Source organism: Oenanthe melanoleuca, chromosome 4, assembly GCF_029582105.1.
Source record: "Oenanthe melanoleuca isolate GR-GAL-2019-014 chromosome 4, OMel1.0, whole genome shotgun sequence".
NCBI classification, from domain to species: domain Eukaryota; kingdom Metazoa; phylum Chordata; class Aves; order Passeriformes; family Muscicapidae; genus Oenanthe; species Oenanthe melanoleuca.
In genome coordinates, this window is record NC_079337.1 from 32,387,131 (window position 1) to 32,675,488 (window position 288,358).

The window sequence follows — 288,358 nt, forward strand, 5'->3', positions numbered from 1 at the left end:
AAGTTGGGGTTTTTTATGCATTTCCATAAATTTATTTGACATATGTATGTCAAGTTGCTATTGCATATGATATTTCAAGTGTAAATTGGTCTGCCTCCTTCATTTCAGATAAGATTTCCCTTTGTTTAAAATATTGATGCAGCAAAGAGAACAAACACAAGGCTTGGTTCTCCAGGAAAAAAGAAGTTTTGTAAACCAATAGCTGTCCTGTGCTTAATGAGAAGCTAAGCAGAATATCTCTGTCAGCTCTGCTGGTGTAAGGGATTCAGAAGCAGTGTGTGGCCAAGGAACATAAGGAAAAGTGACCTTGATATCTTTAAATATTTCTTTGTTTTTCTTCTCTGTTTTGGTGAAGATGTGCTAATTTGGGGAATTTGTCTTATTGTGGTCCAAATGATAAATAATGTACTAGCCAAAGCTGCAAAACAGAAATGAAATACTTTTGAAGTTGTTCAAATTATTTTTAATACTGTTTGGAACATTTTTCTTAGTAGCTTTACCCTAAAGAATAAATCTTGAATATGATTAAGTTGAAGAGCCACTTTAAATCCAGATTCAATAACAGTTTGTTTGTTTTACTTACTCTCATCTGTCTTTGTCTTTGGTTGCTTTTTTGGTTGTTTGCTTTGGGTTTGTTTTTTTTGTTTTTTTTTTTTTTTTCCTTTTTTTAATGCTGATTTTTTTCCCATCTTCTTCTTTAATCTTACAGATTTATTCCTCTTTCACAATATTCTTTTTTTTCTTAATTTCATTTTACCTGGGAACTCCTAAAACATAAATATTATTATTGTTTTATCTTTTAAACTCTCTTTAAAAATAATTTATTAATGTGTAGCTGTGTAGAATATATAGAATTATGCCCGTATATCTAATTCTGATTTAAGTGAAAAATTAAATATTTTCTTTTTGGCATGATCTGACATAATTGCAGTTAATTGACATATTGCAAGAGATTCAAGCAGAGAATTTGCTAGTAATTGCAATTTGCCTAGCAGAAAAGCTGTGATTTTTTTTACCAGGGTCACTGGATATTACTCCAGCAGGATCTCTCCTCTCTTGTGACTGGTGACAGGAGTCTAGGAAAGGTGTGATGCTGACTCAGGGGAGGTTTAGTTAGATATCAGGAGCAGCTTTTCACCCAGAGGATGGTTGGGCTCCCCAGGGAGGTGGCCACAGTGCCAAGCCTGTCTGAGTTCCAAAGTGTTTGGACAATGCTCTCAGGCACAGGGTGTGACTCCTGGGAATGGTCCTGTGCTGTTGGACTCAATGATCCTGATGCATCCCCTCCAACTCAGCACATTCTGTGAAAATGATAAAGCTAGAATCTCCCTTTAAATGGACTGAAAAAGAGTTATTATTGATGAGTCAGCTTTGCTTCAATGCATGGAAAAATACTGGAACTAAAAATTAAGCTAAGTTATTTGTAGGTACTTTGAAAAAGGAGAGTAACAGGAGGAGGTAAGTTATAGTCAATACAGACCTGTCAAAAATACATTAAAGCTAATTAATTTCCACTTGGGACTGGCTAATACCTCTTGTCAGTGGAGAAAAGGTATTAAATATTGTTACATTAGGGCTGTGGATATTTTCATAAGCAAAGGAGATACAGTCTAGACATGATATGAATCTTTGGAGGATGAATTCAGGCTCAAAGACTATACTCAGCAGTTTTGTTCAGTCCACTATCAACTCTTTTAATTAGCTATCTGGATAGTAGGTTAGAGTGTTCTTATTATCTTTGCAAGTGGCATCCTCCTGGGAGAGTCAGTGAGTGCTTTGAGACAAGCCCTGGTGGTGCTATGGTGCTGCCCCTTGGGCACAGGACAGAACCACTGTGTTTCCAAGAGGTCAGTTTGGCCAGCAGTGACCACAGTTGAGCCTGGCTCACCTCGTGTCACACTGAGATCTGTCAGTGGGGAGAGCTGGAGGCGTGACAGGGCACACAACAGCTTCCACTCAGAGGTGGGAGAGCCTTGGAGCTGCTTTGTGGGGTCAGCCTTGGGACATCGCTCTTTCTGCAGGGATGGGCTCTGGGAGATGGTCAGTGGCTGAGAAACTGAAATTATCAGAACTGGGAAAACACCAATCAATCTAGAGGAGACAAGAAGGAAGCATGTTAAGTCTTCAAATAAGTAAAATGTTTCCATTAAAGTTGGGTAACACAAGAAGAAATTAATTAACTTTGCTGAGAAAAGTTTTTGTTAAATTTTAGCAAAATGTGATGGCTGCTCATGAGATTAAATAAGTACTGGGATAGATTCTTGGAATAGGCTTTCATTACTAAGGGCTGAACAGTCAAATTAGAGAAGTATCTATTTGCCAGGAACATCTGACTTGCACTTTGATCCTGCTTGGTGGAGGTAAAGACCTTTTTATTCTCTTTCCAGCTTTATGTTTTGAGATTTTATGATAAGAAAAAAAAGATTCCAGAGCAAAAAGATAGCTTTATATTTCACTCAGTGGAGAATGTTCTGAAGAGCCAAAAATCACATTTTGAAAGTAGGCACATGTGAAGTCTGTTTGACAAGATCCAAGAAAATTTAAAGGTGGGCCCATGCAACCCTTAGAAGACTTCTATCTCCTTTCCCCTAATGTTTTACCAATTAGGTTGGCTCTTCTTCTCTGCAATGCCATAGCACTGTCTGATTTATGGAGTGGCTGATGCTGTCCAAAGATCTTCCCTCCACCCCTTCATCTATAAAAATGTCTCCCTTGGAGGTTTTTGATTAACATGGAACAAAGAAATATTATCTCACTTGTGGGGATATTTTTGTGGTACTAGAACTATTCTTAAGACTGTGAACTTTATGGGGAATGTTTAGCAACTAGATTCCACCTATTTTCCCACATTTGCTTTATAACACCAAGTCTGAGTTTAAAACAACTTAAGCATTTCCACTGAGCATTTTCTCTAGTAAAAGCCTATTAAAACCATATTTCTGAAACAAAAATTACAGTATGACCAAAACAGTTGGAATGTTCCTGCTAAGGCGTATCTGCAATACTTGATAGTTATTGGCATTTTAGATTTATGAAGGGCCAGCTGTGAGACATTCACAAAACAGAACTTTTGATTTATTTAGTATTAATAATAAGCAGAGGTCTGCATTGAAAAACAAATTGCACAATGTGACAAGCTAAGGAAATGAGTAAATTTGTTGTGCCAAACATGTGATTGTGCATTTGCATAATGAATTCATTTGCTCATAAATGGTCAGAATAAGGCCCATCCCCCACATACAAAATATTCCATGCTTTGATTTTTTTTAAAAAAAGTTTGTATGATGAATAAACATGATGAAACTGCATTTAAGCATATATCAGGAATTAGTTTTGTTGGTTGCTAGAAATCTGAGGTCAGAAAGCGATCAACTTATCCATGTGATCTTTAGCTTTGAAAAATATATTATTTTTCTTTTTTCAGATATGCATGGCTAATTATTTTATAATTGTTTACAGAACTAGCAGGGGAACTACTGAAATTCATTCTGTTTTTCAAGACAGCTTGCCAGCTCATACACAGATATTGACACTCATCCAGTTTCCCACTCAGAGGGAGTTTCCTTTCTATTTATTAGTGGTATTTACTTCTACCAAATATCTACCTGACTCCTCCTTCAGACTTATCCAGAAATTTAGCAATACTGTTTTAATAACTCATGGTTTCAGTTTCTTTTTTAAGACATATTTGGTTAGGATGAAAGGTTGTAGCATTTGATAACGTGCTTGTAATAGTCTATTTCTGTGCAAGGGAAGATGTTATTACTGGCAGTGTGATAAAGCAAATAATTTATTAAATATGTGTAAGTCCAATTCTTTTAGGGAGGAGCCATTTGGAAGACCAAAGTACTCACAGGTTTTTGATTTCAGATTTATCTAAGTGTTCTTTTTTTATAGAAGGAGAAGATATATCTGATTTAGTGCACTTCTACCAAATTGCCAGAGGCCTAAACCACATATTATTGAACCTAAAAATATATATTCCATTTTTTGACTGTAATTTAAATTCTCAGGCATCATAGAAAAAAAAAATCTTCAGCATCTTTACATACTACAATAGACAATAGAACTGGACTATATATTAAAAATATCTGGTTTATTAGAACATGGTGTTTAATATTGTGATGTCAGAGAATAATACGATCCATTTATGATTGCAATTTGGTAATTAATAAAAATTATTGTGGACATGCAGTAGGGTTTAAAACAGTACTATTTTCTGCAGGAACTTACTCCAAACAGTAATAAATCTGCTTCCCTACCATTGCTGTCCAATTTCATTTTCTTATTCTTTTGTTATGCTTCTGGTTGAATTTTAGATTAAAAAGTAGGAGCCATGGTGATTTTGCTTATGTTAATGACATGGCTCTCTTTGATGTCAATAAATCCATACCCCATTATCCTTACATTTCTCTTTCAGGTCCCATGGGTATGTATGATATTTCATAGGTAGTAATCTGACATAGGTCTATGCTTGTTAATTATGGAAACGTAAATTTAGAGTGTAAAACTTTAGAGTATAAAACTTTATAAAATAAAAAAATACCTATTTGAAAAAAAGTAAATTAGAACTACAATCTACAAAACTCTCTTTTCATAATCAATAATCGAATCTGGCTTTCTACATTTGAAACTGCAACATCAGCAGTGTAAAGAGTGAACCAATGCTCGTTCTGACTCATGTCCAAAACCATTTCAGTGAATGAAATGCACCTGTTGAGATCAGTGGCCTTTGGCTCACACTCTGCCTCATGCCTATAGAGGTTGAGATATATAAAATAGATGAATATATACTTCATGGGCCATCAGGTTAGGAAAACATCATCTGCATGGTTATCCACCAGCTATCAATTTCTCATTTATGTGGTCTTTAATTCTCTAAAACTCTTATGGATGTGGCATGAAAGATGCAATTCTTTCCTTTCTGCGTGTTTCAGCAAAATGCTTAAACTGGGTAAAGCTGCAAAATAGTACCTGACAGTTTTGAAGCACATTTAAGAAATCAGTCAAGGCTGTTTACTGTAACATGGACAGAAAAATCAAATTTCATTTAAAAATGAAAGCTGGCTCTTCAATAAAGCAGGTAAAGAAGTAAATTCATCTCTATAGGATACTTTTAGTAAGAACTCCTGAAATTTAACTAAATAGAACAGTTATAAACATTTAATTTTGCCTGCTTTTTGAAATTTGATATCCCTGTTTTTTTGGGAAAATGTACCAGGAATACTCTGGTGAAATTCATATTCCTATTTCAGGATTAATTTTTTATGTCTTTCTTACATGCTAAGTCTTTAATGTAAAGTGCTGATCATGCTTTCTTCCATCTACCAAACATCTGAACTTCTTGTTTAACTTTAGTGATGAACACATCAAGATGCCATTTCTGATAGGACTGAGAATTTCCTGGCAGCTCATTTGTCTGTCAATAATAAAATCTGATCTTTCTAATATGGGCCAAATTCTGCACTGTGGATCAAATAAAAAGAAAATGCATTTGATGATTTGTCTTTTCAAAGATAAAAAAATGATTGAAATCCTGACAGATGCTTATTACAAGAGGTTTTTTTTTTTTTAAGCAATATTAACTGTTGCATGAATCAGAGTTATTTCTCTGAAGAAGGATCTGGTCTGCTTCTACCTCCCCTTGAGATTTTGGGAAGTTAAACTTGCCTCTCTTGCTATTTTTCTTCATTCCCTGTCTTGGAAGAAACTGCTCTTGAACAGGTCTGTACTCTAGCTATGCTAGAAGAATAAGAATATACTGGGAAGCAGGGAACATTTTGAGGTATTTGGAAACCTCCCTTTGTAGACTCACTTCATTCTGGGTGAAGAGTAGCTTGATGCAAACTACTTGTTTGGATATTATGGTAACCTACTGTAAGATAAAATACAATAAAAATTCATTATCACCACATCACTATATACTAAAAACATAGTCCCAAAGCTTTGTTCAGATAGGTAACAAAGTGAAAGGAAACCCCACTGTTATGTCCTTAGTGACAGAGCAAACCAAAGAGATATCTCAGGAGGTCTGGTTCAGCTGCCTTCTGGCTGTTTGGGGCTGCAATTCTCTCCTGTTCTGTGGCTGCTTTCCACAGAAGTATCCCACTCCCTGTGAAACATGCTTGCTTTTACAGCCAAATTCTTTCTTGGAGTCTTCCAGGGATTCCATTCAGATCTAGATTTTCTTTTGTGTTCATCTCTGAATTTGTGGTGGAAGGTTTTGATATATTTCCCATTAAATTACTGGCTGTCTGTCCTGCCATTGTATGTAAAATTCATGTCTGCAGACCTGTCTTCACCCAATGTATCTGACTGATGATCCTGTCAGTGCCTGCAGGTATCCTCTCTTTCAAGGAAACACTGATGTCAGAGGCTTTGCTTGGTTACTGGAATCAAACAGACAGGACTTTCACTTCACTCTCATCTCAGTTGTGGCTGCAGCTTTTGGGTGGATGTGTTATAAAACAGATCCACAAAATATTTCAGGTTAGGAGTAAACTCCTCAAGGTCCTATTCAACAGCATCATTTCTTTATAAAGTGTGTGTGTTCAGTGCAAAGGGCCTCCATCCTCTGAAACCTGAAATTGAAAACCTATAAATCATAAAAAATACTTCATATACACATCTAGGTGAGGTTAATGTATACAACCACAATATAGTATTAACTGAGCCTAAACATATCAGTAATTAAACATTGCAGGATTATAACATGTATGAGACAGCTACAGTTAAATTCTATATTGGAAAGAAATATCCTTGGAAAATATTCTTTGCAAGTAAATTCTAACAGTGATTACTTCTGTACTGTAAATCTAAGACTTCTGAATATACAAGAGATTGCATATCAAATAAATTTGCATAAAATATAAATAATATTTGGTTCTTATTGGGTTTTTTTCTGTTTCTTTTTGAACATCAATAGGCCTTTCATCTGGATATATAAATAAAAGGAGGAATGAAATCAATATGCTGATAAGAAATCCCCTATCAAATTGCTTTCAGAGCTTGGATAAGCCTTTTGCATTGCTTTGGTGTGGCTGAGGAGTTTTTTAGTTTGTTTTGGTTTTTTCTTTTTTTTTCCTGGTACACCCACATATCTAGCTCTGTCCAGCTTCCAAATCTTGTGCAGTCTCAGAATAACAGCAAATCAATACAAATCCAATACTCTTGCTTTTGCCTCAACAGAAAAGAGCTAATGGTGCTGACAGTCTTTGAAAAGCTTTCCAGTTGGCCCAGTGTGGAATAAATTATTCTGAAAAAGAAGTAGAAGTCTTTTCCAGCTATGCTATTATTGTAGTACATTCTATCAGCAGTACCTAAAAGTGTTTAATAATGCATTACAGGCTAATGTGGGATGCTACCTTTGTTACAGAAAAACTGGTTCATTGTAACTCCTTTTTTCCCCTAAGAAAATTACTCCTGAAAGCAGGAACTGTGAGTTTTCTATTGCAGCTTCAAACACAGCCTTTAAGAAATAAACTTAATGTAAAATGCATGTATGATTTCCTTAGGAACCAATTTAGGAAAGAAAAGGAAAGTAACATTTTGTTCCATTTTCTCAACACAGGTGCTAGCTGTGATTTTTTCATGAGGGTTCTTAAGCACGTGTCTCAGTTTAACTCTGTAAATCTATAAATGCTGATATGACTTCTCATGTATGAGCATGACACACACATGTGCTAAGGGATGCTCTTTTGCCATAAAAGGAGAAAAAAAATAATCTCATATTGTGTGTCTTGTTTCTTCTTCCCTGTTCTATTTTTTCTTTGCATATCCTCCTCCTCACAGATTTGACTGCTTATCCTCTGCCCTTCTAGTGCCTATCCATCCACTTACTTCTCATCACACACATTTTGGTGGTCTGAGATATCAGATGCAATACAAGCTTGGCTGATCTCTATTAGCTCATTAATGTCCACAACTCTCCTGTGGTGCTGTCTCTTCAGCAGTGCTGACACTTGTTTTTATAGTTGTCTAGTGAAACACCTCAATGTGAAAAAGATTTAATAGGCATTATTTAATAAATTCTGTTCTGAGGGTGCTCATTAGGTTCCCCATTCAGGCTCAGCTGTGACCAGTGTGCACAAGTGAGTCACAGTTAACTGCAGTTAATCCCTACAGAGCAGTGGAAGCAAAAGGGAGGTCATGGCAAGGGTCAGGGCTACCATAAGATGGTGTTTCTGACAGTGCTTCATATCTCAGATAAGGCCTGAGACAACACTGCTTTAAGAAATGAACACAGCCTGATTTCCAGATAAGAAGTGGAAAAGTCTGTGGGATGACTAGTGGTGTAACAGGGGACAGCTTGACCTCTTCAATTTAGGAGGAAACTGTCTGTACAGCAGGCAAAATTCAAAAGGTCATGTCTACTGATGATCATAAATGATTTCAAATATTATTAAATTCATTGGAATGCAATCTATAAACAATTGGAGTTTGCTTGTTTATAGCATCTTTAAACTTTGGCCTATAAAAAGTTGAGATGCATGCTGTACTTGCAAAACACTTTTTTGAGGTTCTATGTGAAGTCAAGCCTTGTTACTGTGATTCCAAGCTACAGAACTGCCTTGAAAAATCTGGGGGGCTGTCAGAGATATTGTAGATCTCATACAAGATGGACACTATCATTTTATGTGTCTCTTTGAACATGTGGATTTTGTTTCTACTCTTTTTGTACTTTTTTTTCTGATGATATGGTGAGTCCATCTGTGGGTGCCTAAAGGAATTCACCTGAAGCTTTTGCTAATAATGTCTGCAGTGGGGGCAAGATGGGAATTTCTTAAGTCTAACTTTTTAAGAGTGAAACTCTCCAGAGAGTTTTACTAAAGAAAAAAACCAAAATAAAACAAAAAAGGATTGTTACTATTAAGAATGAGAAATTTTCCCACCAAATATAGGATAATATTTTAACAGAAGAGGAATTTTATTATTTGTATGTTATCAACAAAACAATTATTTTCAAACTTGTATTTAGTTTGGATGTTTGGAAAGGAAAACAATCACCGGGTCAAGTATTTATTCTGGCCAATTTTCATCTAACATCATTCTGTAAAATAAGAAAAAGATTTTTGTAGATACTGTATTTTGTGTTTAAGTGCTCTTGGCAGGAAGGATAGGTACAGAAAGGGCATTCTGTATGGAGCTGTTTGGTCTCAGATTTTACCATTTATTCTCAAGAACTAGGTATGCAGATTGGGAGTGCAAAAAGAATACAAGGAAATAAACCAAAACCCCCAACAGACATACAACAAGAATGCCCTAACAAGATTGTGGGGATTGTAAATCACATGACTGGCTGTGATTAGCACAGGGCTATTGTTCTTTATCAGTTAGTGGATGGAAAACATTTCATTTTCACTTATCTAACATTGCTTTACTTTTGGTTTGCAACCAGACCATGGCTATACTTGACAAGAGTAAAACTCACCTGAGTAATTACAACCTATTAGCAGGGTTAAAAGGGCAATGGGAAGGGAAGAGAGTCAGAGAAATAAAGAGCATCAGTGTTGTTTTAGTACCTAGAAGGGATGGGAAACTGCAATAAATTTAGAGTGAAATTGGAGTATAGCCAGGAGGATGAGGACAGTATTCTTTCTCTTTTCCCTTATCTAGGGTGAATATATTTTTTTTTCCCAGATAATTTTTTCTTCATTTTAGGAAATTCTTGTTTGCTGCACAAACCACCACAGGAATATTGAATACCTTATATCAGCTAATTTAATTTCAAAGGTATATGCCATAGTATATGCCATACTCCTGCATTGTAAGTAACTGGAACACCTAAGACTTCAGAGCAAGAGAAGGCAATAATTTTCCTAATGTCAAATATGCAAACCTTGGTTCTTTGGTATTTTGGTAAAATGGACTTTCTAGACCCTTGAGAGTTTTTGATTGATTTGGCTCTTCTTGCCTATGAAACCTAACTCTGGGGGTAATACTGAATTAGGAATGAATGACTCTGATGGCTGACATTAGTAGAAGAAAACAGAAATGGATAATGTGGAGGTATTTTTTAAGGTTCCCATTGCCATGGGTATATATTATTATCACATAAATAGAATCATCACATCAGTGCAGAGCTGGCTTTGGTTCTGTGTCTCTGTTGCAGGTGCAGTCTGTTGTTTGTAGATTAGTGATCCTAATAGCTGTGAACACAGAGCAGATGCCCCAAGGTGCCCAGTCCTTTTGGCATACAGAAAAGGTGGCTCCTCTAATCAATAGGCTCTAATTATATCCAAGGGTTAGAGGAAAAAGGCTGCTAGCTGAGATGCATGGAGGCCCGAAGAGTAGATGATTTTAACTCCCTAATGGATTAATTTTAAAGTTACAAAATTTCGAGATTTTCAAGTTTGGAACTGAATTTTGTCCTGTCTTTGGATTTATAAAGAATTCTCTTTCTACTAAGTGTATCTTCATATATTTCTCCTGAAGAACATAAGTTTACTTCAATAAGCTAGCTATTTCTTAGTAGCAAAATGTATCTGTTTTCCCACACCATTTTTAATTCTTCCCATTGTTCTAAAATTGCCAAAATTTAATATCATCTTGTAGGTGATGATATTAAGGGCACAAAGTATTTCTGTAGTGTTGGATTTTACTTATTCCTTCTACAATTTCCATAGTTCAGGATTATACCACTTATTCTTCCTGATGGCAAATGCATTCATTTATTATTTACTGGGGATGCTGGTTTACAGAAAGGATGCATGAAATTGAAAAAATTGTAATCTGAGGGAAGATTAGCTGTACCTGTTTGACTATCATCCTGGAAATGACTGGAGCTGTTTATAATTTGTTGAAATACTTGGGAAAATTTCTGTTCAACCTTTTTTCTTATTATTTTGTTGGAAAAAAAGCACCAAACCAAACAAACTACTTTTGACTAGCAACAAAAAAAAAATGGTGATGAATGAAAAATAGGAAAAGGAAAGGAAATATGACTGGAGAGCTGGAAGCAAAGAGCTGGAAAAGCTGGAACAGAAGCAGTCTCTGAATGTTCTTGTGAAATTCTCTCAGTTCCAGCTTCCCACCCAGACACAGCAGAAATGTGATCACATTGTATTTGCTAAGACATATGCTTGCTATTTCCCCTCATCCTTTTTATCTTCCTAGCTGTTGATAGGAAGTACAACCTCTGTACTTGGTGCTAAAGTGAAGATGCAGATCTAGCTGATATTGTTTAGTTTGGTGCTGGTGGCTGCCTTCCATCTCCCCCAATGAGAATTCTCACTGTTCTGATAAATTATAGTAGTTGCCAATGGACCTTTTCCTTCCCTTTCTTCAGCACTGCAATCCAGCTGTCTACTGAGCACAGGGAAAATAGCTGACTGCCCAAGGTTAAAGCAAGGACATTTTCCTCTTGCTGGAAAGCTGACAGTGAGCAGGAAACTGCCTGAAGAAAAGGACTTACTGAAAACACTCTTATTTAAAGATCTTTTCACTCCACTTGATGTTCTTGCATCTACTGGTGGTAGCTATTGAATAACTAAATCCAAGGCAACCATTTTATACCAAATTAACTCGAGTCAAAACTCAAAATTTTCTTGTCCTTTTTGACGTTTTTGACATTGCTTTAAGAATTTACCATCAGGCTGCTAGATACCATTTTGTTTCAGGAAAGAAAGTTTCCCTGTAAGATGTGTGTAATCAAGTATCTTCTATATAATTTGTATATCACCTTAAAGAAAAATCTGAGATTGATGCTGTTGAAATAATTCTGAAGTTTGATTCCTAGCCTATCATCTAATCTGTACTCAGCTGGAAGATCTTTTCATGAAAGGTTAAACCTCAGTGTACCAGAAATTCAGTTTAACACTGACTAGCAGCTCTATTAGATATAGAACTCTAAAACTTCTTGTTTCTGTATCTTGTCAGTTGTAAGAAAGTGAGTTGTATTTAAGTAGGAAAGAAAACTAAAGGGTCAGTTTATGCTGGTCCAATGTTATTTCTGTCTGTGAATTTCTGGATCCTAAGCACTTGCTGCAGGTATTGTCAATCTTAGAGTTTTGTCAAGAAAGTGGTAAATTTCCTTTAAATGTCAGAGCAATCAAGAGTCAAAGGAAAGACTCCAGCTGATTCCTCCTCACAGAGCTGAAAGTAAGAACAGCCTCTCTTTGTGCTACTGGTTCAGCTACACCCTGCTGCTGGTCAGCTTAATGTAAGTTTGAGCTTCATTGATCTGCAGTCAGGACTTTCTGCTGAAGATGGAGAGAGCCAAGAAAGACTAAATTTCCAACATTGTCATAAAGTTTCCCTGCATCAGACATATGGAAACAAGTTGCTTTAAAACTGTTACTTCTGTTAACGACCTTCCAATGAGTGTTTTGGTCTGAGATCTAAAAACATCTGCCAGAGCCCAACCACAAGTGTTCACAATCTCACATGACATTTTCAGTTCTCTTCATAAAAATGCCAAAATGAAGTAACATTGTAGCTTAACTTCACTACTGTAATATTCAGAAAGCTGGTGAAAAGTTAATTCAGAAAGGGAACAGCATAAATGTAAATAAAAGATTTTCAGTATGGGATTCAAGAGTATGTCATTAGTGAAAAAGGGTATTAATATGGAAACAAGGCCAGAGCCTTGTTGTCTGGCTTTTTTTTACAATGCCTTAGAATGAAGTTGATTTAAACATTAGCATCCACATCAAATTGAAATTTGACCCCAAACTTACTCTTGAACTGATGTCTGTGGTATTTACTTGCTAGTGCTAGACCCGAATTCAATTTCAAGTGACACAATAGTTGTAAAGGTGATCCTGAAAGTACAGTACTTGAAAGATAATTCACAAATGTAGAAAGTAAATCAAAATAGCAGACCAGCATAATTTTCTGTGTGATTGAATTATTCTCAGGCTACACCTTCCTGAAGTTGAAGGATGATGAGGGTGATGATGGAAGACTGGCTTTACCTTTACATTGAAAAATAAATGTATCTTTTACAGATTGAATTCTAGTCTTACAGGACTTCAAATTCTTGTCAGAGTGTAAAACACTAACCTATGTCCCTCACACATAACTGACATGTTAAAACCAAAGCTGATTATTCAAAAATCTCTAAACAATGTTCTGTACATAGGGAACATGTTATGACCAAGCTTTCTGCCAGAAAAGTATTGTTTTTTTCTCATGCTCTTGACATTATTTGGGACTGACTCTGCATTGAGGATGTATTTCCCTAATCTCAGTTCAACTTCTATTAAGAATTAAAAAAATAAGTATCTTTATCCTCCAGTTTCAGTGAACAGTGGGCTAAGCACTTGCAGTTGTTTCTCTTGCGTAGATGCTGCTGGATCATACTCAGGTTTCCTTCTAATTTTGACTAGTAAATCCAAAAATGTAGCACAGTACAACCCTCAATTAAAAAGGAGTTCCTATTGTATCTTGTTATCATATTTCTTTGGCAGAACTTTTAAAAGATAAGTCAGTTTGTCAGATGAGATGATGTTAGACTGAACTGCTATATCAGAAGAGCTGTATGTGATTCTGCAGTAGGATGCTCTGCTTTGCCCCACAGCAATCTGTCTCCACTTAAATTACCTGCCAGCAAGCACATGCAGTTCACATTTATTACCATGAAAATATGAATAAATCTCAAGTATTGCTTTATTTCCATCCCTTGCTTCAGGCTCAACAAGCGTGTCACATTGCCACATGCTGCTTTTCCTGACCTTGTGTCTTGGAGAACTTTGAATATCTTAATGGCTAAGCATGAATGATGCACAGCAAGAAGAAGTTGGTCAGTAAAGAATCAAATGATTCTGAAAATAAGTCTTATGGACAGTGAATTATCTTCATTTAGTACCATTGCTACTGATTTTCTGTAAACCAGCTGTTGCCAGTTTTACATGATCAAAGATTCCTGAGGAATGAGAATGCTAATGGAGCTGAGCACAAAATTACTAGGTATACTATATTTTGGAAATGCAATTAAAAAATAATTATGATGAATCCTTAGATCATGACAGAGGAATAAAATACTAGTGAGTCTGGCTGCTGGCAGTGAGTTGTGAGCTGAAAAAGTGAGTTGTGACCCATGTACAGATAGATCTGGCCTTGAATGTGGGTAACCAACTTAAAACTTGAATTTCAGCTTAAGAATTTAAAATCTCAGTAAGCGATTTCTGTCTCCTAAAGAAATAATAAGAAAGCCTTCTTACTATAATTGTAAGAATGCCTTTAGCATTTTAAATGCAAAATCACAAAGGACAAAATTTCTTGTCTGTTTTCTACCTGTAGGAGAATTTCCTCAAACAGGAAAAGCCCAGTGAGAAGAACATGTTGAAGTGATTATGGTTTTAGCCATTTCTGCCTGCAGCCTTCTTAAAAATTGAAGTGCTTAGTATAAACTAGTGTTGCTGTTTTATATATCTTCTCAACATTATTATTGATTTAAGATTAATTATTATTATAGGACCAGAATGTCAATCTAAAATTGTTTAGATTTGAAAAGACCACTAACATGGTTAAGTGCAACAGTTAATGATGTGAAGTATAAATTTTTTACATTAAATTCTCATTTCTAGAAACCATAAACACATTAGGGTTATGTAATTTCAGAATTTAATTGCCAAAACGGAAAGTGCATTCAAGAAACATTTATTTCTTTGTGCACAGAATGCAAGTTAATATACAGCAAAATGTTACTCAAAGCCAGTGTGATTTGTTCATCTAATTAATTTAGTATTTTATTAGAAAGATACAATTCTGGATAAAGAAAGGTATACTTTTGATACCTTTTTATACCTTTGTACTTTCATGTGAATTCAAGTGTTTGCATTTCTTTAGGAAACCCAAAAATGTAAAAAAGAACCAGTTACCTAGTGGTGCATTTTGTATTTCTTATCTTTATTCAGAACAAGACAATCAAAGAGCTTATGAAATTTCTTTCTTGTTTTTAAGTCCCAGACACTGCATAAAAAATAGAACAATTGAACATGTTGGAACTTAGGTTTTGGCAAGTCAACTGGTGCTTGCTTGAAAAAAAATTGCATTTGGAGTTGATCTTTCTTATATGCTGGTTTACTTAAAAAATGTAGCATTATTTAAATACTTTGTCATGCAAAGAAATTTAGTGTTTATCAAAGGTGTCCGTATGGATGAAATCAGCAATTTTTTTATTAAGACTGTCCACAGAAATTCCAAGTCAAAAAATGTCAAATGAGTTCATGCTTCCTCTTCAAATACCTTTTCCAATGCTTTTTGTGGTGTTCCAGCAGCTTTACTCTGGACCTTAAGGCTGCAGCTCATGCCTTAGCTTTATTTAGCCTCTTCAAAGGAAGTGAGGGAGAAGGATCAAACCCTTCTGCTGAGACTGTAGGCTTTTTTTCATCTTGCTACCTTTCACAGAACTCTCAGGAAGGTTCCAAGCTGGTGAGGGAAAAATACTTTTGAAAATTCAGGGAACATCTCCTGTGTTGTCTATCCTGTTCTTTAAACCCAGGCACTTTCATTTTCAGCATGAATAACTGTCACAATAAATAATCTTCACAAGTTTCAGAGAGCATTATTTGCTCTGCTGAAGCTTCTCAATGATCTTGACTCAAATATCAAAAACTCTTCACAGAGGTGGGAAAACCTTTTCATTCCCAAAGCAGGGGAACAATTTTGCTGGTATAGCAATCGAGCCAGCTTTGCTATAGAAAAGAATGCAGTTCTTCCGTCGCTATGTTGGAAAAAAAAATTCCAAGTAATTTCTGCTGTTCTTCTTGTGGCTATGGTTTCTTTTCCGTGGTTCTGTTTCAATCTCTGTGACCTTGCAGCTGCTGCAGCCATGTTGCTTTGTCTCAGCAATGAAGCCTTAGCATTTTTTTCCTTTATGCTGTGAAGACCGTGACCCACTGACTTGCTATGATTTTTTAAAAGCTCTCCGTAGAATTTAATCCAGTTGTTCACATCTGGAAAGCAGAAACATAATTGCCTTTTTTTTTTTTTTTTTTCCAGTGGGAAAATGAGGAGGGGAAGAGAGGTAAAGGAAAGGATCAGGATTTGGATTTTAATTACTTCTACTGCTTGCTGAACTAGCTTTATTGATTTGTAGAAACTGAACCTACAACAGAAAGAGAGGCCCAGTTTTATTCTTCAGACAATCAAAGTCTAACTTTCCAAAAATCTTCCTAGAAACATGCAATTACATGGCTTCCAGTTAATAAAATACTTCCACATTAAAACATGCTTTCATCTGGATTAAATGCAACTTTATCAGGGTACTAGGGGTTTCTGTTGAGTGGAATAGGCTTTACAGGTGGTTATACTCCAATCAGTCAGATTTTTCCATCTTACTCAGAATGGATTCAGACAGGTAGCAAAAAATGATTTTTTTCGGGGGGTTTTTATTGATTAGTTGTTTCCTTTTTCTTTTTTTTTTTTTTTTTTTTTTTAAATAATTCATTCATTTAGCACTTTTCGAACCTGTTCTCCAAGTCCAGCACATATTTCTTGTGAGAGAAAGAGAGACAGAGAATTAGTTGCAGTGGGAGCTAGTGACCTGAACAGCAAGCTCACATATTTTACAATCTGAATGTTTTCATGGTGCTAATTTGAATATAAGACTTGCAGATGCATGGCTGCTTTTTTGTGTGTAGCAGTACATGACACAACCACATACTTCTCCAAGTATTACAAAAAACAGAAACAAGAGAGAGAAAAATGGTTAACAAAGGTGAAATTGTGTTTACTAATGCCATCTACAAACTGAAGCAACCTATAAATCTACACTGTTGATGAAAGTTTATTTACTACTGTGCAGCCAGTGAAACTAGTAATGATCTGGGCAGTAACTTTCTTACTGAGGCAGTAAGAAAATTAGATGCTTTTACTGGCAAAAAACTAGGAGCACTAGGGAATTATACAGTGAGATCTGGGAAATTTAACAATTTCTGGGTAGTATAGAGGTGGTGGAGTTAGTCTGGGAAAATGGACAAAAAATTTCTAGTGAAAGAAAAATTTATGAAACCATATAGAGATTAGGCCTGAACTTTGACCTGTGATAAGAAGGGATGGGACTTATTTAGCTGCAATGGTGATATTAATTTCTGCATAATTATGTGTATTAATAACTACATGAATACATTTGATTCTGAGAGCCAGCAAAGCAGAAGAATGCTGAAGGAATAGCTTAAGAAGCAAAGGGAATGGTCAGATCTAAGAGTATTTGTAGACACAGTGGGTGTCAGATACAGTAAGACCAGTACAGCTGCCTGAAGAATGCCACAGCAAAACAAAGAATATTCTCTTCTGTTATTGAAATTTTCATCATCAGGTTCATTGTTCATCCATGTAATTGTCTGAAAATTAATGAGTTGTGATATTTCTTAGCAATAATAAAGGGCATACATTTAAAGAAGTGAAAATAAAGGGAAGGAAAAAGGTAATATTTTCAAAGGTTTTGGTAAATGAATAAATGCTGCCATTACAAGCATCTTTGAACAACTGGATGAGCATTAAGTCAGTCAATCTTTTATTCTTTGTATTTTGGCAATTTATTAGTTGTTATAATTTCACAAGTCAATCTGCTTGACTTTTTACACTTTTGAGGTAAGATTGGTCAGCACATTTTTGACTTGATGGTTTATGCAGCAATTTCTGACTCTGAAATCTTCTACTTATTTTATGTTCTAAATTGTAGGCATACTAAAATGAGTCATTATGAAATGCTTAAAAGCTGATGGATGTATCATAATAGCTGATTCTAGCTCTTTCTATGAAACCAGTTCTACATGTATTTCATAAATTTCTAATATTTTATTTTCTGATTATTTCCAAGATTTCTCTCTTATTAATTAATTTGTTCTGAGTATAAGAACACTTATGGATAACTTGGAGCTTCTCTTAGAAAAAAAAGTACTATGTAAAAACTATTTTCAGGGCCAGACACCTTGATCTTATGCTGATTGTGCCTGAGCTACAAATAAGGAAATATGTAGATTTATGGTTTATTCAAGAAATCCAAATCTTATTATTACAAAAGGGGGAAATAGAAACAGTTTTTGAAAAGAGACTTAAAGTAAATGGAAGGAAATTAAAAGCCAAAGGGGTTTTTTGTGTGTGTGATTTTTTTGGGTGGGTGGGTGGGTGGGTTTTGTGTTTGTTTTGTTTGGTGTTTTTTTTTTTTTTTTTTTTTTTATAAATATATTTTTGTTCTCTTGCTTGAGAAAAAAAAAAGTGCACGAATTTCATATCAAGCAGTGTGTTCTACATGTTAATATTGCTGGACTTTAATATCCAATATAGTGGGACAAGAAAAGCTCAGAAATTATATTTCTAACCTGACATTTAAAAATCATATAAAGTTTTTAAAGATATTTTTGTTCTGGCACTGTTCACCTTTTCCAGTAAGATGGACATCAAAAGTACTGTAGCTGCATAAACATGAGAAGTACAAGGAAAATATTTTAATTTCCTTTAAAAGGTATCAGTAAAAAGTGGGTTATGGATATGCTTGGATATATCTTAGTGAGTTTGAATTACATTTGAATATATCTTACTGGGAATATGGATTAATTTGAGAACACAACATTTCTCAAGTGTATCATCTGTTATTTTTAGATTGTGCCTTTATTAATGGGAAATTTACTGAGTGAATATTTTTAACAGAGCTTATATAGAACAGTCAAAGGGGACCAGTGGTGTAAGTAGCAGGTTTAGCTTTTTGGGGTTGATTTGTTTTGGGTTTTTTTTCCTTCCTGGCTGGATGTGGTATGTAGAGTAATGCTATAAAACTACAGGTGTGGCCAGAGGTGTCTCTGAAATGCCAGATGGTTTTATTCAGATAGAAATAAATTTCTAAGTATTAAAGGTAGAAGTATTTCCTCTAGAGCCAAGTTTGTGAGTAGGCATTGTATCCTTAGTGGTTTGAATGCTTTAAACTTCGAAGGAAATGAAAAACATTATCAGAATTTGATGTCTTGGTTTATCAGTACTTTTTCATAACAGCAAATTCAGATTTAGTAAATTCATTGTGCTTAATAATAGCATGGAAATCACCTACAAAATTTCTGAGTCAGGAGGATAAGAGTGAGCTGTGCTGCTCATTGCAAAAGCTGTGAATTTGCTTTGTGTGCACTTGGAGCAGAAACAACAAAAGTTTAGCGTCATATCTGGGACGTGATGATGAGCAATCCTGTTTATTTCATTATTCTCTAAATAGAAAAGGGCAATGTAATTTCACTGGTGTGGAGTTAGGGAAATTTAGTTGTCTGGGAAAGCATTTTGTGCTGCATTTGGTTTTGCTCAAAGATAGTTAGGAGTGGCTGATTCTAAAGGGAAAGGGCGTGTATTCTTTTATCCAGGATTGCAATTAAAAAAAAAAAAAAGTAAGTTAATAAGGGTTTTATCCAATGCACAACTGTAAAGTTAGAAACTAAATTCCAATCTAAAGGCTATAAAAGCAAGCACACATCAGAGATTCAGTCCTACAGATGAAAACTGTTATCACTGCAATGAAGAAAACTGAAAAAATTGCTGCAAATATTATGGCAGCTTTTTGCTCTTTTAGAGTTTCTAAAATAAAGAAAATACTTGTGCAACAATTTTTGTATAAAACTCTAACCACACTTTAAGAGATGTTCATGACTCACACCAACCTTCTCATCTCCCATGTGTTGTAACCATGACTTAAATGAACAAACTCATTTATAGTATCTGAGTGAATAAGAGTGGAAGTGGCCAGAAAATGGGGGCTTGAACCACCAGTGGAACTTGAGTCTTTCTGTCACTTTTTGAGGAAGATGGATTTTGATTTTGAATGTGGGACAGCCCCTTCTGGATGATTCAACTTGCTCACAAAACCAAGGAGCTTTACTGTAAAAGTATTATATCATCTTTATTGTCTCCTGGTTTTTTATCAGTTTTGTGGTTTCTAGATTTATAAGTCGGAGCTCTAGCATTGGCAAGGGCTGGTGAGCAGTTAGTTTTGCTTTGTTTGGTTTTAAATAAAATCTCCTGGTTTGAATACCCACTTCCTGAAGATGTTTGCAAAATAATAATCACTATTACAACATGGCAACTAACAGAGGAAATCCTCTGCTGTGAGAACTCTGCAGCCAGACAAGGTGCTGAGCACTACCTAGAGCTCTTCTCTGGCTGGGGATGAATGTTCTCCTGCAGCACAGAAACAGGGGGAATATGCCTTTTAATAAGTGGAAGAACTTGCAGGAAAGGAAATGACATCTGTGTCTTTTCGGTACTGCTGTTGCATATACAACAGTTGACAGTCCTCCAGAAAGTGAAGCAAATGTTTCAAAAGTCTCACTGTAAAATTTATCTGCTCATTTATGGATGGAACATGAATTAAACTGAGTGAGTCCTTCCAGTCTGCGGTTCTCCCATGACTAGATAAATAACAATAAAAGAATTAAAAACAGTCTTGCCCTGGGGACAGTAAGTCTCTCAAGATTGCTAGTTTGTATTTTTACTGTGTCAGCAAGGATGTAGATTTGTAAATATCCCAGACTACCCAAAAGGGCAATAAGTTATTCCCCTTTTGTTGTTTTCTTACGTAATATACTTCCTTATTTTCATAGAGGAGGAAATATAATGCTGAGAACCAGTACTAGAAGTTGCCTATTCAGAATCTTTCTCATAAATGTGAGTGAGTCAGAAGTTGCCAATTTGTTCAGGAAAAGCTATGTAACACCAGCACACAGAGATGAAAGAAATGTATTTTCTTAAGGATGCCTTGTACTACCAGGGTTTTAAAGGCTGATCAGTTTTAAAGGTCAGAAGTTGACCTTTGTTTTCAGGAGTAAAACTCTGCTTTGGGAAAAAGCTTGAGTCATTTACTGTCAGCAGTGAATGGTTGGACTACATTAATTTATAGTTTGCATTCTGCCATGCATTGTCATGGAAAATGCCTCTGAATGCCATTATATTGAAAGGACAGTGTCATAGGAAAGCAAGAGTAACAAAGTCTATGCTAAAGGATGTAGGTGTCATTCTGGAGTCATTACAGTCAAAATAATTCTACTGTTAATCTCAGTGAAGGTATGGTTTCCACCCACCCCATCTCCAGACCACTGCCAGTCTTAAATGACAGATTGGGCTGGGGTTTCCAGTAAAATCTTTCTCAATTTGTAGCTAAATTCCTTCTCTGTGTGTCTTGTTTCTGCCACCATGTTAGCTGTAAGTATCCAGGAGGCTTTTCAACTGGCTAGCTGCTGAAATTGTTCTCTTGTGCCTCTGGGACTCTCTGGACTCAGTTCAGTTGCCTAAACTTCCCTGTTTAGTGCCATATGGACTGCTGTGATGTATGTGAGCATTTGTGCAAGAGATATAGAAGGAAGATGAAAGGATATATGAGAATTTAGTTCAGTGAGCCCTTGGTTACACTATGGCTAACTTATAAGGATATTAAAACTCCATCCCACCAAAAAAAAAACCCCAAAAAAACACAAACAACAAAACAATTTCAGAAAAGCCTTTGTATTTTATTCTGTCTTTTTCTAATTTAGCATCTTTGAAGTATTTGTTTTGAAAGTATAATTTACTTTTAAAATGAAAACTAATTATTGCAAATAAAAATGGGACTTAAATTCTATACATAATATTGAAGTTATGGAAGACAAATTATGGTTTTTTTTTATTTTTTCAAAAAGGACTTAAAAAAATATTCACTTGGTTTCTGTCTGACCACATCTCCCACATTGTATTCTTTAGCTCAGGGCCTGAATTAATATAAATTCACTCTTTTTTCAGCCCTTGACTTTCCCATAAAAATGTCACTTCAGGATTTCTTTTGGAGTAATTCTCTTACAACTTCATCCAATCTAAAGGACTGGTGGGATTTAAAACACCTTGTTTTCCTTTGAAGGCCATAGTTTGAGCCAGAGCACTGCCCCATGGTGCTGTCAGACCTCTGAATCCTGCCCAGTCTTGCATTATTGATCTGGGCATCTGACAGGGAGGTGTGAATTCCGGGTAGGTGAATATTAAAACCAAATCCTCAAGAGGTGTTGATGCTCTCTTCTTCAACATGAGCTCCCACTCAGCTCTGAGTGCTTGGGCTTTAACTAGATGGGATGAGTCCTTCAGGAAGTGAATGGCATGCCAGAATAGGTCTGCTCTGGATAATGGCATTTCCTCCCATTTTATGGCCTTGGTGTGAAGTTCTGATGCCACTTAGTAATAATTTTGCTGTCAACTGGACAGACTCTAGATTTGGTCTTATTTTCTGGTCTTGAAACTGGACCTATGTCAGGCTTTCTGTCATGTTCATATAGAAACTCTTGTCAGCCCTTTGCCAAGATAAATAATTCTCTTAGGGAGCATAAATTGAAATGTTTTCATCTCATCTCACTCTAAATGATCTACTGATCTGTTTATCTAATCAGCCTGTTGTTTTTTTTCTTATCTATTATGTTGACATCTGAATTTTCATCTGTTATGTAATAGATTAAACTTAAACAACAGCCCTCCAACACTTCAATATTCTCTCAAACTTCCCTCTCTGTTTCTAACCTACAGGAGATGTTTCAACAGTGGACTTTAAAATGATCCCAGACTGACGTATTATTTTTTAATTCAAACTTCAATTTTCAAAACTAATGTCCATTTAGAGAGAATTCTCTCTCTAATAAATATCTCTAAAAAATCAATTTACATTTTGATTGGTGCTTTCAACTGGAGATGATATTTTGTAGAAGTGCCAGCGTTAATAAATATTGTATCCAGATATTTAAAATCAGTCTTCTTATCAATTTTATTTGCAAAAATCAGAAACAAAGCACTCAATTCAGTCTCATGGGGTGACACAAGTTATTAATTCATACAAAAAAGCCCCAAAAACCAAAACAAAAAGAAAAGCAGAAAAGTTTAGAGTGTAGTTTTACTACACATTATTCATACTTTGTCAACTTAGGTAATGGGCATCAACTGAAGGGACCTGGAGTCATTATCCAATAGATAAAAATCATTTCTGTTGTCTATTTCTTACTGTGTGGGGTTTTTTATTTATTAGCTTAGATATGTTAGGTTCCTGTTTTCGGACTACTTTGCTGTGCCCTGTGTGAGTAACCTGTAGGATTGTCTCCCCACAGGTTACTCACATAAGTAAGCACAGTTTAGTCCTTTAAAGTGCTACAATCCCACTGTATTTAAAAGTTTTCTGACTTTAGTGGGCTTTTTTCTGATTTTGATTTTACTTCTCAGGAAATAAAACATCTTAATGGGAAAAGGATAGTTCTGTGATTGAGATGGTATATTGTAAACCACTGTGATTGGTCTAACCTCTGTAATATGTTCTTCATCCTCAGCCAAATTTGTTTGGGTTTTTTGGTTTTTATTTGGTTTTGGTTTCGTTTTTTTTTATTAAGAAATAGATCTTATGATTTGATAGACAAAAAAGAAATGCTTTATATTCTTTTCCACAGTTTTCTATGACACCTCTGTAGGACTCTGTATATCCTGCCTCCTAGTCCCTCAGAAAAGGGTCCCTCAGAAAGTGAATCAATTCACTGACATAGTGGTAGAAACTTCAAAAAATGAGTCCCTAGCACAATTTAACTGAGAAAACCTTATTCCTGCTTGAAATAGTTCAGTCACAGCCTGGATACTGGCATCTTTATTTACCGTTCTTAGTGTGCCTGTATATATTTTTTCTATATAAAAGGGAATAAGTATTATTGCAGGATTAATGCTAGCAAGAAATCACAAGATGAAAGATGCCATGGAGCTAAAAATTGTTTTGAGTATATCTAAGTCATGATTTTTGTTTTTTTCCCTATGGATATGACTGAATTTTCCTACTGGACTGAAACTAGGTCAATGAGCAGATAATTTATTCATAACTACAAGTATTTTTTAGAGTTGTTGGTTTCACTGCTTTTCTTATTTATCATGATATATATTAATGAGATTTTGATATGTTCAGCCAATTTCCATTGGCTAATAGATTTGCACAGTTATCTACTATGTGTATAGAAAATAAGGAACAGGTCTTGCAAGGTGCTGTGTGGTGTAAAATTTCCTTGACACCAGTAAAGTTCAGCATTTTCATTGCCTCCCAGGACTGTAATGGAATATATGAAAATATTTTATTGCTCCATTTTAATATTTATGGCTTTGCCTCTCATGCAATGGGATTTGAAACCATGCTAAAAGGTGACAATGAAATGTGAAACTTTCAAGACGTTGATTTGTGTTTTGAAGGCATTGTAGTGTTCCTGCTGAAAAAAGTGGTAATGGACTCCAATTAGTATCTGGGCTGCAAAGAACAAACAGAATTATTCTTCTAAATCTAAAATACTCATAAAAAATACACAGTCCAAGAGTTTTTATTGGTTGGTGGCCACAGAACTTCATTTTTCCCTGGATTAGATCTATGTTGGCTTTTTGATAATTTTTCTTTAATAGTTCAGCTTAATCTAATTTTGATGTTTAATATTCCTTTGTTTAAACAGTGTCTCATTTTAAGAAAAATATTTTAAAGGCCATAATTGCACCCTCAGGTTTACATTAACATCTTGTGAAATAAGATACATGTTAAATTAGTACTGGTCAGAAATTAACTATTTCCATGAAGCCTCTGTGTTTCCTTATGTTTAAATGCTATGTGTTGGTTTTGAAAGACAGGTGTCTACTAAGGAAGGGAGGACCCTCCCTTGGAATAGAAAATGTAAATCTCCTTCTGAATTATTACAATTTTGAAATTAAGGGGCTCTCAGGCAAAGATGTGGGGATAGGAATAACAGTTCTTTACTAGTATGTGTAACAAGGCAAACAAAACACCAACTATGGAATTAATAGCCAGCAGAACAGGAACCCAGTTCCATCCTCTCACGTTCCCGTTGGTGCAGTTCCCGTCACAGCCGGCAGGGAGCGCTGGTGGCTCCCGGCGGGCAGGGCAGGTGCGATGATTCCCCCGTGGCTGCAGGGGGCGCTGTGGCGCGAGCTCGGGGAGCACGCGGGAATGGCGGCTGTGTCCAAGGCGGGAAGGGATGGAAAAGAGAAGCTTTGCTTCACGAACCCTGGAGCAGTGTCGGTCCCGGTGCCCCAGCAGGGCTCTCGGGAGCAGTAAGCTGAAATGGCAGGAATGTGCAGACATCCCAGGGCGGTGCACCAGAAGCTCTGCAGTGGTAGCTGGAATTGCTGGATCACAGCGGTGGCAGCGAAATTCCTTTCCCTAAGCAGTAGCTCTACCATCCTCCTCCAAAGCCCTGAGAGGGAGAGAGAGAGAGAGCGAGCAGCTGCCCTCAGCCCCGTCCTTTACCTGCCCAAAATCTCGCAGTATCTCTCCCATCGGAGAGAAACTCTTAAAGAAGGGTAGCCTTCTTTTGCTACACTCCTCTCCCAACCTTGGCCACTCTTTTGTTTTTTTGTTAAGTACCCATAAGTACTCAGTAGTTAGTTTCCTAGCAACTTATGGGAAAAAATTCTAAAAGTAAAAAAGAAAGAAACCCAACCCCCAACATGCTAAAATGATGAAACTTGAGGAAATATCTAACTTCCACTTCTTCTTACCAACACACAATTTGTAACACTTTCAGCCAACTTGATGCCATGTCAACAAAAAACTGAAGAGAAATGCTATGTTTACTGCAATTTGTAGCAGATTGACTTAATCTCATGTAGAAAACCTCATGAAACCTCCATCTTCAAAAAAAAAAAAATCAAATCCCCTCCTGTCCAGCTCATGAGATTTCTTCCTGGGGTCTCACTGCACTCTATGATAAAAATCCAAAGACTGAGATCCATATGAAGTTTTTAGCCTGGTCACTTTATTTATCTTATCACTTATTTGTTACTGGCTATATACTTACATTCAGAGCATAAAACAAAATCATAGAATAATTTGGGTTGGAAGAGACCTTTAAAGGTCCAAAACCCTTGCAGTGAGCAGGGCCGCCTTCAACTACATCAGGTTGCTCAGAGCACTGTTCAGACTGACCTTGAGTGTTTCCAGGGATGGACATTTGCCACCTCTCTGGGCAACCTCTTCCAGAGTTTCATCAGCCTCACTGAAATGAAATGTGTAAAAATATATTCCTTATACCTAACCTAAAGTAACCCATCATAATTTTAAAATTATCCCTAGTCCTACTTTGGCAGACCTTGCTAAAAGTTTTGTCCCCTTAGTAATTTTATCCAGCAACTGACCAAACCTTACTTGCCAAACCTGCCTTCTCTTCTTCCACTTCTTCCCATTCCCTAAACTAGAGTAATGCTTTCCCAGGATGTTAGAAAATATTTCTGATATTGGAGGAGACTTTTGGAGTACAATCAAAACCAAATAGAAAATATTGAAACTAGTTTAATTTTGTCCAACAGATGTTTCAATTTTTTGCCTGAAATCACAAAGGAACGTAGGTGCCATTCACAAGGAGAGGCATAAGGCATAAGATGTGTTTATATCCTTTAAATTCTTAGGCAAGTATACAGGCCAAAGTAGACATCTGAATACAAGTGTGAAGAAGGTGTTCCAGTTTCCAGATTTTAGAGTTGTAAGACTGTTTCTCATTACTGTTTCTAATTAATGTTTCTTCTGTTAATAGTAGTCCTTCATGATTCAGTGATTTAGAATTTAAATTTACTTTCTGAGAATATTATTGTCTTGGTTTGAAAGAAAGGTATTTGTTAAGAAAGGCAGGAGCCTCTTTCGAAATGGACAATGTGAACCCCCTCCCTCCAATTTATTATAATTTTGAAATTAAGGAGCTCTCAGGCAAAGATGTGGGAATAAGAGTAACAGTTCTTTACCAGGGAAAAAATTAAACTAAAAATACGGTAATAAAAAAAACCAAACCAATCCCAAAACACTGACAGAGTCAGAATACAACCCTAACACCTTGTCAGTCAGGGTGTTGGTGGCAGTCTGATTAAATGGTGGCTGCAGTCCTCCTGCAGTGGCAGGTGTGGTTCAGCTGGAGCAGTGCTCCTGTAGAAGGGTGCAGTTTTCCTCCAAAGGTCCAGTGATTATGTGAAAGGGTCTGTTTTTCCTCTGGAATCCAGTGGGAAAAGGCTGCTCTGATGTTCCAAGTCCCAGATTTTATCTAGTTAGGAAAGGCTTGGCTCCTCCCCTTGGGTGGAGCATCTCCCAATGGGGTGATGTAATTTTATCAGTCATGCAGTGAGACTCAATGGCCCATTAACAGAAGATATCTCCCTGGAGGAAGGATGGGTTGTGGAAATGCTAAAGAACTTCCCCACCTGGTTTCAACAGATGGCAATAGAATGCATACTTTTGGTTACATCCTGCTTTGCAAGACAAGACAATTATTTTCAATATTCTAACTGCTTCAATTCAAACCTGAGTTACTGATGAACACTGTGCCCTTTTCACTGGCTATGTTGCTAGAGAACAAGGTATTATTCTTCCCTTTATCCTCTCCTGGTTTTTCTGGGGAAGTGAATCATGCTAATCTCTTTCTTTGTATGTTAGCAGCAAAATAGAAAGATCATGCAATCCAGGATCTCTTTTGTATATACACTAAATACACTCAATATTTTCTTTATAAATTGTGGGAAAAGTAGATGACTTATAAGGAAAGTTTTTTGCAATTTTCTATGAAATAAGTACTTTCAAATAAAGTATTATGTATTTTTTTGATCCCATGTGCACAATATTATGTTTTATATTGGAGAAAGAAAGGTAATAGGGAACTCACTGTGTTATGCAAACCAGACCTTTTAAACATACAGAACAATAATAGAGGGATCCTATGCTTTTTATTTGAGCTTATTGAAGAGGTCAATATTTATAAAGTGGACTAAATGCTCCTCTGGCAAGGACAATTTTCCCTTTATTTTAGGCTTCTCTTGTTTCATTAAATGGTATCAGTCCTTGAAGGTACTTCTTTAATAACACTTCTCCACAGGAGCTCAGTGCAGTTCACAAGCAATTTAGCACTGCTGTATTTCAATGAGGACTGCAATTGATAGGTGGGAATACTGTTCAAAAAGAGACCTGGCATTATGCCCAAAGAATTGTGTGTCATATTCTGGTAGGAGATGCAGGCCTCTCAAACCCAGCCCTGCTTCTTAGCCACAGATCAAGGAACAGACAAGAAAAGAGTAGGTGTTGTGGTGCATTTAGGGTTAGGGTCAGTAGAATATAGAAAGTTATATTTCAGAGTAAAGTGTAATTTTTCTAGTTTTATTGGCATGTCTTCAACACTTTGACTTAAGGTATTAGTATAGTAGAATTATTCGGTGTGACTAATATTTTATTCTGCATTCTAATTTTCAACTTCTTATCAGTCTCCTGACAAAGGCTGAGAAGCATAAGCAGGTATTTAAGTCATGTACTGACACAGAAGTATAGAAGGATATTAGTATTCATGTTTTAGAGATAGAAATCACTGAATTCTTTCATCCCTATCTGATTTGCCCAATGTCACACAAACCAAAATACTAATTTTCTGCATTACTTTTCTAAAGTAATTTCTCACTTAAAAAAAAAAAAAAAGAAAAAATGAAACATGCTCCTCTTGTTTTAAGTATTACTGACTCAAACAAATGTATGAAAATGAAATTGTCATGAATACTCTCTTGCTAAACAGACTATGCTCTTTGTGAGTTCAAAGGCTAAACTATTGCCAGAATGAAGTTTAAACTTGTCTCTGCTAAACATCTGTGCTCTTAGAGGTACCAGTGGTGTGTTCCTTTGACCTGTTTCATTTGAACTTTGCTGGAAGTGAATTTTCTAACTACTAAATCTAACTTCAGAGTGTGAATCACTACTGGGTGATGATAGGTAATTGGATGGTGATCTCACAAAGGGCATGAGAGTACCGGAGTGCAGATGTTCTCAAATGAAAGAACAAAAAAAGTTAGGGTTACAAGTTAGGGATGGGTGAGGGTGGAGTTTCTCTTTATTATAAAGAAAGCAGATTTTGCAGAGTGTTTGTTTTATGACAGTTAATTTTTATATCAACAGGTGAAGTTTTTTATGCCTTATGTATTAATATAAGTGATGATAATGCAGAAGTATACTGGGTGGATGAAACATTCTTCTTTATAGCAGGCAAATAAACTTCTCTGAGCAGATTTTTTGAGCATAACAAGCACGAACTTTTTCTGCTATCACAGGACTTGTAATATTCAGGAATCCTTAGGACTTCTGGATGGCCTGACCTGGGAGAGGGTATACCTTGCCCACAGGCTACCTGGCAGCTCATCAATTACTGTGTACTTAGTGTGAAATAGCAGTGTAGGATGGACTAGGTGATATACACCTACTCATCTTGAGAAGATGAGCCCTGCTAGTTCTGCTGCCCTTATTTCTACCTGAAAGAGGCAGGATTTGCCTCTGTGCTAATGAAATCTTCTTGTAAAATCATTCTTACTAGAACCATCCCATTCTACTGATGAAATATGTTTCTCCTATACTTTCTGAAACTTGGGAAAACTCATCACCCTTGGGTTTCCCCAAGGTTTAGTAATTGTGTCAAGTTCTCCTCTTGGTAGCAGTTCTACCTACACCGTGGGTTTGCTGGTGTTTTGAAAGAGAGAACCTGTCTCTATATGTGTTTTCAATCTTGTTTCCATCTGAAATGACTTGTGTAAATTTTTTTTGCCTGATACATTGCCAGTCTTCTGCTGGGAATGCATTATCAGGGTGTTTCTGTGTAGATGTAGGTTCTTAAGCAAAGTGTGTATTGCTCCACAGGGAGCCAGAGGGGTGAGAAGTGGGTGAGGTTTATTGTTGAAGGGAATGATACTAATGGGGATGCAAAACATAGAGGAAAAGGACACTTTGGGATTCATTCAACAACATGCATAACCTTGGCATGGGTCCCAGTGTATCGGTGTTGAACTGAATAAAACAAATATTGGACTGCTGAACAGAGCTTTCTAAAGTGTCTTGCATGTGTTTCTGCTTTACATGGTAAATATTTGTAGATCTGTTTTTAGTTAATATTATTGACACAGATTAGGTGAGGAAAAGAGACCCAAACTCAAAAAAACATTCAGAAGCTTGCTTAAACTATTAGTTTATCCCTTCTAATGCTCCGTGATACTACTTCAGTATGTATTTATTTCTGTGGAAATACCAGAGTGTCTGATGTATGTTTCCTAACCATACCATGTTTAATAGCACTTCTGAGAGAAAAGCTTATGGTATGATTGATGTAAAATTTTTACTGAAGACCCAATGAAAAACAAGGAAGAAAAAGTGTGAAAACCCTTAGTACAACTTTGAATCTTATTTCTTTAATGTTGTATTGCATGATTAGAAGAAAAGGAGGATGAGCAACTATTTCCTGTCTTCTAATTAAAAAAAAAATAATTCTAAATGTTGTACTGAACCTCCCTTTTAGAACTCTTCTTCTTTCTCCCTGCCCCCCTGAAGAAGTCCACTGACCTAAATATTAAGGTCAGTGCAGGAAGCCCATCTGTACAAATTTGCAATCAGTAACTGTTCTTTCTCAACTGAGGCAAAATGACTTCAGCAGCTCCTCCCTTTCTGTTACCTTCTCCCACACAGGCATGCTGGGCTGCAATAGCATTTGGCACTTTTTTCAGATGTTTCCCCATAATTACTTGTGCCTGTTTTCTTTCCCATGTTAGCCTCTGTGAGAATGATTACGACTATGTTTATAGGAACAATGCTTTGTAGAAAAGGCCCAAAAATGATGCAGATGCTATGTTAACTAATTTATTAGCTGCTATTGTGAATTTGGAGGTAGAGTTTTATTAAGAGCACTTGTGCAAATAGTCATGGTTGGTAATATGAGGGCTGAAACATGGTGTCTTCAAAGCCCCTAAATATAGATGGCACTGGTCAGCATGTCATTGCAGACTGCCCTTGGTAGCTTTGACAGCATATGGCTTTGGAAATTTCCTTATCATGGACATTAAGCAGGCTAATTGAAACACTCCAGCCCTTCTGCAAAGGCAGAAGAAAATTACCTCAAGCACTAAGCAGAGAATAGCATTTGGTGTGTCCTGCCCTATTTTCCTCAGCAGCATCTGTACTGTTGGAGGAGCGGTCCTACCTGGACACCAGTGCCAGTAAATAGTTCACAGGGAGTTTTTCAGAACACAGAAGTAGACACCCCTTCTCTGTCTCTGGGCTTTCTCTGCAGCAGCTGTTGTTGATAAGAAATTCCTGTGTTCTTGCAGGTCGAGCCAGCACTATGGGTGGTGGATGGATCTCTCTGGAGGGATGTACACAAGAGTGCAGTTGGAACATGACCCCTCCATTACAATACCTCCTGTCTGAGAGCTAAAAGTAATCCCTTCCCAATCTTTTCAAACATGCAGTCATTGCATGAACTGGCCTGTGAGCTGCTAGCCTATGTTTCTCTTCAACTGCATTCTTACATCTAAGAAAAGAAAATCAAAACCCACCAAATTTTATGAGCAATGAAAACAATCTTCTTTGAATACACTTCTTTCTCTGCTGAGATTATCAGGACAAATATAAGGTAGAATGAAGCTCTATTAGAAGGTGCTCATATAAGAGTAAATATTGAACATAAATAATATTTCCCTTTCCACTTTTCTGAAGCTGCTAATGAGAAATAACTGCTAAGCTGCCCTGATGTTACATTCAGAATTCTTTGTTCTATATCCATTTTTGATAAATGTTGTGTTCTGAGGTTTAGAACCCCGGGATAAGTGCAGGTTTCTGGAACACAATAGAAGCAATAAATCACAGGAAGGTGTGGCTCTGGAGTAGAAGATGATAGAGCTCATGAGGAGAAACAAATAAAGTGGGTATATGTGGCAATCTATACACATTCACAACACCTGACCTTGTCAAGCTGTGATCTCTTTAGTGGAATACTTGCTGAAATGAAAACTAATTTTAAACTTCAGTTAGATGTGTGTGGGATATTGCACCTTTAAAAGATGAATATTCACTGTCTTGTAAGTTGATTAGTCTTTTAATGTGCATTCAGCACATCAGACAGGGCATAGTAATGGTTTCTAGCCCTACTCAAGCTGTTATTTTTGGCATATTCTTTCACCAGTACATAATAATTTTGGCAACCAGAGTGTGGCCAATAGTGATTCTGGCTGAAAGAGTTCATTGGCTAGCTAAATACTGTCAAAATTTCCTTTACACATAATTTGGCTGGTAGGTTTTAAAAATTGCTCTGTAATAGTTCCTTTTGCACCAAGTCATGCGTGACACTTGTGTTATTTACAATTAAAACCAAGTCATTTGGGATCTGAAATACCATGTTTCCTGATTCAACTTCTATTTGTACCCACACAGGCCTTATAATTATTATTTTTAATTTTTTTATTTTTTATTTTAAAGATACAAGTTTTGGTTTTGATTGAAATTTGATTGTCTAAAACCCACTCCCAGGGAAGGGGAGTAATACTGATTTTCCTATTCTTTTTTTTTTTCTTCTTCTTTAAAACAAAACTCAAAGTAGTTGTTAAGATCAAATGTGAAACCTTAGAAAATTTAGTTTCCAAGTCAATGAAGAGGCAAATCGTAGAAAAGTGCTGGTCAAATGGAAGTTATGAGAGGAGCAATTTTCTCATTGTAGTACTTTCCTCATAAGGAGGAAAACACACAACAGAACACAGTGAAAGGCAGTATCCTTTTGTATGACAAGCACTGACATATTAGTTTTGGGCAGGCTGGAAAAAAAGAAATTGCTGCAGGTTTTGTATAACACACCTTCTGTATGTTTAGGACACCAGCACATATTACCTTCCTGTTAGCACCTGCATTTCCTTAGTATGCTATCTCTGTATTTCCCCTTAGAGTGGAGTCCAGACAAAAAGGAATGGAATGATATTGAGTGGCTGTGGAGATGGACAAGTGATACTCTGCTGTGGCAGTGTAAATGCAGCTCAAAGCTACTACAGCAGTTCAACAAATGCAATTGAGCAGTCATTCAGGTCAGAACTTGCAGGATTCTGCCTAGTTCTTTTTGTTTTGCATCAGATGCTTAGGAAAATGTCTTAGTTATTAGGTTACTGAACTGATTTTCACCTGCCATTGTGTCTTAAACTGGAACAAATATAATGGAAATTTGCCTTAGAGTAAGGATTTTCCCCCAGCATAGCACAGCAGTTTAGCAATGCCAGTGGGGAGTCAGACAGAGGTAGCTGGCTGCAGTATGGGCCATGCAGGAGCAGCAGAATACACTCCAGGTACCAAAATGGCTCAGAGAATCTCCCACCATGCAGCATCGTGCAGTGCAGATATACTCAAAGTATCTAGGCCAGGGCAGGCAGTCCCAATGTTTAGTAAATCTGTCCTTCTATGTTCTGACCAGTACAGAAGTTAAAATACTGTGAGTCTTTTGGGGTTTATTGAAGTATTTAATTCTATAAAGTGTGCTCATTGAAGGCAGGTTTTGCTGTCATCACTACAGATGCAGCTCTCATCACTACATCACTGAAGGCTGCTCCTGGGACTTGTATCTGAATGCTTTGTTTTTGCATTCCTAAATAGAGAGGCAAGAGGTTTCAAACCCCCTCATTCACATCTTAATATGTATAGACTCCTTGCTACCATATTTTTAAGGATATCACATATAAAATGAATTCTCTGTGACATTTTCTGTATTTGTTTATTCCCAAGCTTTGAACACGCTTGGGGCTAACCTTGCACTTCAGCAATCTATCCATTTAAAATATATTTCACAGTCTTATTTTTCTCCATCAGAAGCATCTAGCTACTGCTTGAGGCATTTATAAATGACTTGTAGAAGCATATACAAAAATTGTTTTGGATCAATATTCACAAACCAGCAAGGTTTCAAATAACATGTAGGGATTTTGGTCTAAGTTATTAAAGTCTGTTCCAGTTTTGAAAGAACTATTACTTTTAAATCCTTATAAATCTGTGGGAAATAATAATATTAATCCTTTTATTTTTGTCTTGCTGCACATTCAATTTGTATCCTACAGAGTGCACTATATAACTTTTCCTGAAGTAAACAGGACAGGATCATCTATACAGAAATAACTGTGATATATTATAAAGTAGCTTTATAGTTGGACAAAGATTAAAAATAAAATGTGCATTGAACCAATCTCCTATTTCTGTGTTCCTACACACTGTCAAGAATCCCTGCAAAATGCACTTATCAAGAATTGACAGAGTATAATGCAAACATTGACTTTTTAGTGCAACTTCCATCTGGATTTATGCCTGAAAACCTCTGCTATATTGTTATTCTCAGTAATGAGAGGCATTTATAATGCACTGAAGCATGAACAAAATTTTGAATGCAACTTTCATATGTCTCTGGGGTCTTTAGCATGCTGAGAGCCTGCAGTTGAAGTCTTCCAGGCCCAAGGATTTCTATGACAACTACGTTTCAGATTTTTTAACATATGAATTAGGTTTGTTTTTTTTTTTTTCCTCACTCTATCAGGAAATATTTTAAGCACTCCCAGTCATTTTGAGAATGGCCTAGGATTCTAGGTTAATTCAGATCCAGAATCACAGTTTCCTGAATTATATGCACAAAAATTTCTTCTCAAACAGAACAGTGGAATAAGGTGGTGATATTTCATCAGGAGTAGAAAGTCCAAGATTTTGTTTTGAGTAAATCAGGACTTTTTTTTCATTTGCTTTTGCAAGATTTTGGGAAAACAGGAGTAGTACAGAGAGGGTTTGAACAAAGGTCCTTATGAAGCACTTTTGATATTAGAGAGCCCATTCTTTGAGCAGTTCTGAAGCCCAAAAGCTAGAAACTTGTATTTAGGCTTTGAAGTCTTGAGTAATTTGCCAGAAGAACTGAGGAGGCAATCTAGAAGGAAACCAGGTACTTTCATCATCAGACCTGTCTGTTTTCACAGGAACTTGTTGGAAAGACCTTTTCCTGGGAGGTAGCTAATTTTCAAGAAATTGGCATTTTTGTTCAGAGCAACATTCAGTCAGGAAATGTAGACCATCATCACCAGATTTTGGCTGCTGTGCTTAGAAATAGCTGGTGAAGGTCTCAAGGTTTCTGTGTAGAGAATGTTACTGTTTTCCTCCTTCACAGCAGCCTGCTGGGACAGCTGAGTCCCCTCTCTAGCTCACACTCATGCATTTGGAAAACACTATTTTCCCCACATCTGCTGCAGGGAAGACAAGCATGTTGTTGGCCATTGAGCTCATCATTTGAAAAATGGTTGAGCAGAAGAGGTGGATAACGACTTACTCTTCCAATTTGTATAAATAGCTCCAGAGATGCTGATTGCTCTGTGCTCTGTAGAAATAACTGCTTTTTAATTTAAATATGGTGTACAAATGAGGGCAAGTGCAGTCCTCTTTTAATAAAATTCTCATTTTTAATGACAGAATTTTGGACAGAAAGAAAATGTGGTGGTGTTTCAATTTGGGCCTAGACTGGAAAGGTAGAACAATCTTTTGTTTTTTTGGTAATTCTATTATCAACTCATTTGCTGACTACAATGTTTGTTCCTCAACACAGCTTTACTAATACCTTAACAAATTGAAATTATTTAGACCAAAAACTATCTATGTTACTAGGCCTTTAGGGTAGGACATAAATAATTTTTGTTTATACACTCTTGGGTACTTGTGAGTTTGAAACAAAAAATAATGGATCTGTTATGGTATGCAAGTGACACATCCATATGTGGTGTCACAGCAGATGAAGTGTCAAAATTCCCTGAGCTCTCTTTTGAGCAAATCCCAGTATAAACCTCTCACTGCAGAGCAGACCTGTCACAAACTGAAGTTCTGTACTGGATTCCTGTAAAAAAGGCAAAATGGCTTTTGGCACTGGGAATTCAAATGCCTGGCAGATGGACTCTGCTCAATTTCCAAGGCAAAGAATGGGTATTTTCTTAATTGCCAGTAGTGCAACTGAGGCAAGTGCCTAACATTCAGGAAAAAAAATGAAGGTGCTGCCCTTAGAATTAAAATAAGGGATATTTAATGTACTAGAAGGAAAATTTTTCATTCTATTGGAGTTAAGGAAATGTTTTTTGGTCTGTTTTCTTCCTACTATTAGTAAAGCTAGTGGGAACTAAAATTCAAATGGTGAAGGGATCAAGCACTCAGTTTGATCAACTACCTGACTGACTAGTATCTTCTGCACAGATTAGCACTGCACTTTAACACTGATATAATTTTCAATTTTTCGGGTGTATGTGGCTGGCTTTCCTAGAAACTCAGGAATATTTTCCTGATAGGAATAGATAAGGAATAATTCAGGCTAAATTATTATAGTTGGAAAATTAACTGCATTTTTTTCTTGGAATAGTACAGGCTTATTTTTTGGAAATATCTTGATAAATACCACTTTTAATTCTATTTATTTTAAATGGGAAACTGCAGTAGAATGTAAGTAGTTTTTTTTTTAAAAGCCCTATGTTTTCAGTTTTGACTTTTGTTTTTCCTTTCTTCCCTCATTAAAATAAGAAGGAATTATGTCATCTGGGACTGTTGTGTATATGTTGTCTTTTATTTAGACTTTTCAAAACTTTGCCAAGCATAGAAAAATAACTATGGGAAAAAGTGAAAAAAACCCCGCCTTTAAAACTTATTGTGTGCTGAAAGTATGGAGAGATTTTGAAAAGACAAAGGGAAGAGAAAAATATGAATATTATTCATTTTAGTGTAGTTAATATCAAAGCAAAGGGAGTACAACACAAACTTAGAAGTCTGATATTTAAACATTTGTGTTTCCAATGTTTTGTAATTTCTTGCAAACTGTTGTTTGAAAAACAGTACCTAGCTTTAAAATTTGCAAGTATTTTCTACATAATTTTGCAATAACTTAATGAGTTGTAGATGAACAGGAATCATTTCAAGGTCATAAGGTAGGAGATTAACTTGGTCACCTTGTCATTGTTGTCAGGTTCAATTCTTCAAAGATCAGAAAGTACTCAGCAGTGACCACTCAGTAAAGTAGCTCCATTTATATCAATTAAGTTGCAGAAATCTACCCCAGCTGCTGATCTGACCTACATTTAGTGCCTGTCACTAGAAGCTATGAACAGGTTTTATTCTTGTTACCTCCGAAGAACCTCACAGTAAAATCAAATCTGTTGTAACTTAGAACACCCAAGAAATTGAATTATTCCTGTGATGGAAAACTTAGCTGAGTAATGGCTTATGAGCCATGAAATAAATTATATTTGGCTTCATAGCAGGACACAACAAAGAAATAAATAATTGAAATTTATTTCTGCCAGACAGTCTCAAAAATTTTCAAGACACGCATTTTTTTTTTTCTGACAAGAGAAGACCACAAGGAGCTGTGTAACTTACCCATGTCTCTTTTCAAGCACCCTATTAATGTGGTGTACTGACACTTGATACAACTTTTGAAGTGGTGTTTGCTGCTTAGCTGGGATGAGAAAAGCTTTTTCAGTTTCTTATTTTGTTTCACAAAATGTAAATCATTTTCTCTGAGGAACAGGGACTTCTGTGTTTTGTTTATCATGGAGTTATTTTGCTCATTTAGCCTTTTGTTTTGTTTTTTTAAGTTTAATTTCTAAAGCTACCTAGTCTTAACAAAATTCTGTCTGTAGCTAAGTATTGCAATGTAGAGTATTAGAAAAGTAACATATTATTAAGAACTTATATAGCAAATGTGTGTGTCATAATCAATATTGACCACTTATATTGTGCTTAGTTTTGACTAGAAAAGTCTCCCTTGAGACATTCAGAAATGAAAATATTGCTGACATTTTTGGCCTTTCCATTGCTTGTTTAAGACATGTGGATCAAAAGTTGAAGGCAGCTGTAAAACTCATGCAAAATGGCAACATCTTTCACAGAATTTCAGTACAAGTAAGCCTTATGTATTCCTGCAGAATCCAGCAGGGCCATCTTCCCATGCAGAGCTAGCTCCAGTGCAGTGCAAAAGCTTATTCTGAATACTTTAACTCCACCCCACACCAAAGTCCCTGAGTACAGTATTCTTTGGCTGCCATTCACTATCCAGAAGCCAAGTCATCTGTGTTTGTGTAACTTGGTAAAAGAGAATTTTTAAAGTCTATTCAGTTTAAGGGAGCTTCTGCTTCTAGGTCAGACAGACAATAACTCTTCTCTTTACTATAAAGCCTTACATGCTGGATCAGTAATTCTAGGCCATCTGAAGAATAATGTCTGAACATTATGGTACCATTTATGTATTCCCAAGGAATGAAAATGATTGCTTGAAGAATGTTTTGCAGGCAGTTTTTCCCTGAATAATTCTCCCTTGAAAATTTGAGGCCACGTAAATGGATTGCACATGTGAAGTCTCAGTCACATGTCAGCTTATCTCAGCAAGCACTTAAATCTCAGCTCACTATCCAACAATCAATACACAAATGTAAGAATTCACTTGTGCAGGTGTCTCAGGAAAAATTGCTCCTGCCTATTTGAAATAATACACAACTGTTTTTGCACTAACTTTCTGTAAGTAATAAGCACTTGTATAACTACTTCAAGAATGAATTGCTGGCACTTCTACATTAAATATTCAAGTGTTTATGTCTTGCATGAAATAGATGGTCATCTCTCCCAATCAGAAATGTCTGGGTTCTTCTTGCTCTATATGGGAGAGGAGTTTTAAACTCCTAATGAATTCCAATTTTTAATCAGTTATGCCCAACCATGCCAGCCTGACATGTGATCAGGTTCTGAAGTATGAAACCAAGATTTTTAAAGGGGATAAAAAGATAACTGTATCCATTACTGAAAAAGATTTTCCACTGATTATATTTCACCTAGCCTTAAAATCTGCCTGACTGAACAATGAAGAGCAGAGCCTCTGGATTTTAAGGCTACAAGCAACCCTGATAACTCAGAGGTATGTTTTTCAGTAAAATGGAGATCAGTTAGCTGTTGGTATTTAAAGCACATGTTCTCAAGTAGGGCTGCTTAGGAATGGACACCCAAAAGGTCACTAGAAAATAGGAAAAATTGATTTTGAAAGATCTACCATCAACGTCTAAGGGGACAAAAGCAACAAACAAGCATCTTGGATTTTGCAGTCTTGTTGAAAGATGCAAAGTAGATTTCACACTCTTCTAATTTTCATTAAAATTTTGCTCAGATGGTTTTAGATTGAACTACATGGATGCTATGCTTTTTCTAATTTCTGCTAGAAATTAGCCAGAAGTTCCAAGAAAACTTGGTTTTGGAAACATCTAGAATACACTGTCTTCCCTAAAGGAAGGTTTTTATGCACTCTGGCTATCCAACTATCTGCATTAATAGTTCTATTAAACTGGAATTCTTGTGTGGTTTCTCTCTGTGAACTTTTCAATGGGCAATAGGAAGTCCTGAAATCTTTCACTTCAAGTCTCATTCAAGGAGAATTTGCAGCACATCCATTGTCAAGCAAGAATTCTTGCCCACCATAGATACAGAGCTCCAGACTATTCAGACTATTCTGAATCTTAGCTTTGCAACAGATAGCCTCAAGTGAAATAACCTGTAAAAAAAAAAATCAAAGAAGAAAAGCAGGGAAGAAGGAATGCCTGGGCTGTTCAAGAGTCAGAGCTCAGAGCAGCCTGAGCCATGGTTTTCTTGGGGCCTGCCCTGAATCCAGTGTCCTTTAATTCTTCAGAGCAAAACACTTTAATCCTGGAAAGTTTTTGGGGTTTTTAGGATAGGTTTGTTTTCTTTTTTAGAGTTTGTTTGTTTGTTTTGTGTTAATTGGTTCATTTTAAAAATCGTTCTTCATTTTTTCCCTCTGGAAAAAATTTCCACCTATCCCCTCTGAGCAGTAAATTAAATTCAGGCAATGTATTAGGTCCTATATTAACTAGAAGCCAATTTTCCTTTGATATTCTCTAAATGTGGATATTCTGTCAATTGGTGACCATAAGGGTGTTACCAAATGCTTGACCCCATTCAGAAAGATGAATAAACATGAATCACTTAGAAGTAGCAGTCACCCAGGTATTAGTGATCACATTCCATGCAAATCAGTTTATATATTTGGAATTATTAAAGTTTCCCAAAATTCTATGCCTTGTTCCTGTAAGTGACAAGGACCACAAATTCAAAAGAGAAACTATTCATGGACACTGATGTCCAATTAGACAACCCATAAGAAGCCCAAAAAGTCATAAAGAAATTGTGCTGGACAGAAAATAGTCTGGTTTTAAGAAAGTCTTAGAACAGTACTGCAAAATAGAACACAAAGCTAAACAAGTGTTCTGTTGAATTAAAATAATTAATGCCAATTAATATAACTTAGATGTTTAAAAATGTGTCTGACTAACAAGAAACTTTAACCCAGATTCATACCAAGACAATAAGAAAAAATTTAAAAGAAAAAAAAAGCAGAAATTCAATTTCTAGATGCAGGTGTAAAAATCAAGGATCATCAATTGAAAATATAGTCAATAGTTATTCCTATTTTGTATTTGGAACTAAGCTTCAGATATCAAAAATTTACAGAATGGAATTGCATTTTAAAACAATTTTAAAGCTGGCTTCCTGTGGGAAAGGGGAGAATAAAACAGTATCTGTTTCTTCCACCCCCCACCCCATCCCCCAGTCAATAACTAACTGACTCTCAAAAACATTACAAGAGCTCTCAGAGTCTTATGAGAAACCAGTAAATGTTTGTTGGAGGCTTTTTTTGGCAAACCTTATAAATTAGTGGACTATTATATGGTTTATCCTTTAGTCTAGTGCCAGATTCTATATATCTATTTCTTTTTAAGGAGAAGTTATTCTAAGGAAATTTTATAGAGATCTACAAAACATACTTATTTTATGGTTAGTTCTATCCCATCCATTGAGGGATGTTGCTCCACGTGGTTGAGAGACTGATGAGTTGGATAGGTCAGTGTCATGAGCTTCTCTGCACTTGACTGTCTTTCAATAATTTTCATATTAAGTCATTATTCTGTTATAGGAATATTTTAGGAGTGTGGAGTAGGGGAGTTTAATTTATTTTGTCTGAAGCTTGAGAATTTCCTACATCATTTCAGAACTGAGACATTGACTTCCACTGGCCAATGGACTGTAACTAGTTAGCAGATGTCAGATCACAAACCCCTAATAAAAGATGTGGAAGTGCTAAATTGGCTGAGATTGAGATGAAGTCACTGTATTTAATTGAAGCTTTGCCATAACATCCTTAAAGTCCGTGATCAAACATATCCCAATGCGTTATACAGCTGCTCAAATACATCACTGCTCAGACAGCAGCATGTTTTTATTGGATTCAGCCCATGTGAATACCCTTTTCTGGGGTAGCATTTTACACAAATTAATTTCTTCCATGAGTTGTTAGGCTGCTAGTGAAGTCTCCTGCAGGAGAAATAAATATGGTCTAAGATCACCGGTTCTATTTATTCCATTTCAGTCAGGAAAAAAATTAAAACATATTTATTGCATTACTGAATAAAATAAAACAACTTTAGGAACATCCATGCCACAGGAGTCTCCTCTCCATTTTCTAGGCATTTCAGCCAGAAATATCCCTGCTATTTTTTGCTTCCTGTATTTTATAATAAAAAGATGTTCTTGCCATTGAGCCTCTATTCAGCATGAAGAACTACTGCTAAACCTTATTCCTGCTGTAAAAGATTTCTTTTCATGCCTGCCTGCCATGTCTTTTTGAGCCACTGAGATGTACTCTGTAATCCCTCATGGCTTGTGCTTTATCACCAGAAATAAAACTGAAATAACTCTTCACCTAATTTTGTCTGCTAAATTTGTCTGTATTTTGCTGAGGTAAAGAAATAGCAAGTTTTAGGTGAAGGTATTCTATGGAGAAGCCTAAGCTGGTAAAGCCATTTATATTCAGTTATTAAAAGATTCTTAGGAGCTCTTTTCATAGTGACTGTAAGAATGAAATTGGGCAGTGGGAGTGTCATGAGCAGGTAGGCAGCAGACCTCAAAGTGGCTGTCATGGAAGAGAAGCAACCTAAATAGAATATTCTCCCTTGCTTGTAAATGTTCCCTGGGGATGGCAAAGCAGTGCAGGCAGCTGTGTGCCTTCCACAGCTCTGCGTGGAGCCTGGGAATGTGATGGATCCATGGCCACCAGCCTCTTACCCATAGTGGAGCTCTGTGTTTTGTGGGTGGCTTGAAAACTGCTGCTTGTTCACGTAGGAGCTGTGCCTGGTTATGATTTTGGAATGCTTCCAAGGCACCTTGCAGCTTCACTCACACTCACACTCATCATTTCTGTGTTGTGTCAGTCACATGTTTTATGCAGTATGGTGTTATGTGCCACTGCTTTATCATAGGTAAGGCATAGAAAGTTGTGGGGCAAAAGAAAATTAATATCTGAAGGAGTACTGATGGGTTTAACCTGGGAAATGCTTACAGGAATTCTGTTGCTGAATTATGTTCAGAATATAGATAAAATATAAGTGCAGCATGCTTGCCTGAGCATGGCCAGACTGCTAGGTCAGAAATTTACCTCTAAGCAGAAACACTGCCAGCATGGATGTGCCTGTGATCTGCACACAGGGCTGGGACTATGGGAAAACTGAAGGCAGTAATGCCTTTTCCAACTCTAGGAGATATGTTCTTCCACTAAAAAAAACTGCTGTAAAGCATTTTGCTGCAAACAAGAATCTTATTAAATGCTTAGATAGGACGTCAGACATAATTTGCTTTCATTTTTGATCCATAGCTACAATTGCTGCTCTGACGTGCACCATGTCCCTGGCCATAGGAAGCTTTGGCACTAACAGGTACAATTCCTTCTGAAGCCCATGGGATATCCACTCAGACTGAGAGCTGGGCTTTACTCCTGACCTGTAACACAACAAAATATTCCCCTATAGTGCAGCTGAGAACACATCACATCTTGAACCTTTGTTTGCCTCATAACTAGAAATTGTCTTTGCAGCTTGCTGTGAATATATTAATGTGGCACAGGCATGGAATTGCAAAGATTTTGTGTGCTATCTTCACTGCTGCTTAGCTTTGATGGTTTTACACATATTATTACTTTAACAAATTTCTCTTGTATATTTGCCCTTGAATTTGACACTAATGTATACAACATTTGTTGTGGCTTTTTGTCCCAGATGTGGAAAATTTTTGTTACAGAACAAGAAAAAAATCACCACAGTTTCTTAAAAAAATATAATTTGGCTTTGATCCAGTCAGAGAAACCAACAACAAAAAGCTGCTGTTATTATTAGCAAACCCAAGGGGACCATTAAATTGTCACTGATGCCCAGATGAAAACATTTGCTTTCAACTCAAGTTGTTATTTTAAATCAGTATAAAATTTAAATTTAAAGAAGATGTGTCTGGAAAAAACTTGTTGAACTGATGTTTTATTTAGATATTCTTTATCTCTTTCTGAATAGAGATACTCCCTATGAATGATACTTATGGGAAATAGTTTATTTTGTCTCTAAGCTCTTTTGCATTTAGGGCATAGAATAAAATCAGTAGCAGTTCTCCTGCAAAATACCTGTTGCTACAGGACTATGGTTTATTTTCCATCAGGCTACTGATCAGTACTTTCAGGACAGAAAAACATATCTCTAACTTTAAAAAGGGGATTAAACCATTATAAATAATTTATTGAAGTCATTAGACTTTCCATTTAGCATTAGGAACTCAACATTGTCCTTCTGAGAAAGTGACCTCAATATAAATTGGACCAGAAAGAACCAGAAGGAAAAATTCTCTGAAAACAAAAGGCATAAAGTAGGGAACTTATTTCTTGCAGAGCCAATTGCAAAAAAGCTCCTAAAACAGGCTGATGAAGTTCACTAGATGAAGAAAAACAGCACCCCACCACTAAAATAACTAACCATTGAGCACAGAATACCTTGAATGTTCTCAATATTAATTACTTTCCTTTTACCTGCAGAATATGTTTGGTTGTCCTTTTCTTCGTTCTTGGTTTAAGCATCAGTTTTTGCCTTTTTTCTATAGGCTTTTCAGGCTGCTATTTGCACATAATAATTTTTAGAACATCTTTGCTTCCCTGGGTGGTTTCTCCCACTTGTGCTGTCGTGCTATTCTGATGGTCACAAGGACTCTGCACACATCTGCCTATCCAATCAAATTTTTTTCCCCAGAAATTTATTTCAGCCTGTTATCAGGATGAAATTAACTAGAAGGATGGGCAGGCAAGAGATTTTATTTTATTACTTTGTTAATGTCAATCAAATGTCCAGTCTAGGCTATGGAAGATGAAACTATTTTTCTTCATTCTCTATTTTTCTCTTGAAATTTGTAGGACTCTGGACTAGAATCCCAGCATTGATCACAGATGTATTCAATAGCAGTCATGGGGAAGACTGGTGAGTACTGTTCAATTAGATGCCCATTATGAAACAATAGTTGTTGCAATGTTTGCAATTGGAACAGAACAATTGGAACAGAAAGGTCTTGTCTTGCTCCACCTCAGGGACTTATTCTTGTCTCTGATTTGGAGGTGGATGTGGTTAGGAATGTCCTATGTTATGGACCTTCTCAGACCTTCTCCCTGTTTCAAGAGACAGTTTGTTATTATGAAAACTGATAAATAATGCACATTGTTTTTCAACATTTAGAGCTCCACTGGAAGATAATTCAACCATCATAGATAATTATTTTATGTGATGACACATTTCCAGGGATAATTCCTTGATGCTTGGTGCACCTTTTTAAGTGCTTGGGCTTGTGAAGGTATTTTGCAAGTACACATTTTATGTAGTAATTCTTGGATAGCAAAATTAAGTTTCCTTTGTACTGGTTGAATCATCTGTTCCTAGCTTTTAGCACAAGTTTTGAGGAAAAGTCTTGTTTGAAATCATCACTTAATGAATTAATAAATCTTGAAACAACATAGATAAATCCTGCCTTTATTTAAAAAAACTTGTACCTAGTGTAATTTTCCAGAGGAAACTGAATCCAAATGTAGAACATCCATGTTCTGCATGATTGTTTTCGTTTTAGCCTATGATGGCTAAACAGGATTTTTCTCTTGGTGATTACTACAGCCAACATTTGAAATGAATTTCTTCAAATAAAAGAGTGGCTATTGTTATGTTCAAATTCTTGTGTGGTCAAACCCTTCTCCTGAATAAACTCTGTTTAAATTTCTGTCACTTTTTCATGTGCATTATGAGCATTGGATCTCTGCAGGGCCATCTTTGATGAAAAACTAAAACCAACCCTTGTGTCTTATTTTTAATCATGGAACCACTTCACATATGAGTTAGATCTCTTTTTCCAAACAAATATTTACTAAGAATGCACATTACAACAACTCTTGTGAATATAAATGTGTTTTGAATGATTATACTTTTATTTGAGTAGAGTTAAATCACATTCTGTAAGTGAAAGAAACTGCCCCAGTAGTAAATGCACAACATTCAGTCAGCAGAGCTGGGCCTGAATAAGAATTTTTAAAAGGCACCTGCTAAGATCCACTTCTCCTGTTGCCTCTGACCAATGCAGATCTCTGAGTAAAAATTGCTAGCTTAAGCATTGGCTTACTTTAGTTCACACTGCATTGTTTTGCTACTGTCATAAATTAACTATTTTGAAAAATCTCACAGTTCCTTTACTTAGTCTAAACACATTTATTAGTCTGAAGGTAGAGGTCTACCTCTAGCAGTTTTCAAGACATACTTCTCAGCTGATTTATCACAAAGATGGTGCCGAGCACTAAAGCTGACAAACTGTCTTCATTCAATTAATTTCTTTTTTTAACTGTTATCCAGTTATTAGATTTAAATGTAAAGAGCTGGATTATCTTTCTATCTTTCTAATACAAGTTACACTTCTATAGCTCTTAGGGTTTTACTTTTTTTTTTTTTTAAAACCAATGGATTAAATTAATATTGATCTGAATATTAGCACTTTCATGCAAGGCTCCTTATATTGCAAAGGCTTTCAGAAGTTTTCCAGCTTGCAAGAGAGAGTTTACAGGGCACTTAGAAGAGAAGTTAGAAGGGTTGTCTGATGTTGTGTCAGAACATCTGCACAAACATAACACTGTCATATGGAAGCAGTACTTTTCCTTAAACAGGCTTTTGGCTTTGTTTTATGGAATGCTTGCTAGAGAATTTATAGAGGATAGTAAACATAAAAGGTCTTTACTCTAAAGCTTAGTATAAAAACTTCTGTGTGGTTTATTTCACTGTGTAAATTTATTTTCTTCTCAAGCGCTTTTAAAACAACATTGTGAATTTCTGCTTTCAGACATTAATTAGAATTAAAAAATCATTGACTACCAAAGTTGTAGATTGTCCACTGAGTTTTTCCATTTGTAATTAGAAGGTCTTAGGAGTGAGTTTTTTCAGAAATCATGCAAAATAGTCAGCAGAGCATGGTCAGAAGATAAGTTTCCTCGGTGACCTAGACATGCTGCCACAGAAGGAGGAAAAATTATATTGTAACTTAAGGCACATTGCCCAAGTCCAAATCTAAAGCCAGACTACAAGGAACAAGTGAACAAAGAAATAATTAGGAAATCCTAATGCAAGTTTGCTGGCAGATTCCTTTTTCTGAAATGTCAAAAATGAATGGCATTTTTTTACTTTGTCTCTTTTTATCATCTTCCTCCCTGCTAAGTATAATGAACTTGTACATATAGGAAAAAAAAAAGATGTACTAATTCAGGTCTGCTGCCCCCTAGACAGAGTCATGTTTTTTGGGGCTTTCTTAGGTAGGAAAGCTTGCTCTCTTCACCTTGCTCTAGCTCAGAGAAAAGAATGAAATAAAATTTATACTGTTCTTAGTGAGCAACATAATATTTAGATAATCCTTATTTTAGAGGCAATCAGTACCAGTCCTGCATTATTGCTTGTGTATATGGGAAAGTGGACATTTAAAAGCCATTTGAGGCCGAAAATCAGAGTGCAGTATAATCAATAAATGAAGGTGGCAAAACTTGACTTTCATTTAGAGTAGGGAGAGGTTTTCCAGCATCTTGATTTGGTTTATAAGCATCTGGTTTTCATCTTTAAATTTCTTCTTTTATTTTTAAAAATAAGTTTTAAATGTCACCTTTGGCGTGTGTAGTTGGAAGGTTCTGGATTGCCTTTGTTAGAATCTTACACCTTTTTTTTTTTTGCCTGTCTGGGGGAAAAAAAGGATTTTTCTGTTTGTTTGTTTGCTAGTTTCAGGCTGACCTAGGGTGTTTTCAGTTTTCTGCCCCACAGCCCTAGCCCACTTTGTGTAACTTTATACCAGAACAGAAGAGTGAGCCTGTTTGCTTGGCTTGTATTCCCGTGGACAGTCTGTTATTTTTCAAGTATCTTCACATCAAACAAACCCAGGAACAAAAGAAAGATATTTTTTCTATTTTAATTCCAGCAAAGATAGAAGAAGAGCAAATGACATTCGTGTGTGTTGAAGAGCATAAAGTGATGGGAGAGGTAAACAGTCCTCCAAGCTGGCATAAATTAAAAACAAGGTATTTTAACAAAATTAAATATAAAACTATATAGTTTCTTTAAGCTTCTTGCTGGCTTGAATTTCAGCTTCAGCAAGGCTCAAGATCTTTCTGAAGAAATGTTTTTTGGTATTGTCTGTGACAACAGAAAGCAGCATTAATGAAAGGAATTATTGAAGAGATAGCTCATAATTTTAAATGTAAGAGAGGAAGTAAATCATGGTCCTATGTATTTTTTGTCCTGCTCGGAATGATCTCTGCCATGTTGGAAGTTTTTATTCGGAAGTCTGTGTTGACTCTCATGATTAGGGCCAGGAATCCTACAGCTGACAGGAAAGTGACCTATAAATAATGGTCCATGATGGACTTGTCATATAGTCACTAAATGAAATATTCTAGTGCCTCTTTCCTTTGTCTTGTTTAAGGTTATTTCTTTTGACATATCCCACTAGATATCTGGTAAGAGTAGACTTTCTTTGTGTTGTAAGTGTATTCCTTTATGCATTCAATTTCACCAGAAAATTATCACTGAAAATATTATTGGAATTATTTTTTGAACAAGAACTTCACTTGAATACAATTGGATATACAGGTAATAACAGATTTCCAAGTCAAAAATAAATAAATTTTTTTTAAAAAAAGTAAAGGTTTATAATTACATGGATACAAATATTTTGTAAAATAGAAAGATTGGCTTACAAAGTAGTATGAATTCTGGATTTTTGAGCAAATGAAAATGTTGCAGTTTAGTAATAATATAAATGTACAACACATGAAATATACTATAGTAATAATCTACATGCATTATCTTATTTCCACCTGTTAGTAATACAGCAAGTTCATGATACCAGCCTATTTATATTTTACACTCTCTGAATCAATAAAAAAATATAAAAATTTCAGCAAGGGATAAATTATTTTATTTCATTTACTAATGGTGAAAAATGTGCATATGGGATGATAACATCATGTAGCAGATGTGTTCTGACTTTGCATCATAATGGTGTGGTCATGTCTCTAATGATAAGAATTTGATCCTAGCTCTAATTGATAGTTGCAAAAAGGATCTGTGCTAAACCTGGGGACATTCCTGTATTGAGGTGGAGAAAGATGTTAGGAGAGAGGAATCCTAGCTCCACTCTAGTCCATGTGAGTTTTACCTTTCAATCCCCTGAGCCTGGGGTTTCACCCCAAACTTGTAGTTCAGATGTCCTTTATTTTTACTCATGAGTAATGAGGCAAGCAGGAACACCCATGCCAAATGTGCTTGGTTAGCAGGCTTTCAGCAAGTCTGCCAGGAGTGAACTCCCCTTGCATCACAGTTCAGTCAGTGTTGCACACATCACACTGGCAGCTGACACTGCCTAAAAGCCTACAATAGAACACTGCAGGAAAGAAAAACCATAAACCTGGGGTTTGGGCCACCTATATTTCTTCAAAACTTGCAGAAAATTTATGTTGGCAAATAAATTGGGCTGTGCTTAATGAAAGGTAGTTACTCAGTTGTTTTGACTCAGTTGTTTATAAGATTATGACATCTATGAAAAAGATAGTATGACAGCAAGAGCCTCATTGTTGTGTCTGCCAGTCTCACCTTCCCTCCCTTTTGAAGTCACAGTGATTTACTACAGGAACAGGAATAATAAATATGTCTAAGTGGCTTAGTAGACCAGATACTTACACTTGAGATTATGCTTGGTTGATGGAATAAATCACAGTATTTGGGTTTTTTTTCCAGTTGAACCTAGAGGATAACTTTTATCTCATTTATAATTCAGCTCACTGTGTTTGAGTAACTCAATACAGACACTGCTTAGTCATACTGAATTCAGACTTTTGAGTCTACATAATTTTCTGTTGATCTAGAGTAGAAAACATGCTGTGATCTGGGCCATGACCATTATTTGTCATGTCTATGAGACAACTGGAGTGACTAACATAGATCTTTGAAGACTACTCGTATATACAAGCTGTACTAATGATTTAATTTGCTTTATCAAGATTACACATCTGCTCATTAAAATGTCACTTCTTGTCCAAGTTGGAAATGATGTTTTTCCACTGCAGAGCTGCAGTCCTTCTACTTATCTGTCTGGTCACACACTAACCACAGAAAAGAGGAATCATAGATCATAACTGGAGATGGAGCTATTTATTCCACTCCTATTTCCCTTTTGTTTAGTAAACTTCAGCAATTGAGGAGATACAGCAATAGATGGTGAAAGGCATGCTTGCAACTAATAGTAAAAGCCCTACAAATACCAAAAATCAACTTGCTGTTTTTCTTCTCTAATCAGCTCTACAAAACAGTGTTGGAGAAACAGAAACAAAGTACAATAGTTGAAAGAAAGTTGATAGAAATGCAAGGTACCTGATATAAACAGAGTGGCCTTAAATGTGTACAGTAAGGAAAACAATGGCTTCATACTCATATTGCAAGAATTTTTGCTTTAATGGCCATAATCAAATTAGGTAGAGTCAGCTACATTTCAGTAAAATTCTTCCTAGTGGGCCCTATTTACATACTCATTTTCATTAAAAGGAGTGTAGATTCCACATTATTATCGGAATGGGCTGAATAACATAGTAGTATTAAAAAAAATACTAATATTAAAATAATTTATGATCACTCTGTGATTGCAAAAGATTGGAAGCACATGAATATTCCCAATGCAGCAAGTGTATCCTTTCAGATTGCTCTGATATCACCTGGGCAACTAAAGGAACCCACTGCATTCATTACCAGTGTTTTGTGTCCTCATCCTTTTGTAGCACAAACCATATGACAACCAGCTTGCTATACTGGAAGCATCCTAAATGTATAGCTTCTTATCCAGTCAGCTAGGTAATATTAAGAGTACATAATGAATACATAATTAATGATATATTATGAATCAAGAGTCTATAATGAAATAAATCATTGCATGCATAATTCAATCTGTAAAAAGCCTTTTGCATAAACAAAAATAGGTGGAAATAAGATTTCTCACTGTCTGCCTAGTTGATAAGACTTAAATTTTTTGAAGCTTATGCTCTTTATCTTTCAGGATAATAGCATGCAATTAATTTTAATTTAGGGTATTTCTATTAGGATATTTCAGGATCTTGAAGTTATATAGGAGTTACAGAGGTGTTGTATAGGTTTGTTGTCCATCTATTAGTAAATAGCACGTTATGTTTTCTTTTCCAAGTCATGGCTGGCCATTTATTTCCTCCTTTGCTCATCAGCATTTTTAACTTTTTATAAAAGGATTTTAAAAATCCATTTTATATGCTTAGCTAGGAAATCTGAGATGCTGAGCCATTTCTCAGACTCCTTGAAATGTATTTAAAGTCACATCTGGTAAGCTGTTCGATGTGAGTAGTGCACCAGAAACATGTAGATTTTCAGTGGTGCAGGAAACAGTTTTGATTTCTTGGTCTTAGCATTTCACAGTTTGTTTATATCAGCAGCAAACATTTGTTTGCAAAAAACCTTTTTTTTTTTTCTTTCCAGATGTGAGTCTCAAGGTGGCATCACTACAAAAGATTTGAAATGCTGTGCCTTTTTAGTGAGACAATTTTAACAGATAATTTTCTGATTAACTTCCAGCACTTGCTTTTGTGTAATTCTTCAGTTCTAATATACTTGGATGAATAGTAGCCTGTGGAGTAATGTCAAATAAACACATATTTCAAACAAAAGCAGGGGGAAGTGTAATTTTCTCGGCTGACCATATATTCAGAAGAGGTATTTGGCAGGAGTGTGATTCAATAAGTTGTGAATAGCCACTGCCTGCTGTTTTACTCTGGGCTGCATCGAGGGCCTGCAAAGTCTACAACTGCAAATGGGTCCCAAATTCCAGGGTTGTAGGAGTCCAATATTTAACACCAGCAGGAGAACCACAGAGCCAGCAAAGCCCAAGGAAGAAACAGAACTCTAATCAAGACTGAATTAATGTTGACGTGATGATTTGGAACCAAACATGGACAATAAAACAATAGCAGATCTGGCCCTACATGGTCTGATATTGCCACCCAGCCTGAATTGCTGTTGACAGCTTGTAATTTATTGCACCAGCATGCCTGACTGCTGTCATTGTGCCAGAGGTTTGATTCTCCTGAAGTCTGAATGATGAAGGAGAGTAGATAATATCTGAAAATAAACCATCAAATGAAAATTTCTGTGGCAAAGGCTTGTTTTCCATATCTTCAGATAAGCAGCTGGAGGTTGCTGAGTATGAATTTTATATGGATCATATGGTGCTGTTAATATCAGCTTTTTTTTCTTGTAAATCTATACAATGAAATTGAGCATTTTTTTTCTACCTTGAGGCTTTAGAAACCAAAATGTACAAGGTTAGGGAGAGATTTTGCATGAAAAAAGAGTTTGAATTCCAATTCCCTCTTGTGGCAGAAACCCAAGTCAACACAAGACTTGATCTAGAGAAAAATCAAAACAAAATAAAACTAGTGGAAAATCTTCCATGGATTACGACTGGATTTGAAGCAGACCATAATCAGCTGCATCAGGGAAGCACAGCAGAACCCTTTTTCTGTCCTCTAGCTAATGGTAAAGCAAAATGGTGCAACAGTGACAGCTTCAGACAGCTGTGATTTAAGTCAAAGGAGTGATCTTCCATTGATTTTCTTCCTTTCCACACTCACTGACTCCAAGAGTCACTGAATCCGAATGGGTACAGTTGGAAGGGATCACAGTGACTCATCTGGTCCAGCATTGCAGAGAATAAAGCAACAGTGCAGCACTATGAGCCTATAGTCTGACTGCATTGAAACAAACTTCTCCTTAAAATTTATATTACCAGTTGTACTCCTTGTATTTCTCAATTTTAAGACATTAGCCAATGAAACTGTTACTTTGGCTCTCATCACTTTAGCTTCTAGTTTAGTGTAAGGCCATCTCCAATCCTCAGACACTATTAGAAGTACTTTCCTTTAGAAGAAACTTCCATGAAGTCACTTCTCTGTCTACAGGTTTAAGAACATCAGCACTGTGCTGCTGACATTTTAGATTTTGGCAATGCAGTAAAGCAATTACATTAGGTGGGGTTTCCCTTCTACTTTAGAGGTTTTGAGCACAACTTCTTCCATCCTGACTTCAGCTACTTGACATTCAAAGTATACTAGGGGCAGATAATGTACTAAGAACAATGGCAAATTCATCCAAAAACGTTTTGGAAAAGCAATTAATAACAGGCATAAATTGCTTCAGCCACGTTGGTAAAAAACTTCTCTAAATCTACTAAATCTAGATCCAGCCACTCCTTAGGCAGTTGTGTCAATTGCAGGACCAAACCCTTTAGAACTGGGTTCTCTACTTATATTTTTATGGTAGTACATGTTTCAATTCATGTTACTTTATTTATGTCCAAACATGCAAAAGAATTCCAACTGACATGGCATACAGTCACTGTAGAATTGAGTAAGCTATATTGAAATTGGGGAGGCATTTGAGTGTAACATGCTATTGAGATAAGAAAGCAGAGAAAGTCCAATTAAAAAAAAAAAAAACAAAACTATAAAAAATGTTTTTCTTGCATTTATTTTCAAAGTCTTTGTTTGATTGCTTTGTCTCCTTTCATGGCTCATAAGAATGACATCTGTTCTTACTGATAACCTGCAAACTGCACATCTGCTATCAGAATTTCATATCAGATACCTTCTGTCTTCATCATGGCTTGCTTGTTTATTTACTTCAGGAGCTATGTTTGTTTTTGAACATATAAGCTCTTTGAAGCAGATATTTTTTATAAGATCTTTAAGTGACCTGGTTCTGGACTTAAGGATTCCTACTCTTTCTCTCTCTAATTATACCTATATAAGTATGTGTGTGTTTTTGTAAATATAGAAATTTATAAGCAAGTTGCTGAAGCTGAGTTGTAAGAAGATATAAGTGAATTTAATTTAATTTAATTTAATTTTGCATCCTTTAGTTGGTCTGACTTGGAGCATAAATGGGGCTTAAAGACCGTGTCCTGTTGAAATCTGACTGTTCTTCATCTACAGCAGGTGGTTCAAAGAAAAACAATCCTTAGTGTACTTTAGCTTTGGGCTGTCTATTTCCAGAGAGATCCATAAACTTTGCAAAACAGATGGCTATACTGACAGCTTGCCAGAAGCCTAGGGACCACACTTAGTCTAAATAAAAACATGAACAAAATCACTATTTATTTCTACTCATGACACATCCAGTAACTGAATTGAACTGAACTGCTGCTGTTTAAAACCAACAGTGGTGAATTTTGTTGTAAAAAGCTGGGAGCAAGTGGTGATGGCACTCCTAGTTTAAGATCTTTTCAGGTAGTATCTTAGATAACCCTTTCTTGATAAATAAATTAATAGAAAGGGACCTTAGTGGAAACCATTTAATCAAGCATGCTGGCAATGCGTGCTTCAGTTCTCTGAAGGGAGGAAATGGGATTTCCTGGCGTGGTGTGCCAGTGAGAAATGAATTACATACTACTGAGGGAGCTCCTGGCCCACCCAGTGCCAGGAGGCTCATTTAACAGTTTTGCTAACATGGCTTTCAGTGCAAGATACTCTGCTTCTCTAGCTCCTTAACCTCTGCTGTGTTATGAATACATGAGATACAGGGGAAAATATGCTGCAGGCACTGGTGTATACTATGTCTAAGATCAACAGCTTTTCCTTTATTCAGGGAGAATCAAGCAAAAAATAGAGGATGCATTCAGCAACTCTTGCTTCCTATAGCTTTCTGCTGACATTCAAATGTAGAAAGTCTTTTTGAATTTGTCATTGAACTTTGAGCTCTTTATCCAGCCTTGAATGTCACCAGGAAGAAATGTCACCTAAGTCTGAGAGGAATCTACATCAGAACATAACATATTGTAGCTGTAGTTCTTAGCAGGTTTTTGAGCAGCTGCTGAAACTGAAGGAATCACATGTCTATCAAACAAATTGCAGTGATACAGACCAAAAAGTTTTGTGCTAGTAGGAGGCTGAGTACACTTTGTATCGTACATTTTACTCCTTCTGCTTTCCCTCTTGTTCAAACAGCAGGACTTCAGGGCAAACAGCCAAGATGGATTCAGCCCTTTGCTGAGGCTGATTCCACGAGCCTGACACCCTTCCACAGGCACTAGGCTATGCCTTTGCAGAATATGGCTTGATTGACACTTCAGTCTGATGACTCATAAACTCAATATTTGGATGCTATATTTACTGGTTGCATGAAGAAATGAAGATTCCCTGCTAGTATCCTCTGAGCTGCATGAAGCCTCAAGTGCAGCCTGACCCAGAGCTGACTTTAGGAGCTGGCAATAGAGGTTTCTGGTTAGTTTATCAGGCAGTGGAGGGATCTGTCTGTAGGGTGAAGTTGGGGCTCCTGTGCAAAGTACTGTTGGAAGAGGGAACCTTTGAGCTCTTTCTTCAACTTTAAAATCCATGTGTAGAGATTTATCTTTTAATGACTGGTGGGATTTGCAAGGAATCCCACTGCTATCATCCTGGACATATATGCAGTCCTGGCAGGCTAAAGTACTCTTGGCTGCAGGGATGGAGTTGATGATAAGCACCTGCTTCTCCAGTGTACCACACAGCTTAGAGAGCTGGTTTTTCCCTCACTCTCAGTATTGTGAATGCTCCTCCTGAAGATGAGATAAAGCATCTCTGACCAGTCCTCTTATTAGGTGGGTGCCTGAGCCTGCATCAGAGAATCCTTATTACTGTGCTGCCAGGAACTGATTGGGCTGGGAGTTATCTACCAGATTTTACAACTACTATCTAGTAGGTAATAATTCCTGTCACAAGGGGTCCTGTGACCCCTTAGCTCCCACTGCCCTTTAAGCTCTCTAAGTTTTATTGTTAAGGGATTTCCAGCCCATCCCAATTCATTACCCTGGAAACATAAACAGAAGCATTACTGAAAATGTCTAATAATGAATTTAGCCTAAGCATCCTGCTGGGAGGTAGAGGAACATTATTATCTCCGTTTTACAGTTGAAGAATAAGTGGCAGAGTTCAAAGTTGTCCACAGGGTCTCTTTCTGCCAAGTCTATTCTGCCTATATGATTAGGCTATTAACTTGAATTCCTCTTCTGACCACTAATACAACAGAATCAATTGCAAGATAGGTGGTCTCTCATGTAATCAGATTTGAAACCTTTGAAGCTCACTCTAAATTAAAAACAACAGTTTAAATCCTGCCCATAAACTTGCCAGCATTCACTAGAGGTTTCTGCAGCATCACTTTCATAGACTCTCTCTGTGAAACACTGCTTATTAGAAGGTAGAATGCAGCTGCTGGTGCTTAAGTAAGTATATCATCTCTATTTGCAGCTTCCTTGCAAATCCCAGAGCAACAGTTTAACGTGACTGAGAGCCATGTCCTTCTCACTCTTTCACAACAGAGATGAAAATGTCATGGGTATTTCAGTTTTCCATGTAGCTACAGCTATGCTTATTTTAAACATTGAGAAATCAAAGCATTGACATAAAAATAATGAGATTTTAAACAGATTCAGTTCACTGAACCTCTTCATGTTTTGTGTGAGGAGGGTTCATGTTTTTAAGTATTCAAGAGCAGAAGAATTTTAGGTTGGGTGGGGTTCTTCAATATAGGAGAAAGTATTTGTACACTCTCTTGAATCCTATTGCATGGATTTCAGCAAACCAGCACTATTCTGCTAAAGTTGAAAGGTGTGGAAAAATCTCTCTTGCAAGTGCCTTAAAATCTGAGGTGATTGTCATAGAAAAGCAGATGTTGCCAGTGGTATAAAAATTAAGAAAATATCTCATATGGGAGAATGGAACAAATAAAACTCTTTTGCAAATTGTAAGTCAAATGAGGCAAGTTCAAAGAAAGCTTGATTCTATATGCTCAGGCAATGAATGCTATTCAGAAGGAAAATACTGATGAAAACCTTATTTTGTACAGTTTTAGTCTACATAATACTTTTCTGTTAACTCAGATTAAAAAAAACAGTGAAGTTATAATGCTGTAGTTTGGGTAAGGAAGCAATGTGAAATGTGGAAAAGACATTTTGAAAGGGTTGAAAAGAAAAATTCTATTTGGAGCCTGTGCCCATGTGAAAAGAACCAGAAAGGGACTCAGAACACAAAACTGAACTCCATGGAACCAGACTTCAACATGGCAACCAACACCAGCTATGCAAGTCAAAGATCTGCAAAAAAGAAATGCACTGGATGCAGTTTGTAAGTTTGGGTAATGCTCATTGTGAGCCAAAAGGACAACTACACCACTCACTCAGATGAATGTTTTTTAGCTCCAAGTAAGTGCAGTTTCAGTGAAAGATGCTTTCCTATAAAAACAGAGCCTTTAGTGTGACAGTGAAATGCAAGAAAACCCACAGGTAGATTAAAACTCAGGACACAAGTAGGAACACTGCCAGTAGAGGAGTACATGAAGCACTTATGACTAGGTATGAGTTTAGAAGTCACACAGGAAGGTGCTAATGATAAGCACATCCAAGGTTGGATTAGAAGTCCATAAAACCTTTGATCACATGGAAGGGGGATGTGTATTAGAGTGGAAGACAAATGTGGTGGGTGAAGAGCCTTTGATAGTGTTTTCTTGAAAAGAGAGTAATAACCAAGAAGAGAACTTGAGTATTCAAATTTTCCATACATTAAGTTACTGGGGGAAAACAAATTATAAAAGCAGAAACATTTCTGAGAAGGAAGGGTGTTGAGGGTAAGGTAAATGCCACTTAACTGTGTATGCTTCATAAACCTGCAGAATTCTGGTAGGCACTCTTTGGGGAATAAAGATCCATGCTTGTGCATGCATCACTTACCAAAGTTTTTGGTTTCTCATTATTGCTTGAACAAGGTGTTTCCCAGGGATTCACAGCGAAAATAAAATTCAAGGCACTAGGAAAACAGTTTCTTAGTGACAGGAAGACAAAGTAAAGTGGTATAAAGATGGATTATTTTGGAAGGAATTTGAGCTGCTGCATAAACAACAAATCCAGAGTGCACTTATAAGAAAAATTAAAACTGTGAGTTGCATGGCAAAAGGCAGGGATTCTGTGGCTATCTAAAAAGGTTCAGTGACAAACTATGCAAAAAAAACCTGAAAAAAAGTGCTTACTATGCTTGCTTAACAGAGTAACCTGAGTGTGTAATTTGGAATAGATGTCCAGAGTATATGAGAAACAATTCTTAATAAACACTTTGAGAGATGACAGTTAATTAAGCTGCAGCCAGGAAGGATGTGGAATAATGGCATAATGAACCTTATTCTGTTACACTTGTGCTGTCAGCTAGGTCCAGGAAAGAGGCTTAAAATGGGAGGCACTGGAAAGCCTTAGGAAACATGAAACTTGTCCCAAACTATTCCTTGCTGAATCAATTGGTCTTGGGGTTTGTACACAAGTATTAGGATAGCCTATTGCAGCTGTGGGCTAGCCTGTGAAGAAAACCACTGGTTAAGGCAAGTATTTATTTTATGTCCTTCTTTAAAAATCTTAAAAGCTGTAATTGAGGGATTTGAACTCCTGGTTAGGAGTGAGAGCATAGATGAAGTGGATGGGGGCAGGACTTAAACTTTGGAACAATGAGACAACTATTTTGTTTTTCTTTAGAGTAATTTACCAAATTCCTATACATTACAAGTGGAACTGTATTTTTCTCCAGCTTTCTGGTGATGTAGCAGAAATGTGTCAGGATTGTGCTAGGTCTTGAATGGACCTAGGAGCATCTGGGCTATATTTATAATCCTGGTCCATGGGCAAACCCTGCTCAGGGGTAAAGGATTCCTTCTAGACAGGAACACCCTACCTGAAATATAGGCTTCACCAGTTTCAGCATTTGTGGGGCATAACTTTTTCTAGTCTTACAGTCCTAAGAGATGCCCAGGAGAAATAAGGTGTTGAGCTAGAGATGGGCTGCTAGTTAGAAAAGTCAAGGAACTGTTGTAATTTCCTGTGTGCATACACCTTATGTATAAATTCTGCATTAATAGCATGAAATGTGAGGAAGTTGATGGCACTGGCTGGGAGCCAGAAGTGCTGTTCTTATTCCTTCATGGCAACATTTGCACCAGTCCAGTGAATAAATATTTGTTAAAATATTATATGATCACCACAATGGCTCAGTCTCCATCACTTTATGCCAAACTCAGGGTGCTGGTAGCAATGCCTTCCCCCAACTACCCTGCTGACAGGTTCTCTAGTGGGAGCTTTTCTCACTCCCTGAGGCATGAGCTCTTTAAATCTGCTTTAAAGCTATAAATACTAAGATATACGTGTGTCCAGGCTGGGTAGGGCACCTGTTTAAGTGCCTTAGTAGAAGACCAGTCACTTGGACAAACAAGAGTGCTATTTTCTGTAAAGAACAAGGACATCTGTAACTGCTGTAGTCACCAGCACAGGTCAAAACAAGGTCTCCTCTTCCAAAGGTGAACATTGAATCCTGATCATCACACACATTCAGAGCATTTATTTTGGCTTCTCTTATCCAATAGCGTATCCAATTTACACCTTTCTGTTCCATAAATCTGGTTTCTGTAAAACCAAAGCTTTTTTGGCTGAAAATTATCAATGTATTAGATCCAAACTGGTTAGTCATTTGGGATGAACAAAACCACACCTTCTTGGTAAATGAACTGTCTGTCAAAGCTACGTGCCTAGATCTAGCTGTGTAGGTCTTACTCATGTTTTGACAAAGGCAGTAATGGTGACCTCAACAGCATTGCCCCTCATGAGGCAAAGGCCCTCACTCATGTTGTGTGGTAATCACAGCATGGCTTTCAGAGCTATTTCCTTGAAAGCTGTCTCTAGCAAATAAGCTCCTTCAAGCTTAGATCTGCAATCTAAAAGGACAAAAAAGCCCCAAAAGTGGAGAGTGCCGCTTTATTTGCACTCCACTGTCAAAGCTATAAGCCCCTGATCAGAGCCATAAACTGTTCACCTGTAAGTGTGCCACTTTATTAAGTTTGCCACTTTATTTTCACTCCACTGTAGGAGCTATAAGCCCCTGATCAGAGCCATAAGCTGTCCACCTGTAAGCCTGCTGGTAGCAGGGAGCTCAGTGCACTGGGGAAGCTGGGCTAGGAGAAATGATGATGCATACTGGCAATGATACACAGAGAAAGGAATGGGAAGCTCAGGGGAGGAAATTATGACAGATGGAGTCAAGAGCAGAGCTGAGAATCTGGCACTTGAGGAAAAGCCTAAATGAATTGTGAAAGTCTCCTACAGTAGAGGATGCAGCTGTCTTATGTTATCCACCTAATCTTCCATCTCCTGGAGCAAAAGATCTTTAATGAGTGCTGCCAAACTTGTTCTCCCTGTCTTGCATGCAGAACATGTTGTATAGAACAACACTCAAACACTCATAAAATGGAATCTATCCAATATTTCTCCTTCTGAATTTCCTATGTCAGTCTTCCTCAGACTTCCTTTGGTCTTCCTCTGGGGAAAGTTGTCAATTTTCCAGCCTCACCCTCACTAGCACAGCTATACACACAGGTTAGGTCCACCAGAACCTCTCAGTTTTTATATGGGAATTAAAAAAAATTAAAACCATTGATAATGCGTATTCTATCCTTCCTAATAGCTTCAAGATCTCCTATTTCCAAAACAGCAATACCAGCTAAAACTGGACTTTGGATAAATCATTAGCAGGACTACAGTTGGGTCACATAAAACATTCACCTCATTCATTTGATAGAGTAATTAAAGGAGAGTGACTTAAGATCATTTTAATGCAGCTGGGGATACTCTTCACAATATTGATTCAACTGCTTTATCTGCTGGTAACTCTGGGTGTTCCTGTTGTTGTCAAGATTATTTGCAATAATGCATATAGTATTCTAAAAACTAGCAGGTTATTAAACTCACATAAAGTATGGTCTGTAACCTTATAAGAGAAATATACATGTGTTCATGTTAGTAAATATTAGTCTGAATTATATCTAAACTCTTGGTTAGTGCTTGGCTCAAAATGGGGACAGGATGATCTTAAATGTAAATGCAAATAGAGCTGCCTACAGTAAGTGGCTTTCCTTGAGCTTTGAAAATTCAACCCTTTCTTTTTAAAAAAATATTAATTAGGAAACAATAAGCTATTGACTGGCTTTGGATTTATTGAATGACTTATTCCATGATGACATCACATATACTATTAATGCAGATTTTAATTTTATGCATCTAATTTATTGCTACTCAATCTCCTCTCTCTTGACTAAGCCCACACAGTTTAGATATATTGAAGGTATAAAAGTAAAAGTGCTGTGTAACAGAGGTTGTCATCTCTAGTTTGTTTCTTATGCAGATAGGTAGGTAGCAAATTTTGTGAGTAAATAGCCCATTAACTTATCATCTTTGGTACTTGGAAACCCCCACATAATACATATATTCAGCATTAGTGCCACTTTTCATTAAGACCCCCAGGGTCACGAAAGGCTGTGGAAACTCTGAACACTCATGATAGAACCTTTAAATGAATAGCATAAAGTAAAATTCTATATACTTTAAATTCTTTTTACAAGTCTGCTTCTTTTAAGAGAAGGGTTGGCCAGAAAACAAGAACTCTATTTGCAAAACTATTTGAGGTTTAAAATATACAACAATTTTGCTGTGGAACATTCACATGACCTTTTAGAATTTCTTATAAGTATTGATTCATTCTGGCACAACTAATTTCTTGGGTAGAAAACTTTTCTTAGGCTGTGGGGAATTTTATACTCAAGGTTTCTTTCCTCTAGTGTAGAGTGTTTTTCTATCTGTCTTAATATTGGTATTTAATAGAAAAGTACATAAAATGGATAAGATGGTACAGCTGTTGCAGAGCAGAAAACATTGGGTCAGGCAGAAGATGGAGTCTGAAGCCTGAGTCTTCCAGAATCCCTTCAAGTGGTCAGGCTATTAATTACTTTGGTTTTGGCCAGCCAGTGCATTCTGGACTGGAAAAAAAAAAAAAAAAAAAGCCAATAGTGTTGACATAGAAACCTGCATGATGATATGATAAATTGTCAATACCCTAAGAAGTTTTAGTGCTCTTGCACAACCTGGAAGTTAAACAAGATTTAAGAAACTGTTATGGTTTTAGTGATTTAAAAAAAAAAAATTCTGTATGTTTTCTTTCTTGTTTAACTTGCCCTGAAAGAGATAGAGGACGTATTTCTTGTCCAAGCACAAGACTTGTAGTTACCACAATTCAAAATCAGAAATTAGATTAAACTATGCTTCTAAAGTCAGTAAGAAAGCACATTACCCAAGGATTATAAAATCTTTCCCTTCCTTGCTACACTCAATAAGGATTTCTTTCTAATTATTGGCTGGTGCAAGTTTATTGCTGAGTGTGTGGGGAAAGAAAAGAACTACTTAGAAATTACAAACTGTATTAAGTTTATAGTTTATAAATCCTTTTAAACACACTGTAATCATTGAGTATCCAAAGTGCTGATGTCTTCTGGAAAATTCTCTCCCTCAGAGAAAACTAAAAAATAATACTATTAGTCCTTAATTGTGGGTGTGGAATTTGCAGTTCTGGCTCAGACTTGAACTCCATTACACCTAGTGATACTCATGCACTGACATATGGATACACCCTCAATTCAGCATCCTATTTCTATTTGGCCCAGTTAACTCTTAGAAAAACAAATATTTCAAAACCAGCATAATTTTCTTTGGTTCTGGCATGAAATAGCTGAGCCCCAGCCTCTGATGATGTGGAAGTGCTCTGCTTTCCCTGCCTTGCCCATGCCAAGCGTCAGTGTTCCACGTGTTTTCGTGACACAGTCTTGTAGGAGTCAGCAGAGTGCTGTACAGACTTTGGCCCAAACAGCTGGATGACTGACTGAATCTGCTCACTGACTTCAAATCACATGTTATCAGTGAAACCTTTGCTGCTGTGTTTCCTTTCATTGTGTCCTTAAGCTGACCATTTCCTGCTCATGTCCTTTAAGCAGAGAGTATGCAGAAGATCAGGGTCAGCTCCGACGCTGCAAACGCTTCACTTATGGTTTGGGAAGATAAAAGTGTTATTTTAATAGGCTTTGAACAAACATAAAAGTTGCCTACACTTCTTTTTTTTCTAATCAGTCACTAAGACCTGATCATAAAAATTGCCTACCTCATCAATTTTTAGCCAATATTGAACCAATTTTTTGAAGTGTGGTGTGTAGCTGCAGCTGGATAAATGCAAGCTATTGCAGTCTGGTGGGGAAGCCAGAATGTTTTCTAATGACCCTACACTGTAAACTAAGCCAAATAAATATAATGATTCACCCTGGGAAGATAAATTATTGCCTGGAAAAATGCCAAAGCATTTTAATTTGTAACTCCAACGTGTCTCTCTTGGAACCCATTGTAGGGTGTCTGGGATACAAAGTTAGTTTCCAAACTGTTATATAACTTCATAATTCATTGTGAGGCTTTTTTCCTTTCTCATCCAGCACACATATGCATATGCTTAATTTAGACAATAAGTTTGGTTTAAATAGCTACCTGAAAATCTTCTACTATAACACCATGGGGGGAAAATTACCTTAGTTGTGATTATCATTAACACTGAAGACTTCAAATTAGAGCTGCAGCAGGTGTCAGGGGGCGACTTGTCACCACAGCTTGGAAATGTGACAAATTGTCAGAGCTGGTTGGATGTCCTAGGCTGTTATTAGCCATCTGTTTGCAGCTCTGGGAGGGTCAGCTGCCTGGACTTGACCAATGCCGCCCCTCAATTACAGAATTTACAGTTTCAGCCAATTTAGAGCTGATTTTGTTTACTGTTTATAGAAGAAAGGTGCATCACATGGTGCTGGTGCTTGTTCCTGGGATTTTGTGGAAATTGTGGTATCCAATTTGGGATTCAGCTGCCCCAGTCTCTCCTGGGCACAAAGTGGGTGTGAGTCTGTGCCTCTGTGCCCTGCTCTGAGTACCCTCTCTTGTGACTTTCAGCTGGGAAGGAGAAGTTACTGTTTGCCTGTTTATGTTCATTGCATGTCAACCTTACAGCACCCAGACACAGGGTTACTCTGGCAAAGTCCCTCCTCAGCTCCTGGGTCTTTCAAGAGCTCATTCTCTTCCTGTCCCAGAGAAGTCACTCACTCCTCTGAAATTTAAAAGTTCAATAGCTAAAAAGGTTAAAATACTATTAGTAGAATACCAAAGTTTCTTCATGGTCTTACCATGGGCCAAATAAATACTTGAAAACAGAATAGAAAGAACTGTATTTTGATAGCTCTAGCAGGCTTTCCCTTTTTTCTCTGTAACATATTTGAAAACACTCTGTAGCTAATTGGAGTTACTCTGCAAGCCAAAGGAATAGTGATGAGGTCAAACAAAAAATAAATTATTTTATCGTATTGTGTAATTTGTTAGCTGTATTAAATATTTTATGATATTCATAAGACTAGAAGGATATTAATAACTCCACTTATATTTTTAAAAATTTCTTAGTGTACTAATGTCTGAAGAAATTAATGGCACACTCAAAATCCTGAAAAATTCTATAAATGATATTTTACTGTGCTAGAAGTGAAAAAAGTAAAATCCAGTACATTTGGTTCTTGCTTTCTGTGCTATTAATTTTCTACTTGGAAAGAAGTATGGGCAAAAAAAATGGTCCAATAAATTTTACCTTCTTCTATTGTTTATAATATAATTTGCCTATTAACTAATAAAAAGGGACAGGAACATGTGCTGTGTCTTGGAATGTTAGCTAAACTCACTTGGACACCTCTTTGCTATAACTGGCCTGCACCACAGTTGAAAGTAGTTTTCATGAAGTGAGCCTTTAGTATCACCTCCTCCTTCTGTGATTACAGCCTTCAGAGTTCTGTCAGGGTATACTAATGCAATATGAATTGATATGTGCCCCATAATTTTGTTGGAAGATCAGGCAAGAGAAAGTTCTTCTGTTCAGAATTGTATATGACACATTTCTGGAGCAAGCCTGGACCTTTCCTTCTACTTGTACTACAGTGCACCTCTGGACATCAGAGCCATAAAAGCTTTAGAAATCAATAAAATAATAGTTTATATGTTTTTTATATGGTGTGTATCAAAATATAACATGGGCAATTCTGACTACAGAGAGCATAGTTCCACTGAGAGTTTCTGCTAAGATCATGCAATAAATCCTGAATGGTTTGCACAGTTTAAAGAATGTTAAGCTAGAATTCAAGATTCTTAACTAAAGTTACCAAGGTTTTACCTCTACAGTGAATGCACCTATATTGTGTGTACATGTGTGCCTCTACCTATCTCTGAGCCCAGTTCCTGTGTTTGTGAAACTGTATGCAATATTTAGTGATCCTTTCTTTTGGGCTTGAAACAAAGATTTCTTTGAAGCAGCATTTTTTTCCCCTCACTGAAGTTACTAATTTCTCACCCTTCCAGCTTCTTCAGCATTCACAGAAACAGGTGTTAGGAAATTTCCACTAGCCTTCACAATTTCTGCTGTGCTAGCAGAGTATGGCTACTGTGTTATCACCAGCCAAGCCAGCCAGGTTTTCCTTGGGTGGTAATGTGAGCAAATGCAGCTCAATGGAACTTTGGAAAAATCAGTTGCAAAAGAAGGTTTGGGACAGGATGTGGAGTAAGAGTTTTAGACTGAAAGAGGGTCAATATAAATTAGATGTTGGGAAGAAATTCTTCCCTGTGGGGATGGTGAGGTACCAGGACAGGCTGCCCAGAGAAGCTGTGGATGCCCAACCCTGGCAGTGTTTAAGGCAAAGCTGGATGGGCCTCTGAGAAACTGTTCTACTGGGACATGCCCCTGCCCATGGCAGTGGGATTTGGAACTAGGTGATCTTTAAGGTCTCTTCCAACTCAAACCATTCTATAATTTTATGAACCTAGGACAAGGTTCTCAACAAAATTATATAGTTTTGTATCAATATGTTTTGCATCTTTTTACTAATATAGGGAGATGAATTACAGTTTACACCTCAAAATTTTGTCTTATCTTACTCTCCATCTATTCTAAATAGTAATGGAGATGTATATAAAGCACATAGTATTGAGAGTCTATGCCTATATATCTTGGATTTTCCCAGGGAAAACAAGGAGGGAAGAATTTTATAATAAGTGCATATCAGATAAGAAATAATAAATGAATTCTCACTTGTATGATACTTGCTAAGAAGTTAAGATTGAATCAGTCTACATAATCTGCCTGTGTAACTCTCATATGCATTTACAAAAATTCCTTAAATTTTAAAAAAGCTTATTTCAGTGGAAAGGAGACAAGTAATAAGTATGTCACACAAAACAAGTAACTGTTTTATTGTCTCACTGGGAATTATGGTATATGTATTTGTTGATTCACAGGGATTCATGGACATGCAGCCACTTAAAATCAGTATGACTGGTCAGAATTGTAATTGGATGGAATTTTTTTTTTATTTCTACACTAAGAGAACACTTCTAGGGAAAGAGAAAACTAATATATTTTAACATATTATATAATATATTTATAATAGATTTATAATAGATTTATAATAGATTTATAATATATTTTAATATAGAAGTAGGAAAGAGGTTGATTTTGTGTGTGTGTCTGGTAAACTCAGTCTCTTCCATTTAAAACTGCAAACTAAAGAAGTGGTTTCTTTTTTGTTGTTGTTGTTGTTATGTAGTAAATAGAAGTTTGTCTGGTTTTAAAGATCTGGTTAGTAAAAGATTTTGACTGAATTGGAGCAAGGAGTGTCCAAAATCGTCTTTTGTCTGTGGAAGGATAACTGATTTGTAATACACTCTCCCCTCAAAGGGAGCAGATTTATATTTCCTAGTAATAGTGGAATGTCTGGACCACAGAATGAGTCTTAAAAAACCCCTGTTTTGAAGAAATCTCTGCCAATACTGGATTGTCACAGTAATGTTTCTTTTTCCTTCTGTTTTTCATGCATTATTTGGGAGGACCACACAGCGTAGGGAGCAGTGGTGTAACTTAGCTGCCATTGAAGCAACTGCAGTCTGAGAAACTGTGAGCACAAGGAAATGGAAGATATTTGGGTTGGGATCACTGAGGATTTACACCCCAAAGGCTGCAGAAATGTTTATGTTTGTTTGCAGTGTAATAGTGGTGGGTTCCCAGTTTCTGTTGTGATCCAGTATTTGAACTGGATGGATACTCACAGGATGCTACCAGCCATTGGCTGTTATCCAAACACAGCCAATAAAGTACCTGTTACTGCTTGCTCCTTTTTTTCAAAAACCGTAGCTTGATCTGCTAGAAGCCCATAAATATAAATACCAAATTTTAAGGCTTTTATTCTGAGTTTGGAGTTTTTAGAGAGTATTAGAAAAAATTTTCTTTTAAAACTTGGTAATACTCTTTCAAATCTAAGTGTGAGACTCTTTTCTGGAGAACAGCTAAGTTTCATTATTAAAAACAATAAAGACCCCATCAATCAAATTCAGCTTACTAGAAATCAATGAAGAACAAAATTACAACAGCATCAGCCCATGCCAACAGTGTTAAGCACTAATTGGCCTAATTTCTATGTTATGACATTAATTACAACTTGGCTGTGTCTGTCAGGTTGGGCTGAACAGAAACTAAACGTGGCATGAATATGAAATATCAGCTACAAACTTATTTGGCTTTTTATTATTTTTAACTCTAAAGTTTACAGGAATATAAAAATCATGAGTAGAAGCTCACATTTTGTAATTGCATTCGCTGTTTCAAGATCCACTTTGAATTTTCAAAGTGCGTTAACATCTGTCAATAATTTGTACTCTAAATTTTGACCATAGTGTAATAAAATAAATCAGTGAGCAAAGTAAAGTAATATAGATGTCTCCATGTGCTGACTATGCTTAGAAAGACATTTGCATATGAATAGGTCAATCTTTATGCAAAAACACACCTTGAACTGCACAAATTATTCACAAGTGCATTTTATGAATTGAACCTCATTACCCTAAATGACACTGATCCAAAGACACTTCACATTGCATTTTGCTCTCATACCCTTATGTATACATATATATATATATAAATGGTCATCTTTAACAATTTCATATAGCAGTTAAGACTTTCAGCATTGGCAGCACTTCAGGTCAATATGTATTTCAGAGCTATGTGTGTTGTGCTACTCTTACATGATGGGGAAGCAACTTCAATCCCTTCATGGATTTAAGCTGAGGCATTCTCTTTATGCAAACACACACTCTTTTATTCTCCTTTTGTAGCTTAATTACATACTGCAGTCTTCTCCCCAAATATCTAATTTCACTGAAATTGTTAGTAATTCTATCATGACATATGCAGATATACTGGGGAAAATACACTGAATGTTTGGAATGTCCTTGCTAGTGAACTGGAAAACTGATGCCAAATTTATCTTTTGAAAAGTGTGAATTGTGAGTTTAAAGTGTAAAAAGGATGGTTTAAACAGTCTAGTTAATTCAAGTCCCTTGAACCAGCTTCAGTCATCTTGTCATTTTTCAGGTCTTTGCTAAGATTGAAAGGTTTTCATTAAGAAATGCACTGGGCAAATTTTGCTCAGACTATCAATAGCAGCAGCTGCTTTTCCTTTATGAATTATCTGTAAAGACAGACACATTTGGGAGCTTTCAGCAGAGGAGAAAACATATTACTTGCTATAGTGGCAAGTTTTCCATTTCACTATGTAGCACCACTTAAGGGTCATCCTGTCCCCTTCCAGAGACATGTTTGCACAAGAATTGTTGAATGCAAAATAACAGGACAGGGAATTCTGTATTCCTGCTTTGTCTGAGTGCAGTGCAGAAGATGAAGTAAGAGTGTATTGGGTGACTAGATGACTCTCCCTGGAGACAGAAAGTAATCTCCAGACCAGAAATGGATCATAGGCCACAAACTACTGAACAAGAGATGGATTTGAGCTGTTAATTTCAGCCAAGATTTAAGATTTCTCTCTGCTTCAGCTCACTCTTTGCTACTTAATATTTGTGGTTAGTGACCAGATGACTGAAGAAGGAAAATCAGAGGTTTGAGAAAGCCCTAATAAACATTCCTAGGCGTGAGCCTTTGTACAAGTACTCATGAGACTTCTTGTTTTCCTCAAGCATTTTGGCTAAAAAATTGCTCACATGTTTTCTGAAAATAAATACAAAAGGTCATAAATACCACTGAGGTGAATTCATGGTTTTACTGTAATACATATCTCTGAGTACTTACTTTGCAGTATTCACCCATGTCTGAACAGTAACAAGGGAACTCTTGGAATGCAAATGTTCTTTATCAGCTGGGAAAAAACCCAACAAAATATATGTTACACACAGAATCATGCCATCTAGATCTGAATCTGCCACACATGCAAAAACAAAGAATAAATGTAAAATTGTGGAAGTAAAATTTCATTGTGCCTGGGAAAGGCTGAAGTAAAACAACATTAAAAGTAAATCACATTTAAACTGTGCAAAAAAGTGCTGTATAGACTGCTAAATGCTACTGAGGGACTCGATGTATTACAGCTGCAGATGTTGATTTGTAGTAATAGGCCATGCAAATATTCTTCTAGGGACAAATACACTGTAGAACTAAAATATGACTAAATTAAAAAAAATAGTTATTTCTTTATGGTAGAAGCCTCAAATCTGCAAGGAAAATCATTAGAGAGGTATTCTTACCCTAACATTGCTGATGTATGCAGTCTTAGAAAATTATCTTCAGAAATGTTAATTTTAATGGAACTACTGCTATTCACTAGTTCCTATGTATGTTTTAAATGATTCATCACAGTCCTGCAAGCAGAGCAGGCAAATAGGAGCTCTGGGGACTTACTGGACCTCATTGGCTGAACAGTGAACACCCAGTTTTTCTTCATTCTGTCAGATGTTTTGTACAGAATGCTGAGCTGCTTCTAAAAACAAAATTAAATGGGAATTTCAGGAAACCTGGATTTTCAAAATCAACTTACATTTCATAAGAGGCTGTTAATAAGTGTATGTATGCAATATTCTTTAAATACTTTTATCTATAAATGAGTATTCTTTTCTTCTCATTTTAAAAGAGAAACAAAAATGTATTTGCTCAAAAGAACTGACTTGGTTTACTGAGGTCCAGAATGACTGTTGTTTTTGTATCCTTTATAAATGAGAAGTTCATAAGATTCTTTTAAAGTATTTTTTTTATAAAAACAGAGCAAATTAAAATATGTAGAAAATATTTGACATGATGTACAAAATTGGCAATTCCATAGCATGACATGAGAGTAAGGATGCTACGCACAGAAATTATCATTCTAGGAAAAAATCTGTTGCTGAATTTTTCAAAAACTGACATGTTATGTCATTCTTTCAGCTGAAGTAATATACTGGTCATGGATGCATTTTCTGAATCTTTCCTTAAAATTTCTATTGAGCTGGAAAAACTGAAAGTTAAAATCACCAGGCTGACAGGGAGAAAATGATTTACACCTTGTATTCAGATAAGAGCAAAATAACGATTTCCCTTTGACATTCCTGCCATTTTTTGTTACTTTACTTATAGCAAGGGACATTCTTATTTTTAACAGTACTTAGTATGTCCTTCAACGCTCACAGGATTGATATAAAAACTTCATTGTTCTAGAAAATTTTTATTAGGATTCATAGCCTTTGAACTTTGTATTGTTATCTGCCAAAACAAAATGACAATCAAATCATTCTGCCACCCCTTTTTTTCTGTCCTTCCACTTTTTTTCAACTTCCTTGCTTTTCATTATTACTGTTACTCTGAAATGACATTATCACAGTGGAACATAAACAAAAGATTAGGTATCTCATCAGGATTAGCTTCATGGCCTCTCTCCTTTTCAGCCCCAAAAGCTCGATGACCTGCTAAAATATGATATCAGCCACGTTTTCTTTGGCCAGCTTGGTTCACTTGACTTGACACTAGCAAGATCAAACTACTGCAGACTGTCAGCATAAGGGATATCCTTTGAAAAACACAAGTTTTTCTTCTTTAGGGTCAGACTTTTTTCCTAACTCCTTTCTCCTTTGTATTTTGGATTCCCCTTTCCATCTTCACAGAATGAAAAGAAGTTGCACTTGCAGTGTTGCTCTATAAAACAGCAATTATATGTTGAACATTCCAGCAGAAATTAAAAATATATTTCAAAGATAAAAAGCAAGCAATGTTTTTCCTCTGTCTTAAAATTCAGATCTCAAAATTAGAAAAATCTTGCTTTTCAGTTTGCTGATGTTCAGATTCTAGTATTAACTTTACTTTTTCTAAACTTCATTGTAGAAAGGAAAGAATAAATAATTTTGAAATATTACCCTACGAATGAAGCTGAAAATATGAGCATGGTAAAGCTCTTCTCAATGGAAGACAAGACTCTTCTTTAGTGGGTGAAGATGTGTAATTGCATAATGCTGTCTGTTTGTACATGCACATTCAAACAATTTTTTGCATGGTTAATGATTACACTTGTGATAGTGACAAGTACAGTAAAGTTCTGTCCTTCCATCAAGGATACCATCTCCCCCCCTTACAGTCGTGTCTGAATATTCCATTTGGTCCTGAGGGCATCATGAATTCTGAACAGGGTATGGTTTTCCATTTGATTCATTCGTTCTGCTGGTGCAATTGCTCTGATATCAAAGGATTGTAGGGAACAGCTTAGCTTATGAAAGCTGACTATATGAAGGTTTTCAAACCTCCTCCACAAGTCTTGTGGAGGGAGAGGAATTATGACCTAGTAATTTCTTTTTCTTGATTAATGTGGAAATGAAACTGTGTGTCTGTAGAGCTTGGAGCTCTGTAATGGTAAAATATGAGACCTGATGAAATGAAGATAGCACTACAGTTCACAAATTCAGGGTTGAAAGAATCCAAATTTAAAATGGAGGTTGAATTGCTTTTGCTGCTTCAGGCCATTCACTTAGATTTCATGCAGCTACATAGATTGAGTAAGAACCCAATGCCATTACTAAAAATTGAATATTTTGGGTTGAGCTTTCCTGGGTGAATGCAGAAACCCATTTCTGCATAGTGCTATTTTCACTGTTGTTCTGAGAGATACACCAGCTTTTTCTGTATGCTTTGCTACTGTGTGGGAGACTGAGCTGGATACAAAAGGATGACTTATATATAAACATGTAGCCTGAGAAGCTCAGCAGGGTATCAAAGAATAAGTTGACCCACTAATGAGTAAGGGGTATGAATTTTATAGCTGGGATGTCTATGAAATCTCTTCAGTGAACTGTGTATGACACTATTGTGTAATGGTTATGAAATATTCAAGTTCTAGCCTTTGGAAACGTTATAGTTTACTGAAAAATAACTTCAAAATAGCAGTTATTTTAGATTAGCAGGCAGCAAGATAGATGGAAACAATACTGGTATAAAAGAAATTTTAATCATATAAATAGAATACAAAGAACTGCAATATATACGTAAGAAAATTTGTACATACTATCTGGGCTCCTACATCCTGTGTTGTGCAACTCCAGAGACAACATTATATGATCCCAGATTTTGCTTATAGGAGACTTTTAAAATTTATAATCATATTTCCCAAAGATGTTATCTGTACTTAGGTATGAGGCTTGGTGATTGTAAGTTTTATATTTTACAGTATATAAAATTACAGTTATTGCAGTCAGTGAGAAGCTCCAACTTCTGACTTTTCTGCAACACTGCTCTACCAGTGTCACTTTGTGACAAGTCTCTATGCACATGAGGAAGGACAAAAACTGGACAAAAGCTAATAGTTACTGGGGCTGCCAAAAGCCCCAGTTAACAAAGGCTGGGCAAAGCTGGCAAATTCCCTTGTTCTGTGCCCCTCCTGATCCTTCCCCTGCAGCCCCATTCAGAGGGTCTGTTTCTACCCAGCTCCTGCTGTGGACCACTAGGCCAGCTCTGCTTCATGCTCACATGCACCTTCTTAGCAATTCCCAGTGCTGAGCCTGTTTCCCTTTGCCTGCCTTTGGGTTGCACTCTTGGCTGCTCCTCTGGGGCACATGGACTTGCTCCTTTAACCTCTGGCAGTATCCTTGTTTTGCCTCCTCACTCGGTGTTTCAGCTCAGCTGTCTGTGCAGATGTGTCTGGGCTTCACTCACCTGAGAGCAGCCCATCCTCAGCCACCAGGCTACCTGGTTTTGTACTGCTGGAAAAACCTCTGTCCTCTCCATGAATGCCAAAACTAATCTTGAACTCACTCCTCAGTGGTTCACTCTCACAACAAAAGAAGATTTTGCTCAGGTAACTAGCATGATGAGATGATGGGAGCCTCACAGAACAACTTGGCATTTATTTTTCTCAAATAAAACAAAAAGAACAAACAAAACTTGCTGTGTTTCATCAAAGCTGGTGCACAGCCTGACTACAGAAAGGAGCTGCAGCCAGACACTCCACTCTGCTCAGCATTGAGAGTCCTCACGTTGCCCAGGCAGATGGAGTATGTGCTTCTGTGAACAATGTGTCTTTGTGAGCAGGAATTTCCATCATTATAAATGCAATTTAAAATGCATTTTCATATTAAATTTGTTGCCAAAAGTTGTATTAGAGGTGTTTGTTTCCCTTCATGCAGGGTTTCCAGACAAATCTTTCTCATTTTGAGATAACCAATACTGTCTGTAAACTGCTAGTGTATAATGGACTTGCATTTTGCTAGGCATGTCATTATAGCTAATACAATAAACACTGAAGTGGCTCAGTTTGATTACAGTATGCTGATGCTGCATGCACAAAACCCAACACTTTCAGGGCATATTATATTTTTAAGAGATTCTGTCTATTCAGTGTATCCTCTGAAGAGGCAGCCTACTGAGCCAACAACTGCTAACATAATGTATCTCTCAGTTTTTATTTTTATAATGCACTTTATTTTATGACCTAGTGAGCAGCATCCCTCTCCACAGGTGTGGAGGGCTGGAACTAGATGATCTCTAAGGCCCCATCCAACTCAGGCCATTCTGAGATTCTATATGTTTATATGATTTTTTATTTTTAGTCTTTATAAAGTTACAGCAAAATGCAGAGAAGGAAAGTGACTGGTAATAGGGATAGCAAATCTCACTGTTGCAGGCTTCTTAATCTGGTCCTGGAAATGAACTTCAAGAGGAGAAAATCTTATTTAAATGTTCATCTTGGAAACTTTGGAAATGAACCAAAAGAGTAAACCACATATTCATTTCTGTTGCCCATATGAAATGAAAGCCTGACATAACTTGGTCAGCAGTTGCACCATAGAGCAACTCAGTCAAAATATTATTTTTGAGTCTTTAAGAAGACTATTATAAAGTAGTTGAAATTTAGAAAATTTTTTTCACAAAATTGCTTTTGGGTAGTAAAAGCTAAAACTCACACAATAAACAATCACAAAAACAGAGGTAAATTTCACTTGTTTTTTTTATAAACTATTAGAGCTCAGATCTTGGCTTCAACAAATTTTTGATTACAGGTAATGCAGACAGGTGATCAGTTACTCAACACATTTTTTGATGTGAAACTTTTGAGATAGCAGCATCTGTGGAAGAGGGATCCTCTACAGGCTAAAAACAATAAAACCTTACACAGTTAAGGGGAGAATTGTAAACAGTGAGAAAAAAAGACAGAGGCATAAACATGGTTGGGGGTTTTATCTGTGGGGAGTTAATATATGGAGCAGGGGCTACTCATAAATATAATTGGAAAAAAATTATATCTGTTGTGGACACATGATATTTTTTTCTCTCTTAAAACTTGATTGGAGCTGAGTTTTCACCTTCACTTGACTGGAAGAGACACTGTGATAAGAAAAAACAATTTACTATTCCTTATGTGCCTGGCATTCTCAGATGCTTGGGGAGTAAGCACAGTGATTCACATGAAAAAAAAGTAAGACAGAAAAAGGAAATCAAGTTTTTGCTTTTTCTTTGATTTCTGTGGGACTGGGTCCTTGAAATAAGCCTCCTTAGAGCCATTCTTAGTAGAAGAGGAGGAGGAGAATAAGTAATAACCATGCCACATAGTTACTGGTGTCCTCTTAATTAAAAAATATGGCAAGGACCCCAAGTGGTTTGTTGACTGACCTGGCTGCTGATCACCCTAAAGGAGATCAACCCATATCCTTCTCCCCCCTTCAGCCAAGTTCTGTTATGGCCACAGAAAACAATGCTGAAGACACAACTTCTAAAAATATAATTCTGTCACAAAGGCAGATATTTAATTTGATCCATTCAATCACTGTTAGCTTGATATACTTTATTTATTCTCTATTAAATAAATGGAATATACAAAAGGAGTAGCTTCCTGGATGATAGTTATGCCAGGCTTTGATGAAGCCTCCAACTTTCCAAAAATACCTTACAGATGAGCAGATTCTGGGTCTTTTAGATTAATTATATTATATTTTATATATATATATATACATATATATATATTAAAGGTCAATTTTACTGAATTCATGGGATTTTAATAATGCAAGTAGATAAAGGGAAGGAAGATAATCCCATTTGAAGTAAAAGTACTTTTAGTAAGCATGATAGGGTCTAGAAATATGTACTTACTAAGCATGAAATAATCAAAGTGACAAATAGGTATTTGGCATGTTACTGATTTAATACAGTTTCTCTTTATTTAAGCCCTCAAATTTCATATGCAGAACTGATATACCTATACCTGTATAATTTGTGAATAAGGAAATGTTTCTGATGCAAAATTCTTTCCAGAATGACTATAAAAATTTTACTCATACAGTCATAGGGATAGTATCACAATTTATGCAGTAATTAGCACAAGTTTTAATTATATTCCAGATGTTTTTATGCACAGTGTTAGTAACCTCCAGTTGAATAAGCCTTCTCATTTCTTGCTGTCCTTTACTATGCCCATAGGAAAGGGAATACATATTTGTCATTATAATAATTTTAATTTCTTAGCTGTTGGGTGCTCCAAAGCCTTCATTTCAGACAGATGTGGTTGCTGCATGCTGGAGAGCCTCCTGCCTGAACCATTTCCCCCTTGAGCATAAAGTTGTGTCAGCTGTGCAGCTGCTCAAAACTGGTGCTTGGCCTCCATGCACTTCCTTTTTCTCCCTTGTTATCCTTGAACGTTTCTGAGGAAAACTCAGTTACCAGCAATGCAATTTTACTTGCACCATGCTACCAGATCTAGTGCTGAAGTAGCTCATTTGCTTGTTTTGCCTGGAAGAAGCTGGTGGGGGATAACAATGGGTTGTAAAAAGCCAATTTCCTGCTCTTGGTGCTCTTGACTGACTCTGGTCTCTCATGCCCTAGTGCACCCAAACCAGTCAGGGCAGTGAAGATCTTCAAGTTACAGAGCTGTAAGAATATCTACAGCTGTATTTACTGAAGAGGTTCTCTGGTAAAAGTTTTGCTGCATTTAGGAAAGATGGAAAGAGAAGGCAAGTTTAATTTAGCTACAAGAAGCATGTATTACATGTGGATGCTTTCCTGTGCTGGTTTCTGATCATAAAGGAAAATCCAATGAGGATGAAAATATGGTTTTGGAAGAGCTGGTGAGCCATTCTTGCCTTCAATTCTGCACCATTTTCTGATGGGACTTTTTCATCTGTATTGCAGAATCTTTAAAATTAGAGACAATTTCTTGATGTTTAAAAGAAGTGGGAAAATCATGGTCAAAGGAACAAGCAAATATGTCTTAAAGCTCTTCTCTGCTGAAGGTAGGAAAAGACAGGATGAGGATTTGGAACTGTCAGACAAAATCTGTTCATGCAGGGCTAAAAATTAAGGAATATTATAAAATATTGGTTAAAGATTTTAAAGAGTAGACTGTTCTGATACTGAACATGCATGCATGCTTTGAAAGTAGGGATTTGTCACTTGTGAAATATTCTCTATTTTTTTTTCTCAATGTCACTCCCTCTAATAGATATACAAGAGATGCCTTCAAGAACTTCCATTTTGAAACTACACCAGGGGAAATAATCTTGCCAAGAAGTTTTCCATCTCTAAGTGTTAGTGTCCCAGCTGAAAGCATGTCCAGTCTCATTGTGGTCAGACTTGTGGCCAGCCTTCTTTCTTTTTCTTCCTCCATTTCCTTTCTATTGTGGAAGAACACAATAGAAACTTCACTAAGGGGAAAATACTAGTAGTATTTAGAGTGGACCAAACACTAATACAAAGACCAAAGAGGACATTCATCCAAATAGTAAGATATAAAAATTATGTCTCAGCTAAAAATAACTATGCTGGTCTTAGATGTACTATGTAGGTAGTCTATGCCAATTCTTTTTTCCAAGTTAAGTTATTAATTATGAATCATCACAGATATTCCAAAAAACATTTGAAAAACTAACCATGTGGCAGGATGGTGTTTATGAGACTATTTCAGTTTCTACCCTTCTTTCCCTTTTATTTTCTACTTTTCCTTTCCCTTTTTTATTACTTTCATCACAGATTGCACCCAAACACTGTAAAAATATTCTCCCAGAAGCAATAATGTTAGGCATGGGCTGGAAGCCTCCTTTCCTCAGCAGATTTGCTAACTGTTTTCCAGATGCCTTTGCTCAGTCTAATCAAGGTGCACTGGTTTCCTAGAGGTAGATGGCTGCAACAACTGGCTAAAGATATTTTGCTAAACTGCTGAGTATTTTCAAGGTATTTAGTTCTTAAAACTAAAAACCATATTAATCAGGACAAAACCATACTAATCAGCTCAGGAATTAATTTGCTGATTCTAAAGAATGCATGAGCATTGAACATTTTGGTAAAGGTCACTTCCAGGAACCTTTTTTGGGACATGCTTTAGATTTTGGAACTACAATGCCTTGCTTTGTAGCCATGTCTTTACTCCTTATGTAAGTGTGTGTGTGTTAGCCTCTAATGGGGTGTGAAATCTCACTGACTGTGTAAGCAAGTCCTGAGGATTCCATCACATGTAACAAAAGCAGGGCTGCTTGCTGCAAGGATATGTCAGTACAGCAGCAGTGTAGGAAGAAGACATGGATATTATGTGGTACAGAGTCAGGGTAGCTGCAGGGAACTCTCAGCTATTTAGGTCATGAGAAGAACAATAGCATTTCTATACATAAACAAGACCTTCATCTCTTTCCAGCTAATGACAGAATTATTTTGTTGCACAGGCAATGTTTATGTGGGGAGATTATAGCCACAATAATTCTTACCTATTCCTGTACATTCCTGTAAGTTTTGTTCATTTGTTGGTAAACAGCTGAATGGTCCCATTGTAGTTCCCATTCTGTGAAAGAACATGTGTGAGTTAATTAGAACAAGCTTTGTAAACCTCAGCTCCTACTGCTGTATTCCAAACAACAAAAATACTGGGTTTAGAAGTAATAGTGAGTCAACACTTCAATAATTTATTTTGTCTATATTTTCCCTATAAAGAAGGTATATGTCTTTCTGCTTCCCTGTGCACTCCAAGGATCCTAGCAAAAAAAGAGAACTGTGTAAATAAATACCTTTTTAAAAGAAACCATAGGGAGCCCATCTACATATCCTTCAGCACCCCAATGGCCATCTGATCTGCTGCTATTGGCCACTGATTTTCAGTCCCTACCTCAAATCATTTTCACCATTTTTTCCCTTTTGTTTACAGATCACCCTAAACTTAATTTTTTTGCCTTTGCAAACAACTAAAAATTAAAAATAGTTTTTATTATAACCTTGACTAATACTAATAATATGCATAACACTGTCAAATTTTAAGACTGTTATATTCAAATAAAAGCTGAAACATTCAGGAATTGAGTATTAACTAGGTGTACATTGCTCAGTGAAAAAGAAAAGGACTTCAGGAGAGCATCTGGTTTTGGTCTGCTGTCTACATATTTTTCATATTTTGCAGGAAATATTTTATTGGATTTTTTTTTTTTGCTGTAAAAATTTTGTAGGTGGGCAGCTGACAAATGGATAGAGCAAAAGGAGCTGCTGGGCCCATGCAGTGTGAGAACTGAGCTAACTTGTCTGCTAAACCACTATGAGCTCATTATACAGCACAGGCCAAAGCAGAGTCAAAGCTATGGTATAATTTAAGAACAAATGTGGAAGGAAGATTTGAAATACACAGAAAATAAACACTGGGGTTATTAAAATAAATGCTGAAAATTAAAGACAGATAATAAATTGTGCCAGAGATTTGACAAAACATACAGCTGAAATAGCACTAAAATGAAAACAGTTTCTTTAGTATCTCAGGTTTATTACTTGGCATAGGTCTTGTAAATTAACTTGCAAAAGTCAAAATGTGCTGATTAAATTTAAAAAGCATTTGTTTGGTGGGTGTAAATACATTAAGAGGGGTCAATAAACCTTTTTCTCATTGTGAGTGCATTATCAGGCAAACCTATATTGCCTCATGCTGTGGTAGGAAAGCAGATAAGGCCTTTGCCATCTGTTCTGAAGGTCCTGAGTTTAATTCTCCATGGGAGTTAGTACATGATGCTGGTAGGAGGGGAGGTATTCATTTGGGAAACTGTTTATCTTTCCTTTGGAGGAAAAACATTTTTAAAATAATATTATTTTAATCAGAAGAGATTTCAACTAATTTCCCTTTTTTTTGAGGTTTACAGTGAACTTTAAGTAAACAATTCTTGTAGGAAATAAATGACTATAGGACACAGGGATATTTATCAAAAGGGGACTTTTATTTTATGGTTTAAAAGCAATATATAAATATCCTGTCTGTATTATATCCATGTTCACAAATTCTGCATGTGTGCTACTTTCTAGACCTTAACATTGTCATGATGATTAAACTCCATTCACACAAAATTAATAATATTCTGATGTCTGAAAGAGAAAGAACAAATTGGTGATATACAGCAACTGGTCTCTTCTCTTTTATTTTCTTGTTTTACTTTTTCCCCAAGTAGCAGCCAAATTTTCAGCCTGCTGGTCAGAAGATGAGCTCTTTACTTCTGATACTTTTCTTCCAAATAACAAACAAATGCAGGACACTCTACTCATCAAGTATTTTCTTTCTTATGCTTCCCTACCAAAGACAATTTAAACAGATGATCATAGATGTCAGTCATATTGAGCTACCACCTGCTGACTTCCTCATATGAGGGGTCACTTAAGGCTATGCCAAGAACCTGCTTTCTTATTGAATTTACACTTTTATCATCATGTGCACAGGTGTATCTCTGTGAAATGTATGCATGTGATAAATGTTTTGCACACAGGTGCAAAGTGTTATCTCTGGCTGGATGTTTCAGGGGTTTTTTTTACAGCAATGTCCTTTTACAGCCAAAGTTAACAAAGCCAGAAAGCCTCATTAATATCAAGTGAAGCTGAGTTTATAACAACAGTTTCTCTCTACTGTGCTGTCTCAGAGTTTCATGATTTTTGCTTCTGGGATTGATTATGGGGGGAAGTGGTAATGGTATACAAGCTTATAAGTGATTCTGTCTTGCATATTGATCTCCTCTGACTAGACATGTTCAGAAGAGAGGCAGGAAAATGATGTGGATGAGTTCTTGGAGGAATGGGAGATGAAGCTGCAAGGTTACACAGCTGTTTTGCTCAAGCTGGGAATACAGAGATCAAAGGAGCTCTGCACTATTAAATGGGCTCTCTGGAGAGGGGGAAGAGACAGTGAGGACAGAGGGATGCAAAGAGGAGTTATGAGTCTGCTGTTCTTGCTGATGAGGCAGATATGAGATATGGACATGGAACCCAGGGGATGAAACATAAAGCAATTGCAGTGTTTCCTTCTGGGGAATATTAGGAATAGGTGCTGGGTTGTTTTAAAATTCTTTTTTTCTTGGAGATACTTCTAATTCTGCTTTGATCCACTGAAGCTGAAGGTACCAATGGCATAGTCCCCTACAGGAACAAGGAGCCATAAGCTGTCAGTGGTGGGAGCTGTCTGCAGGTAAAGCTTTGCTTTAGGCTGGATTAACCTCACAATCACACCCTGAGGGAAGTGACAGCTCCACTTATGGGAAAGGGAAAGTGAAGTTATTTGGCATTGTTCTCTAGTGGCACTAGAGGAGACACCTAAAATGGGAGATTCAAAATTCCACATTGTACATACATAGGTAGCAATCTGCTTTCCTTATACTGCACTTTTCGTTAAGATGTTCTGTCTGTTTTCCAGGTTTCATGTGTACAGAGTGGCTGAAAATCATTACTTTAACAAGACAATAAAATGCTTTTGGAATTACTTTTCCAGGTGTGTTTTAAATAAAGCAAATTTTTATTATTATTTCTACTGGTTCTGATCATAAATAAGGTGTAACAGTTTGGTGATTGTAATAGTATTCAGGTTCACAAATTTACACAGAGGTTTTTTTTTCCACTAGAAAAAAAGGTCCAGATTATTACAGTTAAAAGGCATAAATTGAAATAAAGGACCAACGACCTCATAGTCAAATAGCAGGATCTGTTCTTGTAATCAAACATTACTTTGAATAGAAAGACCTTTCAGAAGCCAAAAAACCATAAATGTTTTGGTTCCCATCTGGATTTAAAGTCATGGGATTTATAATTCTAACTTATTTAAGTGCTTATAAAAATGTTGCCCTTGTGTATTAAAAAATGCAACAAAGGGCCAAATACACTCCCAGTTTAGATATGCCCCTAAGTTTCTTTGATTTCAAGGCAAATTGAGAGCCTAAAGGCTTATGAAATTTTGTTTAAACACCTAGTTCAGCTCAAAAGCTGAAGCCCAAGTTTCAGACTTGTGACATATTTCTATATAAAATTAATGCAAGCATTGTGGATCTGGACCTCTGGACAGTTTCACCTTTAGCATTAATTAGTGTTAAGTGTAGTTTGTTTTGAGATGACACAAATATTAGCACTGGAACTTTTTTTTACCTAGAAAATTTGCCTTTTACTTTTTTTCAGGGTATTTAAGTAATTATTTTAAGTTGACAGGATAAAGAGCATGATAGAATTACTTAAAATTCCTTTAAAATATTTAAGTAATTTTCAGTTTTCAAAACTTTTTCTATAATTAGGTTTTGAGCCTGGTTCATGTCTGTTACATGCTCTGCCAGTATGGAACTTCATGAATTAAATAAATAGAAATAATTTAATTTGCAATATATTTCAATATAGTATTACTGTAACATGAGATTGAAAAACTGTAATGTAATTAGTGTAATTCAAGAAAAAAGCCAGTTACTTAAATTGGATGGCCAAGCACCTGTACTTACATTTCTTGTCTGTGTGCAGCTGAGGAAGGCAAAGAATGAGGTAGCAGAGGGAAGCTGTGCTGGTGTGTGCAGTGTACCTGTGTGTGCACACGTTGCAGACACGTTCATAAAATGGGTTTATTTATACTTTCTTCCATGGCTGGTGAGTGTGGAAGCAGGATGTGCTGTAACCAAACAATACTACAGCTGCCTGAAGGTGAGATGGGCAGGCCAACTGCTCAGTGTGGATATGGCAGGACTTGGAAATTTTAATATTAGAATTTTCTTAGAGATTAGTTTGAGTGAGAAAACACACAGTGATTGCAAGAACCCTTGCTGATCAATTTTAGAGTTTCCTGGAATAGGTATTAACAGTTATTATTCCTATATCCAAACTCATAATTTGGATAATATTAATATATAATAAATATGGAAAATATTTTCAATTGTAATGAAAATTTCTGAAATATCCATATTATTTTGACTGCACACATAAGAAAGCTGGCTTGAGATGCTCAAGAAAGAGGTGATCTTCCTGTGTGTCTGAGTGCTAGCATGCCTGCTTGGAGTACACAAAAAGAGCCCAGATTCCTCTCTCAGCCTGGTAAGAAGGAAGTTTTCCCACCTTCCAAGCAAACTGCCTTAAACCTGGGGCTGCCAGACATTTTGAAATGGAGACCTCGTGGGGAGATATCAGGCTGATGGGAGAGATGATCCTATAGCTGTGTTATAGTATGAATAATACCTTATAAAAACGGAGCATCTTATCTGTTTCTGTTCTGTGTGTTTGCATTGACGTCAGACCATTTGTCCTTCTGTTCCCCAGCTCATCTTGCATGACCTTTAGAATAACAGCAAAAGAATATTGGTACTGCTCCAGCTTTCTGATGTTGACTCAAGTTATTAAAAAGTCTCAGAAAATAAAAACAATCAGTTGAAATCCTGTCAGATTCTCTTCTGGGATTCCTATGTGGAATTTAAAAATATTTAACTCTAGATAGCATAAAGTTTTTCTACATATTCTGTAGATATTAGTCCACTCTGAAAAAGTTCATTCTTCCTTAAAGATGGAGTATCCCATCCTTCTTTCCAGATAGCAAACAGCAGTGCACAGAATAAGCCCTCCAACTACTTGCACTAGTAAACATTTTATTTTTGCTTTAGCCATTGCCAAATACATATACTTTCTTGGTCTTGTCAGTTTTCTTATCAATTTTGCCTAGGCTGTTAATTTTATGTAGCACATTTCTCTTGTTGTAAACGTGGTACTTTGTAAACAACAGTGGAGTAGCTGTGTGCAGAGAGAGGAATGGAAACTGCCTGATAACCTGGTGGCTGCAGTATCCTGCTGGGAGAGGGGCCTTTTCCAAGTCAGCATGATGGAGCACGTGAGCTGGGGGTGCCCTTTGGCTCCCAGAAGGAGCAGGGCCATTTCTGGGCACTGGTGAGCCCTCTCCAGCTGACCTCTGCCCAGGTCCCAGCATGTGGAGCAGAAGGCCCAGCACAGGGTTTTGGCTGGAAAATGGCTGTGGTATTTGAACTGGAAAGCTAGCTGGGAGCTGAGCCCTCCTTCTCCTGATGGCCATTTGCCTGACAGAAACACTGGCAGAGCTGGGCTCCTGTGCCTCAGCCTGCCCTGCCCCTCAGCCCCTGTGCCCTTCTCATGCAAAGGCAGCAATATGTTTATAGCTAACTTCCTCTGTGCTATTCTCTCTTATACAATGGGTCAGTGAGGAGTATGAATTTACTGGAAATAGTGCACACATTTCAGCATGCCATTTACTGGAGAGGATGGTCAGCACATTCAGGTCTTCACCCACTCTCAAACCAAAAAGAGAAAAAATTCTTGATCCATGCTCTCCTTGTGAGCCCTGGCTGCTATTGATTACTGTGCAGATGAAATGCATCCTGGTGTCAGCCTCTTTATCCATATCACTTTATTTTTCTCCCTCTTATGGCAACAGAATAAAACCAAGGCAGGAAGTACCCAAAATAAGAGCAGAATGAATGTATATTATACAAGACCCCAAAAAAGTGTTGCAATGTTTGCAGAGCTGAAGCCCTTTTGATGGTCTTCTAGAAACAGGCATCAATAGTATATGATGAAGCTAGAGATAGAGTTTCTTTTGATTAGATCACTAAGTGCTTTGAAAGCATGGAAGAGACATTAAATGAATGTACTTTTATTATACAGCTGGCTTTATAAAATGCTCTGTAGTTTATTGGTTTGTGACATGTGGCCCACTTCTGGCACTTTCTTTAGATGTTCCAGGGATCTGTACTCCCTGATACTTATCAAGTATCCTGATGTATTAACGACAGTTTGTGTTGTTTTAGGGTGGAGCAGAGTGAGGACCAACCAGGGCTTTTGGCAGCTTGTGTTAGATAGGAGGAACAAGTCCAGAAAATGATAGTTGTTGGATATGAAATAAAAGTCATCAAAAGGAAACCTTATACAATAAAGTTTTAGAGATTCACAGTTAGAGACCTAAATGGACAAGAATGCAAAACTCTCTGGCCTTATCAGTCACAGAACTGTATTGTGGAAGTGGTCTCAGCATATACTTCTGCCAGAAAAAAAATGAGCTCAAATCTACTATGTATTGTTGAGCTGCTTTATTTTCAGGTTTGATGTTAGGATTGGAAGTTTGGACTTTTATTATTCTCTTTTTATTGCTTGACATTGAAGGGTCGAGGTGTTTGCACTGAAAAGTTCTGATGTCTAGTTGCTAGGATACTGCCTTTTTTCAAGTCTTTTAATCAAGTAAAATGGAATATAATGCTGTTTATTTTTTTATTCTAACATGGATTTTGCATCAAAACACAGCCATGAAAACTGGTGAAGATTTGTTGAAATCCTGCTTTTTTATTGTCTTGCTAAAACTCTCTTAGCAGTTCTAACTCAGTATCTGAACACAAAGCAACTGCTACATTTCAGTCAAATTTCAGAGTTTTGTTGCTATTTATATTTGGCAGACTACATTTCAATATCTGAAACACAATTTGATCTATTCTGTTTGTACATACTAGAATTTTTTGTGCACTGTACATATCCCAGAGTTACATTTCAAAATTTGCTAAGTATTAACTGACCTCAGAAGGAGGAGCTTATAAATAGTGTACATTTAAAATATATTTATAATATTAAAGAAAATTGTTTTATTAATTTAAATGCATAAGATGAGTTGAAGTGGTAAATAATTGTTTTTGTCATTATCAAGGTATATAGAAACAAGCATGACCATTTAATATAAAATCTCATGTGCTTAAGGATAAGTCAAGAGAGTAGATTCTGAAAATCACAGAATGGTTGGGATAGCAAGGACCTTTAAATATAATCTCATTTCAATGCCCCCTGCCATGGCCAGGGACACCTTCCACTATCCCAGGCTGCTCAAAACCCCATCCAACCTGGTTTTGGACACTTTTGGGAGTGTGGCATCCAGAACTTCTTTAAGGTTCCATTGTAAAAAATTCATGCTTATAACTGATCTAAATTTAACTGATCTGAAACCGACCTTCTTTCAGTTTGAAACTCTTGCCCCTTGTGTTGTCACTGCAGGCCCTGGTAAAATTCACCATTTGTCACAAAATCTCTATCAGCCTTTTTTTCTCCAGATTAGCATCTCCCTCTCTCTCAGCTCTTCTTCACAGGACAGGTGTGTGCTCCAGTCCTCTGATCATATTCGTGGCCCTCCTGTGGAATTGCTACCAACAAGGGAATTTTACTTTCTTCCAAGCCCTCCACCCCATTTCATTCTGATTTATTCATCACTAAAATATATTCTCTGCTTTATGCATAATTAAATGTTTGAACAGTTTCAATATTGCATTTAATTTGAGTTTGTGTGAGTGATTTCTAACTAGAAAACTATATTTCAGTTACTTCAAAATTCTCCCAAGAACAGGCTCTGCACCAGAAAGAGGACCAGGAAAACAGCAGCTCTTTAGTCCTACTTTGTATCATCAGAAAAATCTTTTAGTGAAACCAGCAGTGATGAAGCTGATCATTCTTGCTCTAGGCCAAATCTTGGCTGCTCCAAATCTGCTATACCGCATTAATGAACTCACCTCACACCCTGAATGCTTTCAAAAGTGCATATAAAGGGTTCCATTTAGAGCTGACTGAATGAATTACTAAATGCATATTTCTGAATTTTGATCATCTTCTCACTTAGAAAGCCCAGAGTGCTTTGCTCTGTATCTTGGGCTTCAGTGAAAATTTATAGAAATATGTTACTAGATTGGAAACAGTCCACTGGAATAATGAAGATATGCAAGAATGCTATGATAAGCATACTTATCTAACCAGCATAATTTATTTTATGTAAGCAGTTAAATCCTGCATCTCTAACAGCTTGTTTTAACAACTTAATTAAGGTTGGATTTTCTAGCACTTGGATAGCTGTCCAAGTACAAGCACATAAGTCATGACACCACTTTGTTCACCCAGTGGTCTGTAAAGCATTTAGACCATGTTAGCAGGGAACCGTGTCTAAGCTTGTAAATCCTGCTTGGATGTGCTTCATAGAGAGGTTGAGAGGGTCAGCTTCTGAATCTCTGAAGAATTTTGGGACAATAAATTCTTGTGTGGTGCTTGGTCAGAGAGTGAATGAACTAGTTCATGACTGTCTGCATCTGACTGTACTGGGAGAGATGAGCAAGTAACAGCAGGGGTGAAGCCAGCAGAGTACCCTGGTGCTTCACCCATTACTCTAAGATGATGTGTATCAGCTGTGTTCCTGGGGGCAATTTCTGGTTGCAACAGGTAAGAACAGATTTTTTTTTTGGGTGTAACTGTTTGAGTCTCACAATGTGTCTGTACTGCTCTGAATGCTCAGTGCATCTGAAGTCCAGTGTTGCATGGCATCAATAAGCCCAGTGAAGTTCTTCCACACTGAGAGCTTCCTGTCTGCTCTGCCAGCAATTCTTGGTTCCTGAACAGAGAAAAGGAAACAGAACACAACTGAGACTATGATCTGCTACCTTTCATGTCAGAAATTATATAGGACGGTGCTTTCTGGTGTGAAGCCTTAAAAAAAGGTGCTCTGGCAAAACTCATGAAACAGCACTCTCTTAAAAGACCACCCTCATATTTCAAATGATTATGGAACATTTTTTCACCACCGGTGCCATAATGCTTTATTGTGTTCCTGTGCTACTCACCACTTCTTCTTCACCCTAGAAAAACTTAGAAATGGTTCTTGGAGGTGGAGTTCCAAGTACACATGATGGAAAAATGTCAGAAATGAGGAACAAAAGTTTTTACATCCTTTATGCTCCATTGGCTCCTGTTCCCAACATTAATGAGTTCAACTACAGTTGAACAGCTTGTTCAGCACTGCAGTCTCCAGAAGTTTACATTTCAACAAACATAAAATATGAACAAAGGAGACAAAAAGAACAGAGAAAGGAAGGATATGGCTGCAAACAAATGAAGCCAATATAAGTCAAAATATAACTAAAGAAAGAGAGGAAAAGTAAATACATTAAATAAGCTATATTAGCCACAAAGCCCCAAATGAATATGGGGGGAAAAAGAACAAATGGGAATTATTCATTATTATTATTATTATTATTATTATTATTATTAAAGTTCATGCTCTCCTCTGGAGACTGAAAACTACTGAATGTGCTGAGTTTCTGAAGACCCTTCTATTCCTAGTTTTAACCCCAGCACTGAACATAACATTCCTCATGCCCAAGTGCACTAGTAGGGGTCAGGGTCCCTGAGCAGCCTCACCTGGGACCCCCCCTCCCCACACCTCTGCCTACAGGCTCTGGGGCTCCATAAAGCTCAGACCTGAGACTCCAGCCCCTTCTAGAGCTGTGCTGGGTCTGTCTGTCCATCCATCCCTGCTTCCCTTGCTGCACCTTGAACTTGAGGTCGTGTGCTGCTTAGCTCCATCCCTTCTGCTTCCTGCTGCAGCCTTGACTCCAGCCTTGTCTCCAGCTGGAGAGTGCCTGGATGGGCTCTGTTTGCAGTGCCCTCTCCTGCCCATGGTGCTGGAGTGCTGTGGGACTGTGCCAGGGCTGTGCTGGGATTGCCCTGGGCTCCTGCTCCTGGAGAGCAGTGCTGCCTGTGCTGCTGCCTGGCAGCTCTAAGCACAGGAGGGCTGGAGTGCTGAGACAGAAAACATGAGCCATGAGCATCTGAAATCTGTTTCTCTGCTGCTTCAAAACAAAGTGCTTTCCAGATCTAGAATTTCAGGGAGAAGGGATGTTTTTTCAAAATAATCTCCTGCTGTGGGATGGCTGTCAGGGCTTGCAGAAGATACAGCTCTTGGGAATGGTCAAAGAACAATGAGTGCCTGAGTTTCAGGCTTTCAGTTTCCAAATGAGCTGTACATGTACTGGAGACTTGTGCTGAGGGAGAGAGAATGACATCCATTTTAGGAGAGATTCAGAAACTGAATGCCCATAAATTAGAATTCCTACGAGAAGTTGAATTTCCTTCAGAAAGGAATGGCCAATCTGTGTCCAGCTTGACAGAGCACTCAGAAGAGAAATGGCAGAGAACAAGGTCTGTAGGGTCTCTGTTTGTCAGGTGGGCCTGGGGAATATGAAGAGACTCATCAGCATCCTTCTGGAGTAAGCAAGCCTGTGAGCTGGTGGGAATCAGAGGCCAGGGTTTGAGAATAATTTAATCTGCCAGAATTACATTAAAATCAAAACCTTTCTGGAAAACGCATAAACATTTATGGATAGGCAAATTGAGAATAGAATGTTCAACAAAAGGAGCAGTGTTGTTGTTTTCCACTCCACTTGGATCCACTGTTAATTCTCCTTGCATACCATGAAGCAGTAATTGGTATGATTCCATGTAGCTATTTTTTTTTTTTGTTGTTTGGAGCTCTTGGTTATTTTAAAACGTCTTTGCTCATAACTATTGATTTAGAAAACAAAAACCTCTAAATCACTCAAGAGTTAAGAAATAGAATTAAGACTGTTGAGGCCATTGTAGTTCAATCCCTGCGTACATTATGAGATAGTCTTTAATTACATGATCTCATCCTTTGTTTTCCCACAGGAATGCCTCATTCAGTGTGCAGGATGAACAGTGCTTGGAATGAATCAGCACAAGACAGTGAAAGAGTCTGTTGTTTGCAAGTCTCATCTCAGTTTTGTTGAGGAAGTTGGGATATGTGTTTCGAACGAGTTGGGATGTCAAGAAAAGAAAGGATGGTTTCGTAGCTGAGGAAACTGTGTGTTGCTCTGGAGAATGAGTTTCTGTCACTCTCTTTGCCAAAAAAAATCCTGTGAGGTACTGTTTTGGGAGAGAAAAAGCAAAACACCTAATTTCCTGAGAAATCTGAGGGCATGGGTCCACATTCTATACTACCAATATGAAACAAAGTGTTGAACCCAGTGATTACTGTTATTCTTGCACTTTAGGGAATATGTAGTTTGCAATCACATTAAAAGTTGTTTTGCAAGGGAGTTGTATAAATGTATCTTGTGCTTTCAGTACACCATATTCTATATTCATTATAGCTATTTGAAGTAATAATAACAGTTATCTGTATAGACATATTTAACTGTTAAATAGAAAACTAGAAAAAGTCACTAGGAGCAAGTTAGTCTTTGGTATATATGATGTGAAATAGTAGTGCAAACTACTGAACATATTAATTAGAGGTTTCCTAATTTATTATGACAATTTATAATGATAAATTATGCATTTATCATTGACACTCAGATCTATATCCTACTACAGTAGCTGCAAACTCTCTGTGAAGAACTTGTTTTCTTTTACAATGGCTTTTGACATAATCTAGTTTCTCTTCATTGTAAGGGATTCTTTTAAAATCACAACCAAAATGAAAGTGGTGTACCAGCTTTCAATAATTCAAGTTGCATCTGGTCTTTTCTCCATGTATTTTACCCTTTCCATTTCAACACCTACTTTTAGACATCAATTTAGCCAATGCTACAGTGATGTGGTCAGAATTAATTTCTTCCTCATTCTCAAGCAAGTAGAAGTAATCCAGTTGCCTCTGTTCCTGTGCAAATAGGTTTTACTTAGGAAGGGCCCAATCAATGAAGATTAGGATCCACACTGCACTTAAAAATTGCACTGCAAGCTCCAGTCTGCTCAGATGAATTATTGCTAAAATGTGAATATGATTTTTCTTCAAATCATAGTATCATAAGACAAAAAAAAAATTTCCTTCTTATCTCTGACATCTTCAAACTCTGTCCTTTCACCAATGTAAACAGGATATCTATGCCATAGATCATAAGGGGATTCACACCTTTTTAAGATTTTATTGGTTGCTAGTCCTCATGCTTTGAAGTAACTGAACTGAAAATCACTTTATTTTTTTTTACAGCGGAAAATCAACCTGAGATTCCCAAAATTTTATTCTTATTTTCTAAGTGATTGATTACTTAGCAAATACTTCACTATCTCCTCACCTATTACATGACAAAATGCCATGTACATGGCAATATATTAGCAAGCTAAAAATATTTCCTTAGGCTTGAACATTTATCCAATATGTCATTGTTCTGCATTTTTAGCAGTTTGTTTTAAGGATTTGAATGTTAAAATCCTTTTTAAAAAATTTTAGTAAGAATTTGGATTTTCGATTTGCAGCAAACAATAAAGGAAAAGGTAACAAAAAGTGAGATCAATTTGATGGTTCTGCTGGATTGTAATATATTTTAAAGTCATAAAAGGTTATCTTGCTTTTAGAGTGGTTATTCATCACAGAAGTTAGGCAAAGCCATAAACTTGTATCGGATGTTTTTACTTAAGTTTTTATCTAGAGCAATCAACCTTAGTTTGGGATAATAAAGACTGAGCTTCATGAGAATATCCCAGGGCAGAGGATGTGGCTGTGACTGTGAGCATGGAAGTGTGTGTACTCAGCACAGAGGGAGAGGGGAGTATCTCTGACACTGCAGAACAAGGAGCCTGAGCCACAGAGGAGTCAAACCAGCTGAGTAAGTGAGGCTTCCAGCCAGGGGTATTCTCAACAAAGCAAAGCTCTGCTGGGTGCCACATTGTAAGATGTAGCTTAAATCAAACTTCCCCAAAACAAGGATGTTGGATTTAGAGGGTAGAAAATGACTTTGAGAAGTCCAGTTAAGTCATAGAGCTAGTTCTGTTGATTTCCTGCTTATGTACAAAAAGCTGTGAATCTTCCATTAATCTTCTGAGTCTTGGGTTAGAATCAAATTACAGCCTGAAAAAAAAAAGTAGTGGGGGTTTTCTATCTTATCTCCAGCTTCTCTTATTAAGTGTAATAGCTATGGGCTATTTCCAAATGGTCAGAGCCATCTGTTTCCTTAAAACTTTCTTTGGATGAACTCTGAGAAGTGTTACTTTGATTTTTCCTATATCCTGTATCAACTATAGCAATCTGATGTAATTCAGGTGGAGGCCAGCATTTCTAAATCTGTCATGACAATGGGACTGTGTTGAAACAAATTAATTAAAAAATAATAGTTAACCTTTTTGGCCCATTGTTACCCAGAGATGTACAAATGCAGATACTGTGACAGATCAGGTGACATCAGCTTTTCCTTAACACTAATATTAGTACTTAGCCTGGGGATATAGAAAGTTCTGTGCAATTCATTGCCTTCTTTCTGAATGATCAAATCTCTTTGTATGAGCAGGGCTATAAATACTCTCTCTGTTTATTCTGCAGCCCAAGGGCAAATCTGTGATAGAGACAAGATTCTGCAGCCACAGTTATAGAAAACTCAGCATTCTGCTGTGCCATTAATAGGAGCTTCTAAGTACTTATGAGATGACCTAAAAATAAGTCAGTGTAGCTCTACAGTTTTATGGACAAATGTATTAGAGACATGGTGTGAGGGGGCCAGAGAAGACAAAAAGGTATATGTAAACAAATCTTTAGAAGCAATGTTTTCTAAAGGGTATGTGTTTATATATAGAAATACATAGGTAAAACTTCACTTAAGTAAATGCCCAATGGGAAATCCTCATCTAAATTAAATTTCCTAACTCAAAAATGTTGGTTGTGAGCCAGCTAGTGGCTGAGAAATCTCTGTAACCAAGGTGCTTTTCACCTTTAGTGAAGAAGGATAATTCCAGTTTAAACAGATTCTGAGAATACCACTGCAAAAAACCCACAAACTCTCATCTGTTCCATTTCACTTAGACCAACTGAGACTGCCCACAATCAATGGCTGTGAGTAGCACTTTGTCAATAGATAAAGGTATAGCACCAGGTTCAAACCTGTAATGCAATTGAAACATTGGCCTACTCAGGCCTCCCTGGGACACAGATTCCATCACACTCAGACCAAGCAGACAGGTCATATGTTCTCTTTTGGACTCTCTTTGAAAAGTAGATGGGATTTCTTCCTTTATTATTCCTTTTGGGCAGTGGTGTCAGACTCTCTGCACCAGATTTAATGTCATTCTTGAGCAGTTTGTAGATTTTTATTTTCTTGTGTTGATTTTTTCTTATGTAGTTGATTTGTTTTCCACTGCTCTTTATAGGAAGCTAACATATCTCTTCAGATTATTTTGAAGTGCTCTCTTAATAGCCTCCTGGAAAAGAGGCTCTCTGTTCCTTTGATAAAAAGGATGGAATATATGCACCATTTCAAGTAATGTTCATATATACTTGAGCTTGTAATAATGTCATCCATGTTTCTATTTTTTTAATTGAAAATATCTTGCCTCACAGATGCTTGGATTGTGTTTCTCTTTCATGGTATAGGAGGTTGATAATAATTTTGTTTGACTATTTAATTAATATCATTCTTCAATAACTCTTTATGCCTGAGATCCCAGAAACAATTCTTGTTGTTATGCTTTATTTATGACCTTGTACTTCTCACAATTCATTTTCATCCAATTACTACTACTTTGGCTCCCAAGGTCATTCACTTCTAGTATGGTAGTGCAATTCTCTTCTGCATGGATAATTCATCTCAACGATGTATTATCAGCAGATCTCAGTGGCTGATTTTCTTTTGTATGATAAGTTTATGAATGAAAGTATTAAAAAATACTTGCCCTATAGTGGCTTTCTGAGAATTCTACTTGAAAGTTGAACTTTTTTGGGTCCAGTTCACCATCTGTGTAAAGAAGGTAGACTCACAATTTATTTAGCATTTATTTAACTGAATTGTTGCTCCTTGCAACATTTGAGAAACATTTGAAAAGCCTGCATTGAACCTTGTGTTTACATCTATATGGTTGATATTTATTTGAAAAATAACTACAGTTAAAAAGTTTTAAAACTTGAAATGGGTGCATAGAAAAACAGTGTAGGTTTTTCCTGTACATTTTATTGGTTGTATGTATGCAATATAGTAGTGAATCTTTTAGTCTGACATAGGTGGTAGAAGAAAAAGTGGCAGTGTAAAAGTTGTCTTTCATGTGGAAAATTATAAGTCTGCATGTCATCTTTCTTTGAGAAGAAAAAAATACAGTTCTCTACAACAATATAAAGCAATGCTGACACCTACAGAGAATGTATGTAAATATCAACTTACAATTTGCATTTTTTGTGAGAATTTCCAGAATTAGTTGGTTATAGAACAGATGACTTATAGAAAGCTTTTATGATGATTCAGAAAAAACCAGACCTTTATTTTCTGCTTAGATCAGTCTTCAGTAAATAAGATACATAAATCTGAGCATAAGCTATATGCTATAAAAATTAAATACTTTACTTTTAGTAATGTACACTTCCAATTGGATAAAAATATTTTTGAACAAATTGATTTGTGCATCAGTGAAGGACCCAATAGCCTTGAACCAAGCCCTCAGCCTGATGTACATTGTGCACAGAATGAGGTTTACTGCCTCTGACAGACTGTTTGCCCTCCCTTCTCCCAGTCTGACACAGCAGGATTACATTGGTATTTAGAGGGTTTGCAGCCTCTCTGCTCAGCCAAACAGTTCTACAAAAACTCCTGTGTAGTAGGTTGTCCATACGTGGGGCAAAGTTAAGGAAAAATTAGCCCAAAAGATTGAGGAAAGATTTTACAGAAAAGACACAGTTCTTTTACTGATTATTTGTTCACTAATGTACTATTATGGGTTATGCAAGCTGGGATATTCACCACACTGCTGCAGAAAGGTGAACTCCTTTCTTTCCTTTGAAGTATATAATGGATAGGTGTTTTAAATACATAAAAAAAGCATAACTAACAATGAATTCTTCACACTAGTCATTTTCTCAGAGGCAATTTATAGGCTTGACAGTATGTTGCTTAAAGTGGTGATTTAGCAAAGTAAGCAACGGATAGGAGGCACTAAAACATGTAAAAGAAACTTTGGAAAAAATAGGAGATGGCAGTTGCAGGCTTGTCTAACATTCATATTATCCATGCTCCCATTATGCAAACCTCTGGGAGAATTTCAAACATCTGTGAGAATTTCAACTCTCAAAGAAAATCGTTTGAGTGAGTTCAAACTTGGCTTTTAAATCTGAACTGCTGAAGATCTTTTAATTTTGGTTGTAAGAAGATGGAAACTTCTAGGAAGACTGACTAGAAGGCTTGAATTTGAGTTTAGAAAGCTATAGAAGACAATTCTATTAATCAAAGGTAAGCCATACTTATTTTGATGTAAAAGACTGAATAAACCTCCCTCATTCTAGGTCTCTACTGCTTCTTTGGAAATGAATATATCACAAGAGATTAATATGTGTCTTTGAAAACCAGGTGCATTTCATATCCTGGAATCTTTTAATCTGACAAATAACAGTGCTTCCCCAGTAAGATTGTCAAGATCTTCCCACTGAAAAAGTGATATTATGTGTATTTCGATTTCTATTGGGTAATCACAAAATTAAAGTTTTGGCATATTTATTTTTAGTGTTAGGTAGGATTGTTTGCATGTCTTATTGTTAATTGTAGGAATTAATTTCCTACTGTAGCTGTGTCCCTACAAGTGTGTGTACAGTAGGTGTCTGTACAGAAAACAGTTTGATGTTTGCCACTGTCTGTATATTCAAACACATATTCTGATGCACGTATGGCAACCTGATCTTAGCTGAGGGAACTGAACCAAGTTCAGAAAGACCCTTTCCTCTTCAATAATTGCATGTTTACATTTTCAGCTTTTAATTCATGTATGTGTTTAGAACAGAACCAATCATTGTTTTAAACTCCATTGTTCTGGTGGATCTGAGCATGATGGCAACAGCAAAAAGCTTAGCTTGCAAATTTGCATGCTGTGAGACAAACTTCTCAACAATGTTTTCCTAGCACCAGCAGGCAAACAAATACGTTTCCCTACTGATGGTCGCTATTTGCAAAGGCTTAGGCCGTACATGGGGATAATTAAGTAGAAGTGGAGCCGGGAATTTTCTTTCTTTGCTCCTTTCCTGGGGTGGCGTGCAGAAGATGAGCGCTGTCTCTCGCCTCTCCCTCGGCAGCCCTTGGGGTTTGCAGCACTTTTTGCGAAGTTGCAGGACAATCAGCGCATTGTCTCGGCGCCACCGAGGGCAGCGCGCTGTGATGTTTCCACAGCAGCCGTCCGTGGGTTAACGGGGAAGCGGGAATCCCACGGGAGATGCTCTGCCCGGGACACGGAGCTCCCGGGGCAGGGCAGGGCAGGGGCGGCCCCGCTCTCACTAGGGGTCGCAGGATGCCAAAAAATCGCTGTTTGTTCGAGGGCAGGGATGCCAGCACCTTGGCTCCAGTGCCATCGCTTGCCAGGGAATGGGGAAAACACGGCAAGGGTCGGGACGGAGCGCTGCCCGCTGTCCGGGCGCTCCTGCCGCTTGCCAGCGCCGAGCTTTGCTCGGGACAGGAGAGCTTAGCCTGGGAAAACAGCCCCATCTGCTTCCTATTAGCTACATGTGCTGGGTCAGCCGTACAAAAGGCCTGTCGCTGCTACAGGTGAGATTATTTTTGTTGCAGACCTTAACCTGGACATTAACAGGAGACTTGGTCAGGGAGTGTTTTCTATTATGCTCATTAAGTGCTTACTGTTGAAAATTAATAATAAAATTCATTTATAAGTACCAGTCTCTCACACAGAATCCTTGCTTAGGGTGTTTTATCACTTCTCTGAATAACTACATGATTAACTCAATTATGTGTACACTGTCTGAAGAACTAATGTAGGCTACTTCAACATGATTCTTTGTAAATGTTCTGATACTAAAATGTAATCACAGATTGGGTTTCAGAAGAGAGCTTCCTCGTCTAGTTTGCCACTAATTTTTAAACCAAATCTCAGACACGTTCCTATATCTTTATGTCCCAAACAGACAGATATTTTCTTCCTGTGGTGACACTGACAATGGAAGCTGCAGAAAGAAAAGTAACAAGTGATAACAGCCAAAGATCCAAATTTACTGATGGAGACAATTGGCAAACTGATCTGTTCATTAAAGTAAATGGAACTTGCACAGGATTAGAGAACTTGTTACAAATATATTAAGCAACTGTATTAAAAATCAAATGAAATGTGCAAATATAAAAACCTGTATTCAATAGTTTGACATTTGGCACCAAAGAAATAATTATTTATAAAGATAAAAATGAACTGACAATATCAATTTCTATAGAGAGTTGAGTGACAAAATAATGGTTTTCAGCATATTTGCAACAAGTTACAGGAACGGAACACAGAGAGAAAGAAATAGGTTTAAGAAGGAGGAAAAGTAGTAGCAGGAGACTTTCTCACAAAATGAAGGCTGCTTGAATCGTTTAGAGGTCATGATCTATTGCTTTAATGTAGGTTATTCTTAAACCAGGAGGATTTCTGACTCTTTTCACTGCTAGCATTTTTGTGCAAAGTTTATCTGTAATGTCTGCAAACTGCTACTCATGTCACTCCCCAAAAAAGAGGATCCACACAGATACAAATTTGGCTATGGTGTACAAAGGTAGGGAGTTTTTTAGATGCTGGGAATTAAGTGTAGCTTTTATATGGCAAGTGCAATTCTTTAACAAATAAAATGCACATGCACACACATAGTTAAAAAATAAATCTCGCCTATTGTGCAGTTCTACATAATAATAAACAGTAATACAAATGTACAGCTTGATTCTTATGCTTTGTACTTGAAGATTCTGAGTTGTTCACATATTCAATGTTTTAAGCCTGTACTCATAAAGTAAGGGCTTCAGTGACTAATCTGACAAGGGCATTCCTGCCAGCACATGGGAAACACAAACCTAGATGTCTGGAGAATGTATAATAAATCCGACTCTTCAGAAAATCCTCACTGCTTCTGCAGTGAGAATGGATTCTATTAAATGCAACACAGAACTGTGGATGCACAAGTGGTGCCTGGGACCTCTTTCACCCTTTTCTTGGAAAGATAAAAATTTTATGTAAATGCTGGTTCCAGATTCTGGAATTAATTTTGGAAGTGCTTTGGTCTCAGAGTTTAGTTTGGGTCCTTTATATTGAGTATTCATGTATATGTGCCCTCAACTGACAACAGCTATCTCTAGTCAGTCATCTGTGACACCTTTAGTATTGCAAATTATAAAGCTTTGAAATAGGGGGTCAAAAAATTGCAAGAGCTTAGAACTCTAGTCATGCTGAAGGAAAATTGTACTAAGGCGGCTGCAAGTTAAGCTCAGATTGTAAAACATAAGTGTATTCCATATATAAGGTATAGTTACTGTGAAATATGTATTATTTACAGCGAATATTGATTGTGCCTGCACAAAACTATCACCTTAGTGATTGAAAGAGCATTCAGCTTTAGAATACAATATAATCCCTGAATTCTCCAGACAGAGGTTATTAATGATTGCTGCATGGTGCATCAGTGCCTTTTTTCAAAAGAAGCTCTTTCTGGAAAATGTTCTATTGTAGTAAAGAAGGATTGAAAATAAGCAGAGTGCAAATAATTTTGGATAGAGCTGGACAATGTAGATGCATTTAAATTAGTTTTGCCATAGACATTTATGATCTTATGACACTGAAGGTGCCAAGAAAGACACCTTAGGTATATGAGGATTTTATTTTTCTTTTGATAACTGCACCATAAAATTCAGTGGGTATGTTACTGCCTGTATTGATAAGAAATATGTGTTAGACAGTGTTGAAAAAAGTAAAATTTCTCTGCTGTTTTATAAGTATTACCACAGCTAAAACAATGCTAATAACTACAGGACAATATTTCTGTCTTTGATAGTGCTCATATCATAGTTCTGTGCTGCTTCCTGTAAGACAATTGCCATTCTTCTTCCCGGGTGCTGGTGATAGACTTTATTTATTTTCAGTTCGAATACATTGTGTCTATGGAGTTACCCAATTAGGGCAAGGCTCGTCTATTTGCTTTGATTCCTTACCTTCAGTGTCACTGCTACATGTTTCCTGCAGTGAGTGCCAGAGATGCTATAAATGATAAATTACAATGTAAGCTAAACTAGAGATTTTTTATTTCTGGCTCATGGCGCATGAGTGGCGCATGAGTGGCACATGGCTCAAAACAGTTACTCCTGTTTGTCAAGGTGCTCAGCTGCTTCGTCTTCTAGGAATGAATGGAAGATCAAAATGCTCAGCAGTCACTCGAGATCAGGCTCATTAGAGGCTTTCTTCTGTCAAAAATCATCCACTGACTCCCAGCTATGCGACAGGATGCTGAATACTGGAGGGTAAGATTAACCCTGTACACTTAGTCAGTCTAAAAACAAATGTCACTTCTGAGTCTAACAGCAACATTTGTTCATAGAAGAGCAGGTCTGGTAGTAGTAATGTAGTTTTTACATTTTATTACACTTACATTATCATAGAATTGCCAAAGAAACTATGTTCACCAGTTACCAGTGTCTAGAATTATTACTGATAAGTGACCCTTATCAGCTCTGATACAAGTCAAATGTAAATTTGCTGTCAACTTTGAACAAGGAGCAGCATCTTACTAAGTTGAGAATTGGATCCTGAATGATTTATCAGCTTGTAAACACAAACTGCAAACTTCAAACCAAACAGTTTTTAGCTATTGTTTTGTTTTTGGTTTTTTTTTTTTGGGGGGGGAGGTGCTGTTTTTTGGGGGGTGGGGTGTTGATTTTTTGTTGGTTTCTGTTTGTTTGTTTGTTTTATGTTAGACAATAAAGTAAACCAAACAAAATCAAGTTGGCAAACATTTAGATGCCTGTTTTTCATCTGGCAGGCTCTATCTTCCGAAGAACTGCAAGCTAAGCTCTGCTAAGCTCAAAGCTCATAGACTTTGTTTTTTTTAATTAAGAGAAGGTCAGGATGCCTCCTAATACTTGGAATGCAGCTGTTTTGAGACAAGTGAATATTTAATATGACCTCTTATACTAACCTCCTATACCTTCTAACTTTGAACATTGCTTCAACAATTAAGCTCTTCTAGCCCTGTGTTTAAATAGCTGTCCACAGCTCCTGCACATTGATTTATTGCTTGATGAGGATCAGGGATGCTGAGCAAACACAGAACAGTTTCTAATTTAAGTAGTGCACCAGTGGTTTTGTTGTTGTTGCTTGATTACTCGTTTTAACATCAGTATATGTTATCAATGTGGTTTTGCTCTCTGCAGCTTTTAGAGGATTAAAAATGGAGACAACATAACACAAACCATGTTATAACACAGTCTGGTTGAGTATCAAATATTAAATTTTCTTGACACTCTCTGCTGGTAGATTAAGTTGCTTTTACACCTTTGCATAATTGTGAAGATTTGGTATGACATTTTCCATGGTAATGCCAGCTATGAGTTGATTTTCAATTTTAATTTTTTCATCAATATTTATTTCAGAATGTTACCTTCAATTATCGAGGTATTTGAAAATGAAACATGAAAATATATGAGTTTGATCATAATAAAAAATCACAGCAGTATTTTTGGAAGGTCTTCAGTATGCTCACCTGTGGGAAATGTAGTTAAGTCTTGAGCAGAATAGAATAAGCTAGAATATCCATCCTTATGTAAAGAGGTGTATCCTCTTTTCCCCCTGTTAACATTGGTATAGACTTACATGTCACCACAGCCAGCCTTGAATAGATGCAGTTTAGCAGCTCTCTCACCTGAGTGGGCCACCTGCACAGGATAATTTTGAGCAGTGCCTTGCTTGGATCTGTAACTTAATTGAGAAGAAGCTGTAATTTCAGATGCTTAATCCATCTCAGTCATACCTATGGGATTAGGAGAGGAAAGTTGTCTCACTTGAATAGATGGGGAGGGAGAACTGATTTTGCAGCATGATTGAGCCAGCACAAAGCTCCTGAGAAAGAATGTGGGGTGTGATCAGGAGAAATCAGCAGTGGGAATGACAGATGTATTTTGGGACAACAAAATTGCTCCCATAAGGAAACTGTGCCTGAGAAGTAACAGAGTGAAGAGGTAGATGGAAGGCAGCAAACAAACAAAACCTGCCTGAACAGCAATGTAAGGACTGGAGTGAGGATTTTCCCTCTGCAACTGGGAAATATGGGCAAGGAACAAGACCAGCTTTGTGGTACACCTGGAGAAAAGAACAGACAAGAGGGGTGGATGTCAACACAACTAATAGTTGAGTCAGGTAAGAAGACAGCAGAGAAAGATTGACTAGGAACTGGGAATGCAAACAAAACAGTGGCAAAAACAACAACAACAAAGGAACCCTGTGTAGCTAAAGATGAATCTGAGAGTGAGAAATCCCAGAGCAAGATTAAAGAAAAGTGCAACTAGGGCAGCTGGAACTGGGATGAGAATCAAACATTATCATAAACTAAATATGAAAAAACAAAAGTGGCATCAGCCAAGACTGAAGAGAGAATGAAGACAGGTTTGAAATAACCAGCTAAGATAAGGCAAAGCATGGACATGGGGAGCAAGCAGATGGGAGTGTGCTATTTAAAAACACCCTCTCCCAAAGTCTGGAAAGAATCCCAAGATTGTCTCTTCTGCCATGAAATCCAGTGGTGAAGAGAGACACGTCTTTTCAAATGCTGGGACAGACACAGTGTGACATTCATGTTAACAGGTACTGTTTTGAGGAGCAGAAGATGGAAAACAGTGGATGAATTATGTGGGTATCATTAATGATGGGGCTGTTGCTGGCAGGAGTCTGGCTGTGTTTATTCTAGAAATTGAAAGAAGCATCAAAGAAAAAGAATTATGGGAAGACAAGGAGTGTCAAAAGTCTTGGGAGAGCTGAGAGAGCTTGAGAGAGCTGAGAGAGTTTGAAATTCATGTCTTAGCTCTTGACTCTGCCACAGAGCTCCTTCATAGAGCTGGTTCAAGGCTTTAAAATTACACTTGATAATTTGCTTCTCATTTTTAGATGCCTGAAAACTCCAGTGTTTGATTAGAGATAGTTACTCACTTATTAAAATTACTACAACTGAAAGGAGTGGGAACCAGGCCTTGAAGAAATAAGCATTTCTATAGCACCCAGGCCTACAAGATATCAAATCAGGTGATCTATAGCTGTTTCCCAAATGAAATATTCATATCCTGTCACCATATCCCCTCATCTGAGAAGTGTATTGTGAAACTGAAATAGCTAATATTTTTGAAGCCTATAAATACTGTAACAAGAAGCTTCATAAAATGCCCATGAGGAAATTAATAACTGTATGCAGAATAGGATCTGAATAAATGTGTAATGAATAAAGCATGGGGTATGCTTTCAAAAATAAAACAGAAAACATAACATTGAAGGGATTTTTGTTAATTAAGCACAGAGGTTTGTAGGAAAAATTTGTATGTGAACATGCAATGAGCAGCTTTCAGAATATATCAGTACATGTAGGTGAGAAGGGAGAAATATGGTTTCTCTGGTGAGCTCACTGTTAATATCATGAGTCCTTGATTTTTAACTTCAAAAGTTTAATTTTAGTTTATATGGTTCACTCAGTATAGTGTTATGATGGTGTGTATGCACGTTAGTTACTTTAGATACTGTATTTGTCACAATGTGCTTTCAGTGTATTTTCCTACAGAATGACCACTTGGGCAGTGGGAAAAATACTTAAACATAACTACAGCTATTTCTGAAGTGCTCTAGGTACCTTAGAGTGAATATGTTTATCAGGAAATAAAGCAGGAAGGTAACCAGCTTCTGCAGAACTTCTCTGTTTCAGCCTCCTGAAAAGTCCCACAAGTCCTGGTCTCAAGGAGCTGACCCACCATGGTCTTCAGCCTTCAAAGCCTTAGGCATGTGCTGAGCTTGATGTTTGTGAATAAGCCCATTGTGTCCACCCACCTAAAACTCCACACTAGATAGAGGCCTAAGCAGCAGACAGATAGCCAAAGAATGAGGAGGAGGTGTGAGCAGTGATGTTTCAGATGTATTTTTTTTTAGTTCTGTGATTGTGTTTGTCTTTCGTACATACTTGTCCTTTTTTTGAAGTTTTTTTTTTTTGGTTTTGGTTGTTTCTTTCTTTTTGTGTAGGAAGAGCTGAAAAGCCTCCAGTTTTCTGGCTTAAAAAAAAATAATAAAAAAAAAATATATATATAAGTACCACTGCCACTTTTAACATAACTACATTTACCAGTATCTCTGTCCCTGTAATATACCCACAAATCAGGAAATTTTAAAGAAAAGGGAAAATGGCTTTGTTGTTGCTGTTGTTGTGTTCCTTTGGTTGGTTTCCTTCCAGCTTAAGCATTCTGTCTTCCTGGCTATGTATTCGTTTCTTTGGAAACGGCTGTAGGATGGATTTTTGATTGACTGTGTTGTCAGATGGATTATCAGAGTTGTGAGCTTTTTGAAATGGTAGACATGAATGTGTGATAAGGAAAAAATATTTTTTACTTAAAATGTTTCAAAAATTTGCATCATGAAAAAAGCTAGGTTGAATAATTAACAGGTTACTTAGGGAAAAAGTTTTTTTTTTTTTAATATGGAACAGTTTGGTTACTAGGAAAAAATTATTTTAATATAAAGAAGGCTTTTTACTAATGTGACTGATGGGCATATTAATAACTAAGCAATGTAGAATAGCTTCTGCAGAGCTGCAATGCATATTTTAAAGAGTAATTCTAATGTGTAGCTGCTCTGGGTTACAAGCAGAAAACAGCTTTTACCCTGACACATACACACATTTGTTACAGCGCTCATGTGCCCAGATTTCTGCATGACTCCCATCTAGCGTTTCTGAGTTTGTTTCCTGTCTTAGTCAGGGCTCTGGCAGGCCAGCTGTCCTCAAGGCTGTGAGTGCTCAGTGCTGCTCCTCCTGCGCTGGGGATGCTCAGGTCAGGGCAGAGTGAGGCTGAAGGTGACATCAGTGCCTACCTTGCTGGGAGAGTTAATCTCCCACTGCAGAGGCTCTAATAATCTCCTCACTTGGGAGACTGGCATGTTGAGGATTGCTTGTTGTGCATTCCTCTTCTTGGGCTGTAAAGCAATCAGCAAAATCAGTGTTACTAAAGCTCTGTTGACAAACATGTGCTTGCTAGACTGATTGTTTCTTTTAGGGGTGGAGGTGCAAAGGCACAGGAAAGAAAGTTAACTTTTTAAAGGTGTGTATATACGAAGCAAGAGCAAGCAGAGTAACAAAACCAGGTTGGGGTGAGGTCCACTTTTTCAAATGAGCATATAATTAATTGCACTGCAGAATAAGCTGCCTCCTTTGTGGACATAAAAAATAAAAGAAACCATATTTCAGATTGATTTATTTAGCAAAACACAGACCACCAAACCATGACACTGCAAGCAGAGGCAAAGCCCCGACACTGCTCAGAGGGACTGACAGAAAGGGTCTCTGATCGCTTCCTTGGAGTCACTTCCAAGTGCCCGAGGTGTCTGCTCGTAGAAAGTATATTGAGGAACAGGGGAAAAGAGCAGGCCACAAGTTTCTCAGCCTTTTCTTTCATCTGGTATGAGGTGTCTTTGAGGGCTTTATGACACACAGCAACTTGAACGGCTGGGACAAAGATTGCCTAGTGAAGGCTGCACCTTTTCAGGGGCAGCTACCCATTCCTTGGCTTTCAAGTTTGGAGCAACAAGGCTGAGTTAGGAGCAATGTGGTCACAACCTGGGTGCCAAAAATACAAGGGAGCACATGGATGCTTCAAAGACACTGACGCCTCTCGGTGCCAGGCTTCTTAGTACTGTTAAACTCCTATTAGCTCCTTCTTAGCTGACCTTTCCAGTTTTAATGTTATTACCTGCCGGGGGTGCCTATCTATAGCAGCACTAACCCTTCATTTGCAGAACGACAGGGGCAATGCAGAGTGCCCGGGGAGGCACTACAGATTTCTTCCTTCGAAAGGAGGTTTTGCACCGACCCCCGTATTTTGGGGGGCAGCTAAGTCTTGACAGCGGCGATAGGAAGTTGTGTCTCCCTCCCTCGATAGCAAAGTGTGCCCACCCGGAGTTTTCCTGAGCGCTTTCGGCGTGCCCCCCGCACCTGGAGCGGCCCGCGGGGCTCCGGGCACAGCCAGGGGAAGGGACCGGGAAATCTCCGCATTTCCACGTCTGCCACACAGGGAAGGCTGCCGGGAGGTGCTGCGGGGAGAGCGAGCCTGTGCGGGCTCGGACGTGAGAGAAAGACGCAGCCACCTCTCCGCGGCAGCGCTTTCAAAAGTCCGTGTTAAATGTGACACCCCGGCGAAACGGGAGCAGGAGGAACACCCCTCTACCCGCCCCTCGTCGTCCCCCCCGCCCTTTTCCATGGAAACTCATAAAAGGAGGAGGAGTAGAGTTTGCTACGGAAAAGTCTCACCTTGGTCTGAAACAGTTTCAGGCGTTTCTGCAGGATCGGAGCTGCCCGTCTCGGGGGAGGGGAGGAGGCAGGCAGGGGGATCTCTAGCTACCTATATACGTATATATATATTTTTTTTTCCCCGCTTGATCTTATTTTATTCCAGCAGCACGTATCTCCACCCCTCCTCCCCCTCCCTCTCCAGGTTGATCGGCTGAAATGAGGCTTTGCGCGCTGATCCCTTCTCGGGCTCTAAAACAAAACCCGGCCCCGCGCGGGCGGCGGCAGCTCGGGGCGGCTCGGCGCTGAAGCGCGGCGGGCCGGGCGAGGCAGGACACCGCGGAAACTTCGCTCGGAAAATAAACCTCCACCGCTTTCCTGGGGATCCACGTGAGAGCAGGAAAGCCGTGCTGCAAGATCTCTGCGCTGCTGCTGCATGCTGCGATTTTACTTTTTGTTTGACTTGATTATTATTTTTTTTTTTTTTTCTGTTTGTTTGTTGGTTCTTACTTTCATTTTGGAACCGGTTCCCAGCTGCTTGGCTGAACTTCTGGAGACCAATGGACCTTTTATAATGCCTTCTTCTGTTTTAAACAAACTGTGGGCTTTTAAACTTTTCTCTTTCCCCCTCCCCCTCGCTCCTTAACCCCCATCCTTCGGCTCATGGGGCTAACACTGCAAAGCAGCTGTAGCAGAGGAGGAAATATAGAGACACCGATTTATTTTCTTGTCTCCTAAATTGTAGTTAATTCTTCTCATCACCCATCTTCTCGCGCTTTTTTGGCTGCCGGGTGTCGATCTGTGCATTGTTTTATCTGATCTCGAGCCTTTTGTTGTTGTTGTTGTTTAAATGCCATGCCCTGCTTATCTAGAGAGAAAGCTATATGGAGATAGAGGCGTATAGTGAATGCGCGTGTTTCCATAAGACACACTATCAAGGGAGCAGATCAGAAGCAGCCCGGATCCTGACCCTGACTGTATGAATAAGTAAGCAGGATGCTGACGACTGTGTGTTAGTTGCCTGTAAGGTTTTCGTAAGTTAAAGGGGGACGGAGGAGGGGGGACAGGCCAGAGACAGAGCTTAGAGTAAGTGTTCGTGCAGAGGGGGGCGAAGCTCTGACACTTTGCTCCTTCCAGCATAGCTGCTGCCTCCCATCAGTAGAGCTCCGCGGTTTGCTCTAGAGCACCCCACCTCCCCCTCCCTCCTCCCCGCTCTCTTCCACCCGCTCCCTTTTCTTTCCTTCCTTCTTTTTCTTTGCTTTCTTTTTTTTTTTTTTTTTTTTTTTTTTTTTTTTTTTTTTTTTTTTTTTTTTTTTTTTTCCCTTTTCTTTTCCCCCCTTTTTCCCCTCTCCCGAGGCAGTTTGCTGATGTGCAGCCCGGATCCACCTCCTGGCAGCAGCAGCGGGACCCCGGTCGGCGGCGCGGCGGGCGCGCAGCGGGGCGCGGGCTGGGCGCGGAGCGGGACGCGGGCAGCAGCCGCCGCCGCCTCCTCCTCCGCGGGAAGTTTGCCCGGGGTTTGACAGAGGCGAGGGGAAGCCCTGACAGACAGGATCTCCCGGGCTGAGTCCACCCCCTGCGCCCACCCACACACCCAGCGACTTTTCCCCGGCGAGGGGGCAGGGGGGGCAGCGACGCTCATGCTCCTCACTCTGTGTCGCACCCGTCTGACTGGGGCTACCTAGGGAGCACCATCTCTTGGAAGAGCCTCCAGGTGGAGAAGGAAAAAAAATACCAACCTCCCCCAAAACCTATGGTTTCTCCATCCCTTACCCTCCTTTCCCAAGCCGGCGGGGACAGCAGAGCCGGCCGCCTAGCTCACCCTCGCCCTGCTCGCAACCTCTCCGCCCGAGGGAGGATGAAGATGCTTTGCTGGAGGATGGCACTGTGGCTGGCCGGGTGGACTGTCTGCGGGAAGCCTTCGTCCTGCTCTGGCCTTGATTATGACTACACTTACGATTTCACTGAAGAGGATAAAGCCGAGGCGATAGATTATAAGGATCCTTGCAAAGCCGGTAAGTGACTTCCACGTCTAATGCAGCTCCCCGCCCCCTCCCCAGATGGTGACTTTGTCTCGGCTTTATTCACGCGGGGTGCGTGAGGGGGGAGTCCCGGGCTCACCTGCTCCCTCCCGGGGCAGCGGCGGCGAGCGCAGCCGGAGCCCCGCGTCCAGCCCCTTAGCTGGGGAAGGGACCAGGACCTGCTTTTCTGGGACTTCCCACTCACTTCCCCGCGGTCTCCGGCTGGGCGGGCAGGGCTGCAGCGGTGCGGCCGAGAGCCGGGGGTCGCGGTGCCGCCGAGCCCGGAGCGTTTCGGGGCTCGGAGGTGCCGGTCCGGAGCGGCCGGGCCGGGCTCCGCCGGACCGTGGCGGCTTCTCCCGGGGCCCTGCCCGCCCCCGCCTCCCGCTCGCCGCCCTCCATCCCAACCTGTCTCTGCCCGGGCGGGCACCCCTTCCCGGGGCGTGGATGTGGATGTGGATGCTCCCGAGCGGCAGGGCTCTGCCGGGCTTCAGCGGGCGAGCCCACGGGTCCCGCTGCCGGAGCCCACCGGGGCTCGGTGCCCGACAGATCCCTCTCTACGCTGGGCGGGAAGAGTTGAGCTACAGCCTCTTCTCACTTTGCACAGCGGTTTTCTAGAGCGGTTATCCTACTGATTTAGGACTGCAGCCTCGTTAATGCCAGATACAGTTCTTCACCCATTAAAGTTATCAGTAACAAGAACTGACCTCAGGAACCGGGTTCACTGGCATTTCAGTAGACAAGTGTGATGCTTTTTTCATCCTCCCCAAGGTATTATCAACAGCAGCAGTGGTTGTCCATTCCCAACAGCTCTATTGTTAAACAAGTGCTCAAGTTTTCTAGCAGCCTCTTTTACACTAATTAGTTATTTTATATTCTGAAAACTAGTTCAGCCAAAGGTTGTGTTCACTATATCTGTGTGGTTTTCTTTAATTTATTGAAGAGAATGTGGTGTACATATATGCCAAATATGCAGACACTTTGTTTTTCTAGACACAAAAATATTTTGTTACTAAGTGTGAATTGTTAGGTCTGACTTGCTTACAACTGAAGAATGTTCAAGTTCAAAAAGAACAGAAGCAACTGCAAACAAAACATTATTTTTTCCTCAATTAGTACTCACAAATAAGTGTAAGTAACTGGTCATTAACCTAAACTCTTTTCTTCTGGTCTGCAATTCTTTAGGAATATTCACATGCATCATTTTATATAATGAGAAATGCGTATTTACTCTGTTTGCTGTGGGATTCTTGTTTCATAGTGGGAATAATTAGCAATTATAATTCATGATACTTAATGTTTTGAGGTTATGCATGAGAGAAAGACAACAGTAGGAGACTGCAATTTGATCTGCATTGCCAATTCTCTGCCATCACTTTGTTTTGCCTGGAGAAAGAAGCATTTGTTTGGAAAATTTGGCCCATGGAAACATTTTATTGAAGTTCTTACTTGTGTTGCTTCACAAGTATAGGAAGCATAGGTACTACTGGGATGAGAGATGGGTAGATGTATGAAGCTTTACCTGTGTGTAGTTCCTCTTAGTCTTAAAAGCTGTCACTTTGAGGTTCTCTATCCAGTAAAAAAAAACATTTTTTGTTTGCTTTTTAATGTGTGATAGTTCTTTGGAAATAAAAATGTTCCTCACTGCTGCACACTGGCATGTACCATGTACCCATCATTTTTAATAAAAACATGAAAACTCTATATGTCAATGAAACTGATCCTCCAAGAGTATTTCCCAGTTTACTTTTCCTGCTAGACCTTCCTTACAGGCTCCATTAGTCTCAGCCTTTAAAGTACTGGTGCCTGATCAAAGATGCTGGGAGTAGTGGGTGCTCAGCCTCTTAGCAGCATACTCCAAGTGTGTGTTCTCCCTAGCTCAGTTCTTATCATCAGGAGTGGGTTTTGGACTCCCAGGAGTAAATTTACTCTGCCATGAGGGTGGGCTCCACAGTGAGGCTCTGTAGAAGGACAAAGCCAGGCTTCACACTCAGGGGTGTGAGACCTTCACACTCAAATTTGTGTGTCACTCTATGCGCAAGGTAACAGGATAAAATAAGAGAATTCTTACTGAGATAACACTCAAGGTATGCAAGCTTTCTAGATACAATTAACACTGGCTTTTACTGCATCTTGAGGGCCTGCAGCTGAGGCTGTAAAAGTGTTTGTTTTTTGTGGTTTTTTTTTTTTTTTTTTTTTTTTTTTTTAATCTGTTCAGGCTGGTCAGGTCAGTCAGTGTTCTATTAGGAACCAGATATAAGTGAATTTCTGCAACTTAACAAGCACCTAAAGTAATTTCTGGTTTTACCTAGTGGCATACTTCAAAAACTCCAGTGATACCCATGCAAGTTTTAGACATGCTAGAATAATCTGACCTTTCCCCAAATATGCTGATGTAAGATTGTTTCACCTGTACTTTAGAAGTTATTTGCATTCAAATTTTCCCCAGTGAGTAGTGTTGGCTGCTTAGTTTTCTACTGCATAGACTACATTTGTAATCTTGTGACAGAAAGCACTGTACATGAGACATCAGATCCATAGTTAATAAGTTGTAATTCTATATCTCTTCATAGATACCTACCCCTGTTGAATTCATGTTCTTTTGGCAGGTCCCTTTCTCCTTGTTTTATTGTGAAAAACGTGCAGAAATTTACCAGAAACACACTGTGTCAGCCTATGAGGGGTTATTTATGGGTATTCTGTGGGATTTTTTTATGGATACTCTATGTGTGTTTTAACATTTTCATGAGGAAGGGATCATTTTAGTGAATGTGCCTGGAGTCACACTGTTGCTTTGACTTAAAGCTCCCAGCAGGAGCAGCACAGTGCGGGATGCTATAGAGGCTGAAAAGTACATTTTCTTACAGTATTTCCAGCTTTGTGAAAAATCTACAGATAGGAGTTTGTCAGATGCCTGTAGAGCTAGGAGGTGTTTCTGGAACTGATGTTGCCATTTGCATCTAAAACAGCAGGTATTTTATGCAAAGTACAGTCTCAGTAGTGAAGCCAGTACATGGGGAGCCCTGAAGTGCCTGGAGAGATGATGTGATGCTGCTGGGGACACGACCACTGGAAGGAAGCTGTTGACATTGTGCAGAAGAACTTGATGAGCTGTGTGGTTTCCCATGGGTTTGTCTGCAGACCTTTAACCTGTGTGTGAATTTTGGGTCATGCTGCTCCTCCTTATAACAAGAATCCTGGCACACTGTAACAGCGGGATGTGATCTAACACGGTTTCTGTGCTTCTGATGTCTCAGATATTTCCTTGTGTCTCTCTGCAGGATGTTGCCCTCAGTGTTTACCTTTGTGAGTTCAAGTGTAAGGCATTCTTAGGTCATCTTCAAGATCTAATTTGCCAGAAGATGTGAAGCTGGGGACGCCATGCTCAAAATCTAAGGACATAGATCAGCATTTGTATAATCACATATCACTCCAAAGAAGAATATATTGAGTTAGATTTCAGATTTCAAGGGGCATCATCAGACTTTTCAGATTGCAGCCTGCACCTGCATTATCTGTGGGTTCATGAAGTTTTTCCTCTTTTTTCATTCTTACCACAGTTTATGGCTTATTCAGGATATCTGCTAAGAACCATAGAGAGTGAGATGGCTTGAAAAATCATTTCCCATCCTGTAATACTTGTTCATAGCCTGGACTTAGTTGATATTCAAGGTTTTTTGAAGGCTTTTGTGTTGTTTTCTCAGCAGCTTTGTTTTCCTAAAACAAAACAAAGCACATGAAAAAAGAGGGTGTACTCTGGTGTGGTCTTCCAATTAAAATACCATAAACTGTGGGAGATTAGTCAAGAAGTCTTAGTTTTGTTGTATAGCCACAGCACTGTTTCAGCCTCTGGACAGCTGACTGTCCTTAGATAAGTCTCACTCTTAGCATTTCTTCTATGAGGTATTTCACTTCCTAAAACAAATGGTAAAGGTTTGGGGAATAAGCTTGAAGCTGAGTTCCTTGGGCTATTATTTTTCTCTTTTGTGGATCTGTTTTTTTTTTTTTTTTTGTTTGTGTGTTTTTTAAACCAGAAATTTTGTCTTGCACTAGGGGAAATTCTCCCAAGGAAAACATCACTGAAACTTTTACAGTTTTCACTGCAGTTAGTTTGGATTACTCCCCCTACCAAAACCCAGTTAATTGGGATTTTTTTCCTTTCAAATGATGATTGAATTGCTTTTATTTTTTTTCCCTCAGTGAAGCCAGATTAAAGTGTCAAAAAAATATTGAAGACTAACAATTACATTTTCAGCTGAAAGTTTATTAGCATGCATTTATTTGACTAAGAACAAATTCTGTGTGTATGCATGCCTGCCTGCTTGAGAATTAGAGAAAATTAAGACAGACTGTCCTCACATGTCCATTTCTCCCCCCTGTGAGAATCTAAGGAACTTGTTTGTTTACTTTGCACCTTTATAAATAATAATAAAAAGGTCTGGATTGTCCATAGCAGGGAAATTAGTATTTCCCACATCACTGAAGCATCAAATCTAGTAATATATTTTGTTTGTAAAACAGCTGAACAGGAAGGATTGATGGTAAATGTTAAGTGCAATTATTATGCAGTGTTATCTGTAACTGCAGTCTAACTATTGTTTCCTGATATTGTAGTAGCAGCTTTCTATACTGCTACATTTTTATTTTAGTTTCCCTCTTGTGCTCTGGGACATGTGCTCAGTTGTGAGCATTCTAATTGTGCATTCTGGTAATAGGAAAATTCTTAAATCCTCTGATTATATATTTTGAATCTGTTGCATGATTTAGGTGATCAAGATCTTTAAAGTTCAGTCATGTAGTAGACTCTTAAAGCTATATTGTGCAGTTTGTACTAATATAGAGGTTGTGCTGCTAATATCACTTGCCAGATTGACAGAACTGTGACTGTTCATGTAGTAAATGCATAGTGTAGGCAGCTGAAACAGAAACAAGCTTTTCTGAATACTCTTCCCAACTGGTTTCCATCCTGCTGTGGGTAAACTTATAGGGTAAATAAGACTACTGACAAATTTAGCTTTTAAATATTCTTTTTCCCCCAGAATTCTCCACCATTGCTTTATCTTTTATGCCCTTAAATGTGGTATCTCAATGCCTTTGAAAGAGATTTCTGAGAACATAAAGTTCTTTTTCTCCTCAGCTTCATTGAAAAGATTAATTCAAGATGAAACTCTGTGAAAACTACATTAAATGAATATGCTTTATGTTCCAGCTTTGTGAATATCCTTCCACAGCAAATGCTCAATTTCATGTGCAGAGCACTTTCCATAGGCGTCTGTTTCTGAATGTATGTCCAACGTGTCAAACTGCAAGGAGCAGTATTACATCACTGCAAAATGAGTCTAATTGACAAATCTAATTGAGCTTGGAATCAAGTCCCCAAGGCAAGCTCTGAAACATTCACCACACCTGGATGTCTGCCTTATGTCATGCTGATTGCCCCTCTGGACAATAGGGTGGATAAGCTTATGACATAATTTCATTCACTTCTTTTTGGGGAGAAAGTCATATCTGTGGTGCATGGCAGTGACAGAAGGTCTGTAAAATGGAAGAGCTGTAGGATCAGAGAGTCAATTTCTGGTTTTCACAAGCACAATGGACATTGTGGAGAAGGAAGACTTCCTTTTTGCCTTCTTGGATACAGTATAGTAGTCTAAATTTTATAACAGTGAATGAACAATGGAAGAAATCTCCAGTCTTTGTTTAGACAAGATGTATCTATCCTTGAACTGAAATAGCTTTTTATAGTCTGGCTTTCAACTTAGAAAAAATATTATGGTATATATTTTTTGGTTTTAATATGTGACTGTAGAAAAGATATATTGGAAGAGCAATATTACAGAACAAAACTAAATTTTGGCCTTTCAAAGCTTACAGTTGGATGAGCACATTTCAAATGGTTTTTCAGACTTTTTTCAACCTCTTTAGGATCTTTCTAATCTTGCTTTAGTCATTATTGAATGCAGTCCATTCCCTCCATTCTTAACCAGAAGCAACCTCTATCCACTTCCCTACTACATCTCTTCAGAGTAACAGAACTGGAAGTGTGACTAGAGAAATCTTTGTGTATTTTTAGCTCTGTCTTGTCAGGATATTTTTCTTGGCTGAGAGCTAATGGCCAATCTGTTAATGTGTTTTAATGCATATTCATTCTTTGTGTCTGCTGTGCATCTTCTTTTCCTGTAATTTCTTTCATTGTTACTATGGCAAGTTCCCTTGCTTCTGGATTTCCCCTCCACTGAATGCACTTTTAACTTGCTTTTCAGCTTTTCCCTGTGCTGCCTGACCATTCTTCTACTCCTCCCTGTTTTCCTCCCTCGATGCATTATTCTCTTGCTTACGAGAGAATAATTCCAGATATATTCCCTCCAAATATAACTTCAGCCTCATCACCAGGCATTCTGTAAGATTGTCTTTAGTGCTTTGGTAGTTCTGTAGCAGAGAACTGGGCACCTGTGCACGCAGCTGGAAATGAGGAGGAGGAGGAAGACGAGTGGGCTGTGTGTGACCAGCGTGTTCTCAGAGTGCTGGGTGCTCAGTGGGCTGCAATGATCTGCTCAGCACTGCACAGCAATCCTGAAATATCCAGCTACAAATGTGTACACAGAGCACAGACATGACCCTTCTTTCTCTGTTGGACTCACACACCTGAACACCAAGGTTTGATGTGAAGACAGTCCCTTGCTGATCAGCAGCAGGAGCACTCCAAGCACTGGAATAAATAAATAGTTGTATAAATAGTACTGCAGCAGAACAGGCTGGGCTGGGAAGTGTGAAGGTGGAGGCTGTGCTGTGGACAGGTTTTGCCTGAGTAATGGTCTGCAAGTGCAAATGGTGAGTGGCTGTGAGTGAGAATCAGATGCTTGAAAATATTTGAGCACAATCAGATAGCTCTGAGAGAACATTAATGCAACAAAAGGTAGGTTTGTGGGTTTTCTCTTCAATATTACAAAATGTCAAAAAAATCAATATTATTCTAAAATAACTCCTATTTTTTTTCTTGAGGTGTGTGAAATACAATGCCTAATAGGATATGCAGCGTTTATTAAACCAGTTTCCTTGCTATATATACTTTAATGATAAAAAAATCCATCAATAATTGACTAGAATTGATTTTGAATTTTTTCCCTTCATTTTGATGGTTATAAGTGATGCCTGATCAGGAAATAATCAGCAAAATCAAAAAAAATCAAAAAATCAAAATTGCAAAGGAAGGATGTTTATTTTAAAATTCGTTTTCAATGCATTTTAATTGACTTTGGAAATTTTCTGTCTTGCTCTCCTCATGAATTTCATGTCTGTTCCTACAGAAACTGAATGAGAGAGATGCATTGCTACATTTGAAAGGTGGCAGCACCTCTCCAGTCACATTGTGATTCTTGGATATTGTAAATTGTGTGGTGGAATTTAAGTATCAGGTCTTATAAGAAGTGAGGGGACAAGGATATCAGCTGGGGAGGTTGTATCAAAATAGCTGCACAGATGAGTGACATTCTCATGCTGGTAGCAGCAGTTAAATATATTCATAATAACAAGTTTAATTATTATTAAACAACAACAAAAAAAATCAATTTCATTGGTGTCTGAAGTTTTAATAGGTGCTAGTTAGGTATGTTCTTGCCTTCATGGGCATTGGAGCACTAAAGACCAACACTTTTCCATGTTTCCAAAGATATAAATATATCCCAAAAATATAAAGCATCTTGCTTAGGGCACAGTGATTGTCCAAAGAGTGTCCAAAAGGCAGAACTTCTGATGTTTCTGGATGATTTATTCAGATAAGCAAAGAAAATAATTTCAGATAGTTCTTATATAATAGCAAGATTTATTTAAGCAGTTTACTTGCAGAGTGAATTATATTTGCTTTCACAAGGAGTAGTTTTAGAACAACTCTGCGGGTGTGAGAACATGACGATGAACTGCCCAATTTCTCCATCTGGTAAAATGTCCTTATATTTATAACAAATTTGCATACATCTTCTTTATCTCTCGTACTTGCTTTTTTCCCTTACTCAACATTACTCTTACAATCATGCTCTTACTTCAGCTTTATTTGTAGGTGGGTTATGCCACACTGCTTTACAACTGTTTTCATACTTATAATTCTGTACTTCATCCCTTGTATAAATGTACAGGCAAATGGGTGAATTAAGTATTTTGTGTTTGGGCAATCTGCTTTGCCCTTTTCAAATGAAGAGCAGAGTGTGTTTCCATGAAAAATTGCCAGCGCCACGTTGAAGGCATGTTACCCATTTTTTACAACCTTCATTTAAGTACCAGGATCTTTGATATTCCATCAGCCCATCCTTTTGTGGTAATATGAACTATTCAGTCTTTAATTATGGAACTCTTCAAGACTGTTGATTCAGGACTGAATTGTGGAATCTTTTTTTTCTGTTGTTAGTGATATGGCATAATTGCATTTTGTTCTAATATAACTTACAGAGATTAATCTTTTATGCTTTAGAAACAAATTGTTAAAGAAAATCCCAGAATAAACCCTTAGACAAAAAATATTAATTCAGCCTGTAAATTGCTAAGGATCCAGGCTTGCATGGGTGTTTAATTCTCCCAAGATTACATTGTTGGAAAAAACTGTTTAATGAAAACAGAGTAAAAAGATGTTCAAGTCAGCAAAGAGAAAAATGAAAGAGAAGAAACATGATAAACATGAACAATTTCAGAAATTATACAAGAAGATAAAATAGAAGATATTTGTTTGTACTTCTATTAGTCTGTTAAATTCTGAAGTGGAAATTTCAGAACAGAGACTAGGAGATGTGGGGATTTTATGCAACTTGTTTTTACATTGAAATCTGCTAAAGGATTCCACGGAGTCAGTATTTGGATTTATGATATGACATTTACAGAGGTAGCAGAGGTATCTGGAGGGCTGATACTTAGTAATGGTAACAATAATGATTTTCAAGTGGGTATATACCTCAGGCTTCAGAGTTCAAGCCAGTATTTAGTAGCTTGAAACAAGGGTGAACCCCAATATATGGCAAGATTATGCCTGTCTATCTACTGCAAATTCTTGTTTCTTTCTCTGAAGCAGCTGGTGGTGACTGCTGTCAAAGACAGGACCTTGGATATGATCCAGTGTTGCAGTTCCTTTGTTCCTCAGCCCTTCCTAAGTGCTATTTCAAAAACTCATGTCTTGTAGCATGCCTAAAAGATAAATGGAATATAGCTATTTTGGGATGTGAATGAATTTCAAAGGTCAATATCACTGTAAACACATTGACCAACTCTAGTTGATGAAAATGAATGTATGCAAGCAAACAAGAAGATAACTGCATTTACCTATGTTTATAGATTGTCAGTATGTGTTCAGTGGAGCACTTGTACACATTTATCTGTAAATCATGTGTATGTACACACTCACCTGACTACCTAAGGAGCTACCAATAAATCATAGATGCCTATAGAAGTATTTATAGAGGCTCTTTAAAGTCATGTGCACAGTTTGTGTGGGTGCTTTTCTTCTTTTTGCTTCTCCCCCACTTATAAATGCCAAGGTAAATTGTGTGTAAAACAGACTAGAGGCCATTGGACTCAGTGGGAGTGTTTCCAGTTACTTTAGAGATAATGTTTATAGGTGAACAAGTAATAAGCAGGGCTGACTAATGCACTTCTGCTTACTTGGGCTATGGCTTACTTGTATGCATGTGCTCACATGCTTTGCAGGCACATCAATGAAGGCAGTTGGATTTTTGCCCCAGCTTCTGTAGTTGTCATCACTAACACAAGAGTATAATGAAACCTTGCATTCAGTGACCTTGTGATTACAGGTTCTTTCTTGCTGGACTGGGGTGTGAAAAAAATCCAGCAGCTTGAAGAGCATCTGATTTTCTCTTTTTCTCCCCTTATGAGAGGCCTCAGGATATGACTGGATTTTGATTAATGCAACAATTTCTCAGCCATTAGAGATAGGTTTCTTCTTGTCATAGCTGAATAATCAATTAATTGGGCAATCTGATAAATGGCTAAAGATGCTGATGAACATGATGGTTGCAGTTGCATATACAGTTCCTTATCTGTATAATTTCAAGACATGTAAAGTCAAAGATAATAAGCATTTGTTACAAAATACAGCAGGCATGTGAAACTGGTGTCAATCATGTACCATTAGGTAAAATTTGACGAGCCCTGGAAGTTTCCTCAGTGATTTGCAATGTCCCCAAATTAACATATTTTCTAATGCAGAGGCTGCTAGTTGCTAAAGAGATTTTGGGAAACTAGGAGGAACATCAGGAGGTACTAATATCCCAATTTATTTAATAAATTGAAGAATTAGTTAATGGCAAAATAAGAAAGGAGCAGAAAGTTTTATTTTTTTCCCCACTCCTATATGTAGTATGGATGGATTGGAAAAGCTCTAGATTGTTGTATAGAACTGAGTGACCTTACAACATAGCCTGACTCTGTGCAAATCTTGCATTTAACCATGTAGTTTGTTACTCTTGTGCTTTGGAAACTTCTGTTTTCTTTCTGATGTTGTTTCTTCAGTGCATTGAACTTAAATCCTGGCCAAAGTGAGAGCTGCAGGTGATAAATGAGTCTAGGTTTGACTGAGGATTCTTGTTGAAGAAAGTTCTTGGCTTTATTATGGAGTTTTCTGGAGTTACTTGGTAAGGGAAAGAAGTAAGGAGAAAAATCTTTTCCCTTCATAAGAAGATTGATCTTCTCCAGTTTTTTGATCCTTTGATCACTAAATTGCAGGAGTGGTAGAGAGCAGAGAGTGTAGGAGAGGGGTTTCCTGGTTTTTTTCCAGTTCTCATCTGCATTCTTGAGGATTAAACCCTTTCACACATGAAATGCAGGTGAAAATACAGAAACCTAATCCAAGCTTTTTGAATATTTTCATTCATAATGCCTTTAATTTGGAAAAAGCTGAATTAAATATGAATTGTAGTGCTGATGGATCACAGTCAGTGTGTCTACAGAAGTGAAGCATGAGTAGAGGGAATTCATAACATACGCTTCCTTTTGCATTATGGAAGGGAGCCAAACACAAAGATGCCTCCTAGATCAGTAATGTGTTTATGGAGATATGCATAAAATGTTAGAGAGAAATGCAAGCTATTCTGTGGTGCTTTAAATCAAAAACGTTGAGAGCCAGCTAAAGTCATGACAATCTTTATCAACTCAAAGAAAATTAATTTTTCTTGGCTATTTTTTGAGAATTTTAATAATGTATCTTAGATTTATTTGGTGTAGGGTGCAGCATCCCATCACAAATATGTATTTTTACTGATTCATTGATCTAGAAATTCTAGGTTCAAGTTTGTATGAGAAATCAAATAATTTCCTCAATTGCTTACACTTATAATCAAGTCTTTCCAAATATTTTGTTTGTCTTTCCTAATTATGAACAAGGTCAGACTAAATAACAGCCATAAGGAGAAAAAAAAAATACCCAACAAAAAAAGAGAATGTAAATAGTAATCCTTAATTCTAACTACATAATCTTATAGATGAAGAAAAAGTATTTGACCCTTGGTTTCTGCTCACATAATCTGGTTTGACTTCATTGACCTAAAATATCCTAGGCTTTATCAGTGGAGAAATGTTTTTCTCCTTCCAACAAGCAGATGATGTGTGATCAAAATCAGCAAAGACCAGGATAAGATTTTGGATCCACTAGCAAGTGCTAATGGAAAAAGTTAACATTCCCATTGTCTGTGTGATTCCTCAATTGTGATTCTTTTTATGCTGCACTGATATGGAAACAAACCCATTGTACAGGGTTTGGAAAGGAGCATGTGCAAGGTTTGCTCCTGCACTAATGGAGCTACAGGGATCCCTTGTGCCCACAGGGCACAGCCAAACACACACTGTATCTTTCCTTCCTGCCCTCTTCAGAATCACTTCTGGGTTTAGTTTCCCATCCTGCTTGTTGCCTGAGGAGTCACAGGTATCAGTGTTTAAATCTGGATAAGTGCTTAGAGAAATCACAGAGAATGGGTTATTTGCCAAGGCAAAGCCAGGCAATCAGGTAAAACTGAGATGCAAATGATAGGTGAATTACTCTGTACTGAGCTGTCATAGGTGGTTTCCAGCAGAAATTTCTGTGATGGCTTTTTTTCTGCAGAGCAAAATGCTCTCTCTATCTGCTGCTAAAGTAGTGACTTTTAATTAATGATACACATATCAAAATTCCTTGTGGTATTTTGTTCCAACCTGTCATTCTGTTAAATATGGATGAATTGTTCTTGCACAGATATTTTGGTTTTGCTTTTGGACACTGCTGTGGATTGTTCAGTAGCTCTGACACCTGGTAAAATGCCTTGTCTTACAACGATTTTGTGTCAGGATGCTTGTTATGCTTTTTCTTTCTGTGAGATTGGCCTAAGAAAAGGTAGCTACCTTCCTTGCAAATTTTGAATTTCATCTCTTTGGACTATCTTAGCTAAAATAGCACTGTCTTGTATCCTGCTGTGGGATACAGCAGATCCAGCAGGTGGGATGTAGAAGAACAGACCCTGGGTTGTGTTAGATGGGCTGTGATATGGGCTGTACAGCAGGGAGCTATGCTCTGGGAAGGGACCCACAGCAGCCAGTGAAGGTGTTTTGTTTGGGGGTTTCTTTCCCTTTATGATAAGAGTGTTTTCATTTTTTGTCTGACTTTTGTGTTCTGGCACCTTTATGTATGAATATTAAATGCTTTATGTTTATGTGCTGAAACACATAAGGGTGAATAAGGCTGTATATAAGGCTGAATTCTTCACTCAGGCTGTACTTCCTCTCAGGATCTCCTGTTACTTCTAATGAGATGAATGGCATGGTGGTGTTCACCTTAATGAAGTCAGAATTTAAGGCTGAAGAAAAATGGTATTTAGGGTCACCTTACTGAAACTTATTGGGAATGTATTTTTTTTTTTCAACAATGATTACAGTGGAGTCAAGAGGTAACTGGGTAATTATTGAATTGGGTGCAAAGAAAAGAACTAATTGTGAAAGCTTTTGCTGTTGCTGTTCCTTTACAGTAGGAAATTATATGGAGAGAAGATGTTGTAGCAAGGGGGAGCATAGAGGAACTGTTCTGTGCTGCGAGCCAAAGGACATCATTAAGAACACTCCTATTATCTGGAAGCCTGACTTCCTGTCTCAGTTTCCTCATGGGTCTCAGTGAATGGCAGAAGAAATGGAACACTTTCCTGCTTGGCCAAAAACTCTGCTAAATGACTCCTCTGGCTGCACGCCACACCATGCTCTGGAATAAATCCTGCAGCTCCCCCCTGAGTCTGGAGGGTACTTGCTGTAGTTCCTTGGGGCTACTGGAGTGAATTTTAGACAGCTGAGGAATACTGTAATGCTTCAGGTGTCCTTTTGTACATCTTGAAAAATTCTTTTTGTGATGGGGACCAAGAGATGCATTGACATTTTATTAATGTAAGAGCGTCAAGAATGTCAGGTTTTCCATATTTGGTAAATGGCTTTACTACAATGGAAATAGTGTAGCATTTGTAAAATGTACCAGAAACATGCATAAAATAAGATGCTTTTAGATATGCATTCAACTAAATAAGTAATTTTCTGTTTTTTTTCCTACATTGTTTTAGCACACTAGTGTTTATGTGCTAAAGTTATAAATATACTTTTATTGTAATGTATAAAAATAATATAGTAAAGATTCTTCTATATAGAATGAAACAAATTTCAGACATTTTATTAAGTGCTGTAGATGATGCATTTTCTAGGCATAGAGAGGAGTTTAAACAAATTTTCCTCTTTTTTTGTTTCTGGTCTTTGGTACATTTCTATAACATACGTATTAGCCCACAAAACTTTCAGTATTTTCTCTTAGCTCTGATTTTAATTAAAACTGCAGCACCAAACTTTTGATTCAGTTGTTACTGTCAGTTTCTATACTTTCTATTTTAACTACAGTTGGCAAGCAAGCACCTCGCAGCTGACTCAAAGGAAACTTGGCGAAATATACACCATTTCCCAATAGCTTTTCTCTATAGTAGAAGATATATGGGACAGTGTTTAATAACTTTTGTCTTGTTTTGCATCCAAGAAGAAAAATATGTTTAATTCTCTGGAGCAGGGAAATGCTTACCATAGTTAGTGCTCTGTATGTGTCATCTTTCAAGGGTGACAAGCAGCTGTCCAGCTGGAAATATTTGGCATACTTGGAAAAAAGTACAGAAAATGCTTAATGCCACTGGTGCATTTCAACAAGAAAGTATTGATCAGGTTCTGGTTTGTTCCATTTGCTCTGTTTTATTTTTTTCTCCTGTTAGTTTGTCTCATAGTTTTTTACTGTGTGTTCCTTGTTCAGGCTTTCCTGAATTTCAGTGCAAACTTACTCTGCATGAGTTCCACGGTGTACCAGCACAGAGGGTGATGTGAAACAACTCTTCTGACACTGAAACAGCTGTCAGCTTCTTGTGGGGATGCAATTGTGCCATCCAGGCTTGATGCTGGGGTCGCTGGGTTTTTTCCCAAGGAAGCAGAACTTCTGTGTAATGCTCATCATGCCAGACCATCCTGTAGTCTGTTTTCAGACTCCTTTGTATAGGTGGCTAAATGCTTTCTAACATTTCTTTCTAATGCCCTTGGCTGACAATCAGTGCTGCCACCCTTGATACCTGTGCATTCTGAGATTTGGCACTAGTGGAGGCATAGTGGGTGGTCTTTTCTATCTGTTGGCTACAGGAGGAAAGCAGAGACTTCCTTTTTTATGGCAGTTTATTGATGTTAAGGTCATGATTTTGAAAGCTGAAAGTTTGGGGATCTAATTTATTCCCATTGCTTCCCCTCCCTGAGCAGCAAGACAACTTTGTCCTTTCTGTTGCACCTAAGAGTTCTCTCCCGGACATCCTTTTCCCATTTCCTCCTGATTCAGAGGAAGAAGGAGAGACTTCTGTGCCTACCCACAGTTTTCAGAGTCACTGGTAAGATGCCACCAAAAGTTCCTCATCCTTTGCACTCTTGGCACAAAATGTAAGATTTCAACTAACATGGTGAAGAAATGTTGATTTGTATTGCTAGCATGGGTGTATTTCATTATCTGTAGTTAAGAATTTATATTAAAAAGGTGTCTCATAGTTACACATGAAAAATGAAAAACAAAAAAACCCACCCTCCTTAATAAGAGGAATTTTTTAAGTTCCAAGGAGAGAGAACATTAAAGGTGCAGAAGGCAGTGTAAATACATATTTCCAAGTTCTTTTGATTCTTTATTTATTTTAATTCACATATTTTTATTTTTGTGCAAGAGTAACACTGTTCACCTTCTGTGGCCTAAATGAATTCCTATAGTTAAATGTAGATGTTCTTTCTGGAAAAAAAATTATAAGCTAAAAAATTCTGCTATTGTCCTACTAACAGGACAAAATTTGGCTCAACTATTTGTATTATTTTCACCCTTACTTTTAAAGTAAGGATTTGGGTCCAGTATTGAAGGTTTACCTTTTAAAGACTCAGGTGTATTTGTGCTTTATCACTATTGCATATCATCATATTATTTAGCTGTTATCACTATGTAATATTTGTCTAAGGATTTCTATAAGTTACCTCAGAGAGTTTTGCTTTCCTAAGTTTATTGTGTTTTACTTATTTTTGTTTTGACAAATACTTCTCTGAAATTAAGTTTGCACAGAGTTTCTTCCTGATGTTTTTCTGACACTAATATGGGATGAAGTAGGTCTTTAGTAGACAAATGGCAAGTTTGTGAGAGGGAGCAGTGTTTCTTTATGTAGACTGGCTATGGATAGATTTGGTGTGGATATAACTAGTAATAAAATGCAATATTGGTGCACCCAGTGATGTGACTGTGAGGAAAGCTTGCCCGTGCATCACAGGCTTGTAGGAATAAACTGAGTTAAAAATATTCCCAAAGAGAGCTGCCTAAAGGAGATTGTTGAGGTTTGCCCTCACTAGATCTGTCAAATTTCTGTTCAAAGCAAACCTAGAAGAGAAGTAAGAAATGGTAATTCTAGAATTCTTATTCCAGTTGCTGCTTATATAAATGACATTGTGTTTTAATTCTTACATGTTTGGGTAGCTGTGGCAGTTTGAATTTTTTTTAGATCATCAACTTAGACTTGAGTACTAAAACATTAGCAAGTCTTGATTATGAAATGTCTGTATCATTTGTGCTGTCAAAATGAACATAATGTGATAACAAAGCAAAATTTCACTCTCAATCAGCTCCATAAGGTCAATTAAACTAGCTGCAATATATGTTGACACAGAAACAGTTTGATAGATCAACTGTAACTTGAAGAAGTGCATGAACTTGGGTTTAATTGTGAAGGTTTAGTGTAATTTGGTAATGTAAATGAAAAACTTGCTGTCATTATGTGTTCTAGGTAAAATCTTTTGGAAGCGTCTGCCAGCCTCTTCACTGGTTTACAGAACAGACTAATATTAAATTTAGGGGAGTAAAATTTGTATGGGGGACACTTTGCATTTGAAGATGATTTGCTTCAAAAGCTTACTGATGGGTGCAGTATTCAGATTGTTCCTGGAAACCAAGTATATCCTTGTTTCAAACCATTTACTGTACCTGCAGAAATATTTGTGGTATAGGAGCTCCTGTTATTACAAAACAAGCCATTCCAAAGTGAACTGCAAGCACTAGTGAAAATGTTGATAAAGGTGGAAGGACATAAATGACTTGGTCACCTGAAGCATTGTTTCAGTGCTCCAAGCAGCTGAGGTCACTTGGTCTGTTCAGCCTGGAGGAGGCTGAGGGGAGATCTCACTGCAGGTACAACTTCCTTGTGAGGGGAAGGCCAGGCACTGATCTCTTCTCTTGAGAGTGATAGGACCCGAGGGAATGGCCTGGGGTTGTGTCAGGTTTGGGGTGGTTTCGGAAAATGTTTCTCACCCAGAGGGTGGTTGGGCACTGGAACAGGCTCCCCAGGGAAGTGGTCTCAGATTCTTGGTGTGGCTCTGAGGGTGTTCCTGTGCAGCACCAGGAGCTGGGTGCCTTCCAACTCTGATTCTGCAAAAAATACTTCCAGTTGCATTATGTCAAGCAAGGTAACCTGTGAAACAGCTGGCTGCTTCTGTGTCACACCTGTCATTTAGGGTCTTGCTCTCAGACCTAGCTGTGCAGTTCTTGCCTTTGTCTCTGGGGACTCAGATTCCCTCCTATACAGAGGATAGGAGTAAGAAGAAATCACCATAAATCTATCTGAGCCTTCCTGGGGGCTGTGAAGGTCTGGAACTGTGGGAAGCAGTTCCTGTTGCTCAACCTCTTAAAACTTGGGCACAGAAAAAGCTCAAGTGTGGACTGAGTAACAGGCTGGGACGAGCTGTAGGAGGGTGAGAAGCTGGATGGAAGGGAGAAAATGAAATGATGCCTTTGCTATGCAGTTGTTAGGTAATTCCTAGAAAAGCTAGAATTCATTATAGCCCAGTTAAGTGGTTCCCCACAGCTGGCCATTCTTTTTGCATGTCAGGGACAGGTTTTGGTACAAATTGTGTATTCTAAAGCATAAGGGTCCCTCTCTATGGTTTAGTCACTTTTCCAGTTAGTTTTATGTTCAAACTTGAGTGTTACAGCTCCTCACTTTGAAAGACATTTTTTCTTCCACACTGGTCCTCCTGCTTTGCCACTCAGGACAATAGCCAGTTTTGTTGTCAATGAGCAATAAATATTTTAATTTTTTATTTTTTTAAATTAATAAAAGGCTCTTGTCTGTGTACAGAGCCATTTTAGGTTTGTCTGTTAAAATACTTATCAGAGGTCTTTAATGAATTCCAGGATTTCTATCTTCTTGTCTTTTAGGGGGATATTTCTGTAGTACAGTTTTTTAAAATTGCTTTTGATGAATGAAAATTTGGACAGATAATTTTTTTTTTTTTAATTTCTTTTCTAGTTAGACACCTTCATTCCTGAGCAGCCTCTGAAAGCTTTTATTGCCCTCTCAGCTCATCACAGACATCCTTCCCAGGAGTGCCCCTCAGGGAGTCAGGCTGTTGTGCACCAGTAGTCTGGAACCAGGCATCACCTTTCAGTTTGCCCAAGATGCAGTTTTGTTAATGGAAACAGCAGCAATAAAAGCTTGAACCCTGACTTCTGAATAATCAGGTAAAGTTTCTTTAGAGTAGGTCTGACCTTCACCTTCCATCAGCACAAAAAACAACCTGATAAGCAATAACAGAAAAATAACTTTAATCTTACAAACCACATTCACATTTGTGAAACAGAATTGCTGTGTAGCATCTCCCATCTCACCAGTACTATTTTGTTTTCCAGTGCACTTCCCTTCTAGAGCTTGCAAGTTATGAGGTTGTCTCTAGTTTTGTTCAATATATTTAGAAAAGTTCCTATTATGTTTTTCTTTTCTTTTATTGTTTATACTGGCTGGAAGAATGAAACTAAAACTTTCATCTCAGGTTGGAGCATAATTTGGTGTGACTGCTCAGCTTCTGATCTCACTACCAAAACGTCTTCTTTTAGGAGCTGATAAAAATATTTGGCTCTGTTTCACCTCAGTCACTCTTGGCAGTTCTTCATCTGCTCTTCTGGGGTTTCCATCTGCTCTCTTATTCTGCAGTTTCTTCTTCAGGCCCAATTCAGCAGCAACAATTGCAAATAAGTGAAAACATCACTGGTTTTTCTGAGGGTATGGGGTTGGATGCAGGTGCTATTCTGCATCTCTGTCAGAATCTTCCAGGATTTTATCTCACTGCTAAAAGGGAGAACATGGCAATTCCCTGAGTCTTGGAGTATTTCTTTGTTCTTCCTCCCTCACAGGTGTACAAAGATTTAACCTAGAGCTGTATGCATTACTTAAACCTGAAACCAGCAAATCAGAAATTAATTATGTTACAAGGGCTAAGGAAAATAGTTTTTTTATCTAATGAACTTTTCAAATTAAAGTCCTCTTAGTTACAGAAGAAAGTGTATGAATGCATGTGAAATCAGATTTATTAAAAAACAATTGTTAAATTTTTTCCCCCTTAACTTATATCTGTTCTGTTATTTAAGCACTTTTAATTAAAAAAATTCACAACTCATAATTGGGATTATTGATGCTGAATAATCATTTGCTCTCAAGTGATTGAGCTGCTAACCAGCATTCTAAAATAACAAAAAAAAAAAACCAAAAAACAAAAAAAACCTCCAAAAAACCCCCAACACACATATTCATGACTGTCTGCTTACTCACATATTTCACTTTCAAATGTGTTTGCCATTTCACAGGGTTTTTTACTTCTTACCTATGGAATTTTTTTTTTAGAGAAAGCACAATCAAAGTTTCCTTGATCATCTAGCTGGTGAAAATGTAATTGTAGTTGTGTGGTGCTGGTGTACCAAAAGGCATATCATTATAGTGAAACCCCTATATTCATTACTCATAGGAGACAGCTTGTCTGACTTAATGTAAAGCTTAATCAGAAGGTTTAGAAGGGAAGTAACAGAAGAAAAAAGACCTTAGTAGTGAATACATGCATAATGAATTGATTCATTCAGTACTTTCCTTGTATTTTTTTTTCACTTGCTCTTGCAATGTACATTTTGTCATACTGAGAATTTAATTAATGGTAGGGAAAAAAAAAAGTACTAGTCCTGTGTCAGACTAGCACTGATATTTATGACAGCCTCATATTGAGTTAGCAGGTTTTTTTCCTATAGAATGCTGACAACTTATAATGTAAAAGCTTTTTAATAACTTTAACAGTGAAAAAGATTATTGAACAAAAAAGTTGTTTAATAAAAATCTTCATCCATTTACTGAAGCACGCCTTCTACACAAGCTCTTGGTTTCCTTTGAAACAATTATTTTATATATTCTACTAGTACATTTTGCTGTCTCAGAACTATTGTGTAAACTAGAGATATTTAAAGCAGAAGTGTATATGACAGATTTTTTTATTTAAATTTTAACTTCCTTTCACTTTCAAAAATAACCATGGACAGAAGTGTTTTCCTTTGACCACTAAAATAGTCAGAATGTAATATTCAGCTGCCTGTACTGGAGAGGAAGTCTAGGGAGTCTGAAACATCTCACAAAGTTAAAAAAAAAGTGAATTTACTGATGTATGTTTGCTATTCGTGGTGCTTTCAGGCACAGCGATGTGATTGTGGCAGACAAAACCTGGAGGAGAAATGCTGCATTGATCCATCATTCATTCCTCACCCCCAAATCTTCCTAAGTCAGCTTTTAGTGTTGCTACCAACCCTGCCAGCTGGGGGAAGGTGGTTCTTCCTTTCCCACTGTACCTGGGGCAGCTGCTGGAAGAAACAGGAGTGCAGCTGGGAGCATTGCATCAGCACTCAGCAGAGTTTGCAGACCTGACTGCTGCTGCTGTGAGCCTCTCAGCCAGTGCAGCCTTCTGTCTTTCTAGTGCAGCTTGCTGACTAAGTGTCCTTTCCTATCCATTTTAGAATGTGAGAAGGCACCTGGTATATGGAGTCTGTCTGGGAAGCTGCCTCTGTTATTTTTTCTGAAAACAGAAAGGGAGAATTGATTCTTCCTTTATCACAGGGGAAGCTTGTTCCCTACCTTAAGCCCTGAGGGTTTAAATTAAACTTGGCAAGACTTGATGAGCCCTCAGTCTCATCAGAAAGAATCTGTTATGTACTATATCATCTTCTGTACTCAGAAGTTACCTGGTTTTCACACAGCTGGTCCTGAAATAACCAGATTAATGCAGGCAGGTGCCTACTATTTCTGCCTGTTAAGTCTTTCCCATGATGGTGGCAGGGAAGAAGGATGGAACAAAAAGGTTTCTTTTCCTTTCTTGTTTTTGGAGAATCTATGGAAGTGATAGGTTTTTGGGCTTCCTGAAGAGTCAGGATCCTGAAGAATTATTTATAAGTGAGAAAGATGTTTTTGTTGAAGGCACTTTTATAAAAGCTGACTGGCTTGTGTGGGGTGAAACAATACAATTAGTGTGGTGAGGCAGAAGCCCTGGTCAGATGTCCATTTACTACTTCACTTCTAGTCTTAGCTTAAAAGCTTGGGAGAAATTTACTATTGGCCTTTATACAGCCAGAATTTGTCCTTTTGTGTAATTTGTAACCAATGAATTGTTGTAAATACTTTTGTTCTGACCTAATATAAAAATTTATGGTGGTCAGCATGACTGTTTGTAAAGTACTGGGTGTCACTGGATTGCAGTGTAAATGATTAGAGGCATGCATAGGTAACACTGCCTAAAATACATTGTGAGGCAGGTGGTAATGTGTGTCAGTGGAGTTGTTTGGGGTTTCTTTTGGTCATTTTAACTAACTTTGTGGTCAGACAGCTGCTACTTATAACTTCACAGTTAGGTCTGACTTGAGTCCAAGAAATTCAATGTAGTGGATGAAAGAAGAATTTTGAGATGAAGGTGATTCCTGAGATGACATTTGAAGGCTCAAAGGGAGAAGAACAGATTCCCTGTGTCTCTGTTTTTTGCTGTGAAGCACATTGTCTACAATCTTATCCTAGTTATTTATTCTACCTTATTGATGCCATTACAGGGATAAAAATAGGACCTTTTAAAAATGGTTTTGTTTCTATAGCACCTGAGGGCCTCAAATGAAATGTATCTTGCACTCCATCTGGAAAAATGATCTCTTGTAAACTCTGCCCAGGCAAATTCTATATTTGCATAGATGGATGTTTGGTCTGGAAGATCATCTTTGATGACTCAGTGCATATACCAGTATGTTGCTATTGACAAAAATTGAAATTCTGGCTAGAATATTTCTTCCAGGGACTCTGTTAGAAGCTGCTCTGGGTGATTTGGTCTCTTAAGCTCAAATTATGTCTACCCTTCTTGTGGTAGTATTCCAACACTGGTTCTAGGTGGGGAAAAAACCTTCTGTGAAATATGTTATTGTACACTTTATTCCAGAAATTGCTAGTTCCACTGCTAAGATGCTCAGGTCTGTGAAACAGAGCAGAACTATTTTACAAGTCATGTTGGTTTGTGGGCAGGTGTATTAGATGAAAAACATAAAGGAAAAGACAGAACAGTTTCTCAGTAATAGTATATTTCCATGAAACTGATGTTAATAGTTTTTCAGAGGTTTAATGAAGTAAATGGAGTTCACAAATGCTGTGGTTTTCTGCTTTTGTATGTCTGTCTCTTTAGAAATATGCATTATGCAAGTTGCAGTGTAGGGTATGGATACTTTCTTTTCTGTCCTTCTATAAGTGGGATATTTATCCAATATTCTTAAAATCCCTGTGAGTTGCTCAAAGCACTTATTTTTCTCCTGGTTTCTCAGAACCCCCTCCTCCCAGTCTTCCTTAGCTTTAGAAGCAGCTTTTTACAATGAAGAAAACCCCCTTTTAACTACACAAAAGACAAAAAGTATTGTCACAAAAGAAAACAAAACACTACATATACAAAATCAAGTGTGAAAGCAAGAAAACTGTACTACCTATCCCTGTTTAAGGCATGATGTGCTGTTTGTCTGTAGAGCACCTTGCCCACCTGTATGAAGTGGTCAGGCCAAATAAATAAATAGTAGCCCAGACTCTTGGGATTTTTACTCTGGCAGTAAATTAAACAAGAATTGGCTCGTGTAAAAAGCTAAATGAGTATTTCAGAGCAAGAATAAGGTGATGGAAAATACCCAAATATGCTGGTACTGAAGAGCTGTAGAAGATCAAACTGAACGCCCACAACCACAGCTGACACCAGAGGTGGGTGTGGAGTTCAGGGAAGAGCCAAAAACGAACTGGCATTTTTACCCCCATCAAAAAAAAACTGCAGTTTGCCCATGTGCAAATCACACAGCAGGCAATGAAACCTCTATCAGCTTTTTAAAAATCTTTTTCTGAAGTTTTGCCTTATCCGTAAGGGATGGTCTGCAGAGAGCAAGAAATTTTCCCAGTCACACCAGGAAGGTATTGGTGGTATGGTATCTCTGACCCCTCTCAGTTGATGTAGGATATGTGGCAAAGTAGGAAACCTTGAGAAAATTATGTCAAATCCTTTGTTAATGCTGTCCATTGTCCCAGGTAGCTTCATCTCTGAGTTGGCTACATCTTCCCTTCTTCTGATGCAGCTCAGTCCTAGAAACACAGACAAACAAGGCAGCCATGACACACAGAAAACACTTGACATATTTCATGAATTAATACTTTAGAAGAAAAAAGTGAGACTTTTGCCAAAGTTTTTTAAATGTTTAGTTTTCATGTAGACACAGGTAAAGTATACCTCTGTACTAGAGGAAACTGTCTTGCCTCTGAAAATCTGCTGGAAAGTGAAAGAGGCATACCAGGCAGGAATGTACTCTGATAATAATTGTCATGATCTGATATAGCAAGAAGAATTGTATTTTAAGCCCATTAAGTTGTGCAGGGTCTAAACTGCATTTTATGTGTGTCCTTACACTTAAATCAGTGTTCTGTTTCCCACATGAAGAAAGAAGGTTCTACTCTGCTATAAGGCATTCTAGATGGCTTTTATTGATTACCAGGGAAGGTGAGGTGAAAGGGGAAATATTAAAAGCATGAGAGAAAAATCTGTGAGAAAACAGGAACAGGGATGGAAGGTATAGGGAAAAAGGGAGAGTCTTACTTTTATCTTATTGATATGAATGTGAAAATTCAAGCAAGAATAGAACAGTAAGGGAGAAAACAATAGATTAAAAAAAAACCATCTCTCATATTTTTACATGAATATAAAATCTGAAGAGGCTATTAAAAAAATTGGAAAGAAGGTTACAGGGCAGCCTGAAAGCAAACCACTGTGAGATTCAAACACCTAAGAATTTGAAAAGGAGGTGTGTATAGAGGACTTTACAGGCCAGCCTGGGCTGTCCAGCAGCTGGTGAGAATAGTGTTAAGTGTGGCAGGAGGAGAGGGGAAGCCACAGCTGCATGCCCTGGGCTGTCAAGCACCTGTCAGCAAAGGAAGTGAGGTGGGGCCCTGCCTCACTGAATTATGGTTTTCTCCCAAGGCATTATACCAGGAGCATGTGCACTGTCATCCACACAGGCTTCTATTATACAGAAAAAGGCAAGTGCAACTGGAGAAAAGTTCATTATGCAGATTTCTTGCATGTGAAATTTCCTTTCACAAAGATATTCTTTTGTTTTGCTCAGGCATAGACTGTGGTAAATGAAATATCTTCTGCTGAGTGTAAGTGTTTTTCTCAGTAAAGCCTTTATTTTCTTTTTCTCTGTGTGTGTTCATGTGATGCTGCATAGATTTTTGGAAAAAATATTAGCCTATCCAGCCTTGGCTTGCCTAAGTTGTAATGTTTTAGTTCAGTGTAGTGGCATAATAGGTATCCACTTCTTCTCCTTCTACACACAGAATAGTTTAAAATCTCTTCTTCCTTGTCATGCAAATACAACTGTCCTAAGAGCTGCTAGCACAGAGGAAGCTGGTTAGGAGTGAGTAACCAAACACAGCCTTATGTACCTAATCTGCAGCTCCTTTTGGATTCCTGGTGATCAAACTTCTCCTAGTATCCTTGAAGCCCCTTTCCAAGGGGTTGCTGTAACACAAAGGCCTTGTGTACACAAGAAAAGTGTAGTGATTAAATCACTTAAGTTTAGAGATCAGTTCAAACAAGGCATTGTCTTCTTTAGACATTCTTTCTTCAATTTAAGAGCACCTGATGCTAATGTTTCCTAGTTAAACCAACATATAGCATTCTTCAAGCAAAGAACTCCATCAAACCTGGTGTGTAAACAGCATTAATTAGTCAAATCAGCTTCTAAAACAAAGCTCTCAGATACAATTGAAGGTTCTTCTATGAAGTTTCTTCTCCTAAGTGCTTTATTGAAAACACAGTAGGAAATTATGGATTAAGATAGGTTTGTTATCTTTTCCTTGATAGAACAACTAAGGATGGATCTGGCAGGAAAGAAGAGGTTGCCAGCCCACCTCCCCCTTACCTGTCAGTGGTGCCAAGTGCTGAATTTGTCCTTGTGCATTTATGCACTGAGGGGCTCTGTAGAGGATGGTGGGAAGACAAAGCAGCTTAAAAGTTAATGGCAATGATAATAAACTGTTTGCCATTTAATGGCTTTAGATGAGAGAAGAAGTAGTATGTAATCAAATGCTATTTTAGCTTCCATTGTTTGGAAATTTATTATTTTTCCCTAATGTGAAGCACTAGGTCATTATAGTGAAATCACAGTGACATCATACAGAGCTTATTTTCTGATGGGGAAGATTTTTCTGAAGTAGGATTTGTGAAGAAATATGTTTATTTTTGTCTACCCAGCTGAATAAAAAGTGTCTCTTACCAAGCATGTATGAAGACTTGCATTTTTTTAATGCCCAAATTACCACAAGCATTTAGTTTTATGAGTTTTTTCAGTTTTAGAACATATGAGCAATAAAACACATATTGAAAATCCACTGGTGTGATTTGTGGGATACAATTCTCAGCTGAGCTTTATAATATTTGGTTATATACCTGCTTACCATTTAGGACATAGAGGGGTTTTTTTTTGGATAAGCCAAGAGAAAGACTGACTGAATGCTATGATTGAGGTGACTGATTTGGCAGAGTAAAGAGAACATAGATAGCAATTCCATTGAAATTTAAATTAGTTTGATTTTGGATCGAATTAAATAAAGGCTGCATCTCAGAATTGAGATATTTTGAAAGCATGCTGACTAAACACTGATCTGAGCTTCTGTTTAGGTGTCTGATTTCTATCAGCAGTGCTTCCATGTGTGGAATGAGAGGAAATCTGAAGAAGGCAGAGTGTGTGAAATGTTAACGAGGCTGAATTAGTTATACAAACTCAAAGAAAGAGAAAGCAGCTGAAATATATAATTATTGAAGCAACTCATTATAAAAAACTCTCAGTATATGCTTTAAGTTAAATCTGTTATTCTGTGGGTATGAGAAAGAAGTCTAAGTCTTTTAATTACATGGGTGCTTTCAGTAAACCCCTTAATTTTTACAGTGAAGACTTTGTTTGTCAAACATTTTTTCATCCAGTTTAGCTGAGAACCAGAAGATTTTGCTGTGAATAAGGACCTGATGAGATGTTTCAAAAAAGTTTCTGTTCCTAACCACTTCAAATGAAGTTCATAGCTGGATGTTTGCTAAGCTTGTGCTTGTGGCTGTTCTTCCACTTGCTCTGCAGCTGTAGTCAAATTATCTGAGCAGGTAAGGTGGGCCTGGTGAGTGCTTCCAAATTGAAGTGGTGGGTGTGGTCAGGTTCCTCTGGCTTTCTAAGTGAGTTATCAACACAGATAAGCAGATTTTTGTCTTGTGGCACTTAGCTGAAGTCAATAAATAAAGCTTCTGTTGACATCCCTGGCCAGTTCCATTGGAAGCTCTTGTAACTAAATATTTGCAGGATCACAGTTTATCTCAGCACTTTATTTGGATGTGTGGTGTTTGGTTCAAAGAGAGATTACACATCCCTCTCTGCATTGTGTTTCTCAGATCGAGCTTGAAGTCATCTTTGTTTTGGAACCACTGATTAACAGCTTGTGGAATAAGTTTCTGCAGTTAGTGGGAATTTAAAGTAAATATTTACATGACCAAAATTTTAATTTGAGCTTTGTAGGTGTAAAATTTGTGCTTTATATCTATATATAGAGCTCAATCAATTTGCATATTCAGAGGATAAAAATAAAATCAGTTTATTTTAATATGTGCAAATTTCACCCTTGGAATCCTGATTTTTTTTCTTGGTTTGATTTTTCTGTGTTTTTTAAAGAACAAACTAGACAAAGCTGTTATTGTTAAATGGGTTGAAAGCTAACTACTTATCATAGAATCTTAGAATATCCTGGGTTAGAAGGGAGCTTAAAGATCATATAGTTTCAAACCTCCTGCTGTAGGCAGGAATGTCACCAATTAGTTCAAATTGCTCAGGGACAAATCTAACTAAATTAAAGGATAAATATTAAGTTAAAATATGAAACTAGAAATGGTCATAAAATTGTATATCTTCCAAATGTCACTGAAGGTGCCTCTCAGAAGGGTCTGGCCCTTTCTGTGTCACATATATACCACAGTGAATACCACTCTAATTAGGTATTCACCAAGGAATGAATTTGAAAGAATTCCTGGTAAATAGGCCAGTGGGTGAATTTTCTCATGGATCCACATGATGGATTTTGGCACTGATAATCCACACGTGATTTCTAAGAATATTTTTCAGATTTAGAAGTTGCCATCAGCTGTGATACTGGTGGGTTTATGTGTCTGAGAGGATAAATTGTTTACAGTCGGGAAAATAAATACATTTTACCTTTTCATGAATTTGGAAAAATGTATTCTGTAAATTATGTTTTGTTTTTCTTCACATGAAATTGTCTTCTAAATACCAGCTGGCAGAGAAGTTGCCTTTTGCAGAACAGATGATTTTTTCACAGCAGTTACTTGATTCATTCCATAGCTGTCACTTTTTTCAAGGAACAGATCACAGCAAACATTCCTAAAAGTAAGGTTTTTCTTCTTGACCCTTATCATCACTGAGTTTGAAATGATGGAAACTTTCAGAGCTTGTTGCCCACTATGGAGAAGTTTCTGATTTCCAGTCCCTATTATTTATCACTTATGGTAATGTTTGGGTTAGAGCCCATCTTTTCTGCTCTGCTCATCTCTATCCCTGTTTAAAACAGGTGATTAAATCCCACAGACATGGTGAGCTTTCCTTATACTTGAGACTGCCATTTCTGTCTGATACACACTTTGTTTTTCCCGTTTCCTTTCCCTCCTGTAGCTGCTGCATGTTGAGTTAATTCCTGGGCATTTATGGAGGGAGTGCTGCAGCCTCCAAGTGTGCCTTCCTCCCATGGAGCCATGGCACTTGTCCTGGAGAGCCTGGGCTGTCCCCCAGCCCGTGTACCTGTCTGGAGAGGTTGGAACTGCCCCTGAGTCCTGCCTTTCTGGGCAGGATGCAAAGCTGGTGGCAGTGCTGCTAACACTGGAGGTGATGGTGGGGAACCTTTCATGCTGAGCTTCACGACCATGTCTTGCACCTTCTCAGTTTCAACTCACTACAGTCTTGTGAAGTCCCTGGCTTGGTGGCTTTCTGGTTTGTTTGGGTTTTGTCTGATTTTGGTGGGTTTTTTTTTTTGGTTGTTCTTGGATTTTTGTTTGTGTTTTGGCTGTTCTCACCTATTTATTTTAATTCCCTTGCTCCTGGAGCAGTAAAAATGCTTTGTTGCTTTGAGGGACTAGAGATTATACCTATCTTTCCTGATTTTTGGTGTTACCTTTCTTTAAATGTTAGTCCCTTTGTCAATTATGCACTAGTCTATTTGCCTTTCAACTTGGTTCTTTCTTTTCAGAGATTTACAATATTATCAAGTTAAGGATTCTCACAGTAGTTGGTAATGGAGAAATAGTTAAGTAAATTTGTTTAGGTGTGCTGATTAAGTAAATGTGTCTTAAACTATTGCCTTAAGGCACTGTTTAAAGAGGTTTAATTTTACTTCTTTTAGCTGAAAATGTAGTTTTATTGAACTTGGTGTTTGTCAAGAACTACCTGATACGCCTAAGAAAAAAAAGTATCTTCATTGTTCTTAATAAAGTGGATTAGTAATTGTAAGAGGATTAAGCATTTTAGCTTCTGGCCTTTGCAGAATACCTTTCTGGAAAGAAAAAAGAAGACCAACAACCAGTGTTTTATGCTCTGGTTTGAAGTACTGCACTCCTGGAGATAGTTCCCAGGTAAACTAAATGGTCTCACCTAGAAGAGAGTGTCCTTTGAAAATCTGTCTTCCATTAGTGGCATAGTGAATGATGCTTCCTTGTAATTAGGCAAATTAGTAATTTAGTGGGTAGGTTAAGTTATTCTCTAAATTAAAGTAATTGAAGTGTTACCATTTAAGACTTGGTGTGATATCATAAATTACGTGAGAACTTGCTTTTCGTCCAAGGATGGTAAAGACTTTCCTAAATGTTAATTAGGCTGAGCAGTGTTTCTTTGAAAACCAACAGCTAATTTTTTAGAAAAGTATGATCTAGTACCCAGAGATATCAAAGGATTCTATTAAGTCTTTTAAGAAATACTCTTGTCTCTTAAGCCTTGCTTAAACTTTGTGATATTGCTGGTGTTCAGACCCTTTTTCAGAAGCTTTAAGAACAGAGGAAAACACAATTTTTGTCATCTTTCAGCTTCATAGTGAGTTCTAACATTGTTTTGGAGGGAAATTGATGACTGTGGTTGTGTGTATTGTTGGCTCAAAGTATGAAAATAGGCATGGGCTGTGCTGTGATCTATTGAGGTGATGGGTTTTTGTACATGGGATTAAAGGTGTATGTGGGGGGCATGCATTGCCTGCCCTGCAGCACGTCAGGAGAGACCAAAGAGCTCTCTGGAGCTGAGCTGGTGGGATCTGAAGGTTTTGTTGGCAAGTGGTCCCTGGAGTGAATGTTTATGAGCATGCTTAAAATTTGTCTGGAAAGCAGCGAGTTAGAGCAATTTGAAACAGTGAGGGAATGGCAGGGAGAATGAATAATCACATAGCCCATGCTCAGATTTATTTACTTTGGTCCCATTTTTACTTAGCAATCAATGAAAGACCAGGAAAACCATGAGAACACTATTTCTTCATGTCTCTGAAAGTACTGGAGTAACTGGTAAAACTCTTGACAGGCCCTTAGAACAAACTTTTCTAATGTACAGAGTTTGATGTGTGGCTTAATTAATTTCAGAATTGAATCAAGATATGGGCTTAAAATAAAACTGTACTAAACTTTGCAGCAATTACAGAAATCCAAGCAGTTAAATTAACTGTGCTACTTTTTTATACTCAGTATTTTTCAAGTTTGTAATTGTCTGGTCTTTTATATAATTGGCCTAAGAATCAACAGGGAAGATTCTGTCACATGTGGACCTTTTTTGCCAAAATTACTAATTACCTAAGTAAGTGGTAATTGCACAGTCACCTGTGCAAATTATATCTTAATCTTTTGATGGAGATTAAGATATAATTTTGGCAATTCACCTTTGAATATTTGGGTTACTGCATAGTAATAATAAATGAAGCTACTGCTTTGTCTCCTCAGTTTCAGTGCACTGTTAGATTAATGTTTCAAATCCTGGAAATATGTAAATAGACAAGAGGTAACTTGTATCTTGAAATGTGGAGAATTGTTTTATAGGAACTTAATGAAGTGATATTTTTTGAACTCAAACACAGTATTTTAGGGTGTTTTATATTTTCATTTAAAACTGCCTTCTCATGTATATATAGCCTTGCATTTTCTAATTTGCACGAATGCCACACTTGTCTGAATACAAGTTACATTGCCATTTGTGCCTTCATTGGAGAATGTAGTTATGCTGCAAGAATAAATGAGGCACAACCCTCTGCATCCAATTTCTCTGTTGCACCTGAAAAATACTGTGAAGGAAATGTGGTAAAGCATTAGTAACACTCAAGATAAATTCTATCTTCCTTAAGACCAGCCTGGTAAAAGACAGGTGTTTAGTTTAAACTGGTCATGCCTCATCCTGCTATAATGAGTTGAAGAGAGATGTGGCATTATCAGTCAGTCACTGTGTTAGACATCTGCATTAGACATGGGTGCATGGCCTGGGCCTGAAGTGCCTGTTTGTCTCTTTCTTTTTGCTGGAAAAGTGGGTATAGATGTGTATGATCAAGTGAGATGTGCTTTGGATACTCTTGAGGTTGGAGGGAACAGCTAAACTTCCCAAGCAAGTGATCAGATATTCTATTTAATTAAAATTGTCTGTGCAAATGCCTGTTTACCAAGGGGATTCACATAACTGATATTTGATTTAATACTACACAGACAGATACTTTTTATTTCTGAGTTTTCCTTGTAAAGGACAGCAGTTTGGAAGCACAATATCTGTGCAGTGGATGTTTCTTCACTTTGCAGGCATGGTGACCCTTTTATTTAAAATTTTTCCTTGGTTTTCACTTTTTCCTGTTTTTGCATGTTTGGTAGGCCTTGATATTTTTACATTGAAGAATGGGCTACAAGACATAAAAATGGTATTAAGGCACTCTTTCCAAAGATTTACTGATCTGTAAAATGTCTGTTTTGAGAGTCAAGTCTTTCATTAATGGTTGAGATGAACTATTGCAAAACTGGATGGGTACTTTGAAGCTTGTTCAGTTATTGGAATTCACACAAATGGAGAGATGTTCAAATAGAGCTTCTGAGGCATACCTGGAAGTTCCCTCTTTTTTATCTACTTCCTGTTCAGTAATTTAGCAGAGGTTCAGCATTTGACTTAGAGACTTTTGAAAAATATTCTTAAGTCAGTGGAAATAAGTCCTGGCTTATGTGCTCTGCAATCCCACTAACTTATGAAAAATAAATATATTCCATTTTAAAAACAGATTATGCTGTTAAAGAAAACATTATGAATTTATTCCTCAACAGCTTTCCTTTGTATTGTGTATTTCTTCTTGGCTCCAGCACTAGTTTTGTCCTCATAGTAAAAGTAAACATGATATGGCAAAAGCTGTACACTTTTTCTTGCTTAAAAAGAAGGGAAACAAGCACTTATTTTCATAAAAATAGCCAAAGTATTATTTTAAAGAGGGAATAACCCAAGACTTTAAAAAAAAAGTAGCTCCAACTCCTCATCCTGAGAAGTGGATGAGAAGCAAAGAACTCTTTGAAAGAGTTGATGGCATTTTGTAGACTGTAAGGTGCTTGGTCATGTGGCTGGTGGGGTGGGACTGTGGGATAACCCATTTTCATTCATGTGGTGGGAGTAACAGCAGTATGGTAGCTCCAAAAACTGTTTTACTAAACCACAGAAAGCAAGTAATAGGCAAAGCTGTATATTATCCTTTTCTGGTTGATGAATGCTCAGATTTTGCATGTATAGCAAATAACAGTAAGTTTGGAAAAAAGGCTTCCTCAATGTATGTATGACATCCTTACGTAACACTGGCATTGACTTTTCTATGAAACTTACTTTTCTATGTAGCTGTTGCATACTTCCTGGAAATTAGCTTTTGATCCACACTTAATACTATTTTTGTGTGATAGACAGTAACTCCTATTTTCTTGATTTCAAATTTATTTTGGATTCAAGACAGATGATAATTTGAATAACTAATCAATTTTTTTTATATTTTCAAATAATCCAAGAAACAGCATGCACTTCCAAAGTTTCAGAATAAAGAGCTGATGGAAGCAACAAACTGAGGCACAAAGTTAAAATCATGTAGAAAAAAAGTTTGCACAAAACAAATGTTAAGACATAATGGAAGCTGAGGAAAGACTACAACTCAGTTGGATATCACTGCTTTCAGTCCTCTGGGCATTCATAGCCACATGTCTGCCTGTCTGTTCTACCATTCACCAGTTACTTGGAACACAATCAGTTTGGGCAAAAAAGACAAATCTGCAAAATCTGTGTGAATCTACAAACTGTGTAAATAACCAACTGTACTTCATAGTTAGCATTTAGAAGAGAACAAGCCAAGGACAGGAATAATGCTTACATTTGTGGCTTAAATAAACTGCAAATTTTTTTTGACTTTGTTTACAAAAATTTTCAAGTAGATGTAATCAAAGAAGAGTGAATGAACCCACCCCATTTCCTTAGACCTTTGTACAAAAATTCTCATGGATAAAATATGAGTTACACTATGGTTCCAGGCTAGGTACACAAAATGTATGGACAAATAAATTTCTCACTGTAGCTTTGTTTTTTCTTATTTTTATAGGTATTAGGAAGTGATGCAGAGCATGAAGTGCCTTACATGGCAATTCTAGGTGGTTGTGAGGATGATTCTGATGAACCTGCCAATAAAACTCTCAATTATTTATAGTGTTAGCACATGTGTACTGGATATTGTGGGCTGAGCTTCACAAATGCTCTTCATGTAATTGAGCTTCCTCATAGTTAAGTAGTAATGTCTGCTTACCACAAAAGATTCTAGGCTGGATTTTAGCTGCTGATTTCAGAATAAGGTTGGGCTTTGCTGCTGAAGAGGTGAACTGTCACCTGCACTAATCTGTGTTTTGGCATCTGTCCATTTTGCCCTCTGCCTTATTGCAGAGTTAAAGAGTAAGGGTCACAATCCTCAAATGCAAATTTCTACAACTGCCATGATTTTATAATTGGAGAGGATCACTACACTCATCTGTAGATTTGATATTGCCTTTGGTATTTTAAGATTATTTTGACTGTTGTGGGAGGATAGGATAGAGAAAAGCTATTACATTGCAGATCTTTGAAATTTGGAGGGAAAAAAACCTTGGAGCTAGAAAACCACTTTTTTTTTTTTTTTTGTAATTCCAATCCAATTTTATTCAGATTTAATTGAGTTTAAACAGTTCAGTATGGACACCAGATTTCCCTTCACTTGATTTTTTCTCAGGAAACTGGTTTGAGCCTGCCAAATCCATAACTGAATCCGTGGCTGTTCCAGGGCGAGGATCCCAGGCTGCCACCAGAGCACTAGCCTATATTATGCTGGGAGCTGACAGAGCAATATGATTTGGAGGCAAGCAAGTTAGTGAAGTCCTACCTCCTGTCCTCAGCTCCATCAGCCTCTCAGAACACCTCCTGGGAGAAAGGGTTCTCACAATTTTTGGGAAATTTGGAGAAGCAGACAGCCTGACAGGCTTTCTCCATTAAACCATAGTCTCTTTTCCCTCCTTTGGGGGCACAAATATGTGGCACAGATCCCACCTCCAGAGTGGGAGAAAAGGGTGGGATAGATCCAGCCATGGCTCCCCTGAGTGATGCTGGAGGTAGCACTCAGCTCCATGAGCCATCTCCCTCTCTGGGATAGGGATTTCCTCCACTGCCAATTCACTCCCTGCAGCTCAGCTGACAGAAGTCTCTGCTGTAATTTCAGGCTGAAACCTCTCATGTTGGGTACATGGTCCTTGTTGCTGGCCCTGCTAGAAACTGACTTTTCACGTTTTAAAGTAAAAGCTAGGAAATTACTTTAAAATAATTTTTGCCTGTTTTGTAACAGTACATAATAGAAGCATATTATGACACAATCCTCAATGTTGAAAACTATTTTATTTTCAAAAATAATCCTACAATAGAAAAGATTTCAAGTGTCTGTATCTGTTACATTTAAATTTAGATTCTCTTGCTGTAGAGTTTTTTTCCCTACTCATAGTTATACCATAATACAACGCCCCAAAACAGGAAGCACAGTGCAGTACTTTATTTTACCTTTCTTTTAAGGGCTTAACTTAGATGAAATATCATGGGATAGATGGAAGAGTTTCAGCTTCTCCAAAGTTTTTGTTTCAAATGTGCACTCTTGATGAAGTTTAGGTACAAGGAAAACTAAACATTAGCATGAAGACTGCTCTATTTGCAAAACAGCCTTAGTGTTATATCTGTTTCTTGAATTCATTAGCTAAGGTCTTTTGGCAGAAAACTGAGTTTTACTAGTGAGATAGTCCTACATTTTATAGTGGTGAAATGTATAACAATGGTTAGATACTTATCATTTTTACAGAAAATTGTCTTAATGAGTTACACTATCGCTTTCTTTTCAGAAAGAGTAGTTTTAAAATTCAATTTTATCTAAATGAAAGGTTATCTGAGCATACAGTTCAGATTAATTTTTCTTCCAAACAAAATACCATTAAATTTTAGTATTGCCAGGTATTCCTGTCCATGTTATTGTGAGGAAAGACATGATGTGAATATTTGGCTGTCAGCTTATCTGATACTATCTTTTCTATTAAAGAGCAGAATGCACATTGCCAACCTTTTGTTATCTAGTTTCCCGGCTGCAGCACAGTGTCAGGTTCTGCCAAACTGGCTTACGTTTTTTAAGTGCTCACCATGGACTTTAGTTATCTTTTCCTGGTAGTCTGCATCCTGCCACTTAGCTCTAAATGTCACACACTCTTCTTCATTCATGCTTCCTACTAAGAGCTAGTTTTATTGAAACTGAGTGCAGAAATATACAAGTGAGCAGGGAAGAAAAATTAATTAGCCATAGGTGCTGCTGGAAAGATTTCTGTAGAGAAAAAGTAAAAAATACTCTTCTTGATGTTTGTATGCCCTGTCTGGTGAGTGGAAAAATAGGAAAAGATCCATTAAAAAATGTCCAAATGTAGAAGATTAAAGAACTGATCCTGCTACCTTAAAACATAATTAGTATGGACAAGTCTTTTTTCTGTGTTTGCATAACTTGTACCTAAATTTAACTTTTGTATTTTACCTGCAGGCATTGATTTTGCAGATGTAATCTTTCCCTGTAATTAAAGAGAGGACCGAAATAATAGAAATGGAATAGAAGTTAGTATACAAAATGTTAAAAATTGCTACCATTTAACTGGTTGCAGGATATGCTGCCTTTAAGTATCTGGTCTGCTGACAGATTGACTCTATAATATAAGATACATCATTAAACCAGCTCCTTGGTACTTCTGAAAAAATACTTCACTATAGATCTCCAAGAGTGCTTTGCTTTTTAAAACATTTAACCACCAGTAAAGTCTTGTTATATATCCACACTGAAGGTATTTTGTAAGATCAGAATGCTATTGTGTTCTAGACCAAGTGAAAGACAATTTTCAAAATGTTTCCATACTATGGAAGAAATTCCATGTACTCAGAGGGGGGAAAAAAATCAGCCAAAAAAAAACCCCCGAAAATTTTATTGGGAAAGCAAACTACCTTTACATTTTTCTGAAGAATGTCAAAGTCATGATATTCAATAGCACAGCATGCCTACATGTGATAGCAGTGTGCTTTTGCCTGTTAAAGAAGCAAGGAGTGTGGGATGCAAGTGTTGGCAAAGATGTGTACATAGCTGCACACTGGTGTACTCTAGCTGATATTCATTTGTAGGAAATGAAGCATTTATCTCCAGTAGCTACTTATCACTAAGTATTTGTTATGTTTTAAAACTTGGTCAACACTTTTTCTTGTGTCTGTTTGGTTTTTTTTTTATGGTGACACAAATTTCTGTTAAGGATTTTTTTTTCTTTTTTTCTCTCCAAACCTAAGTTACATTCTCTTTCAAACTAGTCAGACCAAAGGCTCAGCCTTTCTTTTTTTCCAGCCAAGTGCAGACATGAGATTTTTGCTTCACTTTAGTATTTCTCTGCTGAAGATGAGGGTGCTTCTGGGAGTTGCAATTTTAGTGAATACCTTCTTCAGTGGTGCATTGTTAATATCGTTTGTACAGTGCTCCACGTTAAATTTCACCTCATTGATTATCCTAATACAGAATTGCCTCAGAAGTTCACTTCTGCCCCAGTGGAAAATACCAAAGATTCCATTCCTGAAAGCTGCTTTTGCTTCACTGACAGATGACTTTGCCAGATCAAATAGAATGATAGGAAAAACACAAGATCAAAACTCTTCATTTTATCTGTCCATCATGTATAGCCAAGAGATTTTTGCTTTTCAGATAACTTTACCACAAGTCAAATCTTGTTATGTGTGTCTTTTTTGTGATTACCTTAAACTCAAGGATCATGAGATTACTGTGAATCTTCACTGTCATTTCTATGTGGTTCAAAAAAATAATGTAAATTTCTGTCAAGGCATCTGAACCAACTGAAACCAGATGTTAAGAAATTGTCCTGCCTTTTCAATTCAGAATTTATATAAGTTTTTAGGGTATTTTGTAGGTCTGAAGTAGAAAGTGGTGGGAAGCATGCTGATCACAATAAGGCAGAATTACTCCAGCTGGTACCAAACCTGGTCTGAAGTGGCACAGCCACATTTTGGTGGCAACAACTTTTGTTGTGAGCTGTAGAATGCTCACTGACTGTCTGCTTGCCACAAACACCCTAGAAAGTTTTTGAGTGAAGCTAAGTTCTTCTACAAAACATCAAGGACAGCCAAAAGAAGCCAGGTCCATGAAACATAGGCTGTCTGGTCAATTTGTTTGTACTGACCTCTCACTAAGCAGTGAGAGGGAAAATGTTCTGTCACTTTGTGTATGTCAATTAAAGCACCATATGAAAACTGCCTTGTGTAACTGCTGTAATTTTCTTCATTTGCTAACATCAAAATGTTTTACAACAAGAAGCTTGCTTATAAGATATGGACAGCAAAGAACAGGTTTTCTGAAAGCCCTGGAAAGTTTATATTTGACCTTCATATTTAAAAAATTGTGTGAAATTTATCCTCTGAAAGAGATGAAAGAAGTTCCACACGGCCTTCAGAGATGAAGTTTATTAGAGCTTCATCTCTCATTAGAGTCTGTTATTTGATTGCCCATGCAAATATGTTTTATATACAGCTTTCTTGAAATTGAGATAGTTTGCTGTTCCAGAACGTGATAATGTTTGTATTTTCTTTGTTTAAGAAGCTACTTAACTTTTGTTGGCTGCTACTTCTGATGAACTCTTGTAAGAGTGATTTTGTTCTTCATTGTCTCTTTTCCAAATACTGTGTCTTTTGTCCTGCCTCCAAGGAGAGGCTTTACTCTTCAATGGGATCTGTAGAGTAATGACAGTTGTTTCTATTACGTTTTTACCCAGGGATTGGAGTTCAGTAACCATAAAATGAGTATTTTGAATTCGTAATCCACTTATTGTAAACATCATATCAAACATTTATGCTTTTGACTGCTTACTACAATTCTGTCCATTTCCTTGCTTTCTATTATCTTTGCATGGCAATGAGTCTATTTGCAATTCACTTTTTTTGGAGTATGGAATAGAGTCTCATTCTTTATGAGCTACAGACAGAAACTAGAGGAGTGATGGTTAATAAAGTTAATAATCATTGCTGTAATGTAAATACCTTCCCAGCTCCAGTATGCCTTTTTCCAAAAGAGTTAGGTCCAGTTTGATCTGTCCTGTTATCAATTTTTGTTTCCTTAGCCTTTTGCCAGTGGGACTAAGAGAAGTCACACAGCGAAAGAACTTCTTCTCTTTCCTATTTTAATGGTGATAAAATAATTTAATATTGTTTCTGTTACATTTTATATATAGTGACTTCAGGTCTCTTATTGCACCTTGAAAATCCATTTGTCCAAATACCTTATGAACCTGTTCCAGCCTGTCAGCATTCTGTTGAGAGAGCATGTATGAAAGTTGAATTAACTGTCCTGCCAATGGCCTGCTAAATTTGTTTGACAGGTGAAATATCTACTGTTCTTTTATATCACTTCTCTATTGAAATAGCTTACACTTCTGGGGCCACAGTGTTGCCCCAAAAATCATGTTTGCCTGGTTACTCACCATTCTGCTAATTCCATGTCATATTGGTAAGTGGGTCATCAGCAATTTCCTGTTTCTGTCCAGCTGCATCCCTAGTGAACCCTGGCCTTTTTCCCAGCTCTCTCCCACATTGTTTTCCATTGCTTGCCAACTTGACAAGATACCAAGCAGGTTCTGTTTGATCCACGTGCCTAATATTTATCTGATGAGGTGGACAGAGTATGAGCAGTGAAAGGGTGGCCTCCCAGTTGTCAGTCAAGGCATGCTCTGCTTCTTGGCTGCTATTGAACCAAAATGTTGATTTTGAGGTTGTGTGTCATGCAAACTAACAATCCTTTTGGGGAGTTTGTTTTCTAGGATACATCTGCTTCCTATAATGTGATCTATTTTTTTCACAGGTGCATGCACCTGCGTGCCCCTGTTCTGAATGTACAAGTTTTCTAAAATGAACCCGAGTTAGCTGTTAACTCTTGGTTTGGACAGTTGTGGCTTCAGCTTAGCAAAAAGTCCAGCTCACTCTGCATTTAGTTCTTGTCTCTCTCATTGTGTACAGCTACCATAGCCCCATGCTAAATGCTGATTTGTTCATAAATGTCTCTCTTTATTTTTCTAGTTGAAAAGTAGTTGTATAGCTTTAAGCAAAAGGATAACTTGCAAGAAAATAGATGCAGATGAATGATAATTCTCTGTACTTAATTGGACCTTCTTTTGTCAAAAGGCAATTTTAATCAATTTAATATGAATGATTTTAATGGTAGTAATATGAAGGTAACAGCTTCAGCTGTGTATGGAAGAAACATTTAGTTTCTGACATAAAAGTGTGATATAGATACAAATTAAAGACAAAGTTAGTTCTTCCCTCTTTTATTAAGTTAGAGATTTAGAAGTATTAGAGTAATTATTGTTATCTTTGAGTACAAAGTTTTTCTGATAAGTTGACTCCAGCTGGCATCATGCCTTTCTCTAAAAGTCCACTTATCTTCATTATTTTGCCAGTAATTTTAAGCTATCTGTATCTTGCTGTGCAGTAAGACTGCAATCCTAACATCCTATTATTATTATTATTGTTACTACTATTACTATTATTACTTTTATTACTATGATTGCTATTATTGAAGGATGTGATTAGTTAATGCTCTTAAAGAATTTTATTGCATGGTAGGAATTCCAGTGATGCTGTCACAAAATTTTGCTCTCTGGCTGGATGTATTTTAAACTCTTATGGTAGGAATGGTCTCTGCATTTGTATTTGTGGTATTGGGTCATGAAAATTGAGTGGTAATGCTAATCTATTTTTCAAAAAATAGGTCTAAAGCCAAGTAAGAAAGGTCAGCTTCAAACTGAAAGACTCAAAATAAAAGGTTTCAGTAGGAGCAGTGAAAGGAACTTACTGTTTTCAAAATGGCTCTTAATAAGTTAAGGGAAGGTTCATGCAATAAAGTTGATGTGCCAGCAGGGATCTGAATTTAGTAGCTCAACCAGTTGCACATTTCTGTTAAAAGAACTTCAAAGTGAAATCTTTTTATTGTATTGCTAAGTTCTGTGTTAAAGCAGTAAACTTCTGGGTATTCCACGAAAATCTTGATTGAATATATGGTTGAACTTTTATATTTGACACTTATACAGAGAAACTAAAAGTAACATGGAAAAGAAAATAAAAGGTATAAGCTAGGTTATCATTTTTTATAATTTCTACTTTTACTCACTCATTGTTTACGTTTTGCAATTTTAATAAAAGAAAATTCCAATAAGACAAATTAACCAATAGTAATGACTTTGATTTTAGTTCTATTTTTGAAACATGGATAATGGGAAAATCCATTTACCAAATAGAAAACAACATAATCATTAGAAAGAAAGGTTATTTTCACACTCCCACACTGGAACTAATAATATTCTATTCCAAATCTGAAAAAAAGATATTTGCTGATGTGGTGACAATAGTCAGGCAGATGATGTTTTTGTGGTGGCACATGAGTCTGGGGTTTCAGGTCTTTTGTGAGCACTGGAAGATCCCTGTGGGGTTAGCAGAGCGCCTTATTTCCTTGAGATGTTTGTCTCTTTTTATCAAGATAATTTATTTTAGTGAAGATCTAATAAATACTTCTTGAGATATCACAAATTGATAAAAATAGATGGGGTCAATCAAGTCACTCAGGATATAGGGCTGGGAATAGAAGTATTGGTTCTAGTAACTCAGAAGCTTTTTGGTGTTTTCTTGCAAATGGACTGAACTGTTGCAGGTGGAGTAACACTGGTACGTGTTGTGTAAGTTCTCCTTTTAATCTCCCAAAATCCATACTCCATAGGTCTTTAATTTATTGTATTTTCTCAAGATTTGTAGGAACCTTGCAATTCTTTCTATGCAGTCTTGCACTCTAAGGTTCTAGCTCACTTTCTCCAAGTCACAGAAATGTGAAGTAGCTTTTTTTGAAGCCAAGCATTCAGAAAAAAAAATCCAACCCCCAAATCCCTCCTGCCAATTTCAGCTCTCACGCCTTAAGTTGCTCCAGAATATTTTCCTGTCCTGACAGATGTTCCTCCCATGTTTTATGAAAACAAATGAAGTCATTTTAGCACATGAAGATGTCTTCTGTTCTCAACCTTTGTGTTAGGTCATTTACTGCTCTCTGAAGTGTCCCTTGTGCATTTGTGATTTTCCAACACATTAATCAAATGCCTCAGAGATGGGGATGCCACAATTTTCTGGTGTATGCACAACCCCAAACTGTGCTTCCTACTTTTGTCTGCCATGAAAAAAAGCAATTAAGTCCTGTAGTACAGGATTTTTCTTTTTTTTTTTTCCCCCACGTTATGTCTTGTAGATTATATGACAATTTCCTGTCTATCCTTATTCTGCCTCATATCTTTTTTAGGTATTAGTTGTAAAATTGATATGTCAGCCCTTCAGTTGAGAATGAGTATGACATTTCTAAAAGATTTTGGTGATATATTTCTACAGTTTGTATAAAAAACTGACTATCTTTAAACATTGTTCTTTTTTTTCCTGTTCAGCAATAGAAGGAAATGTAGTTTCAGAACTAGTGCAAGAATTATTTATAAATCATAAATGCCACTGATTTCCACAGTAGTGTAGGTGCTTCTAGTTGACATTTTTCTAGATTAATTTTTTATATGCCAGTTGGGTGAATTGTCCACTTGAATGTATTTATATCAGTAACAGTCATGTTGTGATAATTTTTTTTCCTTTTTGGGATCTGAGTTTTTTTGGGGAATTTCTAATAATTTATTAGAAATTATTTTCACAAGAGGGCTGTGATATTACAGCTCTCTAAAAACTGAAGCAGTATTCATGCTACCAATCCACAATCTGAACTCCTATCTTCCTAAAAGAGCTTCAAATAGTTTTTATAAAATGATAGTCTGTGGATATTTTAGTTGTGAGACGAAAATTTAAAGCATTCCTTTCTAAAAAATAGGGAGTGACCCAGGATAATTCACCTGAAATCTTACCTGCCCCAGAATACACTGTATTATTTGAGCACTCTCACATTCAAAGACCAGTGCCTTAAAGGGCTCTGCTTTAGAGCACTGGCTCAGCAAATCCTTGTTTTGTTCTCTGTTAGGAATTCTATTTTCAGTTACTCCCCTATGAACTTGGGGAAACACTGAGGACAAGCATGTGTACTGACACAATCTGTACGTGAGAAATTGGACATCAAGGATTATGATTTACAGACCAGAATTCATGTGAGAAGAGATAGTGGGTAGAAGAAAGCATATGTTTTTTATGCCTGGCTTTTTTTTAACTCCCACATGTGGAACACAAGTCTCTTAAATATTTACAGGAGGATTTGTCTCCAGCACTGCATCCAAGAGTTAAATGAAAATGGTTTTTAAACACAGTAATGATACATATGGTCTATTTAAGGGGTAATACAGTAGCATGTTTTCTGACTGCTCTTTACTTGGTCAAGTGCTTTTCCTTGGTTTTTTTAAATATTCATGTTTATTTCTGAATAGTTTGCTTTGAAAGCATAGTAAAATAAAGAAAGAAGATCATCTAGGAGTTTAAGAATCTACTATAAGTCTCCATTTCTAAAATGTTAATAGTCAAGGAAATTTGAAATATTAGACCCCTAATGCCATAGGCTAAACAGCAGTCCTCTGAAAACCTTAATATTTAATTTGGCATATTTGCTCTGAATGTTAGCTATATTAAATATTTGTATTTTCTCTGAGCTTGAAAGAAGCTTAGTATTTTCAGCATCTTGTGTAATTCCTATTTCCAGAGATATATTAAGAGGTTATTTAAGGTCACCACTGTGTTGCTGTCGAAAGACACAGCCCTCGTAGCCAGCAGACCATGCTAGCCCAGGGTGAGCTGGCTAGGAACATCGTGTTTGGCTCAAGTACTTTGTTTCAGCCACTGAATTGCACTGAAAGACATCTGAAAGTACTCTGGGACTAATTTAGGCAGTAACATCTTCATTAATTAAGCAACAAAGCCATTAAAAAAAGCTAAATACTTAGTATCTGTCTTCTCAGCATTCATGCAAGCAGCAGCTACAGCTAAGGCTGCTGTAGCTGAGAAGGGAGAAGCAGCGTGTGCGAGGGGGATGGCAAAGGGACCCTGGTACCCTGTTCCTGCTAACATATGGGCTGCTATTAGGAAGGAGCACACGAAATCTGGTGGGGAGCAGTGCATAAGGAGCTGCAGTGGCTTAATGAAGGCAAGAAGAGAAGAATAATTGACATGGAGAACAAGTTGGGATCTGTTATTTGAATTGGCCCCTTGGTGTTTCAGTTTGACATGCAAGCTAAAATGCCCTATAAAATGAGGATCAGCATGAGACTGACTTTATAAGCCTAACCAAAGTATAACTGTGCTTTCTTTTAAGATCTGTGAATTCTGCAACCTTCACATTTTACACCACAGAATGATCTTACTTAAATTCATGGGACTCAGGTACTTCTCACCATAGGATTGATTTTATCTTATTTTGCATGTGATGCATCAGCCTGATAATCAGCTGCAAACAAGTGGCAAACTGGAAGTCCTTATGTAAATCTCACTGTAAATATGCACAATTTACCCTAATCGGTTTGTGGCAGCCTGGGGGTGGCAATAGTTGTTGCAGCCCCACAAGTTTGGGGATAAATACAGTCTTGCAAAGGAAAGCTGAAGTTGTGTATTTTTTTTATTGTCCTCTCCCCTACCTCCCTCGCTTGAGTTCTGTGGATGACACTTGAATTACCACCGTGCCAAAAACTAGGAAATGAGTAAGTGTGGACTTGGTGCTGTAATTCTCTTCAGTATGGGGTGGAGATTCTGCTGGCTTGCAGCAGAATACTTGCAAAATGCTAATACCCCTTACTGGTTAGAAACAAGGATTTAAAAACCTTTTAGCAGTTATGCTGAACAGGACTTTTTAAGAGCAAACAAATAAATGCAAAAATAAAATGAGGTTTCATTGTATCCACCAAGAGGCAAAATATTACAATGATGGAATAAGTTCTGTCTCAAGTATTCTCATGGCTAACATGGCTCAGATTATTAAGCTATGTAGGAATCAGAGGTATCAAATATTAAATGCTACTCAATAACTTGGTATTAGGCATTGGACAACATCAATACTTTTCCACTGTACATTTACTGTCACCTCACTAACTGTGAGGATAATTTTTCACTTTTTCTTTTACTTGCTGTGTCCAAAAAATAATCAGCAGCTGTGAAGAGTCTCCATGGGAAAATAAAATCCAACCACTTAAATTACAAGTGTGGGGGGAGGAAGAGGGAGGAAACAGTATTCAGAGACAAGCAAGGAAAAGAGCTGTGATGCATGAGACTCATAATTTCCGTTTGAAATGATTACATGACTCTGGCAAAAAAAAAAAAGGTAGAAGACAACTACTGAATATGAAGACAGAAATGTAGAATTGTCTTGGTCCAATACCCAGAACTCACTGTATTAAGCACTGGATCACTGCCAAGAAAAGCAGCATTAAGAGCTATTTAGTCTCTTTCCTTGTCTTTTCCACAGAGCCAAGTTGCAGAATGATGTGCTAAAATATGAGATGGAATGACTTAAGTGAGATTCATGACAAAAATGATGGAAACAGGAAGCTGCAGCTGATAATGAAAATCATTTCTGAAACCTATAATAGGGGTTTATTTATACACAGTTTAATAATTCTCCATGTTTAAACATAAGATGATGCAAATGGAGCAATATTTATTTCATGTGCTATGATGACAACCTTGATCCTGAATGCCAGATAATCCCTTAGATATGCACTTTCCTTTCTGTGCCATTTGGCTTTCTGTATAAATCTTTGGTTGCATTTAATGATTATTCAGGATTTTCTGTTTTCAAGGTACTACTTTAGCCTACTTGGGATTTTATGTCTGTGAGAAAATGAACTACATTTTTTTTCATTTCCCATAGATGAGGAAAAGATACAGAAAGGGAAGATTTTTGCATATATCAGTGCTGCTTTATTCTAACATTATTGTGACATGCTTATTATGTTCTAATGCCAGGTTATAAAGAAAGTATTGCTGTGGCCTCTTATTGTCATAGCACAATAAAATTACTGAGGGAGTTGTCTCCCTAATCACTGAGCTCCTTATCCACTCCTACTCATCATAACAACCTGTAACACTAAAGAAAAGATGTTGTGGTTGTAGAATTCCTTGAACACTGGTATTGCCAAAGCCAGATAGCTTATCTAAGTAGTTATTCCTTTAATTCTTCCTATCTGACTTGTCTGGTGCTTGTGGAAGAAGAAAGCACCCAGAGAAATATGCTTACAAAGGTGTAAGACCAGGGAACTACTACTCTTCTTTAGTGTGTATATAAATTTAATCCTTCATCTTATCAGAATTTTTTTACTTAATTTTGTAACTTACTGTCACTGAAAGGCTGGGATGTTAAATTGAAGTCCAGATCAAATCTGATTTGCCCCATACCAGCAGTACTCTATTTATGTATAGATGTTTTATTAGTTCTCTTCTTCATCTGTGAAAGGGATTTATTCTCTGAAATCCTTGTAATTCAATAATACTTCAATTCCACTAAATGGTTTGAAAGTTACCTTTTTTCTTTCCTAAAGTCTGGAGATTGGAAAAGCATACAAAAGATTTTACTTCTATATTCTTAGCTACTTAAACTAATCTTTTGGCTTGTGCTATGCATTATCTGTTAGCTTGTAATTCACTTGGTTTGGTGCTGATATTCTGTTTTCTTGGTGCTTGAATGAAAATGTCTAAGACTTGCAACTTTGGGGAGGCCTTGTGGCAGCTGCTGTGTCTGTCTCAGCCCCAGCAGCTGTTTCATGTAGGTGGCACACTCAGGCTGACAACTTTCTTTCCAACAAGGATTTTTCTCCATTCATCTGTATGTGGCTTATTTTTGAAGTTATCCATTTCCCCATTATTTAAGTAACTTAAATAATTAAAATTTGTACCTATTTTCAGAACAAATTAAGTATTTTTGTTTTCAGCCTTATATGTTTATGGGTTTTCAGTATTTAAAAAATGATTTCACGTTAAGAGTGATAATTTTTTCTATTGTAAAAAAGCTTAGCCATATAATTAATTTTGTAGATCTTGACCCTAAGGCTGTCCAGGATAATGGAGTTTCAAAGTAAAATTGAGGTGAATATTACAGTATCATAGTGGTCACACAGGACTAACTGGGATAATTATGGCTGTTGTGATATTCTAGATCCAAATTTTTCCCCTGGTGTATTTTTCAAGCTCCCTTAGTAAAGCTAGCTGCAGCAGAAGAAGTCAGCATTAGCAGGTGCCTGGGTAGAGCAAAAATGCCCTCATGACTGTCAGCCTTCTTTTCCTATGCCAGAAATCACAGTCTGCTATCACTAAATTGAAGTTCAGCTAATATTGCTGCAATGGTTTCTGCTAGGGGTTACAAGCACTCTCCCAGGAAGATGGAGAGTCATTTTCTCCACTCCCTCTGCTATTTGGTGGCAGGAGGAGTAATAGGCCCAGGAAATGATGGTTTTCTTGCATGTGGTTTCAAATGAAACAGATCAGCATTTGTTGTGGTAACCAACATTAGCTGTGCTTGCCCTATGTTTTTGGCACTCGTGGATTTTCCCAAGAGTCACTGGTTTCTTGCTAAGTCTTTCCTTTTAAAGTGGTTAATGACTGCTCTGAAGAAAGCCCTATGTTTCACTTTATTTTTTATTAAGCTTCTAACTATTTCTGCATGCTAAAAACTTGAGGTGATAGAAAATTATAATGAGAAATATTAATGGTAGGATGGATAAGTGAATCTCCTTGAGATTTTTTTCTCTGTGGCTTTGTTTTGCTGATATCTCACCTGAGGCAATTGTGAGTGGTGAAGGAAGCTCTCTGTGTAGATGCTTGTTTTACCTTTACTGTTTGCTGAGCAGTGTCCTTTGCATTCACTTCAGTGGTTAACTCATTATATGAGGAATCAATTTTTCCAGCTGCAAAGCATGTGTGGTGCTGATGATGATCTTGCATAAAAAAAGAAAATAGTTACTGAAAGTCACAAAGCTTGCCAGGCTGAGCAGCTTAACCAGGAACAAAACCTTTCTCAGAGTAGCTGTTGCATTATTGAAGAACCTGTCCTCAAAACACCTTGCAGTAAATTTAGGAGTGAAGCTTGTCCTTTTACCTGCAACTTCTATCACAATTGCCTTTGCTTTTTTGAAGTTGTTGTCGGTTTTTGGGTTTGGTTTTTGGTGTTTTTTTGGTACTATTTTTAAAGAAATACAAAAATTATCACTGAAAAAACAAAGCAAAAGGAAAATTGAATTGAAAAAAATCACTGTTTTGAAATTAAGAACAAAGTAAAAATTGGAATTAGCTCAGAGTAAATGAATATCTGAAAATTGAGATTTATCTGTGCCATGAAGAAGCCTATTTACCAAATTAGTGTCCTCTTTCAAAAAGATCAAGATCTACAAATGTCTCTTTTGGTAAGGGAAGGTTCTACTCAGATAAAGGTTGTCACAGTTATCTCATTTTCTCTGAGTATTGCTTTATATCAGAGACGTTTCTTTCCTACTTTGATAACAATCAGGACATGCCCCAGTGCTGAATGCCACTAACCCCATAGCCCACCTGCACTGTGATGTGATTGCCATGCTCCTGGAAGGGCTGTCTGGAATGAGTTCACTCCATAGGATGGTGGATGGCTTTTCAGCACTTATTTCTCTTCCACCCTTGGCTCTATAGCTGCTTTTGTGTCCACAGACAGGCTCTACCTGTATATTTTGCTGTCCTAGTTGGGTCAGTTTGGCAGTAACTTCCTGGAAAATAGCTTGGAGTGGCTGTAGTGAAATGCTACATACCTCAGATTGGGCTCCATAAGTGCAACTTGGGAGCAACAACAGGGAGTTAGTTCCCTGTTGTACTCAGTTTATTTGCCCTCTCTTGTTCTAATTTTAATGATTTTTAAGAAAAGTATATTGTGTCTGAATATCCCAATAGGGATGTTGCCTTGCCAGCATCCTACCTATAAATGTGAACACATGGTCAAAGGAAGGAAGCCCAAAGTGTTGTGCACAGTGGGGAGCACTGGGAAGATTTCTAGGAGTGGATGACGTTGGTGAGCTGCAGGTAATGCTGCCAACATGTAAATAGTGTCATAAAATATCCTAGTAAATTGCATTACAATTTGTGCTTCTAAGTCTACATCACTACCACATACAATCTAGCTGATTTCTGGGTAACTCTGTGTGTCTGTGTGAGCTGTTGTCAAGGGATGCCACATTCAAAAGAATGGAGGAATGAATTTCTAACAGGTGTGCAGTCTGGAGATGTCTAAAGTACACTGCCATCATTATTTTCTTTTCTGATAGAAAAGAAAATGATATGTTCCTTAGGGAAAATGGTTTTCTGATTGTGAGTTTGAAAAATAGAATTGATATGAGTGTTGATGAACTTGCTATTTTATATAATTCATGTGGAAACATGGGAGCAGCCTGTCAGAGGTGTTGCATCCCTTTTCAGGTGTGCCTGTGCGAGCTTTTTCAAGTTTATAATTTATGTCAGTATAGATCTGTTATTTCTATGACAATTGCTTAGAGTTGTGCAGATTTGGAAATGCTGCATGGTGAAAATCATGAAATAGCTAACTTTTTTTTTGATGCGTCTTTAAAAATAGGCTACCTTGGTCTTCTATTTCATGCTGCTAAAGTTTTACTTAACTTTCCTTTTTCTGCCATATTTTTGTCCAATAAAAAGGCAAATTGATTTGGATAATTATTCAACACTTGATTAAATGAACATTCTCTTGAAAGTTTTGTGAGCTCTGTATGGCAACATGGAGATGCATTGCACAGTTACAACTGAAGGTAGCACTTGTGATGAACAGTGATAGAAAGAGCTCAGGGTCCGGCATGCCGTGGTATGCTCATGGTTGTACACAAGCTCTTTTGCTCTTTATTTCCCCTGTCTTGTTCTCAGTTTGATAATCTCTAAAAAAGAGTATATTGCACCTGAAAATCTTGGAAAGACTGATATAATTTGAAGACAATGGTAGCACAGAATAAGATTATTTATATTAGTATATGTTGCTTTCCTTATAATGAGGTAAAATTGTCTTTACTTACTTAACTTTAACCTTTCAATTTTTCTGTTCAGATTTAGAGGCAGTTGTGTAAGTCTTGAATGGATTGTACAGAATAGAATGACTCACCAAGATAGAATGTACTGCACATAGCTGTGTTGTTACAGGGAAGTGCTCAATGGCTCAGCTGTAGAAGAATTTGCTAATTAAAACTGCTGTACATGTGGATTTAGATTAATACCTTTGTTTTGGGCATCCCACCTTTAAGGATGTTAAAGGAGCTCTTCAGATTTCCTTGTTGAGCCTAGCAGTTTATTTATTTAATATTTTTTGTTCATTCTTGGCAAATTCTGCAATGGGGATAAAGCACCAAATTTATGTGTTTTGCTCTCCTATCCCAGTACTATACCTGAATTTGAGGCTTTACTTTTGAAATGCCTTCTAGCATTTCCTTAATCCTTTCATTGGTATCCTCTCAGTATTGGAGTAATCCCCCTGTTAAAATTCTTTTCCTGCTCACAGGACAAGATCATAATTTACACTTTGGTTTGAGAAGGTCTCAGTTGATGGTTCTAGTCTGTGGAGTCATCACAGCAAATCAGGTCCTGGGAGTGATTTATTTCTGGGTGGTGTTGGACTCTGCTGAGTAGCTGAGTGCTCCCCACCTACCCCAAGGTCAAGTTGGCTTTCCTCAGCAGTGCTGTAGGGACAAACATCAGCAATCTGGAGTTACTTGCTTTTTATGTTGTTACTAATACTGGTATGAGTGCTAGCAGGAGTATATTTTATTAAAATAATTGCTGCTCATGCCTTGAGTTTTACAAAGCAATAACTATAGGGGGAACTGAGATGAAGCTTGAAGTAGATAATTTTGTTATTGCAATTATAAGAACATACTCCTTTCTATATTTTGCAGACATACATGTTAATAGATTTTCAAATCCTAGAATGAGCCATCCTACTACATATTGCAGCCCTATGGTATTTAAGCAATTTCTTCCAGACATCTTGAAAGTTGTGAAAGATGTTTTTATTCTCACTGTATATGCTCATTGACTCATACCATGTGTGTAGATCTAGAAATATAAAATTGTTTAAATCTCTTTTGAAAATTATTTTATAAATTTATTTATGTTTCTTTCCTGTCCTTAATAGTATATTTTATTCCTTTAGAATACTGTGTTTTTCATGGTGATTTTTTTTTTGGGAGAGAGTAGATTAGCACAGAGAAGTTTTCAGATGAGCACTAATTATTTTTCATGAAATAATAGATCCTGTTACAAGTAGTAGAGTGTAGCTGTGGTTCCTGTGCTTCACCTGTAGTTTATAGAAGATCTTAATTTTCCTTTCAATTAATATGATTTGTGTGGCACTATGAAGGTGTGATTCTCTGGATGGAAAATATATTTTACAACCTACTTATTTTACTGTTTATTTTTGTGCTTCTGAGCTGGCATGGCAGTGCTTTGTCTTTTTAAATAAAATAAGACCTTTTTGAAGGTGCTGTTTATCTGAGAGCTTTTGAGTTGTGTGAAAGCAGAACTGCATCTGCTGGTTAAGTGTCTTCTCTGTTTTAACAGCTCCACAAAAATCCTTCTCCATTGTGACAGAAAAACATGCCTTTACTGCATAACCAGGTTCTATACACCTTTCTGAAACAGATGTGTGTATTTCCTCTGTTGAATTTGTGTAATTGCATGTTGGGGCCATATAAAACATATAAAAATAGAAAACAGATGAAAACTAACCAGCATGAAATCTGGTATGACAAGGAATTGTCTTCATCAAGTATTGGACATGAAGGCCCATTTTCTTTTTTCTTGAGAACCTTTATATCATAAAAGCTATTTTTAAAACCTTTTCTCTGCAATTAACAATGTCTCAGAGTTTAAAAAGATATTTCTTAAGTTTACTGTCAATCTTGCATTTTCAAATTAAGTGAAAAAGCCATCTGTAATATCAAGTTTTTGTGATCAAAGAAGTAAAATAAGGGTTAATATGATACAACCTGAAATAACTAGAGGTAAAGTTCTGTTTGGATCACTTTAAAAGTTTTGCTATCTCTTTGTTTCAGTTTTGTTTCCTTGTCTTGTCAGTTGATTATCAGATTCTTGTTAGTTTTCCAGGTGAAACATATGAATTAAATATGTGTGAAAAATGAGTGAACAGCTGAACTGATCAAGACTGTCAGAAGTTCCTCAGAGGGAGCTACTAAAGCTCTTAATCCTAACTTGCTCTTAGCAAAGCCTTTAACATCATGCCTTGCATACCCAAACAATCCTCTGCTTGCTTTCTGTAACATTAACATTGGTTTGTGACATGATGAACTATACGGAGTGGCTTCTTCAGATGGTTTCAGGCCATAAAAATTTTAAGGCAGGAGATAAAACTGTGGTCTTTCTCTTGTTACAAAGTATTTTGACACTTAAACTGGCATTCCAAAAAAATTGAAGGATACTTTTAATAGTTATGGGGGATAATTTTTAAAGATTATTTTTGATAATTCTCTTGGGGCTTTACTTTAGGCTTTGAAGGACAGAATTAACATTCAGTGCAGAATATTCAGTGCAATTCTTTCATAGGAAAAAAAGATGTAATTGTAAAAAAGAGTTATCAGCTCCATTTTTGTCTCAGTTGCTGATTACTAGGACTACATTGAAATTAAAGAACATCCAGTTAACTGCTGTTTCTTTTGCTAGGTAAAGTTAAATTAATTCAGAAGATCAGAGATTTAGTTCAGTAGAAATAAAGTCACACTTATTAGGTTCTTGCTAAAGTCAAACAAGATCATTTTATCAAGGTTTCCATGTTTTGACATGTTTATTGCCTTCTACAAAGCAGAATTGCCTTGAGTAAAATGAACCAGTGGCCTGAAGAAAATAAGTTGCAAACTTTCCATTATATTTCAATCAAATAATCTTATCTGTTTCTGATGATGGTGCTTACTCATGTTTCTTTAGTATGTCAGAGAATGTGGCTGTTATTGGTCACATAGTTTACTTGTTTGCAGTTATGTGACACTCATATCAGCACTTATTATTTTATTACTGTGGTTATATTATTGGCAAACTCAATCTTGGCATTTGTTGGTAATCAAAAACTAGCGAATGCTCCAGATGTTTGAAAAAAATAGCTCTTTTCCTTTCTAAGGCAACAAAGTTACTATACGCTGCCTGAACATTAAGGTATATTTTAGATATGTACACACGTGATTGTTAACAGGGTGTTACACTTGATACTTTAATGTAAGACAAATTCACATTAGTTAGTTTTTCTATTTGCCTTTTCCTCTTTAAGTGAATGTTACCGCAGTGAAGTAGTAAAAATGATAAAGATGCATCACCAGGACCAGCACAGATATTTCCAGGTTTTTTTCTACTTTGTTGTCAGTAGGAAGTTTAATTTGCCTTGGGTTTTCCTATTTATACATCAGTATTTCACAGAGAAACCAAAGTGATTTCTGCTAATGTGTTTCTGTCAGTGGGCTATCTTTTGCATCATCCATCATTAATTTGGACTCTTCCTTTTGTTAACTCTCAATTTCACCAGGAAAGAAAGATAGCCTTGCTATTAAGCTTTAGCACTTCATTGACTTTGGTGTGGGCAATCTGTGTGAACTCCACTGGGGCACACTGTGTTTCTATCCACAGAAATGTTACTAGTTTCTTCCTCTTACAACTTTGTTCTGTTTGTTCAAGTTTGCATTCTTTCCATGTGCTTATACACCGGTGCCAGTTATGAATGGCATTTCATAACAGAAACCTCTAGAAAAGTTTATAAAAATAAATAATATTTAACTCAACGAGATGGAGACTACTGACTTTCTTCCTTCACTGTTCAAAACCCTGATGATTTGAGATTTTTTTCCTCTAGAAGCTTAAGAGAAAAAAGACACAAACATCTTGAGCTGTCAGTGGCTTTGTGTCTTGATGTGATGGTAAAACCATCACTGGTGAGAACAGATTAGCTAGAGGAATGATGTTACAGTGTGTCCAGTGTGAGCATGAGAGCAGTGACCCTTGGAAGGATAGTGTTCCACAATGTGCTAGAGCTCACTTAACGGTTTCAGTAATGGTCTCAAGTGCTTGTGGTTTCTAAGAACCATTGTCTTGCGTAAAAAATTATTTACGTGGAAACGTTAATATTTGGAGGAGACATAAAATGTTGGTTATGTTTTGAATTGAAAATGTAAATTTTTAATTTCTCAAATAATTTCATTATTAGCATTGTGTAGATGATCTGGGGGTGTTTTAAAGGTATTTTACAAGGCAGGCTAAAGGCACATTCATAGTAATTTCTCCAAGTTGCATTGTATTCAAGAAAAATTATGTAAGTTGGAGGAGGCAATATAATATCTCGCAGTTATTTCAAAATAACTTACCTTTTTGCTTTAGTTAAAACTCTTTTTAAAGTGAATTTGATTCAACACCAATGAATGTGAGCAACAGATTCTGAGAAATGGGTAACTTTTGCAGCAACATGAAACTGCTGTGGTGAGAATATTGTCTGATGAGTGGTCTATAAAGCATGATATAAAAAACAGAAAAAAAAGAATACAATGAACAATAATTCTTAGGATCAGTTTGAATGGAGGGAGACTAGAGAGATTGATTTGGTGACAACTGGACTTTGGACCAGGGTTTATTTGTGTGGACGTGAAGAAAGCAGTTTGCTGTAGAGCTGTAGAATGAACAACCAAGCAGTCAAGAGATGTCTCCCTGGAAGGGGGAAAGAAGGAAAGGAGGACACCAAGACTGAATCCAGGGATTTTGTGACTCTGTGGGAACAAAAAATAGAGCTATTGATAGAGGGAGCAGGAAAAGGAGGAATTTGGATAAAGATGATAAACAACCACTTTCAGCTCCTGTAGACTGATACATGCTCTGTTGAGTTCATTCACAGCAATTGAGAATGTGCCTGTTGAGTTCAGCTTCAATGCTAAATTTGAATAGGCAGGGAGATCTCAGGGTAAAATCTCAGCAAAAATAGGCAGAGATTTGAGGTTACAGATCCCGAATTCTTGGAAGTGGGATTGTATCATGGTCCACTGAGTTGTAGAGGCAGCTTAGGAAAGGTGAGTTATGCAAAAGTGAAAAAGAGAGTAAAGAGAAAGTAAATAGAGCAAAAGAAAAAGAGAGAAGGAGAAATCCACCAAAAAGGCCAAAGGAAGGCTAAAGAGAGATTGCAGCTTTGAAAAGTAAAGGATTTGAAAGCATCCTAATGGTGAGATTTACTATAAAGGGAAAGCATGCAAATAAACTGAGAGGAAAATAAAAAATAAAGGGTTTTTCTTTTCTCAGTTTAACAGAAAACAGATATACTTAGTTATCTGAGCGAAACATAATATTATATAGAAAGTAAGTGAAACATAATAAAAACTCCTTCAAATAATTACTATTTTCAGAAAGATGTTAGGAAATGTAAGGGTTGTGTTGTCTCAGAAATTTATATATTTTACTTCATAGTTTAAATGTTCACATCTAAGTGTCTTCTATGCTTTGTTGTATTTACAAAGAGAAAACTACATGCTAAAAAGTTATTAATAGAATGACACTACATCTAAATTATTGTATTTAGGTAATGTAAAAGAAATCAAATAGACAAAGATTTTGGAATAAGTTATTTGTCTTTTACTAGGTAGTTTTCTTTTTTTTCTTCATATAGAAATATAGATCAGTAAGGAAATAAATGTGATGTAAATACACGTTTGTCATAGTTTCCCAAAGGTTGTAAATATAGCATTATATTCTTCAGATTGGCTTTATTGTCCAAATAATTGTTTAATTAAATTGAGCTCTTTTTTATTTAAAGCTGTCTTTTGGGGAGATATTGCCTTAGATGATGAAGACTTAAAAATCTTTCAAATTGACAGGACGATTGACCTTACGCAGCACCCCAACGAAAGACTTGGCCATAATACAGGTATGCTATTCCAAACTTAATTTATTTAATTTATTTTTCCTGTTAGTTGATTCTCTGTGGAAGACAATCTGTGTTGTCAATGTGGAAAGTCTGTAAAATGTCTTGGATAACGTTAGTTTACAGTTAGAAAAGTTGTTAAACAAAGACTGTAGATTCACTTTAGGGAAAGGTAAAGCAAAACATTTAATTTTATTCCAGCATTTCTGTTTAAAAATATCTCATTGAATTGAGGAGCAGGAACTGTTAGGAAGTGTAGAGTCTACTCTGCAGGTGGTCATGTGGGAAAGGAAATTGTACAAAGCTTTGATTTAATCATGGAAAGTTCCTGATAGCAGAGCCCAAACACTATGGAGAGCATATGTGGTATCCTGGCATTGCAAAACTGGAAGCCTGGCACTGCAACCCCTCCTTTGGCTTTTTTTTTTACTGTGTCATCCTGTTCTTTACCCAGACCTAGAAGAAACACTAGAATATGTAATCCTTGCTAGATTTGCCTTGTCCAGAAAACCAACTCTTTATTTGACACTTTAATACCCATTTCTATGCTATTGTTAGCATAAAATGCATTAGTACCAGAAGTGCAATCTGATTAACAGAGGCAGCTGGGTATTCAGACAGATAGCGAGAGAGATTTTATTTATGTGTAAATATGTCTGTTTGCAAGAGAGAAAACATAATCCATGCCTAAATGGATGTCTGTCTAATGCCTAAAAATATATATGCTGTGATTTGTAAATTGATAATTGAGAATTTGTAAACTTTCTGGTTAAGATAAAAAAAAAAAGCCAACTTACTGATGAAACGTCTGATAAAAATGGTATTAGAAAACATAAAAATTTATTTTTTAAATTTCTTTTCTGTTAAGCATGTTTTATGTGTGCCTGGACTGAGCTACTATAACTTATTCCTGATATGTAGATTAAAATTTTCAGACCAAAGAAGCAGTTTTGAATTTAAGCTTTCAATATTGACATATTTAAAAATATTTTTACTCATTCTAGGTAGGTGCTGTGATTATAGTGGTTTTATGACAACTTGAAAGTTTATTTAATCTCCTTTTATAACCACTTGTTTTTCCAAAAAAGGAAAACTTTTGATCACTTCTAGATCTGGACTGGATTTTAAAATGTTAATAGAGTTAGTGGTGTCCCTGCTCTCTTTTCTTCGAAACAAATAGTTTTAATTATCTTTGAAGATCTCTCAGGTGCTAGTTTTGTTAGAAAAATGTAGAACAGCACTGTCCATTTCCCCTTAAAGTGGATGCAGTCAAGTAATTTCTTTGGCTTGCTGACTCTCATTTCTTCTTGCTTTTCTACTTTTTCTTTTTAATTGCAAAGTTATTTTTTAATTGCACCACAAAAATATACATTTCTAAACAGTTTTAAAAATATATTTAATATTTTATTACTTATTTTTTCCTTTCTTCCCTTTTATGTACTATGCACATTACCTTTTCTTGTGGATGGCATCCTATTCAGCATATTGAATCACCCTGTTAAGTGTGACTAATGCATTTGGTTTTTTTTTCTACCTTTATTGCACAACTAAAGTCAATGCAATTGTGATGATCAGTGGGACTAAACTTTGGAGAACAAACTCACTTAAGTTAATGACTTCATAACTGCTCTCAACGAACCCTCAACATTCTTGATCTTTCTGAAAAGAGCATTGGAGAAGTCAATTTTACATTTCATATATATAAATTATTTTTCTATATTTACAACATTCTTGATGTGTAAATTAGGAATTGTATGCACATCTCTCCCAAATTCCAAAAGAGCAAATTACCAACTAGCTTATTAATATTAGGCAGCAACTGGAAAAGGAATAAAAGGAATGCTAGATATCTGTAATTTAGAAAACAAAATTTTATCAAAATCGTATCTACAGATACAATAACAATGAATTGTAAGCTTGGCTTCTGAGCACTTTCTGTTGTTGATTTTCGCAGACTCAGGTAGAAGGATTAGGTACTTGGTTGTAAACCATCAAGGTGAAGTTGTGGAGTCACCATTGTTATTGAAACTCTGGTTAAAATCCTGAGGCTCACAGGCTCTGGTTCACATTATGTGACTGCTCCTTTTTGTAAGGATTATCTGCCTGGATTTGCAGGTCAAATAACCTGTGAGCTTCTTGGAGTACAGCTCTGTCATTCTATTTTTCATTTTGTCCAAGTAAAATGTATGATCACTGTAAATAGAAACAACAGTAAAGTGATAACATTTATGTGTATATTTTTATAAATCCAAACTGCCAAAAGTATCCTGCCTGAATTATGAGAAGATGCAGCACATAAGAATTAAAACATTTTTAATCTATATGGTTTGGCAAGGCTGCATGGTCATATAAGATATGACATATATAGTCATATATGCAGTTATATAAGATAGCTTAGTTAAGTGAGAGACTTTTTCTTTGGTTTTTCACTAAATGAAATACATAGGCTGCAATATTTTTTTTCCCTTAAAAACATAGTATAATACTTTCTTAAAGTACCTAATGGATTCTTTAGGGGTTTTCTCTTATGTTTGACAGTTGATGGTTATAATGATTTTGTAATATTATTTGGAATGCTTATCTATAAGCTTTATTTTATAAAATGAATGTTAACATGAGAGACAATTACATTAATGATGATCAATGGTATATCCTCTACCCTTTACGTTATAGTTACCATGCAACTTTTTAGAAAGGAATGTGTTGATCTCTTACCTCATCTATTTAAAATGTTTTTAAAAATTTGGAAAATTTTTCTCAAGGGAGCCAGCAACTATGTGACAGCATACTCCAAATAATTAGGCACATTGTTATTCACTGAGCAGCCACACACTCACTTACCTTATAAGGAATTTTCTCATCTGTAATATGAATTTAAGTTGCTGTTTAATAAACATATTTTCTACATAGATAATAAGAGTTTTTATGGAAAGTTGGGAAAGGTCTGTTTAGTGGTGGTTGGACATATTAATGGTCTGTTTCTTTCTATCTTTTTGCTTTTTCAGTCGTAAAAGTAGTTTAGAAACTCTCTTGTCTTATAATTAGTAGTGACTTGTAGAATACAACCTATTGCAAACCTGTAAAATCACAAAACTTTCTGAACAATTCTGAACTGTTTAATTGACTCATGGAGTGTAGTCAGTGTTCTTGCTTCTGGTTTACTGGTGTTTGAAAAGCCACTTGTAGCCACAAAAGGTTTATGTGTGAAGGGAGTAGCAGACTGTATGCAGTAAACCCAGAAATGTGTTTTATTTCTGTATGTGACATGGTAAATGTTAATATAAACTACTTCTTAGCTTAGATTTTCACTGACTGCTGTAATCACACTGACATGTATGTATATATACCTGCCAGGTTTTACTGCAATACAAAACCAGCATGTGACGTTTCAAAGTCTTAAAAGTGCATTGACATCTATTTGCAAGCTAGCAAAGAAAAATATTTCATGGCTAACTCAATCATATTAAGTTTGCATCAGTTTTGCTGAGTTTGTTTGTTTTCTGATGAAACTTTGGCTATTTGCTTTTTCTCATTCCGCTCCCTTGAAATGAGAAAATGATGGCATGCATTCAGGAAATTTCTTTGAAAGTGACCCTTTCAGCTGTCAATCAATATAGCTCTGAGGATGTCAAGGTCACCAGGAAGAAAAAAGCTCCAAATAATAATTAGATGATGTAATTGTCATGACTTGTCTACATAACAAAGACGTGTTGGTTTGCATTCATGGAATGCATATTAGAAAAAAATTCAGCTAATCATGTGTTTTTATTGCTTTGTCAAATATACTTGAAATGTTTTTATGGAAATTATCAAAGAATATGAAGCTTCCTTTAGGATGCCTCTCTAGGCTAATATAGTTGCTGTACATGTAATATTCCACAGTTTTAACTTTTGAAAATTAATTTCTTTTTTTTTTTTTCTTTTGTTTTTAAAGGTGGCTTTGGAGAGCATGGAATGTCAAAAAAACGAGGTGCCCTCTATCAGCTTATAGAGAGGATAAGAAGATTTGGCGCTGGTATTTTCACTGTTTAAATTAGCAAGTTTCCTGATGTGATAGTGTATCATGAACATTAATGATTTGTATTACTACTGGCATAAACAAATCACAAAATTATTAGTGCAAGAATAGTAATAAAGATATTAGCTCTTTGTTCCATTTTCTTAGAGTTCTTCCAGCATGAAATCTGAAAGCTAAACCACATAGTTTTAAATGCCATATTAAAAACTGCTTAACTTTGTTTTATGGCTGTGTTCACAGTTAGCAGCTTAACTAATACAGTGCCTTTCACTGCAAGTAGCCTATGATGCAATGCTGCTAATTTTGTTTGTTTCTTTTTTTCTGGATCCAGGTGGGGTATTCTGATGATTCATACTGTGTTTGAAGCATTTGTGGTGTGTTATGCTGATCAAGCATATTTTTATATTAATAATACTCTTGTCAGTATGAATGCAGTTGAATTGAGCAGCATAGACAAGTGGAATCCCCTCTAACTCTGGCTGAGTTTACACTCCATATTTGATGCAAGATGACATTACTTTAATGTCCTGTGAAACCTCACTTCAAAAAGGAATATATGTGAAACTCCATTGTAATTGCACCACATTGTGTTAATCAGAGCATGGTAGCTGCTTTTGCAGAGGTGCTTTGATAGATAATCTTAATTCTTTAAGGGAGAATTAAAATTTTTATATTGCATAAATTCTTGTCATATTTTGGGTGCAATTTGGTATAAACTTCTTGCTTGGACCTCTAAAGAGCACCAGTAAAAAGGATTTGTAATGGTAAAACGTCTAAATAAACATGTGATGTGGTTCAGTAACGACTGCATAATAAGTGTAAAAATAGCTTTTCTGTAAATAGTCTGCCCATATTGTAGACATTTTTGTGTGCAGTTTGTTGTGTAATTCTCATTTACACACTCAATTACAATGATAAGTTACTTGCTTTACCTATTTTTATTGTTTGCATCAGAGCTGCCTCCTGTTGTAGCTTCTTCCTTTTCTTCCTATTGCTGCTCTCTCAGCCTTGGGACCATGCCAACATTCCTTACCATGACTCTGCCCTGGAATCCTCCCTGATTCTGACACAGTCATTAACACTTAAGTGCAGCTGGTACCACAGGGGATTCTCACAGAGGGAAAATGTAATCTTCCACTAGGAATAAGACAGAAGGCTTCAACTGCACTGAGTAGGATTTGTTAACCACCTTTTGAAGGATTCATTTTGATCAGCTGCCAAGATCTGCAAACTAACTTAGAAATTGTTCAGAAGAAACACCTGTTTGTGTCCAAGTCCTTGTCTAACTATCCTTTTCTGTTCTCACAGTAGGTTTCAGCTGATGTAGAAAGATTTGTCTGTAGTGGGATGAATGGTGGTAGTATCCCTGAAAATGGCAGACCTTTTTTCTCTTTTGTAGAGAAATTCCAGCCATGAGTAAAACCTACCTGTGGGGTTCCAAATGTTAGTTTATGAAAATGTAGCATTTCTTACTGTCCAGTTCTTTAAAGATGGTAATGTACTTGCTTTTTCCAGATCATACAATAAAAATGAAAGGGGTAGTGAATGCCTTGATTAGTTTGAGTCTGTCTGTTCTTTGCTGGAAAAATTCTCATTTATTTAGAAAAACAGGCCAAAACAAAAGACAGGAAAAAAAAAATGCAAAAAAACACCACCAGAACCACAGGGAGTGTGATTTCTTAAATATTTTTATTAAATGAGAAAATTTAGATGCACTTACGCAATGCACATTCCAGTCGATAAACATATGTGCAAGATTGTTACTCTAGATATATTAAAAAAATGAAGATTCAGATTTTATGTCTTTCTCAGAAAACTAGGCAATAGTTAACTGTCATGTAACAGCAATATCCTACTTTGAAAGGGCATAAAGAAATCTGGGTTTGACCTGCTAGAAAATAATTGCTCTCTTTTTTCATGTGTGTGTGTGATCTGATTCAGTGTTTTAATTATCATTGCAGGTTTTGAGCAAAATAATACATCTAAAGGAAGAACTACTGTCAAATTCTCAGGGAAAAATGAGAAAAATCGATTTCCCAGAGCTGCTACATCACGAACAGAAAGAATATGGCCAGGTGGTGTCATTCCATATGTAATAGGTGGAAATTTCACTGGTAAGCTTTGTGCTTTGTGTGAATAGAGGAAAGATAATTTTTTAAAATTGCCTTCTTTTTCTTTTTTTTTTTTTTTTAATTTTTGAAAGTGAAGTCATGCTATGGAATTCAATAGAAGGGTTATGTTGGAACAGGCCTGAAGTACATCTGTTTTGAAAATATTAGTCATACTTAATTGTTTTCAAAGGCAAGCCACATAATAAAAAATGTATAAGAACATTTTAGAGAGGGAAAGCTCCATTTCTTTACCTAATATATTTCTTGTTGCACATCTGTTTCCATGAGCCTAAGCAGCAGAATGTCAAGGAACTTTTTTTAAATGAAGTGTATTTAGCACAAGAATATCTTTAGTTTAACTGGTGTAACATGTATTCTTCTAAACTGATTTCACTCAACAAACTGGCCCAAATGTGTTTTGTTATTCCTCAGTTTGGTTTTCAGATGGGTATACACACACATTGTATATGACAAAAAGAAAGACTGGCTACCCTATATATAAAATTTTTGGCAGAAAACTTTAGAAAAAGTTAAAACATTTGTTATCTTTGAAAAATGTAAATGGATCAATATTAATGTGGATGTAAGAGAGAATTTAAACCAAAAAGCAGCAAGGAAAGCAGAGAGATAAGGGAAAATATATGAAAAGCTATCTTATTTATTGTGCATGACAATACAGGAAACCTAAAGAAACATGCAAATGCTCACACGTTGTATATGCAGAAACTAGAGTCATTCCTTTCAAACTGACAGCTACAGTCAAGCTTTCAGTTTGGGTGTTTACATAGTACTGTATCAAATGTGACCTTTGCTTTAGGATTACTGTCTTCTGAAATAATCGTAGTAAACGAAATGAAAGCACCGTATTAAAGATTTTGCCTTTTTAATAATGAAAGATAAATTCTAAAGCTTAGAAAAAACTGCTTAAAGATAAAAGAAAAGGGCAAGATGGGATGGAATAGCCTTTATTTTTTAGAATCTGATGTGATTTGAACTTTTTTTTTTTTTACGAGCTTTCAGGTTTTGTTGTCTTTAAGCTTTAAAAAGGTTAGATTTTTTGTTTGTTTAATTATCCTATATTGTAACCTGCAAGATGAGTGTATTTCTGCTGGCACGTTCTTCCCAAATAATGCTACTCTGTGGATTTTCAGCTCAGAAGCAAAACAGATATATTCTCACATGCTGCCTCTATGTCAATAAGCCTTGTCTTTTGTCATGCAATGAAATGATATTGCTCTGCTCTCTGAAGTTGTGTTCTCTGCCAAGAGTTGGCCTGGATGCTTCTGCATCTAGGGGATAGTTCTGACCTTTTTTGGATGCATTTCTCATTTTTAAATCAAATATCTACTTGTGCTTTTATCAAGTTCTCAATTTCCCACTTTTGTTTTCTGAGAGATTTTGATGCAAAGAAGGGAAGACTGGTCCGTGTTCATGACAGCCTTATTTTAGTCAAGTGTTTCTACCAGTATGCCTATTTGCATGGCTTAGATAAAAATGGTGTACAGACTTGAAGGCTGTAGGATTTTTAATTTTTTTTTTCCTTTTTACTAGATAGAGAGCTATGATGTAAAGTTACTCGATTTTGTTCCTTCTTTTTCTTTCTGCTTTTCCTTTTTTTTCTCCCACAATGTGGTTCACTTGATAGTTTCTGGGAAATTGCTTAGTGAATGCTGTGCTGATGCAGGCACATAAGCAACGCTGTATTTCTTCTGCTGTCTTCCTCTGGTGTAGCATAGTCATGATCTTTATTGCAGGTTTTATATTTACTGGGGTGTGTCAGGCAGTGCTAGCCCCCTTGCAGGCACATATGTTATGAACTGATGGCCTGAGCATCCTTTTAGCTGGAATCTTGCCATACGTGGGACTACTGGGACACACAGGGCTTCATGATTCACTGGCTGCTTCCAGGCCCATATTCCTGGCATTAGTAAGAAGGAAGCTGCAGTGAGGACAGCTCTGTGGCTCCAGGCACTGCCCTTGTTGTTGCAGGCACGCAGCGCGCCATGTTCAAGCAGGCCATGCGGCACTGGGAGAAGCACACCTGCGTCACCTTCATCGAGCGCAGCGACGAGGAGAGCTACATCGTGTTCACCTACCGACCCTGCGGGTAAGCGTGCGCCTGGGGCACAGTCCCACCTCAGCCTTGGGCACAGCCCTCAGCTTTACCTGGGGACACAGTCCTACCCTCAGCCTTGGGCCACAGCCCTCAGCTTTACCTGGGGACACAGTCCCACCCTCAACCCTCAGCCACAGCCCTCAGCTTTGCCTGGGGACACAGTCCCACCTCAGCCTTGGGCACAGCCCTCAGCTTTGCCTGGGGACACAGTCCTACCTCAGCCTTGGGCACAGCCCTCAGCTTTGCCTGGGGGCACAGTCCCACCCTCAACCCTCAGCCACAGCCCTCAGCTTTGTCTTGGGGACACAGTCCCACCCTCAGCCTTGGGCACGGCCCTCAGCTTTGCCTGGGGGCACAGTCCCACCTCAGCCTTGGGCACAGTCCTACCCTCAGCTTTACCTGGGGACACAGTCCTACCCTCAGCGTTGGGCACAGCCCTCAGCTTTGCCTTGGGACACAGTCCTACCCTCAGCCTTGGGCACAGTCCTCAGCTTTACCTGGGGACACAGTCCTACCCTCAACCTTGGGCACAGCCCTCAGCTTTGCCTGGGGGCACAGTCCTCAGCTTTGCCTTGGAACACAGTCCCACCCTCACCCTTGGGCACGGCCCTCAGCTTTGCCTTGGAACACAGTCCCACCCTCAACCCTTGGGCATGGCCCTCAGCTTTGCCTGGGGGCACAGTCCCACCCTCAACCCTTGGGCATGGCCCTCAGCTTTGCCTGCACAAGGCAATGTGTGCTTCACAGGAAAATGAACTGATAATTATTGCATTTAAATGATGCATGTGTCCTGCCTGGCTTTAAAGTTCTTTGAAACAGGTATGTGTGGTGACTTTGTAAAGCTGCACCTCTTTTTTCTATTACCTTAATATATACACATATAGTTATGACTTTTATTTTTTGCTTTCCGTCATACTTCCAATATTCATATGTGTTGTTCTAAAGGTATTTCAGGTTTATCATTTGTTTATTCTCAGCTTTCTCCATGTCATGTATTTACTGCTGAATTAAATATGGACTTCTACCCCGCATCCTTTTTCCAAATTGTTGGTTTTGGTAATTCTAACTCTCGTATTGCTAGACCATCCTTGCCTGGATTTGTTGAATCACCCAATTTATGGCCATTTTGTAAATTCCTGCTTCTGGGTCACTGATGTGTAAAACTGAACAGAACAGGTTCAGCTTTCCATTAATCACTATGTTCCATCTTCAGATATTACTGCTCACAAATGCCTCAGTCAGCTATGTTTGCCTTTCATTCCACCCAGAATTCTTAACTTTGTATCGTGCTCAGTGAACTTCCTGAGTGCACCATGTTCATCTCTTAAGAAGAGCACACACTGCCTGTGGAAATTCTGTACTTCTGACAGTCACCTCCTGTTTGAGCTGTAAACTGCAGTGAACAGCTCCCTCTCTTACTGACTTCCTGGTCATTGAGCCCTTTGCTTGTCTGCTTTTGAATCATAACAGGGTAGGGTAGTGTTGTGGGTATGATCCTGAATGATCCTGAATTTAGAGGCAATTTTTATCCTCCAAAATTATATGTAGAGTTATCTGTTTAAAACACTCATTGTATTCTTCTAAAGGAATAGGACAACATAATATAACCTACTCCTAGATTACTTTTGAAAGGCATTGCTTTTGCTCCTGAAAGTCTCTGAGCCACAGATCCTTGCAGCAGGGGATCTTATTCTATGGTTTCCTGTCATGTTCTTGTTGCACTGTAGGCTTGCTGTAGAACCCCCTTAGAAACAGTGCCAAATGAAATGGACTTTTGTTCTGAGCCAGCATGGGTATTATTTTAGTCAAGGCAACCCGTGAGAGAAGATTCACCCATTAAATAAGGTTCAGGGATACTGACACACAGCTGGAAGACAAATGTAAAGCAGATAATTATCATGACGGTTCCCTTGCACTCACAGGGGCAGAAAGCAATTTAAACAGAAGAGTGTGGAAGATGTGTTTTCAGGCACTTTAGAAAGATATTTATGGGGATATCTGCCAAATGTAAATTCTGCCACTTCAAAATACCCAAAGTCAAATGACAAAAAAATCTCTCCAGCCAAAGAATTGTTCCTTAGAATGCTTGATGTTTCATGAGATCAAATCACTTCAGGGGAAGGCTGAATTATAACCAGCTTTAACCAGAACGTTGGAGTACACTCAGTATCCACCTCCAAAGTCTATATTATTCTTTATCATTTATATTGTTTTATTGAAGAGTACTTTGCAAAATAAAAATAATTTACCAAAGTTTTAACAAGTTTAAAAAAAACTGAAGAAGAATGTAGCCATGAAAAGTCCACCATTGATGAAATAAAGCCAGGCCAAACAGAAGAGGCAGTTGAATGATTTTTTTTGGGGATCCCCAAGTTTTTTCAGGAAGATCCAGATGAACAGGGAAATGTATCCTCTGGGTGAGTAGGAACTGTGCACTACCCACCATATCCAGTGCTGACGCGGGATTTTCCACGGAAGGAGCCCAGACTAAAGTGACACCAAACCAACTGCAAACACTCTCTGCTACACGGCCAGTCGCATTGAAAGTAATCTTCAGCTCTTTCCCATGGCACCCTGCTGTGTTGGTTTGTTAGCACATTGTGTCAGTATTGTTTGTACTACCACGGCAGCTAACATTCACAGATGGTGGAGACTTTATTGTACTTAGCACGGCTGAAATTAAAAGCTAAATGATAAACCCTGCCCCAAAGAGCACAGAGTCAAACCATAACACATTAAATGAAACAGAGTGGATAGTCATACATGTGAAATTCAGGTGGCAGTATCTATGAAAGTCTCATATGACAGCATTAGCACACTAGCAAGTGAAGTGTTACTGAGCCTTTGTAAACAATAAGGATATTTTGGAGTATAATGCATCACATCTTGAAACAGTTCATGGGAAGATCATCCCAGAAGGGTAGTGATTAAAAAAGCATATTTGAAATATAGCAGCTGGTTATAAGGGATACATGGCTTTCTTAAAGTTGAGAGGTTCCATATCAGCAGGGAACGAGAGATAAATTTTGATTATCAAGACCCATAGGACTGCAAGGGATCTTAGAAAGGTGTCTAAATGTATTCTTAAGACAGAAACAGCTATTCCTATATCACTGCTGATATACACTTATCTAACTTGGTTCTAAAAACCTGCAGAAATGAATATTTCACAGCCTTATAGGAATCGTATTCCTTCAGCATCCTTAACATAAGAAATGTAGGAAGTTTGTGCAGCTTTTTTTCCCACAGCTAAACCAAGTATTTCATATATCAGTTAAAGGACATTAACTTTTTTCCCAATGGCCATAGAAAAGAAATTCCTTTTACTTTTTGAAGAAGTCTGTTATATAGCTTGATACTGTTATTAAGTCCCCCTCTGCTCTACATTCTTGCAGACTAGAAAAATCCTAGTTCATTTAATCTTTCCTGGAAAATAGTGTTTGCTAGGGCTTTAATCATACTGCTGTTTGAGATTCGTTTCTGCTAGTCCACATAATTCTTGAAATTGATAACCCCAAAAATAGGGTGTGTTTGTCCAGATGAGTTGTAACTTCTGCTGAGCCAGTGCAAGAGCCAGTTCATATAGCTTGTGGCCTTTCCTTCCTCTTAGGCACCCAAGTGCCTCCCTGTTTCTTAACAGCTGCCATGTCCAGCATGTGGTGGGTTGGGATGTTATTCCAAATACGAGACAAAGCTCTTTCCACAGCACAGACACCCCATCTTTGATTCCAATCTTTACCAGGTTTTGCCCATCTTAAGAGGTCGAGTAATTCCTTATTTCCCTTTCCATATCTCTTGTATAATCTCTTAAAGTTGCGTGTCTTCATGGCATTTAATAGTGTTTTCTATGACTGCGAGTTTAAAAAGTGTCTTCTCTGTCTTAACTTTATGTAATATTCCAACCAGCTTTATATACCCCTTGATATCAGACTTCTCTAGTTTGTTTACAGGCAATTTGGAAAAATGTCAAAAACTTTATGGCCAGATCCTGCCTTCCCAGGGAATAATTTAATCTGCTGAAGTTGTAAACTATAATTCTTTTTTATCATGTCTGTTTAACCTGAGTTTGATAACAGTTGATTATTAAAATAGGGGTTTTTTTAATATAGCTGTATTACTTTGAAATTTTCTGGTGACAGTGATTTGTATCCCTAAGCTGCAGATGTGAAAATAAGAATCAAAATAAGAAAATAAGAATCTTCCTATCAAAGGGCCCGAAGACTCAGTCAGTATACTTCACTGTATGCAAAGCCAAAAAAGGGTCAGCATATTGGGATGGCATCTAGTCACACTGCATTAATAAATATTCTTGAGTACAAGATCAAGCTTCTTTTTACATAGTAGAACTAAAAAGAAAGGAACAATTATTCAGATTGTTCTGGTAAGTCAGCATGCCTTTAGATCTCAATTTGTTCTCCATTAGAAGACTTAACTTTTATGACAAAATTCAGATGACTTATTGCAATTGCTACTGTATTCCCTTGTCTTACTATTTGACAGACCTGTTTGAGATACAGGAAAATCAAATCACTTTCATATGTTTCCCCAAACATTGTTGAGTTAACAGATGAATATTTTAACCTCTTTTGAACTTGACACCATATTAAAAAGGCATTGCAGGCAAGTTCTTAAAGTGGGTGAAACAAGTAAATTCATTGTCTGAGGTGCACCTTTGTAGCATACTTCAGCTAAAGAACATCTCATAAGAGATGCTCAATCACTCTTATAAAACGAGAAGAAACCAGAGTTGTGCTAAATAATCTGTGCACAGGGCAGGGCTGACTCATGCTCCCAGGTGATAAATAGCCCTGGCAGCTGGCACAGCTTCCCTGCTAGCTGAGGTGTGGCCTGAGGAGGGTGTGAGCAAGGCACAGGTTGTCCCAGTCTGGAGCACGGTGTGCTGGCACAAACGGTGAGGGGTGGTTTATGTAAATATATAGCTGAGGAATGCTGGTTGTAGTATTGGACATCTTCACTGATCAGATGAAGAAGCAGGAGACACTTCTGCCATCACAACAAGTCCTTTTAGGGCAGTGAATCAGAGCATTTGGTGATCATGATAGTATCCTGATCCCTGACAAAAGGCAAATTCATAAAGCCAGATCATAGCCAATATCTCCTTTGTATAGATGGAGTTATATCTGTGATTAAAAGAGGTGTTTTCACCAAGAAAACACTCTGCTTCCTGAGAGAGATTTTGTTTGGAAATTTTGTGAACCTCTTTTTCTTGCTTTGTGCAACATAAAAGTGATCATACACCATCCTATTATGTGTATGAAATTCATTCACACCTTCATTGTGCCATGGCAAGCTTATATATAATGGTCTATGATGATTTTTATATTGTCACATTTTCAAGGGTGCAGCTTTTTTAAAAAAGGACAACATTGACTCTACCTGATTCTCTCTTCCTTTGTAGCAAGAGTATTTTTGACAGTAGTTGTGAAACAGTATTACTTAAAAGAATGAGCGTATTGTTCCATTCATTTCACTTTCTCTTTGTTATTTGTTTCTCATTGCTCACCATTGCTGATCAGCTAGACTGATTAAATGGAATTAGAGATTCATAAATAGTTACTGTCTCCAAATGCTGTCTGGTGCAATAAAGATTAAAGAGATGAGCTTTAAAACCTGCCAGTTGATTCAATTTAAGGGGTGTGACAAGTGCTCAGAGAGCACAGAGTTCTTGGCTTTTTGTCAAATCCATAATATTACAAATGAATTTACTTCATAGATTTTTAAATTTTAGTTAGTCTTTGTCTCAATGCAGTTGTTGAAGCAAATTGTAGCTTAATTGGATGTATCTAGTGTGCTTGACAAGACATCCAACCTAACAGATCCTAATGACCCTCTCTAAGTGTGAACTGCTGCTGTTATTTTAGGACTTGGTGTTAATTCTATTTTCCTTGGCATGTAAAGAAACACTCAATAAATTTCTTTATATTTTCTAGGGAGTACTTGAAATCTGTCAAGTAACCAGTGTGAGGGAACTGTCACCCTCTGGCTGCTTGCTTTTCAGGAGCTGGTTAACATTAAAAATAATTCCCAATATGTTGGGGCTTAGATGTACAATGTTAGCCTAGAGGAGCACTATATAAAAGATTGCAATTAATTTTTTTCTTCTGAAAAAAGCCATCTTTAAAATCTGTCAGATGAGGTGCCCTCAGTTATCAAACATTTGAGAATGCTCAACATTTCTTATTTTTTCTGTTTTATTATTCTTTTTTTTTTTTTTCTTTTTTATTATTTTGCCCTTGTTATCAATAGTGTCAATTAAAGCAAAGCAGGAGACATCACAGAAGGTACTGTTTAGAACAATTTCTTTTTTGATTTTTCCTTTGTATCTGTTCATCTCCAAAGTATCACTATGAAAAAAATACATTGAATATATATAGAAATTTTTTGTCAGCAAATATGTATTTTCTGGCTGAATCATGTAATGTATGTGAAGTTAATAAAATAGACATGTTAAAACTATTGAACATATGCTCAATAGTCTACAGCTTTAGGTCTTATTAACCTATTGATTTGTTTTAAGCCATAAATAATCATTTATGTTCTTTAGTTCTGCATTGCAGGTTTTCTCTGTAGTTTCCATACAGTGCCAAAAACAAAGACTCTGCAGGAATGTTTAAACTGCTCTAAACAAAAGCATTCTTTCTGACTTTTTACAATTATATGTGCTTATCCTAACTCTATTCTCATCAATCCCTTGCTCTGCTATCATTTGTTGTATTAAGATCATAAAGGTTTTTAACTACAAATTAAATTCCAGGACTTAAACAAATATGTTTAAATGTGTTGAGCCTCCAAGGTGATTTTGCAGGATTATAGGTGAATGGAAAACTAAATAGGTTAAAATTGGTTGCATGGTTGGGCTTGAAGGGTCGTGGTAAATGGATTGGACTCAAGCTGTGACTGAAAGTGCAGTATCACAGGGGCTTATCCTGCAACCTGTTGTTTTTAACATTTTATCAATGACCCACAAAGAGATGATGGTGCGTGCTGTCATCAGAGCATCATTTAATTTTATTCTTTTGCTCAAAACAAGTTCCTGTGTTACTCTACAGAATGACTGAATAGATTGTCATGACAGTGAGAATTCTGTTGATCAAAGCTGACATCTTTTAAGACCTTGAATAATATATTAAAAAGCCACATTCATGTGTATTTTGAGTAATAAACTGTTCTAGTAGAAGATCTAGAGTTTGTGAGACACCTGATATTACATTGTGCATTTTACTGCTGAATCTTTATATACTATTTTCTCATGTTTTAACTGAATTTGCTATGTAGTTGGTAGAGATATGTATGAAAACTTTCATCTGTGTTTGTGTTTTAATTACAGGTGCTGTTCTTATGTGGGTCGAAGGGGAAATGGTCCTCAGGCTATATCTATTGGCAAGAACTGTGATAAATTTGGCATAGTTGTCCATGAGTTGGGTCATGTGATAGGTTTTTGGCATGAACACACACGACCAGACCGTGATGACCATGTCACCATCATTAGAGAAAACATCCAACCTGGTGAGATAATCTGATAATTATTTTAGAAAAAAAACATGTGTTTGTTTTTGGCATTTCCTTCGTCTGCTCAAATTGCAAATAAGTGCTGAATAGTTGAAATAGCATTTATGCCTGCTATTCTTCTTACCTTGACTGATCTCAAATTGATATACAAATAAAATACTGAAATTCTAGTATAATATTTTCCAAAGTTCTGGCCAAGTAGCAAGCCATAAAAATAGAGGGCTAGAAGGAGCAAAATAACAGTCATGCTCAAAAACTTTGAAAGAAGCCACTGCTCTTAAGGCTCTTTAAAAGTCATATTTCTATGCTTGAGGAAGGGCATTTCTCTTGTAGGTTTTGGTGAATGATAAGTAGAAATATGTCTGTAGCTGCTCAGGAGGCTTTGACCTGGGAGGTAAGGTGAAGGACTTTGAATCTGTCACAAACAGGCACAGGTCCTGCACTTTACACGTTATTCACCTCACTCTCATGCAGCTTGACACAATGACCTTGGTGTTGTTGAGATAAAGCATCTGAGGAACTTGAGAACTTTAAACTGTGGCTGTCAGCTCTTTGCCACCCTAGCTGTTCCTCCCTTGCCTGTGTTGGGTAGGCAAGATGGGAGGGAAGTAGGTGTGTTTCATTTGCGATGTTCATAAATGTGTATGGTCTTTGTGACACACTGATTTTGACTTATGGGAATTCTATGCTCAAAAAGGGTGAAATCATCCAATGATAGCTTGGAGTATTTGTCTGTTTCTGAAGAAAATATTTTAAAATGTATTTGAGATACAATGAATTTTGCCACTTGATCTGGGACTTGTAAGGAGCTGACACATGCTCCCTCAAGTCTCTAAAGTCCTGAAAGGACATGCATGTTTGAGCCTTCTTTCTTGCCTCACTGTATTATTGACTTGTGCAGATGCCATGAGAGCTCTTCCCTTTTACTATGATGAGAAAATCAGCTGGAGTGCCATTCTCAGCCACCTGCTCTCCCTTTCAGTTCTCTCTCTGGTTTCTGACTGAGACTACTTCTTGTTGTGTGGCATGAGCCTGAGGATCACTCAATGGATCAGGAATTCATGACCACTGACTCATTTGAGTTTTGTTATGTTATGCAGCTTATGTTGATTAAAATGTTAATGTCACTGCAGGGCTTTTTTGCAAGACTCTGTTGTGAATATGAATTACTAAGGGGTGCTTTGTATTGCTAATGTACTGATTAGGTCAAAGAACTTAGGGTAAGGAATTATGAAGGAAGTGTAATTCTTTTTCTCCTGTTCTGTTCTTGTTAATTTGCAACAGCTGGATCTCAAAAATGTGACTTTGTAGTGTCTACAGTACATGAAGCTTCAGAGAGCAGCCTTTGCTGAACTAAGGTCTCCAGGGTCCATTAGTTTAGTGCTGCACTTAGCATCCAGTTAGACTCTTAGAATCCAGTCTAATGAGTGAGGAGGGTTCTTCTGGAGTCTTTGCTGTCAAAATTATTTATTTTCGGAATTAAGAATCAAACCAGAAATTTGTATGGACTTCACATGAAGCACATCATGATGTGTAAGGCCTTTATGTGTTAGTTGCATGTGACTAGTCTTTTTAAAGCACAATATACAAATCTGATATGTGTTTGAGAAGATGTCTGTTCTTATATTATGCATAGTAAAGCCATACACTTTCTCCCAAATTTCTCCCAAATGAGAAAGATTTATGAATGTTAGTGAGTAATTAGGTTAAGATCTTTGTTGATTTTCTTATCCTGTTTGGATTTTATCTTTACAGAGAAAGATATTAAAGATTCTATAATTATCAATCATTTGTAGGTCAGGAATATAACTTTTTGAAGATGGAGCCTGGAGAGGTGAACTCCCTTGGGGAACCATATGACTTTGACAGTATTATGCACTATGCCAGGAACACCTTCTCAAGGTTGGAGTCTCAGGTTATACCTTTTGACTTTTAATTCTATTCCTGTCTGTGAATGCTAAGAACTATGCTTTTTGAAGTATTTTGAAATCCCTTAAAATGTCCCTTGCGATATAGTATTCCTACAGCAGTCAAAGCACAGCTTGTTTATTTTAAGCCAAAATAATTTAATTATAGCTGAAAATGCATTTCTTTTCTGTTCAGTTTCAAAGCAGCCTTTTGATCTTGCTTCAGTTCTTTAGATTTTCAGACAAGATAAACTGGAAACATCGTTTTATATGATACACGCTTTCTTTTTGTGTCCACAAAAATTTGAATTTAGAAAAATCAAATGAGTGAAATGGCTGGGAATGTTATGTGTAACATGATATGTTCTGTAAAGGACAAATCTCCTTTGATTTAGAGTAGAGTTTCATAACTATGGATTATGCAGGTAGAGCACAGGTTATTTGGACATCTACCACACAAGCCACAGCCTTTGTGAAGGACTGCAGTCAGGCATTTATAACAGAGGCTGCATCCTCCTCTCTGTTATTTGTACAGATTGTTACTGTCCTTAAAACCTTATAATAAAGACTTCAGCTGATTTTGCTCTGTCCTGTTGCAGACTGATCTGTTCTCAGCTCCTTAGTAACTCATTGGGATTCTCTCTGAAATGATGCAGGGTTGTGGGGAGCTGTACAATGAGCTGGTCCCATAGATCAGCCCAGCTCTGGAGAAAAAGTGGAGGCATGGACCCAGTCTCCTATTATGTTTCATCAGCTAATTATTCTCTAAAAATACCAGAGTAATGTAAAATTAAAAGAAACCTCCAAAAACACCCAACAAAAAGTTTTAGTTTGGAAAGTTATGTGCTTGGGTGTTTTTTTTATTTTATTTTAGTTTTCCAATTGATGCATTTTAAGGTAAAAAAACTAGACAATCTGACACTTGGAAATAAACTGAGGGCCACTAAAACCTCACCAGCCTTTGCAAATTTGTTTGGCTTGTTCTCTCAATATAAATTTTATTATTAAATAAAAGTCCAATCAAAAGTTGTATTACTCAGCATACACATAATTCACCCCCGGAAGAGCATGGGAATGAGCCACATGAGGTAGCTATTAGTCACATTGCTTAATCCAGTTGCACATACCATTACCTTAAGGAAGAGATTAAAAGAACCTGTATAAAATAGAGTAATTGAACAAGACAGAACCCCCCCAAGTCCTAGGGCAATGACAACATCAAGGTAATTTGATTTGCTGGCCCTGATCTCACCACCTTCCAAGCTGGCAAAAACTGATAGTGCCATGAGTAGGCATGCCCTGCCCCAAGGTACAAGGGGCTGTTACTTCATCCTGTATAAAAGCAGCCAGCCAACCCCTGAGGTCAGGTATTGGTTTGCACTAATTCATCCTGCAAGCCTGAGTCATGTGCAGTGAGGCATATTGCCAGCTGCTCGCTAGACTTTGCTCACCCGGGCAAGGAGCAGGAATCGCAAAACATCACAAAGTTCTAGTTGTACACAATGATTTTGTTCATGCTGTATTGAAACTTGCAGTAGGTTCTTTTATTAAAGTGCTAAGGCATTCAAGAGAGAAATGTTTTCAAAGTATGAAAAGCATCAGTTTGATGTTGTGCTGAAATTCAGCGGAAAATAGAATTATAGTTTATAGATGCCATCACTTTCTAAATAATAATGGGCCGGAGTTCTAGAAACTGATTCATGCCATATGTAGTTTATTTCACTGTTTAGGGTAACACCCTGAGATGATTCTGTCTTTACAAAATTCCTAGTGATGCCTCAAAAAACCTAACTGGATAAAGAGAGCAGTATGTATCTGTAATACTCAAAATGGTTAATTTATTGTAATTTGAAAACGAGTATGTTTTTATAAATGGTATTCCTAACTACAAAGATCCTACTGTTCATTAATTTTTGGATCTATGTTATGTCTGAAAGTAGTGGTTTTACATTTCAATTAAATCCCTACAGATGTACAAGTGACAATAAAAAAATTAAATAAAAAGAGACTATAGAAACATTCTTCTGTTAATTTCTATTTTATGGGATTTGAAGCCTTTTAAATTCTGCAATGTGATAATAGAATGTAGTTTTGAATCTTACTATATTAAAATTAATATGAGAATACCAAAATGTTTTAGATCATATTTAAAATCTGGGAAATTTTTAATAAACTGCACATTTGGAACAAGGGTACTCCTCTATGATGTCTTGTCATGTAAGGTTAATGTCACTAAAATCACATATGGTAAGTTGATATATTTTATTGTGAGGCAAGTAAAGGCTAGCAAGTAAGCATTTCTGTTTTGAAAGCATCAGCAGCTAGAGTGGAATTAAATGTCTCACAACCCTTGACAGAATCATGATTGGCAAATGTGTTTGATTTTATCTGCTTTCCTATGTAAGTCAGGCTATAAGACTTCTCATTAAAACTTTGTTAGAAATAAGGGCTTTGTGATTAAGAATTTTGTGCTAGAGATTAACTTATGTATTTTTATGCAATTTTATATTATTTTTTAATATAGGAATAGCTTAAGTAGTAAGAGTAGTAAGAGATCTTCCTCTTGTTTTGCAGAAATATAAAAGCTGATACGTTAATTGATGTACTGATAGAAGATTCTTTCTTGGTAACTTTGCATAAAGTTTGCCAAGCTGAGGGACTTTATGGCATGTTGTCTGCATTTAAAGTTCTGTATTTTACCCTCTTATTTATGCCAAATGTAATACCCAGAAATACAAAACAGGCATACATTCAAGGAACTCAGACGGTTTTATGACAGAAACCTGATAGGGGTTTTTGGGGTCTATTTTTATTTTTATTTTTTTTAGGGGCATGTTTCTGGATACCATTCTCCCTTCCCGTGATGACAATGGTATACGACCTGCCATTGGCCAGCGTACCCGTCTAAGTAAAGGAGATATTGCACAGGCAAGAAAGCTCTATAGATGTCCAGGTATTGCACCACAAACAAACAAAAACCACATACCAACAACTGTTTGACTTGTTGTTCTAGAGGAATGATAAACTTTTGGAGGCAGCTGCTCAGTATTCTCTTTCTGTATTGGCAACTGACATAAGCTGCTCAGGAATCTAATCACAAAAAATTTCATGGATAAAGGTCACTGGAATGCAAAGCGCCTAAAGTGACATTTCAATCTGCTTTTCTTAGCTGTTCAACAACTAGAAAAAGAGGTTTAATATCACTTCTGGTTTGCATACTGGCTCGAGTCCTTTATTTGAATTCAAGTTGAGTGCAGAAGGAGCAAAATGAATTATTCCACTCGGCTCTGAACCCATTATAATTTTTTAAAATTTGTCAAAAAAAGAAGTAAGGACAACTAAATTTTAAACTCTTGTGTGGATGAGATGATTAGTTCTTACTACAAAATTTCTACAGTTTTAAGAGATACATTTACAATTTTAATATATTCTGCCTAATTCTTTCATCCTATAATTCTAATGCATGAAATTTTTTTATCTCAAAATAGTTTGGTAGAGCTGCTGTCTGTCTCAGAGACGTCAGTAGCGAGCCTGTAGTAACCCAGAGTCAACCCTCTGGTTCATGTTGTTCTCTAGCACTCTTTCTTCACTAAGTGCTGCCAGAATGGTGGAAATCTCTAAGGAAAAGCTCTAGTTACTGCTGATACTACTGTTAACCTTTGGTGTCAACCAAAGAAGTTCAGAAGTGCCATCTCTCAGTCAGCAAGATGCTTGTGGGAGGCTAGACACCCCAGCTCTGTGCCACATGGGCTGACAGCTGTGCTGCTCCTCGTGTGGATTAATGACATCTCAGGAACTGCTTTAACTTAGATACATTTCCACTTTTAACCACCTGATCAATACAAAAGGACTAGAGAAAGGGATCAGCATTAAAGTAATGGAGTTGCTTCAAATTTGTACCAGCAGCAATGGGATCTACTGAAGATGTGGGGATTCTGATGTGCATTTGGTGTACACTGTACACCTGAAATATGCTTTTCCTTTGTGCTGCAAGTACACTGAATCATAGTCTTGTATATAACAAGTACATGCACAGAGGTTCTGGGCCTGCCAGAGCAGAAACCACTTAAACACCTTTTCTTTAACAGCTGTTCCTTTGGGAACAATTTTGCTCTTTCCTTTTGGTACAGAAAGTACTTTAATAATGACATGCTGGGCAGCATTGTTTCTAATGAAAGCATACAGAGAGTAACAAGTTCATAATCACAAAGAATACATATATATTTTGATAAAAGGAAAATTTTGGAGAGAAAAATAGTCTATAAAAGCATAACCACTGTGCAAGTAGGTAGTATTTTATGATCATATTGACATAAGAAAGAAAAAAAAGGAAAGAAATAAAATAAACGAGTCTGTTCAGTATTATATAATACTCTCATATGCACTTGCAGAACTGTAAAAGATGAAATGTACATTTTGAGCTAATGTTCAAAGAGTTGTTCAGAGAAAAGATCATTTTCATATATGCCATGAAAATATACTGTGAGTTGTAATTTCGTTCAGTGTCAGGAAAGTCTTGTTGAAAGATCATTTCACAGTGTTGTAAAACCACTGTGGTTGTTCAGTAGCAGTGTGCACGTGAAAAGTAAGATTTTTTTGTAGTGCTGGTGAGCACAGGTCACATGAATAATAAAAATGAATGGTGGTTGAAGGATTATGCTCCTTTTCTGGTACCCAGCTTTGCAAACTTTGGGGTAAAACACTTTGGTTTTTCAGCCTTACTTAGATGAGCCATGCCATAAAAGAAAGTGAGTTTTAAGAGAGAGAAAAGGAAGAAGTTTTTTCTACAAATGTTAAATAGCATACTATTTAAAATGCTATTTTTGTCAGTTAATACTTTTAATAGAGGCTGCATGGCTGAATAAACAACCAGATTGAATCCAATAAAGAAAGCAAATCTCTGAAATTTGCCCAGTACTTTTCTTCTAATAAATTTTCCAGAAAATTCTGAAACTGAAAATTCAGACAGACATAAAGCTTTTGGTTTTATGTAAAGAATCAAGTGATCATGGTAGTGTAAAGCAATCAAATCCCCAACACTGTGTTGGTTTTGGAAGTATGTTTTATTTCCTATTTCAGACAAAAGATATTAATCATGATGCCTGCTTTTGATAAAACAGCAGTGAATATATCAATCCTTAGTAATATCTGCATTGTTTCATAGGTTCATTTGTGCTGCCTTAAACACAATACAATGAAATGCAGAAAGCAATGACTTAATCAGCATTTTCCAGAGACCCACTCTTCTATGATAAAGGATTTTATAGTATTGTGCATGTTTTGTTTGGAGTTCTAATTGTTTCTGCAAACAGTTGTTGGCTCAAGTCTTTTTCTGGGGCCTATGAACATCAAGTTGAGCTCAAGGTTGCTGGAAAATACAGGTGATCCTCACAGCAGGGGAGCATCTGAGCCTTCCAGGGTGTCAGGATATTTAGGGTCATTATTCAAGAAGGGGTTTATTGACCAAGAAACAGTTTTGGTAAAGCCAGAGACTGAGATTTGATTTTAAGCAGCAGGATAAGTTCTCTAAAATGCAGTAACAGAAATTTTGGTTTGTTTTCAACTTTTCCTTAGGATTTTCGTAAAAGGAAAATGTAATTGCTGATAGGGATCTGTTACATTTTAAAACTGAATTATATTGTTATGTTATGGAATAACTAGGGGAAAAAAAACAACTAAGTTGTCCTTCCCTGCCAATCTGATTTTATATTTTGAGTGTCTTGGTATTTGAGAATAAAACTTGAACTTCCAGGTTGGATGTATTACAGTGGTTTTCAGACAGTCTAACTGAGTGATAAAATGTGTTCTAGCTGCTAAAATATTAACACAGGTCTGCCTCTATAGTTTTATACAGAAATTGTAATTAACATTTATATGTTGTTTTATAGGAGCAGAAGAATTAGGAAAATGATGGAGAAAGTTATTCATATGCCAAAAGAGAGAACAAAAAAAAAGTAGGTAGAGTGGGACTGCATAATGGATAGGAAAGGAGTCTCAGACTGAGAAATCTGTTTAGAGGAAAAGAAGGTGGATGGATGAAGTTCAGCATATTTACAGATTGCCTGGGTCTGTGACAGTGTGTGTAGAAAAGAGTAAACGAAGGCTGAAGCCTGTCTCTTTTTTATGCTGCTCTCACTGTTCCTCAGGCTTGATTTGCTGCCATCCCTATGAGATTCAAAAGGAATGTTCACCTTCAGAAGTCAGCCTTTGTTCACTGCATGAAGGAGAATTAGGGTTTTTGTATTAAGACCGTTTCCCTATGACTATAAAGAGAAATCAAGTCAATAGTTAGACCCTGAGTTGTAGGAAACTGATTTAAGTTTTTGATTTAACCAGAACATGACCAGCACTAGATATTTTTAGGGCTCTGTTGCAGCTTTATATGCCATGTATGTATAGTGTCTAAGTGTTAAAGAACTTAAAGAAAAAGGGTAAACCCAAATTAGCCATAAATGATGGTATGCATTTGGTAGTGCTATGTGCAAAGGAATGAGACTTGGTTCCCTTTCTCCTGTAGGATCTGGGCTCCATCATTTTCAGATTTCACAGTAATCCTTGATGGGACTTGACCCTGTGTGCAGGCCAGCCCAGAGAGGTGTCATACACAGGCTGTGCAATTAAACACTGCTGCAGAGTACACTGGTGGGAATTGCTTTGTATAAGCACATAATCTACCTGCTGCCTACACCCACTGCTAATCTTTACAAGGAGAAGCAAAAATAGTTTCCCTCTCCTAACCACGGAAAGCCTTATTAGATGTCTAACCTTCTCAAGCTGTAAAACAGAGGAGAGTGGCTTTTGTGGCTAGAGAGTGTGTGGGGGGAAGCTAAATTGGCATTTCTGCAAGTGGTCTAGCCTAGTAAAATTGATATAAGGCATGACATTTGAAAGGGGGAAAAGCATCAGAGGAAACCTTGGCAAATGTTAATGATTAATAAAGGAATAAAAATGTACAAATGCTTTATAAAGCAGAGCCATATGAGATTGAAGTTGGGAGTGATATCTTCTGACTTGAAAAATACTAAAATAAGTATGAAATGAAATTTAAATAAGTGGCCCTTACCATGGATTTTCTTTCCTCATTTTTCGCCCAAAGTGAATTTCATAACTGGTGGACCATTATACAGTAAAAAAATTTTATAATATTCTGTTTTACAAGCCTAAACATGAACACTGCAGTTGCTGCAGCCTAAAAACAAAGAAAACCTTTACATTCTCTAGTGATAGAATTTTAACTATTTCCCATTGCCGAGAAATGTGCTTTTCAACAAGAAATTCCCAAATATTTCTCTGTCTACTGCAGCTTTGGAAGCCAGCCTAGAGCTCAGATCCCATAGAAAATTAATGGAACTATTGATTGGTATAAGCTGTTCCTGTTATAGCTCCCTTGAGTAATCAAGAATTTAAAATTAAAAGACAAATATGGCAAAACATATAAAGCCCAAGTGCATTTTATAAGTTCTAATTGTGTTAATTCTTAGTAGAAACTATCAACTTACAAATTTTCTTATGCTTCTGTTAAATTTAGAGATATTTCTGAAAATAATTTTAATTGGATAGAGAGCTCCCAGGAATTTAATAAGGATATAAGGTAAATTTTCATATTAAATAGCTTTTTTTCTGTAATTTCTGAGGGGAAAAAAGAGTTCCATGACTCCTTTTGCAAATTAAAAACCATTCTTTTAGTCTATATACATCTTCTGCATATTCCAGTGTAGTCTTAATGAAACCATGCATGAGAGGAAGAATAAGAGAGGGCTTTAAAAGGGGTGAGATCAGTACTTGGATTCTTGTGGGCCCTTCATCTTTAGGCCCAACTGTCATCTACTCCAATAATTTCACTGTTGACTTTTTCTGAAGCGCTTTACTTATGCTCTGTAAGCTATGGCACTGTTCACCAGGTCTGGAAGAACCTAGTACAGGACTCTGCAACTTAAATGACTTTGCATTCATTGTTGATTTAAAAATAAATTGTTCTTAATAACAGAGATAGCCTTTTCATTAAAAAGGCTTTGTGCAGAAATTGCATTTGCTGTGGCTGCCTGCAATTTTTTAAAGATGAAGCCACTTTTTTTAAATGAAAGGAAGAAATTTTTTTTCCCTGTTTCTTTCCTAAAGGACACAGTGCTGGTGGCTTTAGCCATGGCACTTCTTGAGGCTCATCTTTTCTTTCTCTCTTCACCATGATAATCATTTGAGTATCAGAGAGCATATTTAATGCCTTGCATGTAATTTACACCTGATATAACAGTGCAGTCGTCTGCTCACCTTAGATGCATTTTAATAAAGCAACTTTTACAGGTGTGTTGTCTGTCTTTGTCATAAGAAATCCTTTCCTTTGTCCTCTTTTATTTAAAGATTTTCCAGAACATTTATAATTCATTGATATTTTGATGGCAAGGTTGTTCACCTGCTGGCAATGTAATTGGCTAGCCCTGTAATTTAAAAGCACTGAAGATCTGCTTACACTGTTAGTCATGAGATAATATCAAATTAATATCTTTTATCACACCTGCAAAATCAGTTGGTGAAAAAATTTGATTAAGGTCAAAAAGATGACTGGCCAAGGTGCAACACCCTGCCAAACTCAGTTTTAATGGTGGAGAGCAGCAGTAACTTCCAACATTGTATTTTGGTGTGAAGATGATTTGTCACCCAGCATCTAGCAGCATGATTGACAGGCAAGAGAAAGATGCTAAAAGCTTCAATAATAAAGAATATAAGAGCCTTTGGTATTTTAAGACTTTACATTTGCTTTGCTTTTACTGCTTATATCTCTACAAATCACTTTTGCTAAGAGACTTTGTCGAATATAGGATTTAGTTTTCTGTGCCAACATAAATGAGTGAGTTTAGGTCAGATCAGTTTTTCATGTGAGTAAAGGACTAAATTAAATGGAACCACTGACAAAATTTCAGTGTGATGTAAATCATGTTGGGTTAGCATTTGTTTTAGTTCTTAAAGGATGCATAACTTTTTTTTAATTGCCAAAAGTTCTATGTATAATATTGCAGTTGATTGACAGCAATGATATTTTTAAGACTGCCATAATTTTGGTTATGTCAGCAGACAGCACACAAGTGAAATAGTTCATGGAATAAAAACATCCTGCATAAAATGGAATGAATGTCAGACTGGCTGAAAATCATGGCTTTGAATAAATTGTAAACTAACTAGTTTATTTTCCATTCTGCATCTGCAGTGAGTTAAATGTATTCTGAGTAGGTATTGGAAAGATGCATTTTTCCCCGTTAGGCACATTAGATTTTATATTTTTACTGTAATTTGCTTCTTTCAGCCTGTGGAGAAACACTGCAGGACTCTACAGGCAACTTTTCTTCTCCTGGATTTCCAAATGGTTATCCTTCCTACACACACTGCATATGGAGAATCTCTGTGACCCCAGGAGAGAAGGTATTTTAACATTCCTTTAGCTAGACACAGACACTATTTTCAAAGTAAAATGTTGTGATTATTTAGCTTTTTTCTTTAAGTGTAAAAAATGCATATTAATTGAAAATAATGGTATGTCATAAAGAATGGGACCATGGACTATGTGTTATTGACTTTGATCTGTGACATCAGAACCACATCATCAATTCAACAAGTGTCCTTGTGAAATAAAGGCATGATTTCAATCTGCTGTATGTTTGCACCATGAACTCCCTTTAAAACTGGCTTTCAGTCCAATTTATAGTTCAGTTTAAAAGTAGAAGAGATGATTCAGGCTCCTGAATGGTTCATTTTCCAGCATGGGCTCAGGCAAGCTGACCGAGCTGTATGGGCTGATAGCTGGGCTGTAACTAAGGAAGTTCTTTGGGTGTTCAATAAGATGATTCTAAAATGAAACCATAACAATGAGTAAATAAAGTGTTATTGTGGGTGTTCTAGTGGATGTAGTTTTACTTTCTGGGAGTCAATTTTATGGCAAAAAGAGAGGGGAAAAAATGGACTTGGTGAGAACTGTTTGGAGAGAGAAGTGCACTATCCCAGTGAAAGCAAAATGTATCCTTCTTCTGTGCACTTTGAAAATGTACTAGCTAAATCTTATTTTAAATTATTGACTCAATAATATATTCAAATATCAGGCTGCTTCAAAACAAATAAGGATAGAAGGAGTGATAAAAAGCTTCAGCTGGGACAAAATATGCAGGAAAAAGGATGTAAGTTTCCTTACATGAAGTAGTGGCTGATATCAAGCAGTCAAATGCTAAAGACTAAACTGCAGAATCCAAAGACTGAAATATAGAATCTAACAGATTCAGTACCGGCAAGTTCACACAGGAAGACCCAGCACTTCCCCCAGATATTTCTGTCACTGTCTCAGAATTGTCCCGCTATGTATGAGTTGGAAATTTTTTTTCTCCTGATTGCATCACTTTGTTCCATGTTTCTTTATGGTCAGGGTCCTGGTAGACACCAAGAATTTATTCTCTTGATGTTCTAATACATCCTGAGGAGCTGTAGGGGCATTTGGTACTGTGGGGAATGAAAGCAAAGTCATTTGGAGAGTGTTTGCCCTCCTCTGGGCAAGAGCCAGAGACAGGAGGAAAACTAAACACTCTCTGCTGGGAGGAAAAGGGTGGCTCAGCAGGTTGTCAGGGAAAAAAATGAAGAGATGAATAAGAGAATGTTTGTGCAAAGGATGAAAATTGCTCTAGATAGTAAATTTATGTCCCCATTATTTGTGCTGCGTTTTATACATTTCTGCGGTAACAACAAAAACTTAGGAGTTTTTTCCACTGCTCCATTAAAAAAATAATGAAAAAAGTGTGTTCATCTACAGTTATTTGCTATTGAAAAAAATCCTAATGTGTGAGTTAGTGTTGATGTTTAAGTATAGCATACTCCAATTTTGTGTAAGCCTATGTGTAGATATCAGTGTCATATTAATATATTTGTAATATAATAAAAAAAAGTCTTGAGTTTGTAACCACCACTGAAGTTGTATTACACTAGAAAAAATCTTAATGGGCGAAAGCCCCTGTGTTGAAATCAGCAATGTGAGAGGACTGGCTCCTTTCCCAATTTAACTGCTGCTCCAAATGGGGAAAAAAATAATTTTCTAGGTGAAATTTTACATGACATGTCATGTCCATAGGGCACTGTTATTACCTCCAACTCTCTAGTCTCAATATAATTCAGCAAGAATAAAGTAAATTATTTTTTGCTAGTGTCAAAAAGTCTGCTTTGTCCATGCTGTTTCCATAGGATACTCCTTGCCTTGAGATAAAGAACCTTATTTACAACCATGAGATCTAAATCTTAGCTAACTCATATATCATGATACCTTGGACAAGCATTATATTTGATCCAAATTTTTCTCAGTAAATGGTGATAAAACATTCATATAATGAAGGGAAAAGGAAAATTATTCAAATTTTTGTTCCTTTGTTGCTTGGGTCCTGATAAATCTCAGGAACATTGTATGGAGATTAGAGTACCTAAGTGAGTGCATCATGTCTTGTTCTGAAAGGTCAGTGAGCACTTTAGTCACCTAAAAATAAACTGAAAAGGCTTTGCCTAGCTCTTTTCTATTTATTTATTGAGATTTAGCATTCTGCTGTATGAGCACAGTTTGGACAACTTCTATCCATGCTTCTTTCTGCATGTAAGGACTCTTCTCATCTTTGATGCCCAGAAATTTAATGAAGGCTGGGACTACAGTGGCATGCACTAGTTGTAGAATGCCCTTTATTGACAAGGCATCAAAATTGCCAAGCCAATACAAAGTATTTGTGTTCTTATTAGTAAAACAAGGTAGTCCATTTGACCTTTTATATTCGAGATTTAAGACTACATGGTAAAGTTCAGCTGTAAAAGCTGTACTCAGTATATCTATACGAGGAAAAGTCTCGAGGGAGATGGTTTTATTAATGCTGTATGCCCCCAGCCAGGGTGAATCCTGCCTTCTGCTGTGTAGAAATTTTATTGGCATAGGGAGAGTTGCAACTGTGCCAGTATTTTATTTGAATCATATTTTTTGAATAGGTTACTCTGCTTTTCAATTTTCCTTAATGTTCTTCATGAAAGATAAAATAGGCCAGAAAAATCCTTGATTGATATGGGTAAAAAAATGTCACCTGCAGAAATCTTGGTTCATATTTCTGGTGTTTGTTGTATATTTTGTGCTTTCTTCTCTCAGGCAGTAGGTGGTATGATATATTCTCTTGGAAGCTGCAGTAGCACAATCAAATCTGCTGAGTAATCAATAATTGTTTAATTGTGCTGACAAATACCCATTGATTGTTTTTCCTGGGAAGCCTCTCAGCTGTTCTGTCCCCTTGAACAAGCTCTGCCTTGTCTGTAGCTATATTTAATATTTTGCAGAATAGGAAATCAGAATCTTAAATGTGTTTAAACTTGTTTGGTTCATGACCAGAAATCATGCTGTGACAGACTGGGGGTTCTGCCTATGTACAGCTAATGAATTCTGGTGAGTGTTAAGAAATTGCTGTATCATCAAATACCTTGGCATGTCAGAGTGAGAAAAGGCTGTGAAGGTTATTTCATGTAGTTTCAAAAGCAGGGGTCATTGAGGAGGCTCATTAAATTTTAACCATTTCCATTTAGATAGCAGCCCGTTGAGGCATTGACATGATCACAGCTAAGTGAAACCATCCATTTCCCAACTCTATCCTGGCAACCAAGGTTTGGAAAAAGGTGAATTTCCAAGCAAAGAACAGAGAAGAAAGCTGATGTTTCAGCTGTGTCATGGAAAAAGGAAAACTTGTGGCTAGACTGGTGAGACATCTCTCAGGCTCTAAGGAGCTGAAGCAAGGAAGCAGGTATAGGTTGTGGCTTCTGTAGCTTGCTTCCAGCAGAGCCAGCTGGGTTAGTTTAAGCAGCTGTCTGCATTTCATCAGGGCAAAGAAGAAGGGCTCCCCCTTGTGAACCCCTCTGACTGCACAGATGGGAGGTAAAGTTGGCGAGGCTGGAAAAGGGCAAGACTGATGAGGGCAGCAGGTTTTTCAAGCAGCATGGCTAAATACAAACAGAGATACCTACTTTTGTTTCGAGAAAAACAGAAGCTAGGAGTTTAGAGGGCATCTGAATTGCAAAGTGGGTGATTTGAGGAGAACAAAAGTTTTGTAGTTGGTGTGGACTCTTTATTTGAAGGAAGATTTTAAGGAGAAATATTCTGCCAAGGACAGAGAATTGCTGTGTGAAATGAGAGAATGATCTATCTGCCATCCTCTGAAGTAGATTGAAAGAGGATTTGGAAAGGTATTAAAAAACTGAAGCAGAGTAAAGCATATGAATGTTTGTACTTGTAGACAGCTCTTCATATTTCTCATGATAAATATGTGGGTTTGGAATTCTAGTAGTATTTGTGCATTTATTTCTTCAGTGCATCTTCCTGAAGGACTGCCTGAATAATAAAGGCAAAATGTCCCATGGATTAAATATCCATGAAAGGGTGCATGTGAGAAGAAGTTTGAGATGGAGCTAAACCATCTTACTTGACTGTCTGGGTTCATTTTTCCGGTTATGGTGTTAAAATTTTTTTCTTTCATCTGGGCTAATGATAACTTCCTCTCCTTTCAACTGACACTCACAGCTGCTCCATAGGCTGCCATGGAGATGTATTTTTGCAGTGTGAGATATCTGCTACTGTACAGAAATTTGTGTTTGTTTTATAATGGCAGCTTTCAATTGTGAGTTTCTAGGATCAAAGCTAAGATAATACCAATTCTATGCTCAAATATGAATAGAGAAGAATTTCAGTTAGTTTGATATATTTATTTATGAACATTGAGGAACTGCTTCTGAAGAAGATTGTTTTTCTAAATTCACCTAAATCTAATAAACAGGTATTAATTGGAAATGATTTTATAATACAAAATACAAATAACTTTTAATCTGCTTCTTTGGACTTATCCCTGTAACTGCAGGGCATGATGCTAAGACTATCTCGGTCAGTCAGGGTTTAAGCTGTAGCTATTATGTCAATGTGTGATCAGGACAAATCCTATCCGTGTGTTAAAAGTGTAAGTTTATGGCAGTATATGATTAATATTTCTAAAACAGGGGTAATGTAATTTAATATAAGGGTAGTCCTCGTAATAAGTATTGAAAATATGCCTGTTTACAGATATTCTCAATAACACTGGGAGTCCAAGTTCAAAAGTTCCAGAAATGCCCAGAATTCAGATTTCTGTATAAAAAACTTTATTATAGTTTCATTAAGAATCTTAAGGGACTGTATGACATTTCTTAATAGTGAAATTTGTTTCAGAATTTCTGAAATTTTCTGAAATTCTGAAATATGCACTGCCCAACATTGTCAGTGTTCATGTGTCTGAAAGTAAAATATCTTGTCAAAACAGTAGTAGGAGAAGTACAAACCAAAATAGAACAATGATTTTAATTTTTTTTATTTGCAGCTGATTATAGTAATGCTGATTATAGTCAAAATGTAATGGAAGAGGAATTGGCAGTAGAATTATCAAGTAAAATACTTGAAATTATACTGCTCTAATATTTTACCTAATTAGCCTTCTCAAATTTTTATTTCTTAGTAAAAAACTCCCTATGAGCAATTATATGTGAGTAGTTTGTCTTGAATCTGCTTAAATATATAAGATTAAATAAAATAACTTTTCATGTTCCTAAGAAACTTAGGCAAAGAAATAATTGAGGAGAGGATAATTAAATGTGTAAATAATTGTAATCCTGTTACAGGTGATTACTCTGGCTTCAGTTCTCCAGGATGTTGTTGAGATTGTTTTTCTCTTATTTGCCACACATGATTTATTTGGGCCTTCTCATCTGATTGCAGATTGTTTTAAACTTTACCACCATGGACCTTTACAAGAGCAGTCTCTGTTGGTACGACTATATTGAAGTAAGAGATGGCTACTGGAGAAAATCCTCTCTGCTTGGTATGCAACTGTTAAAAGCTGCACCACCCAGGGCAGCACACTCATTGGGCTCAGTGGACCTGCTGTTGAGCCCACAACAAACTTCTTGGGATATAGGTGTCTAGAATGTGTCAAAACTTGGGGATGGGAAAAATCCCTCTAAATGGCTTTGACTGCAAGCCTCAAGCTTTCCTTTCACTGCAGCTTGCCTTTATTCAGTGTGCAAATGTGGAAAGATTCCAATTACAAAATATGCAAGATTTTGCTTTGCTTATGGATCTTGAATTATGAAGCTGCCATAGTTTTTTTTTTTTTTTTCCCTCAGAGAAATAAGGAAGTAATTTACAGACATATTTGTAGAGCCTGTGATGGGAAATCCATAGGCCATGTGATGAGAACATGCACCTGCTGTAGAGCTGTTTCATGAGCTTTGTGCCTCTACCTTTAAGACTATGAGCAGATTGCTTCTATTTTTTCTTTGTGTGTCCTTCCCTGCTCTTGCAGAGAAGAGATATGCAAAGCAATAATGAATTGATTTTGATTTGCTACTAGAATGTAAAAGCTGCAGTCATCCTTTTTTAATTCAGAAGTTTGGTGGGAGGATGTCACTTCCCATAATGCTAGTGCCCAGGTACAGGGAACAGTTCTCTAACAGGGATGTCTATTTTCTTGGCCTTAAACAGAAAATAAAGAAGAAACAGTTAAGACCAGACAGCAATTATCCTCTTCTCCTGTTCCCTGTCAACTAGAAAAACAGAAATTTTACCCACCTAGGCAGAATTTAGGGGGGTAATATAGAATAGGTCATTTAGATGTTATTTTTTATATCTCCTAGGCCCTTTGGCCCAATGAGCTGTGACCTACATTGTGTTCCTTTCTTAAGCTTAGTACTCACTCTCCCCTTCCGTAATGCATGTGTTTGTATGTATAGAAACAATCTCTAGCAATAATTTTTTTCATTAATTCCCCTAAGGTTTTATACTTAGACTTATGAGCCTGACTGCAATAAAAAGTTCTGAAAGCTTTATAATAAAATCTGTGTGTTAGAGCCTGATCTGCAGAAACACGTGTGCTTAGCCATGAGTGTGTCAACAGTTCCACTGAGTTGGTTCTGCTACTCCTGCTTATAACGTTAAACACTTGTATAAATGTTTGCAGCATGTGGCTTCAGAGGTGGCAGAAAATGCAGTTACTGGTTGCATGTTTTTAGGCAGGTTTTGTGGTGACAAACTGCCAGAAGTCCTCACATCCACTGACAGCAGGATGTGGATTGAGTTCCGCAGCAGCAGCAACTGGGTTGGGAAAGGTTTTGCAGCAGTTTATGAAGGTAAGCCTCTTATAGCATTAAAAAGGAATTGATTGTGGAAGAAAGATATTAACCAGATACCTTTGGATGTTAATCATTCCCCACCAAAACTAACATATGGAATTAGTATTTTACAATTAGGAGACAGTAGGTGCTAAATTGCTAGACAGTTCATTTTGAAACTCCTCCTGTGATTGGATTTCTGCTGAGCTCTTTTTCAGAGAAATCACTGATAATAATCATAAACATTTTTTGCCCATCTTTAATTAACTAAATATGCATGTTCTTGTGCTTAGTGTTTGCAAAGATTTCTGTGTGTACTTTCTGTTTATCCTTCAGAAAAGTCTGTCTTATATTTTCCATACACTCTGGAAATAATTAACAAAGCTGCCCATGCACATTGGGTATATTAGCAAGCCAACATTCACCTGTTTGAAATAGAAACTGTATTTTTTGTGAAAATGTTTTTTTTATTTATATATTAGCTGTTTCTTCAAATTGCAATCTTGACAGGATAAACTGCAGGTTAAAATAATTAAAAAATATGAGATTTTGCTTTCATTTGTCTCTTTCTAAAGGTTTGTAAATATTAATGAAGAATGCTTATTAAGTATATTTCAAGGATTAGCAAAAATGTAATTATTTTGACCTTTTAAATATATTCTGTAAAATGTATAGATTCAGATTATCCATGGTTACAAATTTGTTCTCAACACCGTAGACATGTTCAGAGTTATTAGAAATGCTAAATTGTATTTGCTAACTGAAATACATATAATGATTTAAATCAATTTTGTTTTCAATAATTTATCCTTGGTAGCTTTACATATTTTCCAGAACAATTTTATTATTAGTTTTAAAAATGGGAGCATATAATATCAGTTTGGGCATGGGGAAATTACAGAAAATGTCATTATTGACAGTAAAATGTTATGCTTTCATCAGCTATTTGTGGAGGTGAAATCCACAAAAATGAAGGCCAGATCCAGTCTCCCAATTATCCTGATGACTACAGACCAATGAAGGAATGTGTGTGGAAAATAACAGTGTCAGAAAACTACAATGTAGGATTAACCTTTCAAGCATTTGAGGTAAAATCTTTTAACTAATCTCAGACAAGTGGCTAAGTGACAATGAAATTTAAGGGAATATTTATTAAACCAGTGAATGAATTTAAGAATTCTCTATGAAAAATTAACTCCAGAATCCATGAGAGTTTCTCCTCCCCAGAAATTTTCATAATTAAAGGTTTTTTGTGTTATCTCTAATATTTGAATTAGAATGTTTAAGTTACTGAAGATAGTAACAATTTACCAAGTACATCATCCAACTCAGGAAGGCTACTTCAATATTCTGTTAGATAATCAGGACTTGCTACATCTTATTGTCAAAAAAGAATGCATGTCTGGAGAAAAAGAAACCCATGTGTGTTTTGGCTTCTGCTTTGAAAGGAAAAAAACCCTAAAACTAATATTCAGATCACAAAGCTATATTTAGTGAGGAAAGAAAAAAAGATGTGGTAAGTTGTCATACTTGTATGATTTTGCTGTACATCATGCTGTGCATAACATTGCTAAACAGTGGTCAACTATTGCATAAAAAAGAAAAAGGAATATTTCATATGTCTGTTTTATTCCTACACAATCCACCAGCTTGAACTTTGTGGATAAATTTAGTAGCATACTTTGAGTTAATTAGTTTTATTTGAGTATTCTTTAGCAGTAAGGGCATGAAGAACACTTTTTAAAAATCTAAACTTTTTTGCTTTATGTTGTACATAGATATAAATACAGGTATGGTAAACACAGCTGTAATTTACAACCAGAACACTTTAGTCTTGCAGGCAGACTTCAGAGTTATGGCACATTTTTGCTATGACTGGTAGATTTGTGTGTGAGATAATGAGGGATTTGGACTTTATCAGCAATTATGAGTGTTTTAATAATTCCATAGATTATACTTATTTTTTCCTTTTTTTAAAAAAAAATCCTGACTTAATATTAGCTCTAGCGCAGACAAGATCAGCTTCCCCTGACTTTCTGGGTCTGCATGACCTGATTCAAGATTACTTACTGCAGTATGTTAGTCTCTTTATTTAAGCCCTGTTGAAAATGAACGTTTTGAGCACCTTTTATATAACTTACTGACTAGTTATGGAGCTTATCTAGTCTGCCATTGGTGCTCAGCATTTTTAACAAGGGAAATAGCCCTATTCCTCTGCAAAAGAGACTTGCTGCAATATTTGGTCTGGATGCAGTTGGTCAGCAATGGTCTACACCTGTGTTGCATTATCTCTTGAGCTGACCTGAGTGCAATACCACCCCTGGGAGAATCAAACTTACATCTCTCCCTATCTTTCTGGACCCTTTTCTAATCACCAAGTTAGGGGCTATTTACAAGTGTGGAGATGGCATGCTTGTGCCTCCCCGTACAGGAAATAACTAGAAGCAACGGACCAGCAAACAACAGAACATTTTAGAAGACAAGTGATTAAGGCATTGGGGAGCAATGTCCAGTTTTTCCTCCAGATTGTTTAGTATTATGGCACTCTCTAGAGGTGAAACATGTGGACTAACACCTCATAAGAAGAAAGAGGAAATTGAGGAGAAATATAGTCGGGGGACAATCTCAAGCTGGGGCTTATACTTCATGTGTTTTGAAAAGAAAAAAAATAAAAATTTCCAACAGTAGGGACTTTAAATACTTTTCCAGGGAGAGTCTGAGCTGTAATTCCAGAGTGGCAAGATGCCCCTGAGCACCAAATGAGGTGCCCCAGACAGGCACAAGATTGTTATATCTGCCTTTGTGGCATCTCTTACTGGCTCATCCCCTGGGCTCCCTGCTGAGGATGGGAGTTGCTTTGGGAGCTGCTCTGGAGTGTCTGGACATTCACCACTGGGTCCAATTTCCATTTCTGTTCCCAGCTCTTGAAGGTAGGTGTGCTGGTTTTTGATACTGAATCCCTCTGTGGACAGAATCCTTGGTGCACTGCCTAGTAAAACAAGAAGTTGTTTAAAAATCACAGTTCTTGGTGCCAGCTGAGACAGAAAAAAGTAAATGTCAGGCCAGAGAGTTATTGCAGTGTGTTTGTGAGAAGATTACTTCTCTGTCTTCTGAAAGGTACAGTTAAGTAAAAGGAATTCACATTATCCCTCTGTAATACTAATAAAAAATAACTGTATAAATAACCTCCATTCTGAAATGAAAGCACCAGGGAAACTGAGAATTTCAAACTGTATCAGTGAGTCATCTTGTTTTGCCTGCTGTGGGCAACACATTTTCCACTGAGTGCAGGATTACACTTTCTTATTTGGCTGCTATAATTTCCACTGTCTGTGTGAGAGTAGAGATGTTGGGACTGGTAACTTCTTTTTCCTTGTTACAGTCACCTTTTTAATATTGTTCTTTGCAAATTAGCAGGGGTATTTTGGTTAGTTTATTTTGGTTTTTTTTAATTTAAGAACTTGTTTTGGCAAGCAGCCTCACCAGCTAACACAATCCAGAGAGTTTGTAGAGCAGATTCATATTAATCTCCCTCAATTGAGTGACCTTGTTAAACTCTGTGCCGATAGCAATCATTTAAATTATTTTTACATAAATCAAAGAATAAAATGTATCTGATATTCTGATTTTACTAGGCATATATGCCCCTTTTATGACTGAAGTCTACACTCTGAGGAAGATACATTTGCCTGTATTGCAGTTTGGCTTTATGAACAAAAAAAAACTAACAATGACAAAAAATATTGCAAATATTTTGACTGTTATAGAATTGCTCCCAGATTTGCCCTTCCTATCCCTTTTTCTCTCTTTTTTTTTTTTTTTTTTTTTTTTTTTTTTTTTTTTTTTGTTTGTTTGTTTGTTTGTTTGTTTAGTTTTAGGAGAGTGCTTGTTTGCTTGCTTGTTTTAATTTTTATTTTTTGTCTTAATTTTTTTGATTGTTGGAGGAGTGTTATAAGACAAAGGTATTCTGGGGTCTGTATATTTTTGGTTTTATGTGGGTTTTTGTTTGGGATTTTTTGGTTTGGTTGGTTTTGTTGTTTTTCTAAACCTGAAACTACCTATGAGGTGGTTTTTTTGAGAAGGGATGTAGAGAATATCTCTGGCTTACCATTTCTCTGGGAGATTTCATAGTGTTTCCCTGCTCTTACATGCCTGCTTTAGTAATTTTTCTGTCATTTTCTCAACTTAGTTCTCTGATGCCATTCCAATTCGAGGTTTCCTCCAAGGCCTTCAGGAGCTGAAGTTATCTTTCAGTTTCCTGTTGAAAATGCATTTTTCTGTAAAAAAAAAATTCAGTTATGTTTGTTTTATATTTTTTTCATTTGCTAGCATTCCATATATTTCTTCTCATCAATGTGTAATATCATATGAATACATTGTGAAATTTTAGTGCTCCAGTGAACAAGATTTATGGGATCAGTCCAGATACAACCAAACTCACCAGGGGTCCTTTCATTAACTAGAAGAGAATTTCCTCAAGAAACAAATAGGAAGTAGGAAGAATAAGAAAGATAGAGAATATAGGAGGAAGCAGGAGGAATAAAAGACTTTTGCAGATGATAGTACCACTTGAGGTATGGACAAAACCCCTACATTTTATAATATTTTCTTTCATTGGTTATCAATTACCAATTATTTCTCAAAACAACAATATTATCCATTAGGTTATATGTGGGTGTAAACTTTATATTGATAATACTGGCATCTCTTGCACTAGCAGTCAACTAAATATAAATGAATATGGTAGAAAAGCCACCTTTCAAATTTTTTTTTTTTTTTTTTTGGAAACTCAATAGCACTTTGCAAGTTGATTGATTTTTATAGTCTTAGGAAGTTTAGAAACTTAGCCCTATACAAAATGTATTTTTAGCTGTTCTCTTCTGCCCAAAATAAAGTGATCCTCAGAAAAGAAATTACTAATTTGCCTCAATGGAAATTTGGCACATGTAACACTGGTGGATAATCATAATTTCCATATTGCCCATAAAAAATGGAAACATGGAAAAAACTGATGTTAATTATACGTTTTGAGTACTGAAATGACCACAGATGTGTGGGGAAAATGCACAGTTCCTTCACTGATATTAGTGAGCTTTGGACCAGTTCACTTCTTGATTTTTACTGAAACAACAAGGTAGACTTTATTTCAAATTGGAATATGATGTCATGAAAATTTGGAATTGGTAATGTCAAAAACTTAGCAGTGCTCATGTACTGCATTAGTTGCATAGAATTGCCACTAAAATCAGCAATAGGTGGCTGCATCCCAAATCTTGGGATTTTCATCACTCATTCCAAAACTCTGTCCCAAAGCAATTCCTGGGCAAGCATGTAGGAAATGACAGTAAATGGCAATAAAGTTTGTGACTGAGGAGTGAAAGGGAGAAAATTATGCATGTAAATGCCTGTAGAATTGGAAAGTTGGAAAGAGGATAAAGGTTGTGTGTAAGTGCCATATTTTGATGCCACTAAAATGGCATAAAATAAAACAGTTCCTTCCCCCCAATTTTCCCTCTTACATAAGAAATCTTAATGTGCTAAGTGAAAGCTCCTTAGTCTGTGGTGATTCCTGAGCTTCATGTTGGTTGTGTTGCACAAGTAGAGCAGAGCGCCAGTGTATATTTTTATTTACTGTGAAACTTAGGTGCAAGAAAAACTCTCTGGAGATAAAAGGTAAATTTTTCTGGGCTTAGTTTAGACTTCTTTATTGTTTTAACAGAATGTGGATGTGCGGAATTAGATTTGAGGCTTTCTCCAACCCTTCTGCCTGACTGTGATCCTGTCACCGTCCCCATTCTCTCCATCCCTAGACTTTCCTCTCTCAATTCCGCCCTTTCATTGAACAAGAGTGTTCTTATAGGAATTATTTTTGAATGCTTGGATCTAGTTAATTTTTTTACAAATAAGATTAAGTGATGTGAAGTATTCCAGCAGTAAAATGACCCAACTTAAGATGGTTTTTAATTCTGTTGAGAAAGAGACACTCTTAATAAAGATAAGTATTGTAAATTATTTTGCTTCCGGACAAGGTCGTATTTGGGCTGCTACTGCTTTCCTCTCTGATACAATTCCCATTCTGATTGACTCTGCAAATACTATTATGTAAAGAGCACAAGGCTTGCTACTCAAGTAGACATGCACACATTAGTCTGTGTTTGAATATCATCCAGCAGAAAGCTTAAATAGAAAGGGTAATTTTCAGGTGTTCTGGTTTCACTAGGTTTTTCCATCAGTACAGCAAAGATTGACTCATTGGCCCAGAAAATCACAAGAGGACACCTGAAATCAGGAATTGTGCAAGAGAAACTAGACACATCAGCCACAGAAAAATGAGTTTCTTTTTGTCCTCTGATCTGTTGACTGCCTAAGAGCTGATCATTTTAGATGTGTGTTTGGATCTAATTCTTCAGCTGCATCAAATTCCTTATGCACCACAATCTTTATCCTGCAACATCAGTGAACAGTGACAAGTGCAAAATTTTGCTCAGTCTGTGGGATAAAGGGAGATTCTAAAAATCTTATCATATTGATCAAAATTGAGCTTTTTAATCTTGATAAAACAGTGACTATTTCTGACCTGTTTAGTTGCTGAGCCACTAATCTTCTTTAGTTGAGTGTACGTGAGAAAAGAGAACTTGAGATGAGCGTAGAAGTTTAACAGAACACTAGGAAGCTTAGAGGTGAGCATGTCTTTTTTAGTTACTTTTCTCCCAGTTAGACTATTGTGTCCTTAGTAACATTTCAATATGTTTTTTGTGTAGAAAACAGGTGTAGTTAAAATCCCTTCAATGATGCTCTTTCATCTTCCTGCTGCTTGAACCCTAAACAGAGGCCTTAACCACAACTTTGAAAAATTTAAATTCTGTTCATTATCTGACTGATGTTTGATATTTATGATCAAGTTCAGGTAGCTAATTCTGAAAATAATGTTTTACAGATTGAAAGACATGACAACTGTGCATATGACTATTTGGAAATCCGAGATGGAACAAATGAGAACAGTCCTTTAATTGGTCACTTTTGTGGCTATGACAAGCCAGAAGACATTAGATCTACCTCCAATACCCTGTGGATGAAGTTCGTTTCTGATGGAACTGTTAACAAAGCAGGGTTTGCAGCTAACTTTTTTAAAGGTAAGTGTTAAAACATATTTTGGGAGTTATGAACAACTTATCACTTCTTCTTGGACTAGAAAAATTATGAAAGGATGTTAAAAATATTTCTCAATCTTGTTTTACTAATAGAAAATAAAGTCTATTTTTTTCTGGGCATACATACAATTTATTCAAAACAAAACAATAGAGGTTTTTGAATCTCCTAGTAAAATGTTTTCAAAGAATGAAGAAACGTATTCAGCACAACTTTCTACTGTCTTCAGGTTCAGTTAATCAACTTCTGAAACATATCTTTTTTTTTAAAAAAGTGGCACTGTTTTACATTGTATTGTCAAATATAAAGTTAAATAGTATAATTGGAAATGGCACTCTTTTTTGTTCCTGTTCAAGTTTTCTTTCTTTTCCTTGCTTAAATATTGTCATTTTTTTTCTAATCTGTTTTCTGGATTGGTCTGCTTTATAAATTTATTATTCTTTGTAAGCAGGGAAAGAAACCAAAAAAACCCAGATCAGAAATCATATTAAGCAATAACTTCATAGTCTTCCTTCAGTTATGGATGCTTTTTGGGGAGAGGAGGGTATCATACAACTGCAGCTGTACTGGAGGCATTTGATGCATGGAAAGTTTGTAGTTTGCATGTGGTGCTGCCGGTGGCACAGTCAAATCCACTGGCAGTGGTGTGGCCATGGCGACACCTGAAGTACAGGTCATGCCACCAGGAAAACCTTTTTGCTCTTTTGAAAAGAAACCACAACTTTTCTAATCCTAAATGATAGTTTTCATGGTAGACAATTATAACTTTGAAGGCCATAGGCATAAGAGTAGGGTCTCTGATTTTTTCCCTGAGAAATTACTTGTCCTGGTGTAAGAAAACAATATTCCAGCATCTGAGAAATATTTCAGTAATGAATCTCATGGGTATATTTCAGAGCTAGTAGAGAGAACACACAATTCCTTTCCCTCCCCCAGCCTGATTCATCTTGTTCCTTTTAATATCAGTAGAATAAAAACCTAGGATTTGAGGATTCTGTTAATCTGTTTTTGAGTATGAATTCAGGATAATGTACAGATTTATTCTGAGGGAGATAAAGAGACCTTCAAGTGACCCTACTGTGGATTTTCAATCTTTCCTTCAATACTTTGTACAATCTTTAGATTATAGCTGTCTGAATTACTGTATGCTGCACACAAAGTGCTTATAAATTAGTTCTGCAGCTGTCAGTAGATATTGTTTAAAAAAAACCAAAACCCAAAAAAAAAAAAAAAATCCAATCACCCACACCCTACAAAGGAAAAAAGAATATTTTCTCCATTGCAGGTCTCCATAGCATTTGAAAATCCTCTAGTCAGCAACCACAGTGTTTTATGTAGTACATCTTGTAATGGCATGCACACAGCTTTCTGGGTTAATGTTGATCCAGCAGTTACAGCTGAGGAAGGTAATTATTTAACACATTTTTGCACTCTTCCCTGTCTTGGCAGAGGAAGATGAATGTGCCAAACCTGACAATGGTGGCTGTGAGCAGCGTTGTGTAAATACCCTGGGCAGTTACCAGTGCGCCTGCGACCCTGGCTACGAGCTCGGCCCTGACAAGAAGAGCTGTGAAGGTACAGTGTGTTGCTGTTTCATGGGCTATTAAAGCTCTCAGAGTGCCATTGCCTGAATGAAATGCTACATGTTTCTTAGGCTCTGTCTGAGCAGCATGAGATCCATGGAGCCCAACTTAGAAAACCAGTGCTGTCTTTTTTTTTGGTAGCGATGCCAGAGCCGTTTTTGTCCCATGTCTGTCAGCAATTTCATTTTGCAGATTTTGCTGTTAGTCAATCAGGAATGGTGCAAAGCAGGACTTCCTACCACTTATTACACTATTCATACTCACTAAAGCAAAGTCTCACAAGGAGACAATTACCTGCAGAGTAGTGTGCCACTTTCTCAGTATCAGTGTTTAACTATCCCTCTGACCACCTCTGACTGGGATGTGCCTGGGAGGCTGGCAGATCTAGAAGAGCAAGGTCCTTCTTCCCTCACCTTTAATAAAGAGATCACTGGAAAAATAATTTATTTGGATGCCTGCATATTAGGTAGACAATAAGAAAATAAGTTAAATCTAAGGCGGGAGCATGAAAACAGAGGTTTGATCTCTGGACTCTTGATCATCAGCCCAAATTTATGTAAGGAATTGAGTTTAGTCTGCTTGCTAACTCAAGTTCAGAACATTAGAGGAGATTACCAGTCTTTAAGAATACTCTTGTATCTGCCTCTGAAAAATGGAAGAGAGATACATTCCTGGCACCCAAACAGTAAAGCAACTCTGTCAAAAGAAGTCACTCTAAGCTCTGCAGTGCAGTGTGGAGCAAAAAGCCTGAGCTATCCGTTAAAGTGTATACATGTTTTATCCAGTTGAGGTGGCACTCACTGTATGTAGACAGCTCTTGGGACTGCTGAATCAAAATTACTACTAGTGTAGTCACTGTGAACATTACTTCCTGATTACAGTTTGGGCCTTTGGGAGATGAGCTAGCTGCATTAATTCACACATGAGTAGAGGCCTCTAGGTCAGGAACTTTGCCCTATACTTCACTGCAGTGTAGACATCCAGAGAAATTTGCTTTATGGTCTTCTAATCCAAGTCTCCACCAATGGCAGCACATTAGAAAACATTAAGATTTTCTTTTTTCACTATTTCCACATTTCTTGCCCTTGCCTCAAGGATCAATAGAGCAATGTTCAAAAACAGAAATTCAAATCTGGCAGCAGTTGCTCTGACCCAGACTGGATCTTTTGAGGGGGCAGCTTGTGCCATCTGGGTGCAGACTCTAAACCTATGTCTAGTCTTTTTTGATACACTAGGTGTGACCCAGGGTCTTAGTCCACCCATTCCCATCTTTTACATGTGCACCAAGAAGTGTGCTGTGTGGAAAACTAGGGACCAGGAGAAACACTGGTGTGTGTCTGAGTTGACAAAATGAGCCTTGACACAGTAACTGGCGAATTCTCCCAGCTGTGTTAATGGAGTAGATGCAGTATGTGAGATCATCAGTTAGTCTGGAATAGCCAGTTTTTAAAGCATTCAGTGTTAGCAGACAGCAGTTGAGTAGAGCTCCCCCCTTCACCTCTTTGCAAAGCGGTTTGTGGATGATTTCCAGTGCTGTCACAGTGCTGTAATGGTATCAATGTAGCAGAGTGTGATTGAGAGCTTCTCTAAATCCCATTACTTTCCTTAAAAAAAAATAAAATTGCACAGATGGAAAAGATTAACGAGTTTATCCTTTGCTAGTTGAAATGCATTCAAGAACATAGTACAGTATTTTTCTGTTTTATGGAGGTGATTATTTGGCATATATTTGGAAATGAGAGGCATTTTCTCTTTTAAATGAACGTCCATGTTTCAGCAAAATTAGTTGTGACTGAAGTGCACATGACTGCTCTTTCAAAGAAGTGACCCTATCCTAGTAGGTTATGGGAGGCATGTACAGAAATATGAACTGAGACAGGTAGGGCTGATTCTGCATCAATAATCAAGGAGAGAAGCAAATCTCAAGTATCCCTCTGTCAGAAGAGGGGTGGTCAAGGTCTTGGGGAGGGCAATGAGGTCAGAGGGCTGGCATGGGAAAGGCTAGGAGAGAATAAGCAGAGTCTCTGGAAGGAAGGAAAAAGAATGAATATGATAACGCCTTGTGTAGTCCTGAAAGTTATCTCTGCCCACAAACCTGCAAGTTGTTCAAGATAGGGGCTGTCTCTTTCTCTTTGTTTGCACCAAGCATGATAAAGCAAGATTCTGATTAGTCTGTCTGGGCATTGCAGCATATAAGTAATGAGAGGACTGATTATTCTCAGTGTGCTTCTGTTTATAGTAAAACACATTGCCAGTCAAGAAATTATATTCTCTTTCAATTTTACAGCTGCTTGTGGAGGACTCCTGACAAAGCTAAATGGGACTATAACCACACCAGGGTGGCCAAAAGAGTATCCTCCAAACAAAAACTGTGTGTGGCAGGTGGTTGCCCCGACGCAATACCGAATTTCCATGAAGTTTGAGTTTTTTGAGTTAGAAGGGAATGAAGTAAGTAACCATGAACAGAGACCTGCACAATCTGTTACATGCTAAATGGTTTCACCAGCATTTGAAAATAGATATTGTCTTATAAAACCCTTGCTGACCTTTCATATGCTGACAATAAGCATGGATATTCTTGTTTTCGTTTTGGGACCGTTTCTGGATTCTTTCAAAACAAACATGGAAAGAATAGCTCTCTTTTACATATCATCTAAATATATGTGCATTACAAGAAATTTTAAAAAATGTTCTCTGCTGAGTCTCAGCTGACTTTTTTATCAACAAAATAAAACAGAGCAAATGGGGCTGAAGCATATTGGAAACAATTCAAGAGAAGAAAATCTGGAGAAACCAAATCATCTTTACAGACTGACTACAAATAATACACATAAGCTGTGGTTAGTGATGGAGTGAGGGAGCATTTAAAGCACTTACAAGTATCTCACTGGGGGAATATTCTGAAATGAGCAGTACCAGAAATAAGGCAGAATAGAAGAGCAGCAGTTTTTGAGTTCGGCAGCCCCCAGAGGCATGGGGGATCTTCTGCCCAGGTATGAGGAAGAGCAGGGCAGAGCCTTCCCTGTGGGGAGGATGCTCCTTACAGCTTTAAACAAAAGGGTGGGGGTTGCAGTGTTTTTGGACAACAAGCACTAAAATGTGGGTTTCAACATCCTTTTCAGCTTTTGTTCTGCTTCGTAGGCAGTTCTCTGTCATATCATTGAATTCCCTCACCACACTCCAGCCATAACATGTTGTAACCAATGGGTTTATATGCACATTCTTTACATGGCATTAAGAACACAAATCCCAGGATGCTGTTTCTGACTAAATAAATTTTTAGCAATGTATTTAGTATAAAAATTTCCCACCTTTTGGGCAGAGGTGTTTGAAGGGACAAAAACTGGAGTTTAATTTATAACTAAGAACAAAAGCAGCCATGGCTTTTCCAAAATACATAAACATTTTCTTCAGAGGCAGCAATGTGAGATTTTTTTCCCCCATAATTTTTTGGAGCGGGTTCTCAAGTCCATGAAATTCTATTTTTCACTGCTACATATGTTACAGTCGTGTCCTGTAATCACTATCACAAGAACTACAAGAGATGTAATAAAAACTTAAAAGTCCCACAGAATTAAAATTTAATTACCATTTTAAAAAGTCATAAAAACCATTTTCTTGCACTTTCTTGGTACATGAGCAAGACTTGCAAGGAAAACACCTGGTGTGTAATGAAGATAAATCACTTTTCCAAGGCCATAAAATACATGCAACATAAGCAGACAGAAAAATTCTAAATCTGTTTCAACAATCAGAACTGGAGTTTGATCATCAGGTGCTACTAAATCTCGGCTTCATACTTTTAAATAGTAGTACTAAGGATAGATGCCTGTGAAAAATCAGAAGAAACATATAACATCTGGAAAATTCTAATATATTGTCTGAGTGAAGACATAAAATGCATACATTTATCAAGTACTCTATTTTTTAGAATTTGTTATAGGTGCTCCATTTAGAACCAAATTTAATACATCTTTTACACTATTACAATTTTAATATTTTACATTCACATTGTGCAGTTTGACTTGTTAATTTTTTTCAGTGCAGAGTAGTATAGAGGAAGTTAGACCTATCTGAAATTACATCTGATTTCTGATTTAAAGCTATGCAACCATAAAAACTCACCACTATAATATTGCTGAAATCTGTGGGATTTATCAATGTAGTGAGCCATATTTGAAAATCATGTGCATTATTATAAATATGTCTTCCAATTAATATAAATCAGCATGTGGCAGTAACTCAAGTTATATGAATCTTTATGTTCTTTATACTGTTCAAAAAGAGTTTCAACTGAATTAGTCACTTGTCAACTCTGGCACATGTGAAAATTCTACCGGTAACAATTAAAAAATTAATCTGCATCTTCAATGTATTATATTAAAACCAACTGGAAATTATGACAATTTTTCAAAGAGAGAGGGAACAACAAAGGCCAATACATCCTTTTCTATTGTTCTCTTCCTGCTCCCCTGAGATTTTTTGACTAGAAAATGCAATTTTTCGAATACAACTTGGATTTAATGGACCAATATAAGCTCTGTATGAATCCTCCTGGCCAATGTTCACTTAAGCTATTAATTGCAGACAACTGGGACATTTTTGATTAAATGATTGATAGTTGAGCCTAAGAAGCTTAGAAGTTTTTGGGTGGATGGCTTTAAGTTGACCATGGGATTATGCATTGAAAGTATTATAATGAGAAATAGGCCTTGCATAAGGCTTTTTTATTACATTATATTAGTTTATTTTTAACCTTTTAATGAAAATGGCATGCGTCCTGTTCCAAATTATAGCTATGCTACTGTTGATGAAAGTTGCATGGTTTTAATAGTGGAAAGTTATATATTTGGAAATAAACTAATATATCTTAAATATGTAATGGTGAAAACTTACCTTGTAAATTTCTAAGTGGAAATTAATATTTAAAATATTCTTGAGATGTAAGTTGTAGAAAGTTTGTAGGTTTGACGTATGTGGTTTATAGCACACAGAAAGGTATAATTTTTAGGATGAATGTTTCTAATTTTAGTCTACTGTCAATGGAATGTTTGCTTTTTAAATTAAGTGGAAATGCTTCTAAGCATCTTGAAATTTAGAAATCGAACACAGCTCAGCATCTATAAAAAAATATAAGTTTGAACATAATTCATAGTATAGTATGTGTTAGTGACCTTAAAATATTTTTTACCTAAAATCAGCAAAGGTAAGAATTTACAGACACTTTTAGAATCAGGAGAAAGTGAAGAAGGATATACTTCATTTATTATTCAGCAGCAATATATATACCAATCAGGATTGTGACATTTTTAAATAGCTTCATGCTTTTATTTTGTTTAGCCAAATATTTTTTCTTCTTTCTTTTCTCAGGTTTGCAAGTACGATTACGTGGAGATTCGCAGTGGCCTTTCCTCCGACTCCAAACTCCACGGAAAATTCTGCGGTACGGAAGTGCCTGAAGTTATCACCTCTCAGTACAACAACATGCGGATTGAGTTTCGATCTGACAACACTGTCTCAAAGAAAGGCTTCAAGGCACACTTCTTCTCAGGTATGGAAAGGCACCCTTGCATACCTCTGAGTGCCTCTGGTTGTCCACTGACTAGGTGGAGTGACCACAGTTTTGGTATGAAAAGGAGTGGCTTCTTTGCTAATGGTTTTCCTGGTAGCTTTGAATTAGTTTTATTTACATAAACATAAAGCACTCTTCTGTCTTAGAATAACATTCTGAATTGTAATGCCTGTAGAAAATAGATGGAACATACCTATATATAGTTAAATATCAGCAGAAGCAAGTAAACTTTGTGAGATACAGAGGGCAAAAGAAAATTTACTGTATTTCTATATTTTTATTAGGTTTCTTTTATCCTGAGCTTTGTTGCTATTTTTTCAAATCCCAGTTGTAAAGTGATACGAATTGCGCACTGTGTATGCTTGGTTTTTTTTCTACTCAAGTCTCTTAATATATTCCATTTGTTGGGAAATTACCACTCTGTGGTACAACATTTGTTTAACATTATGGGTACATCTGTGCCAAACTTTGCACTTCTTAATGTTTTGCAGAACAGGGTTTAAGATCTTGATCTTGTAAAAAAATTGTGTCATTTTATTTATGAGTGTAATTTTACTGAGGGAGATCAGAGTGGTGGAAGTTTATATCATATAAGGACTTACACTGTTGAATAAAGTTGCACATGAGTGAAGCTTAAGATGTGAGGAAATATTTGCTCAACAATGGCCCCTGCAATTACCCACTGAGAGTGGAACATGGAAACCTGGCTCTGGCAGGAGACCACTTGGCGTTCCTAGTGAAAGTTTACTTTGTGTTTTTTCTGTGTGTTTGCACACGCATGTAGGGACAGGCATCTTACCTTGTGTAAAATAATACAAAACACCAGTCCCATCTGCCCACTCCCTGAACAGGATGTCAAACAGAACAATTTGGGAGTGGAATTGTGCCTCAGATTTTTTGATAACAGTGAATAATCTGAATCTGGAGAATTGTGATAACACTTAAGATGTAGTAAAATATGCTATCGTTATTAGCATTTACTTGCTTAAAATATTTTATCAAGACTGAAATGAAATGATATTTCATTGGTTACTGTTATAACTAATAATTATGACTAGTAAGAATCTGTATAATGTGTAATGGATGTGGTTTGGAAAGTGAAAAAACATCTACCTAGGCAAACAGTTTAGACTTGCAGTATTTTCTTATTTTGACTATTTGGATGATTTTATTAAGCAACTATGAAAGGTGAAAAAAGGTGTTTTGTCTCATACGAAGACATAGCAAACAATTGATCTCTTAAGTATATCTCTTTCTTAGTAATCACATTTCTCTAGTCATAATCTTCCAAAGATCCATCTTTACCCATAGTAACACTTTTTACATTTACAATTATGATTCACATTAGCAAGAAGTATTCAAGGTTTAATCATTATTTGTAGTAAATACATTTGTGCACACAACAGAGCTTCCTCCTAGAAGCACACAACTAGTCATTTTATGTAGGTCTAGTTGTGCCAGCAGGAATTGTCACATACTTTGACTTTTTACAGGAATAAATATTGACATATTCAAGTTCTAAAAACTGCAAGTGGTGTTTGTTAAATCTTTTTAAGATCTTACAGATATTTCAGATAAAACTGACAATGATAGTGTAGCAATTTATATAAGCTCCATGATTCAGAATTTGTGTTTTCCGGACTTCCTTGTCATTTATATATCTACAGTCAGTTAAATTTTGGTTTTCATTAAATTAATAGTTGATCTTCACTATGTGTTTACTTATTTTGCTCAAGTGACATTTTTTAAATGAGTGGGTTCCACCAATGCTGTATCTTGGGGAAAGACTGGGCTAGAGGTCATGGATTACAAAGCATCAGGTTGTATTCTTCAGAATTAATTCTTCAGAATTAATATTTACCTTGTATAGTTCAGTTCTGATGAAATGTTCTTATCTTTCCCTCACAAGGTAATTGAAAAAATAAATGCTTAAGTGATGTCATTGATCACAGGATAAATTCTTCAGGGATAATTTTGAACTAATGTGCTTTTTAATGAATAGAAATGTGTGATGTATCCTAGATATAGTATATATCTAATCCTTAAAAAAAAAAAAAAAAAGTTTGATATAAAAGGTCCTTGAATCTATAAGTATATAAATTTATTGAGTTCTTCTTAATATATTCCTGCCAGCATTTCATATGAGTTCAAATATCTGAATATGAATATTTTATGTTTATTCTTTCTCAACTATCTCAACTATCTTCCATTTGTTCTAATTTCTAGCAGATGCCATTCTTCTATGTCATCTGGCTTTCCCTGTTTGACACTGTTTTCTGATTAAAACAGAAACTTTGTAATGCTTGAGAAAAATCAAATTTCTGACCTTAAAGTATCTAAAAAGAAGGTATCATCTCCAAATAATTAATCAGATATAGTAAGACTGTCAGAAAACACTGTTACTTTCTTATCCTTGAATTCCTTAATATAGCATAATATACTATTGATCTGTCACTGAAGAACAGACTTGAGACTTCAAGTGTTTTGACTTTTGGAAGTTGATGACATAATTTTTCAGCTGATGAAACGTTGGGTTCTTTTCCTGTTTCCTTCAGCAGCTCTTTTGATGGTGTATTCTGCACCACAGCTAGAGATGAGAAAGCATGGCCCAGCTCCAGCTTAGACGACAGAAAGCAGTTTTTGGGTGGTTAAAACCTGCTGTGATAAACTGTGAAAGCAAACAGTGACATAGGGCAACAGATGACCTGCATTAGGAAGGTATTTATGTTGATACAAGACAACATGTAATTATATTTTTGGCCATAAAATAGTGCTAACAGCCAGACAGGTGCTACTGGAAAGTGAGAAAAATGTTTTTTTCAGCATTCTGTAAAGTTTCCATTTGATGGGACAGTTCTGAAGAAAGCTCAGTTAGGAGTCTCTGCAGGGATCTAGCTGATCAACAGAGAATAAATATTGAGAATAAATATTGTGTATTTAGAATCAAGTTTCTCAGATAAAGAGAGGAAACTAGGGCATCACTATATATATATTTTTTTTTCTTAAAAAAAACCCCTTTTATTAAGAATTCTTGGAATTGGATATTAGCCTTCTAAACAAAAAACTTCCAATAATTAGGTTTTTATTCTTCTCCCTCTGTCTTTCTTCTGTCCTCCTCTGTCTCTTCTGTTTTCCTCTGCCTTCTGCTTTTGTTAAAAGACCAAAACCTAGGAGTAAGTCCCTGCAGGACTCAGCACTCTGCTGGGCCTGTAAGACTAGAAAAGTATTAAATTACTCCAAAAAGATTATATATATATATATATATATATTTAAACAACCTTATTTTTTTTTGGTGATCTTTCTGAGAATATAGCCTAATGATTAGTTATAGTTTGACATTAAAGTGATTCCATTTATCATAAGATTCAGACTTACTTCACTGTTTTAAATAAACATGATTGATTCTTTGCATACACATTCAAAATATACATGGGTTTTGATGTAATGTAGAAATGAGGTTTGTTGGGATGTCTTTTCTTGGCTGGTGATTCATTGAGCAGTTAAAAAGAAAGCTAGAATGTTTCTAGCCTTGAACAGAAACTCATCTCTGGTGCCATCCTGGTACATTTTTTTCCACAGACAAGAAAGCTGCCTGCAGAGAGAAAATTTTTGTTTTTGAATCTTGCAAGGACTTGATACAGGTCCCTTCAGGCCGAGTACGTATTATTCACAAACTGGTGGCCTCTGAGGGTTTCAGAGGTACGACCATTTGTCCTCAGAATGATCAAATCTATTATTTTCTTGAGAAAGGATCTTTCCTTCTTCTGAGTACTGAAATGAGAAAAGAAAGAAAGTATCCATTCAAAACTGGGGAGACTCATTTCCATCTGTCAGCATAACAAATGGCTTTGTTTTTATATGGCAAAACATTTGTTCTTGTAACTAATACAGGCTAATTGTTGTTTTTTTTCACAAATTTTTAACTGGGCAACCAATTTGACAGAAAGTCTGTTCTCAATTATGAAGTGTGAGGAAGGCTTGTTCAACAGTTGCATCCTTGATTAACTCTGTACAAGTAATTATTGTAGTTCAAATGTGTTCCAAAACTTCTCCGTTCTACCTTCTGTCCATTATTTTATTTCTGAGGACATCCAAAATGGCACTATTTGTTTATGCACTTGTCTGTTAAGAGATTATTTTACAGAATAGAAGCATATCTAATGTTAAAATACTTTTCAGTGTTTTCACAGAGTTTGGTGGATGATGAAAATGAACAGGGCTTTTATCAAGAATTTGTGCACCAACTCTTTACTGGAAAGCCTAGCTTGAAAGCATTTTGAGCTTGCCTTCCTTTTATTTTGTTATTCTGGTGGGAAAAAACTAATCTCTTGGAGGGAAATACTGAAGGTTTTTGTTCATATTAGCTCTAATTTCTTAGTTGCTTGTTGCTGTTCTTCACTTGCAATGTGGAATTAATTTATGATAGTGCTTGTTTTTGCAAAATTATGACTTTGGCTGGACATTGCTTAGATTTGCTAAGTCACTTAGGGACTCGCTTTGCAAGGTGCATGCACAGTGTATTGTGGAGCTTCTATGCTTCATTCCATCATCAAAATGACATGTAGTATCTCTTTGAATATATGGTTCTAAGAGGTATCTATGTTTCCAACTCTTTCTTAACCTTAGATCTGTTCACATTTGCAGAAAGCTTCCAAAAACTTTCAGTGCAAACAATTTGAGATTTACAGTACAAAATGCAGTGGATGCTTGGGTTTGACTTGCAGAATTTGCCTTAAATGCAAACAATCATCTTGTATTATCAGTAGAAGCTGATTTTTATGGAAAGACCTCCAAGTCAATAGGTCAAGTGCTGAAGACATTTTGGCAGAGGAAGATGACATGCATGCAATTGCAATGCAGACTTCCTTTGCTGTGTTACTGAATATGAGCATCAGTAAGAGCAGAGGCAAAATGCGTGAGTAAGAAAATGAAAAGAAACATAGTGGCTTCTAATCTAAAGAAATTCATGCTGTACCTGCTGAAGTCTGAAATATCACATTGCCTTGCTTGGAGATAATGTTAACTGCTGCTTTCCAAGGTAAATAAGACTGAAAAGGGTAATGCTCTGCATTCTAATCCACAAAAACCAGACCCCGGGATGACCAAAATTCCTTTACTCTTTTTCCTCCTCTCTTTTGCATGTTGAAATGGCACATTTAGTAAAATATAAGGGAGGTTTAATATGTGTGTGTTTATATGCATATATACATATATATATATACACACGCATATATACACACACATACATATATATATACACACACATATATATATATGCACACACACACATATATATATATGTATATATAAGCATACACACATATATATGCTAAGAATATATACAAATGTGTGTGTGTATACATTTATGGTTATACACATGTGCACACCTATATGCATGTGTGTGTATATACATGTCAGGAGCAGTCTGCCTCTTTAAAGGGACCAGCCTCACCTAAAACAAGAACAGCTGAATGACATAGAAGCGTGGCAGCAGAGGCCTCTTGCTACAATGACAGCCTGTTAATCTAGTTTGGCTTTTGTCCTTGCAATGAATTTGTAGCTGTTTAATGCAGGTCATATTTCCTCCACTACACTCTGCTTTATTTCTAACACACTAAAAGCTCTTTTGAAGGATTATATGTTAATAAACAGAACTGCATGCTGTACTGTAGCTCTTGAACTAACTAATGCCAATTTCTTTTTTTTTTCTTTCAATGAAATGTTTTTCTTTTTATGATGTTCTAGAATTTCCTGATTCATTAAAAGCAAAGCACACTGTCACTCTGCTGGGGAAAGAAGCCCAACTTATTAGAAGAGCTTATGTCAAATCTTTCTCTTCTTATTTTTTAATGTGTAGAAGTTGAAGTCTTTTCTGATCTATATGTTCCTTTCAAGATATCACCATTAAAGTGTGGAATTTGCACAAAGCTGGAATTGCACAAAGCTATGTTGTCCATATACTACACTACCATTGTTTACTAAAATAAAACTGGATATTTATGAAACTTTTACCAGCTAGACCACTTGAAAGAGTAAAAGCTGGTGAATCTCTTACCTCCTTTGTTCTAGCCTGTTTGTTTTACTAGTGCTCTTCTCCCTTAGGAACTAATGCTCATTTCCTAGAAAGATGAGACAGACTTTGTGCCACAGTGCAAGGCTGCAGGCTGAGCAAAGAGTGACTGGAAGACAGGAAAGGGCTTTGCTGGGAAGAGTGACTGTGCTGTAGCTTATCCTGCCCTGGCCTCAGTCTTCATGCTCATCTGGGAAGCAAGGTGTGCTGGGAGCTGTGTGCTCACCTGAGCTTGTTGTGTGTTTTGCAGACAAGGATGAGTGCTCAAAGGACAACGGAGGCTGCCAGCACGAGTGCATTAACACAGTAGGAAGCTACGTCTGCCAGTGCCGGAACGGATTTGTGCTGCACGAAAATAAACACGACTGCAAGGAAGGTGAGTAGGGAGGGATTGGAGTGGTTGGTTACACAACAGTCTCACAGAAAGCTTTCTGCAGCTCTCCTTTCAAACAAAAGAAAGGAACAAAGTTCTTGGTAATGGGGTTTTAGACAGTTTGGCTTAGACACTACAACATCCCTCCCCTATCCCATCCCCTCCATCCCCAGCATTTGTGTGGGCTGAGTTCGAGGTCCACAGGAATGAAGTTTGGAAAACTCAGGATCACTGGCACGGAGTGCTAGTTTCAATAGTTCTGTGAAGTGTAGAATATTTAAAGCTCTGATAAAGTATTTATCTCAGGCTGTATTAAACACAGGAGTAGAGTTTCTGGACAGAAGCCTGGTAAAGCTGTGATTTGCTGCTATCAGGAGCAGTTATTTTCCTCACAGCTAGTTTGAAACCATATCTACCCTTTCTGGGCTTTTTTAGGTGACATTTAGACAACCCAAGTTCCAGTCAAAGCCCTATGCATCTTTCTTCCTCTTGGCTCTCGCAAGGTGGGACTGCCTTCAAGAAAACAATAGGCTTTTAGACTTAAGTAGAATTTAAATTCTCTGAAAATATACCTCAAGCGTGCAATATAATTTGAGCTGCTGTAACGTTTCAATGTTTTCTAGCATGGATTTAATCTGAGAGTAAATACATGCTCTCTGTGAATCATTTGCATTTTCACTGGTTTTGGAATGCTACATGCCTACTCCAAAAGTTTTTTCAAATAATTTTCTGATATTTAGAAAGCAATTTGAGATTGTTAAAACTAAATAGAAAAATGCCTTCTTTTAATTCTGGGTACCAGTGGTTTAGTTGTGAAATCTGTGACTAAGCTGCTCTTTGTTCATACTCACAGTTTAGTCTTTGTTGTTCTCAAACTGTGTATATGTATAGCTAGAAACCGTGGTTTACAAATCAAATTGATTGCTCTGAAGCTGCAGTGAAAATTACCAAGAAGAGAAAAAAAAAGTTGTTTGAGAAATTTCTTTTGAAGTTGGAGTAGTGAGATTTCTCACATGGATTTACACACTTACTTGTATGTAGGATGGGAGGAATAGGAAAATACTTGATTCATCTTTAATATTTATCTTGTGTTTATTCCTCTATAAGACTTTTTCTGAAGAAAAGCCATCCATTATAAACAAAAATGTATGTTTCACAGCAATCCATAAGGAAACATGCTGGGTTAATGCTCTAAAGCACATGCCTGAGGGGAGGACCATGACTGTGCACTCTGAAAAGCATGCTTACCTATCTTCCTAAAGATCCTTTCCACTTAGTGGCTGCCCTGGCAAAAACCTCAGAATGCAGATCCCCAGACTAACTGATGCTATCACTGTTGGCACAGCTGAATGTGAACAGAAGATCCACAGTCCCAACGGCATCATCACGAGTCCCAACTGGCCTGACAAGTATCCCAGCAGGAAAGAGTGCACGTGGGAAATCAGTGCTACCCCTGGGCAGAGGGTCAAACTGGTGAGTCTCTGCCTTCCCTTCCTTTTTAGTTTTTCTCCCATCAAATCAGCTTCTCAAATGACTCAATGATATGAAACTGTTACTAAACTCTACTGTCAGTTTGCATCCCAGAGGTAAACTATTTTAAAAACTTGCTGACTCCTGTCCATTTCTGGCCAACAGGGACTACTCAATATCATAGAGTTGTGATTTAAGTTTATGGTGATTGGAAATGCTCTGTACAGCAAAGGCAGGAGGAACTCTTTCCTCCTGTCAGACTTTACTATATCATTGTTGCAAGTCATAAAACTTGTGCAAAGATTTGGCAAATATGGCAGAGACCATTTACACCATTTCCAATATAGAGAAAAAGCAACGTTTTGAGTTATGAACAGTCCTCCACATACACTTTTTCCTGTTCTGTTTTTTGAGGAGGAAAAAGATAGAAAACTACTGAGAACCTGGATTTCTCATTTAAAAGTGGTTTCAAATTTTAGCATAAGTAGAAGAACAGCCTGGAGTAGACTTGTGAATTTTGTGTCCAGCTGGCTGAGGACGGTGCTGGTGTGCAAAGACAGGCCTAGCAGAGCTTAGCTGGCTTGTAGGCTAGCTTGTTGCCCATGGGGTTTTTGCTTTGAGCTGGTATGGGCTTGTGGTTTGGATTTGTGCTGAGCAGTGTTGATAATATAGAGATGTTTTTATTATTGCTAAGCAGAACCAACAGCAGCTATTTCTGCTGGCAAGGAAATTGAGGGTGACTGTGGGAGACACACCCAGGACAAGTGGCCCAAAATGACCATAGGAATATTCCAGACTGTATGACATCATGCTTAGGATATCAAACAGGGGGAGGAAGGAGGAAATGGGATGGTATTTGGAGTGATAGTACTTGCCTTCCTAAATCACCATTACCCATTATGGGGCCTGTGTGATGGCTGGACACCTGCCTGCCCATGGGAAGCAGTGAATTAATTCCTTGTTTCACTGTACTTGTGTGTGCAGCTTTTGCTTTTCTTATTAAAATGTCTTTTTCTCAGCCTACAGGTTTTCAGTCTTTCACACTTCCAATTCTCTCTCCAGTCCTCCTAGTGGGGCAGTGAGCAAGCAGCCTGTGTGGGGCTTGGCTGCTGCCTGGGGTTAAACCACTCCTGTTACTGGTGCTGATGTGGGATTGTGTATTGACACCTGCTCACCAAAAGTGAAACAATTGTACTGTAGTGGAGGGGATGGTGTTGGTGGGGAATGAGTGGTGTGCTTGCTCTGCACCATGCAAGGATGAAAAATAGATTTCTAATTCAGGCAGCCTTCCTTCTGCTGCTTCTGAGCAAGTATTCTTCATACTGGCTGAATAAACTAAAGCCAGACAGGTTGTAAATGCTTTTCCAATGCTTATACCCACAGCAGGCAAAATTCCAACATTCAGATATCTTCAGCAAATTATTCCATGGTCTACTTTACATAGAAAAGGTTGTTTGTTGTTGTTGTTTTTTTTTTTTTTTTTTTTTTTTTAATTGGCCTTTGCCAATGGAACTGGAAAAATATACAGAATTTTACTAGATAGAGTTTTCAACAATACCTCCATGATTTAGAGTCTGAGATGTGCTCTTCTGTGCAAGCCAGTAGGGTCAATTACTAAATTCTGTGTGAACAATATCTTTAAGTTGTATAGTACAGCAAGGTCCCATATCAATAATTATACCATAATTCCACAATGGATCATTATTTTTTCTTTCACACTGTATTTAAGTTTACTTTTCATAGTTTTCTTGTTCAAATTGAACAAGAGAATTGGTTACTTCAGGGTAACAAACCACATGAATTGTGAGGCTGCACTTTTGTTTTTGAGAGGGTTGTGTGTATGGAAACTAATCTTTTGTTGTGATTGCCCTCTGCTAATCACTGAAAAGGCTCTTCCTGAATGGGCTAAATTCAAGTATTTGGTGAAATTAAGATGCCTGTGAAAAAAAGGATATGCACTCCAGAATTTTTAAATGAAACATGTAGATGAAGATGGCTTTGAAAATGTACATAGTAGAGAGACTGATTTTCATGAGCTAATTAGCCAGATATTTAAAAGAGACAGACTTGTGTCCCATGCAGGCAGCTGTCCAAAAGTGCCACCAATGTATCTACTCGGTTGAGTGGTACAGATAGAAAGGGCAGGGCAGTCAGAAGCTATGTGTAATGTCTCTGAGCACCATTCCCACTAAGGAGACAAATCACATGGGATTAAAATAATCATGGTGAGGTAGGAATTCAAAAGTATTTTTCCCAGGAAGAGAGGATGTGATTTAATTATACTACCAAGTTTATTAGATGATTTGTGAGCTCTGTTGCCAGCAACTATTCAGTTATGTTTAACTTTCAGGGAAGTTTGTGTCAGTTCTCCTCTTTCAAACCAGTAAGAAACTGTCTGATTTTTAAAAAATAGAGACTGTCTTTGGGTGTTTTAAAATATCAGGCATTTTGAGATTTTAAAAGACTATGCATATTAAGATCTGATTTTCCTTTAAAAAACAAGTTCCTTGCATTCTCTATGGAATTGCTAGAATCGACTGCTATACCCACAACAGAATTAGGACTTTTTCTGGTCATGTGTAAGGGACACAATATAAAATGTGCTGTGCTTCTGCAGGCTTAGGAATCCCAGTGAGAAATCAAATATTAAAAATAAGAGGTGAGCCTTACAATTCATAATGAGATATGCTTCCTGGAGAGTGTTGGTTTTGTTGAGGATTTTTCATGCTGGTGAGAAGTGAACAAAACAGATATAATTTGCTTCTAAAAGAAAAATAACTTATGCAGGCTGCTCTTGGATCGTGCCTCTTGCTCCCATTGATTCCAAGTTGGCGTGACTCAGTGCTGGGTTAAACTCCCTTTCTGAGAATTAGTCTCTCAGCTTTCTGGGGATTTCTTAATCCATCAGATTTTATTTGGGTATAAATGACAACACATAGTTGGCATCATAAAAGTAGGATGGCTGACCACAGTTTAAGAGCAGCAGGAGCGAGTGCAGTACAGATGTTTTCATTGCCTCTGCAGTTTCAGTCTCTTAATGTAAATCCCAAACTTTCACAGTGAAATGAACCTGCATCCACTGCACCACACAGCTCCCCACAAAAAACAAGTGTTATTCTAAATATTGAAGTTCTCTGGGAAAAAAATTTCATGTTAGCTCTTTACATATTCTTTAGGTCAGCTCTTAATATTAATTACCATCGCATTTCACACTCTCAGGGTTCCACAAGTGATTTTGTAGGTCAGATTTGTTTTGGTGTACCAGAGAGAATGCTTAATTGTGATATTTGTTCTATATTTGATAGTTCAGTTTTATTCCTTTTAATTACTGTTCCTTAATCCTATTCTATTTGGGTTGTGGGGTTTTGTTTGGGGCTTTCTGTTTTTGTTGTTTAAATAAACAGTCGGCTACATGACTACTCATGAAAGCATATGCACTTAGTATTTTTATGCTATTTTGTTGACCAAAATAGATTTTGAGTTTCACCTTAAATTGTAGGTTACTCTATACAAAATTCACAAAGACGTATATTGCTTCACAGTGTTTACATGAGGGGAAATTACCAGATATTAAACTTTAGGGTTGTTGTTGAAGTTTAGCTCTGGTCAAAAAGTCTTATCTGAAAAATTTTAGATGTCTCCTTGAAATAAGTTTGTTTATATCATTCTAGTCTTGGAAGACACTCTTTCATATCTGAAATGCAGGTATTGGTTGTATGTGTGTTAACAGTTTCTGTCAGGCATGGCATACACCATTTGGAAATGCCTGAAGTTTGTTCTAATGAATAATTAACACAATTTTGTTATTGTTCGCAATGCTTTTGCTAGCAAAAAATGTGACCTAAACATGAAGGGTGAAGCCTGAAACATCATTAAGTAGTAATAACAAAAAATAGATTTCTAGATAATAGATTAGAAAATATAACTTTCATGCATAAACCTTCATGTGGAAAAGTCATTCTCAGAGGCTTTAGTTGCAGTGTGATGTAGGTTTTAAAAAAGGGTGGGGGGAGCCATTATGTTTTGCAGATGTTTCAATCAATCCTCAACTATGCAAGGAAACAATAATTTCTGACTTTTTGCTGTTGTGAATGCTCTGTGAAATTTGGAGCAATACTAAAAACAGTGCAAATTCAGCAGAAAGGCAGCAGTATTCTAGATTTAATATTCTCCTATAGGTAATAGTTGGTTATAAAGATTCTAATGTGTTTCTGTATGAAGGATGATGCACCCTTGAAGTGTCTTAACTTTCATTCCACTTTCTCAAGATCAATGTTATTTAAATCTACAGGCTTGTAGCAGCAGTGATGCTAAATCTGTCATTTTAACTGCATCCTTGTATTCTAAAACATATTAACATATATAGCTATGTACTGTGTAAATACAGTCCTACAATGGGTAATTTTACTTTTTTTTCCTCCCCAGACATTCAATGAATTTGAAATAGAGCAACATCAAGAATGTGCTTATGACCACTTGGAAGTGTTCGATGGGGAGAGTGAAAAATCACCAATCCTGGGGCGCTTATGTGGCAATAAAATACCAGATCCTCTCATTGCTACTTCAAACAAAATGTTTCTCCGCTTTGTTTCTGATGCGTCAGTTCAAAGAAAAGGCTTCCAAGCCACTCACTCTACAGGTCAGAAATCAGGATGTGCTTTTTACTACTTGGTCTTACCCATTGTTCTTTAGTGGTAGATAGAGTTTGTGTTTTTGTAGGAATGAGATGAGTTCACGGGTGTAACAGCTGTATCCAATGAAGCCTTAACCCAGTAGGAAAAGGCTGAGATTGCAGAAAGTATTCTTTCATATTTTACATATTCCTTTCTCCCTGTCTCTCTCATAGGTAAGAAATTAAAAAGTGTTGAAACAGAGTCAGATAAGAAATGAGGTTCCTCAGGATTCATGATCTGAGCTGATAAAAGATTGAATATCTTTTCACTGCATTTGTAATGTAATCACCTAACTGGGACATGTGGTGCACCTTCATTACTTTGCTGATCTAATTTAAACAAAAATCTGTACTTTGTATAAACAGATATTTCTTTCCTGTAGTGCTTTAAAGGAAAGATAAACCAAAGAAGAATAAGAAAAAAACAACATTAAAGACTTTCTTAGGACCTTTAAAATATAATATTCTTCATATTTACCATTCAACTTTCCTGTTTGGCAGAAGTCACTGAAGTTGGAAACAGTGGTTTGTAATTGCATTAAGAGAGTTTTTGGTACATTTTCAGTGTGTAGATGTTGCTTGGCTTACAGTGGCCTCTAGTGATGAAGCTCTGAACATCCAGTGTCTGCAGTAAAACAAGGGGATTTGGGGTTTTTTTGCCTTTGTTTTAATCTTCAATTACAATGTCTGTCATTACTTTCCAGAGATCCTTCTTATTTATCCAGGCAATAAATAATTCAGAAAATATTTTATAAATATATCTGCTAGGAGATAAGGTTTAATGACATGTAATAGTTATTAATAGAATACTAAAGGTGATGAGTCACTGTTAATGTAATATGATATTACCAAAGTATCCATCAAGTTGATATGTAATGCTCAGCTAAAAAATCCTCATATATATAAATGCTGGCATTTTGTCTTTTTTTCTTTCTGATTTGTTCTGAATAGTTCAGATCTTTAGTAATTTAATTTCTGTTTCCAAGAAAGACAGTAGACAACAGCATATTAAATTTTTATGATCTGGGCCTTGAAAGTTTAGCTACCTGTAATTCAGTTGGCTTTTCTTGTGGAAAGTCCTTTTACAAGCATGCAATGTTTTGCCTTCCCTACTACAGTAACTTTCCCTTAGATGCAAAATTAGATAGAAGTAATAATTACCCATTTTAATTACCTCAGGGTATGTAGTTATGGGTCAGAAGTCTTGCTAGAACAGGGGTTGTAAAACTGCTATCTCATTTATTGTCCTCACTTTCAGTTTGCAGAATTGGAGCAGTCAGTATATGAACAAAGTTCAGATGAATACTCCCTAAATTCTAAAGACTGCTAATTTTGTTACGACTTGCTGTATTTTCCCTCATATCTGCTGAGTTTAATGTGCCTTAAATATAAAAACATTCATAGCATGGACAAGCATGTGCTTTTCTAAGAAACTGAGAAAAATATAATCTACCCAGCTTCTAAGAATGTTATAAAAAACTACAAAGTTTACCTCCTCAAGAGAGGACGTTTATTTCTGTTGGCTGCTGTTGCACAGACTGCTCCCTGAGATGAGCCCTCATCACTGGCATGGACCTGGAGGTAGTGTTTGAATGAAGGACAACTCAGATCTTGCAGTCTATTCCTCCAGTCTTGAGCCAAATGCAGATCCTCTGTGAGAATTCTGTGAGAACTTTACCTCTGTGCTAAGGGCACGTGTGTGAATGAACAGGTACCTAACAAGTGTATGGGACAGAGGATTGTATTCCCTTAGTTCATCTTTTCCAGAAAAAACATAATTGATGGTATGCAATGAAAGTAGACAAGGCTGTGTTCGATCTTCCATAGCTGTGCAGGCAGGGAGTGCTGAGGAAGCTGCTGCTGTCACTTCTGACATGTTGGCAGAACTCAGTGAAAGGACTGGTTTAACACAACAGCAGTGCATGAGCAGCTGGATTCTATGCCCAGAGCTGTCTCTGCTGCTGCATTCCTGGCATCTTCATGATTTAATTATTGTTCCAGTAGATGCTGTCGATGATGTTGATTTCCCTTCTATGACGCTTTCTGGCTTGAAGCACTATCCAATTTTACAAATTTCCATTTAATACTTCAGAAAACAGGATAAAAATGTAGCAGCAAATACAGTAAAGTTAAAAAAAATAAACCGGATAGAAAGGCTTCCTTGGGTGGAGCAAAACTTATAAAATGCTGTCTTGAAAGTGCAACGCAGTTTCAGAAGAAGATTCTGTCATATTTTCCCCTCTCAGAAAAGGCATAACCCATCCAAGAGGAATTCATAAAAATGCTCCTGACAGAACATTAAACATCGTTGCTCAGGGAGTGATCTGTCTGCCTTAACTCAGGCATCCAGTTCTCTTCTGGACAGCTTCATTTATGGTGCCTGGCCTCCAGCCACTGCTCTAGGAGATTGCAGATCTACTATAGCTCCTATTCATATCTATCAATGTTGGGAGGCTGTCTCAAACAAATTTGGATATCTCAGATGTCACTCAGTTTAGAGGCCCGTGTTGCTTCCAAAATAGCTGTAATAATTCAGTGTGGGAGTGCTGAATGAAATTTATAATCTTGTTTCATTAGTTCAGATGGTGTGGGTTTAAGTTTTCCCAAGTGTCTGACTTGTTAAACAGTCAGGAAACTACTGGTTGATTTGTTCCTATGTTTGTAAGAAGCCTAAAAGTCCCCAGAAAGGTCATGAAACATGAGGGGTTTTGTGCCTTAGATAACCTAGAAGGAGGCTTTCACTGAAGCTACCAGATCACCATCATTTTACAAATTGGACATGTTTCCTTACAGTCAGAAGCACACATCCTGCCCATAGCAGAGCAGCCATGCCTGCACAGTGGAAACCATGATGGGTTAGCTCTGGCACCAAGGCTAAGCAGGCAGTGCTGCATGGCTCTGCTCTGTGCCTGTCCCACGTGTCCCAGGGCTGCAGGCTGCATGCAGACTTCTGAAACTGCAGCTTAATTCTTAAGAAACTGAAAAACTGGCTTGAAATTTCTATTCTAAAATATGAGGCTATAATCTGTAATAGAAGGGCTTGGGAACAGGAATTGCCATTTTCTGTGCTTGTAGGGCTACAACTTTCCTTTAAGCTCCTGTCCTCTGTAGCAAGCAGAGGGAAAGAATGCAGACAGTTAATTAAATATTTTCTTGTTTGCAGCTGTTTGGTGTCCAAGGCAGGGAGATGTTCCTATTATTGGCAAGAGTCCAGTAAAAAAAAAAACACAACTCTGTCTCTGCTCAACAATAAAAAAAAACCCAAAAAAGCCCAACCAAACAAAACACTAAACAAAAATCAAAACAAAAATAAAAAACAAACAAACAAACCTCAAAAATAGCAACAAAATAAAACCCAACTTTAAAAGGAAATTCAGAATAGGGAGAAAAACCAGTACATTAGAATATCAATGAGAAATAACTGTTTGAACTATCTTTCTTGCCAGTGTTTTATCATGTGCTCCTATTTGTTCTTTAAGAGCAAAAAAATTGAAATTTCAGATTGAACTCATCTTGCATAACAGATTACTTCCATAATTATATGTCCTGGTTTTATTCCTTCATTTCCCTTTTAAGAAAAAAATCCACTCTTTTTGTAAAGGATTTGGTCATTGCCATTATTAACTGTTAGCTCAAATGTGACTCCTCACAATATAATAGTGCAATTGGTCATGTTTAGTGTGGGTGGAGTCTGTGAAGTAAAAGTCAAAGGGTCTCGTCACCAAAGCTTAGAAAGATTTGAATCTTGCTGTTTATTTCAGGTTACTCAAAAATGATCAATAAATAATATCTACATATTTTTAAAAGCAGATAATTTATTTATAATAATTAAATCTATACTTATGAGTCTCAGTATTTTGTTCAAGCTCATTTGCACTTGATGTTTTTATCGAGTGCTTCCAAGAGATGATTTATTCTTGATAAGAAACCAAAACGAAATTATTCTGTTTGCATTGAAATCTTGATACATGTAAAATAAAAGCCTGCACCCGCCTTTTGAAAATATGATGGATTTTGGAAACAATGAATTTTTCCTCTTAAGCACAATTTTCATCCATTCTTCATTGGGTTCTAATAACACTTTTATTTATTTGTTGTACACCTTATTCACTTATACACTAAAGCTAATTCATATTTCAATTCTGAACTCTTCGAGCAGTTATAAACAAGCTCTAAAGCCCCACATTCATTTTGCAACTGCATACAAATAGAGATATATGCCAAAATAATGGTTTTGACAAAAGGCACAGATCTCCTGCCAAAGGCTTGCCTCTAGAACAAGCTTTCAGCTACAAGATTTTCCCTGGTAACAGCAGCTTTCTCCTAGCCCACTCTTTTCAGAGAAAGACCTGCTCATGAGCTACACAGCAAGCAAGGTAGCAAACTTTGTATTGAGCTGGCTCTCCAGGTGCCACAGGATGGTTAAAGCTGACAGTACTGTGAAACAAAAGGGTTTTGCACTCAATCACTGACTGTGTGTGCTGGAGCTGACCCTCCCCTATCACTTGCAAATGGTGTCATTGACTCCCGTGGAAGTGTCATCACTGAAATGTGGGTACCCTCATAGAAGCTGTCCTAGTGGCCACAGGAGCCTTTCCAGTGCCTACCCAAAGACTGTCAAACTGCTTAAGCCACATTTGGTGATCCCTGTCTTTGTCTTTCACTTGAAAATTATGAACTGCGTTCGAATCTCTCTAGTCATAAAAGAGAATTTGTATGAGAAAACTCAGAATGGTGGAGTTATATTCGTACTGTGTAGTACTTTGCTCTCAGCTTGTCTGATTAACCTCCTTGTGGAGGTTAAAATGCACTCAGTCTGAATGAGACTGGGAAAAGGAAAACACAAATTTGCACTGAATAAGCTTCTTCATCTTTTTTCTGCTCCATTTAGAGTGTGGTGGTCGGTTGAAAGCTGAGCTCAAGGCCAAGGACCTGTACTCCCACGCTCAGTTTGGGGATAACAACTACCCTGTCCAGGCAGACTGTGACTGGCTGCTGGTGGCTGAGCGCGGCTCTCGCGTCGAGTTAATGTTCCAGACTTTCGAGGTGGAGGAAGAGGCAGACTGTGGCTACGATTACGTGGAGCTCTTTGATGGTCATGATAAGACTATGAGACTTGGTCGATTTTGTGGATCTGGGGTAAGTACATAGGTATAAACCTCTTTTATTTTTTCACTTCTACAGAAAGAATAAGAAAGGCAGGGCAGAGGAAGGTGAGGGTCGTGAGATTCAGTTACTACATCTTATAGTGAAGGTAATACATTATCCACTTCAGATTTTAATGCATAAATTTGCAGGATTGTAGTACAATAACACCCTTAAAAATTTTTCATCAACAAATATTCTTACCTATTTTTTAACCAAAGTATTGTAATGTTATGTTAAGCTTTAAGTAGCTGACACAGTGTTTATCAGCACACAAGGAAAAATTAGCAGCTTTTTTTCCTTACGTAGAGGGAAATGCACCATTGCTGAAAATTATTACATTAGAGTTCTTTGAATTGGAAAGAAGCCACATTTTACAGTAGGAGGGGCAGCTGGGAAGTATTTATAGCATACACATTGACTTTTAAATCTGATTTTAGGAAAAAAACTTGCTCCTAATTTGGGTGATTAATATGTGCCTTAAGAAAACCATGAAGTCCTATATGTATTCTGACACATTTAACTGTGAGACATGGAAGAAATTGGCCAGATGACACCCTGAAAATGCTGCATCTTATTTCTCATTTTAGACCTGTATTGGTCTCCTGGCTGCCTGCCTTGTGAAAACTGGTGCAATGATCCCACAAGTCCTCATTAATTCTTTACATGTGTGCCAGTGCAAGCACACTTACACTCTTTGCCTAGATGAAAGGCTTCAAAGACTCTACATAAGACGAACAGGAGCTCTTAAATAATTATGTGTCACTTTTTTCAGCCACTGTGCTGGATCAAACATCTTAGTCATTCAGACAAGTTACCTGTAAACTGACTTAAATCCTTTCAGTGCATTTTTGAACCTTAATTAATGATGCACAAAAGGTGCTTCTACTTGAATTGTATGGAATTTATTCTAAGGGAAATGCTACAACTGACCCTAAAATTTACACAAAATTATTTACTATTTTACACAAAATAACATTTTTCTTTGCAAGCTACCGTATTTTACAAGTAGAAGGGCAGCAATCAAGAAAATGGGCTGAATTATTTTCTTCTTTTTGGGGGCTTGGGGTGAAATGGTTGAGCATTGGTGGGTGGCAGTTTGGTTATGATAAGATGAATGGCTTCAGATGCCACATAGGATAGATACAATTAAATAGAAAAGCTATAGAAAATAAAAAGCAAAATGATCCAAACTGGAGTGGGAAAACGACACTGTTAGTAGATGTTACCACCTTCTCAGCTTTAGAAGGAGGATTTGGTAGTTCAGCTAATAATTCTGATCAATGTGCTTCAGTAATAAAAAAGGAGATCATGAGGGCTGTGAAGAATAAAATAGAAAAGAGGTATTGGCCTCTGTTGTTTATCTAAATTTGGAATATTGTATATGGTTCTGCCCAGTCACTTTCTCCAGCAGAACTAGAGAAAAACTAGGAGTTTATGTTATTTCCTCAGTCTGCCTCTAAAATTCCTAGCCTAAAACAGAGAGCACAATGCAATAGAGCTATTCTATCTGATGATGTCAGAAGGCATGGTATGAGACACAGTGGAATTTCAGGATGATGTCTAGCAGGCAAATAGAAATATTTATACAGAAAAAAAATAGTGAATGAATCCATGGAGTGGGCAGATAATTTTTTTCTTTTTATTCATTTATTTTAGCCACCAGAAGAAATTTTTTCAGCGGGGGAATCTCTTTTACTTCACTTTCACACTGATGATACAATCAACAAGAAAGGATTTCATATACGATACAGAAGTATAAAATATCCAGATAGTGTGCACACCAAAAAATAACACAAGAACCTCTATACCAGAAAAGAAGAGTGTGAAAGAATGCACAGTGAAAAGGAAGGAAAGTGTGTCATTTTTTTCTAAACTGAAGTTACTGTCTGACTTATAAGACCAGAGACTGAAGAAAAATAAAAGAAGAAAATCACCTGCCCCAGTGGAACAGTCAAGATGATGATGTGCAGGCTCCATACTTGACTGTCTCTGCAGAGCTTGTGAAAAGACTTTGCATGCAGGGAGAATATAAATGTTTTTTCATGGTCCAGTATTAGATAGAACCATGTGTGGCTTCAATCGGTTTTATTAAGGGGAAGTGACCCTGTAGGCCATTCTTCCTTCTGACAATTGTAGGGTGTCTAGGAGGAAAAGAAGCTCTTTTAGGTCACACACTCAAAATACTGTCCTTCTACCTAGTTGCTTTGACTTTGAATCCCGCGTACAGCATGTACAAGGACTTGAAAGAAGATATGAATTGGGAAGTCTTTCCTGCATTGTTCTGTATTTTTTACAAATTCACCTGTCATATCAGGTTATCAGTGTTTTGAAACTGGAAAATCCTACTTCTGAAACATAACTGATCTATAGAGTATTTTGTTTTACTAATGACTGAAAGTCTGAACTGTTACATCAGTCATCACTAGTGACAATTCACTAGTTGACTGAATTTTAATGGCGTAAGCATCTGAAAATTGGTTTACTGGTTAAGTAAGCTATCTCTGATGATGTGCTCTTATTTTGCACTGAATATAGAAAGAGACTGAGATGAAAACCTATCCTGAATCAAAAATCTGCATCCATGAGAAGGAGAAAGTGTCAAGGATCATCTGAAATCCTCCTACAGAATTTGTTTTCAGCAGTACATTTGAAACCACTGCTAAGCTTTATTTCTTTGGAACTTTTTGTGAATGAGCTATTTGCCTGATTCAGAAATGAAGCTGAAGTAGTGTCCAAAAGGCAAGTTTCCCAAAGAGGTTTTTGTTAGATTTTTTTTTTCCTAAGAGTAAGACTATCCATGATGGTGAAAAAAAGTAAAACGAAGCAACAGACCCAGGATTTTTTTGATATCAAGTGTGAATTCCTATGGTGCTATTCCATGAACATTACAAAACAAACCAAGAAGTTTTAGACTTTTGAGCCAACAGTTTGCAGATCATGAATGTCTCACTATACCTGGCTGCATCTGGAGAAAGAAGGCTTTACTGCTCCGGTGGAAAGTAGGTTGCAATGGCAGTGCTATTCCTGTGGAACAACTACTATTATTGCCTTAGAATCCTCGCACACAATCAGACAGATCTTCCTGTAGATACACTCCTAATTTGATAAATAATTTGACAACTCGAGCATCTTAGCATCCACTAACAAAAGGATCTTCAAGCTAAAGCCCCATCTGCAGAGAGAGATCATCTGCTGTAAATACAGTGACCTGCTTTTGATGTAGAGATATGTTACATTTAGAACTGAGATATTCTATGTGCTTTAGGCCATACATGGCTCTAGTCATAATGTATATGCATTATGTAAGTATTGTATGAATGAGTGTTCCAGGAGAGTGAGAGGTATTGTATGGGTGAATATGGAATTGTTTCTTTATGTGCCAAGTTCTATCAGGACCCTGTTTGACTGTAGCAACTTTTCTTTAAAGGCTTCATAGACAGATAACAAGGACTTCTAGTTTGCAAGAATCAAGTTAAAATGAAGTATTATGTTTCACTTACAAGAAATATTATTTTGATATCCTTTGATGTAAGTTGCTACTCAAATTAGCTTAGTTTTTGTTTCCTTCTAAGAACATACGTTGGCACTAATAAATCTGACCTTTTTTTATAAAAATAAAAACTGAATGTCTGTATAGGTCTCTTTGCTTGTTTTAACAGCTCTGTTATTACTCATACATATTTTTCTTTTTTAGATAGCTGATGTAGGTGAAGTTCAAAAACTTAATACTTTCTGTGTTTCTATAATGCTGTTCCACTGTCTTTTTGGCTCATTTTTCAGGTTATTTGATAAAGAAATGAACTATAAACACTTTCTCCAAGGTCTTTTACTATGAAATTCAGGCAGAGATATTACTAAAGTTAAAAAAAAATCAAAAATATATTCTTGATGTTCTACATAATTTATCAGCTGGGTGAAAATCCAGTGCTTGAATTTCTGAAAGGAAAAGTTAGCAGCAGCAGAAGCAGTGTCTTGCTGGAATGGTTAATCAAAAGGATCTGGGGAAGTCTGAGAGCAAATGCAAGTTTCCATGTTATCTTATTTTCCACTTTTCTGTTCTGGTCTCCTCTTAATATTATCTCTTTCTGTTTGCTAAAGCTTTTCTTTTCTCTATATTTGGCTTTCTTATTCCCCTCAGGATTACTCTAATAATGACAGGGTTGAGCCAAGATCATTATTTTTTGGAAAGGGTTATTTTGTTGTTGTTGATTCATACAAGTCCCTGTATAAATCCTGCTGTCCTATGTTAAATAGTGCAGCAGGAATGGATGGATAAGAGGTTGGACTGGGGGCAACACCTTATGATGTATTTCCCAAACCTTGTGGAAGGTGATTCTTTATGGTCATATCAAAGTATTGCTTTAGAGCACAGCATTTCTAGGATTTTTTCACATGGAATATGTAGAAGTCAGAAAAGAGTAGCTGCCATAACTTTAAATGCAAAGTTTGATTTTGTTTCTCTGATTGGTTATTCCTTTGTAGATCTCATATGCTTCAGGGTGGTGAATATGCAGAAGGTGTTCTTAATGATTATCTCGATGATAAATGGACCATATGAGTTCTATCTTCTCCTTGGCCATGATCCTAGTCAGTGCCTCATGGTGCTATCAGATCCTTTAAAAAACACAGCTATTTACAAGTCCTAGGAGATTTTTCCTGATGTAATGAAAAATGACATATACAGTGAACTCCTCCCTTATAGGGGAAGTATGCCTTACAACTAGTTTAACAATAAGAAAATAATGAAAAAATAATTTATTTTGATTTTTGAAATTGTGAAAAGCAGTGTGGGTTATCCACATGTGCAGTTCCTGCTTTGAGATCCAGTTACAATGCATTTACTGGCAACATTCCCATCAGGCTGAAGATAATACTTGTTCTGCTTCCTATTTGACACAAACTTTTTTGACTGTGGCAAAGTCACTGGAGTTAAATTACTTTTCCTGAAGCATATAGTAAAGTTTTCTTCTCAACTCCACAAAGACTTTCTGATGTGCTGAGTATTATTCTTTAATGTTAAATTCAGCATTAAATGTTATTTTGGTGGGATGTCCAGGTTCTGTGTAGCTGACAGGCTCTTGGAGTATTTAAGTCTATGGCAGACCAAATCCTATGATCAACATCACACTCAGATAAGAGGGAAGGTAAGGTAAGTTTGTGAGAAGCTTTCCTTGTGTCCTTAAAAACCCCCCAAACAAACAAAAGAGAAAAAAAGAGAGAAAAAAGTCATGGGTGAAAGCAGTTAAGATGGTTGCCTATCATACAAGCTATGGAGGTCAAGCTGAAGTGAATAAAGCAAGGTAGGTGCACACACAGCAAATTTTCTGTTCTTTGCTGACCTTTTGCTACAGTCTACAACATATTTGAGTAATATTGCCTCGCTGTGAGACCCATGAAAATGCGAGTTGACCTAAGCATGGGTGAGAGCCAAATCAGATCCTTAACACAGTATTGCAGGTTTCTTTTCATTTGAAGCAGACTGCTTTTGAACCACTGTAAAAATTAAATTATTGGATGGAAGCTTTATCCACACGGGGAATCGGTTTTGCACTTTTGCTACACTGTCGGGGTGCAAGTGGCACGCCTAATTTATTCTAGCAGAGGAAATTGTTGTTGACCTCACAGGCTGTGTGTGTGCTGCACTAACTGTGTGCTGCACCACTACAGAGACTGGTCACCATCGAGCCTCACTGGAACTTTCATAATTAAATGGTTCTGTTCTGCCAAAATTTACAGATCTCAGAGTTTAGGGACCATCTCAGAGTTTAGGGACCTGATATGTATATGGAATTTCAGGAAAGTATTCAATCTTAAAATAGACCTGGCCAGTAACCAGAGGAGAGTTTTGCTTTGACTTCAAGTCTGAAATTCATTCTGAAATGAATAATAGGATTGGATGGGTTATATCATGTTAACATACCTGATCATACAGATTGGCAGAACCTTACCAAAGGATTTGCTCTGATTTTGATTTTATCATTGATGATTATGATTTGATTACTAATTGGTCAGTCAAGAAAAAGAAAGAGGACCCAGAACAAAGTGCCTCAAAAAGCAAAATATAAAGCTACCACAGCTACAACTACATTACATTAAAAAAAGGAGTCTCCAGAGTCAGCACTTTTACTGATATATTATTTCTTCAATGCATCCTTCATATTCTTTAAAAATGTTTTATGATGTATTGCTTTCACCTACCTAGAGAACATTTAGATGGCTAATTGCGTTGGTTAGTGAGATCTTCAAACAGAGAACTGAAGACAACCTGAGAAATGGCTTGCTTTGGCTCCTGATCATGTGTATCTGGAGTAACCACCCATTTGTGAAATGAGCTATAGCTCTTACAGGTTGAGTTTTTTCCCCTCTAGCAGTGTCAAGTTTTTCTGCTCTAAACTGTAGGCCTGGGACAACATTTTAATGCTATTCTGCTTGATCTAATTCAATTAACCAAAATAATAAGCAACTGCTTAATATTGTTTAATGGAATCCAAATGAATGAAGTCTGATTAAAACAAAAAGAACAAAGGAAAATTCATTTTGCAAGTTATTCCTTGTTGGAAAATGTTCTCATTTTCCCTGATTTTTCATTCTGAGTTTGCAAAGAAAACAAGCTGTGACAATGGCAAAAACTATTTACGATACAGTGGTATTGGGTGAACAGCAAAAGGAAACATCAGCAAGGCTTGAGTCTCTCTGTTTGGATCCCGTTTCTGCAATTGTTTTCCCTGTTTTCATTTGTAAGCTATGAAATCTCATAATAATGCAAGATTAAGTGATATGTCAGAGACAAAAAAACAAATGACAGGGTTTTTTGTGTGTGTGAATATCTTCTATAGCCTTCATGTGGAGTAATTCTTCCTGTGTTGTGACTACTGGAATGGATCCCTGAATTTATGCATGTATGTTAGAGGGTGTTTACTGTGTGATAGCAACATCTGAAATACAAGGAATGCTAATAATCATTAGTAATGTAAAATCCTTCAGAGTATGCTTTCTTTCCTTTCTCTCCTTCCACAGTAGTGTTTTCTAGGGACATGACAGGCAAGTGTCCACACAATGAAATGCAATGAAGGGAAGTTAAAGTGAAAAAGGAAACATGAAAAGGGCATTTTGGCTTGCATATGGCATGTCATTCTCCTTAAGTAGAGTGAGATTGTTTAGAACATGTTACAAGAATACATGTGGGAGTAAAAAAATTAATCTGAACAATACAACATCTAAGCTGAGTGTCAGGAGACCTCTTTAGTGTTTTAGAATAGTTTCCCAGGGTGATAGTCCCATCTCTCAAATCCATGTCTCAAATATCAGGAGCCGTGTCATACAGGATGTTGTCTATTAGACAGAGAGCAATACCCAAAGGTGCCTTTCAGTTATGAAATTCTCTGCTCAAATTTGTAAAAAACATTTGCTATATTTTCAATTTATTTAATAGTAATAGCAATACACTTTTGTAATTGAAAGAACTGTAGCTAGTGAGGATGAAAACACTTCTATTACAATAGACAGAGTACAATAATGGCTCACATCTGCAACCTGGACAACTGGAGTAATAATTCTAAAGTTGAATATTAATATATAGCAGGTGTTGACAGTTGCTGAGATGCCTTTAGGGAGTTGATGTTCTGAAGAGTTTCATGGACAAAAGCTGACTTATTTGAGACATCTTTATTAATATGCTTGCCTTTCTTATATTGCTGCTATTTCTTCTGATGGTCATGAGGTGAACAAATTTAATTACTAAAATCCATAGCCTTGGCTATGCTGTATAGGAGGACCATACAGAGCTGAACATATTACCTATTGACAATTAATTACTTAAAAATTCTTATTATGTCAGCAAAGGCAATGTTATAGTGAAGACCTTGAATAAAACGTCTTCAGAATATTTCTAGGTAATGGAGTAGTAACTCATTTTTTATCCTTTTAATATGAAACTTCCTTGAGATTGCTACACCACTGACATAATACTTTTAAAATATGCATTTTAGAGTAAATAAGTCCTAAATTTTCTTAGTCAATTTGCCCTGTAGGACATAAAATTACATTAATGCTAATTTTAGTTTATAACTGTTTAAAGTATCAGCTGATTCATTATGTCATTGGAAGGAGTTGGTTTGGTTTTCCTTTTAAAGCTATAAAGGAGGTTCTTAACATTTGGAACATTTGATGCTTGGTAAATGAATTTAGTGTGTGGTAATCTACCATAATGCCTATTAATGGTGAGGGATGGAGAGACACAAGCAGGGAGGGGCAGCTCTCAAAGTTGCTTACACACAATCTGGCTCTCAAATTCTCTATTGCAAAGGGCATGTTAGTGTTATCCTCATGTGCAGCCACAGTGAAAGTTCTGCTGAGAATGTTTCAAAATACTTTTGTTTCAGGAAGCCTTGAGAAAATATTGATTCAATGAGAATAGCTGTATGAATAAAAATTGGACTTTTATTATTTTATTTTTTAAAATTTATTTTAGAAGCATTGATTCCAAGTGTTTCTTAGCGTTGGCTTGCAGAACTGAGAGACTATTGAGTTTGCCTTTCCAAAAGGTCCTTGGCCTGAGGATCTCCTTTCTTGAGGAGACAAACAGACAAGATGATCAGTTTCCCCCTTGAAAAGACAGTTGGCAATCCCTGCAATTGCTGCTTTCACTCAAAAAAAACCCTGAATTCGTTGGTGGATTCAGTGTATCACACTGAAAACAATAGATAAATCCTTAGAAATATAAGTTGGATTAAATTTGTTTACTTTATACTGAGACTACATAACCAAATTCAACCAGCAGCAAAGAGGTTTGTCAGAAGTAAGATTACGTATGTGCAGTTACCTCTCTTCCTTTCCTTGAGCACAGCATATATCCTGTTTCTTCTTGGAAGCCACAAATTCACTGCTTTTATTTAAATTTTCAAAGCAAATGACACTGTAAGAGCAAGTTGGGGGAAAAAATGGTTTGAATCTCTAAGCTTTGATTGCTAAAAACAACTTGACATTGTCACAATGTGCCTTCATATAGAACTCCTGAATCTGAAAATAGGATTTGACTACAGTGCAGAATGACTGAGAAAGAACAGAAAAACTGAAATGGTGTGATAAATGTTGTGATGGTGGTGTTATTGCTTCTGCACACAAGAGAAGACCTTTATTTTTTTATTTTTACTTTTGGTGATGATCTTCATAGCAGTTTGCATACAAATACAAAAAATACCCCAAATGTGTCCTTTAAAATCCCTTATTCTGGGTGAAGCTGTTGAATGAAGAACAGCTGTTTGCATCCTAAGTGAGATTGATTGTTTCAAGTAAAAAAAAAAAAAAGTCTCTGGAAATAGTGTTCAAATGAAAAATGTATGCTCTTGCCAACATCCCCAGTGCTTGATGTCCTTCCAAAAAAGAGGACTAGAGTTGCCTGTTATGGCACTTCATTAAATACTGTGTTCTGATACAAGTCACCTGAGGAATACTTCAGAATTTGTTGTTCTGTTTCCCACTTCATTTATTCAACGTGTGAGAAATACAGTGGAAATCAGACATGAGTTTGTAGCAAAATTTATGGTAGAATAACATCAGGATTGCATTTTGAAATGGATCCCTGGCAGGAACAGTAGAGCTCTGAAAGAGACCTACAGTAACCCCAGCCTAGATGCACATCTTGCCTGCTTTGTATTTTGTCATATTTCTTCACTGAACTAAATTCCCACCCAGAAAATCATTTATCAAGATGCTTCTTTAAAGTTGGCTTCATCTTTCCCACTGGAAATGTCTTCTGAGGGAAATTGACTCTTTTAAACAATCATAATTAACTGCTCTTTAATTAGGCATGAGGAAGAGAGAAGCTTTGTTTATAGTAATTTCAGCTAAATTTTAGTGGCTACCATGGCATAGCTTGTGACATTGTTTCTTTTGATTATTCCCTTATGGACTCTGAAATAAATTGTGACTACTTTGAAGAGGGTATGTTGGATTGACTGAATATGAGTGAGTTTTATGTTGTTTAGCTGGCTTCTCTTATTTCATTAAAATGCAGCAATTTCCATACTATTCCTGCATGTCTGAAATATATTTCATTGCAAAAGTAGATTACCAACTGCTATTTCATTCTCTAGTATGAGAATACTAGAATAGAGAATACTGCACAGAGCAGTACAAGTTACAAATGGCCAGTGTCACTATCTTGTTTGTAGGATAAAGGCAGTCTTCAGTCACCAGACACTCACTAAGAAGAAGCAAAAATTAAATAAATTTAACAAGATTAAGAAGATAATCTTTCAGCAGGTTTTTGCAAGAAAAAAAAAGACCAAATAAATAAATAGAAAATTAATCCAAGGGTGAGAAAGCTTTAATGAACACAGGAGGAAATGGAAAATAAAAGACATAACTTTCTTAAACTGGTCCTTTTCTGTTGTAATGAATGTGAATGGCAGGATGAAACTGAGGCTGAGAAAAATATCAAGAGGTTTTGGAGAGTTTAGCTATAATAGAGTTAATTTTCTTCACAGTAGCTGGTATGGGGCTGTGTTTTGGATTCGTGCTGGAAGCAGTGTTGATGACACAGGGATGTTTTTGTCATTGCAAAGCAGGACTTGCACAGAGTCAAGGCCTTTTCTGCTCCTCATCCCACCCAGCCAGTGAGGAGGCTGGGGGTGCACCAGGACTCGAGGGGGGGGCAGCTGGAACAGCTGATCCCAACTGACCAAGGGGATATTCCATACTGGAAGACATCATGCTCAGCAGTAAAAGCTGGGAGAAGGAAGGGGAGAACATTTGCAGTGATGGCTTTTAAATTCTGCACTAAGGGAACATTAAATGGAAACTGGAGATAGAAATAGTGGTTGTGGCCAGGCACTCCACAAAAGTTTCAGTGTTCAGTGGCATTTATAGAGGCAAAAGCATTTCATTGAGGTTTCTTTAAATGTCAGTCATGTTGTTATTTTTCGCATTTTCTATTGATCATAGTATATCACCTAACTGCACTTGCCTTAGATTGGTGGATGAATAGCAAATATTTCCAGTTTTGAAAAAAATTTTTTTTTTTTTTTTTTTGTTCTGTACAGAATGGATTTAATGCTATTTACCATATTTTTATGAAATCTACAGACTACAGCCCTCTTCTCATGGCCTGTGCCAGGACCATGTGTCATTCATTTGGGCCCACATGATCAACATAGGTAATGTCTAGTCTGATTTATAGAGCTGATGATTGCTATTAATAAGCATCAGACTTCTATAGTAACTTTATTGCTGTATACCATAGCAGGGCCTAGTGGCCATATCCAGCCAATCTGTGTTTTTCCAAGGTCTGTTTCTCATCCTGCAACCCTATCCAAAATACCTCTATGGGACTCAAAAAAAGAGATAGTATCAAGTTATTAATTAAAAATTGTAAGAAAATTTGTTCCCACAACTAATGTGATTTGAAATAACTTTACTATGTGCTGTGAAAACATAAATAACAAAGATACAATATTTTTCCTGAAATGCTGTTAGCTTTTATTACTTTGTCTGATGGATTTAACCCAAAGGTCATGAGAAATTTTGAAATTTTATGCTATTCCTTCAGAAGGCATAACATGAGTGTCCAGGAATAGATAGACACACATACAAAAATGGGACAATGTAGTCTTTGTGACATCTATGGAAGTAAGAAATGCAACAACACCTTCCACTGGAAGGTGTATATGGAATTATATTTATAATACAATAAAATTATATCACCATCATATTGTAAAATAAAATAAATCACCAGCAGCTTTTTTTTGGAATTTTCTTTGACAAATGCTGGACAGAAAAGATGCCTTATGCACTTTCTACCACTGCATGTTTGTCTTTAAAGCTGCTATCAGATGGAAAAAAAAAAAATTTTTGCTTGTATGTTGAGAAATGTAAAAAAATATAAAAGTGGTCATGTGCAGTTGGGGGTTGCTGGATTTTAAAAATTTTATTTCCTATCAGGCAAAATTTTAGGAATATTTCCTCTAATTTTCCATGTTTCAGCCTATCAGTTCTCTTTTCCTTTGTCCCAAAATGCAGTTTATCCATTTGTACCTCTAGAAGCAAAAACATTTCTCTTGCTGGGAGCCAGTCTGTCTTTCCTCCAATTTCACTTGCATACAGTTTTCAAGGAAGACATATTTTCATCTGAAGAGCAGTCCTTTCTAATCCAAATTTAAAGCACTTTATGATTTAGCAATTTGCTTTTCTTCTGTCTTAAATATTTATTTAATCTGAAGATTTATTAATGTTATGCCTTTTATTCTTAAGCCTACACTTAACTCGGACTCCAAAAGGTCCTTCTGCTTTTCTCATTTCCTCTAAATTCAAAGATAGTCCATATTTCTTGTAACTCTACTTCCTTATTTATCTGCCTGTCAATCATTATGTCTCTTGGGACCAGGAAATCAGGCCTTTTTAGCTCTATGTACAGCTGAAGTAATGAAGTTCTGCTCTGGGGTTGTGCAGGTCAGAATTTGACCCTTGCAGTTTATCACCCAGCATCCTTCTGGAATGAAAAAACTTTAGCACCATTTATCTACTTATTTTTAACACACAGATCAAAGTTAATATGAGGCATCTCTGACATTTAGTGTAACCTTTAAGTCCTAAAGGAAAAAAATGGCAAGTCATTTGCAGAAGGCACTTATAAATGCATTACTAGACTCAAAGTGAAATATATACTTGACCAAGACAATAATCCTCCTTTTCTTTGAAGGAGCTCTTCACCTCCTGCATCCCATTCCCTTACAATTCCTTACATAAGTTTTTACACAAGTGCTACTGGCTGTCTGTGGGCAGGGCACTGGAGTGGTCTTGGGGTGTCAGCGATGTGGAAGGATGAGGCTGAGGTGGGAAGGGTTGTTTGAAGTCCACCATCGTTCAAGGGAAAGTGAGAAGTTGTCATTAAGTTGTTGCAACAGTTTGGACTTCTCATTCCAGCATCACCTTTGTTTAGTGGCTGTCCTGGGAGGGGTTGAGAGAGAAAGAGGCAGAGCAGTGCCTGCATTATACTGCATGCAAGAAGAGGATGGGATTGATGAAGCCTCTTTTCCTGCTGCACAGGATGGGACCGTACAAGGTAGAAAATGAAGAGAAACTTCATGTGGTTTAGCTGTGGAGCATTGCCTCTTTCTTGCTGCTGCCCTTCTGCATCTCCCACAAATGAAAAATTATCTACTCATACACCATTCTTGGGGCTAGAAGGTACAAACCCCTACCATTTGTATAAACCAACACCTACAGCAGTGCATTTGGAAGAAAGTAATGTCCCAGGGAGGGAAGGGATTTGAAGGGCCATATGGTAAGGATCCAAAGGGCTGTGCAGCTCAATCCATGTAGGGAATTGGCAACTTCACTCAAAATCCTTTGCCAAAATAAAGTAAAAGCCAACAATGTTGACTTTTGTGGTCTGGGCCACTGACCTGAGTACTATGCTCCAAGGTAAGGAATTAAAATTTCTAAGGGGATTTGAGATTGTATCTCATCTTTATTTTCTTTAATGTTCTTGGATAATGAATTTGTACAAATTAAGTGCAATTTGCTATAATTTAAATTAGTAGATAGGGTGAGCTGTCTTCTGTTTTCTGCGTGTTAGTCCAGCATCCAAATACACTTTTCTTTTTAGGACTACATTGTGGGTTTGGTGCTCAGTATAAAGAGGAACTTTTGTCCCCACTTTTCTGCTTAAAAGAAATTGCTCCCTTTTCCACTGGTGAGGAAGATGGTGAGATATCAAGAGGCCTAACCTTCTTTTTAATGTCATTTCCACCTAGTCCTTTGGACTCTAATCACTACAGGAAGGAGTCCACAACTCTGCTGGCCAGTGGCCTGTGGGGCTGCTTCTGCTGATGTATTTGGATAAATATGAAAGGAAGACAGAGAGAGTATTATGAATCACATCCCACAGGAAGAGGCAAATGAATTACAAGACTCAAGGACACCAGTTACTGAATAAAACATCTGTTTACACCTACACACAAAGGAGCAACCTTGGCTCATGCTCATATAGGGTCAGGGCAGGAAGATAGCTGATTTTCTTCTGGAGCATGAGATGAACAAATGAACACAACTTGTGTTCTTGGCTGGATCTTCTGTTTGGATATTCAAAGAGAAAAGAAAAAAGCCTTGTCAGGAGAAAATATTGATATAAAACAAGGATTAGGCTGTTCAAGAGTGCTCCTCATTTTTAAAGAATTGAGAATGTCAGCAGAAATAAACCTTGTTGCACTGCTGCTGCCTCCTTAGGCAAACTGCCCTTGCCATCCTAGTGAAGTGCTCTCCACTTCTAGTATCTTCTCTCCTTTGATGTCTCAAAGCATCCTACACTACCACTCTTTAAGGGAAATCCCTTTCAGAAATGACTTTTGGATTTTGTCCTTACTCCTAGCCAAGGCGAAAATAAAATTTAAAAGAAGGATTTTGATTTTACTGATCGTATCAGTAAAGGATGATTGAGAGCAATTTGAGATTATTTTCCTCTGGAAGGTGTTGATGACCACAGTTGCAGGCCTGCCATAAAGAACAAGTGTTAATACACCAGTAGTTCTTACTCTTATTTCAGCTGCAGATTGCCCTCAGAATACAAAATCTAAGCCAACGTTTACCTTTACATAGCAGTCAAGTAACTTCTGTAATGATAACTCTGAAAATTTTCTCCCTACCTGTGCCTCTGGTAACAGGAATTGCTCCTTTGGCATGCCACCCTGAAAGCAAATACAAGTCTTCCTCTCAGCCTCACCTTTTGTAGCACGGTGACAGGCAATAATTCTGTTACATCTGCAGTATTGCCCAAGCAGGTAAACTGGGGGCCAGCATCTCAACACCATAATCTCTAGAAGGCAAATAAAAAGATGAAGAAACACAACTGACTTACCATCAAATTCCAAGAAATATTAAGTGCATCTTCCAAACACATACTTTTCGACATTCTTTTGATAGTAGATATTTGTTGTCTTATAAAATGGAGTTGGTCAAAGCAATAACAAGTCTTGCATAAATTTCTTTTTGTAGTGATGTAGGTTTTGCACGTTAATCTAGACAATGACATAACTTTACTACTTGTTCTGTAGACACAATTTAGATCCCAGAGATCATCTCTGAAGTTAGAGGAAGAGCCATCTTTAAAAGATTCATTTCAAAATAGATAAATGCACTGCATTAATGTAGATACTCCAGGTGGGATTTAGGCCACTCCATGAATAGCAACACTAGTCTCCCTCTTGTTCTCAGTGGAAGTAATATGAATTTTACCATTGAATCAGTGCAAAAGATTTAAGTCAACTTATGAATAAACATAACTGAGAAAACATTTGCAGGCAGTTTTCAGATAACTGTACTCTCCTAATGTTTATCTCATGTATTTGTAAACAGGATAGTAGATTGAAGTGCAAGTTTATAAACCTTAGCCTGAGGTATGGCATTTTCTTTTTACAAACATCTCTCTGGCTACTGAAGAAGAATAACCAAGGTAATTTTAACAAAAGGACTTGGAAAGTTCTGTCTCTCCATCTGTTAACCACTTAACTCACAATCCTGTGTGTAATGCTATTACAAATGCATAAACAATTGCCTCAGCCTTAAACTGCATGCACTGCTTAAACAGTTTAGGAATATATTACTTCCCTAGCAGTGACTATGGCTCACAAAACATACAGAGCTGCAGCTTCCTATTTCTCCTCCTTACATACTCTGACAGCTTTCAGATAATAAATGCTTTGCTGTCATCTCAGAAGCAGCCAGCATTAAAATGAGTAGTGACTTCCCCCTTCTCCATGTGCGGCTGTATTGGACAAGCTCCAAATGGCCTGGATGCCCTGCTGCTCACATCTAATTGTTTTCTGTGGGGAAAGCAGTTTACTGAGGGCATTTCAGGAAAGGGGAGCCAGCAGCCAGTGACTCAATGACTTTTACACTAGACAGCATGTAGATGAGCTAACAGTGTTGGCTGGGTTAAGAATTGCTAAATATTGTGATCAGCTGCTGCAGGCATGGAAGGGATAGAAGGGCTGTTGCAAATAAGTTAAAAATATTATTTCTAATTAACCCCTCTCCCTCTCCTCCAAATCCAAAAGTGTTTCTTATATTTACCCAGGGATTTTTTATGACTTTGAAAATACCGTGGTGACAGATTAGACATAAAACAGTCTGTACTGAAATTAATTGGTATATATCAAGTATTTCAATCTCACTTTGTATCTCTTAGACAGGAGAAAGTAAAGAAAATGAGCTTATTTTTAAGCTCATTTTGGTATTTCATTTGAGACTATATTTGGATAGAATTTATCCAGGAGATGAAAGTCCTTATGAGTTATGAGGTGTTTTTATTAGTAATTTAAATCTACCTTAAATTTGTCAAATAGTTGAGAAGAAGTTAAATTTTAAAATGCAATGCTATCTGCAATTAATTAACTGTTGTTTCTGGTTAGTACATACCCAGCATTTCAGAAGTAGCAGACCATATCAGCTATCACAAAATTTTCATTCTACTATTCTATTTTCTTCTGCATGGAGAAAACAACCCTTGCTCTTTTTTCACCTCCTAGTTGGTTTTCAACATGAGTTATTGAACTGAAATAACTAGATAGCAGAAGGAAATCCTGGGGCTAAAAGACAGTTTAACACTTCAACAGACTCTGCTTTAAGGTGATTAGTCAGTGTCTTCCTCTGAGTTTCTCTGCTTCCCTCAAAGCAGTAGCAATGTACTGTTGCACATATAGATGTATTTTTTAATATGTAATGGCAAACTTGGAATTTTATAAGATTCTCTCTAAGTTAATTTCTTTTATGTTGTCTTCTATATGGAAAATACAGGCATTAAACTGGCTCTCTTTTGTTTTAGAGCTGGTTGACTTTTAAGCACTGTAAAAGTTGTTGCTATCCTTTGCTGTTGTATTTTTATGGTCTAACAGGACATTGGTGCTAGCATTAAGGTTAGCTGGAAAGCTTCAGTCTAGCTCTTCTCTTTTAAGAGAATACCACAATTCTGACTGAGGCTTGGCAAGCTTTACTATCATAAGGATGCTGCTTGGGCTGATGTTCTGCTGAGGTGTCAGTGTCTGCATGCCTGGCAGAAGGCAGTGCTCTTCTGGCCAGTACAGTGTTACATGATTTCTGTCTCCAGTGATCAGAAGGTGTCTGCTGACCTAAACCTGCTGTGCTTGTGACCTAAACCACCTTCACTGCAGCCTCCATGAGCAGTGGTCATGACCTGTCCTCTGATCCCCATGTCCACATTCCTCCCTTATCCTTGGCCATGCAGCATCCTGTGATTAATAAATTGATCTCAATTACTTACTTTTGACAGGAGTGTGTATTTTGTAACATTCTCCTGACCTTGCTAGCACTTTCATCTTGTGTAAACTGTTTATCTATCATCCACAGCTCTGTGCAGTCCCTTTTGGCCAACACTTAAGGCAAAGGTTTTATTTGAGCAGTGGGTGGTCTGAGCTATGTTCCAATGAAACTGATACAGAAGTGTATCCTGAAATGGCTGTTGCAATAATTTAGGATGGCATAACTTCAGGTTAAACGTTAGTAAAATAATGATGGTATCCACAAAGTAATTGGAATGCTTTCTTAAAAGTAGAATGAAACTGATTTCCTTCTAGTCTCCAGACAATATAAAGGGAATATCTCTGTTTGTTATGCCTATTAAGATTACCTCATATACCTCCAAGTCTGAAAAGACAGTGACAATATATATTAATCAGAAAACTCTGTGACTAGACAAATAATAAAGAAGCTCCCATATTGATAACTTACTCATTTTATTGGTGTTTGGCAGTATCAGTTGACTAAACAACCAAGACAAAATCTGAATCTGATTTTTGAGATAGAAAGGTGATTAAAAAAATTGAACACAGTTTCCTCAAATGTCCAGATAATTGTAAATATTTTCAGATAAGCCCTGCATGTACATAACATACATATTTTTAAGTGCATGTATAAGATTTTAGTGGAAAAGTGTAATGGAAACCATCAGACTTGACATTTAATTCAATAATATTGAATTGCCACCTTCCCCCTCTCCATTTGCACGTGCTTTTGGTTAAACCTGTAATTACCCTGATTACAGATCCCTTCCTATTCACTGCAAAGAACAGAAAGTGCTCATATCACGTGTCTGACTTTTTTGTTCCTCTGTGCAACCCAACACTTATTTCCTGTTCAGTTGTTCTCTGAAAAGATTTAACATATTTCTTCACGAACTACTTTTCCCATTTCATCATTTTTTTTGTTTTTGGAAGAACTTTTGAAAGGATGGCTTTCTTTTGAGCACATCTTTCTTATTTCCCTTTAACAGGAAATAAAACGTAGCCTGTGCAAGGGAAGTCAGGAGCTGTGGTGTGTGTGCCACACGCTCCTGTCCCGAAGAATCGTGCTTCTGCTAGTGATTAAAGGCAACCAGCAGTCCCAAACAGGCAGGGGTAGCAATTACACCCTCTTTATGCTCTTCCTGGCCAGATGAGCAGAGGTAGGTGGTTGTGATAAGAAGCAGGAAAAACGGAAAGAGGTATTTTATTTTTTAAGGAGGGGGAGAGGCCACCAGGTCATTTCTTGGTTTAGCATTGGGTGCAGTTGAGACCCTCTATTTCAGAGTTTTGTATTGACTTGTGGTGTCATATAGGACTCAGGGCTGAATTCCTCTCTGTGTTTGAGACAAGTGCTCTCTTTTTCTTTGGTTTAGAGAAGTAATAAACCCCAGTAAAGAGTATTTATTGAAGGAAAAGGCCACCTTTTGCAAACATTACTTCCATGAATACTGAAGGAAATCTATTAGAAAGCCAATGAAAATTTTGATAATTTCTCTTTTGTTGCTTGTTATTTATTTGTTTGAGTAGTAAGAGACTGCCCACATTTTTAATGTCGAGAGTGACCTTTGTGATTTGAGTTAAAAACAAATGGAGCAGAGCAAATTACTAGGGCACCCAAGCATGTTCTCAGCTTTGCCACACTGAAACATTTGTTTGTTCTGCAGGGGTTTGGGATGACAGCCCAAAGGCTTTGTGAGATTGAGGACCATAAAGATGGAACAGGTGGGAATGCCTCATCTTTCCCTGTAGTAGCACTTAATGTGCCACTGCTGCATCTTTGGGGCATTCTTGTAAAACATGTGCATGCTGAACAAAAGACAAGTGATGTAGACTGTATGTCAATGAGATAGCAATACAATTGCTTGTTGTAGATGATGCTGAGCAGTACTGCATCCATCTGCTCCCAGTAAGGGAAATGGGATGTACTCCATTCTCTTTATGGTTAGATGACAACAGAACACATGTCAGAACTATTGGTTACCAGAGGCATTATTCAGATTATTCCATCTTTATTGTTCTACAACTCCATTCTTTTCTGGCTTTCTGTATACACATCATATCTCCTGAGCACATTGTTTTAAAATAGCCCTAAGATAAATGCCCATGGGCTTTTAGCAGCCATTTAGAAACACGAGTTTTTTTTCAAAAAACATCTTTAAAATTCTTTGATAGCACTTCAAGTGCAACAACAGGGCCACAAAGCAGAGTAATATAAGAAGACTTCCAAAATGATTTTTTATCTAAGTTAACTGTTGTAAATCTAAAATAATAAAAATTATTAATGTGATTTTGGTACCTCTGTTTAATAAAGTTCTTCAGCTGTGTGCCATATAATATTTATTACTTTTAGCAACTGTTAGAATTCTGATCACAGCAGCTTTAGTTGCTGAAGCAACTAAAGATTATAGCCCAAAATTTTTACTCTACAAATGTAAAATCACAAATGAATGTGCTCTGAAAACAAGAGTGTGCCTGGTTTTAAATTGATGTAGTATAGATTAAAAGCTTTTTATCAAATAAACTTCCAATGAGGTTTCAAATCAATTTTTAAATTGTGTTCTTAATTTTTTGTCTGAGGGCAGGTTGATGTACCTCACAGCATTGTTTGGTGCTTTGTACATATAGTGCTATGTCAAGAAGTACTGAGGTGTAAAGAATTGTGCAAAAATTTTACTTTGAAATTATGCTATTCTTAATTTCTTTACCCTTCTCTATGTGCCTTTTGTGCTGTCTGTGAAACAGCAGATTTTTTTTTTATGTGACAGATTGAGATTGCAATAAATGAGCAAAATTCTTTCACTGGCCTGTGAAGTGCTATGAAGATAGGACTGAAAGAACAAAATCTGAAGAATTGTCTTCCCTCACTTCACTCTGCAATCTGTTAATGGGGATGATTCTTCACTGGGGTTTGTAAGTATGAGCAGAAGGTGAACCTATTTTATTTCTCTTGGAAGAGACATTAGTTTTCAATTTTTCAATTTTCACTTTCAATTTTTCAAGAGCACCTGAATGTAAGTTATCTAAAATATATTCCAACATTAAATGTTTGCCATGAGGATTTCTGTTTAAAAACCCTATAAAAATTAAAATCTAAAATGAAAGAGTGCAAGTTTAAGCATACTGTTTAGTTACTGCAAAGGGAGCTAATTTAATCTGCTTCTGATCAATGTAAATTCAATCTGCTTCTAATTCAATGTAAATTGAATACCATATTACCAGCCTTCTGTTGTTAACTACCTGTTATGGAAAACTAGTTCCTTCTTTGGAGCCTTAAAAATTGCTAAATAGCTTTATGTGATAACTTTTAATTTTATGATGCTGTGCCTCTGAAGTCATGCTGGTGTGGGTGTGCTGAAGTAATTTCTTAGAACAGGATGCATTAGAAAGTCATGGTGAAGAAAACAAAGAAGTCTGGGATTTTTAGCTATTGTGGACAAATACTATGAAACAAATACTCAAAACAATCTCTCTCAGCCTTGGTACAGTATTTAAAGGTTTGGCTGGTAACTGTAGGCCAAGACCAAACATGGAACATGAAATACAAAAAGCAGCTGCCCCTCCATATCCAAGAAAGATTTTTCCCTCTGGAAACAGCTCCAGCTTCAGGTCAGACAAAGTGCATTGCTGCCTCATGTGCAAACCACTTTCACACTGCCCTTCAGTAATGCAAATAAGCCAGGTGCAAGTTGCTCAGAGTCATGCAGAAGAACCATGGGCAGAATTATACTTCTTTGAAAAGTATTTTATGCCTCAGACAAACACAAGTGATACTGGCAATTCATGCTGGGCTGGCACTATTACACGCTCCTCAGTTTCATGATGGGGGGCAGAGCTCACATAGGAGTTTGTAGGAGGTGGACCTGCTGCTGCATCAAATCCCATAAAAACAGCTAGTCTCCTGTTAAGAACCAATTCCCACAAAACCCTCTCTTTCTTGACTGGCTCAGAAATGTGGCTAAACCGTGATAAAGTGTGTTGTAATCCCCTCCTGGATCAGAGAGTCCCAGGGAAGCCCAGTGTGGCTTCTGAGCAAGGAAGCTTCGAGGAGCACATCCTCCACAAACCTTTGAAAGTGGAGTGAAACAACACTTTTAAGTAAGTAAGTAAGTGTTATAAGAGAATACTGGATGGGAAGAGGAAGGTCAGTGAATATCTAAGAAGATGAAGGCAATTCAACAATGGAAGATAACTTCAAAGAGTATGTGAGGATGAGAGGTACACAAGAAGTAAGAAAAATAGAACTGGTTCTAAGTATAGTTAAAGAAGGAAAAAAGCAGCTCTTCAGATCTTTTTCCAAGATGTGAAGACAATATTTCATTTGAATTAGGAGGTGAACAATCCATGAACATACTGACAGTAGCAGGATGATGAAGGAGGAGACTGAGCACAGTAACTTGCCTCAGTCCTGAATGAGCTGATGTGAGGACTTGAGGCTGAAACTGTGACAGAAGATGAAGATTTAGAGAATGGATTTGTGCCAGGCACAGTCAGCTGAGAAATCAAACTGTATGTAATATGACCATAGAAGGGGAAAGAAGAGATTGTGGCTTCATTCTAGGATCACATTAGAGACTGAAAATTATTAGAAGAGCAGCTTTTTCTGGGTTTAAGGTAGTCAAGTATGTAGCCTTAATCATTAACCAACATCCTACTTGGTGGGAGAGTCTGCCTTTTAAAAAATGTAAGAAGTTCAGGCATAAAAGGACTCAGAAAGTGAAAGCTTTAAAAAATCAATTATAAAAGGGGAAAAAAAGTGAAAGCTTCAAACTCAGAAAAAACTGAGGGGCCCATGCAAGGTTTCATGGTCCCTGCTGAGCATAGTTTTAATAAGTCATGAGCAGGGAAAGGCAGACACAGTGGTGAATTCAGGGAGAGAACACTTGGGGTTTAATTTAAAATTTCTGTTGAGGTGAAAGTTCTGGCTGAGGTGAGAGGTTCCTGCCCAGCTGGCAGCCAGGTGTGGGCAGGATCTGCTGCCCATGGGGGTGAGCATGTGTCACAGGCCTCCTGGAACTCTGATTTACTAGCTCTTGCTCCATTGAGAACATGAAATCTGGTTTTGGTTTGGCTTGAGGCACAGGGTTTTAATAACTCCAGTGGCAAACTTGTCAGAGTGTAATGTGATCCTTTCAGTCAAAAATCTGCTTGATTGTAGTTATCTGTGATTTTTAAGGCTGCTCTTGTTAATTTGGGTTTGCATTTGTGACAGCCTGTTTATACTCTGAGATGATGGGTGAGTATGTGATTCCTCTTTCTTATGTTATTGATATATTCATCTTTTCTCTTGTTTATTTCCTCCCTAAATTAAACATTTCTAATCTTTTTTTGACTACAAACCTCCAGACGTCACGGAATCATTTTTTGTTCGGCCCTTGGGCTCTTCTGGTTTTGTTGCATTTCCCTGGCATTTCTTGGTGTCTGGAAGCAGAATCCTCACTTGAGACTGGCTCAGGAGAAGGAAGCCAGCCTTCTTTGCTCCTCATAAAGTCACCACTGTTTTCATACAGGTCTTTGCTTTAAGTTATAAGATGGTCAAAAAGACAGTGACAATGAGAGATTAATCAGACTCCCCTGCCTTACTTCCAGGTTTGAAGGATCTCACCTCAGGACTGAATAATAGAACAGGATTCAAAACTGTTCAAAACAATTCAAAGCAATTCATTTCCTCACAATTCCTTTTGGAGTTACTATGCAGCAGCTCTGAGAGAGCAATCGTGACTTTGGAAAGCCTGGAAATTTCTATGGAATACACACACAGCACCATGGTTGTGGGAAATGTCTTTATGGCTTTACTGTGCACATATTGCACAGTGTATTCAGACACAAGTGTCCTGAGGTCTATGGATCTACTGTGCATATGCAATGCAGTAGGTCATCATGTTCTCCATATTGGAATACCTTGAAAGAAATAGAATAGTTCTAGTTTTCTCTTTTTAAATAGATAGCCTGTCTCCTTTCCATAAGGATCCAAAAGGTGTTTCAGCAATCAAAACTGAAATCAAAAACTGTTGAAGACAGCCAGGGATACTGCAAAAAAATGCAAATGTCTCTAGCATGAGTAAGGCTCTCGGAGTAGCTCTGCCTTCCTTGGCAAAGTGGCCAAAGTGTGAAGTGACTAAGACACTGCAAAATCACAAGTGAGAGAAGGCAGCTATAGAATTGTGTCAGGGTAACAGGATAAGATCTATTTTGCACCTTCACCCATGATTCATCTCAAGTAAAACTGGTATTTAGCCAACAGGAGCTGAACAAATGTGATCAAAACATTTAATCCTCTGCTATACCACTATTAAAATGTCTCAGCATTATCAGCTTCATTCTTGTTCCTTTCATGCCATTTTCACAGCAAATAATGGGACAGTATTTTCATTCTCTGCTTTCCTCATTCTAAGGGAATGATTAGATACAACTGAGCAAATGTTTCCCATTCAGATTCAGCAGCACTGGTGGTGGCAGATAATTCTGAAATTTCTGCTGGGTCTGAAATTGAGATACAATAAACTTTCTTCCACCCTTTTAAGCAGTATTACGGGTAATGACCAATAAAAATGTGAATTTTGAACGACCAGTTATGAAAGCTTAGGGTCCTATTGTTTTGTATGAAAAGAATTAAAATAGCACAATTTATTTAATGTTCTCTCCCATAATTATTTCTTCTTCCCCATCCCTCCCTCCCATCCCCACCCATTGTTAGACTTGGCATTTAGGGGTTTTCCCACTGTGCTAACATCATTGTCATTCTCTTATTTTTCTTATCGTCTTCAGATGTCCTGTAATTGTTCTCCTTTTTCCTTTTCAAATATCTTCTCTTTTGCTTTGCTGAGTGATTCTTTACATTACCTTCTTCATTTTTCACTCCCAAGGCAATATTTTAACTGTCTCTTTTATCTACATAGATTTCTATTTAGCTTTCTCCTTTTCCTTTGAATAAGAGGCACTAGAGGTCAGTGAGCCTGGTGCAAAACCACCTGTCAGGACTGGATGGTAGGTCCCTTTTTCTTTAAGAGCACATCAGAATTAAACAAAAGTTTCATTTTTTTTCCTTTACAGTTTGCTCCTCTTCTAGGTCATAAGTGTTTATCTTTTTTTTTTGACTGACCAAGACTTCAGAAATTAACATCAGTCCGATAAAATATCGCATCAAAGTTCCTGTAGTAAATTTAGTTTGCAGAAATTGCACTGGCAATTACTTTTGCCTCAGTATTTGAAAAAATGTAAATAAGCTACCAAAGCCATTTCTGGGCCCTGCCATGCAATGTTATTGCACTAGATGTCACTGTTATACTTCTTTAAATAATGGTGGTCACATACATGCAATACAACCTCATGCTCAAAGGCTCTTAAAAGCCTGCTGTGTGTGAGAAGGTGTGACCAGGAAAGTATTTAATAGCATGGTGCTTGCTGAAAGCTCTCTTTTGTTTTGATTTGTGTCTAAGCCACTGCTCCTGAACACAGAATGAAAAACATTTTTTCTCTTTACAGCCAAAGACACTCTAATTGCTGTGGATATGAATGCTCTTCAATCTATTTCCGTGCAAATGCTTTTCAGTCTACAAAAGCTGATTCTTAGCAGTGAATGATAGGGAGAAATAATATAGCAATTCCCATATTGACTAAGGAAAAGTAGAAGCTCATCTTCATCTCTCTGCTTTTGAAAAGAAAATGCAAAAGAAAAGCAGAGCCATTATACTGACTGAAACTAGTAATATTCAGGCAGAAGAATGCCTGGCTTCCTCTTTGACTTATGTTCTACATGAAGGAGTAAAAACCTGGTGGATGTCAATCCAGGATGAACATTACTTCCAATATCTAAACAACAGTATTAGATTTTATGATATAGAGTAATTGACAAGATCAATTAAGTTTAAGGTTGAAGTGTCATGAGGTTCAGAGAAAAACAAAATTTCAAGGATGTAAACAGAGCTGCCTTTGACTGATGTGTGCTCTCTTTGGGTTCTCCTCAACTGGAGCTTCATGCCACCACTTTAGAGTATTTAAAACCAATACAAACAGCCTTTCCTTCCTTTCTTTCTTTCTTTCTTTCTTTCTTTCTTTCTTTCTTTCTTTCTTTCTTTCTTTCTTTCTTTCTTTCTTTCTTTCTTTCTTTCTTTCTTTCTCAGATCTAGATTTCTAGATCAGATGGTATATCAGTTCTGTAAGTGGGTGCTGAACTATCTCTGTACATCTCAACAGGAAGACATCAATTCATTTTGGTATGGCAAAGGAGATGAGATAAGCTAGGACTAGCTAGATGTTGCAATAAAAAGCAGTTGCAGGCTAAATTTTGGAGCTACAAATGGAGCTACATCAGACAGTGTTTGCTGTCTAACATTTCTGAGACTACAGTATGCATAGCAGAGCCACAGCCACTTGCCTCTCAGGCATGCACTTCCAGAAAACAGCTTAACCTTGCCTGTGCTTAGAGACAGCAGAGCATCTCGGTGGGTGCATCCCATATGTGCAAGAGAGAAAATATTTAATGAAAGTAAGGTGTCAGTTTTTCCAACAAGGTCTGAAATAGTATTTTAGTTAACCCTGCCTTTTCTGTTTATACACTATACTGACAGAAATCAGGGAGAACAAGTAGTTCACATGCTGCTTGGAGCAAAGTTATCCCCAAGCACCTATCTAGGTTTCTTACATGCTTGAGACCCTGCATATAAAAATTGTCATTATCTTTGTATATATGCCTTACATGACAATCTCTAATAATCTTTTCTGTCTGGTTCAAATTTTTCTGAAGTCTTTGTATCTGCTGTTTCATTGGCATTCATATGTGAACTGAAATTTTTAACCACTAAACTCCTCCTTTAAGTTCCTTTTTCCTTCCTAGTTCAGCAGTTCACATGCTGAGAAAACTGATCTTTAGTGTCATTAGGTAGATATTCAAAATTAATATTTAAAAAGAGAACATAATTCCACTGAATTATTTCACAGTCATTTCATTGTACCATTATAAAGAAAATAAAGCAGTTTGTACATAGAAGAAGTTAATAATGCAAGAAATCTTTATTTGCCTGTCTAAATGTTCAGGGAGTCATGCCTTGTTGTCATCTGAGCAAAGGCATAGGCATTTTTAGCTTTGATCTTTCCTTATTGTAAAATCACCCAGGAAAATATAAAGACATTATCTGTTCCACCTGTTGGATGACTGAATTTATGATATCCTTGAATGTTATCAGGCAATGTAGGCTCTTCTTCACCTAAAAAACCCTCCACTTATTATAAAAGGCATAAATTAGTCTAAATTACAGAAAGAATTATACTTAATTATGCTTGACTTTGTTTAAATTGGAATGACTTCTAGAGTTAAGATTTCAGAATATAGACTTTTAAGAGCATTTTCCACCTTTATGTGCAGTGTAGAGCACAGTAACTACATTCCTGGTGAGAAATAGACACTATCCTACAGGTGTTATGACATCCTAGCAATTATCCTGGACAAAAATGGGCTGCAGAGAATTAAACCCTGTCTCCTCCTTATGTGAATTCTGAGCTGCATGTCTGAACCATTAGAAAAAGGCAAATCTTTCCAAGCAGACAGGGTTTTATTCAGCCAGCTGAGTGCACAGGCCAGAGCCAGAGGGCAAACTTTCACTTGACTAGGTCACTTATTTCATCTTTACCATATGCAGTGTTTACATAAGGAGGAGGATTTGCAAAATGACTCACAAATTTCCTCGCTCAGTTGGCATGTAAGTGATTTCCATTCAAGCTGCTCCAGCAGTATGAAAATCCATAACTATCTGCAGCAAGTTTACAGCTCCAATACTCTGTGAGAGAGAAAACCTTTCTTGTTGATGGTTTTGCCTCTATGTTTAGACAATTTGATTTCCTCACTTAACAATTTTGCCTTTATAGACTGCTAAATCTATAAAAATCTCTCACATAATGTAAAGATATGCAGCAGATTTGAAGGTCTGTTTTTTACCCAAATATGATACAAGCTAGATGTCCTTCTTTATTAAATTCTGTCTTTCCCCATCTTTGCTAAAGGAAACAAGTGAGTTGTCACTGTAAGCTTTTCATGCTGCTGTGGACTGCATATACCCTTGTATATGGTTAATTACTCTTTCCTTATGCCCAGATACCAGATGGCTCCTGAAACAAGAAATTTAAGGAGTCCAGTATTCTTTATCATATTTAAAACAAACCAAGGACCACAACAAAACAAAGAATATTCTACTGAATATTACTGATGATGGCAAGTAAACGTGTTGCACATTGCAGTAAAATTATTTCCAGATTGTATTATGAAGGTGTCTGTCTCAAAAAATGTAAAATTTAAGTAGCCAAAACTCAAACTGAAATTCCTCTATAGGAGAAGATAATAGTATGTTCCTATCAGCTTACAGTATATTTGTATAAAGTATACTTGTATTCCAGGGCTGCTTTTGCATTATTATATCACATATAATATATATAATATATAAAATAGATATATTATATATTTAGTATATATATAATATATAATATATAATATATAATATATAATATATAATATATAATATATAATATATAATATATAATAATGTATTTTATATATTTTATATTCTATATTATAATATTATATAATTTAAAATACCCCACAGGAAACTGTTGAGAAAAATTATGTCTGCTATGAAGAAATATTGACTAAAGTAAATACATGCAAATATAAATGTATCTCTCTATCTATGTGCATTTTTGCCTTCAAGTAAATCTAAACTTCCATGTGAAACAAGAAAATTTAGTTCTTATCTTAGATGCAGTCTTATTGGGTTCTCAGGTTGGATTTTTTTCAGATATAAGAATGCAACAATCATTGTGATTCATTAAAAGCTATGCCTGTGGGTGTTCTTCATAAGATTGATGAAACAGTGGTGCCCCTATATTAAAATAGGTAACAGGAACATAGGGGATTTTGTGGAATTATAATTAATAGCAATCATCTTGCAATGACTCTTCAAAGAAAACATACACATACAGCATTTGTGTTTTCTTTTGAAGATAGAAAGTAGCCACTGAGGAACCCAGTGAAACTTAGGGCGTACAGTTAAATGTATGCATAGAGATAAGTACCTTGCCAAATAATCATTGTAGAGGTGTGCAGGTCCTGGCATGCTATTTAGCTAGCTGAGAGAACTACAAAAAACTGTTGGACATGACATGAGAAACTGCTGAGCAAAAATAACAGAGAAAGAGACTCACAAAGTTGCTTATAGGACCTTGAGGAAGGACAAGATTTCACAACTCATTAAGTGGAAGTGAAATGAGAGACTGCCACACTCCACACACAGTTTTAGAGGAGCATTGGGGACATTTTGGAGAGTTCACTCTTGCAAGGCCAAACACACCTAGGTGTGACTGCAGAAGGTTGAGGTGACCTAGAGAGGGTTTAAGGTTGATGAGATGACCCAGAACAGAGTTCTGGATAAAAGAAGGATAGTCTCCTTCCAGTAAGATGAACAGCATGCTCTCCAGGCTGAGCCAAGTGCTTAATCACTGAGGGATTTACTTCTTCCTATTGTCCTATTCTTTTTCACTCTCTATATGTAAGAAGCATTCAAGGGATCCAAGTGCTAGAAACTGGTAAAGGGGCCACAGGTGCCTTTAGGCTGTGTGTATGTCTGTCTGTGTGTCTGTGTGTGCTGCTTTTGGCTAGGGTAATTTTATTCACAGTAGCTGGTATGGGGGTGTGGTTTGGATTTGTGCTGAGCAGGTTGATAACAGAGATTTTTGGGTTTAGTTATTGCTGAGCAGGGCTTACACAGAGTCAAGGCTTTTTCTGCTTCTCATATGGCAGGCTGGGGATGAAGGTGGGTGTGCATGGGAGTTTGGGAGGAGACACAGCCAGGACAGGTGATCCAAACTGGCCACAGGGGTATTTCAGACTCGGGTTAGAAAGAGGGGAGAAGAAGGAGGAAGGGGAGAATATCGAGAGTGACAGTCTTCATCTTCTCAAGTAACCATTACCTGTGATGGGCCCTGCTCTCCTGGAGATGGCTGAACATCCCTGCCCATGGGAAGCAGTGAATTAATTCCTTGTTTTGCTTTGCTTGTGTGTGCAGGTTTTCCTTTCCCTGCTAAACTGTCTTAATCTGAGCCCATGAATTTTCTCCCTTTTACCCTTGTGGTTTTCTCTCTCATCCCACTGGTGAAGGAGTGGGTGAGTGGCTGTGGGGGCTTGGCTGCTGGCTGGGCTTAAAACCACAACACCCAGTGAAGGCCAGCCCCTGTCTGTGTGTGTATATTTATTTATGTGTAATTCCCTAGGGAACTTCAGCCCAGACTGGGTGGGTGAACAGAGCAACCTGCACCTGGAAAATCCCAAGCTCTGAGCCAGAGACAAGGGAAGGGCCCAGTGGTTAGGCATGAATAGAGGGTTGTATGAAAACTAGAGAGGGCCTTTATACAAGGGCATGTATTGATAGAACAAGGGGAAATGGCTTTAAACTTGCAGAGGTAGGTTTAGATTAGATGTTAGGAAGAAATTCTTCACTGTGAGGGTCGTGACTCACCAGAACAAGTTGCCCAGAAGGCCAGGTTGGATGGGGCTTTGAGTAACCTGTCCCTGCCCATGGCAAGGGGGTTTGGAACTAGATGATCATTAAGGTCCCTTCCAACCCAAGACATTCTGTAATTCTTTAATTTTATGATTAGAAGGAATTTAAGCCTTTATTATCCATTAGAAAGTGGCAGTCTTATGAATCTAGAGAGTGGAGCTGGAGAGGTGATACAAGGCTGGGCTATCTCTGTTTCCAGGTCAGTAAGAACTGGGTTTTACATGGAGGGTGGGAAAGGCACTGTGTGAGGAAATGTCAGTACTGAGGTGTCTGCATCTTGCTGCTTGGCCAGACCTGCCCGTGGGAAGAGCAGCAATGGCATGTCAGGCTGGGATGGGAGAAACCTCCTGGGTTTGAGAGTACAGAGCCTTAGCTCTCTGGTGGGCTGGGAAGGAGGGATGCCTGAGCTCCCAAAGTGCATTTGATTCAGCCACTTCCCAGCAGTCAGGAAGTTTAACTTCTGATTGATGCTGAATGCATCCTTACCAGGATTAGCAACAAGAGACAAATATCAAGAACCACTTGTCTCATTTCTAAGGACTGAATAGACATGCTTGGAAAGATAGAGAGGTCTCTTTCTGCATGCACAATATTTTTGGTGAAGCTTTACAAGATTTCACCAACTCAGAAAAAGACTGATTTTTTAAAAATTTAATTTCCTTCTGGAAGGAAGAGTTCTGTGCCTAAATTATCAGTCTAACAGAAGTGTAGAAGTGCAGCAACAAATGTTGCTGTTTCATAGTATTTTAACAGCTTTTTTGGCAATTATTGATGTATATTTTGTTGTCTTGTTCTTTTTTATCTGGGTGACAGATATTTATTGTGTTTATCAGGATACAAGAAGGAAGGATTATCAGTAAATGGCAGGAAGGAAGTCTACAACTTTTAGATGTGTTTGTCTGGGTGTCTGAAATCGCCTTCAAAGAAAAGAAAAGGAAAAGGAGATCCAGAAACATGTCAGGGCCCAGATTTCTCTTTAGTGATCCCTTTTTGCTTTTTTCCCATTATGTTTCACACCTTTCATTCAGGAAATTGTTACAAACTCATGCTCATGGCAGAAGACTCAGAGGAGAAAGGAGTGTTAAATTACAGAACACATGCAGACCATATGAAAAATTGAAATTATAAGGCAGCACATGCCACCCTGCTGAGCAGCTCTCAAGCCACTCCACTCGGAGGCTGTAGCTGTGCATGGGGGTTTCTGCAAAACAGCAACCACCCTTTCTTACACCTGCTTCTTGCCTTCAAGAACTGCTTTTAAATGGCCTTGTAACCAGCACACTGTGGCACAAGTTCTGGGGATGTTTTCCTCATCTTGCTGCTTATCCATCCAGCAGTTCTGCCTTTCCTAGGTGCAGGGCAATGCAGTGGTTTCCAGCAGTGTCACAAAAGCTCCCACGACAAAAGGAACAAACTCAGCTCTGTCCTAGTAAGATTGGCCATTTCCATGGGGTTTTCCTGTGGAACCCCTGCAGTCTACTATCTGTAAGAAGAAAGAGTCTTGTGTGATTTCCCATATAGAGCAAAAATTGGCTAAAATCTAAAAGCTACAATGCGGGGTCTGCTTTCCCAAGTAATCATTTATGTTACTTAAACCACAAAACAAGGACTTGAGGGCTCAGGGACTGAAGCTGTCTCTACCATGGTAGCAGGAAATAGGTTTGTGGAAAAGGAGCCTCACAGAAACAGCTGTGTGCTAAATTAAAAAAATCAGTACATGATGAACAGTACAGTACAGTATGAATACATACTCACAGCTAATCAGGCAGGAAGGAATTCATGAGCTACCTGCAAGCTCTGCAAGTGTAGCTATGAGACTTTGTGTGGCAAATGCATAAAAAAGATCCAGGGTATCCTAACTTGAAGGCTACTTCTACCTTAGTGCTCTCACAGGATGTACAGCTGTATATATAAGGGTCTTTTACTGCTTGCCTAAGTTTTCCCTCTGCTTTTTTACTGTGTCTAATCCATATTTTAAATTCTAACCACCTGCCTTTAGAGTTCAATAAGTATTTTAATAATTCAGTGCTAAGCTGTGGGAAATAGAAAGATGAATTGAAAGTTCTGAATCACCTGCTACAGGAGGTGCAGGTCTTGTACTTGGCTAATTGTCAGAGTGTTAATTAGTAATAATATTGTCTAAACACAATTCAGTCTGGAGGACGAGGCAGGGGCTCAAAAGTGGAATTGTGTACCTTTTGCCTTTTACACTAAGCTCTTTTTCAAGCTTGTGCATGCTGTAGACAGAAGGAGGAGTCTGGAGAAGAGACAGAATTTTCCTTAATAGGGATCAGAACCAGAGAACTAAGAATCTGAAAACAATAAAATCCTGGTCTGTGTGCTTTAAATCAGAAAAAGAGTTTGGTCTCTGAAAATCACTAACATTGAAGATGGGCAAATTTTTTGATGAATTTTGAGGAATTGATTCATTTTGATGAATTCATTTTTGGTGAATATTTGCTAACATGCAATACATGCAATTTTGAACAGATCTTGTAGCAAGAACATTTAGCTGAGTTAAGAAATGCTATTGTTTATTTGTGGAAATAGCAATGACACAGCAAGGAGATAGATTTTCTCATGCAGAAACTTTCTACCTTATGACATAAAACAGAGTCACAAAGAAAATCATGTTTTCCTTGTAGCAGAAGAACAAGAGTTTTCTCTTTCATCAGTATCAACCATATCATAGCCATAAGCCTTTACTCTCCACTTGTAAATTTTTAAAAGCTACCCTTATCCTTGACCTATGATGCATCTCCTAAACTAGAGATTTGTCATAAATAGCCACAAAGCTACTCCATTATAATCCTTAAAATTCCCCTCCACTCGCAGAAAACCTTGAACAAAACATGTTCTTGATATAGAAGGATGATTGTTAATCCTGGTCAGTAGAATTCCATTTCTATCTAATCCAGGAATCATTTCTTTACCTAACCAGGAAACAGAAAGTTCTGTTTTTTTGAAATGTCCATTATTTTTTGCAGTATCCACTTCTTATCTATTGTCTATCTGTTTGTGGAGTCTTTGCTCCAGAGAATGTTTTTCTAATTTGTGTTCATACAGACTCCAGCACATTAGTCGGTTGGCTCTTAAACAAAGAATTTCATTCATAGAGACAATATAAGTGAGAAATAATGAAATAATTATGTTGCTTTATTCTGCCATTCTCTATTAATTGTGACACACAGTCTTTAAGACCCTGTCTTCCATTTTGGGGGGCTGGGTACCCAAAGAACAACTGATTTTGCTACCAAAGACTGGAGCAAAGCAAGCATTAACTACCTCAGCCTTTTTCTCCTCTTCTGTTACTATGTTCCCTCGGCATCCAGCAAAGGAAGGAGATTCTCCTTAGCCCTCTTTTTGTTACTGATGTATTTAAAGAAACATTTTTTGTTGTCTTTCATAGAAGCAGACAGATAAATTTCTAGCTGATCTTTAGACCCTTTAATCCTTTAACCTGCATGATCTCACAAACATCCTTGAAGTTCTAAGTTGCCTACTGCTTCTTCCAAAGGACATAAACTCTCAAATTTTTTTCCTGAATTCCAGCCAGTCCAGTCTTCTTGCCTGCCAGCTCACCTTTCACCTCATGGGGCCTTCTCTTGTGCCTTTAAGATTTTCTCAAAGAACATCCAGCCTTCCTGGACTCTTCCCTTCAGGACTGCCTCTTAAGGAACTCCACCAGCCATTCTTCCAAACAGACCAACATATACTCTCTGAGAGTCCACAATGGCAGCTCTGTTACCAGAAAAATGGAATTTAAACTCTGGTTTTCTAGGCTTTTGCATTAGCCTTTCCACCAGAGTGCTATTCTAATACACAGGACAAGCTCATACAGGCTCTCTAAGACAGATAAATCTTAGTTATTTTAGCAGCCACAGAATGATCAAAAAATCTTTCAGTAAACATAGCTGAGCTAAAGGAGATGCTTATTCTTGAAAAGAAAACACAACTTATAAAGATGTGATCTAAACACAGGAAAAAAAAAAGAAGTAGGATGAGGGATAAGATGAAGACAGAAAGTGGCAAAGGAAAAGGTCCTGACATAAAAGTAGCCATGAAAGAAATCTGTAAATACATGAAGCCTTCAGCTTCTTGAGTGAAGTAATCTTCTCTGTTGAGACAAAAATGGAACTAGATATAGTGGTGGCACTTCCTTAAACTCAAAGTTTCAAGAAAATTTAAACTTAAATACATCATGCTGCTTTTTGTACTTTTGTTTTTCAGAAACTTAAAATGGATTTTATCAAGTCTCTGGACTTATCCAGAAAACTAAAGAAAGTAAATATTGGACAGACTGTACTATCTTGCTGATTTTCCCTGCACAGTGCTGTGTCAGTATGAGAAAGATGCTGGTCAAAGGATGCCTTATCTTACTAATGTTTTGTAGTTTCTACCGTAAATACAGCTTGTTCAGAAAAGTTTTTCTAGTCCTGAAACAACTCATTCCTGAAAAAGGAATACATTATTAAAAAATAAATAAATAATTAAGTACTATTGCACAGCCAGGAATGGCAGCTGAGAATTCAGACTACATTATGCTTCTTACCTGTCTACCATGAGACATCACTAGCACCAAATTAAAGCAGCAAGAGGGAATGTGCCACATTGATGTGGCCCTACAATTTCCATTGCATTTATCTGAGAGCAGTGGCGAGTTCTGAATGGACTTAACCCAAAAGTAACTTCAGAACTGGATAAGAGGGTTTGGGCTAGCTAAAGAAAGGAGCATCACTGTTGCAGAACTGCAGTGTTAAAGCTGATTCAGGTGAGCTCTCAGTGCAATCTCTTCAACTGTGTCAGGCAGAGCACAGGCAGTAACAAAAAAGCTCTGAAGTGTCAGCCTTTGATGTTCAGGAGACAGACTCCCCTTTCATGTTGAAGCACAGAACATAGGTTGGGTGGTAGAACAGTGGGATGGCAGGTATTAAGTGACATGTACATTGTTGAACAGTAAAATATCACTTAAACATTTTGGCTTTAAAAAAGTCTTAGAATGCAGAGTTGACATAGCATTGATATTTCTATTTCTGTCTATCAGAAGGAATTCTGTTCTGAATGGTATCAACAACTAAAACACAAATTAAACAATGTCTTGGTATTATATTGCATGTATAGAGATCCATAAATATATATGCAAATTTTAATGGAATTTGCAACTTTATATAAGCGATGCATAGTTAGAATGTTTGCCCTAAGGAATTTCTTTTTTATTCCTAATTTTTTTTTTTTTTCAGATACACATAAATGTGAAATAATTTCATGGTAATTGTAGACCATTGAAAGTTTAATTCTACAATACATGCTCCAGAGATTAGTTGTGCTCTTTTATCAGGGTCACCCCAGAATCTTGAATTGTTATATTAGAGCAGCTTTAAATGTAATTTTCCACTTGCTGCTAGGATCAGTTTGAAAGATTCAGTCTTGTTTCTATGTCTTATTATTTTATGAGAAGTTGAATGTCAAGCATCTCCTGGTGTCACTAATAGGAGCTGCTCCCTTAAGTTAGTGAGAAAAGTAATGACCCCGTAAATCAATTTATGTCTGAGTATGTACTGCTGTGTGTTCATGCTGCTACCTGATTGATTCTGGTTGTGAAAGTCACTGGAGAAAATACTTAGCTGTCATTACACATTGACAGGAACAATTGCCATAAACACAAACACCCCCAAAGCCCCCAGACAGTTTTCAGAAAGCTCCTCATCCTTTAAAGGTAAAGCATTGCATTTTTAATACTGCAACACATAAAAGAATGTCTTTTAAAACACTTCAAAGCAACCTTGCCTCCAAACTAACATGAAAGCAAGCTCAGAGGTAATTTAATATGCTTGAAGATATTTGATGGTTAAAAGGTATCACTTAGAAGAGCACATCAGCATTTTTTGGGAACACTCAGCATCAACATTCATAGGGCACAGGATGTTTCTCCTCTTTAAATAAAAAATGTTATGAATTCAACATTCCTGACATTAAGAACAGCAGACAAGAGATTCAGTAGAGGGCAAAAGGACAGAAAGCATGCATGGTGTTCTGTTGAAGCAATAAAAACAGATCACACAGAGGGCTGATAGGAGTCTGAATAGCGTGGTAAAAATCATGTTGATGACTGAAAGCCATGGCACAAATTACCTTGATTAAGAGTTCATCAACAGCTTCAGCAGGGACACAAAGAGCAGGAAAATTCTTGTGATGATATTAAGACTCTCAGCTGCTTATGAAACTAGAAGACTGTGGAAAAATAGTGCTTAATCTAGTAAAGTAAAAAGAAGTTTTTAATGGCAAACTACATGGTGCCCTTTCATGGTGAGGAACTGGAGGGAGAGAGCAGAGAAAATGTGTGGTGGATGTATGGTCTTCTGAGTGATGCACTAGGTTGGAGATGCCCAGAGACTTGCTGAGGGAAGGGTGTGCAAGGGATGAAAAGGACTAAAGGAGGAGACAGGCCAGCACAAGCTGCTCTGCCTTCAACAGAATAGACACAGAAATCCTTCTTGTTTCTGCATGCATCTGTAGGATGGCTGGAGGAACTAGCAGGACCTGGAACTGCTAGTTGTTAATCTTTGCCCTAGAGGGCTGATGGCTTTTGTCACTTCAGTTTCCAAGACTTCCCTTCATTCCCCTGGTGCTGAAGGAAACCTTTTGCCAACAGAGCCTCCACAAGCCATGGAATCTGTTGAGAGCCACCACAGTGGCAAAGCCACATAGAAAAAATTTGGGATGTCAGCTGTTTCTAGAGTTGAGTAGCATGAGTTTTAAAGGAGACTCTGTGAAATATCCTGTAGATAGCTCATTGCAATGTTGAATGGAAAGAATTAAAGCATTAAGGCAAGAAATTTTGCTGTGGTTTACTTGCCACTTGTAGAGATGAAGAATTATGGGGAAGGAGAAAACTTTCTTTCACAAAAAAAAATATTTATAGGCCTTTTTTTTTTTTCCCACTGTCATTTTGAAGTTAGTATTTTAAAGTAAGTAGATGTATTTTTTTTCTAGGAGGACAGTGAGCAAAAGAAGGGACTAGCACTAGTCATCCAGATATCTACTGCCACTGAAAAGCCACTTTTTCTTTGGAAAAGCCATAATCCCAGAAGGATCCATGCAACAGAGAAATGGTAAAAAGTAGTGGAGAGAGTCTACACATTTGGATTTCTTCATACAGGGACCTCATTTGATGAATATTAAGGAGGCTAAATGAAAATTAAGGTATCTATGAATTAAGACTGTTGCACACCTTGCAACATAAATTACATTATCATAAAACTTTAAAGATGTGAAATAATTTCTAATTCACTGATACTGAGATACTGCCTAAAAAGAAAGGCAGGAGGCATAAAGTAAGCAGATAATTTTTCTCTCTGATTGTAGCAATATAAATCCCAGCTGCCTTCAAGAAAAAAGTTGTGTATTGTTAAAATTCTTTCCAAAGCACACAGGAAGACTTTGAGCTTTGAAAGGTACTTGTGTTAGAAGCTATAAACTCAGTGGAGTTGATCATGGCATCTACTACCTACCTCATAAAGAGGTCTCTGATGGTATTTGGTTCTTGATAGCAAATGATGTAGTTGAAAACTGCAGCTGAAAAAATTCAGACTTAAAAGAATGTGCAGTTGCCAATGGTAACATATTTTGTTTATCACCTTACCCAGAAAAGTATTGTTCTATCAGTAATATCTTGGATCAGTGGAGTGAAAGAGTACAGCTCAGGAGTGCTATAGCTCCAAACAGTATTTAAGGGTGTAGCTCTCATTTGATTCTTGTTTGCTGTATGGCATGTGAAGTGCAGGTTAGATGAGATGATTTTCATGCTCCTCTTTAACTTTAATGTTTCTGACTTCATAAAAGGTGGCCAGACTGGCAGCCCTGGAGCATGAGCATTTCCCTTTGTTTGCACAACAGGGACCACACAACGAGCTCCAGTGCTCACATCCTCTGTAATAACTCCAAATACTTCCTATAGGGTCCAATTCTGTGGAAAAGAGGGTGAATTCTTGAGATGTTATCCATCCTGCAGGGGGACAAAAAGGTGGAGGCATGCCAAACAAATCTGGAATACTGTCTATCTGTGAAAGGGAATAATTTTCCTAGGATTTAGACAGAGGACTAATTCATATAACCACTAATAGTCAACAGATGGTAATTACTACTGGCTACTAAAAGCTAGGTCAGATTTGAGCCCAATGACCCAGAACTAAAATGCTCCATATGCCCATCACTGTGCTGTCTGGTATGCTCACTAGTGGTGACTCTCCCACTGAAATAAGGCCTTTCCCTTCAAGCAGGAAGCTTTAATGCTCTCAGTTAGACAAAACCACTGCCTTGACATTTCTGCTCCACCGTTAGTTTTAGCTGTTGCTACCTGCTGTTTGTAAGACTTCAGTTTTAACCTTGGAGTGACCAGGGAAAACAAGACACTGTGAAAGAGAGGAAGTGATGGAAATAGTAAAGATCCTCTTAGAAGAGGACATCTCCCTAAATCCCAGTCAGCCCATGAACTAGAAATTAGGTTAGCATTTTTTTCCTTCTCTCTGTGCCCTTCAAGGTCTTTTCCAAGGCCCTGAGTGTTAACCAATTGTTAGCTGAATATCAGTCATCTTGGGTGGTGCATTTAATTACATGTCTTTCAGTTAATTTAGAATGAAACTGTCTGGATTTAATCAGTTAGGTATAGCCTGATAAAAATCTAGCTGGGAGTTGTTCATCAGCAACATAGCAATGAGCAAAACAGCTTGCTGTGTCTGGAAAATTATGAGTATTGCTTACTATTAGGACATGCAGGACACACAGCAAATTTATATAGTTAGTCATTTATATGTTCTTCATCACTACAGCATCTTGTGTTTTATATGCATGCATAAAAACTCAGAGTGTTCTCAGGCATTAATTTTCTCCAGATTAAGAGTTTGAAGAAGTTGCTGTATAAGGATTAAAATGTTGCTACTTCAAGTGACAATTAATAGGGAGGGAAGTTTTGTGTGAACTATGCCTCTGTTTTTGTTTCCTGTCTAACAAAACACAGTCTCTGTTGCCTACTGTAACAGCCACAAGGTTTTTGGAAGTCCTGACCTCGCTTAACAGTCACTATTAATCACACTACAGTACCAAAGTCACACATTTATTAGTGCATGGGCTCTTTTTAGCCTTGGGAAATGGCCCTGAACTGTTATTGTATTTATGGCATGCCATATACATGATTAAGTTTCCCTGGTAGGAAACCACACATCTTCAGCTGCAGATACAGGATTTGCTTGGAATCAGATCTGCTGAATGTGGACTTTCTGAAAAACATGTACTGAACTTTTATATAATTTTATTTCTTCTAACTATTATTGTTAAGGGAATACCTGAAAATGCATAAGGTGTCTTCAGGACATTGCTTCTTTCTTTGACTGCTGCAGGGTAAGCACTTCCATTTTCCTTATTATGGCCTGTTTCATTGTAGTATAAACCTCAGCCTCTTGAAGAAAAACTTGTTAGCAATTACATAATAACAGTATTTTATTTTTTAAATTTATTATATGTAAAGTCCCATAGCTATATTTTAATGCTTCCCTGTGTCTATGTAGCAGCTCAATAGATAATGGGAAACTTCTTTTTTCTTTTTCCCTTATGAAGCTCATAAAATATCAACTAAAAGGCCAATATATGCATTAATAGTAAAACAGCATAGTGCTGTATCAGCAGGTCTTATTTCAGAAATTAAAACACAGAAAACAATCCAAACAAAACTCTTTAATACCAAATAATTTTTAGATAATGCTAACACATGAGATAGAGCAAGCAAACTGCAAAATCTGCAGTTTTATATATGAGGAAGTCAGCAATAGGCTAATAATCCACAGAAGTATTAAAAAATAGAAGGAAAGAACATTTTTATAAGCATATAAACTCTAATTGCAAGAAGACACATAAGTCTTAAAGACATTTTGGATGATATACAAAACAGAAAACTCAAAGGTATTTGTGACTGTCAAACTGAAGTGGTGAAATTCCATCTTCTATTGAGTACCACTGCAAGGCATGTGCTGCATTAATTTCCCTTGACTTTTTTTTTCCACTCATTACCAACCTGTTCTAATTAGCAAACAAATTAGGATTGGTGGCTAAAAGATGTATAATTAAATGTTTCTTGGCTGAACAGTCTGTGTATTTTCAAGAGGTTTTAGTTGATACCTGTAACTGAGGAGAGCTGTGACTATGCTGTCATACTGCTATGACATTTTGCCCACCTGCTCAGTGGCAAAATATCTAGGATAAAACCCTTGTCCCACTGGCATCAAGCAGATACACTTTTGAGGATAGGACTAAGGTTTACTTCTCTTCTCGTTTGAAAACTCCCTTTGTTTTATGATTTTAGATACTTAGGAATCTAGAGCAGTCTGTATTTAGCATGAAAGATCTTGCTGGGTTTTCTTTTGTTGAAGAAAAGAAACTCTTGAATAAGACTGATTTATATGTCTGATTATAATTCTTCATTGTGGCTTATCACAAGTACTCTGAATACACGATCCCAGAAACTGATCAGAAAATATAATAATTGCATATGTATCTTTGTGTAAGATTGGAGGCTGTTGAAATGCAGCTCACTTTTTTAGCAGAGTTATTTTCACCTTTCTTCTGTTGGAATATTTAAGTATTATTCCCATAAATCTTTAACCAACTTCAGTTTCCACAGCAGTAAGTGCTTCTCCTGCTATCTGTGGCATCACTTAGTATCTAGTTATAAAGTATCTTGGGGCTGATGTCTCAACTGAGGCCATTGTCAACAGTTACCATGAGCCAGAAAAACTTAAGCACAGTAAAATAAAGGGTTTTATTCCTTGAAGGAAATTGAAACATGCAGTCACTCAGGAAAGAATGGAGTAATTAGAAAATATTAAAAAACACTCCACCACCCAACCCCACACATATGTCACTTCCAATGATACACAAAAGATGTTACTAAGAAGGCTTTTCCTTTTCTGCCTTTTTTTTTTTTTTTGACTTTCTTTAATTTTTTTTTTACAACCAACATTTAAAATCAATTAATAAGAATGTCAAAGTAATTATTTTCTATCTCTGCATACCAAACATCAACTGAATCACAAAATACTTGGCTATCAATCAGCACAACTAAAACACTAATGGATATCATAAAGCATATAATAATCTTCATGTGCTACAGCTGGGTCTTGTGCATGGGCACAAATTGATGGTTAAGTTAATGCTAGATTTCTAGTCTTCCACTGATTTCCACATGCAGACTGAGGGATAATTACTGTTTTGCATGTCAGCTTATTCCAAAGCTGCCCTGAATTCTGGGACTGGACAAAACAGAGGGAGAAAAAGGGGAGGGGGGTGGTGTGTGCTGTGGCTTCTCTGAAACTGCAAAGGTGCTGAGTTGAAATTGGGCATCCACAATGAAAAAAATATGAACAGAGAATAATTAAAGATGGCATTTTGGGGTTACAACTGTAGAGTGTTTGTTCTAACCAAAATAAAATTGAATTAAAGCTGAAAGAAACAGCTGCACATTAAGCCCTATTTAATATTGATGCTAACTGAAGTATGGATTCGAGTGAGTCCTTCCTCAAGGTCTTTGCCTTGTATCACTGCCTTATTGTATAATACAAAGGATTTCTACCTAAAAAAACATAGTGATCACTCATGAATATGTCCTCACTGTCATTTGAGAAGGAAAAAAATCTTTTTTGCCATTGTAAGGTTCTTTCAATGATGCCAAAATAGTTAGAAAGGCTCCATCAAAAATTAAAGTACAGTCCCCATGAGCAAAATACCTTATGTTTTTAAGTGTGGGAATGAATCTCCATAGTTTGCTTAGACCTGATATTTAAAACTAAAGAATTATGTTGAAAATCCTTTTAGCCAAAGGTATTTTCTCACACATATTAATTTGTTCCACATATATTAGCTTGTTTATAGACACACTGTCCTTTTTCATTTAGTCAGTTAATACACTTAGATGGTAAAGAATCTTGTCCTGACAGCTTTTCTTATTGGAAATCTGATATCCAGGTTGTTAACAAGAAGTATCTTGTCCAGTAGTTACTTGGTACTGAGTGGTATGTATTTAAATCAGAAGCCATTGCTTTGCAGAGATCTGCATGTACTCCCTAAAAGAAAGAAAGCAGAAAACAAGTTGTGCTGAAAATAAGAGAGCCTTTCTCTTTACTGCAACAACAGGAGAGGAACTTTTTATTTAGATTGATGGATATTGGTGTTTTCTATGGCTTTCCCATCCTCCCCGTGTTGGTCACCTGGTCAGACAGTAATTTTCACAGTACAGTTTCAGTTGACTGGATTACTCTTTTACTAGATTAGTTGCCTTTGTGATGATGATGAAGAAACAATTTTATCTGCTGTAGCACCTGTTCTTAGATTAGCATTGTATTTTCAAACCTAGTCTCTTGATCAGCCACACAACCCAATGGTTTGCTGTTACATCAGGAAAAGGTGCATGACTGGATAAATCTGATCCCTTCAGAGGAAAATGTGCTTGAAGTCCTGTAGGGCAAACCCTGCACACTTACTGAGTGTTCAATCTGCAACACCAGCCACACCCAAAGGTGCTGGCTGAAATGGCCACTGGCACCATCTCTGTTTCTCTGCTGATCCAGCCCTGATGAGCTGCAGCTCCAGTTAATGAGGGGCTGTTCCTGGCGTGTCAGCAGCCTGTGCAGACCAGAGTCACCAAGTGAGAGACAGAAAGATGGCCTTGATCAGTGAACTGCTGAGCTATCTGCTATCACAAGCTGGGTGAAAAAGTCATGGCAATGTGCACATTTTTTCTCATGCTATCAAGAGGAACAATAGCAAAAATTATTTCAAGTTTAGCTTTAACATTATTTGGCTAAATTAGCAGAAATCATGATGACAATGTTTTTGGTTGGTATTAATGACAGTGTGTGGCCTTTGGATATTTTCAGGAATATCAAGTGGGCTTTGGACTAAAGTTAAGAAATACTGCCCTTGGAAGTGCTTCTGGACAACTGTCAGTCACATCCTTCCCTGTTCAACACAACTGTGAAATCACTGTGATGGTTACTAAGGATGACATTGGCTGAATTTAGGGAGAGTAAAACAGTATTTGGATTAAAATAAACTCTTATTATCTGCCATAGGCTCTACCCAAAGTACATTTCAGTACATTTGGCACATTGGAAAATGGGAAATCAGAACAGATTTGTATTAGTTCTATGATTAAGCAAATTAACATATTATGTTGGTACAGGTTCAGAGTACACACACCACCACATGCCTGGCTACAGCTAGAGTAGTACATGAGTATATTTTACCATTCACAGCTGGTGAAAACAGTACAAGTTTCCTATAATAATTAGTTTTATGTCAAATATTTCTGTCCTGATAACTTCAGCAGAAGAATTTACCTACTTAGAGAGATAAAAGCCAGTCTCTAAGCATAACTAAGAAATTTTTCTACATAGTCCTTCTGCCTCCTATGCCTTTGCAATGCCAGGACTAAAAATTAATGATTTTTTTTTTTTTAAGGGAGGGAATGTCATTAATGGATGTTAAAGTATTCAGTGCTACTGTGTCACCAAATACATTGTTTTAACAATTTTCTAAGGGAAATCTGAGGGAAATCACCTTCTGCTTTGTGTTTTATTTTCCAAGGTATCTAGATTTACATATACATAGGCTGGTAGGCTAAAGCCTACCTTCACTGTGCAAATCCAGTTATTTTACATAATAAATGGAATAGTGGTCCTCACTGCTTGTCTGATTGTCTCATATTGTTAATGTAAAGGAGTGTTTATAAGCATTTCCTTAAGCATTTTAGGGAAAATAGTCTGGGTTAGTATAAAATACCTATTTAAATTGTGAAGTTTAGCCCAGCCTATTTTGGCTGAGGAAATCCAAAACTATTCAAATGTAGGGATGGAATCTTCAACAGAAGGCTGGTAGACAACTACTGGAGAGGAATGCCAAGAATTTATATGCAGGGAATCATGGGAGATTAATATAGAAAGTAAAAATTTCTATATTAGTCTGAAATATTTAGTATAAGTTTTGGGTTGTAAAACATCACTATTCTTTTTTTTATTCTTATTTTATTATTTTCTAACTAAACTCTGAGTGGGATTAGACTTAAGGGATATTTATTTTTGTTGAAGGTGATCAAAATGTCCCAGTCCTCATGTTTCCTTTTCAGTCATCTTCCATTTGGAAAAATGATTTTTCTAAAGTGTATGTTTGTTTTTTATAAAGCCTTTTAGAACCCTTCAGACATCTGATGTTTTACAGAGCTCTCTATTCACACACATCTTAAAAGAGGTGTTGTGGTTTAGGTACAACTTCCATTTGTGTGATACACAGGAAAAACATGTTACTGAAAGGAATCCAGGTGGATACTTGCCCTTTAATGAGAGAAAGGGCTTTGCTATATGGGACACTTAAGACCCTTGGAAATCTATTATAAGCCCTTTCAACTCCCTCAGCCTCGAGCTGCCATTTCACAGGTAAATGTACTTCAAAGGGACAATGAGGTCAAGCAAGTGCTAGAAGCTAAAAATCCCTCAGATGTGATTCTGCTGCTACTTGCAATTTGCTGCGTGAAATTCAGTGAGTTGTTCGTCTGTGCTTGGAATTATTCATCCTTACACAGAGGTAAGAAAACATACAACTTCCAGCTGACAGAAATATTCCAAGACTTAATTAATTGTGCAGTCATTTCATGAGAAAAATTGCCTTTGCATAAAACTCCAAGACCTATCCCCAACTGGAATTATTCAGAGATGCTTACAGGAATACTTCAAAGGTAAATCAAACTAAGAGTGTTTCCATTCCAAATAACTAAGCTCTGGACTATTTTTATGTACAGACAAGTAATATAAACATCAGAGTCCCATACTCTATTATTATAAAATGATCTGCAATCAGCTATTTATAGTCAGAAATATATATGGTTGAGAAACAGGCACTGAACAGTAATATTGTAAAATCATATAAGGGGTGTTTAATGAGATTCCTGGAATATTATGCATGTGTTAGCTAAGCAGAATTCAATCTTTTTTCAAAAACATTACTAAGCAGCAACTGAAGTGTCCTCTGGACATTTGTGTGTGTAACATACTTGTGTATTTTAAACACAAAACTTATTCTATCTTTAGGCATCTCTTTCAAAGTCCTTTCCTGAGAAAGAGGTGCTAGCAGACTAACTATAATATTTTCCTCGATAGATAATGGAAACCAAAGCCAGTAGTTACAGAGGATTCAGATTTCCTTCCTCTGTCTGCATTTTAGAATAGTAATAAATTTTGGTAAGTGGTACAATATATAAGGTATGGTCTGCCACTGTTGGTCTCCTTAAAGTCTTTTCGGTGATAAATTGAACATTGTGTCATATTTCAGCCCAGTCAATCTGTTTCACAATCAGCAATGTTTCAGTTTATCATTTATCTAATTTTATCATGGTGCTTTAGGTCCTAAGATATTCTGTGATTCTTTGTTAACATTAGTAAAGAGTATATTGAGCATTAATTTGATTGAGCTCTCTCCTATACGCATGTTTTGAGACATTGTAATTTCAAACTTGGAAGTTCCCAGAGTATGTCACATATTTTCTGCTCCTGCCCCCTCCACCTTTCAGAAAAATTCTTTTAGAAAGCAGCCATTTGCCTGGAGTTTTAAATATACAAAAAAGGACTTGCAAGTCTTTTTTTCTGGCTACAAGGTTAATTTATTTTAAAAATATTATTGTTCCAGGACAATGTTCTGAAACAGTTTCAGAATGGGGAGAAATAAATTTCTTTCCCCTGACTGATTTGAACCCTGAGCTCTGAAATGCAAATCTGATTTTATATTTTAGGTGGCAGAGGCAAATTTGGGTTGTTTAGAGTTTTTGTTGCATTTGGGAACTCTTTCATGACGAGCCAGCACCAGGATCATATTGGAATGCAGTAGCACAGCATAGATGAAGCTGGGCTCCAGGGCAAGGAATGAAATGTTGTGATCTGTTCAAGAGGGCTTGATGCTGGTCTCCTGCCATCTTCCTAATCTGGCAGCTGGCTCTGGACTGTGAGACCTCAGAGAGGATTTGTACCACATAGGAAAGGACTCATTTCTGTAGGTTAGTGTGAAGGAGAGGGAAAGGTATAAGATGCATTTCAGCATGTTTTTCCCTCTAAAAATTTTTCCTTAAAATTTAAGAGGGGAGAGAAGGAAATCTTTAACTGGTATGAATTATTTTGGCTATAAAGGATGTTCTTCTCTGGTAAGAATTTAGTGGTTGCAGCAAACACTGGGTTGCCAAAGAACAAAGAACAAGAGTGGTGTGAGAGCACAAATGGCAGAGAGAAAATATAAAATCCTTCTCAGAAAATAGCTGCAGATTCCTTTGTGACACAATGTATATACTCAGACCAGTTTTATGTACTGTATTTTTGAGCCACTTTTAATTTTTCTCTGCATGAACCTAGAGTCAGCCCCTTGGTTCTTGGTGCTCTTAGCAATTATGTTTTCTTTTACAGCAACAACAAGAATTTGCAATTGCTATCTGATTAAATATTACATTCTCTTCCTCAGAGAGTTTGTTTTTGCTTTTGGTGTCAAGACAATCACTGATCCATGATGTCTTTACAAAGACTTTGGTGGAGGCTTTGAATGTCAGTAGACCACAGTGGGAGGGACTATAAAGAATGTGCAACACAGAGCCTTGACTGTTTTAGTTAATCTAAGGATGAATATAGTAATATGTAGCAGTAACATTTTAGTTTTTTTCTATCTATCATTGCTGTGTGGAAAAGACAGGACTCAGTATCCCTCTCCTAAGTATGTAAAAGTACAGCATGGTTCAATCTCAGCAACAAAGTTGAATTTTCCAATTTCAGCACTTGCAAATGAAGGAGTCTGCTGTGTATCATAAAGAGGACTGTCCTTTCAGGAATGTGAGCTCACATTCCTGAAAGCAGTAGATCTGACAGTTCTGTTCATTAGCATTTGCCTGTGGGTAGTGATCAAAAGTGACTAACATGCCAGAATGGATATTTTCTGCACCAATTTTTTGGTTTTTAGCACTTTGGGCATTTTGGAATATTTCTTCAAATGTCCTGAAAACTGGATTTTCTGTTGCACTGAAGTGAACTCAGCAGTGCAGATGCTGAAGGGGCAAATATGTATACTTCACAGTTGCTCTAAAGCTGATGTTAACATGCTGTAAAGTTGAAGATAACAGATAATATTTCCAAGGGATGGTCAGCCTTGAATATGCAGAACAAGGTATGTCCCAATCTCCTTATCTTCCAGCTAACAGTTAAGAACTTCATCACACAGAAATTGCTGTCTGGGAAATTTGGATTCACAAGATGTCTCATTTTGTATCAGGGAAAGGAAATAAAAATCCTTCATTATCTCTTTTCTTCCTCCCTCTACACCAGAAAACACAAACAAAGCAGAAAGAAAAGAAAAGAAAAGAAAAGAAAAGAAAAGAAAAGAAAAGAAAAGAAAAGAAAAGAAAAGAAAAGAAAAGAAAAGAAAAGAAAAGAAAAGAAAAGAAAAGAAAAGAAAAGAAAAGAAAAGAAAAGAAAAGAAAAGAAAAGAAAAGAAAAGAAAAGAAAAAAAGAAAAGAAAAAGAAAAAGAAAAGCCGATAGCAACCCCCAGGGCCCTGCCCCGCTTGGCCCCCTGCTCGGCTCGGCTCGGCTCCCCTCTCCACGTGGCGTGGCCAAGGGTGGGATTAGGGAGCCACCAAAGGTTCTCCCTTCCCCACCCACCCCGTTCTGCAGGAAGAGGCCTCCAGCTGCCCACTATCTTCTTCACGTTCTGGATGCAATTTTAACTCTTTTAATGCCTGGATAAGATTCTCAATCTCCTGAGCTCCCCTGAATGAGAAGGAACAAAGCATGGAGTCCACAGAAGTCAGCGGAATGAAGATAAAGTTCCTGATGGGAAGAGATTGAAAAGATGCAACTGATAAGTAGCTGAAAACCTTTTTTGTGGGGTTATGAGGGGATTGTGACTACACTAAAATTCCTTTAAACTGTGAAATATACTTGGGGAGGTTTGGGGTGCTTGAGAAGAAGACTTTTTGCCCTGGGAAATGGAGCTCTGTTCTGGGACTGGAATATGAACAGATACATTTGATAGAGAAGGAGATGAAGAGAATTTTGTTTTTCAGCAGCCTGCCTTTAAAAGTGGTACCCCATGTGTGAATCGTAACCCATAACACAGCTCTGGAAGGACTGTGGGAATGAGAGGAAATTAATAGATTCGTAGGTCCAGGCAGATGCAAACTGTGAAGGTGAAGACACCCCCTAAGCCTCAATCAAAAACGGGACTTTTCTCTCTTGAGTGAACTGAAATGATTATTTGGGTGAATAACTGACTGAAGTGTTTTCTGTATGTTGTTGTTAAGAAATGTGGAATGAAGGGAGGAGGGAATAATCTAGAAATCTTATTCTGAATTATTTTTTGTGTTATTAATAAATTTTCTTCTATATCCTTTTAAGATTTCAGCCTGCATTGTCTTTACTCCTAAATTCTATCTCTAAAGGAAACTAAATATATTAAAATTGGCAACCCAAGTCACACCGTAACACCCGCTCTCCAGTCAGGTGTACATTAAAAAAACAATATGGGGTGTAGTGAAAATTAGGTTAGTAGTTCCTGACATTAATCATTATAGGGCACAGACTAATTTCTCATTTCCAGGTCACAGTGATGCTGCCTGTCAGCTGATGTGGTATAATAGTTTTTCTCTTTTGCTTGGCTGTGGAGACCTTGCTGCAGAAAGCTGACCACCCAAAATACACTTTAGGTGGTGACATCTGTTTCTTTGTGCTAATTCTACATATAAAAATATATCTGCAGTGCCTGTTTCAGAAATATATCTTTCCTCCTAACAAATCCAGCTGTATTTGTCATAATTTTGAGAGAAAAGCTGAAACATTTGTCAAATGACAGTGCAACATTGATGCTAATTAAAGGATGTTGAGAATATGATTGCAAATTCCCATTAATGTTTTTTTCTTATAATATCAAATATTTACATTAAGTTACCAAGGACAAATTTTTCCAAGGAAATAAAACTTTTTGAAATGCAGTCATAACACTGCTAGGGCTCTCACTATCATCCTGGGAGGCACCTGTGTACACTAAAACAGCAAAACACATAGTAGAGAAAAAACCTTTCCCTGATGACCTCACTTGACCACTGCATCTTCACAACTGATCTTTAGTCTGGCTCCTGTGGATTGATTAGAGGGGATCATTTCTCAGTTTTACATTGATTTATTCTGTCAGGAAAGAAAAAGATGTCATCTGTCCTAGGAAGATGAAATGAAACTTGGAGTATTTTGTTGTTCCCTTATATTATAAAATGTGAATCACCATCATTTTGCTTAGCTATGTTTTCTTTCTAAGCAATTTGTTGGGTTTTTTTCCTGTTCCTTTCAAATAGTTTTGAAAACTTTTTTCATATTTAGGATATGAAGGATTGTAGGAGCAACTTTACAAAGTTTTTTCTCTCTAGTGGTATAAAGAAAATTCTAGCCACATTCTTTGTTGAATTGTATTTAGCAGTTATTAATGTAGACAGAACTGTTTGAAAAATTGGACAAATATTCATGGGGTTTTATCATGAGTAATATTAGTTCTAGAAGTGGATTTTTTTTGTTATTCATACATAGCAGAAATACTACATATTTGTCTAGTCAGCCACATTATATTAGTTCCAGACAGCCAGTGTGCAATTGGCTTTTACATTTCCATTGACATGTAGGACATTGGTTGTGTGAATATTAATGAGTGGAGGATTTTTATTTTATATCTGTCATGACTTCTTGGGAGACACCTAGAATCATGAAATATAAGATTAAGCTTATCAGAAGAAAATAATTGAGTTCCAAATTCATATTTTTATAATGTCTATAATTTACTGAGATAGACAATCTGTGTTCACAAAATTAAACTCAGTGTAGCAGTTAATTCATGACCAACACAGATTCTATTTCAAAGACCTATTGAATACGTTGTTATAGTGAGATACCGTTAAGGAGTATAAATTACTTGTTTGCTAAAATAAGAGTATTTTCAGAAGGATTAATTTCTCAGTCTCAGTGAAAACCGTGGTAAATCACTTAAGCAAAGAACAGCAGTTTCAATCCATGAGTGTCATGGAAATAATCTGTAACTGTGCACTATTTGTCTAGACATAGGGAGATTCTTAGTGAGAAAATGTTACCGTAGTTATTCTGGATATTAGATACCAATTTGCTATTTTTAAGGCAGTAATTTTATGTCTGTCTTAAAATTTCATTTCTATATTGGTTTTCCAACCTAAATACCTACAAAGTTTTATGAAAGTAATATATCTGTGACATAAAACTTTTCTGAAAAGTGGTTCTAAGATGTTTTACAGACTATGTCATCCTGGCATTCTTGATGAGCATTTCATCACATCTCTTCTCTTTCAAACAGACTACTGTTTTCAGTCTGTAACAGTAACCAATCAGTAAATAGTGAAAAATAGAAAAGAAAGAAAGCTTTGATGAAGAACAAGTTGTTGGGGGTAAATTTGTTTTCAAATAATATTTGTTGTTCTGTGAAACAGGAGGGGAAGTTTTCAGCACTTCTTTCACCAATTTCCTCTTACTGTTCAAACTGTGATCTGGTTTTCCTGATTTTTCTTGGGAGGCCAATCTGAGTGTGGTGACTAAAGATGCACAATTACTTTTTATTCCCCTAGCACCAGGTTCCACACACTGAACATTGTTATTCTATTCCCAGGCTTCTCTACCTTTCTGATCACTTTGGGTAGTAAGACTTCTACCAGAGCTATTAGTGAATATGTAGAACCAGGTCTCAGATGTTTAGCAAGCTGCATTCTACCACTTTATCCAGGTACCTTTTGGGTGTAATGACAAGCCAGAGTTACTGTCATGAAATAAGGTGGAATGATAAAATAAATTATTGAATGTCCATAATATCTCACTATAAAGTTAAACACATTTTATCATGACAGTTCAGGTATAGATTAACTAATATTTGACATAAATTTTCATGCCATGACCAAATTTCATGCTACCACGATTAACCAGCAGTATGCATCAACCTTTTCTTCATGATCAGACATGAATTTGAAGTTTTTTATCTACATCAATACTTGTTTTTCCTATTTCTATTATCTGAAACATTGCCTTGCACATTTTTCTATTACTCGTTTCGCATGCTCAGAGCTACCAACTCTTCAGTTTTCTAAAGTACTTATCATTTTTCTGATTGAAACATCAAGTTGACATTGAATTCTGACATTTGTGTTGATAACTACATGGATAATGAAAATGCAATTCCTACCTTGGAAAATAAGTGATGATCCCTTATTTCAGTAGTTGTGCCAGACCTTTACATCTTATTTTAAACCAGACTAGCTGTAAATTATTGGATCATATAATTTTAGTTGAAATTCAATAGGGGAAAATAAACATATTTACATGCCCTTTTTCAGATGAATATCTCAGCAATATGTAGGTAGCAGCTATGTAGGTAGTAATTGTGATGAGAGTAGCAAGTTCTGAGTTCCATGCACAGCTAAACCAAATTCTTCAAGGATGCTTCAAAGATCTTTTCCAGACTGTGTCATCTTGGCATTCTTGTTGAGCATTTCACCACATCTCCTCTCTTTCAAACAGACTTCAAGGAACAATTGAGGTGAATATTCAGAAGTCAATTACACAACCACTACATTTAGTTATGGTTGTTTTAAATACCAATACACTTTAATTTTCAATTACAGTTAAATATGTTAGTGAAAAATAAGGTTAGAGTTGTACTCACTATTCAACATTGTACTGAACCTGGACAGGCATTCTTCAAAAAAAAAAAAACCCGGTACTTTTTTTCTCTGACTAGAAAAAATACCAAGCAGTCCAGAAAATTCATACTTCAAATTTTAGAAAGCTCAGACAGAAGACAAGAGCCCAGTGACCAAATCTACCAAGCACAAAAGCTATGGTGTTAGAAAACAGTTACACAATTGTTTTCATTTGCTTCTGAATTACTCATCACTTGGGAAATCTACAAGCTGACTTCTTTCAACTTCTATTACAGCTTATAAATTAGGGTAAAAAGACTACCATTAATTCCTTGCAAACTAGATCATGTCCCTGCTGTATTCCTGTAAATAATAGTAGGTTTTCAGATTAATCCTGTCAAGACTGGGAGGGGCGCTCCAAGAATGTGTCAGATCTATTATTTTGTGCTGGCCATTATTCAGATTATTAGGAGGTGGAGGGAGGCAAGGGAGGGGAAGGCAGTGATGGAGGGACCAGGTAAGGAGTAATTTGTTGAAAGCATATTTAGGCCATTACAGAAAATTCAAATAAATTGGGATGGGTGCACAGATATATAATGCAGAGAGTAAACAAAATTATGGAAGCTGAAGTTACCAGTAATCATGAGTAAATCATATAGTGTATATATATTTAGAAGCAGAACCTAAGAGAAATATCAGAAATATGGGAGCTGTCTTAAAGAAACTCTTTTATAATGACTTCACTTTGTAGTCACATGGCCCTTATAAAGTAATTACAATGTTTTCATCAAGTTTTAGCAGCTGGAACTAAGTTTCAGTCAACATTCTGAATGTGCTTTTTCTATAACCATAATTTTAGAGCTTTTAATTTAAACCAGAGAACACGGAAGAAGCTTATATATAAACTTGTGTATGTTATGCACTTAATGTGGAACAGACTTTCTGAATTGCATTCTTATGTTTGAATTTTATTCAATGAAATGTTTATATTGCAGAAGCATGAGGTCTCTCTCTGACTCATAAAATCTTCTAGAGCACAAGATGACAAAACATGTTTCTCTCTAGTTTTTCAGTAGCCATCACGACCTATGTGATCAAATGCAAGTACTTGAAAGGCTGTATAACAGAATAAAGGTGAGGCTAATACTTAATGAAATCTGACTTGCTTCTTGAAGTCTGTGTGAGTTATTGGACAGTTGAAGCACAGAAAGCAGCAGTAACATTTCATTGTGAACAGTTAGCCTTTCATTTCCAATTTATTCCATGAAGTAGGTTTCTATTATTGGTATTAAAGATATGAAATCATCATATGAAGGGCCAGTTTAATTACACACTGAGAAAGAACTTGAGAAAATATTTCCCATGTTCTCTCTTTCTGTATGGCAAGTTAAATTCCATGTGTTTCAGAAAGTTAACTTTATCTGATGACTGGTTCTCTAAATAGAGAATATTAACAAGTAAACCCACTAATAAATCAGTTGGACTCTGATGGGAAACTTATCTGAGATTTAGTACTGTGCCTCTTAATATTGGTACTCTAGTACTCTGATGTTTAGCTTAGAAAGCAAATAGACTTTTCAGAAATACCTGTGGAAAAGGCCAAATCTTTATTTTAGTGATAACTGATAGAGGTCTTGATAGCCTTATGGCCAGAAAAATATGCATGTCTCAGAATTGTCCAGAGCAATAATGCTCAAGGGATTTAGAAAACAGAAGTATCTTTTGACTACCTTATATTTTGCTTGATATCCCTTTCATAAAAGATTATTTCTTCTGGGTTAGGATAACATTTTTAATGCACAGTATTTTAATATCTCATCTGTTTCTAGACAGATAAAATAATATCTGTCTAGAATAATAATATCTTAGTAGATCTGTGCTCATTATTGCTTGATATCAGACAGGTTTGATAAACAGCACCAGTGCTCATTCTTTGCTCACTTTTTACAAGCTTGCAATGTACAGAGCTTACAGTGTAAGTTCTGATGCTTACATTTAACACCATTTCACTTCAGTGAAGCCCCCTAGCAATCATTTGGCATTCTGCACTTCAGGTAGCTATTTCAAAATGTGGTTAATGTGCTGTAAAAACTGCAGAGGTGTGACTTGTTAAGCTATTTCTGATCAGTCTTGAAAGAGTTCCCATTAAAAGAAACATCTGAGGAAATCACAGTCATTGTGTCATACTGTGTATGACATTAGCAGTCTGTCATTAACAGCATATATGGAATCATAGAGATATCTATGCATATGCATGGAAGAAACCAGATAAATCTTAAATTAGTCATCCTTTTGTAATCTTTCTTTATTGAAGATATTTAATGGAAATGACCAGTGCCAGACCAGAATCTCTGCAGCCTAAGCACCCTGAAATACTTGGGTGTATTCACCACATGGACAAGCAGACTAAGAATATCTACATCCTTAAACATTAATATTTATTATTTGTATGCACACACTCTTGTGATTTCTGTGTGATTTCTAGAATCACATTTTCCAGCTAACTTCATTTTGTAGATAAGAAAAAACATAAAGTGATGGTAAACAGGATGTCACTGTCAATTATTTGTGTAAATCACATCTTCATGGAAGCCTACCAGGAAGATTCAGGAGTGCAAATAACATTGTATATTGGTTCTAATAATTTCTAATTTTAATCCTTTCCCTTAAATTTGCATTGTAATTTACACTCACTTTCAGCTCCTTTTGAATGGATATCACTAAATGATAATAAAGTGTATGTAAATTTGCTGAGCTGTTTTGTCCTAGGTTCTTGGAGTACAGAATAAATCTAATTGTTGTTACTCTTTTAGTTGTACTGGAAACATTTATAGTGTTTACTTTAGCTAAAAAAATTTGACATGACTCATGTAAATTAGTTAAGGGAAAAGTCTGTACAGCTCCTCCATAACATCTCTATGGCTGGCTCCCCTTCTAAACCTCATTTTACATGTATAAAATTTAATCAAAGCTCTGCAGATTAAAAATTAGGCATGGATGAATCTCTTCCAAATATAAGATTCTAAAAGCAACTCTCAGTGAATTAAACCAATGTCCTTTTCTCATTTCTTTCTCTGGGAGTTTTTTGCATTCCTCTCTAAATTATCTTAATTGCCTTGAAATTATCTAGTGCTCATCACAAGCCTCTAAAATGAACAGGTAAAAGGGTCTGTAAATGCTGGTCTGTTCTCAGTTTTTGCAACTCCACTACTGCATCGTTTAAAATATTGTGGCAGAGCTGCTAACAGTGATGTAGATCTGATGTTAAAAAGAGGTTTATCTCAATGGAATGCATTAAGATGAGCTCTAACTAAGATCAGCTTTGAAGACAAATTTCTGAAGGGGACTTGGTTATTAACTGGATCTCTGCAGGTTTGCTTCCAAATTTCAGCTATTTTGGATGGTTATATAATGTCCATGTAGTTGCTAAGTTTAATATTCAGATGCTGTTTCAGTGCTTAAATTTCTGTCAGTAGATTCCTACTTGCTTTCTACCAGCTATGCATTTACATGCCTGGAAATATTTAACTTTAGATGCTGTTGGGAATGTTGTACTACATCAAATAAGTGGTTTAGAAGCTTTGGTTTTGGACCTCAGAGAGTAAGCCCTAAGCCTAGTGTTCTGTTTGTCCAGATGATTGAACTGGCATTTTTCCCTTCTGCCCTGAGTTGCACCAGCTTGATTTCTGTTCAGAACTGGCAAGCTAATGGCAATGCAGTATGTCCATAAACTAAAATGCACTGTCAGGAGGCTACAGTGTGGGACACCTACTGCAGATTCTTTGCAATAAAAGATGGGAGTGTTCCAATGTTCATTTCTCTTTCCCCTTCATTTGCCTTCTCTTTCCCCTTCTAGCTCTTGGAGGGATAAAATAACCAGGCAAATCAGTTTTTTTCCATGAAACCGTTTGCAAAAGAGTAGTGAATTCCTTCTTATTGCAAAGTACAGATGTGGAAATGGAGCCATGAAGATACTAACTAGCAAAGTTTGTCACGCCACTGCTCTAGAAAGCAGACAGGACCATATTAGCAGCATCTTTCCACTCCAGAATAAGTTTTCTGACAAGGTAATTAAACAGATGAGGGAAGCAGCTTTATGCTGAACCAGGGGCACAAGGAACACTTTGCAAAAATACACAATAACAGTAGAAAGTTGATTAACCATTTTTCAGCTTCTTCTTTTCCAGTTTTCCTCTGCCGTTTTCCATCTGAAGTACACTAGTTACTATGGAATAGTTGCTATGGCACAGTTACAGTGCAATCTGATGTCCACTGGTGCAGTAATAATCCAATTTATTTAATGGTTAGGAGTATACAATATGTAATTGGGAAATGCAGAATTTGAGATGGTAGAATAAAATGCAAACATGGAAAGGGTCCTACTTCTCACCTTTCAAAAGAAAACAAGTAATGATCAATTCATGTAAGAAAAATTGCTTGAAATTAAATATCAGGTGGAAATAAACAGTGTTGGACTATATTATCCTGTCTCCACAGAAATAGTCCCAATAGCTTATTGACCTTGAGTACTGATTTCCATAGTTCCCATAATTATAACTTACAGCAACAACTTCCAATGCAGGTATTTACTCTGGGCAGATGGTAAATGCCATCTTACTGTGTCAAAGTGCTTGGCTTTTGGTAAACTTTCACAGCCAAGTTTTTCCCAGGAATTTGCCTCATGGTGTTAAAATGACTTCCACAGCCAGATCTACACTGATATGTTGCTTTCAGTTGGAGACAGCCTTTGTATATTCTTAATGCTATTTGGAAATATAAATGGAAAAAATAAAAAGTTACTTCCCAAATCATCTCTGCAAGTATTCTACAAAGAATTCTTATTGGATTTGACTGAATCATTTGCCAGTTTAAGAATTTTCCTTTCTTTCATAAATCATAACGTTCTGTTTGTTGATAAACTCATAGAAATGACACTGAAATACAAAGAATCAATGACCAGAATGTCATGGTGGGTCACATAATAAGTCTACCAGATATGTGGTCCAGAACCTTTTAAGCATTTTAACTATTTTGTAAGTGCATGTAAATAGGGTGTCTCAGTTATATCTTATGTGTGGTTTTGCATGTAATTTCTTAATTTAAAAACATAGGCTGTTGTTCAAGTTTATTTCTGCATGGGGTTTATTGTCCACCTTTTTAATTTTTAATGAACCTCGAGTTGTCTAATATGTTATGTATATAAAAAACGAAGTTATTATATAATTTCCAGTTTAAAAATGGGTAGGAATTAGAAGACAATAAATTTTCACTACAATAAGTTATTTAAAACATAGTAAATATTATTTTAAATACATATTATAAATTATAAATTATTAATTATAAATTAGCTTTTTTGTGGGGCTATGAGGGGATTGTGACTACACTAAAATTCCTTTAAACTTGGCGAGGTTTGGATGATTGAGAAGAAGTCTTCTTGCCTCGGGGAAATGGAGCTCTCTGTTTTGGGACTGGAATATGAACAGATACATTTGATAGAGAAGGAGATGAAGAGAATTTTGTTTTTCAGCAGCCTGCCTTTAAAAGTGGTACCCCATGTGTGAATTGTAACCCATAACACAGCTCTGGAAGGACTGTGTAAATGGGAGGAAAATTCATGGTTCTGTAGGTCCCGGGCAGATACAGATTGTGAAGATGAAGACACACCCTAAGCCATAACTAAAAAAGGGACTTTTCTCTCTTAAGTGAACTGAAATGATTATTTGGGTGGATAACTGACTGAAGTGTTTTCTGTATGATGTTGTTAAGGAATGTGGAATGAAGGGAGGAGGGAGTAATCTAGGAATCTTATTCTGAATTCTTTTTGTGTTATTAATAAATTTCTTCTTATATCCTTTTAAGTTTTGACCCTGCCTTGTGTCTACTCCCAAATCCTATCTCTAAAAGAGATTAAATATATTAAAATTGTCAAAACCCTAAGTCACACCGTGACAGGCTTCTATTTTTGAAGGAACCTCCAGATGTAAACTCATTACGTCCTGTTAAGGAAAAATTGCAGGCCTTGTTGTTTATATTATGAACTTTGGCTTCATAACTGTTTTCAGAATTTGAGCAATTAACATAGTGAACTTTAGTCTTTGCTTCACTTGGATAAAATGCATTTGAAATAGAAATTTATTTGCATTTCATTTGAAAGGTTACCAGTTGATGACCCAGTAAATGACACAGGTCTTCTTTCCAAACTGTTGATCTCTTTCAAATACATTAGCTTCAGATGTTCATCCATCTGTAGATTGTATTCAGCTTATTTACATTGCTGGTTTTATGTGAGGGAGGGTAAGGCTATACGCTGTGCTATGCCATATGAATTAGAGAGCATGCTAAAATAAAGAATGTTTCTATAAAGAATTATTAAGCTTCATAAAACTATGGAATATTAAAACTAATATAAACCCATAGATTTCATTTTGAACTACATATTTAATACAACAATTATTGTTCATACTTCGGTCGGAAGTCACATTAAGCTTTTGATTTAATTTAGTACTCCATTTAATGTACTGTAAGCTCTTCTCTCTAAGTACATATACTTAAAAATTATTTTACACTTTACTGGCTTTGTGTCTATCTGTTTTCCTCTGTTTTTGTCAGTTGTCTACTGTTTTCTCTCTCATCTCTCAATATCTCACCTTTTCCACAGAACTTAGGGTTTCCAATTCCTTGTTTCTACTGTGTCTGATTATATTCTGTATTGTTATGGGTGAAGCCCAGGACTGTTAATCCTCTCTCTCTGAAAGAACACCTTTAGGCAGAAAGACCAGTGCCAACTCCAAACTTCTGATTAGATGGCCTACCATTAACAACATTTTCTGTAGTATACCTAAGGCTCATCAAACATTTGGGAGTCCCTGTCAGGCTGTTGCATTATTTAAATAATAACTTTCTATTGGGACTGCATTAACGATTTTAGACAGAAAAATCTTTGCATTAGGACAATTTTTATTTACATCTTCTGTGGTACTGGTCATTTAATAAATGATAAGGATGCATGAGAAAGCAGCAAACTTTTGTTGTAACCCAAGCTGAGTACAGCTTTATATGAAAAGTAGCTGCTCTGATTGCAGCAGGAAAATAATATAAGGTGCCCTTCAGTCCTCAAAGATCAACTATAAAAATCACTTCAAATCTTAGCACTGGAAGCCCAGGTAAGCAAATTCCAAACAGAACAAGGATATTCTGTGACAGAACCTTGGATTCAGACTGGATGAAAGGAAGGAAAAAAACAGTTTCTGCAACATGTTGAACCATTCAGTAGGTTTTTGAGATAATTAATTTTATATGGTTCTTTACTTGGACTATTAAATGTTTTCCCATTATATCTAGTTTTCCAAATTTCTTAGATACATGTCATTTAATTAATGGATGCTGAAAAGCATTAGTAATTTTTTAGAGTATCTAGTATGATTAGTGAAAAATGCATTTTATATTTTAAAAAAATACCTTTCATGACCTTTTATTTCTTGAGGGAGGGTAAAAGCTAAAGTTGTGAGTGGCGTCATTTCATGTTTAGGTGGAGTTTGAGTGACTTGAGTCTTTAACATGTATAGGGGCATGAAAAGTAATATGTATTTTCAAGTTACCATCTGGATCATTTCTTTGTTTCATGTCTCCCTTAGAGGATACACCTAGCTCCACCAGCATTCCTGCCCCTAAGATGCTCAGACAACTTGTCCCTGCTGAGCTATATCCAGTGCAAGAGCTCCTTCTATAGCTAAAGCTGTTCTTCTAGTTTTTTTCATTTTTTTTTTTATTGTAACAGATATTCTGTTACTATTTTTATCAAGTGCTCAAATTTCAGTCGCTGAGAGAGATGTGCTAAAGGTTACAAAGCAATTGAAAAGCTGACAGTTGATTAGGATCTTGTAAAATCAAGTATTCTGCTGTTTGCTGTGCTATACTGATAGCAATCAGAATTTTATACTGTTAGACTAAGATATTGTTAGATAAGAAAGTCTTCAACTAATTTGTTGATAGTGAAGATTTCACATCTGCTATGGAGTATTGCACCATCAATAGAACACATTCTTGCAACTATTAGCAGTAAAAAACACTACTATGTTCCTTATGTGTCAACTCTTATCTGTGCCATGTCACAGATAACATGACTTGTAATTCACTAGTGTGTGGCTCACCAGTGCTTTACTGGCATCTCCTATCCTCTTCTGCAGAGCTTGAATTGCTTTTTAAATGTCAAGCACAGTGCAAATAAATATACATGTACAGATAATGTGTAAAAGTACTGCAAGAGACTATTAACTATAACACATTAATTTATAGCTGTCAATGTTTTCCTGTGTGAATTCCTTAGTGTTGTTGGATCAAGAGAAAGAAAATTCTTTTAGCTGTAAAATCTGTACTCTACCAATGACTCCATGTGGGAGGCTTTTATGTGTAATGCATTCACAGAGAACAATCTGCTGCAAAACACAGCTGTGCTCATTAGTGATAATGTTTTCAAAACAATGTTCTAAAAAACAAAGTTGCTCAATAGATCTGAGTTACAGTTCACTAGAAACTGTACATTTAGATTTAGTGCACTTTCTTTCCTCGGTCATTATTTTCTGCAGATATTATGGGATTCATTCTCAAAGAAAGCTCATCACTCCATATTTAATTACCTCAGTCTGTATGATATTTAAGGCAATAGGCTCCAGCAACTCTTCTAGGAATAAAGTATTGATCTAGATATAAAACCCCAGGGGCAAGTTCTTTGGTTATTGCTAGAGTGTTTCCATCTTCATCTGAAGCAAGAATTTGTTTCAAAGATGTTAGTACACTACTCTCAAGGCCTTGATATCCAACCATATTTTATAAGACTAGATAAAGATATATAGATATATAGATATATAAATATATAGATATTTATCAAAAGGGCAAGACTGGCTACTAGTGCATTCCTGGTAAATCCAAAAGTGAATGAGGATGGCAAAACTGGGAAGAAAATGTGAATAAAGGTGCTCTGAAAATGTTCCTTTTGCTTGGATTCAAAACCTTTCTCTAAATGATAGTAGTGTTTTCAGTTTCCTTCTAGAAGGATAGATGAGAGAGCAGCATATATTATGAATATATGAGCATGGTCAAATAGTACCAGTAAGTCCTATATTAATAGTCACAAGCATATACCATAATGCTGGAATGACCAACATGGGAAAGAACATGAAGAAATTGTTAAAATAAGTCATGATTCAAAAAATAAAAATTAATTTTAAGAGTACATTAACTCTTTTGAATAAATGTTTCTTTTTCTGTGTTTGTGTGCAAGATGTCTTTAAATGGAACAGATACCAGGGTTGTTACGGAAGAACAATTTAGAGATTCAGATTTGTGCATTCCATTTAATATTGAATTCTAGATTTTTAAAGATATTTATGCCTCAAAGATAGAATCTTTTTCTATTTCACCCTATGGTCTATCAAAAGTAATAAAAATGTAAATAAATGCACAGTGCTATAATCATTTTCAGTTAGGTGCTTTGCAAGTCAAGAAAATCAAAGTTGCTTTTAATAGCTAGTTGAAATCTTTGAATCCTTCTGTCTCGACCACAAGAAAAAAAAAAAACAAAATATTAAGTTAGTTCCCACTTGGGTTTTTGTGTTCATGAATTTTTCCTTTTTAATATTAAATGAGAATGTAAAACCAAATGCATTCCTCAACTCAACATTTATTTGCTATATAAAGCTTCAGCAATAATGTGTTTTCCTCTTTCATTCTACTTGAGTTGATTGAAAAGTTTTACATATTTACCAAGCTCACACTTTGCCTGGGTTAATGAATTATGCAATTAACCATGAATGCAATTTCCTGCATTTTACAGTAATAGCTTTAATTGTGAAGTGTGATGCTATATAGGGAGAGCTCATTCATAAACTATAGAACACATTAGAACAATTTCTTACATGGGTGGGTATTCTTGGGCAAACATCTCAGATGAATATGGTGATTTGTCTAACAAACTATTTCTGGGAAATCTTTATGCAAGGGTAGCATTCCTTAGCTACCATATTTTCAGAAACATTTTCATCAGATTAAATATGAGTAGGAAACCAATGTTATATTCATATATATATTGGAAATATTCTAGTAACTTTATATTTTCTTCCTTATTGTACATTTATAAATACACATGGACACAAAGAAAGTGGCAGAGTATGATATCAGTTGGTGTTTAGCCCTAATAATTCTACTGTGAATCATTTAGTGTAGTTATCCTCAATGATGCTCAGATTATTACACTGACAGTACTAAATTCTTTGTGTTTTAAGCTAAGAACTTAATGAGAAGGAAGTCACAAAATTGTTTATTTCGTTACTGAACAGTTCTAATGTAGTAATACAATTACAAATCATTAATATTTTTCACATTTAGTTTGAAACAAATCTGTGATCCCTAAAAAATTAATAGCTCTGAGCACACTGTTTACACCAAGGAAACAGAAAGACTCATGCAGAATTCAAGAAAGCAGGGTCATCATGCAATACTATGGAAAATCTTATATTTCATGTCTCTTTTTTTATTTTTGCAACCTTTAAAACAAAATGTTCCCATGCTAATTTTGGCCAGACAGCTTTCTCATCTTTACCTCCTTTCCATTTACTCATAGTCAGCATATAATTTATGGTTTAGACTTCA

At 37.0% G+C, this 288,358-nt stretch overlaps 1 protein-coding gene across 2 annotated transcripts; it reads left to right on the plus strand.

Moving 5' to 3' along the window:
- Positions 1-105,097: 105,097 nt before the first annotated feature.
- Positions 105,098-229,742, plus strand: TLL1 (tolloid like 1). Of its 2 annotated transcripts, none has more exons than XM_056490605.1 (21): positions 105,098-105,758; positions 160,109-160,219; positions 164,151-164,231; positions 166,196-166,348; positions 168,335-168,452; positions 175,810-175,988; positions 177,788-177,893; positions 180,727-180,851; positions 187,197-187,312; positions 192,681-192,783; positions 193,973-194,089; positions 195,014-195,159; positions 201,009-201,204; positions 202,670-202,795; positions 205,091-205,251; positions 208,174-208,354; positions 214,696-214,821; positions 216,164-216,291; positions 220,714-220,927; positions 225,852-226,099; positions 227,765-229,742. In XM_056490605.1, exons 1-21 carry the CDS (start codon positions 105,497-105,499, stop codon positions 227,897-227,899), a joined length of 3,132 nt encoding a protein of 1,043 aa, XP_056346580.1. In that variant the 5' UTR covers positions 105,098-105,496; the 3' UTR covers positions 227,900-229,742. The 2 variants fall into 2 exon arrangements, with proteins under 2 accessions (XP_056346580.1, XP_056346581.1); XM_056490606.1 differs by having other exon boundaries at positions 105,687-105,758; positions 160,170-160,219.
- Positions 229,743-288,358: the final 58,616 nt, after the last annotated feature.

Coding starts and splice junctions, on each gene's coding strand:
- TLL1 (XM_056490605.1), top strand. CDS start 105,497: ATGGTTTCTCCATCCCTTACCCTCCTTTCCCAAGCCGGCGGGGACAGC. Junction 168,453..175,809: donor TTCACCTACCGACCCTGCGG/GTAAGCGTGCGC, acceptor TTTTAATTACAG/GTGCTGTTCTTATGTGGGTC. Junction 220,928..225,851: donor CCAAGCCACTCACTCTACAG/GTCAGAAATCAG, acceptor TGCTCCATTTAG/AGTGTGGTGGTCGGTTGAAA.